This window comes from Natrix helvetica (genome assembly GCF_964273705.1).
Source record: "Natrix helvetica genome assembly, chromosome: 2".
Classification (NCBI taxonomy): domain Eukaryota; kingdom Metazoa; phylum Chordata; class Lepidosauria; order Squamata; family Natricidae; genus Natrix; species Natrix helvetica.
The window spans coordinates 259,435,553-259,723,910 of record NC_138552.1 but is presented as its reverse complement, the minus strand read 5'-3'; the positions used below and the strand labels follow the sequence as shown (position 1 = coordinate 259,723,910).

Below are 288,358 nucleotides of genomic sequence, written 5' to 3'. Positions count from 1 at the left end.
AAGAGAAGTGTGAAAATCCTCATAAGAAATATTATTATATTAAACATTTGACATAAGCAGTCTGTAAGAAATGTTCTTTTAAAAAGCCCGGGGTTAGGGATACTTGCTCTTATGAAGTTCAGCTGTAATAACAATTCCAATATTAGCTTCTAGTAAATTTAAGAAAAAATGAAAATCAACAATAGCAATTTTAAAAGATGAGAAGACTCTAGAAAGAGTGCAGAAAAGAGTAACAAAGATGATTAGGGGACTGGAGACTAAAACATATGAAGACTGGTTGAAGGAACTGAGTCAGTGGTGGGTTCCTACCGGTTTGGCTGAACCGGTAGTAGTTTGGCATCCTGGGTCGCTGAAACTGACAGTGACCCAGGCCTACCACATCCCCAAACTGGCTTTCCCGGTGGTGCCATATGCACCGCCATCTTGTTTTTTGTTTCTGCGCATGTGCAGAGCAATTTTTATTGCTCTGCACATCAAGCGCGCGAGCAGCGCGCCCACAAGCAAACCTGCAGTAGTGACTGTCAGAACCCACCCCTGAACTGGGCATGTCTACTTTAATGAAAAGAAGGAGGGGGAGACATGATTGCAATGTTCCAATATCTCAGGGGTTGCCACAAAGAAGAGGGGTCAAGCTATTCTCCAAAGCACTTGAGGGTAAGTCAAGAAGCAATGGATGGAAACTAATCAAGAGAGAGAAGCAACTGAGAACTAAGGAGAAATTTCAATTAATTCCACAATTAATCAGTGGAACAACTTGCCTCCAGAAGTTGTGAATGCTCAAACACTGGAAGTTTTAAAGAAGATATTGATAACCATTTATCTGAAGTGGTGTAGGGCTTCCTGCCTAAACAGGGGGTTGGACTAGAAGACTTCCAAGTCCCTCCAACTCTGTTATACTATTCTATTTTTTTTATTCTATTCTATTCCAATTTTTATATATTTGTAAAAGTCCAAAGTTTATATGGTAGTAGTATATTTGTTAGGAAAATTGAACTTCCAAGCTTTTAAATTATATTCACTCTTCATCTTTTGATCTTATACAGTTATCCATTCCAATTGAAGTGAAATAGTTACAATAACACATTGTTATTGATATAAAACAAGTTGTGTCTGAGCCTATAGATTTAATGAGACCTTTCAAGCACCCTTTTTGTGTATATTTGTACCATACCACAGGTGCTCTATTTCTGCTTGTGCAGCATGACATCATCCAAGTAGGAAGCAGTCAATGTGGTGTCCGTACTGGAGTATAGTATGTAATATTTCCTATCAAAACAGGAAGCATATGTTACATTGCAATTTCTTTTACTTCTGTTTAAAAAAGTCTTAAAATCCGATTCATTTATCCTATATCATTATATAAATCAAAGTGGCTAATAACAAAGGACAATGGAACAACATGATCATTAAAATGCCCTAATGGTATAGAAATATAATATTCCAAGGCAAAAGTGATTGGAATTTACTTTTATGGGCTCAACCTAGCTTATTTTTAACTGGATGTCCAAAATCTACCAAAAGAATCACTTGGAGAATACAAGCAGAATATAAGCAAGAGAGGACAATCATTTAAAAATTAGAGAATGCATGCCTTCTGTAAAACAATACTCTTAGACAGGGGTGTCAAACTCACGGCCTGTGGGCCAGATGCGTCACATGCTAGCCCCATCCTGCCCGGTTTAACGAAGGGGGGAAAGTCCTGATGTGTCAAGTGACGCCACCGTGACAACACGAGTGACACCTCTGCTCGTAGGGATTAATAACTGATATAGAAGGTGTAATCACACACACACACACACACACACACACACACACACACGGCAATACTGCTGTCAAGAAAAATGCATGGACATATTGATAAAGTCACCAAAAATCAAGTATATACCAAAGGAAATTATTTTTTATTTTCATATTACACTAGAATAATTGAGCATCAGGATTGAATAATTCCTTGGAGATCATCTACTACTTTAGAATTTTTGATTGATGACTATTCTGATTACGCCCTGCAGTAAGTATGGGAATAGCAGGCCTATTTTTTATAAGCTAGTAAAACAAAGAAAGATCAATGTTGTAATATTTGGGATTAGCAAGGCCATAGCAGAATCCAGATCATATTATATAGACTCACAGAATAACTCACACTATAAGATTCCTATATTAATACAGGAATAAAGCACTAAAATACTATTTTATTATACTATTCTTGTAATCTACTATAGAAATGTTAGCATTTACCCCACTTAAATGTTTAAGGTTATTGGTTTTATCATATTCTTCATTAGGATTATAAATCAACACTATTAAGCAACTTCCATAAATTCACTAATATAATAAAAATCCTAAAATATCTTTATCTAAGTTGGATGATCCTGTGGGATCTCAGTGTTTAGCATGTTTTTAGCCAGAATCTTGTTCCTTGTCGTGTAAATGTTGGATATTTACATACATACCATGAGGAACATTCAGAATGTTTTGCATCAAGGGCAGAGGTGATATTCAGCAGGTTCTGATCATTTCTGGAGAACCGATAGCGGAAATTTTGAGTAGTTCGGAGAACTGGTAAATACCACCTCTGACTGGCCCCGCCCCCATCTATTCTCTGCCACTTGAGTTCCAGCTGATTGGGAGGAAATGAGGATTTTACAGTATCCTTCCACTGGAGTGGGGAGGGAATGGAGATTTTACAGTATCCTTCCACTGGAGTGGGGAGGGAATGGAGATTTTACAGTATCTTTCCTCTGCCATGCCCACAATGCCATGCCACGCCCACAGAACAGTAGTAAAACAATTTGAATCCCACCACTGATCAAGTGAGCTAGCAAGTGTGGCAAGCATCTGTGTACAGGTGACATCCAGAAGAACATGGGCAAGCATTGTCTCATTCTCCATCCTAGCAAGTTTAACGTACTTTCCCTTCTACCTGCACTCAGCAATTGCTGATGGGAAGATAGCAAAGTGGGCAACCAAATGTCTCCAATATTTTGGGAGAACAAGTTGTTTAAAACAATGTGTGGTTTGCAGGTGAGCACTAAGTTGCTAGCAACTACCTTTGCAGAAATTCTGCTTTGATCTTTCTATCTCCCCATTTCAATTATTCTCCATTTCAGAATATCTTGATGTGGTTACATCCAATTCCCAAGAACTCATATCATGCCATTTTCTGCTCTATCCTTACTCAAGATCTGGTAGCAACTGTAGGTAGACTTGTCTCAAAGGAATGCATTGGATAAAGGTTTTGCCATGTGAAAGACTTATTCTGGATAAATATCCAAACAGGGATGTCTGACTTTCTAACCCCAATTCCACTCCATAAAGAGATGGGTTAGGGATTTGGCCATAAAATGGCAGCAAGAAAGTATTGTGCTCTTTTTAGAGAAAAATGAAACAATTACTGCAGTTTGAGCCTTTTAGAAGGCCCTTATATAAGAAGCAAGAGTTCCAATATCTAAGTAACTAACAGAAAGAAGAGGAAGTCAACCTATTTTCCAAGGCACCTGAAGGCAGAAGAAGAGGAAACAGATGGGAACTAATCAACGATAGTACCAACCTAGAAATAAGGAGAGGGAACAATTAATTCAGGGGTGGGTTGCTGTCGGTATTACTACTGGTTCCCAAACCCGTGCTGTTCAATGGAAATTGTTCTGCTTGCATACGCAGAACAATTTACAGTGAACTGCACATACACAGTCACTAAAATCCAACATGGCAGCGACACCAATGGCGGCGAGGGAACCAGTTCAGGGGCATGTCAGGCTTGGGTCACTGCCGATTCAGCGACTCAGGCCTGAATTCCACTACCAGTTTGTCTGAACCGGGTCAAACTGGCAGCAACCCACCTCTGGATCAATCAGTAGAATGACTTGCATCCAGAAATTGTGGGTGCTCCAACACTGGAGATTTTAAAGAAAATATTGGACAACCATTGTTCTGAAATGTTATAGGGTTTTCTGCTTGGGCAGGGGGTTGGACTGGAAGACCTCCAAGGTTCTTTCCAGTGCTGTTATTCTGTAAGCTCTCTTCCTTTTAATTGAAGAACAAGTCATCTCAAGGAAGTTAAAATAGGCCATCTTATCAAATTATTGTCCAATTATAGTCTAGTTTATGCTTTTTCAGAACATTATAGTCTGTTTAGTTGTAGTTCAGTGCTACCTAATGATACAAACAGAAGTGGGGCAGAGAATAAAAAGGTCTTCTTTTAGTTCTTGGGGACATGATAAAATCCACAGACTACGGCTGCTTCCTGTCTACCTAAGATGTCTCATGGAAGTATCAGAAAATGGTGGTGAAATTAATATAAAAGTGAATAAGGGGGAAAGCTTGTTTGACCTCTCTCCTGGTGGGGATATACTCAGAAACTTGTCAGCTTGATACTTTTATGCATTTTATAGATCAGGATAAGCAACTATTAGTCAACTAATATATTTTTAAGTTCTTCCCATGCTTTATTTCTGGAATTATTGAAGGCCTGTTTGAAATTAATAAATGTGACATGTAGGGTAGCGTGGCAGTGGCTAGAATGCAGTATTGCAGGCTAATCTGGCCAACTGCCAACAGTTCAAGGTTGACTCAGCCTTCCATTCTTCCAAGGTCAGTAAAATGAGGATTCGAACTGTTGGGGCAATATGCTGACTCTGTAAACCGCTTAGAGAGGAAGCGCTATATAATTCTAAGTGCTGGGAAGCACTATATAATTCTAAGTGCTGTTGTTACCTGCTATTGCTATCTTGGGTGTTGCTATGTATTTTTCAAGAGGGTGACCCAACACCAGTTCCACTTACAAGAACAAGATTTTTTAAAATCTCCATTCAATCCAATGCACTTTACATTATAAATGTTTCACGTACAGTTTGTGCATAATACTGAATAAACTGTTCAAAAAGTTCAGTTGGACCTTCTTAAAGATTGGCACTATTATGGCCAAAGTCAGTCTGTGAACTCTGTTTTTTGGTTTTTTGGTCAATATAGCTAAATACGTATTACTAACTTCATAACAAATTCTAATTTTTATTATATTCTGTAGTTCTCAGTAAATTTTGTCAATGTAATTTATTATTTTTAAAGGATTTGCATACGTATTACTAACTTCATAACAAATTCTAATTTTTATTATATTCTGTAGTTCTCAGTAAACTTTGTCAATGTAATTTATTATTTTTAAAGGATTTGCAAGTTGCTAATAATACATTATGTATGCATAATATATTGAATATATATATATATTGAAATACATTTTATCAATGTAATTTATTATTTGTATTGGCTTTGCAAGATGCTACTAATATATTATGTATGCATTTCCTCATCCTTGTTTACAACACATTTTTTACTCTTTTCACGGTAAGCATTATTTTATTGTAGTTTAAATTATAATCTTAAATAATAATTTCATGGTTTATTTAAACCACTAGAGAAGAAAATTATAATTTAAAATATTTCTAACTTTTTTACTATTAAAATAAGTAAGAGTCATTTTTAATTGTATGCTATCTGCGGTCAGTACTGAAGCTGATGATTTTTTAAATCTAAATTAATAAAATCCCTAATGACAGCTTCTTAATACTATTAATTATGCAAGTTTTGAGATCTGATGGGCTTGTAGCAAAGGTAAAACAGTACATTTTAGCACCTTGTCATCACTATGTAATGGAAATAATATCTGCAGTTTTGTTTTATATGTTTTAATTAAATTAGTAATTATGCAATTCAGTTATTCAAATTAAAATTCCAAAGCTCCCAAACTTTATTACAGTGTTGAAAACAAGGCATTCCTTGGTATATTTGTGTAAAATTACTTTCTCCCCCAAATTCCATCTCTGACCCTGGGACTGACTTTCTCTCTCTTCTGAAAGTTTTAAATGCGTAACAGTTGTATGACCTTGAAAACCTGAATAACATGGAAGAAAAGAAAAACAAGGTTCCTCCTCCAAATTGCCCATTAGGTGACAAGCAAGGAAACTGAGACTACTCTATCTGCATTTACTTATATGTGTTGATGAAAGTGCAATTCCCTTTCATTTATATTTGGTCTGACAAGGTAACGTACCTTCAAGCGACTTGCCTCGTAGGTTGGCCAAGGAATATAAGGAACCTCTATGGCAACATCCAGACAAAAGTTGCCTGTAGTAGTTACAAAAGAACAGCTGAAGGAACAGGAAAAGTGTGGGAGAAACATCTTTGATAAATCTAGGGAGTGGGTTTCTAAAACCAAAGAATGGTGGGTGAAAGTAGGATGATTCATCTTCTGCAATTCCAAAAATGCATATTCAGTTTCAAGACAGTCTAATTTCTTATTGTGAGTCCTTGTGCATGTCTGTGTGTAGACCTACCCACCCCAACATTCCAGTCATTATGGTCTCAAGACTCAAATATATCTTTCAAATCATGCAATGAATGCCTTTCAAAGTTTTTGACTTTAGCTTCTGTATGCAGCATCTTGCCTGTGCTAAAAAAAGCTAGACAGTGTCAGAGCTGGGTAGGAGACCAACAAGTAATTTCATGACTATGGATTAAGCTGGGCAAATGAAACATTAATTACTATTTTAAAGATGAACTGCAAAAAAATAAGAACAGTAAAGAAACCTATCATATATAAAAGTACTTATTGTATCATGTTCATCCTCCAACTACAATTATTGAATAAATCATAACCATTCACACAATACACTAAGGGCTAGGCCATAAAAGCTAATTTACAAAAGAAATGGATCAATCACCGAGCTTAAACATGCTTGGAATAAACATATGTCCATCATCCGACAAAAATAAAAAATGCATAAATTAAAAAATAAAATAAAAAACAAAAACTCAAAGGGCAGGCTCGGTCTTTTTCTGCCATCAGTGTTCTCTGTTTCTATTTATTGGCTAATCTTGGTAGTGATCTTCCTTGTTTTCAGTTTTTCCCCAACACTAGTACTTCCACTACACATGGAAGCCATTTATATACAAAATTCAGGCTCCTAAGTAAGCACCAATAGAATGTACAATTGGCTATGGACGAGAAGAACTAGAATGAATTGGATAATTGATGTAATTAATATAGACATAGTTTTTAAAACTTCATAGAGTTGTGCAATTATGTCCTTAATGTCTGTTTTAGGAATAATTACACGATATACATTTCTGCCTCTAATTTTATAATTATTTATTTGGAGTTATTGGTGTTCTCCGGGCTAGGTTGTTTGCTGCAGACATTTCTTTAGATGTTTCATTACTTGACTAGGTAACATCATCAGTGCTGATGATGTTATCTAGGTAGATAATGAAACATCTACAAGCAATCAAGCTCAGAGATAATATTTTCTATTGAAATAACTATTTATTCCAATGACTAATGTGTTTTCCTATCAAGTGAAAACATACTATGTTTAACAAGGTGCAATATTCACAAGTGCTGGAAAAGAGGCTAAACACATTTATGACACTTGTTAAAATGGCCTAAAACAGCCATTTGCAACTAGTACAGGAGAGTAAAACAGCTTCAGGCCATCTAATCTCTTGTCAAAAAATAATCTGTGCTAGAAGAAAGACAATTGTCCAATTATTTTGCCAACCTGACAGGTCACTGTTTTAAGACAAAGCAGCACTGCATTGGTGTCCTCTAAGGCTCCTAGAGAAAATATGGCACATTTCAGTTAGTCATTAATACATAGTTTTGGGTGATTAGGTCCCACAGATCACCAAGATGCACAAGCGCGTGCGCGCACACACATATACACACACACATACATACATACACACAGTTTTTCTCACATTACAAAGTGGCTCACCTTTCCATAACATAAGATCATAGTGTAGAAATCCCTACTTAAAAGTGAGAAAAACAATTGGAACCTGCTCCCCTTGAGAATACAGGTCACAAAGAGAGCAATTAAGTAAGTTCACATCAAATAAATAAACAATTCCCATTATTAGTGCCAAGGCAAGAAAAAATGATGGGCTGTTTTTTGAACTGGCATATATCAGTAGGCCATTTCTTTATCAGCACTGCTGAGGTTATGAGACTTCCTACATAAGAGGGAAAATAACAGGGAACAGGTTGCCATGGTAGACACAGAAGATTTGTTTTCAACTTATCTTTGGCAATTAAATTTAGCAACCCTGGAATTGAGGCAGATGTTCATGTCAAAAGAACCAACCCACCAAAAAAGTCAAATGAGAGAAGAGTCAAATCATTTTTAAGAAGGTTCCCTCCCTAAGTAATTTTTGAAAAATCTTTCTATTTGCCCCACCCATACCTCCCTAATCTTTCATTAGAGCACAAGGAAGCAGTATTGGAAACTCTTTTACTTGTAAAGAAAATAATCATGATTCAACAGTATATTCTTAACATATTAGCTATACATACAGTATGAGGCCAAAAAACCTTGAAAATGGCTCCTATAAAACTCCCGAGATGTAAAGAATAATAGTTTTACTTAAGTGGCTCTATCCAATCAAAATATTAGGGCACTTTTTACTAGCAATTGCTTGTGAACAAAACATTTCAAATATTTGAAGTTAAGAAAAATTCTTTTAAAAAAAACTGTTTAAATTTTGTAGCATTCCAGAAGTGTTTCAAAATCCAAACACTACTTCCCTGAATTTGAAATATCTGTTTTGAATTTGAAACAGGGTTGTTTCAATCTGACTGGAACATCTCCTGGAACATCAGAACACTCCATTTTGATCACAACTGCTTTTTAAGCTTGTACGGTTATAATATGAAATGTTTTGCATACCCCTAATAAAGATTATATTATGCAAAAACAAATACATGGGCATTCCTTCCACACATCAAAAAATAAGTCCAGTTAGATCTGAATATGCTCAACAGGCAATGAATGTTGAGTCCAGGAGAGAAAGAGGTGGACAGGTGACAGGAGAATGGCTTTCTAGAGAAGGTCAATACTTCACAGAGCAGATGCCATATCTGGAGGCTCTTTTTAAAGCATAAAATGACATTTAAATATTTTGTTGCCACTCTTGCCAACAAGACCTATCATTAGATCGCCTTGATGGACCTGGAATGATGGGCCAGCGTTCCTAGAACCAGGATTTATTGTTCTCTCTCCAGTTTTGGGGAGAGGGGCTTGTGCTTGGTGTTTACCCAGGAATAAAATGCCTCCGCAAGCCCTAGAGACAGGTACAATGTCAGTGGAGATGTTATGGTAAGAAGTACCAAACCAGTGAGAATGATTTGGTGGGCTGGAGGTAAGCAACTGATGAATTGACGAGCCTTATTTTCCATTAAAAGATTCCTTCACTGAAGAAGCTCACAGCTTTCTACAGAAAGAAAGGCAAAAGTAAAGATGCCCTTCAAACCTCAGGGTGATCATTAGATTTCAAGGTCACCTTCTGTTCTTGTTGCACAAAGAAGTCAGCCCTCCTAAACTCAGGCTGCATTCCACTGGTGCTATAAATGCAGTGCTTAATTAGAAGGGTTGATTCCTGTCCACTCCACATAGCTACTCAGAATTCCTTCTGCCAAGAATCGCAACCAATCCTCTTCAAATGCTTTAATTAGATAGCTATGTATTGGCAAAAAAAGAAGTCAAGAAAAAGTGGGCAGAGGAAGAAGGGGGGGTGCCACAGTAAGTGTTCATTTTTAAGATTCCATGAAGATGGTAGTTCAACAATCACTGGGTTCACACACTAAGTGTTAATCTAAGTTGATTTAAATTTATTGTGCCAGCTACTCTGGTTTGTAAATCCTGGTTTCAACCACTGAATTCAATCAGAGATTTATTTCTGAACACTTAACAAAAGTTACATTTTTAACTTTGTTAAAGCCAATCTCTTTCTTACTAAAGAAGGGGAGGGCTTCTTTGGCACTGCATTAGTGGCAAAATTCATACAATAACTGTCTAGTATTAATGTAATATTGTTCAGCTTAAAAAAGAGCCATTCGTTGAATTATATTTCTCATCCTGCATTAATAGCTGGCCCAAAGTACACGCGAGTGTCCAGTCCACTTGTGTCTCTTTGTATGTACAGTGTTGAATGAATGTATTTGTATTCATCCTTTCACTTGAAGGATTCAAGGTGACATCTGGAGTTTTCTTCAAAACATGTCACCCGCCCAGTGCTACTTCTTCTGTCAAAGATCTCCCTAGCACCAGAGGTTAGAGAAGACAAGATAGATAACTCTTTTGCCTTCATTTCAGACATACAGGCAGTGTTTCTCAATCTTGACAGTGTGGACTTCAACTCCCAGAATTCCCCAGCCACATATCTTCAAGCTGCCAAGATTGAGATACAGGCTTCTTAGGGACATCTGCTTGCCAAGTGTGGAAAATACCATGCTGGCCCGTATAAGCTAACCCAGCATGAATCTTCTCCTATTGACAAAAATTGAATTTAGGCATATAACTATGTTATGAATTTAGGCATTAATTTGAGACATGGCATGTCTCAAATTAATAAACCAGGACAGAACTGCTTAAATACAGCTAACAGGAATTTGTGGAATTTATATCAATGAAGATGTAGGTGAAATTATCAGTAACTCACTTTCCTTATTATGTCAACAGGAATTTTCTGACACTGGATTAATTTTGTTACTTTAATTGCTCTAAAGCAAACAACTTCTCCTATTACTACTGCTAGCAGCAGAAGCAACCGTTCTACTTCTGGCAGTTAATATAGAAAAGTTGGGGTTGCTTAATTGTGGGAACAATTCTATTTATTGGTGATAAAATTTAAAGATATACTTAAAGGTAAAGGTAAAAACTTCCCCTCTCACACACGTGCTAGTCATTTCCGACTCAAGGGGGCAGTGCTCATCTCAGTTTGAAAGCCGAAGAGCCAGCATGACTCAATGGTGAAGGCACATGGAACGCTGTTACCTTCCCACCAAAGGTGGTTCCTATTTTTCTACTTGCATTTTTTACATGCTTTTGAACTGCTAGGTTGGCAGAAGCTGGGGCAAGTATTGGGAGCTCGCTCCATTATGTGGGGCTAGGGATTCGAACAGCTGCCGACCTTTCTGATCAACAAACTCAGCATTTTAGCCACTGAGATACTTACAATACTTGCCCAATACTTTCTATATCTCTATTCTTCAATGCATTATAATTGGTAATGAAAAAGTTATTTAAAGCCAGATCATTTTAAGATGTTTACACAGTAACCATATAAAAAGTTAAAATTTTCTAAACTGAAAAGTTTCACCTGCCAATTTTTGTAAAAAAACGGGGGGTGGGGGAGACACAAAAGGAAAACCAAAACTATTGATTCATTTTCTTGTTGTTCCTATCTCCCTCTTTATAGGATTAATTTTGCTAGAAACAAAATTCAATTTGCTATTTAATCCCAGCGCATAAAGGCTAAACAACATGCTTACAAAAATGTTTCATAAATGTAATAGCCTATGAAACTACAATACATTCTTCATCTTCTCTATTGCAAAATAAATAAGCCAAAGTATTTTTTTTAAATTGTAACTATGCTAAATGTTAAGATGCTGCATACCATTTTGAAACATTTAAAGACATTTCCAAATTAATATTTCAGGTTTGTACTGTATGTATAAATGAATTAATTACAATCAACCTAAGCATTCTTATTTAGAAGCCTCTAACCTCTGTATTTATGACTGACTACCCACATGGTACAAAGATATGTTTTCCTTAACTCTGGTTATGGAATAAATCATATTGACTAGATCTGTACAATTTACTAAGCCAATAAACCACAAATAACAAACCACAGTGGCCAGATCGCAGCTTAGCCTTACAGCTTGAATTAACTATTAGAAACCAGATATGTTAAATTATGAAATCTTTTGAAAAAAATAAATGGCTGACAGCTCTTCAATTTGTTTGTTATATTAATGGAATTGGCTAGTTTAAATGAGAATTTAACATACTAGCAATACTAGTCATCAAACACATCTGGATGTTCTTCACAGTAACTGAATGTCAGTGGTTTCTAAAGAAATTGTTCAGATATAATTTGCATCCATTAAAAATCTCCACTGAGGATCTCAAGCACGTCCTCTGTTTAGTTTCTTTCCCCTCATACCTTAATAAAAACTATTTACTATAGCTCAAGGTGTTTTTTTATTTTTATACTTCTGTCAAACCACTTTCTACTGTAACTTTAATAAATGAATTTCTTCATACATACAATGATAATCACATTATAAACCACGCCATGAAATTTTAGTCAGAAGACCATGAAGGCACAAATATTCTGACTCGACCTTTCTTTTATACCAAAATAAAATATAATGCATTGGAACTAATATTGGAACACTAAGATTTGAGTAAATTCTAATGTACTGTAGTTTCAATTGTATTTTGGGGTATCTTGACTTATCTTTAATAAACTTGGTTTTCCATATGAATGTCCGGAAGAAATGATGTCATTGAAAAGAATGCAACATTCTTCTTGTTTGGAAAATCAAGTGCACTGATTAAAAAAACAGATGTTGTTTTTTGGAAGAGGAATAGATAATAGATCCTAGGGAGTGCAGAAAGCACCTCTCTGACTTTGCCATGGTTTGTGTATTTTACAATAGGACGGATTCACAGAACACGCCCTACCATAAACCATGGTTTACAAATATCTTCAAGAAGATATCAGAAAATATTGAATTTTCCCTAAAAGAGGTTTTAAGGAATTCATCAAGAGTAAAGTTATGAAAGACTTCTAAAACTGGGGAACTCTGAATGACAGCCTTTAATTATTTTTAATAAATGTTTGTCTGTCTACTCACCAGAATCCATCATTATAATGGATTGAAGTTGAAGATAAGAAAACAGAAAAGATGAATTCTTCTTCCAGGAGCATTTCATGTTAAACAGGTGCAGTCATTGCCCTAAGGAACATCAGTGACTGAAGCAAGCTTGTTAAAGTAGGACACTGATGTTGTTTTCTGACAATCCTAAACTACTCTTATGGTTCTCTCAAAAGTGTTTTTTTTTTCAAAAGGCAACTGGACTTGTTTTTTGAAGAAGAAGTAGTTTTACTTCTCATCCAAGAAGCTTCATCTCTTCTGGTTTATATAGATTATTAAACCACAGTGATATATTCTCATGTATTACACAAAGCATTATGATTTAGGGATTTTTTTCTTTCATAATAATACCTTGCCTATTTAAAATAGTCTTTATTTTCCAGGATTTCTATGGCAACTTACATAAATAAAAACAAAATTAGAGACTATTATACAATAACAACTCACTCAGTGATAATGACACAAAAAATAACTGAATATTTTAAAATGCGCACTATAACATATTCTCAGGCATTGAATGAAGCTAGATCTAATCAAAATAAGGTCTAATGATTTATGTAATTTATTCAATACATATTCAATAACATCTGTTAAATTGTTGAATAAATGAACTGGGGGAGAGCAAGCCACTTTCACAAAATAATTTTTCCTGGATCATTTTAGACTGGATCACTTTCAGGATTTTTTTCTTCAAATTGAACCACTTTCTCTCTGCAGCATTAGTAACTGCTGATCATGACAGCTATTTATAACCTCTAAGATAAAGGCAGCCCTCCTCTAAATACTCCTTGTTGAAACAATAATAGGAAATGCTTTCTAATTTGTAGGACATTCCATAGGCATTTTAGGGTCAGTCACAATGAAATAAATCAGAATTCTCAGAACTGAAGTACATACATCTTCAAGTTGCTCAGGTTTAGAAACACTGAATTAAACATACCTTTGCTCTAATCCAAATGGGTCTTCTTTAAATACATAAGAATATTGATTTGCCTAGGTCCCAGTTTGTACATTGTACATTGTAATCAGGGGTGGGTTTCTGCCGGTTCTAACCTCTTCGTTAGAGGAGGTTCCAGAAATCTACCGAACCGGTTAGAAGAGGTTCGTCATGGAACGCTTGTCCCGCCCCCCTCGCTCACTTCCCCTGCCCGTTCCGTCACCACTCGTGGGCGGTAGCTTGTGCGGTGCGGCTGGCCTCCTAGGACCTCCCTGAACTTGCCTAGGGGGTGTGGCCGCCAGCCACGCCCCCTAGGCAAGTTCAGGGCATCCCCCTCCCCTCGCTGGTTCCCTGCACAGACTTCTTTGCGGTGCTGGGAGGAATCCCTCCCCCCCAAAACCAGGTTGACCAAAGAGGTCAGTGCAGGGCTCCGGTGGCTGCAAAGTGCAGCACAAGGAGCAGAAGTCCCCGAACCTAGCAGGGCAACACAGCTCCAGCAGTAGCAGAAGTTTCCCCATTCCTCTGCCCAGCTCTCCGCCTCCTCCTTTGCTTAGGCTCCCCGCTGGGTTCGGGGACTTCTGCCCCTCATGACGTGCTTTGCAGCCGCCAGAGCCCTGCACAGACCTCTTCAGGGTGCTGGCTGGGCAACTTGGTTCTGGGGATTTCTCCCTCCCCAAAAGACTACCCACCCATCTCTCCAGATCTTGCAGCTTTTTCAGGGTTTTCTTTTTAAAAAACGCCTCTTCGAACGATCTTGAAAACCTGCGAGGTTGCTTTGGGAGGGGGCAGATGGGCAGCATTTCCCCCTGCCCCCCTCCCTGGGCACCTGCAGCCTTGGAGCCTGCAGCTTTAAAGCAAGCCTTTGCACAGTAAAGAAAATATTTTCATGAGTGTGAGAAGTTCTTAATTGCCTTTACTGTGCAAGTTGCTGCAGGCTCTGAGGCTGCAGGTGCCTAGGGATGGGGGGGATGCTGCCCATCTGCCCCCTCCCAAAGCAACCTCACAGGTTTTCAAGATCATCTGCAGAGGCGTTTTTTAAAAAGAAAATGGTCTTTTTGGGGGGGTGAAATGGGCTACACTTGGAGGAGCTGGCGGCCAAGGCGCCCTGAAGCAGCGCCAGCCAGCATGTCCCTTAAGAAGAGCCCCAAGGGCAAGGACAGCAGCTCTGCAGCCACCTCCACCCTGCCCACTGCTCAGCAACGTGCCCCCGCTTCCTCCTCCTTCTCGGCAGGCGGGCCGGGCAGGGACATGACCCATGAGGGAGCAGCCAACGGGGGATGGGGGGCGCTGGCCAGGACAGCGGGGCTAGCCTGGCACCCACCCAGCCATCGCTTTGTCGGGCACAAACTTTCCTCCTGTTCCTTCTTCTGCGGGGAACACTGCCTTGCTTTGACAGCCACCTCATTTCCAATTGGGGGGTGGGGAAGAAATCATCTGCATGGATCCCCCCCAATTGGAAGGAGGAGGCTCCGATGGTCTAGAGCCCATCCGTGGGGGGAAGAGATCCCCCTCGCCTTCCTCGTATTCCTGGATGGGTTCTGGACCAGCGAAGCTTCCTCCTTCTTTTTAACCAGGCGATCTTTCCTAAGACATAAGAAAGAACATTAATTGCAGGCTCAACAAAAGAAGCTGGAAAGAGATACTGAAGCCAGGAAGCTGAAACCTGGGACTGGAGAACAACCTTTTCTGTCCCCTTACCAGCCCATCCGGGAAGACGAGGAATGTGAGGGGGATCCCTCCCCACACAGATGGGCTCCGGACCAGTGGAGCCTCATCCTTCTTTTTAGCCAGGTGATCTTTAACCAGGCGATCTTCAGCTGCTGCACAAGCCCACGGGCATGCACTGCCTTCTTCTCTCTGATAGCCACCTGGTTAAAAAGAACCACGAGGCTCTGCTGGTTCGGAGCCCATCCGCGGGGGGAGGGAGAGATGGACAGGCAGGCAGACACACACACACACACAGTGAGTGATTAAGTGAGTGTGTGAGTGAGTGAGTGAGAGACAGACAGACAGACACACACACACATATACACACAGAGTGACAGACAGAGAAGAAGGGAGGGGAGAGAGAGATACAGAGAGATAGAGAGAGAGGGAGGGAGGGAGACAGATATACAGAGGGAGACACAGAGAAAGAGTGAGTGAGAGACAGACAGACACACACACACATACGGAGTGACTGATGGAGGAGGGAGGAGAGAGAGAGAGAGACAGAGAGATTCAGAGAGACAGACACAGAGAGAGAATGACAGAGAGAGACAGAGAGGGAGGGAGGGAGAGAAAGAGCCACAGAGAGAGAGGCAGAGAGGCAGAAAGAGAGAGAGAGAAAGAGAAAGAAAGGAAGAAACAAAAAAGAAAAGAAAAGAAAAAGAAAGTGGGAGAGAGATGAAAGAAAGAAAGAAAGAAAGAAAGAAAGAAAGAAAGAAAGAAAGAAAGAAAACTTATGACCACAATTGAGCCCAAAATTTTGGTTGCTAAGCAAGAGTGTCGTTAAGTGAGTTTCACCACATTTTCCAAGTTGGCCACTCCCACCTGGTCACATCACCACGGAGCCACTTCCACAAAACAGGCCACACCTACAGAATAGGTTCTAAAGAAATTTGAAACCCACCACTGATTGTAACATTCGGGCAATAGCTTTGTGTGACTTAAGAGCCCATGACTCAAAAATGCCTCCAGCCTTAGTTTGCCCTTGGGAAGACTGAGTTGTAATTGCCTAGCCTACAGGTGGCTAGCAATAACTTTTTCATAATTAAAACTTAAAATACGAATCACTTCCTTCATCACCAGTCAGAACTCTCACAATTTCCAACATGTTTCCCCCTCCCAAGCTTTACACAAAGGAATTGTGTTGTTCTTGTCCAATTCAAGACTGAGCTCCTGATTTACAGCACACAGATTCTTACCTTAAGGGGTAGGCCTTTCAGGAAACCAGCAAACATTTCCAGCTGCTGGAAGACCTGCTGTTGTACAGTTGTGTATTTCACACTCCAGAAGCACCACTGAAAAATGTCACCACCTTGACCAATTTAACTTCTAATGACTGCATGTAAAACTGTGCAATGACATTGGCACATAGTTTCCAAACATCATAATTTCAGATCTCAGTGGAAATGCTTCAAATTCAATTACAAACAGGTGATTTGGAGTTTGTGAGAACATGCATGTAGCATGTAGCATGCATGTCTAATGCTAGGTCAGGCAGCAGTATATTTTCCTGGAATCATATGGCAAACCCTGGAAAAGAGATGGATGCTTTAACAGTTACAAAGGGATGATATTGTTTCTTCTCTCATGTGCTCCAAAGCATGTTTTTGGAATCAAATCACTGAACAGCCTTATTGATAAATTTAGATCTCAGTTCCTGTTATTAAATTTAATAAGCCTGAAAATAAAAGCACATGTGGGCATGTTTCTCCAGTCCTTCAAAAATACTTAAATGCATATATCACAGTGACATCAATTGCATTTTGGTTTCTCTAGAAATTTGATTTTTCACTAAAAATGCTGACTTTATTTCTGAGATCTAGTTAAATAGAACACCCTATAAGGCAACCATGGCCCAGGAATTCTGGGAGCTGAAATTCACAGATTGTAAAAGAGTCATAGTTCCCCATCCCTGTAATAAGGGCTGTAGGTAATTTACTAGGGTTATGTAAAATCAATAGGGATGCAAATTAAATATATTAAGTAAAATATTTTAAATATTTGTTACATTTTTTAAAAAAAATTAAAATATTTTTAAATTTTTGTTACAATCTACTGGCCATCAAGATTTTTGAAACTCACATATGGATTATGTAAGGCTTGGGGAGGGGAGTCGTTTGTGAGAAATAATGTATATAGTAGGCCCCTTGTTATTTTACCATTTCAAAATTAAAAATAAATTTCCATTGGCTATTTTGCAGGAGAAGTGGAATGAAGATTGGCAGATCACACCCTGAAGCCCTGAGGACGTCCTGAGAAAGAAAACTGATTGAGAAATATTGTTCTGCATTGAGCTGTCTTGTGGAATGAGTTTCATGTGCATCTAGCACACTGAATTGCTATGCCAGTGAGTTGTGGGACATATTGTAAAATACAGAACACTCATGAATAACCTGCAGTTCATAGTATCGAGTAGCTAATTGAATTATACATCCACACTGTAATTTCACTATCACAAACAAATGTTTTGCAGGTTTTATATAAAGAATATGATGTAAACAGAGTTAGGGGATTCTTGAATTAACTTTTAAAAAAGAGTAAGCTACAAATATGGCTCTCCTAAAGTAAGCAGAAGCATTTTTGAGAGCTTGGCTTAGTGGTACATTCTTTGTGGGGCTGCCTGAGATTTCTGCTAATTAAATCTCTGGGATCTCCAGGGAAGAAGTGATGGGAAGTTCTCTGCCCAAGTCTCCAGAGAATCTACTGCATATCAGAGTAGATTTGCTTGATCCATGATCTGGGTCAGTATTTCTCAATCTTAGCAATTTTAAGATACCGTGGACTTCAATTTGTAACCAGCAGAGTTGAAGTTGAAGTCCACACATCTTAAAGTTCTTGAGGTTAAGAAAGACAGACCAAGGTGTTATAGTCCCACACATCTAAAAAGATGATCAAATAAGAAAAATGGCATAAAACAGCTTGCTAGGTTCTATTAGGATGTAGATGTATATAGATAAAATTAGGTGGTTAAATTAAGAGCAAAAAAAAATAAATCTATTTCATCCCAAAACTATTATTCTCCAACCCAATTCATGCGATTTTGAAACTTTTACTATGATATGGAAAAATTGTCTTTCATTTGTTTCCGGCAGCCATATTCTGATTGCCTTTGCCTATACCATTGCCTTTGAAAATGTAAATTCAGCTAATTTAATTAATAGCACCTGGGGCTGCCATAAAATCTTCTGCGGAATTATATAACAAGGGAAAAATATTCTGGCTTTCACAATATTACTTGATATGCTGGATTAAGTATCACATTCAGACCCAGTTCAAATTTCATTTTGGCAAACTGCATCATTTCCTGACCTATGAATGAGAATAAGAGTTATTCAAGAACATTCTGCCAATACAGAAAGTTACAGAGAAATAAGTAAGTGAAGAAGGAATTTAGGACTGTGGAGCAAATCAGTGGTTTCCTATCCTGCTTCCTGATATAATCTTAAAGTTCCTAACACTTCCATTGATGACTTTGGGTCAGTAACTCTCTCAGCCCAACCCACCTGAGAAGATTGTTATTGAAGGGAAAATAAGAGGAAGTTATGTGGGATATGTTCATCCCTTGAGTTATTTGTAAAAATAATAAAGGGGGCATACAAATAAATTAAATATCCCACATTTCATCAATGAATTTTTTAAGGAATTCTATCCCATAGGTAGGCATATGGTATGGTAGATGCAGAAAAAAGTCTTTGTAGATCAACTTTCCCCACCCTAGTGCAATCCATATTAATTATGGTTACGGAATTCTGAAAGTTGAAGTCTCAATATACCTCTTCAAGTTGCAGGTATGGATGTTGAAATACACATGACAATCTGCATAACTTGGATTATTTTGATATAATTTTTTTTTTCTGATTAGAACTGAGGGGTTTTTTCCAACAATTTTGCCACTTCAAACAAATCCTTCTACAATAAGAATAGTGAATTTAAGCTCTAAAGAATCATTAGATTATTCCTCCTAAAAGCGCAAAGGCTGATCCCCAAGGAAGGGCAGATATTTGAATGAATGTCTGTGTTGTAAATCTTAATTCTTCTCTGGGCCTGTGGGAAAGACAATGAGATAAAGTATGCATGCTGTGTCACTCGTGGGTCTTCCGCTGAATTTTCCATAACCTCATTAAGTGATTTTCCAAACAAATCAGCAAAGGAGAGTGACTTTCTCATAAGGTTCCCAGAAGAAAACAGCCAATGATTATCTAATCCTCCTGATCCTGAAATCACAATATCATTTGCAGATCATATGAACATTCAGTTTACTGGTTGCAATCAAGCAATGAATGAAGCTGGAGACTTGTTGAACACAACATTAATTTTCACTAATTGGAGGTTGCACCTTTTCATAGGGTACTTTTCTTTGAGGTTGAAGGCTACACTGATTGAATTCATTTCATCAAAACATTTGAACATATTTAAAATGTAATTTTTTAAAAATATTCAAATTTTTAAAGTACCCAAAAGTACTGAAATGATTAGGTCTGTAACCTAAAGGTAGATAGGACCACGATTTTCTGTTTTCCAAAGTTGTTTATTTGTTTTCTTCTGTGGGAGACTAGGTTAGTTTTTATATTTAAAGTCTTTTCTTTATGCTAATCACCCAAAGGAACAAAAAATTGTGCAGCCAATCTTCATCATAATGCTAAATTTAAACAGGGTCGAAATAAAATAAAGCTATTTTAAAATTGTATATGGTCTGCAGGTTTGCCCAACATAGTTCAGTATTTTAATTTCATACATTCACCAAAAAAAAAGAAAAACTTAAAATACACATTTCCAACTACTACCAAAAATAAGTGAAAATAATTTGCACATTTTAATAAATGCATAAAAGTTTAGAGACATTTGCAAAGCTGTGTCTATTATAGGGATTATGACAACAAGCTCTATATTACAATGTTCCTCCTTCAAAACTTCCTTGCTGTTAAGAAGGCTGTCACTGATTCAGTAGTTGTCATTTTAAATTTCTCTAACACTTCGGAAGGTGCTCTCCTGCAGCACTGTAGGCAATTAAAATGGTCTACTTGCCATTGCAAATCCCACTGATGTAGGATCCAGTGAAGTCTGGAGGGGAAACAAATCAGGTAGCCTCCTAGTGCCAGATAGCATTCCTATGGGAAAGCAAGCTTGCACTTGGAACTCTGGTTACATCTTTCTGCATTGCAGAAAGGCATTAAAAGGCTGGTTTGCTTTACAGGGTAGTTGTAAAGATGACTGGGATAAGATGTGTGAAGTGACATTACTTCATTCCCCAAACTCAGAAAAATTATTTCTCTGAACATGAACTCCAGAGTTATTATACTAGTTTCAGATCCCAAAGATAGAAAAATATGTGATCAACTCAAAATTATGCCATTTCATCAAGAAGGTGCCCAAGATTGCAGATTTTATCTGCAAAGATCCTTTTTGCAGTCTAGGAGCTCAGCTCCTGATTGTTCCGTTGACGTTGGACCCAGTGAATACATGTAACCCAATTAAGCACAATTAAATAATGTAAGTTTCTTGGGTCACACTACTTTAAGCCAGCTAATAACACAGGAATAAAAGGGTGAGGCTTCAACTGCACCGTGGCAGTCACCGTCCTGACTTTCTTTACACTCCCTTGTGGATGCCCTTTTGTATGTGCATTTACATATTTGTTTGAAACAAATATATCAGAAATTAGTTCAAATCAGCTTTTCTTCTGCTTAAAGCACAAGAAAGCTTCCAAAATGCAGTTTCTCCATCTGAAATGGAACAGCACAGGAAAAGCTTTGTGACTATGTTCTGCTCTACTTATTAATTCTCCAATCTTTTTTTTTTCTTAAGGCAAACACTGAAAGCCCTTGGTAACTGCAACTGACACCACATGTTTGGCTCTCTCTCACCCTTGAGACATCACAATAGATACAAGTGTTTTTCTCAGGTGGGAATTTGCACTTGGTTTCTTAAACAAAATGCTTGATATACCCAATGACACAGCCATGCTGAAGCCATTCCTTAAATTAAAATCACACATCACATCTCAACCTAAGCCATTTTTAAATCTATGTAGCCTTTATTTCCAACATCCATATGAGATCACATGATATACTATGCTAACAAAAAACTAATTAAGACCACAAGAACTGCAAATCGATGTTTTGTATCAACTTTTAATAGAGAAACCATGACCACTGCATATCAAGAAAGGACTGCCACACTGAGCAAGATAACAAATCAATACAGCACAGTGTTTTATCTACTGCAGTGACCAAAAAGCCCTTACAAAGTTCAGGGAAAAGACATAATGGAGGTAAGTCACTTCTTCCTGCTTCAGGAAATAGGTAACTCCTCAGACTCATTGATTCCAGCAATCACAGCATTCAATCAATGATAGCATTACTACCTCTCAGTCTTTTAAGGATTATTTATGTCAAATATCTTTAAAAAATCATAAAAGCTACTCTTTGTTTTTCCCATTTCCTGAACGGTCTTGTGCATTCATTATTTATGATATGATACTGAACAATCTCACAATAAAAACATGCATGTTTAATCCTCTAACATACAGGAGTCCTCATTTGTGTACATTGCAAACAATCAAATTTAAGAGTGTATTTTTTCCCTCTACAGTATATCTAAAACACCCTTCTCCAACCTGGTGTCCTTTACTTGGACTTCAGTTCCCATAACTTCCATCCAGTATTGATCATAATGTCTGGAATTGATGATAATGTATGTATAAATAGAGTTAAGTTGAAGAAGAGCTGAAAGGGCAAACTCACTAGCTCTTGGAATAAGGGAAATTTTAAATAAGGATCAGGAAATTCTGGGAGTTAATTTTTAATTTATTTGAAAAGCATCAGTTTGGAAGGCTAAATTCAATGATTATTTCAGTTATATAGCATTTTCTCCTCTCCCTAGTCCACAGAATGGCTATGAAAAATGATAAAGTCATTCCTCCAATGATAAAGTCATATATTTTAAATGCTGAAATGCACTGTGTAATTTTTTTTCCATAAGTTTTTATCCTTATTTAATGTGAAGGTATCACATACATGTAAAAAATGCAAAACATATAATTGTAGGTTTGAAAACAACTGTCATCACAAAATATTTACAAATAATAAACTGGAAAAAAATGTAAGGAAGCACATGGAAATATTTATGCAAGATGTAATAATGGCCATCAAGTTGGAATTTTTCAACAAGTAGAAAATTAATGCTGGACAAGGCAAAAGATGGTTGCATATTGGATGGGTTCCCATCCTGTGCTAAGTCATAACATGATTTATTTGGGTTTGGCATAACATCATGTACAAATCCATCCATTGCAGTTTGTAATCCATGGTTTATGATTTAGCTTGATAACCCAACTGTGACTTATTCAACAAACTATGATTAAAACAAGCTTAGTTTACGACGATATCAGAGGTAATATGCCAGCTGTTAAAGTACATGAGCCAGAGAGCTATTGCCCTTATATTGTGGTAGTTATTTAGGCATCTGATCAGCAAAATGAGGATCTAGATGGGCTTTTAGCTGGTTCAGTAAAACTCTTTTCGGTCATATTTATGAAAATGTCATTTAAAAGTCATAAAGCCATCCACCATTTAGAGTTTTTTATAGAAAGAAACAGCACTGTGACAAGTAAATTACAGAGCAAAGTTAATCAGACACCTCCTTTTCTCCTGTTGTGGACTTTTACCCATGATAACCAGCTTTAATTTTATATCTCCTTCAGCTTTGGATTTAGCAGGCTAGAGAACCACCCAGTCCAGTTGAAACGTGTCGTACTATTTCTCACCATCTCTCCCTACTATCCCTAAAGGAACTCCTCCCAATGCACATTACTTTTGTAGTTATCTGATTAATGTGTTTCCGCTGTAGTCTGGACTCCACCTAACTGCATTAGAGCTGCAGGACCGCAATCCCATTATTCCCCTCTGCCAAGGTGGGGGGGGGAACAGAGGGAGGGGAGAAAGCAAAAATTCCAAGGGTCCCTATAGAGATATCTGCACAAATTGGGGAGGGGGTGTTGGAAGAGGTTTCCAATAATAAAGCATTGCTGAGCCAGTCCTTGCTGGCCAAGAAAAAGAGGGAGGAAAAATTGGACAGGCTTCCTTAGGGTGGGGCTGTGATAAAGCGCAAGGGACACCAATTCATGCAAAATATATTCTGGAAAGCAAAGCAAAGAGTTATCAATGCTTCCTGCATTGTGCTGCATCATTTTCCCCTGGACAGAAAGGGAGGGTGGGTGGGTGGATGAGAAAAATAACATGAAAACAGTAAAATCATTTCCAGCCCCACTGATTCCCACATACATTTTCTCCCCCTCCTGATGCACCCTCATGCTTCTGAGAATAATAAACAGTCTCCAAAGGGAGAAGCCAACAATGAAAAAGATGGTGGGGGGAGTATCTTCAAATATTATGTCGCCGTAGAATTAAATAAACCCAATTATTAAATGAGAAGATGGTCTGGGAAGGCAACCGTTCAGTGTTTATGATTATTACTGCTGTCACTATATTATTTTCATCATGATCAAAAAGTACTAAGGGAGTTAGTATTAATCTCTTTTCAAATAGAGCATTTTCATCTACAGAAACCTGTTGATGTATTAATAAGAAGGGGTGGGGGGAGTAGACAGAAGGAGGGAGCGTCTCCTCCAAAGCACTTGATGCGAAGAGATGGAGGACAGCAAAGAGGTTGGAAAGGGGGAGACCCGCGAAGACTGACCACGCCTGTTTTTGCAACCCACCGACGTTTAGAAAACCAGCAACCTGATTTGAGCCCTCCAGGTTACTTGCAGTTGCCATTTCACGTCATTTTATTTCTTGCTTAATGTCAGCCACCCATCCCGGCGGGCTCTCTGCCCGCCCGCCCACCCGATCCTCATAGGACTTCTGTCAGGAACCCTTTAGAAAACAAGATTTCGGTTTCAATGATCGCGGCGGGAGGGGGGACGTGGAGGGGACGGGACAGGCAATCCTCATCTTGTAGCTATGCGATGGTGGAACCACTTTCTTTGTAGAGAGAACATTCCCCAGCACGGTGTCACTGGCTAAGGGAGGGCAAGCTCCCGGATCTCTGCTCTGGTCCCTGCAGAAGAGAATCCATCTATTTACTAACGCCGCAGTGCCGCCACTACCAGCCCCTCGGGCCAATTCTCCTCTTCCCGCAGCTCCATCAAACCCTTGGCACAAGCAACAACGCCAAGCGCCTCGTTCCCTGATCTCCGGCGCCCGTTCCTCCCCCCCCCCCGAAGGGATCAGGTCGAGACGAAATCCCCGCGCGCCCCCTCCGCACCGCCCCCTCCGACAAACGATCCCCAGATCTCTTTCCCCCCCGAAGCGACATAGCTACCTCGTCTGAAGTGATGGCGGGAGTGGGTGGGTGGGTGGAGTGTAGGGTCCGCTCTCCTTCGTCCTTGTATGCAATGCGGTGCGCTGCCTTTCTCAGCAGTGACGGAGGAAGAGGAGAAGGAGGTGGGGATGGGTGCGTGACGATGCAGCAACAGAAGCAGCGGTAATCTCGGTAGCTGCAGTTGGGAAACCGGGGGGGGGAGGGGGGAGGCGGACCGACCGAGTTAGAGGAGAAGCAGCTGTATAGTGGCCGTGGGGACGAGGAGCAGCTCCGCAGCAGACGAGAGCAGGGGATGGAAGCGGAGACAGGGAGTGGTGGACCTCGGCGAGCCGCAGCCAGTCAGTCAGCCGGCCTGCCCCCTCCGATAACCGCCCGCACAGCAACAGCTGCACTGACGGAGAGAGGGGGGGGAATGAGAGAGCGAAGAGGGCGGGGATAGAGCGTTCGTACACACACACGCGCGCGCTCACGCGCGCACCCCTGGCAGACACAAACACGCACCCCGAGCACGCGCGCGCGTTGCTATACAGCGCCAGGGCCCTCGAGGGCAGTCCAGCGCAGAGAAGGCAGGGAGGAAGGAAAGAGGGTTGGAGGGAGGCGTCCGTGATGGCAGCAGATTATCTTCCGCCGCTTTTCTGATATGTCCCCTGCATCGGACAGAGACAGACCCACCCCAAATCGTGACATCCGGGTGACTTGGGCCTGCATCAACGCCAGTCGCCAGTCACCCAAAAAGCCCCCCCCCTCCCGGCACGCATATACATTAGTTGCCCCTTTCTCCTATCTGCCTTATCTAAACGGAAAAGATTTGCGGTGATGATGCGTTATAAGATGGACATTTTTGAACTTTTGGTGTTGGGAAAAGGTTCCCGAGAATACTATGGACAGACAGCCAAGTAAACAAACGGATGGATCCCTCAAACAAATCGCCTCAGATTTGTTTCTCACTTGATGAAATAGCCAGGTTCATATTACCCTACTTCAGACACATTATGCAGAGAGCCAGCACTCTGGAAAAGGCTCTAATGCTGGGAAAAGTAGAAGGAAAGAGAAGAGGTGGACAACCAGCAGCAGGGTGGATAGAGTCAATTACAACAGTGGTGTAAGAAAAACTGAAGAGCGGGTTAAGGAAAAATCATTTGGAGAATATATGGTCACTAGGAGTCAACAACATCTCTTATCGCTTGTAATCATCATTATCATCAAGGGTCTTATTTGATCACTAGTGGACTCCATGAAATCTCTGGGCTATATTAGATATCTTAAAATTTTATAAGATTATGCCTGATCTGTTTCTCTAGAAATGAATACTAAAGATATTGGGCTTGATCAGACAATGATTTGATTTCATGTAAAGCAGCTTCCAGTTCCTAATCCACTGCAAATGTATCTGGAAGCAAGCCTTGCTAAATTCAACAGGTTTGATTGACATCTCCAGTTTAAACAATGTATCATAAACTCAGTTTTTCTAATATATATTTATTTATTTTAATTAATAAATATTCCCCATAAATAGGGCAAAGCCATCTCTTATTGAATCAGAAACAACTTGTGGATACAAAATTAAGCACTTTAATAATCACTGTGCAGTCATCTTTCACTCTCTCCTCATGGAACAGGGAACTTATGAAAAAAAACCTAATAGAGAAGCTGCTGACTGGGTTTGTATATCACCTGTGGAGAGCTTTTATGATTCGCTGCTGCTTATAAGTAGTGTGTGTCTCCCTCAGGGTTCCTGCCTCCACCCTGAAACTGCTTATAGATGCTGCCTCTTCCTCTCAGATTTCAAAGCATTTGCCATCTGAGCTTTACAGGTTTACATTCTTCCTTCAAGTCCTTTTCTGACAGGATTTGTAGTGTGCTGTGCATCATCAAGTCAAAAACAATATTGCATTTTCAGATACACACACACACACGCACACCATCTGTAGGTGGTACATAGCCTAGAAATTGGATATTCACTTATGCAATGCACAGATTCATCTTCGGACATAATGAGAGTGATATAAATAAAAGTGCCAAACATTTCACAGGCCAACCATGTGTTCTGTCATTTTCTTGAAGGACACCTTCAAGATCCCTGTTCCTTTCCTTCGATTCTTTAACTTTCAGATATATAACAATGTTTCAGATTGTACTTTGTAAAAGAACATCGAAAACATAGAAACAGAAGAAAATATGTTGCTGTCTTATCAAGGAAGCTATCTATATATGTTTCCACTTTTCTTTAGGTTTATTATCATGACCAGAATGATCCAATCCACATAGTGCGATCACCAGTTAACAGCCTGAAGACTACAACTAAGACTCTCATACAACTGTAAAAGTTGTCTGATTATTGCAGAGATAGGCAAGCATAGGACATATACAAGAATCTGGATAATCAATAGGATGCACATTGTGTTGCAATCAAAAAGAGTAATTTGATCCTCCATTGTTGACTTCTATATCTGAGGAGATATACTATGAAATCTTAATACAAGGCTGAAATTCACACATGAAACTGATGCTTGGTTTAGTTTTTGCTTAATATATACCAAAAATTCAGTGTAACAGCTTACTCATGACAAATAATGATTTAAGATTTAAAAAAAATTCTCTCAATATGATATGTGAGCGCAGCTTTTAGATGATTCTCAGATCACATTCAATAAAGAATTTTAACCACTAAATAAACCATAGTTGTCTTATTCACATATCATACTAAGCAAACCAAACAACATAGTACAAGTATGAACTCAGATGTAATGCATGGTAACTTAACCTAATTAGGTATTACTCTACTTTTTGTTTTGCCATGCAAAACCCAGACAATAAATTGTCTGGATACTATATTGGATACTACAAATGAGAGTACAGCTACTAAGAATTGTCCTATCTGCAACAAAACTAAGCATTAATCCAATTGCTTCATGCAGCGCAGTTATTTCTTGACATTTTTTCTATATCTTATGTTGACAATAACAACAAAACCTTAAAAAATCAAATATAGAACACACTTCATACAAGGAAAGATAGTTGAGGTTATTGTGTATAATAAATAGCATGATATTTCATGATATTTATTCCAGTTGTAGTTCAGGTGTTATCCAGAAGTAGCTATGAAACAGAATGAACAAACCATTGTTTGTCTGGAGTTTGATAACCATAGCATTTTCTTGTAAAATTTCTTGGTGTAACTATACTTCTTAGAGCATGTTAGCACCATATCTTCTTATCCATCTCAACTGCATAATGGTCTTTTAGAATGATTAGTTCTAAACTATTCAGAATCTTTTCTCTTAAAATTTGATTAAATATGCTGAATTTTTAGGCATACAGCACAATCTTATTTTTCTTCTTTTCAGTTCTATAAATATTAGATTTGTTTTTATAACTGTGGTTTATTTGGCTGGATAGCTGTTGTAAAAGGTATTGGATTTCATTGCTAATAAAATTCAAATTGTTATTTGAAATCTTTAAAAAAACAGATAAGGCAATAGAGTTATATTGCCTGTTGAACAGTATTTAAAATAAAATTCTTCTCTGTTTCTAATGCAACGTAACGATAATATGCAATGTTGGGATTTTTCAGTTTTGGTTGATAGCTTCTTAAGAAGAAAGTAGTGTTTAGCAAAATTGATTATTTTTGACACAGATGAATATTTTTTCCTCTAAAAGTGTTATAATTATCAGCATATTATTTCTGCATATTAAAAGTGATTCTAATGATATATATAAGAGAAATCTTTTCCCAATATATTTCATCCATTTTCTAAAAAAGCATTTGACTCAGGATATCTGATTTCTGAATCTGCCAATGCTGTAGAAAATTTGGATTTTTCTAGAAAAATTTTTTTTCTAGCACGGCATAATTAAAATACTTTTGTCATGACAGCTTTACAACAAATAAGAACCACATGCATACTACTTGAGCAATGTCCTGTTGGAGCACAATATATATAAAGTATAACAGCACTCATTTAAGTAAATGAGAGAGCATTAAACAAAAGAAGATAAAGATTGAGGAAGATGCGTGGAATAATAATAATAATAATAATAATAATAATAATAATAATAATAATAATAATAATTATTAAATTTCTAGACCGCCCCCTCTCCCCGGGGCCACTGTATCCATAAAAAAGGGCAAAATCACTGCGTGTGAGGGAATTGAAATGCCCAATGGCCAACTAATTAAATGCAACGAAAATGAAGCCTACAAATACTTAGGCATTCTGCAGTTGGATAACATCAAGCATGGAGAAGTAAAAACTATTGTCAGGGGAGAGTACATCAACAGAGTTAGGAAAATTTTGAAATCTAAATTGAATGGTAGAAATACAATCAAGGCCATAAACACCTGGGCAATACCAGTTATAAGATACACAGCTGGCATAGTTAACTGGACACAAGCTGATTTGGACATTTTAGACCGAAAAACCAGGAAACTAATGACAATGCACTACAGTTTACATCCACGTGGTGATATTGATAGACTATACCTACCCCGGAAATCAGGTGGCAGAGGATTATTACAAGTGAAGCAAATAGTTGAAGAAGAAAAACATGCACTGGCTGATTATTTAAAAGAAAGTCAAGAACATCTATTAATCGAAGTAAAGAACAAAAATCTATTGAAGGCCCAACAGACGAAACAAGAATACAAAAAAGATGTGATAAAATTAAGAATGGAGAGTTGGCAGAACAAAGCATTGCATGGCCAATTTCTGGAAAAAATAAAAGATAAAGTGGACAGTGAAAAAACTTGGTTATGGTTAACAGCAGGTACATTAAAGAAAGAAACAGAGTCACTAATCCTGGCTGCGCAAGAACAAGCTATCCGCACAAATGCCATTAAGACCAAAATCGAAAAATCCTCTGATGATGCCAAATGTAGACTTTGCAAAGAGGCTGATGAAACTGTTGACCACATACTCAGCTGCTGTAAAAAAATCGCGCAGACTGACTATAAAATGCGGCACAATTCAGTGGCACAAATGATCCACTGGAATTTGTGCAAAAATTATAACATTAAAACAGCAACAAACTGGTGGGAACATAAGCCTGAAAAAGTCGTTGAGGGTCAGATGGTCAAGATCTTGTGGGATTTTCGCATACAAACAGATAAAATACTGGCGCATAATACACCAGACATCACACTGGTTGAGAAAAATAAGGTTACAATCATAGACATCGCAATACCAGGTGATAGCAGGGTCGCCGAGAAGGAATATGAAAAAATCGCAAAATACCAGGACTTAAAAATTGAAATTCAACGATTATGGCACAAACCAGCAGTGGTAATTCCAGTGGTAATCGGCACACTGGGTGCTATTCCAAAAGCACTGGAATTACATTTAAAACAGTTAAAACTTGACAAAATCACCATCAGTCAAATGCAAAAAGCTGCACTGCTTGGATCCGCACACATCTTACGAAAATACTTTACGACGTCCTAGGCCCCTGGGTGGGGCCCGACTAGTAATCAATGCCAAATCCGGCGAAACAACTGGCCGCTGTGATACAATTCTGTTGATGCAATAATAATAATTTATTAAATTTCTAGACCGCCCCCTCTCCCGGGAGGGACTCGGGGTGGTGTACAGGAATACATTTAAAAACATACAAACAATCATATACATAGCTAAAAATCAAATTAAACAACCCCTGTACGAATTTATAAAAATTAAAAACATTAAAAACAGACCCTAAAACCAATCCTAAAAATTTAGAAATAAAACTGAGGTGGGAAAGGTGGAATTAGGCCACTACTTTCTTCTTAAGAAATTTGAAATATAAATAAATAAAAATGTGTTCTTTAGTGTCTCAAAATGTTTGATATGAAATAAGGAATTTAAGTTACAACAAAAGCAATACTGCCTGAATGTTAAACTTCCTAATATTAACAGCAGTGGAACCATTACCAAAAGAAGAGAGGGTTGTCCTAAAAGTGCTTTTTAAAAAGGCAACTGGACTTTGTTTTTCCTTAAAGACATTTTGCTTCACATCTGTTTTTCCCATTAGTGCTAATGACTGCAAGAAATATAAATCCTTACATCCTCCACCATTCAGTCAGAACCGAAGAAGCTTCTTGGATGAGAAGCAAAACATCTTCAGGGAAAAACAAAGTTCAGTTGCTTTTTGAAAAAAACACTTTGGGGGCAACTATAATCTGGATGACTGAGAATCTCCATGGACATAAGAGATGCTAAATGCTAGATGGTGCTTTGTTAAATATTTGCTTTAGCCTGAATTCATGCATTGACTACGAAGTTGGCTTAAATGATGCTTATAAATCTATGGGATCGATAGCCGGAAATATGAACAGCCAGTCTAAACCAATTCAACAAGAAAATTTGGTAATATAAGCCAGACATTGTGGTGACTTATTTCTTCTATAGTCCTGATACTCTTTTTCTCATTACCTTGCTGCCATTAGGGTCAAGAGAGTTTCAAGAGAGATGTGGTAATTTTGTTCAATAATGTTATAAACAGTTCTAGAATGTTGATACTCTTAATGGTTATGCTTTTACTGTACAGGAACCTGTTCTTCATCAGGATGTAGATAAATAAATAATCTGTTCTTTAAAAATCTAAATTGTAAGGCATGTTGTTTTAAAACAGGGACAGTCAGAGAAAAGGCAACTCTTAGTCCTCCCGAAATGCTTGTTATCCTACTTACTGTTTCTGTAGTACAGATAAGCTAGTCAGTCAGACGGATGAGGAAAGCCTACATTCCTACATACAATTATTATTGTTCAAGGTTTGCTCTTTATTAAAAGGTCTATCCATACCTCTTACCTCCCTGCACTTAAATACATGTCTAACATAGCTTCTCATCTTTCCTGGCAGTTGTGATAGTCCTCAGGAAAGTAAGGCAAAAGAGGCTTCCATTGCATCAAGAAGTAAATATAGAAAGTTGGAGTGCAAAAATGCATTTGGTCATTTGATAAGTAATTAATGAAAACTTTGCTTTACAGATCAGTTTTAATTGGTGACAGGAGACTTTAAGCAATGCTTTGGGAGTTGAAAATGCATTGCTTTATTTCTGAGATCAGTTTTCTAATACAAGATTCTTCTCACAAATTTATGAACTTCAACTCCTAGCTGTAGCAGGCGCAATTATGAGATATGCATGAAGATTAGGTCAGCAACTTCTAGAGCCGTGATGGCGAACCTATGGCACGCATGCAGAAGTGGCATGCAGAGCCATCTCTCCGGGCACGCAGAGCCGTTGCCTGTTGCTCTTCTGGGTTCCAGCACACCGGCCGCCTGGTCTTCATGCGTGTGGGAGTGACAGAAACCAAAAGAGCAGCCGACCGGTGCGCATGTGCATGCTTGGAAGATGATGTCCTGGTTTTTGGTGCAAGCACACGTGCCGGCCACCTGGTCTTCTGGTTTCTGGCATGCATGTGCACATGAAGACCAGGTGGCTGGTGCGCCAGGAAGAGCAAGGGGAGCAGAGCTGCCAGCCGGGATGGCGCTTCTTTCCCTCCAGCCTGCGGTACTGATGCGCGTCCGCAGTCTGGAGCGCTTGGCCAGCTTGGGCACACGAGGCAGTGGGGCAGGGTTTGCTGGCTGTTTCTGCTCCTGCTGCTGCGAGAGGGCAGCGGTGGTTCTCATGCTGCTGCTCCTAGTTGGGATGCTGTAGCAGCCAGGAGGAAAAGGAGGAGGAACTGCCATTGGGGAGGCAAGCTGTCCCAGGAAGCCCAGAGGAGAGTGCAGCATGGAAATCGTGCTGTTAGGAATTCATGATGTTATTCAAGACTAAGCTAAGATTCATAATATTTGGTGGGTTTTGGCAGAGCAGAAAACTCTGATTTATTTCTCAAGATAACCACTATTTCATAAGCTGACATTTGTTGATTCACTATCGGATCCAAGTTGGCTTTGGAACTCATTACACATGTCTCAGTCTTAACCTTTGTTTTGTAAGAATCAAATAAGGAATAACTCTGCAGAAATATTTTAAATCTGCTCAGTTAAAGGCTTTGGGTGTCATACAACTGATTCTGCCAAAATAAAGGTATCCACTGCTTTCTCTGCAGTTCCACATGACTTTTAATCCACCCTGGAGGCTGAGAAGAATTTGTGGAGGAGGAAGTCGGTGGTATAGATTTGTACTGCATATATAAGCCAGATAACCTTGAGAGGATAAGGTAGGGGTGATATCACACATTAAACATATTCAATAATATGTTTCTGCTTATAGATAATATTGAGCCTTTTTTTAGTCATTATATGTTGAACACATCATAATGGCTTAATTTACAGTTGATACAGTAAACAATGCTAAGTCAAAAGGAAACAGAACACTTTATGACATGCAATATATCAACAGATCAAATTATTTGCACAATAAAGAGTTTAATTATTCCTACAATTATTGAGTGCATATTATTTAAGATAAACTTTAACATCTTGTTAAATCTCTCTTCCTCCCCCTCCATCTCCCCCCTCCCTCCCTCTCTCTTTCAGACAGACAGACAGACATTAATATTATTTGGGTTGAATTGCAATCTTAATCGTTCTGGAACATTAAAATCAATAGGATTTAAATTAGGATTAACATCTCACTGATTTCAGATTGTTGCAAGAATGAAAACAAACATATAAAGATTACTTAAATCTATAAATTGTATTAATAAATATGATGTTACAAATAAAATGCAAATAATACTTTCAACTTCCACAATAAACCTGAGGTGAGATTTTTCAGGATGGCTGAAAAAATCTTCAGAACGTTTCCCACAGGGGAAAATAGCATCATTGATATTCACATGATAAAGTTCTATTGTACAAAATCAGTGGGTTCTTCTAGCTTTCTGGACTGGAAAGCGTATTACAGACATTCCCACAGAATGGTCGCTACAGCAGGTATGGCATAGATCCATTTACCAGAAAGCAAAATTCAGGTACTAGCCATCACCTAAAGAGACCCAAGCTGTATTAGATAGCCCTTGTATTCAAAAGTACATTTTTCTGTGAATATTTCACAATACACAGTATATTCACATAATACCATGTTTGATACCATATTTTTATTAGAATACCATCCTAATGCCATCCTAATACCATATGCTCAATTAGAATATATTTTAATGCTTTTGCTTAGTTGTGCCAAGGAACGTCTGCTGACTCCCACTGAGAAACCCATAGAAACCAATCACAATTAGTATTTTCTAGACTAGAAGAAACTTGAAGTACAACAAGGTTGCATTTGAAAAGATGCTCAGATTGATCTAAACCAGTGGTTCCCAAACCTTTTCAGTTCACCGCCCCCTTGGTGCTACAAACAGATCCTCATTGCCCCCCACCCAGTGGTGGAATTCAATTTTTTTTTACTACCGGTTCTGTGGGCATGGCTTGATGGGCGTGGCTGGGGGATCATATGACTGGGCGGTTTGCACGACAGAAGGAAGATAGTAACAGTAAAATTCAAAACTGTAACAATTAATTGCACATTTATTCAAAATCCAATTTAAAAACCTTTTTAGTTAATGTTAATTCAACAAAATTGTTGAACATGATCCAGTGATACCAGGTTTTCAAAGTCTGATAGTCATTTATCAAGAACCTTAGTAACTAGTAACTTAGTAAACTCAGTAAAATTTAGTAACTACTTCACTGTTCAGTAAATTCTTAATGTGATAGATGGGCTTGATGAAGTGATACCGGTTTCCCAATGTCTGGTTTTAAGTCACTGAGCAGGAGTCTTAAATCACCACATTCAGTAATCTGGAGTTGATTTCTTTGCTTGGAGAGAAGTTGGATGACCACACTGAAGCCCCTTTCCACCAAATATGATGTTGGAAATGCAACAAGGAGCTTCTTAACCACTGTCCATAGTGCAGGATAGGGATCAGAATTTTCTTTCTGTAACCAAAACTCTTGGTACAATTTCTTAAACTTTGGATTCAGCTCAATGTCATTTTGCAGCTCTATGAGATGTCCCTCTACTACCCCATCTTCCTCAGTATCTGAAAATGAATTTATCACCCAATCTGGAATTTCCATCAAAAGAAGATCATGATATCGCTCAGACATATCTTTATGCAGCATGTCCAAATGGTCACAAAAAACTTGAAGATCATCATCTTGTATCCCACCTTTCTCTTCTAGCTCAGACAAGTTCGGAAATTGGTATAGCTTGCGACGGCCTATATTGCGCTTGAATAGAGTTAACTTTGAAATAAACATAGAGATGACAGATTTGGCCTTAATAAGATTGACCTCATTTTCTTGCAACTGCAAATTCACTTCATTGTACTTTACAAATAGTTTAGATAAATAAGCAATGCCATGCCTGATCTCTTTCAGTTCACCACTGAGCAAAGCATTCTTGTCTTCAAAAAACTCCACAACCATGTCAAAAATATTGTAAAAGCGTCTCACGCAGTTGCCTTTTGATAGCCAACGAACTTCTGTATGAAGCAGCAAACGATCAAGATTCTAGGAAGGGAAGGAGCAGCATAGCAGCAGCCAGAGACCTCAATTACTCAATCAGAATAGAGCTGGAAGTCCAACCCCGCTCCACCAGGAGCAATCCTATACAATTTCAGACAATTTCAGGCTGTCCGGTCTCTTCTTGAAAGCCTCCAGTGATGGAGCACCCACAACCTCTGGAGGCAACTTCTGTTCCACTGATTAATTGTCCTCACCATTAGGAAGTTTCTCCTTAGTTCTAGGTTGCTTCTCTCCTTGATTAGTTTCCACCCATTGTTTCTTATCCTGCTTTGGGGAACAGGTTGACTCCCTCTTCTCTGTGGCAGCCCCTCAAATAATGGAAGACTGCTATCAGGTGTCCCCCCCCCCCCCAATCCTTTTCTCTAGACTGGCCATTCCCAATTCTTGCAACTGTTTTTCCTATGTTTTAGTCTCCAGGTCTTTAAACATCTTAGTTGCTCTTCTTTGCACTTCCTCCAAAATCTTCCAAAGTGCATTGAACACTGTTACCCTCCCACCAAAGGTGGTCGCTATTTTTCTACTTGAATTGTTTATGTGCTTTCGAGCTGCTAGGTTGGCAGAAGCTGGGACAAGTATCAGGAGCTCACTCCGTTACACGGCGCTAGGGATTCGAACCGCCGAACTGCTGACCTTTCAATTGACAAGCTCAGCATCTTGATTTAGTAAATGTTCAAAATTACAACAGCACTGGAAAAAGTGACTTATGACCCTTTTTCACACTTAAAACCATTGCACCATCCCTGGGGTCACATGATTAAAATTGGGATGCTTGTCAACTGGCTCATTTTATGAAGGTTTCGAGGGTCATGTGATCCTCTTTTGTGACTTCTGACAAGCGAAGACAATGGGGAAGCCAGATTTGCTTAACAACCATGTGACTCACTTAACAACTGCAGAGATTCACTGTAACTGTGGCACAAAAGGTTGTAAAATTCACTTAACAAATTTTTCACTCAACAACAAAAAATTTGGCCTCGGTTGTGACCGTAAGTGCTGGCTGTCTCCTAGTAAGCCTGGGGGAGAGGGAGGGGCATCACATGGGTTTCAGAAATACATCCCTAGCATTTTTCTCCAGTCCCCAGGAGGTGGGGGGGGCACACCTGGCATTCCACCAGGTGCCCAGAGCCAGCTTTTCCCTGTGGAATGCCAGGGAGACACAGGAAATCGCCGCCCCAACAGCAAGTCTCCCCCGGATGCTCGGAGCAGTCACTCATCTAGGCCTCCATCGTCCCCGGGCTAAGTCTGAGCCTGCAGGAAGCAGCAGCGTTCCCCTCATCTCCCGCATGTCCTCACCTGAGTCCTCCCCCCCCTTAGATGGGGAAACTTCAGCAGGGGGATTGGCGGATGGCGTTCGTCGCCTAGGAGATGGGAGGGATGGGGGGGCTGCGCAATCCTCTGCTTGTTATGGAGCGAATGAAGAGAAAGACAAATCGGGCAAGGAAGCAGGACAGCCGACACGGGGCAGCATCTGCGGAACAGAACTGCATGGGGAAGGGCCGCCGCTGGCCATCCAGCCTGGCACCCGCTGCTCCAGGTGAGCCATCAGGAAAGGGAGGGACGGGCTTGGGGGGCATTGTCCACTTCTTGGGAATAAGAGCTGTGGCCTCTGGCAGCTGCCCGCCTCCTACAACTCATGACAGACTTGGAAGGGACCTTATAGTTCATCTAGTGATCTAGTCCCTTGCCTCTTAGCACCCCCCTGCCGTTCCCCTTGCCTCTTAACACCCCCCTAAGTCATCCCACCATCCTCCAGAGGGCGGTACTGCCCACTTTGGAAACCACTGATCTAAACCTTGAACACTTTGTGACTTTTGTCATCATTTTTTTCTGACAGAGCTATGCCTTGAAGACAATTAAACTTATACCAGGCTAATCTTTTCTTGTGGCTTTGCAAATCTGCAGCTATTTAATTTCCACTTCCAGTTATGAGAAGAACATGAGGAAGTGGCACTGAACCGGTTTGAAAGGTTAAAATATGGCTTATAAAATAACAGTCTCTCTTAATGCTAAATCAAATATTCCAGAGTACAGTGTTCTTTCTCTGCGTCAGTGTCTCTCTTTCTTTCAATCAGACTTGGAGGGGACACCCATAGAAGTTAGACTTCCTTCAGGCTGTAAAATAACTTTTTGTCCTCTAAAAGAAAGGTTTGCTTATTTCATGATATACAACTTTCCATCCTAATCACCAGCTCTCTCTCTCTTCCCTTTCTCTCCCCCCTCACAGAGAGAGAGGGGGGGTGAGAGAGGGAGAGAGAGAGCATAAAAAGATATTGGAATATACCATCTAGTTCAGTGTTTGTCCAATGTGTTAGATTGGGTAATGGATAGACACACACAGGTTTAACGGTAGCAACAGCTCTTTATTAAGTACAAGTGAGAACAATCCAGCGAAAGTTGAGTCTGACAGCAGCCCTTTTATAGGGAGCTGTCAGACTCTTCGACCAATAGGATTAAATCTCTGTTCCCGCCGGAACAGAGGACCTTGGTGGAACCACTGTAGTTAGAACAAGTATCTAACACCATGCCTAATGGATGACTATCCAGATCCATTTGAAAACCTCTAGTGAGAAGAAGCCCCACTGTTCTAACCTGACTGGTCCACTGTTTGGCACCTCTTATCATCAGGAAAATCTTTTTTTTTTTCAAAGAATTTTATTGGTTTTTTTAACATTTATAGGGGAAAAGGTAAATGGAAGGGTATACAAATTTTGGCAGTTGCAAAGTGTGGCAGGTGCCCCCTCCCTCCAAACTCATGGAATAAATCTGAGTATAAAACATTAATACATAATCATATAAAATCAGCATATTAGTTCTAAAAATATTTTCAGTCAGTTTATATATTGTAATATATGATCTACATATAATTTCATTACTACTTTCGGTCTGTTTATAACAATGTGATTTTCTTATTCATTTTTGTGATCTGAGCTTTCTTGGTATTGCCCCTTCTCCCCCCGCTGACAGAGCTCCAGCCCCTCCCGTGTCCTGCATAACTGTTGTAGAGTCTTCTGTTTTTTTCTAGGTTTGTTTTGTTTTTTTCCATAAAGGCCTGTGCCTCTATGGGTGTATTGATTCTAATTCTTGTCTCCTCCCAAAATATCAGCATACCTTCAGGCATCAACCATCTAAACCACACACCCTTCTGGTATAATTTATTCACCAATTGCGAATAATTTTTCCTTTTTTCCCTAATTTTCTTGGGGATCTGCTTCAGGATGGTTATTTCCCTGTCGTGGTATGTCAGTGCCTGCCCCCTTTGTACACCCAGAATTTCGTCTCTTGTGCTTTTTCTAAGGAATTTAATATGGACCTCCCTGGGTACATTGTGTGTTCTGGCATAAGCTGAATTCACTCTGTAAACCAGATCTATCTCCCATTCCATCTGTTGTTTTTCTTTATGTATGTATTCAGCTAGAATGTTAGTCATAATGTCCCTTATATTTTCCCCATCTGCTTCTATGACATTTTGAAATCTAAGATAAAAGGACATTCTCTCAAATTCTGTTTTCATTTGCTGGATATCAAGTTCTTTGTTTCCCTTCTGCACTACTTCTACCCCCCCCCCTCACCTCCGCCACCCCACCCTCCACAAGGTCCAGTCTCTGTGAGTTCTTGTAGATTTGGACTTGGTTCTCTTTAATTTCTTCCTTCATTTCCTTTAATTGTTTTTTAATTTCTTCCTGGCCCTATATAAGTTGCTGAAGCATTTGTTGCAAATCCATCTCTGTACTCTTAGGTTGCATCAGTTCTTTGATCTTAGATTGTGTGGCAGGACTGGATGTTGCAGATGTCGGGGCAGAAGTAGCAAAGCCAGGTTTTCCAGGGGGTGGTCTTTTTGGAGACATAGTTTATAAAGTAGAGAGATCAGTCACTATGGAGAATGGACAGCTGGAGAAGTAGAGCAGACAGATGAGTCCAGGAGGCAGAAGATCCAAGCAGAAGAGAGTTTCTTTAGTCAGTCTGGCAATAGAGAGAAATTTTTCCCCCAGAGAGTTCAAGAAAATAACAATCCACAAGAGATTCTTCTGGGTGACACGGAGACAAAGACCAGAAGCCTGAATTTTAAAGGTGGAGTCAGGTTTCACAGTTCATGAAGACAACAGAAGTGTGCCATCTTGCCCTGCCAGCTTTGGGCTCAGAGGCATAGTAAAGTTTTAAAAGTTCACAAAGTTCTCAGGTCATCAATAGGTTATGGAGCTAAATCCAATGAAAAATCACTTTTACAGGGGTGAGGCATCATTAGTTGGCTCTCCCCCCTCCTCCTTCCCCTGGGGGTGAGAGCAGAATTTTTCCAAGCCGCTTGTCCAAGGGGGGGGAAATCCCCCTCCCTCCAGCCGCTCCTCCAGGGAAATCCAAGAGTTTAACGTTTTAAATTGCTGAAAGGTCCATCAAATCAAGAAAAAGGGAATGAAGAGGGGAAGCGCCTCACCACACCGCCGCTGCTTCCTTCTATTTTTACATCGTCCGGTCAGCCTGTTGCGAAGACGCATGCGCGCCCTCCGAGACTGCTCCTCGATGCCTGGAGCGAAGCAGAGAAGCCCCCACCAGCCGCCGCCGATGCCAGGGTCCCCCGCCAAGCCGCTCCTTCGGCAGGACGCCTCTCCGGGGCGTCCTGTGCCCCCCGAAAACGGGGAAGCCCACCGGGGAGCCGGAGCGGGCAAAGGACTTGTCCGTCGCCTTCAGCCACCGGAACCGGAAGCATCATCAGGAAAATCTTGATATTCAAAATGAAATTATTTTCTTTTAATTTCAATTCATTTATTTTTGTCAAACCCTCAGATTCAATAGGTGGGTTTGTCCAATTTTGCATGTAAAGGCCTTTTAGATTTTGATTGGTTGCTGCTGTTCCTCCTTTTAGTTAAAGATACACCTAACTCTTCTAGATGTTCCCTATTGGTTTTGCTTTCCAGACTCCTTACTATCCTCATAGCTCTTTCTCTGAACTCACTTCAGATTCTACATGTCCTTTTAATATACATATGATGCCCAGACCTAAACAATATATACTCCAAATGTAACATAACCAGCACAGGATACAATGGAGCTATTACTTTCCATGATCAGATTGTGATGTTAATGCAGCTGAAGATTGCGTTTTTAGCTGCTGTATCACACTGTTTGTTCAGGTGGTAACCCACTAGAAATCTTAGATGCTTCACTGTTGTCAAACTTGTTCCCCCAACTTTATGCCTTTGTGTTTCACATTTTCTACAGAGATGCAAGACCTTGCACTTGTCATTCTTTAACAACATTTTGTGGGTTTGGCCTAATGTTCATATCTGTTGAGCTCATTCTGAATTATCTTCTAATGTATTGGCCAATCTCTGTGGTTTGGTGTTGTTGGAAATTTGAAACATATCCTTTCCAGTCCATGGGTTAGTTAGATCATTTATAAAAATGTTAAATAACACAGAAACAAGGGCAGAGCCCTGGGGAACTCAGCTTAATACTTCCCTTCAAGTTAATGCCGAACTATTTATGAGCACATTCTGGGTGTGGTTGTTCAGCCAATTGCAAAGCTGCCCAATTTTCTCTTGTTTGGGTATTAAGAATATTTAGTCTTTCCAGTCTTCTAGTACTCACCATTTCCTCAAGAGTTTGCAGAGATTATAGTTGACCGTTCTTAGATCACCTCTACCAGCTTCTCACTACTCTGAGATGTAAATTTTTCTGACGCTGGAGATTTGAATTCATTTAAGATAGCAGGTGCGGGTTCTTTCTTAGATCAGAATTCCTTATGATAAACTATTGAGTCCAGACAAGGTCAAAAAGTTGCTGTTGCTTGTTGAGGCTGTCACAGTGCTGACTAATCTTAAGAAATATACAGCTTAAAGTAGAAAATCATATTATTTGTATATTCTAGGAGTGGAGGCAGGAATGCTAATGATTTCCACTGTGGACTTGCAGTCCATTTATTTCATTATTATTTTTATCTTGATGACTATATACCACTTATTTAATCAGAGCAATGATACAGGTATATTTACTCCCAGACAATATCAGTAATATTAACAATAAACAAATTTCTCCCCATTTCAGTAAGATTTTAAACTTAAAAATAAAAATGGACCAATCTCATTAATTTATTAAGACATTAAAACAGAATAACAGTTTTCCTTGCATTATGTTTTAGTGAAATGCAGCTATATGCCAGATACATTTCAGAATAAAGTCTGAAAAAGTTTGTGAGTTAAGCAGCCAAATAAGTTTGTTTACTAAATTAATAAAATACATTAATCTAGATTGTTTGTTCAGCTAGATGCCATCTCATTCAGATATGTGGTCAAAAACTGAACACTTTATAAGTCTCATATTCAAATGTATCTCTTTTTTAATGTTATATAAAATCCAAATGAAAAAAAAAATCTGAAAGCTTTAGATACCTACACTATACAACATGCTTCTTTTGATGTCTTATCTGATTTATTTAGGTGGCACAACCTTGTGAGGGAGGAGTAAGTTTACAGTTCTCATTCTAACTTTCTGTGGGTACTTGTATGTAAATAGCATATATTTGCATCATATTTTCATATATACATGAATGAAATGTATATACAATAATGAAATAACTACAGCCAAGAGAGGTGTGTACTTGTTGTACCTGATGTTCAGAGATAGTAATAGTTGATGAGCAAGTTTAAAGCCCTTGCTCTCTGAAGCAAGAAAACTCTCTGAAAAACTTTCTGAAGTTTTTTATTTCTTTTAAATTGACACATACTGGTCAATCCTTCGAAATAAAGTACTTATTAGTTTTTGATCAATTTTATTTCTTGTAGCCTTTGATAAGTAAAAAATCATCTTAGATAGACAACAATGCTCTGTAAAATAGGGCATATGGCTTATATCCCACTCTGTCTAATAATAGGGCTGGTGCTAGCATAATGGAACTGGGTAATATTAGATTCTTGCTTATAAAATATTAATCAGAAAGCTTGCCATATTTCTCCTCACACAGCAAATAAAGTACCATTTGGAGTTCTGGGAATGCAATCTCTGAAACTGAGAAGAATCAGACCGAGCAGAATCCATGTTCATCAACTAGAGTGCTGAATCTAGGAATTTCAGATTATACTTATTTCTTAATTTGGAATTATATTTTTACACTGGCAGCAAAACTAGGATTCTACACTTTACAATACTTCCTATTCTGAAAGATATGGAATCATAATTACATCCAAACCAAGGTTGATTTTTTCCCCCAAGCAGCATATTAGATACTTTTGTAGTATTCTGAGTATTTTAACAAATTGCTTGAGAGATTCTTCTTAAATGATAAAAATAACTCTTCATGTGTACGTGCCCTTTCATGCATCTTTAGAATTACTAGTCTAAAATGAATGGATCTAATTGTTCTCTCTGACAGTTCATGGCTTTCAGTGGAACTGCACTGCTGTTTGCAATGGCTCTTTATTACTGGCCTGTTGATATCTGTTCTCCTTTTACTACATTATTATCCATACTCACCTTCCACTGACTGTATGCTCCTTTATTCTATGTTTGTCACTGAAAGCAGGAAATAATCTCATAAATAAAATCAATAAACCAGATTTATGTAAGGGTGGGATCTCCTGTAAAATGAAAAGTTTTCTACTGGAATGAATGGAGATGTCTAAATCTGAGGGGGGGAGGGGCTTGTCAGTGTGTCTGCAGTTTATCAGAATTCCATTTGGACAGAGTTTACTCAGGTCCAAAGAAAAGAACGGTGTCCTGTAGTTCAACTCCCTGAGCTCCAGAGAGGGTGGTTGGAAATCACTTATCTAGCTTTTTTAAAGATTGGAAAAATACACTGTTCTGCCCAAAACATCAGATAAGCTACAAGCCAGGTGGATTATACACATAGGATTGGAGAACAATATTTTTAAATGGTTTTTAAACAGTTCACTGTTTTACATTGCTCGTGGAATTTAAGATTTGATTATATCACTATTGAAAACAATGCTTCCAAATCCCAGCCAATTTCATATCAGCTGCATTGCATGGTAGCTTCTTCCAGCATCTCGTGAGACGATTTCTGGATATACATTCCCAGTTGGAAGCTATTTTGAAAAAAAGAACGCATGATAGAACCTTTTCCATTTGCTTTTAAGCACAGCACAACAGATCATCCTCTTTTTATATAAAAAAATGTTGCCATCATCTGATCCCCATCTGTTTGTTTATTTTATTTTATTTATTTGTTTGTCAAAGATGTACAACAGGTATAAGTATGAACATAAACATGAACAAAAGAAGTAGATACAGACAAATGGGGACAGTAAGACAGGTATAGTAGGCAGGCTGGTGCGCTTATGCACGCCCCCCTAAAGGACCTCTTAGGAATAGGGTGAGGTCCACAATATTACATACAGTTTAAAATCATCCTTAACTTTCTGGTTTTATAGTACTTTTCTTTATTAAATGCACAGCAATCATGCCAGAATTCAATTTGACACAAACTTCATCAACCACTCACTTGAAGTAATAGTTCAGGTGACCTTTCAGTGGTTAGGATCATCCCAGCACCTTTTGGGTATTTACTTTAACTTTGTGCAGGCATGCTCCCATTACTTTGGCCTCCAGGAGTACCCTTATTTGGGCTATGAGAGAGTTGAGATAGTTCATGCTGAAATCTCCCCAATACCCACCAGTTTGTGAATAACCACCTTGGAGGCCTAAATCAACCTGAGTATAATTGACCAGTGGTGGCCAGTGGTATTATATCAGACGAAGTGTGAAAGACACAGACTGCTATCTCTCTGCTGCTTCAAGGTGCAATCATGGCTGTCAGCTGATAGCTATATGGCTTTAAAACATGGGCTCAGCATTCAGCATTTATATTTGGCCTGGGTGCTAGCAGTGATGGTATTCTCCAGCAAGCATGGTGCTAGCTGATAGGGTAGTGAAGTGGAGAAAATGAGAGGTGGTGAAGCTTGGCCTTCCCCTTCACACACTTTGCTTCTGTGAAAGCAGCAGCAGCAGCAGCAGCATGAAGGCTCTATCAGCCTTGTTCCTGAGGTGGGTGAGGGTAATGATGTGAGAGCAGTGATTTTGAAACTTATCTTTAGAACGTGGAGATTAGCTCAAATTCTAAACTCTAATTCTAACCCTGAACTCTTCCACCGAGGCTGGCCCAAGAAAAGAATATAAGAAGTCTTCAAGTTTCAGGTAAGCATTCTTTGAACAACAAAGTTTTCTTGAGTTCTAGTATCTTCCTTAATCCTTTGTTTCTGAATCCTAGCTTAATCCTCAGGTCTACTCCCTGCTTTGCCCTCCAACTTTTGAGTTTGTCCCTTGGCACTTATTTTCTAGCTCACCTAAAACTGATGCCCATTGTGCATTGATATTGTATCATATTACACTCGTCCATCTAAGATACCTGCTTGAATAACAGAGAGGAAGTTATGTGAACACAAAGCTAGATTCATGTATTCGATGTGACTCGTTTAGTTTTGGCTTCAAAGGAGTTTATCATGGTAAAAAAACCAAGGTTATTACTAGCTTTACGTTTGAAGCAGACCATTCTGGCCTGCTCAACAAATCATGATTTAATCAAGTTGTTCAGAATTAAGACAATCTATTGTAGAAACATGGGGTAAGAATTTACACCATAGGTTTTTAAATTAAACTGTATATTTTCCAATCTTGCTGTAGAATTTTTTGATTTTGCTTTCCATATCTGCATGGGAAAAGATGGTGTGATATACCAACTGCAGAGTTAGGGCTGGGGAAATCCAAATTCTTCTTCACTCAGCAGTGAAGGTTACTAGATTACTTTGGGACATTTACTCTCTCAAATTCTTACAATGATAAAATTTGAGACAGAGTATCTACACTGTTTTTATATTTCTCTTTTCCATCTTTGTGCTTTTTGAGATGAAAAAGTGGTTGCTTTCTTTTATTTCAAAGGGATGACTGGTAAGTTTCCATATATTTCTCATTTTTCTCCAATATTTAGCTTATTATATCCCATTTCTGCATCAATTTGCAATTCTATTAAATCCACATACAATGTTTTACTCATAATGGGAATATTTGTTACAGATACATTTTATGCACTTTTGTATGAATTTCCCCCTCCAATATATTATCACATGCAGTTTTTGAGTTCTGCATATGAACTCAAGTGATGTAGGCAGATATATATGATTTGTTCCTTTGATAGTGAATTAGAAGCATGACTAGACCCAGTATGCAAATGTATTGTTGCACTTTCAGGTCATACCTGGCTAATCACATGTGAACCATAACATCCCTCCCCCAAAAGCTAGAGATGGGCGTAATTCAGCAATTAATAATAAGCCTTAATTGCTGCTTAGAAAAGAAGAACTTCCAACTAAATATTTGTAGTCCTGAAATTGGAAATCTACACTTTCAGCTCCAGACACAGCAATATGAAATTAATAAACAAGACTCCTATCCCTTTCTTGCTTGGTGACAGTTTACTGAATGGTATTTGATTATGAAGAGAGATATTATTCTATTTTTTAAAAAAAAAATTTCTTAATTTTACAGAAAGGAGTAGAAAAATGACAAAACACAAAAAAGCAAGAAAGAGATACATAGAATGCAAACACAAGACAAAGAATAGAAAATAACTATCAATATATGTCATATTAAATTAGGCAGCTTTCTAAGCCTACTTTAGGGAAAATTATAATTTTTGCATAATGTCACAAAATATCATGAAATCCGTGCCACGGAAGAAATATAGGCATGTTTTCATTAACAGATATTTTTTTTATTTTCAAAAAGGCATGTCTCATTTTCTTTCCTTTTTTAAAAAAAGAAAGTTTTTTATTAAATATAAATTAAAATGTTGGACATAGTGTAAACCGTCCTGGCAGAATCTATGCCATACATGCTAAAATATAAAGTTATACATTATAGCCATCCTGTTTTTTTACATTTGATCCATGTTGTATTTACAAAAAAGAAAAAAAGTAACCTATTTCCAGCTGTGTTGGTTTGTGTTTATCTTATTCATTATCGCGTTTATCATTTCATACATAATTCTAGTCTCCAGTCTATAAATCTTGGCTCATGCCTATTTTGGGCTTTCCCTTTTATATTCCAACCATTGATAAAATTTATCCCAGCTCTTATACTATTCCGATTCATTTTTATTCTTCAATTCCCATGTCAATTTATCCATTTCAGCGCAGGTCAAGATTTGCCTAATTATTTCCCCTTCTTGTGGAGTTTCCCTATTTTTCCAATTTTGGGCAAAGACCATTCTTGCTGTCATAATAATATGAATTGTTAAAAAGATAACCCCCTTGTTGTATTTTTTGTTTATAATTCCCAAGAGAAATAGTTCCGGTGTGAATTCTATTTCCTCTTCGGTTATCTCTATCAACCACTTCTGGATATTCTGCCAGTATACTTTGGCTTTTTGGCACGACCACCACATATGGTAGCACAAAGGCATGTCTCATTTTCAATTAAAAATAAATTTTGTTTTAAGGAATTTGTGCAAAGGACAACATTCTTTGGCCATTGACATATTGTTTCAAGGATCAGTGACAACTGCTACAAAGAATGGGATTGTGACTGGAGTTGGGATTTGCTTAATTTTGGTTTCCACCTGTTGCACTCACAAAGCCTTTGATCTAAGTATGACTTTTTTGCATACTGGAGGTCATGTATGCCTCTAGGATCTCATCCAAGGTCCCTGAAATCAAGTTGTATTAATTAGTGTATGTTAGTAGCTTTGGGTGAAGTTCATAAATATTCAAAGCCATGTTTGCATGAAATACACAAGCATAGGAGTACTAAGAATGGAAAATGCCTACTGGGGACTAGAGACATTGACTGCTTCAAAAATTGAAGGGGAAGAAGATTTCTCAAATATTTCAGTATATAATATGCATGTGCGAAATGACACTTTTACTCTACATTATGAAATATGCTTTTTTTAAAGCATCAGCACAGAGCAAGTAGGATAAAAGGTTACTATTGCATGTTATGGTTACTGCTGTACCAAGCTTTCATGATCACATTAAAACTGGGAAGACTTCAGCTGAAATAATAAACAAGCAAATGAATCTGGCAGGAAATAGTGGCGATAATTTAAAAATGACATAATTAGATCTAAAAAGAGTATGGAAACACAGGAAAAAAGATTATCTCCCACTTTCCACACTTTTAATGGCAGAAGCTAATTGCCCAACAGATACCACCTGATTATTTAAAAAATAATTTGATAGTACAAATGTATTTGTTTGCCCGGCAACAGTATTTTGCCTAGGACATTTTGACTGCAGTAAATAATGCTGCATAAATGATATGAACAAAAGGCTGCTTGGTCACATGTTTTGGCAGCTGTCTTCATTGTGAAGTTATCCTAGAGAACTTGGCTGGAGATTTATTGCATTGCATTAGGTTGAGCAATGGACTAACTTGGCATTGGGTAATGATTGAGATTTCCCCCCCCCCAAAAAAAAATCACAATTAAAGAGCAGCAGTTCTAATCAATGTGTTTTGGAGTTTTAATGAGAGGAATCCTGTTTCTAATGGTTTGAGGAATGAGAAAAAAGAATCTGTGGATCTTGGGAATTCTGTCTGTTGTTGTTTTTTTAATTTTTGTGAAGGAATAAGATTTATAACAACAACCAAGTAAGGAAGGATTGAGATCTCAAGAGAACATCATGAAGAAATTAACCCCGTTTGTGGTATGTTACAATGAGATTTTATAATGTAAATACTGAACTACGTGACTCGGAGCGCCAAAATACTCTCCACTTCTGGCTAGCTTCTTTCTTGGAATCCTGGATTTTGTCTGAGATGGATCCTGGCTTGTCTGCAACAAACCAGCTTTTCTTAAATCAAAGTCAAAGAATTCTTTGCTTTTTTAAGCAAAAAACACTTCTCCAAGACATTGAAATCCTTACCTAACTTCTTCCCTTTTTAGATACTTTGCCAAGCTTCAAATTGAAAAACGTAAAGGGGTGGGGGGAGCAAGGATGGGAAGAGAGTTGCAAGCCTGCTGGCGCCAACAATGTCTGTTCCTCTGTATTTGCACACTGTCTCTGGCTACAGGTTCATGGAACAGCCAGTGTTTGTCATTCAGGGAGCAGCTGCTGCCCTGAGCAAGGAAGGAAGCGCCAGTCTTGGACTTTGAAGCAATTTTGTTCCCTTACAACTCAGGAAAAGAAGGGCTCTTTCAGCCTGGAACAGGGTTTCAGACTTGATCTTTAGCCAGTCTACTGAGCACAGAGAAGTATTTTAATTCAGATGACTGCATTTTTACACTGGCTGCCTGCTCCAACTTTTCTACTTCCTTAGCCCTCAAGGTGAAAAAGTCAAGCGCTGAAGTACACATTCAAAATAATTGGCCTTCATCTTTGCTACAAATTATATAGAACATACAAGAATGCAGTTGGAAGGGCCCTTGGAGGTTTTCTAGTCCTACAGATAGTGTCCAACATGGGATGCATCCCCAGTTGAATCTAAATAATGGCCCAAACACACCATGATGACGTTTTTATTCTGCAGTATCCCTAGGATGCTCCTTTTACTGTATCTCATCCACAGCCAGTGAATACAAAAGGTTAAATCACCATTAGTAGTGCTGATATGAAGTGTTTTCCTCTTATTCTGACATAATCGAAGGGCAATCTCTGTTGACTTTGGTCACCTATTATTTGAAAATGAAGTTAAGCACAGGTAGTCCTCGACTTACAGCAGTTCATTTAGTGATCATTCAGAGTTATAATGGCACTCAAAAAAGGGACTTATGACTGTTTTGAACACTGCTGCATCCTCCTGGTCACGTGATCCAAATTCAAATGCTTGGCAACTGACTCATATTTGTGACGATTCCAGTATCCCAGGGCCACGTGATCACCTTTTGCCACTTTCTGACAAGCAGAGTCAATGAGAAGCCAGATTCATTTAACAACTGTGATGCTAATTTAACAACTGCAGTGATTCACTTAATAATTGTGGCAGGAAAGGTTGTAAAATGGGGCAAAAATCATTTAACAAATACCTCACTTAGCTACTGAAATTTTGAACTCAATTGTGGTCATAAGTTGAGTACTACCTGTAACTAACAGTGATTGGAAACAGAGACAGTAGAGGCAAGGAACAGCAGTGGGAGCAGCTAATTTCATTCTGGTATGGTTTTCTACCAATTGAGAGATTGGGAGGAAGGGATAGAAATAGATGAACCAAGACAAAAGCATTCATTCTCTCCCTTCAGATATTCAATGGACCAGAGAGAAAATGATTTCCATGCCTTTTTATCTTGTCTTATATAAAACAGTCCATGTTAATATTTCCCTCATGTCCTACTGTACTCCCTTATTATGGTAGTGGTGGTGGATGCTTCTGGGAGGGATGAGCGAAGAATGTCAGGAGTGCAAGCCAAGAGTATATATTCCCAGCAGGGTCAACCAAGGCATGTTATCTCAGCCACCCAGCTAAAGCAAGTAAGCATCTATATTGGGCAGCAGTAATATAGGAAGATGTCAGAAGCAGATTATCACTTTAGTGACAATAGCAATAACATCAATTCATAGTAAGCCATTCCCATATTTTAACCAAAAAACACCCACATTGATTTTTTAAAAATCACCCATATTGTCAATATAGTGACGGATGATGAACTGAGAGAGAGTGATTGCCCAAAGTTACCCAAGCATCATTCATGCCTAAGGCAGGACTAGAACTCACAGTCCCTTGGTTTCTAGGCTAGCACATTAACCACTACATCAAATATGGCAAACCAGAGATGAAAAATCAATCAAGGTTCTAACTAAGCTATGTCAGCAAACCTGGGGAATGACACAGTGGCCAACGTAAGAGTATATGGCAACATAAGAGTATAATTTCACATGCAAGCAAAATAATGCTTAGGATCATCTAATGCAGATTAGAGCTCTAAATGGAAAAAAGAGATGCCAGATGTTCAAGTTGGATTTAGAAAAGGCAGAGGAACACATGACATACGTAATTGCTTATGCATGCTGGATAATTGAAAAAACTGAAGAATACCCAAAAGAGGTTTACTATGTGCTTCATCAATTATAGAAAAGTCTTTGATTATGTAGATTACATCAAACTGTGGAATATGGTCAGAAAAAAAAAGAGAATCGCAGAACATCTTATTGTCCTCATGAAAACTTATATACAGGTCAGGAACACGCAGTACCAACAGAACATGGTGAAATATACTGGCTCTAGGTTGGTAAAAGTATGTAACAAGGCTTATTTATTAAACCTGCATGTGAAATGTATATGACGGGTTCCTGAATTGGAAGAAAATGAGCATGGTTTTAAAACTAAAGGAAGAAATGTCAATAATTTGTACTATGCTAATGACACAACCCTGATGTCCCAAAATGAAAAGGATCTGCAAGCCCTAATATTAAAAGTCAAAGAGAACAGGGAAAAGTGTTCACTGCCTTAAGTTATTTTTAAAAATAATAAAGGCAGGATATAAACAAATAAATAAAAACTAAAATTAAATATAAAGGAGATTAAATTAAGGACAACAAATAGAACAACTAGCCTTCGAACTGAAATTAAGATATTGAAGTGATGGATACTCTTTTAGGAACAACCATCAATAGTAAAGGAACAAGCAATCAGGACATATGCTGCGGCTTAGCACTCAGTAGAGCAGCTATAAAGGTCTTGGAAAAGATATTCAAATGCCATAATATGTTTATACTTACAAAGCTCAGAATCATGCAAGCCATGGAGGCATGGCAGTCAGTGGCTTAATGACACTTGGTATGGTCTCTGCTCCAATGATTTGAGCCCTAGCACTGTGTGGCAGAGTGAGCTTCCATAACTTGCCTCAGCTTCTGCTCATCTAGCAGTTTAAAAGCATGTTCTATGCAAGTAGATAAATAGGTACCACTTTGGTGGAGAGATGAGCTGGTACTCCATGAAGGTGGTCAGATTCCTGCAAGCTCTGAACCTACCCATTTGTAAGAAAGCTCAGGTGGAAGGAGGGGGAGCCTTGCATGCAGGAAGATCCTTGTTTTTCTGGTGCAAGCTACCTCACCCTCCTGTAGTGCACCTTGGGAAGCCCTTAAGCATGTGTTTACTAACACGGTTAGTAAATTGGCAGCAAAACTACTATTCTGCATTAGCATTGTAGTCTCCTACTAATGTAACAATGCAATAGCTAATAATAATGGAAGACATGGTATTTCTTGTGACTTCTATGGAAGTAAAAATTAGATTTTAAAGAGGCAGGATAGGAAAAGTATTGATGCTTTCAAATTTGGTGTTGGAGAGGACTACTGAGAATATCATGTTCAGCCAAGAAAACAAACTGATGGATCATCAAACATCTCAATCCAGAGTTCTCAGTTTTGGCACAAATGGCAGGGCTCAAATTACTCTACTTTGGACACATTATGCAAAGACTCAGATTTCTGGGAAAGGCTCTAATACTGGGAGAGGAAGAAGGAAAGAGAAGAAAGAGGACAACCAGCAGCCAGCTGGATGGACTCAGTTACAGAGGTGATGATCACACAATTGGGAGACATGAAAGAACAGGTTAGGGATAAATCATTTTGGGTGGAAAAATCTATGTAGCCACTAGGAGTCAAAAATACAGTGTTTTTTGTGCAGCAGCAGTGACAAAACTCATTATCCTCATTTGCTTCTGAAGGGAGATTCCTTCATAATTCTTGACTTGATTGTCCAATTAGTTCCTTTATAGCTGCTTGGTAACCTAGGAGATCTGGAAGTCATATTTCTAGGTAAAGAGGTTATTTAATTTTTTCTGTTTCTCTTTAGTGTTGAGAAAATATTATTTCTCTCGGAAATTAAGGATTTGGTAGCTGTAAATTTATTGTGGCCAGAATGGGAATACTAATTAGCATTTATTTGTTTCCGAGTACTTTTATTTAGGCTGTAAAGAAAGCTGCAATAAATTGGTGATTTTTCAAGGGACTGGAAAGAATTAGTTACACAATGGCTGTTTTCCTGTTTACTGATGGTTAATTCTGGTTGCTCAATTAACCAATTTGTAATAAACCAAAAGGGTTAGGGCAGCATATACCAATCTAAAATTTGGTTATGTAGCTCTCTGTTCTTTGCATTGTATGTTAGTGTGAAATTTCTGTATAGCAGTGGTTTTAGGACTTCAACATTTAGAAATCCCCAGCCACACATGTTAAAGTTGCCAAATTTGGCAAACATAGTTATATAGAGTATTTTGCTTTAAATATGCAACAAGCCCCAGATTCCATCCTTGGGGCAGTAGGTTTCTCACTCTCTTTGGGACTCTGCTGTATCACTGATAAAGTAGGCAATAAAAGCTTGTTGGACCTGAGTCCTGATAGTATGGCATGTTGAAAAGACAGACACAAATCTCTCAGTAATGTTAATCATTTCTAAATGAAGAAACTAGTTTATTTTCTCTCCTTAGCACTGTATTAATGTTTAGGCTACTAAATATGGGCAACAGAGCATTGTATGGGCACTAAATTGCAATGAGTAAAAACAGAAAACTCCAATTCTTTGCTGCCATCTGAAGGCATCCAGAGTTTTGCAGCCCAAATATGGCAAGCTTGCTGTTGCTAACTTTTATATAACATCTCCACAGTCTTGCTAAATTGTATCTTCGGGTAATGCAGCCTTTCTAATACTTCCAGAGATCTGGAGCTACAATATCCATCAACATTGTTTGTTTATATATTTAGAATTTTACATGCCACCCACTTCCTGAGCCATTTAGAACACAAAAATATAGTAAAGAAAATAATCAGAGAAAATTGTGAAAACAAGAAAAATAACACAAATTCTTAGCAGGAAAAAATTAAAAACATATGTATTAAAAGGCCTGGAATAAATATTTTCTTAGAGCCCTTCTAAATTGTAGGATTTGTAAATTGTAATAAAGGCCGTTATAGCAAGACCTGAAAGGAATGTCAAAGTACGCAAGATGTTTATTATAGCATCAAAGTCCAAATCCTGCCCCTTTTGAATATGCATTGTTATGATGTCATATTTGTATGCAGGAGTGGGTCCTGTTCAAATAGACCATCATCCTGCAGATCCTAATGGGGACTTGCTCCCCTTCCAGACACAATTCATTTCACAATGCACACCCAGTACAGAATATCAGCACATTTGGAAGATACCCATTTTAAAAATGTTGGAATAATGAATAAAGATGGAAAAGAGTCATACTAATGAAGAGATCCTATTGAAATCCACATTATTTGGGATAAGAGATACTGGAAGGGCAACATTTCACAGGGATGAGCTAAAAACACAGTAGATTTATTTATGTATTTACCTTTATTTTGGATGCAATTAATTATTAACAGTTGGACATGAAGTTGGACATGCAGCTGGATACAGTCTAATCCAGATATCCCATTGCTAACCCCAGTAGCCAAGTAAGGCTGAAACAAATTAGAATTTTCAATATTGATAATTGGCCATTAAAGTTTATATTGGCAGTTTCATAAAACATGGTTAAGTTAAGATTCAGTGTGCTATAACAACACAGCCAATTTTTTTAATTCAATAAACAGTGATTAATTAACCATGAATTAATAAGTTCCATGAACACTACTTTGAAACCTTAATCTTTGGAAGTTAAATTTAACGTTTACCCACTTTGTCTAGTTGTAGATTGTGCTTTACCCAGCATTATATCTGACTCCAATCATCTTCCACTGTTTTGCCTTGTTCTCCACTCCTGCCATAGATAACAACATTCCTGGTCAACCAGAATTTTCCTGTTAGGCTACGTTTATAGCAATAGCATATACTGCTTCACAGTGCTTTACAGCCCTCTCTAAGCAGTTTACAGAGTCAGCATATGGGTCTTCATTTTACCCACCCGAGAAGGATAGAAGGCTGTGTCAACCTTGAGCCTGATGAGATTTGGACTGCCAAATTGCAGCCAGACAGCAGTCAGCAGAAGTAGCCTGCAGTACTGCATTCTAACCACTGCACCACTGCTGCTCTTATGCTTTCTTTCCACTATTATAACTATGAAGTTAATATCATCATGACCATATAAGACACAAGTTTATGAGATACAACATGGAGACTCCAGGTAAAATGATTATTTTTCATGGTAGGCAGCTCTATGAGGTGCCACACCTTGGAAATGATTTTAGAACCTTTGCATGTAGGCTACAATCCTCGAAACCTTCTCATTCTCTTGAGGTCTTCAGTAGTCACGTTATCAGTAATCAAACTAGTGAGATAACACACTATTTAAGGAAAGTTACTTTTAAAGTCAAGTTTAACTTTTGATGACTTTGTAGGGACATTCATATGGTGGTTTGAATAATTTTGCTATCGCTGCCTTCTAGAATGTACAGTATTTTTTGATCTCACAATCTAGTCCACAGACCTGGGAATAACTGGTAGATCTTACCCAAGTATTAATCAGGGTTGAGTGTGCTTAGCTTTCTGGAGTTAAAGTCACTAACTAACCCTGGAATAAAGAGGCTCTGTAATGCTTATTCTTGGTAAGTACTAAGAACTTCATTTTGCTTGGTGAAAACCTTTGATTTGCTTTTGAACAAATAAACAAATCAGAGCTTAAAGTTAATGTAGAGCCTATAAGCTTGTAATGATGGGTTGTATAAGTAGCAGTGGCTGCTTTGCTTAATTGTAAAAAGTCCTAATCTTACAGAAATGAGCAATTGGAACATTTCTATGGGCAGCATTGTCCAAGTCCTTGCTGCATACTGCTGCCTGAATGAGGAAAGTTGAACAGGAAGGAAGACATTAAAGCCTTTCCCATTAACCTAGAGCACAAAATGTCCCCTTTTATCCCCTCCTAGCTTCTTTGAAGAATTTCTTTTAGTCCACACAGATCAGTAACCCAGCTGGAGAGTTTACTCAGCTGCTTCTGAGGTAATGCCTTTTGTCTGAGTTCCTACAATGCTTTTTAAATGTTAGGAAAAGTCACTGCACATATTGGATAGTGATGTGTAGAGTTCAGGCATCAAATACTGAGGATTTGGCAGAGATTTATTAAGGTGAATTGTCCTAAAATGCCATGGCATGGCTGGGAGAAATTTCAGGACAGCTCCAAACCATTCTAGAGGAAAAAATGTAATAATATTGTCTAGTTCTGGCTTATTAAGTCAAACATCCAGTCAAAGAGAAGATTCTTAGTAAAATGAAGCATATAGGCATGGAAAAGAGCACAAAACAGCCCTTTGTGGCATGAGATCAGGTTACCTATGGAACTGTCTTGTCCCAACGACATCAATCTCTCCTGCCCAATCAGGCAAGGATGTTGCAGATGTCATCAGTTAAAAAATTTCAGTTGAATCCAGGAAGAGAGCCTTGTTGACCATTGCTCCAGCCCTATGGAACATCTTACCTCCAGAATTGAGATGGGCCCCCACCCTTCTGACTTTAGAAAAATATTCAAGATTTGGCTCTCTCAATTGGGTCTAAGTGTAATTTGCAAACTCCCGGCCCATGGGCCAGATGCGTCATGCACTGGCCATGCCCACGCCCAGTTTAGCAAAGGGGGAAAAACTCCCGATATGTCATGTGATGCCGCCGTGACAACTTGAGTTTGACACCCCTGACTTAGAGGGTGCTCACACCATTTCTTTAACTTTTACATTTCTAACCTCTATTTGTAATTTTTAATTACTTTAAAATCTTATATTGATGCATGTTTTTTATTGTAAATCGTCCAGAGTCATTTACTGTAAGTGGTGTAGAAATGTGATAAAAATCAAAACAATTGGTTGGAAAAAATAGATGCAACTTTTCAGGCTACAATAGAGAACCTATGCCCTCAAGATTTTGCTGAACTATAAATCCTATTATTCTTACCAGTTATAGCTAGCTAATACAAGCTATCATCTACCAATCTCTAGTAACCATGAATTTTCCATCTCTACCATATGACTAATCAATGGAAGTGTCTGATTCCTTTCCATACCCCAAAGAACAGTTAATTCAGCTAAAGATAGAAGGAGACAGATTATGATTGAGGCAGGGGATGAAAATAATCTAACCTTTCTGCTAAATTGTAGATTTCTCTCAGAGTATCATTCATTTGATACTCTGAAAGAACATTCATTCTCCAAGGCACCTGAGGGTAGAACAAGAAGCAATGAGTGGAAACTAATCAAGGAGAGAAGCAACTTAGAACTGAGGGGAAATTTCCTGACAGTTAGAACAATTAATCAGTGGAACAGCTTGCCTCCAGAAGTTGTGAATGCCCCAACACTGGAAGTCTTTAAGAAGATGTTGGATAGCCATTTGTCTGAAACGGTATAGGGTTTCCTGCCTAGGCAGGGGGTTGGACTAGAAGACCTCCAAGGTCCCTTCCAACTCTACTATTGTATTATTGTATTTAGGATGACCGATAAATACCTATGAAATATATCTAGTCCCTGACATCTATTTGTCTGACTTATGCAACTAAGTTATGATTTGGTAGTGGTTGCTTTTCGTGTGGCAAGTATTTAGCACGAAACAAAATACATGCAGAATCTATCAAAGGAGGAGAGGCATTTTTGAGGGCCAGCATCCATGAACTATTGCTTTTTATGAGAGCACTTTAACCATTCACATTCCAAGTGGAAACTCTGGGATTCCATGTACCTCTTTGTTACTAAAAAAAAAAACCTGATCAATTTTCTCCAATCCAGTGTCCTCTGGATACATCGCAGAAATTGTAAACCTCGATATCTCAGGGGGTAACAGAATGCAGAAAGCTCTATCAGCCTCTGGACAATAATACAGGCTTTATTCCAGTTTATGTCTGTATGCTGCCTCTTTTATTTCTGCTGACAAATAGTTTCAGCTGCATCAGCTGCCACACAATTACTTGCATGCCATTGTGCGGGTTGTTGATTTAATTATTTTTTTTCACAGTTCATAACAGGACAGGCCTAGCTGGTCTGGAGTTCAATCACTGCTTAATGCAAGTGAGGGCTTTTTTTTTTAAGATTATTTTGCAGAAGATTTTTAGAGTTCCTGGAAGCTTGCCTCGTACAAACATCCTCCTTAATGTAGTCGAGGGAGCTCTAGTCATGAGAAATGAAGGACAAGATTAATGTTGATGGAAATTAGCAATTAAGGCAGACAAAGGAAGTTCTTCATCTCCAGAGGAATACTCCCCTAGTTACTATTTAGTGGAATAGTCACTTTAGTCATTTTCTTGGACAACTTTCTCCTCTTAATGTTTGCAAGATTTGTTCTGCCCTGTTGTTTCAAGACTGGGAGGAAGCACCCTCCCCCAAATATTTGTGCACATTTTTGTGCACCGTATTGTTTTCAGAAAAACTAAGTGGACTTGTAGTCACCCAGACTTTTCAAGGAGTTTTCCATGGGAAATATAGTCTAGTCTTCCTTTGCACTTTTCTCTAATACAAATATTTGTCTTTGTTTTCCACATATATTTTACTTTTTTGTTTTGTTTCTCTGAGATTTTTTTTTTCCTGAGTCCAATTCAGGGACTGGTTTTTATCTAAAAATGGATGTTTTGTGACATGAAGACTCATCTTCCAATTAAATCTGCTGAGCCTCTTGGGATTTGTGATGAGTCCTATTTTTAGGGAGCCAATGGTTGTCAGGGAAAGTTTGCTGATTAGTTGGTTTGCTAAAGTTATGGAAACACTGTGCAAAGGCCATCTCCTGCTGCAGTTTCTGTATAAATCTGCCAAATGTTTGGTTAAGTAGTTTCTAAAAAACAGTGTTATAGTTAAACTTACAAAAGCAAAAATAATTTTTAAAATTATCCAGTTGCACATACATAGACTGCATAAGAAAAATGACAAGACATGTATTTTTAGGGACCCATTTTAACAAAAGTTGATTAATGTGGACAGATTTCACAATAGAGATTTCTGTTATTTGCCTGATGTCATTATGCAAGTTTTTCTATTTGCCTAAGGGTGTCATTATGTTAATACCCACTTGTTATTTGCCTTCATTTATGTCAGTTAAGTAATGATGTCATGAACCCAGACATATATGTGATCACCTTTATTTGTGTTTCTCAACCTTGGCAACTTTAAGATATGTGGCTTTCAACTTTCAGAATATCTACAGAAAAAAATAGTTCCCAGGTGGTAGGTTTAATTTTACTTAATCTTACAAACCTACATTATACCCTGGACCTAAAATGGCAGACTAGTTTAGGAACCCAGCAGAGATTAATTTGAGAGGCTGACTGGACTGCATGGGTTTTAAGCAACCAAAGGGCAGAGCCAAATCCAAAAAGGATTAGGGTTATTGGTTTTTCAAAATTCCAGACATTCTTTTGTACACTGACTTTATTTTATTTTTTTATATAATTTTATTCACAATTTAAAAAACCAAACTAAGTCTAATATAACATAAAATGGAGTGAATTTTTTTTAAATGAGAAAACCTGAAGGTGCAAAAAGAGTAAAAGAAAAATTGAAAAGAAAAAAATACACAGAAGGGCTTCCAATCTCCCATATAGCAGTTATAAGTATAATTATACATCGTTTCTCTAAAGTTATATTGTGGGCCTCTTCTTTCTAAATCTATTTAATCATCAAAACCATTAATCATAAGTATTTTTATGCAAAGAGTCCATAAAGGGTTTCCAGTCACTAATAAACATATTTATTATCTTTTATCTAATGAAACAGGTCGCTTTGGCCATTTCTGTGAGTTGTATCATCTTCAACCATTCCTCTGTTGTAGGCATTGCCAACTTGTTCCATATTTGTGTATAAAATAATCTTGATACAGTTAGAATGTATAAAAACAAAAACAAAAAGTTCTATCCCTTTTCCCCCACTGCTTACCAATCCCAAGAGGAAAAGTTGTAGTTTTAGCTGAAAGTTAATCTTTAAAATCTTCTGAATCACGACATGCATTTGAACCCAAAATTTTCTAGAGTTTTTTTTTTGTACACTGACTTTCTGACACCACACAGCAGGCTTGAACAGAATGCTCTTGCCAAAAGTCTGAACTGATTACTGGTAGAAGCCTTTCAAAATCAGTCTAAGGGCTACCCAAAATTAAACTGAGTCAGCTTTTTGCTTATAGACTAATAATAAGGCTGTTTCTGGCCTAAGGGGTCTCTTGTTCTATGGCTCCCCATCCCACCAGCTACTCCCTCCCCTTAAACTATGAGATAATATTGATGGAAGAGAATGTATGATGAGATTCTTACTCAATGTGTGATAATATACTTGGATTACCAATCAGTTTTAAAAAGGTGAGGGTAGACTGACAGCAAACTGAGGGAATTATCCAAGTATATAAAGTGTTCTCTTGCTTCCAGTTTATGTATGATACACTGTTAGTTACCTATTCTAGCCCTGTGTCACATTAGGATTTCTTCAGGCTAAATTCTTCCCATCCATCCTATATCACATTACTAAAATTGGGGATTAAATCAGGAGCTTTTTGAAGTATCCCCTCTTCCCAGTTACCATGTCATCTCCAATATTGTAGCTCTATAGAATAGGGAATGGGGCAACTAGGTAATTCCTCTGGCTCTTGGATTAAAAAAAACTATTGCAAAGGCTTCAAAGAAACTTGAGATTTATATGCCATAAACAAATTTCTATTCCCTGTTGAATAAAAGCACGATTGAAGAATGCAAGACCATTAAATGAATTAATTAATATGTGAATCGGTATGAACTCTGATCTACAGGTAAGGTCCCACTTCAGATGGAGATGGAGTTAGTTCTACTAAAAGCAAAGTATTCTTGGTTGTAGTCTGGTGTCTGAAAATACCTTTTTCTGAGAAGTTCACAAACTGTAGCTCTCTCTCTCTCTCTCTTGCTTTTTCAAAAGCAGATTTACTTTCAATGATGCTTTGAAGCAAATGACTATGACTGTTTTCTGAACTGATTGATTTACTGATATATTGCTATTATTATTAACAATATTACATATATTGAACTGTTCATTTGTATTATCCTCTGGGCCAGTTAGTGACCTAGTCACTTGTTCCCTTCTGGTAAAGGTCTGATAGCTTAATCCAATCTCCCAGCATGGGAGAAAGCAAAATCCTATCTGAGTGAAAAATTCAGAATGGAATCTGCAAATATTCAAACAGCTCTTTCACATTCAGGTCTTAGTTTGAATTTGGCAACTATAAATCCTTGTTCCCGACTGGAATTTTGCTTTGTAAACAGGAGTATTCTTACTTCCACAGAAAACCCCAATGGCCTTCAAATGTATTTCTGAGATGAGGAAACCAAAGAGAAGAATATGAAATATGGCATTTAGAGCTGCATCAGGATGTGTTATGTGTCTTCTGCCACAAATAGTGTTTACTAACTCAGATAATCTTTGGATCTGTATCATAGGGAGTGGTCAATTTTCCTGTTATTCTAAACAGCCGTCTGTCTTTGTCTGAAGGCAATAGCTTTGTGAGGTAACATTACTGTCAAATCACCCTATGCTAACAACTTATCAGGATGGAGGGTTGGCAACAAGACAAGCAAAGCTCCATAGTACTACTAACTCTTGGGTGATTCTTTCTGTTCTCCAGATTTTAAAATGTGTGAAAATACATAAATAACACAAAATTAAATAACACAAAATTAGTACAAAGCTACCTCTCCTTCCTATATTATCACATGAAGACAAGCCACACCCACCCATTTCTTATTAAAAATAATTGAAGGCTCATTTGTAATTAAAAATATGTGGGAAGATACCTGTTGGATCAAACTACTGAATTATTTCCTGAAAAGATTTCGGATGTGTAGTAGATAGTGCAAGATTTATTTATTTTTTAAATTTTCTGTATGCTTAACCTTGGCCACCTTATTTTAATTATTGTGTACTCTGGATTTTCAAGGATACCTGATTCCATTCCTTACTCAGCTTCTGCAATTACGGAGAATGCTACCAAGCACAAATATAACTATATGATATTTTATACAGGCAAATGCTGTATTTGAATTAAGATTTGGATTAACTCTTATCAAGTATATCAATCATACATTGGAGATGATGAAAGTGATCAAAGCACATTCCTTTTCTTCCCCGTATGGGTGTATAAACAATACATCCATATAATATGCATAACATAACATAAGCAGTATTGTAAAAGAGACAAATGCATAGAGTATACATGTACAGTAGCATAATAGCAATAGTGATAGCACTTAGACTTATATACTGCTTCATAGTGCTTTACAGACCTCTCTAAAGTGGTTTACACAATCAATACCCCCAATAATCTGGGTTCTCATTATGGAAGGCTGAGTCAATCTTGAGCCAGTAAGACTGCATTCTAACCACTGTGCCACCACAGCTCTTATAATGGACAGTAGAGGTCCTAAACCTTTGGATTTCTAACAGTGAGCATGAACAAATGAAAGGCATTATTTTTAGAGATTATTTATAAACTTTTACAAAGAATTTATCTGATCACTGTTAATGTAATATAATTTTATCTGATCCCAGGCAGATCTTTTTAAAACCCACCTAAAAAGACCTCTGGGAAGTTTTTTGTAAAAACATTGCTAAAAATGTTATATGCTGTTTATGGCATGATATGGTAGTAAGCTAATGACTGGGATAAATCTATAAATATTTTTTAAAACTAGTCTGCAGATGTGACTAGAGATCAAATCCAGTTCAGGAAAATATTTTAGCAAATGTAAAGGTTGTTATAGAGGTGTTCTTCCTGGCTTCACTGAACAATGGAACATAGCTTATATTCCGGTGAACTTTAACTGTCACAAAAATAGCAATTGCTTCTATTAATTACAGAATGACGCCATCAAGCATCTAAAAATCATATTTCTTGCACCAAAATATAATGGCCTTGCATTTTTAAAGGATATGCACTTTGCAAACATCAGATGGATTCCTAACATGCAATAGCTTACTAAACAATCTAGAATGCTATGGCGAAATATGGAAAATATCAGGATTTTTTTCAAACCTGACATTATTAGTGGTTAACCGACTCAGAACTGGTATTCTTAATTAGATATTAGTCTTTCCAGAAAATCATTTTGCATAAGTGTATGCATAACACCACACCTTTAACAATTGTTCATAAGAAAAGCCCAAAAGTCTGGATAGTGGATATGGTGCAGAGAATCATATTCATATGGCCATATACCGGTAAGCCATATAAGAGCTGTGGTGGTGCAGTGGTTAGAATGCAGTACTGCAGACTACTTCTGGTGACTGCCAATTGCCAGCAGTTTGGCACTTTAAATCTCACCAGGCTCAAGGTTTTCTCAGCTTTCCATCCTTCCAAGGTCAATAGAATTTTCTCAGCCTTCCATCCTTCCGAGGTCAGTAAAATGAGGACCTAGCTTGTTGGGGACAATATGTTGACTCTGTAAACTGCTTAGAGAGGGCTGTAAAACACTGTAAAGCAGTATATAAGTCTAAGTGCTAGTGCAATTGCTATCTGGCAGTACTGTACCTGGAGAAAGAACTGGAGAAAATCACAAAGTACAAAGACCTGCAAACAAGTAGAACTATTGTGGCAAAAGAAACAAAGACAGTTTAATAGTAAAAAGACTTGATAGGTGGCTAAAAGTGCCAAATCCTATCTAAACACTTGGCTGACTAAGCGATAAACCATAATAATTGCATTAGTGAAAGAAAGTAAAAGATTCATAGGGCATTTTTTGGACATCTAGTTTTTATAGTCATAAAAACATACTGTGTTACAATTATTCTTTTAAATGGTTTGCTGATGTCAGCCTGTGTTTAGTTGGTATTGAAATAATACCAGGGAGACTCTTGTCATCCAGACAATTCTAGAGTACTTGAGTCTCAGGTATTGGTGGTACAGCTTCACAAAGAGGAGGTAACAGGTTCTGTGGTTTACTAAGGGAATTTGTTTCCGAAGGGCTAAAAGTATCATTCACTTTTTCAGTTTGAGGAAGCTCTGGACTCTCCTGGTCCATTTCTGGAGTTCTGGGGTCATCCTTGGTTTCCAAATTAATTGCTGGTTTTGATAAGTCTGCATCAGAATGTGGTGATGTCTTCTGGGCATCGAATGAATCAACATGGACTGAGGTTACACCATTTTGTACTGGAGCTCCTTTTTCTGATTTGAGGTCCTCCAGTAAGTCTGACCCCTGTACAGAAGGCATTATCTTGTCTGTTTTTTTCTCTGTCAAAACAATTGTGCCCTGTTTCTAAAAAAAGAAAAGGAAAATAATGTAGATATTAACTGGGAGAACTTAAGTGGGGAGGCAGAGCTATAAGCAGACTTAATATATAAGTTCAAGTTTTGGAATAACATCCTTCTTGTCTCCTCTGATCCACAACCTACATTTTTATTAGCAGAAGAATGACTTGAGCCATCACATCTTTGGATCTGCAAAATCAGGGAAGGGTAAAACAACATGTGAAAAGAAAAATGCATCTCCCAGATTGTACTTCCATTCTCTTCAGTTCCAGGGTTCTCTTGCTCACAGCATGTGTGGCTCACTTCTTATTTTTGTTGGGCACTAAATTTCATTTTTTTTCCTATGTCCATATGGATACAATTCTGAACTGTTTGCTTTTGCAGTAGAAAAAATTTATGACCGGTTCCCAAATGACTTTGACCATTACAGTCACAGGAGAACAATAGGATTATTATTTTTTAAAAAAGGAAAGGAAAATAGAAAAAAAACCTAATAAAAGAAATTGGATTCAGCTTCTCATAGATTGCCTCAGATAAAAAAAATATTTAAAAGTTGATTAGTTTGAATATTATGCTTCTGATTTAACTAATTGATTGTTGACCTTATTTTCTTCAGTTTGATTGAACCTCCGTGATCTTTCCTTCAGGTGAGACTTGGCCTCTTTCTCATCTATTTCTTTTATATCTTAGTTTTTTAAATAGTTCCTAGCACTCAACCTCCTGACCTATGGTTTGTATCATACCTCAATGTTAAATATTGTAGGTATCCAAAAGCACATTCCACAATTTAGTTTTCAGCGTTCTGTCATATTTCAGTAAAATCAGGGGGGGGGGGGGAAGCCAGGTTAGAACTATGCAGAGTTGACTGAGCCTGGCTTTTAAAGGCTGCAGTCTTTAGGTGTGAGCTAAGACACTGAGCTCATCGATCAGAAAGGTTGGCAGTTTGGTGGTTCGAATGCCTAGTGCTGCGAAACAGAGTGAGCTCCTGTTACTTGTCCCAGTTTCTGCCAACCTAGCAGTTCAAAAGCATGTAAAAATGCAAGTAAAAAATTATTAACTACCTTTGGTGGGAAGGTTACAGTGTTCTGTGCGCTTCGGTGTTTAGTCATGCCAACCACATGACCACGGAGACATTTGGACAATGCTGGTTCTTCAGCTTTGAAATGGAGATGAGCACAGCTCCCTAGAGTCAAGAATGACTAGCACATATGTGCGAGGGGAACCTTTACCTTTATTGGTTTTTAATGGCTATTTTAAAAAATCAAGGACATTTTTATAATATATCCAAAGAAATTAAAAAAAAAAGTTTGGAATTGTGGATGACAGTCTAGCTGGGCATAGTTCTACTGAATTCATTGAGGCGTGTTTCAGGTAAATGCAGCGTTAAGGCCTTTCTGTAATATGATGTGATTCAGGTCAGTTATTGTGTGATTATTGTATGCTTTAAGAGGAATCGATGTTGCTTTTGAAGGAAAGAAAACAAGGGTGGAGACTTGCATAATAGAATTGATTGTTGTCCCCAGTATTAGGCACTCCCTCTCTTTTGTTTGTTGCTGTTTTGCTCAGGGATCTTGGTTAAGGCAATGAAATAGCCATACAGCAATCTCAGTGCTTGATACTTCTTTCTAAAATCATGGGGACACTGAGACATCAGGTATACTAATTACAAATGTCTAGCAACGTTAACATGAGTGATAATATTCCCTGGAGCTCAAACAATGTATTGGAGACTTTGAAATAAACACATACTTCTTGCTTCCTGATTAATGTGAATAGCACAGGATGCACATTGCTTTACCTTTCCTTGATAGGGGATGCAGGGAGTTGCTCTGGCATCATAGTTACATTTGAAAGTGAGCTGCTCTTGGAAAATTCTCGGAAGGCGACTCGGCAGTTGAGGAGATGCAAGTGGAACTGTGATTAAAACAACAATCACAACAGAAAAAAACCCCTCACAATTAAATATATCATATACTTTTATATAAATGTGCAATAACATATATGAAATGCATCAATCATGCACAACAGAATAAAGTTAGTACATGTGGCCTTCAACTTACAAGCATTTAGTTAGTGGCTGTTCAAAGTTACAACAGCACTGAAAAAAGTGACTTGCAGTATGACTTTTAGTTACAGTGACTTACAGTATGACTTATAGTTACAATGACTTACAGCATGTCTTACAGTTGATAAACTTACGGCACTTACAGCATCCCATGGTCATGTGCTCAAAATCCAGAAGCTTGCAACTGGCATGTAGCTATGATGGTTGCAGTGAAACAGGGTCGTAAAACAGGTTGCAACCTTCTGACAAGCAAAGTCAATGGGGAAACCTGATTCACTTAAGAGCCATGTTACTAACTTAACTGCAGTGATTCTTTTAACAACTGTGGCAAGACAGTTCATAAAATGGGGAAGGATTCACTTAATAATTGTCTTGCTTTGCAATGGACATTTTGGGCTGTGGTTGTAAGTCAAGGACTACCTGAACAGTAGTGAAAAGGAGGAGGAATTAATGAAGAAGTCCCACATTCAGAATTCTTTCTGCTATGGAACTTGCAGTATATCCTAAACAATTGCCTCTCAAAGCCAGATTATTCAGGACAAAGTGTCCTGCGATGTTATTGCAAGCAACTCTTTGTGTTTTGAACTAGCTAATACAATATAATCTTCTCCCACCTGCATGTTCAGCCTACCATTTCTTCTTCTTTATGGTATTTAGGTACCATTCAGAGGAGGAAATTGTTCAAGAGAGAGTGTCCTCTCTCACATTCTCTCTGTCTCACATATACACAAATACAAATGCACCAGAGGTGGTATTCAGCCAGTTCTGACAGGTTCTGGAGAACCGGTAGCGGAAATTTTGAGTAGTTCGGAGAACCGGCAAATAGGTTGCCCCGCCCCTGCTGCCTCCCAAACACCCAACTGATCTTCTTTTGTTGCCCTGAACAGGAGAACGGAGCTGGAAAGCAGGCTAGTGGGGTGGGATGGGAATGGGGACTTTGCAGTATCCTTTGCTATGCCGACAAAGCCACGCCACAGAACCGGTAGCAAATTTAATCTGTTCTGTAGCCCAGGGTTGTTGTGAGGTCTGGGATCCTTAGATAAAGAGTGGAGGACAGGTATAGTATGTACATAGTACAAGTTGCATATAGTGGAAGTCTTTTCCCAGAGAAACATGCATGGTCTCTCATAGTTAATATCTTAGAAGGCCTGGATACATTTTTATTTCTGCCTGAAATTTAATTATTATGTTGTTCTTGAAAAAATATAGTAGCTACTAATGATTTGAAATACATACATAAAGCAGCTAAATAAATCCATTGTACAACTTTTGGGAAACCAATGCTGTTTTCTATTTATGATGAAATTGCAAAGGTCTTAGGTGATACATTTAAAATTAGGTTTACGGGAAGGAGCTGTATAATAAACTTATAAAGCTGTTTTACAATGAGGCAGTCCATTACACATTCATTTTACTATCCTTTAGGTGCCAACTCTGTTACTTCTTTACTCCAGTTTTTGGCAGTATAATTTTTTCATTACCTTTTATTTGTAGTTTTCTGTCAGCTGTTGTTTAGCTTTGTTTTAGTATTGTATTTTAAGTGAAATGGATGCCATGTTTGATTACTAACCAAGGAGGTAATAAAAGACTGGATATCTCATAAATTTGTTCTTTTGTTTATCACAGTGCTCCCAGTTCTGATTGGCCATAATTTCCAAAATTGGTTCTAAAGTCTTTTGCTAACTCTGCCACTACAGGTCCTTTGTAACTGGGAATTCCAGACTATGCTTGAGATCTTTCCTGGGAAAGAATATGCATCTATAAGAAACTATGTCTCTATCTCAAAATTTCTCCCATCAACAGCAAAGAACTGGTAGAGGAATCACTGGGGGAGGGAGTGGCGGCAAATGTCTTCAGGCAAAATATGTAGTTAACTTATTTATATACTGTATATTCATGCTTAAGTCATATTATGATTGTCTTCCAGTTGTTCCATCAGCTCTACCCAGAAATTTAACAACATCTTGAGATGCTGCATTGTATCCTAATCAGCCTCCTCTGCTCCCCCCCACCAATAGACTGATGTAATAAGGTTTGATGCAATTATCTTTTATAATAGAAGTACACAAAGTAGGTAAACTAAAAGTCTTATTTGAATCATCATAATTTTTGCTTACTACATGAGCTTACACAAAAGTTAACAAACAATGGGTGCCATCTTATTAAAGATAAACCAACTGAAGGCATAACTATGAGTCTATAGAGAGAAGAAGGGCTGCCACAAAGAAGAGGGAGTCAAGCTATTCACCAAAGCACCTGATGGTGGGACAAGAAGCAATGGGTGGAAATTAATCAAGGAGAAAAGCAACTTAGAACTAAGGATAAATTTTCTGATAGAACAATTAATCAGTGGAATGACTTGCCTCCAGAAGTTGTGGGTGCTCCAATACTGGAAGTTTTTAAGAAGAGATTGGATAACCATTTGTCTGAAATGGTATAGGGTTTCCTGCCTAAGAATGGAGTTGGACTAGAAGACCTCCGGGGGCCTTTCAACTCTATTATTCTATTCTATTCTATTCTATTCTAAGATGCAGAAGGAAATATTTTATTCTAGCAATTTCTGAGCAAAACAATAGGCAGCAGGGCAGTTTTGCTCTACATATATATTTAAAGTGGTAAGTACCAGTAGCATTCAGAAATGGATTCTCTAATATAGAGTTAAACCATGAACATTTTTCTTTTTAAGCATAATTTACTGATGATGTGTGATAAATGTACATGGCAAGAGACTATCCACTCACGAGAATACTCAGTTAAGAAAAGTATGTGCTCTCATTTAGTAAATTTAATTGATGTCACAGAAAGATTGGGGACTTCTCATTAAGGACGAAACAAATTTCTGTTAAATGAGAAGGCATTCTTGCTAATTACATGAACATAAAAGGCCTTGCTGCATCAGTGGAAGATCTAACTCCAACCTAATTTTCATTGTAAGAATTGCCACAATCGGCAGGCACTGAATGATTCATCCAACAGTGGCCAGAATCCATCATGCTAAGGATTTGAATATACTTTCCCTTTTTAGGATCGTGACCACGGGTTCAAATGAGTTTTTATTCATTAAATAAATACATTAAAATGGCAAAATTATACACTATTTAGAATTTGTAACATTTTTCTTCCTAACTGCTCCCATCTTAGAGCAGAGCTAGATAAATATCTGTCAGGACTAGTTTAAGAGGGAAGCTAAACCAGTTCCTGGGTCATCGGGATGTCTTTTCATCTCCTGTAAAAATGCCCATGAAAAAATTATAGCTGTGCTGGGGCTCTTGTTGATCTCAAAATAAGGATCAAAATGTTAACTTGTACTTTCAGGTTAGCTTTCAACTCCTGTACAATCTGAAAGAACAAGCCATAACTGTTTACATAGGATATCTTTTTGTGATTAACCCATTAACGAAAATTTCCACCAAGTTCAGCATCTTTCAATAAAGGTTCTTTTTTTCTTTCACTAAGCTGTGGCCAAACATCTTGCTACATTCAGAGTACTTCAAAAATCAGCAGAAACATTGTGATAGTTGACAGCAAAAATGAATGTCTACATCAGGGCTGGCCTGCGGGCCTGATGCGTCAGGTGCTGGCCATGGCCACGCCCGCTTTAGCAAAGGAGAAAAAAGTCCTGATACATCACGTGACGCCGCCATGACAACGTGAGTTTGATACCCCTGGTCTACACTATGAAATAATGATGTATCCCCTCTACTTGAACAAAAAGAAATTACGATAAATTCTAGTTATCAAACAGGAATTGTTCATCTTTTTGCTGAAGTTAACCAATTTCGTTGTATTTAAGTACAATGACAATAAAGATTATACTTATACTTAAACACCCTTTTGTTCTGGAGAATGAAATAAAAAGAACTTTTGATTTCCTTTCTCTCCTTTTTTTGTGAGCAGACATATACGTCTGGTTTTAGGGTCATTCTTAGAACAGATTCTTTATGAATCGTATTAACATAAGCAAGCCATTCTAGTTTGTGTGTTTCAATCCTCTGTTCAATCTGCTTTTCTTCTTTTCAACTGTCCTAATCTTGTTTTGTTTGTCCTGATTTATGAAGGAATGCAAGCCACCATATGAAGACTTATTTGGAAGTAATGTATGATGGGATTGACTCTCTGGCAAGGAGGGTTAGAATTTCTTCCTCCAAGAAAAGAATAGCTTATGACCACTGCATATTATTAGCAAGGTTGCTTGCCCCATTCCACTAACCATCATCCATCTATAGTCCCAAATCAAAATATATGGCCCTAGGACATAGATGAAACAAAGTTAAAATATGGTTGAGAAATCTGCCTGAAATGTAGCAAGATGCCATTGTCCAGTGGTAGGGAACTTGTTCTACAGGTCGAAAGTCACAGCAAAGGGCAAAATGGCTCTGTATTGGATAAAAAGCAACACAGTAAACCTACAGTGGATTGCAAATCAGAAAGAATTTTGACCTTCAATGCATCATAAGAATGTAAAAGCTACACTGGGTCATCTTTGCATCTCAATTAATCCAGCGTTTGGTTCTTTTGGTGGTTAATCAAATGGTTTGGGGAAGCAGGACATGAGCATATCTATGGACAGATATAGGTTAACTTTGTTATGCTTTGTACATTCTTTTTCTATTTTACACAGTGCCTCAGAGAGTAATGCCTCTTGAGACTCTATTGGCATATGTTTCAATGATATCACTACCAGTGCCATACAGACTAATTTATTTGAACAACATGGTTCAAAATAAGCCTTGTAATATATAATAAACAAAACAGATGTTTCGCCTGTGAAAAGGTGACAGTGATTAAATGTGTACAGAGGAAGATTATACAGTACAATATTTTGGACAATGTGCAAGTGGTATTTAGATTATGGGAATATAGTTTTATATACTACTTTAGGATACAGCAAATACTGTATGTTTAGTAGTTGTCAGAAAAAAGAAACCTCCAACAAGCAGTACTAAATAGTGGCTGGCCATTTTTGGTTCTGATTATATCAGGGTTAGGCTTTCTTTACTTTTCATAATAGTAAAATTAGATCAGTCTTTTTTGGTAACTGTAGAGTCCACTCCTTCTACCACTGTAGACTTACCTATTCCATATGAAGGTTGTAACTTAGAGGGATGTTTAACAGGCCGAGACAAAATACAGTTTGGCTTCTGGAAATCATTCCGGTGAGTGCTCTGTTTGTCATAAGGTGGTTTAGGGCGCTGTACAGTGGGTTCAAAGGTCGGCCACCAATGAGACTTCACAAGCAATAAAAAGAAACGAGTTCATCAATATCACAGTTCAAGATAAACAAAAATTGAGATCCCCAGGGAGAAGCTGTTATGTCAATCATCCAAGCCAGGTTTGGGGACAATGCTAAAGATTAATTTACCAGTACAGGCTTAAGTGTTCTCCCCTTCCAACTCCCAACCCAGAAGGTGATAAGACATATTCTTTCTTTTTCATTTTTAAACTACTGTAAGTTAGAATTATTAGAAACTGGGAGACTCTGAAGTCTGCTCTTCCCTTAGGCTTGAAAAGTTGCTGAGTAATTTTGTGTTAATTTCCCTCCCTCCCTCTCTCTCTCTCTCTCTCTCTCTCTCTCTCTCTCCCTCCCTCCCTCCCTCCCTCCCTCCCTCCCTCCCCCCCCTCTCTCCCAACCCACCTCACTGGATTGTTGTTGTGGAAAAATAGGAGAAAGGAGCATTGTGTACACTGTTTTGAACTGAGAAATTTAAAAGGGAATACAATTTAATAAACAGAAAGCTTAAAAAACTAAAACAAATTAGAATCAGCACAGGCTACTTTCACAAATCCTAATTTAACTAGCCACGGTTTGTCCTGATTTGAATGCAATGGCAAATTGTGCCTTATTTAAAATATTGAATGTTTTCAAATGTGTTCTTACAGCTATGCTGAAGCATTGAAGAGTGTGTGTGCTGCAGTCTAGATTTTGCCTAGTATCATTTGTATGAATTGGGCTTCAGTTTCATTTTATAATAATTAAATAGTAAGCACCTGTTTTGTTTTTGTATCCTCTGTTTCCATATATAATACTGGCTCATTTATAAACTTGGTATGCATTCTAAGTAGCTTTGCATGTTGTGGTTGAGGATTATTGCGCCATTCTAATAAGTATCTTTCTTCTTTCTTTGGTGTACATTCAATCTTGTCTAGAATACTATTTCTTTCTGGGACTTGAAGGTTAAATATTCTGAATGTATCTGGGCTAAAAATAAGAAAATGTGGAAGAAAAAGTGGAGGAAGAAAAGAAGGATGGGAATAAAAATTAAGGTTAAGATTGGGGAATGCTTGTTCTCAAATAATAAAGGCAATACATTATCCATCTGATGTACAAATTTAGGAACGCAGGAAAGTATATGTTGAAGCATTAATCAAAGTAACCTTCTCCACCGTTATCACTGTTAGTTGTAGTCAAAAGCATCTAGTGCAGGGTGTCAAACTTGTGTCACATTGTTGTCCCGTGATGTAAAGTGACTTTTCCTCCCTTCACTAAACCAGGGGTGGGCATGGCTAGCACGTGACACATCCAGCCTGTGGCCCGCGAGTTTGACACCCCTGATCTAGAGGATACTCAATAGAAAAGACTGTTACCTGAGTCCTTTAACAAGAGATACTGTGGATTTAATCTGGAAGTTATGCATATTGTAGATATGAATTGATACTAAACAATGAAATCCTTGCTTTTCTTGTTCAATTTCTAGTACTGTAATATACCATGATCCCATGAAATGTGTAGTCACCTGGTCAAGGCAGATTTGGTATGAAAGTTCCCCAAGTGATCATTTCTATTTATTTCTTTTGTCTACTTCTTAAAAGCAGCTAAAGTGAAATATAGAAAAGGACTTTTTAAAAAACTGGAAACTTTCATCCATGCTACTTCTCACATTTAAATTATTGTTATTATTGAAACCAATAATAACATTTGGCCAAGGAAATTCAAATGCAGAAAATGGAATGGGGGAAAGTTTAAAAATAAGCCACTCCTACAGCACTATGGTTAGGACATCCATAGCATTGCTTGATTGGCCAGGGGTAGAGATGTACAATTGCATATTGTCAGCATATTCATGATACCTCATCCTATGGTGATGCATGAGCTCATCCAGTGGTCTCATATAGATATTTTAATAGAAAAGGGAAGATCACCAACCCATGTGGCACCCCACATATCATGGACTGAGAGTGAGATCTCTCCACCCCAATCATCCCCAACTGGAAGCAACCCTGTATAATAGGGCTATAGATAGATATAGTCAATAACATTCCCCTGATGTCACTGATACAATCAGAAGTACCAGCAATGCTAGAGGCAAGATTTGATGTTAGCAATTTCAAGGCTTATAGCTATTCACAGCTCTAGTACAGAACTGCCAGGACTGTCACCTTTTGAGCAAGAAATCAGAAATATCCCTGCTTCATTCATTAGAAATGGCTGTTCAGGAAATCCTTCTTATAAAATGCATTAGCCTGGCTGGCACAACTCAACATTCCTCCTCCCCCCACCCATGTTTCCCATTCCTGATCTTTCACTCTCTCTGTACCTCCTTCCCTCCCTTTCCCGTCAATTACAGCCTCTTACCCCTGGCTTTATTAATGACTTCCTGGGAACATTCCAGACATAACCATCTCCCTACTATTCTTAGATTCATGATCTTATCAACAGCCTCTGACACAGTAGGGCAACTCAGAGTCTTCATCACCTTGGCATATATAGGGTTTGGCCTGAATCTCTTCCTCTAATTGCTTTTATCACTTCCCAGCCAATTCCCCTCAAACACCCTCCCCAACTTTCTTAAGATAAAGTCTGGCATCCATCTCCATGCCTGATTAGCTGAAAGCTCAGATAACCCCACCCACCTTGCCATGGCTCTCAGTGAGCCCCCATTTCCTGGTAGTTTCCATATGTGGTAGTCTAGAAATCTGACCATTCCTCCAGCATGACCATGCTGGATAAGGGCAATAGGTCTTGTAGTACAGCACCTGCAAAGCACCATGTTACAAAGTCTACTTTTGATGATGTATTTTCTATAAGACAGGGAGTATAAGACATCACAGGGCAATTTTGGGCATTTTCAAGGGAAGAAGCTTGAATGATTTTATGATGAATTCCCCCCCCCCCATGACTGTGTTGGCAAAAACCGCTTCACCTGTCCAATTTCTGCCTCACTTGGTTTTCTTTTACCACCAAAATATGCTGCTGTGTTTGGCTTGTCTGATTAAAGCAATAAATTGTATTCAGCTGCTTCTCTCCAAACCCTATAAAGCTTGGAGAAGAATAGGTTCGCACAAACCAGGATAAAGGTTCTGATTTTTTTAGAACACTGTGTTTTGAGGCAGAGACACCATACAACCCACAACTCACTCATGGGGGACACTTCTGGAAGACCCAAATCAGAACGCTTACTACTGATGCAGAGGTCCTCTTTTCCGCCGACTAAATCTGGTCTCCATCATCTGATTCATGAAAGTGGCCCAACAAGGTAGGGGAGAGAGAGATAACTGGGAGAAAGGGATCCAATATACAGCTCCCTGCAGAATGGCAAGGTCTATGGTTTCAAACTGTAGCCTCAAGCTTTAATGTTCAGTGGTTGCTTAGTGACCAAGGCCCAATGGGAGGCAGAGATAAAATGTAAAGGGCGGAGTCTAAGCAGCAGACAACCTACCTTGGCCAAGTTTGAATAGTGCCATGTGGTTGAAGGAGAAAAGGAACACCCAACTGCTTTGAGTGTCAGCTCCCCTATTCAACATTAAACTTTATGAGACTAATTTCTGAACAGCTCAAGACAGAACTGCAGTGTAACAGACAGCACAGTGGCACATATTGTTAGGAATAAAATAATATTCACCGTGGTTTTCCTACAACACAGTAATCACACACACACACACCACTTTTTAATAGATATAATTGCTATATCTATCTGGCCCCAGTAAGAGACTTCAGCGGCCTTAATCTCCCTGCATGCCTTTGAAGCCTGTTCTGCATTTTTTACATTTAAAAGATAAACTTCTGAATTAGGAAAAAAAAAATAAGCTGACATGCTTTGAGACAAAATGCCTGCCTCCAACCTCTTTTATTTTCCAGAATTTCTCTTGTCCCCAAATGGGCCCAATAAAAATAAAATAATGGATGGCTGTACCTTAGCATTTTATTTGGCTATGTGTAAAAATGACGTTTCCTTTAAATTTTGTTTAACTCCAAGTAATTTTGTGAGCAGATTCCTGCAGGGTTTTTTTTCTCCAGCAGTGCAGATGTTGCTTCCTATTGCTTTCTATCATTTTAAGAAATATGTTTGTTATGCATTTTAAAAATATGTTTGGTGTTTGGTATAGGATTGTATGTTTTAATAAACTTTATAACTTAAAATTCTACCAAATCAGATTTTTAAAAACTTTCCAGTTTACCCTACAGCCCTTCAAGGAATCTCATCTAACTAAATACTAACTATGCTTGACTCTGCTTACCTTGGTTCCCACCTTGACCAGCTTGTAAGGAGCTGCCCTGGGTGGCAGATAATATTTGAGTAATTCTGTGCTTTGCTGTTTATTCTCCATACTGCAAATAGTGGACTTAGTTCTCTGTACTATTAGGGGCATCTGCCCAACATACTCTCAATATCTTAAATTGCCCACCAGTGGAGGAGACTGGGAACTTCTCAATGATGTGCTTTTGCAGGTCATGGCTTAGAAGCATCTTGTCTGTTCACCATAGGAGAATGCTGAGTATAAACTAACCAACCAATTTGACTCAGCATAGTTTCTGTATCAACTAGCAATGGTTTCCAGTATTTTGGGTGGGATTTTCCCAGACTCACCATGACAATTGAGACCTTTGCAGGCAAGTATATGCTCTGTCACAGATAAAGGGTTTACTTTTTTCATAAATATTTGTTTTATTGTACTGATAAGCCTGCTTTTGGGTTTTATGGCAATGTTTGGTTTGAATTATTTTCACCAGTTTATCAACAGTGCTGATGTTAGAAAAGATGGGATACAAACCTTATCTGCAAATTCATAAACAAACAAGTCTGCCTTAGTTCACTGATTTATAAAATCATAAGAGTTGGAAAGGACACTGGTCCAAATTCCAGTGAAGAATTTGTCCTTGCTTTTTAAGTTCCATATTTAAATAAGACAGGGTCTTATTTTCTTTTAACCCCCCCCCCAAAGAAGCGCTTGGCCTTATTTTCGGGGAGGTCTTATTATTTTTAAGGTGCAGGAGGTGGTGAACTTGGTCACCTCACGGCTGCTGCTGTTTTGCGCTGCTGTGGCAGTGCAACACAGCCAGTTGTCAGCTTTTGCCCCTGAGACTGTGCACGTATTTCCAGCCATGCTTCCAGGACTCTGCACCATGCCATCAGCCTGGCCACATCGCTGCGACCGGATGTCTCATCGGCACTGTCGCCTCCCTGTTGGGCTTTTGCTAATGGCTTTTGTGGCAGCCATTAGTGTGACAGAAGGGACATGGTGGCTAGGGTTGCAGGAGTGGCCATTAGGTAAGGGTGTCTGGGATGTGTGGTGCATGTTCCCCCTCCCTTTCCCCCCTCCGGCCTCAACTCCTCACCTCATGTTCTTTGCATGGCAAGCAACCAGAAGAAATGGCGGGGACTGGCTGCGCCTACATTTAAATATTTTTGGGAGGGCTTATTTTTGGGAGAGGGTTTATTTTAGCGCATGCGCTCAAAAGCCTGATTGGGCTTATTGTCCAGGGAGGTCTTATGTTTGGGGAAACAGGGTACTGTTTATGTTGATCTAAAAACATCTAAGGTTTTAAATACTGGAATCCCAGTTGTGAGCTTCTGTGAAACTCTGAGCTTCTGATTGACGAAGTGTTGTATCTTATGATTTATAATGATTGTATTTTATGATTATGATCATGATTTATCAATTGCTGCTTGTATGGATACTGAGAGCTTGTGCATCTTCTTTGAAGATCCTAACTTGCCTGATAAAGAATTCTATTTCTATTTCCTGGCCTCTCACTTCTCTTTTTTTCTGATTACTTGAATCCAGTGCTTGTCTGCATTTTCTGTTCTGAATTTTTGCTACCCTCTCCTTTTGTTGTAACTTAACACTCTTCTGATGAGATTGGTCAGGTGCTTGTCTGAGGCACCTAAGGCATGTGAAAGAGACAAAATGTTCTTTTACAATGTTTTGTGGCATGTCAGATGTTTTAGTATATCAATTAGCATTTCACTTACGTCTGATCAGAATTATAGCTGGCATGGAAAGAGAGATGAAGTATGAAGAAGGCTCAGAAAATCAAACAATTTTTTTAAAATGTGCTGAAACAGTTTTTTAAAGGATTTATTAAGCCTAGCAGAATAGCCCACTGGAAGAAAGAAATGCAGAAAACAAAAAGCTTTCAGGTCACTGTAGAAGAAATATGATCTGAGAAAAAGGCACATTTGTGGTACACAAAATAGGAAACTGAATCCTGAAAGCAGAGAGAATGTGACTTTTATCTAAGAAAAAAAACAGTGTATAAAGAACAGAAAGAAACCTGTGCAGGCCGGACCCTTCAAATGTAAAAATTTGCTGTCTGTTAAGAGGCAATGATCAGAGTTATCTTCAAGGCTTCTGAAGTCCTCAACAATTATCTGTGCAGGAACAAGCAATATAACAAAGTGCCTACCTCAAGCACTGTGACAAAAATGGGGCTCCACACAAATTTATGTATATATAAATAAAATAATATAAATAAAAATTGCTTCTGAAAAAGGGAGCAAGCATGATCAGGTGGCTAGAAATTCAACACTACAAAGGCAGATTGAAGGAACTGGGGCTATTTATTCTTGAGAAGGCCAAGTGGAAGAAGATACAATGGAGAACCAATTTGGTTGAGTAGTTAAGAAACCAGGTTAGAAAGTGAGAGACTTCAGTTCTAGTCCCACCTGATCCATTAAAACCAGCTTGTTGACCTTGGACCAGGAAGATATGTTGGATATGTTCACCATCTAAATAAATAAATAAATAAATAAATAAATAAATAAATAAATAAATAAATAAATAAAATAAATAAATAAATAAATAAATAAATAAATAAATAAATAAATAAATAAATAAATAAATAATAAATAAATAAATAAATAAATAAATAAATAAATAATAAATAAATAAATAAAAAACAAACAAACAAACAAATAATAAATAAATAAATAAATAAATAAATAAATAAATAATAAATAATTAATAAATAAATAAATAAATAAATAAATAAATAAATAAATAAATAAATAATAAATACATGTGCACTGTTGCCAGCTGCTCTTTTGGTTTCTGGTGCACGCATGCCCCCTGGCCAATTGGTCTTTGAGCATGCTGGAATACCTAAAGACCAGCTGGACGGTGCTGGTAAAGCAACTCTTGCTATTTTCTTTCAATGTACCTTCTAACATATCCACATAATGTGCAAAAAAAAAAAAAAAAACCCTAACCGTGGAAAAGGGAATCCTGAGCCAAACTTAATGCAATATGCAGGGCAGGCTTCAGAACTGCTTTACACAACTTCCCAATTCCAAGTCAAGGATCTGGGCTTCAGTACCTTTAAAAAAAAAGTTCCACCCATCATAATTTTCTAGATCAGTGGTGGGGAACCTTTTTGGCACCAAGTGCCCAAACCGGAATGTGTGTGCGTGCTGGAGCTCTGGAAACCCGAAGACCAACTGGATGGTGCGCATGCACAGTGCTGGAAACCTGAAGACCAGCTGGATGGCACACACATTCGCACTGGCCAGCTGGTCTTCGGGTTTCTGGCACTCCGGCCTGCACACGCATTCCATTTTGGGCATTCAGTGCCAAAAAGGTTCACCATCATTGCCCTAGAACCGTGATGGCGAACCTATGGCACGCGTGCCACAAGTGGCACATGGAGCCATTTGTCAGGGCACGCGAGGCGCTGCCCTGTCAGCTGGCCAGCGCGCATACGCGCGCTGGCCAGCTGAGTTCACCTTTTTAAAAGCTATTTTTTGCCTTCCCCAGGCTCCAGAGGCTTTATAGGAGTCTGGGGAGGGCGAAAAGAGCCCCCCCCGCCCCCCCGGAGGCTTCAGGATGGTCCCTGAAGCCTTCGAAACGCTTAAAACCACCCTCCGAGCAAACCGGATGTGACTTCCGGGTTGCTCGGAGGGTCGTTTTAAGCGTTTCGAAGGCTTCAGGGACCGTCCGAGGCTTCCCTGATGCCTTCGGAGCGCTTAAAACCACCCTCCGAGCAACCCGGAAGTCACTTCCGGTTTGCTCGGAGGGTGGTTTTAAGCGTTCCGAAGGCTTCAGGGACCGTCCAAGGCTTCCCTGATGCCTTCGGAGCACTTAAAATGACCCTCCGAGCAACCCGGAAGTCACTTCCGGTTTGCTCGGAGGGTAGTTTTAAGCGCTCCGAAGGCTTCAGGGAAGCCTCTGGACAGTCCCTGAAGCCTCCGGGGGGCCTCCAGGGGGTCGGGGGAGGCTCTTTTCGCCCTCCCCAGGCTCCTATAAAGCCCCTGGAGCCTGGGGAGGGCAAGAAAACATGTAAAAATGGGGGGTCGTTGTGCGTTTTGCGTGCATGCGCACTGGGGTGGTCGCGCGTTGCATTAAGGGTGCGGCACGCCCGCACTTGACCCCCCTGCGCTCCCCCCACTTTATTTATATTTCTTAGATTTTTAGATTTTCTTAGATTTTTAGACCGCCCCTCTCCCAAAAAGGGACTCGGGGCGGTGTACAGTCAATACAATAAAACCAGTCATAATAATTAAATACATTTAAGCTACATTTAAAATACATTTGGAGGGGGAGATAGGCTGTACTAAGAAATAAATACCTAAAAACATCACAATTAAAACCCCATAAATCCCTGGGAGGTAAAACTAAGAAAGTGCCAGGCCAGCTGATTGAAATAGGTGAGTCTTTAACTTTTGCCGGAAGGAACGGAGGTCGGTGGTAGTTCGAATGTCTGGGGGGAGGTCATTCCAGAGGGTTGGGCCCATCACAGAGAAGGATCTACTCCTAGGTGTCGCCCGCGGGCATTGCCTAGCAGACGGCACCAGGAGGAGCCCCTCCCTGTGTGAGCGGATAGGTCGCAGGGACGTATGTGGTAGGATGCGATCCTGCAGATAACTAGGTCCTCTGCCATGGAGCGCTTTAAAGATGGTGATCAATACCTTGAAACGCACCCGAAAGGCCACAGGTAGCCAGTGCAGCTCGCGCAGGAGAGGTGTTACGTGGGAGTAACGTGTACGTCCCATAATAACCCGCGCGGCTGCGTTCTGAACTAGCTGCAGTCTCCGGATGCGTCCCAAGGGAAGCCCCATGTAGAGGGCATTGCAGTAGTCCAGGCGAGACGTCACCAGCGCATGAGTGACCGTGCGCAGGGCACTCCGGTCCAGTAGGGGGCGCAATTGGCGCACCAGGCGAACCTGGTGGAACGCCCCCCTTGCCACGGCTGCCACATGGTCCTCCATTGACAGCCGGGCATCAAGGAGGACGCCCAAATTGCGCGCCCGCTCCACAGGGGACAGTTGTTCGCCCCCTATGGCCAGCGATGGAGTCAGCTGGCTGAACCGAGGTGCCGGTAACCACAGCCACTCGGTCTTGGAGGGGTTGAGTTTGAGTCTGTTGTCCCCCATCCAGACCCCGACGGCTTCCAAACACCGGGACATCACTTCGACAGCCTCGTTGGGGTGGTTTGGGGTTGAAATATACAGCTGAGTATCATCAGCGTAAAGATGGTACTCAACCCCAAAACCACGGATGATCTCACCCAGCGGCTTCACATATGCGTTGAACAGAAGAGGCGAGAGGACCGACCCCTGTGGCACCCCACAAGTGAGTGGCCTCAGGGACGACCTCTGCCCCCCTGTCAACACGAGCACACGAGCCAAAAAAGGTTCGCCATCACTGCCCTAGAACATAGTTGCTTAATTTTTTCTTGTCTAGGTATTTTTTCTCTCCTTTCTGCATGCCTGTTTACAGGATCTCCTTTAGTGTTATGCTGGTAGGGAACATATTTATCATATACCCAGTGGTCTGTTTAGTGAGAAAATCCACTGAGAAAGCACTCTTAATATACTGTATAACGGAGATATGGAGGTAATTATAATATATATGCCACAACCCCAGCTATAAGTAGCTTTGTAATCAGAAGAATGATAAAAATAAATATGAATACATTTTCTCTCTGAGCTACCTTAAAATGAATTTGATTCCTCCTTTAGATGTTAGAAGACTACTGAAGCAGGGCAAAGATTGCCAGAGTACTTGGCTGAGCTATAAATGGTCAGTGACATCAGGCTTAAAATAAAGCCTCATAAATCTTTGCCAGACTTGAATAAAAAGAAATCTTAGTTATCTTGGTTCATTTTGTTTATCAAATTCAAATCAAATCAAATTTTATTTGATTAGCCGCACCCTCTCCAGAAGGACTCGGGGCGGCGTACAATTAAAACACATAAAAAATACAAATATAAACAATACATAAACATATACATATGCATGTGCATGGAGGAGGTAGACAAATGAATAAAATAGCATTAAAATTTCGATTTAAAATCCCCTCAATTACAATACAAAATACACAATTAAAAAACCCGCCAGGAGCGATATGATAAAACTATGGTTGCGCCAGGCCAGCTACTTGGAAGAGGTGGGTCTTGAGCTTTACGCGGAAGGAGTGGAGGTCAGAGGTGGTCCTGATATCAGGGGGGAGGTCATTCCACAGGGCTGGGCCCATCACAGAGAAGGCTCTGCTCCTAGGCGTCGCCCCCCGACACTGTCTGGTGGACGGCACCTGGAGAAGTCCCTCTCTGTGTGAGCGAATTGGTCGCAGGGATGTATGGGGCAAGATACGATCCCGCAAGTAACTAGGTCCTGAGCGATGGAGCGCTTTGAAGATCGTTATCAAAACCTTGAAACGCACCCGATAGACCACAGGAAGCCAGTGCAGCTCGCGCAGGAGAGGTGTCACATGGGAGTACCTCGTACTCCCCATAATCACCCGCGCGGCCGCATTCTGGACCAACTGAAGTCTCCGAGTGTATCTCAAGGGAAGCCCCATGTAGAGAGCATTGCAGTAGTCGAGGCGAGACTTAGAATTAAGTTTAGACTTAATTATGCTTTTATTTCCACATGTTCTCTGATCTAAACATTATGATTTATTTTACATTATGGAGCAATAGAAAACTCATTGTCCAATGTTTAAACAATATTGCACCATTTATGCAAATGTAGGGCAGTTCTAAACATGGTCAATTGTTGCTCATTGTTGCAACCTGACTGCTGCAATGCTCTCTAAATGGGGTGAGGTTAGAAAGAATGTGTAGGTTGCATCAGGAAAGGAAAACTGAAATGCCAGGTTTTTCTGTGATCTTTTTTTTTATAACTGGGTTTATTGTTTTTATTATGTATGTGTGGTTTGTAAGCCACCCATAGTTTGGTTTAAGATAAGTGGCTATACAATTTTTTTAAATAAATAAATGGGGCCACATTTAAGGCCAGAATTTTCAACTAATCAAAACAAGACAGTAAGACTGATAACTGTTATTGAAAATTTCAGCCAGTGCTTAAAGATCCATCTTAGTGCTTTCCAAACTTTTCACCTTTAGGATGTGTGGACTTCACCCTCCAGAATTCCCCAGCCATCTAGCAGCAACTGTTAAGAGACCCTCCAGCCAAACAATAGAATCCTGGCAACTTTCCCTCCCCTGATGTTCAATATATTCTAACACCAGTGCTGCTCCCACCTCACTGAACAGAGAACAAAGCACTGTGAAGTGGTATATAAGTGCTATTGCTATTGCTATAAGCACCAGCACCAGCACCATCTGAGCAGCCAAAGGAGGTAGGGCAAAACAGCAAGCAGCAGCCACAGCTCACATTGCCCTCTGAAGATGAGGGCATGGAATTACTGCCTTCTCTCTCCCAATGTAAGAGCTCAACAGCAAAGAGAGTAGAACAAAGGGGCTCTGTGAGACTGCGGTCGCGGAAGGAATCTTGCTCTGCTAAATGAACTACAGCAGGGCCATTTCTATTAAAATGGAGCACCAAGCACAAGCTCCCTGTTGACAAGAAACCACCGGTTAATTCCCACTCCATGTGTCTTAACTTGTAAACCTTGCAACCCTGACCTTGAATCTGGATTGGCTGATAAATCTACCCCAAGCTTGTCTCTTGGCCATCACCTAACATTCCTCCTATGTGCCATGTTGATTTGGAACACTTTTAAGCCAAACTTGCTGAAGTTTTGGGAAAACTTACCTCTATATTGTTTTTGTGTTTGCAAGCCCTCCTTTAGTAAAAAGAACAAAACCATACCTTTGTGTATTTGTGTGTCCTTAGCCTGGAACAGGATCCTTGCCTATTTAGAAATAGCTGGCAGTCTAAGATTCTCAGTCCTTTGTGGTAGACCTGACTGAAAAACCAACACTATGAATGCTAATACTACTTTTATTATAGGATGACAGCAGGGGTGGGATTCAATCGGGTGAACTGGTAGCTCTGATGATCAGTGGAGAGCGATCTGGTTCGCTCCGACAATCAGGTGGGCCCACACACCCCTGTACTTTGGTTACCCATATCCTCTCAGCTGATTTGCTCAGCAGAGTGGATTGCCACACCTCAACTGTGTTACTCCCCAGAAATAATGTGGAAGGTAAGTTTTGTTAAAACTTGCACATGTGAAGCATGCGATCACCAGTTGTTAAACTGGCAGGATCTCACCACTGGGTGACAGGCATAGAATCCTGAAAATCTGAATGTGTCTCTCCTAGGGAGGCTCGAGTCAGAGACATTTTCTCAAATTACATTTCTGTTTTGGACTCAAGTTTCTTTTATCTGACCATTATCTTGTTTGCAACTCTTCCTCCTGTTCTTCAGTTATTCCTGATGCTCAGTCACAGAGTAGGACTAGCAGGACCCAAAGTAGAAATCTACCAAAACAATAGAAGCTCATTTGATTATTTTTGGGCTGCCTCCTAACCAGAATTCTCCATGATATTGTGGGCAAAAGTTAGAGGAGAAATGATATATACACCATCCGAAGCTCCTAGAAAAAAGACAAGTAATAAATGTAACAGATAATTATTAATTAATTAGGATTTCCAGTACAGTTTGCATATTTTTAAATTATCAACCTCCTTTCACACACCTGATCCAAAATTGCCAGTGGGATGTTGTGTAACAATGGACAAATGTTCATGGACATGTGCATAGGCAAATAGACAGAAGAAGAAGAGGAATGCTAATATATTTCTATTTCTCCTGTAACAAAAATCAGTTGTTTGTTTGGGCACAAATCCAGAGGAGCCTGGGGGTTATGAATAGGATGAGGATGTAGTTATTGACCAATTTGAAATTAAAAGAAAAAAGCACTGAGTAGCTAATTAATTGTCTGTGATCAGCTATTGGATTAAAAACAACTTTCACTAGCTGATGTTATCTGTGAGTCCCAGATTTACAGCCATAGGCATTGCTGGACACTATCACTTGATGTCTAAATATATCTGTAAATAGTAAAAATAGCCCTGATCAATTCTAGGCACATGTTGAAATGGGATGAGAAAGACAGAAAGACTAGTGTTTTGAAAGACTGATGAATGTCTTTAGGCCTTTACAAACCTATTTTATGCTGTTTTTGTAAACTAATTTGTGATTTAGGATAAATAGATTTAATAGAGAACATCTAATCTAATTGTTTTCACGTTTTCCGATAAATTATCATTTATTATAAAAACATTGTTATTAAAAGGTGTATTTTATGGAAATACTAATGTCATGAAACCCTCACTTTTATTCTTTATTTTAAATATAGAACAGAATTATAGGAATGCAATTTTCAGGGAATAGTGACGAGGAAGTGGTGAATACTTAACCTATTTTAACTGTATGTAAAATTTTAACCTCTTTCAAAATGATCAAATATAGCACTTTTTTCCCTACTCTGAGTTCTATTTATATATTTATAACAGTACACATAACAGCTAAATTTGTGTGTGGGAACAGCCACCTGGGAGTGGTTTTAAGTGCTCTGCTGGCCTTCAATTAGAATCATGGCTTTTTCATTCGGAAAATATTATATGTCTGCTACATATAACTACCCAAGGTGGCTACTTGAAACAGCCAAATTTTGTACAGGGGTGAGAAATTGGTGTCATCAAAACACAAGGTTTTAAAAACTGCATTAATGGAGCCTTATCAAAAATGAAGTGTGTCTTCTGACATTTCTCCAGGAAAGGTACAATATATACAGTAAATATACTACGATGGGCCATGGTGTCTTGAATTTCATGTGATTTTAGGCTTGAAGTATCCAGTCTATATGGTTTCAGCCTTGAATAGGATTCCTGAATGTTAGGAGCTAGTAGCACAGAGCCACACTTTTATGATGAGCACAAACAACAAAATAGTGGAAAAGTATAAAATATAAAATGTAATCTCTATTTTATGAAAATCTATGAAAATAGGGAACATATTTCCTATGCCCCTAGCAATTTGAAAGCATGCAAGTGCAAGTAAATAAATAGGTATCACTTTGGTGGGAAGATAACAGCGTTCTGTGCTCCTCGGCATATAGTCACGGGGACCACATGACCACAGGAGCTATCTTCGGATGATGTTGGCTCCCTCGGCTAAGAAATGGAGATGAGCACGGCTCTCTAGAGTCAAAAATGACTGGACAGGGAAAATCTTTACCCGTACCTTTACCTTTAGAGAACATATGCTTATATGTTTATGAAATGTACAGTTTTCAGAATCCATTTCTTTATTTCAAAGTATAAACCATTGAATTTTATTATTGTGTGAACCTTGGGTTAATGGTGATGTGAGATGCCTTCTTACGAAATGAAATGCAAGGTGTGGGTGGGAGTGGATGTCTGCAGCCTAATGCGCGCTTCGTAAATGTGCGCAGCAGCTCAGAAAAAATAAAAGATAGGTAAAGTGCAGTGTAAAGAACATCCCAAGAAACCCGAGGAAATAGTGTGCATCAACTTTTAGAGTTTTCCTGTGCTGCTGGTTGTGGAGTTATAATGTTTATGCCTATAAACTGCCAAGTGTGGTTGGGCAAATGCTTAGCAAGAGGTGCTTTGCCCTCTGCAGAAGTACCAATGAGACTCCCCTTTTAAACTTTCAAAGCAGCCATCTCTTTAGCTTTCATGCTCACATTTGGCAAAGCACTATGTCAGTGTTCCAAGTAATGCATCCTCCAAAAGCAGAACTCCAAGGCAGGTAGATTCCTCAAAGAACATGTTTATTGGGTACATCATATTGGCACAGCCAGTGAAAACCAACTCTAAAAGTTCCCGTGGTTTTATCCTAATGAAAAGAGCAAGTATCTCCCTCCCCAGATGTCACAGGTCACATTGTCCAATGGAAGTAGCTGGCTGGCTGCTTGTCGCTCCTCTTCTTTTTCAATTGGGATTGAAAGAGACCTATTGGATAATTGGGATGACCTTGGTTCCCACAAGTAAACTCTTTGATTTGACTGTTAGTCACTCTATCTACTTCCCCCTCCCTTCCCCTTTCAGAGTTCGTGGTAACTATGAGGCAGCAAAAGATGGCTTCAGCCAGATTCGCTTCAGAGTTGACACACTACTTCTGAATGCCTTGCAAATCCATATTGTCCAAACCATATGGGATTGAGTGGCATGAACATTTTTTAGATAATAATGCTTTATTTATACTAAATGGGTATTTTGTGACTGGTAATGTCCTTCATGGCAGCCATTTTATGAGAATGACTATAAACATCCTTTTTTAAAAAATAATAAGTCCCGTTCACTGTAATTGTAATTGAGAAGAATAAAATGGTTATCTTAAGAGTGTAAAATAAAACAGTTCTCTTAGAAACATTTTTCACATTTCACTGGGATCATTAAAAAGTTGGAATGGTCACAGAATGTGACCTGTGTCCATAAGCTGCAGTCCATTGTATCTATATAATATACATTTATTAAATTTTAAGATAAAGCTTTAAATTCCCTTGGGTCTAATCCCCCAAAAGGTTAATGTGTAATGGTTTGTTGTTAAGAAATTTGCAAATAACACTGGGTATAAGGTTTAAACTACCTAGATAATCCAGGGGCAGCAAGTGGAGGCTGGAGAGCTAAATTCTAACTTAGTTATCAGGTTTGTTGACAAAAAGATGACAGGGGTGTTATGAGCTCCCACAATGGACAAAATTGCAGAGAGAATAGGATGCTATGCCGTATTTATCAGAGTTAAGCAGAAGTCTCGTTACATCTTTGCTAATACTTAAATGCATTGTCTAGAACAGGGGTGTCAAACTCGCGTCGTCATTGCCTCTTCACGTGATGCATCAGGACTTCCCCCCCTTCGCTAAATGGGTGGGGGCGTAGTCAGCACATGACACATCTGGCCCATGAGCCATGAGTTTCACACTCTTGATCTAGAATCTAGATAATGTAATCAATATGAGAATACTTACATTTGTTCTCACTATCCAAAGCTGAATTCGTTAAGATCCAGGCAAGCAATTCTGCTGCAGTCCAACAAAATTAGTAGATTGACTGTTCCCTCCATTTCTTAAAATACTAGAATTGATGGGTGCTAGATTTAAAAAGTTTAACAATGGGTACTAGATTTCAAAATTCAGAGTACCCAAGGAAAAGTTATAGAAGCTATGCTACAAGCTTTTAGAAGGTTAAACTAGTTTATTTTTCTATCATGTTTTCAAGATATCTGAAACAGATTGCAGATTCTCTAACAGATTGCAGAATTTTCTAGCTAAGTAATCTGCAAATAGTAATTCTGCAAAACACCAGGTTGATGGAGGTTGAGCTTGATAGACTTGTGTAGGTTAATTCCATCAATATTCAGTTATTACTCATGATCACAACATGGCTTTCTTCTTTGGAAGCATATGCTTCAGTAATGGAAAGCTGTTGACTCTATATATGGTTTGCCCATTGTGGCTAGGCAATGCTGGAGATAGACTGCTGAAGCCATTGAATCCTGGTGGAATTATTCAGTTGGGTTATTTATTCTAAAGCACATTCAATACATTAGGACATGTCTGTCATGTAAAAGTTTTGCCTTTAATGGTTGCTAATGCATTTGGCAACATTAGATAAATGAATGTTTAATTATAGCCAACACAATAAAGCTATCTCACCTGTATTACAAACCAAAGTATAATAAGAGGTTAAACAATTGTCCATAATATTCTAGAACAAGAATTAATCTTATTACACTATTTCTACATTGTCAGTACAGCTGAGTGATCTTAAAACTTATAGGCAAGAGCTCCATAATAAAGGCATCAGGTAGTTTTAAAAGTCAAGATGGCAACTGTAGCCATACAATTGAAGCCTTGGCTTCTTTTCCCTTTTTATTATATTGTTATAAATCTTGATGCATTATATTGTTTCAATATTTCAATAATTACCCTATACTTACTATTGTATTGATTGCATTCAGCACTGCAATTCTGATTAAAGGAAATCATGCAGCTTTATCTATACAAGCTTTTTTCCAATGAAGCTTTATATGACCGACAATAATGTTGAATATTATTTCATACTCCCCCCACCGGCAGATATCTAACTATTTAATACCTTTACCTGGATGTCACAGTTTTTCAAGAGAGAAAAGGCTGATTGATGGGATTTTACAACGAAGGTGTCACTGCTGTGGAATCTTTGCCAAAAGAAATGTAGCCGGAGTTTAATTTTATGCTTTTAGCAGTAGCTGAAAATTGTGATGACAAATGTTGTTTTTCTAAGTTTAACTGCATAATTGGCTACTTCTGTTTTCACTTTTTTAGAAGTCTTCCTTTAACCTACCACTGTACTGAAAGTTTAATAATTTGGAAAAAAATATTAAAAGCAAAATTAAAATGAATGCTAATGCATTTGGCAGCATTTTAAATGCAGACATTCATTTCTGCATTTAAAGGTGTGTTGAGTATGTTTGCCAGCTTGAGTTATTTCTAAAATAATAAAGGTGAGATACAAATTAATAATAAATTCTAGCATGTGCTTTATGTGTTTGTTCATTTTATCATTTATCTTTTATTTAAGATTTTAACTTGGCATCAAGGCAGTATTTTCAACATATAATAGCTGGATGGGTGAAGTCAGTCCATTGCCTGAAGCAACCACTGTGAAGTTGCTTTCAGTAGTGGAGATCAATCATGTAGAGAAGCTGGGCAGAAATGAGGCTGCAGCTGATACCTGGTAGGCCTCATAGTTGAATAGTGGCTTCCTTTCTCTCCCTGTCCCCATCCTCTAAATCTAGCACAGGGGTATCAAACTCAAGACCAATGGGCCACAGTAATACTGAAATAATATTCAATGTTATTGTCAATCATATAAAGATGTATTGTAAAAAAGCTTGTGTAGGTAAAACTGCATAATTTCCTGTAATCCGAATTGCAATGCTGTATGCAATCAATACAATATAGGGTAATTATTGAAAATGGATGTTGAGCTGGCCAAGTCCCCCCCCACCCCAAGGTCAAACACAACCTGACGCAGCCCTCAATGAAATCAAATTTGGCACTCTTGATCTAGCATGTGCTAATAAATTACAAGCAATCATTTTTCTCTAACATGTTTAGCACTAGTTCCTAACCTTGATAACTTTAAGATGTGTGGACTTCAACTCCCAGAAATCTCCAGCTGACATAGGAATCAATGTCCATAAATATTAAAGTAGCTAAGGTTGAGAAACACTGGTGTATTGAAAGCCATATTTAAATTATAGTATTGGGCAAAATTGTTTCGGGGTGTGTTTTAGTTATACTTACAATTTACTATCAGAGAGACACAAAGAGTTGTTTTTATATATATTAAATGTTTTTTAAAAATAGAGACAAAACAGAGGTGTTTTTTTTTAAAGTGAAAAGAGGAATGAGACATGGTCTCCTTCTGCAGAGATTACAAGGAACCAATGCAAAATCATTCTTCCTTGACAGAATTGAATGATGCTGAGAGATCCAACAGAAACAAAAAGGAATTCTCCTTAGTTAATCCCCAGTATAAGTCACCCACCAATGCCACTCAGGTTATTTATGTTTCTTCATCCAATCTCAAATTAACACTGAAAGGGTCCAATTAATCTTCATTATCAAATAAAGCTTGGGACTTAATTGTTACTAATGATTCTGAGATATTGTTTGGAAAAATTATGTTATTCAATGCTGTATTTAATAGACATTTAGAACCTTAAGACTGAATTACCCATCCCTGAAGAAAACACTTCCGATACCTCCTATATTGTCTAGTTTCTTTGTGGCAGATTTTTTTAATCACAATTCACAAGAGTCCCACAAGTAAGCAGTTGACCTTCTTCCTCTAAGAGATTTATCCTATATTCAATTAAACAAGAATGAACTCATTCATAAAACTGAGTGAGTGTCCAGCTCATTTACCACTCCAATGAATACACTTTTAATGAATATGAACTATTTCATTGGTAAAATGTTTTGGCATATGCCCTGGTCTGCTAGATGTAGGGCATTGAGAGTTTTCATCCATTTCTGCATGGATGTTCTGAATGGATCGATTGCTGTTCTGGATGTTGGTCTATGCCTCCTGCTTTTTTCCTGAATTATATATTGATTTCTTATATTACTGCCCATTAATTTTTGTGAAAATTAGCTTCCATGAAATGCTAGCACTTCACATCATTTCAGAAATATTTACCCCACTGATCCCCTGAGCCCTGACCATATTTTCTAAAAACCTTTTAGCATCAGGAGAGCATTTTTCCACATATTTCTCACTCTGTTTATACTGGATGGGAGTATATTAAACTGGGAGATGCTGTACTAGAATTTCTGATTCATCGGTTTTGAAAGTTTGCTCAGATAGGGATTGGATTTAAATATACAAACATGACAAGCAAAAAAACGAGATCCATAAAATAATTTTCATGTGTATTTTACCTAACATTTGAAACACAGAGATACTTATGGGATTTGGACAAATCTTACATCATCTTTTTATTTCCTGAACATATTAAGCAACAGAGAATGAGTAAAAAAAACTTTTTTTTGAGAATTATTATTCATATTCATTATGGCTGAAAAGAAAATACAGACTGGTTCCCATCAGAAAGATATTCTGGCTAATGAACAAGACCTACACTTGATCTTTGCCATTTTGTATTTCAGATTTACAAGGGTTGTCCTTAAGGACTTTAACAAAGGATGTTTGTAGATGATCACAAAAGCCGTGTGTGTTTGGAATTATAACAACTTACTAAGCAGGCAAGAACTTGAATAAAAGAACCAATGAAAATTAATCTAGTTGTGGAAAAAAATACTCTTTTTCATAAACATGGTAGGCCTTTTCAAGGGCCCATTTGAACTAGCAATGAATTCATGCTTTATTAATGACTCAGATCAATAGTTTCCTGGGAATGCTTGCTTAGATGATGCATATAAATGTCAGTAGTTTTGCATATTTGCAGTTTGCCAATATTGTTGGCACAAGTGAAAATAGACGATCCATTGTTATTCTATTCTGCCTTGATATTTGAAGGAGCAAACCTAGAGTCAATGATCCTATATAATGCCACGGAAAATGCTCAATTTTCATCTCTGAAGAAATAAATATCCATCTTTTTTTCCATTAGCACACTGACAATAACTCACAGAAGCAACCCGGAAAAGCTCTTCTCGCTTGGATCACATATGCTCAAAAAATAATTTTCTCAGATGTTATTTTCCTTTCACTGGACACATTTAAGTATTTCCTAAGCTGGGGATGTCAGAGGTTGGTATAACGGGCCACTTGTCAGAGCTCACACCTCTGCGAGAAGCTGTTTCTTGATTTCAGATTACTCTGACCATCTGTTCTACTTTGCTTTACCTCAATACAACAGTAAGGCAAAGAGGAACGTCAATAAAAATAAAATACAAGATTAGTAAGAAGGCCAAGGTCATGGAATACCCCCCTTCCCATTGTATGGGTAGTGCCAAGATGAAAACAGAAGAAACAAGGAGTAGAGCATCAAAGAGGAAGCAGCTCCACCCAGACAAGAGTTAAACTAGTTTTATGACACTCAAAATTTATTTCAGCACAGTTACCTCATGTGCAAAAATACCACCATCATACTTTCCAAAATTTAATGTGACACATTTGGTATTTTCTATCTAGGAATAATGATGATAGGTAGCTTCTGATTGGAATACTGTTGGGAGAGGAACACTCATTGGCCAAAGAACTAAATAAGGTTTTAAAAATTGTTTTAATTTGTTATAAAGCATTTTGGTTTAGAGTGTCCAGAATTAAATATTTAAGGTTTAATAAATTATTTCACTGAATGCAGTCATGTATATTAGTTTTAAGATGTAAATCATTCCACCCTTACATTTGGGACAGATCCTTAAAGCTGCAGGCATATATAGAGTATAATTACATGGACTAAACCTGTTGGATACAGGAGTCACTTCCAAGTAAACATGTACATGATAGCAAAATGACATGTCTAATAATACCCAAATTGGTAGAGGTGACCTTAACCAGGGGTTTATAAAGTATCTGTAAAGAAAAAAAAGTTTAACTAAGTGATATTTTTCTTTGCCTTAACACACCATATACCGGTAAACATTTGGCCAGAATATAAATATGATCATTGTCACATTTTCCTAATTTGCTTTAGGGAGATATAGAAAGTTTGATGCATTGTGAGAAATAAGATAATTCTATGATTTGTTTTTTTAGTATCTGGTGGTGAATCCAGAGAATTCAAGTTTTGAGATTTCCTTTTCGTTAGAAAAATTTGTCCGGTCAATGCGTGAGCTAGGACTTCCAACGCTGGTCAGCCAAGCTTTCCTGCAAAGGGGAAAAAAACAGTAGAGGAATCAGAGTAATACAATATTGTTCATGCTTCTGCTGTTATATTTTGCTATTGTAGATTGTTGAAGGTGTGAGAAAGCAAAGCAATATAATTTTGCAGAATTGAGAGGGGATTTTATCTATTTTATGGATGTTAAGGACTGAGGTTCTTAAAAACAAGAAAGAATTCACACAAATCCTATGCACATGTAGGCTATGTTGACATGATCTAAGTCAGCAACTGAGTTCCATAGCAGCAAAAGATATCAGATTTACTTCTCCATAGTACTTCTAAATGAATTTTTTATTTTGCAATTGCACGATTTGGAATTACCTATGGAGGCTTGTGACCCTCCATGTTTTTTCATTCCTCTATATAATATCTTTAAATTTGTAGTGCTAGTGCTAGTAAACTTGGAAGCATACATAATCAGATCCCTAGTATCTATTCGGTACTGTACTGTCTGATATGTAAATTACGCTTTAGTGTAAACAGCCTGAACTGGAATATTAATGAACGTAACTTCTAACATGTTAATGGTGAATTGTAATTTTAATGAATCTATGGATTTTATTTTAGGGTTAGTAAAGGAATAAAAGAACAAGAACAAAAATAAATTATTATTATTATCTGAAATAGTGGGAAGGCTGAATATGTGATATCTTTATCAAAAAGCCAGTAATATTTAAAAGTATGTTACTTTACCCACTCACTATAGGCTCAATATAGATTTATCACATTTTCTGAGAATGTCAGTACGTTTATGCCCAATACTCAATTATTTCATAATTCTGGAATTTAATTAAATTATTTTAGCTTTTCTGCAGTCTGAAACAGAGAACAGATCCAGAGTTGAACTTTGGAACTGGAAACATCTGACAGAAAAAAGAACAAAGGGTTCATATTCAGGAATCTAGTACTGTGGTATCCTGTGGTGCTAGTGAAAAATAAGAAAAACTGAAAGTACTTTTACGGGATGGCAAAAAAAAAAGCATTGAGAAGAATAGAAAAAGTATATTTAAAAGCTCACGCCACATGAAGAAGTTACACATATTACAAGCTTTTTCTAAAAGTTACTCATACCCCCATGGATAAACTGAATTGTATTTTTTGTAAATCAATTATAACTGGGATTGGTTGCTTGTTCCATTTTATCTTCTGCTGTGCAATTCATGTTCTGTGATAGAAAATGATCTATCTTTTTCAAGATTTGTAATATGTAACCAACACACTCAAGGACTCTTGGTGTGATTGCCTTATTTTAAAAACGCAAAATAAAATAATATATAGCTTTAAAAGGCTGTGCTTACAGAAAAGGACTGAAAAAGGACTAGAAGCAAACAAAGTAATAGCCAAAAGCCAACATGGATTTGTCAAAAACAGATCATGCCAGACTAATCTTATTGCATTCTTTGATAATGTGACAAAATTAGTGGACCAGAAGAATGCCGTTGATATAGTTTACTTGGACTTCAGTAAGGCTTTTGATAAGGTAGACCATAACCTACTACTAGATAAAGTAGAAGAATGTGGGTTAGACAGCATCACCACCAGATGGATTCGTAACTGGCTGACCAACCGCACTCAACGTGTAGTCCTCAATGGAACTGCATCTACATGGAGGGAAGTATGCAGTGGAGTACCCCAAGGCTCTGTTTTAGGCCCAGTACTCTTCAACATCTTCATCAATGATTTGGATGAGGGAATAAATGGGGAACTCATCAAATTTGCAGATGACACCAAGCTGGCAGGAATAGCCAACACTCCAGAAGATAGGCTTAAGATACAGAAGGATCTTGACAAACTTGAACATTTGGCACTATCTAATAAAATGAAATTCAATGGTGAAAAGAGTAAGGTTCTACATTTAGGCAACAAAAACGGAATGCACAGGTACAATATAGGTGGTACCGTGCTCAATAGTAGTAACTGTGAGGGGGATCTTGGAGTTCTAGTGGACAACCATTTAAATATGAGCCAGCAGTGTGCAGCAGCTGCCAAAAAAGCCAACACAGTTCTAGGCTGCATCAACAGAGGGATAGAATCAAGATCACGTGAAGTGTTAATACCACTTTATAATGCCTTGGTAAGGCCACACTTAGAATACTGCATTCAGTTCTGGTCGCCACGATGTAAAAAAGATGTGGAGACTCTAGACAGAGTGCAGAGAAGAGCAACAAAGATGATTAGGGGACTGGAGACTAAAACATATGAAGAACGGTTGCAGGAACTAGGTATGTCTAGCTTAAGAGAAAGAAGGACTAGGGGAGACATGATAGCAGTGTTCCAATATCTCAGGGGTTGCCACAAAGAAGAGGGAGTCAAGCTATTCTCCAAGGTACCTGTGGACAGAACAAGAAGCAATGGGTGGAAACTAATCAAGGAGAGAAGCAACTTAGAACTGAGGAGAAACTTCCTGACAGTTAGAACAATTAATCAGTGGAACAGCTTGCCTCCAGAAGTTGTGAATGCCCCAACACTGGAAGTCTTTAAGAAGATGTTGGATAGCCATTTGTCTGGAACGGTATAGGGTTTCCTGCCTAGGCAGGGGGTTGGACTAGAAGACCTCCAAGGTCCCTTCCAACTCTACTATTGTATTGTATTGTATTATTTTAGCACACACTCTACCATACCAAGATGATCGGTTGACAAGCATAGAGCATAACTATGTAACTAATTGAATTAAGGAGTAGGAAGGCTCTGTAGGTATCAGCTAAAACAATGGACACCTCTTCATAGGGTCTGCAATGTTGGAGAAGCCTACAGCCATAGTGACAAATGGCTATTCAGTTTCTGTTTAAAAAGCCCCTGTGTTTTTCTTGCTATATTCATCTGTTGGCTTCTATTTCTGCTTGATTCTTGATTCTTGTTTTTTGACAGTCTTCAGATATTTGAAATTTTCTTTCACAATTCTGTTGAACCTTTACTTGTTTAGGCTAAATACAGTATATTGAGCTAGATTTCCCAGCATTCTCTCTTATTTCCTAAGACTTTGTTTGTTAACGTCCTTAAAAACATGTTACTTGTTTTCTCCAGGTAGAATCTGCCCCTTTTCTATGGTCTAACCAGGAGACGATGTTGGGAATACCTGTTCCTTGAGAAATCAAGTATCAGGAGAGGATTTCCTTAATGGTTGCCCCTCACCATGGAATAGCTTGCTCCTGATCCTAAATGAACTCTACCTTTTATCTTTCAGGATATTGATTCTTTTAAATAGCGGCCTAGAACCACTCAACAATACTATCTTTAATTTGAGGGATGGTATTTATGGCATTTTAATTTTTTGAGAAGCCTGGGTGTAACACAGAAATTGAATTTTTTAAATATTATGTTTTATGTACTGTACATGGACTTGTAAAAATATATTTCCCTGGAATACGAAGATATTGGTATAAAACTGATATGATGATTCTTTTTCTTTAGCAATTAAAAAAATACATTATTCTAGGCCCGTGATGGCGAACCTATGGCCGCGTGCCACAGGCGGCACGCGGAGCCATTTCTGAGGGCACGCGAGGCATTGCCTTGTCAGCTCCAGTGCGCATGCACCCGCTGGCCAGCTGATTTTCGATAGTTTTTTTTAATCTCCGGAGGATTCCCTGAAGCCTCCAAAGGGCGAAAAACAGCCCAATGCAAAGAGAGCTGCCGGAACGGGGAAAGACAAGCGGCAAGGAAAGAGGCTTCTTTCACTCCTGCTGACTGTTCTGTTTCCCCCTCCCCCCTGCTACTAAAAAGGATCCTGCCCGATGGCTGAGAGAGCTGCCAGCACGGGGGAGACAAGCGGCAAGGAAAGAGGCTTCTTTCCCCCGTGCTGCCTGCTGTGTTCCCCCCTCCCCCCTGCTACTAGAAAGGATCCTGCCCGATCGCTTGAATCCACAGGGAGAGAGCTGCCAGCACGAGTGAAAGAAGCCTCTTTTCTTGCCGCTTGTCTTTCCCCCGTGCTGCCTGCTATGTTCCCCCCTCCCCCCTGCTACTAAAAAGGATCCTGCCCGATCGCTTGAATGCACAGGGAGAGAGCTGCCAGCACGAGTGAAAGAAGCCTCTTTTCTTGCCGCTTGTCTTTCCCCCCGTGCTGCCTGCTGTGTTCCCCCCTCCCCCTAAAAAGGATCCTGCCCGATCGCTGAGAGAGCTGCCAGCACGGGGGAGACAAGCGGCAAGGAAAGAGGCTTCTTTCCCCCGTGCTGCCTGCTGTGTTCCCCCCTCCCCCTAAAAAGGATCCTGCCCGATCGCTTGAATCCACAGGGAGAGAGCTGCCAGCACGAGTGAAAGAAGCCTCTTTTCTTGCCGCTTGTCTTTCCCCTGTGCTGCCTGCTGTATCCCCCCCTCCCCCTGCTACTAAAAAGGATCCTGCCCGATCGCTTGAATGCACAGGGAGAGAGCTGCCAGCACGAGTGAAAGAAGCCTCTTTTCTTGCCGCTTGTCTTTCCCTCGTGCTGCCTGCTGTGTTCCCCCCTCCCCCCTGCTACTAAAAAGGATCCTGCCTGATCGCTGAGAGAGCTGCCAGCACGGGGGAGACAAGCGGCAAGGAAAGAGGCTTCTTTCCCCCGTGCTGCCAGCTGTGTTCCCCCCTCCCCCCTGCTAGTAAGGAAAGAAGAAAAGAGGCTTCTTTCATTCAACGTGGCTGCTGTTGCCCTTTTCTCCATTTCAGTGTTAGGGCATCGAGGTTGCCCCACCCACCATCGCCCAGGTCCTCGCTTCTCCCAAACATTTCTTTGCCTACCTGATTTCCAGCTCCATCGCATTTCTTGCCATCGTGTGCAGAGAAACAAAGTTTGTGGGACTAAAACAAAACTTCAATCAATTACAACTTGGGGAGGGGGAAGAGATCTCGCAAAGTTGGAATTGATTGATTGAAAGGAGGTTTTTTTTAGTCCCACAAACTTTGTTTTCCTGTCCAAAACGGCAAGAAACACGATGGAAAAATGCTACGGATGGGAAATTAAATAGGCAAAGAAATGCTTGGGAGAAGCGAGGACCTGGGCGATGGGGGGTGGGGCAGACTCCATGGAGTGGTGCTGAAATGGAGAAAAGGGCAACAGAGGAGCCACCTTGAGGGGAAAAAAGCTGCTTTTCCTTATTTCCTTGCTACTTGTCTTTCCCTCATGCAGATTGGTCTCTTCCTCATTTCCCTTTGGATTGCAGGGACCAGGCAGGATCCTCTGTGCTAGCACGGGGGAGGGGGGGGAACAGAGCAGCCACCTTGAGGGGAAAAAGCTGCTTTTTCTTTTCTTGCTGCTTTTCTTTTCCCTGTGCCAGCAGCTCCCTTCCTCATTTGTCTATTGACTGTAGTGCCCAGGATCCTCTTTAATAGAAGGGGAGAATTTAGCAACTGGACTCACACCTGCCATTGTAAAAAGGGCCCAATCTTTACACAGGAGAATGATAACGGAAGGTTTTTTGACACAGGAGCACACTTGAGCATCCCCCCACCCCCACCCCAATCTCTGCCCGTTAGTGGCAGAGCAACTTCTCCCCTCACTGGGTGTTAGCCAAGGGGAAGCAGCCAGAGCAGGGAGTGGCGAGGAAGCCTTGCGCAAAAATGCACGGTCCACACAGGTGAGCGGGGACATTACGTTATGTGGGTCGGCACTCGAGTTCGTGTGATAGCGCGCACGTATGTGCTTTTGGCACCCGAGGCGAAAAAGGTTCGCCATCACTGTTCTAGGCGATCTCTCTTGAACACTGTTACAAAAACAAAAGCTTATAAAATATGGTCTAAATTTATGTCTGAATTTCAACTACAAGCTTCTCAACCTCTGACCCTATTTTAAAGTCCAAAGAAGATGTAAAAAACACTGCAATATGAAATCTATTTTAAATACTGAAATATCAGAATGAAAATTTTATTCTTTAAAGAGGGGTGGGTGGGAAAGAAGTATGCAAAATACACTGCTAGATAAACCAAAACATCTCAACCCCAGTAAGCTTTATTTTGTTTTTCCAGGAGTTAGCCATCAGAAGGAAAAATAGAAATAAATATTAATCTGCATGTGTTTAGCACTAGTATGTTGGTGAAAGGGAGACATTACTGATATAAAACAATCCCCAGCATTTTTCAGGGAAATCCTGTAATTCAGTAGCAATTTTGCATGAGTATGCTTTGTTAACTCTTTTGCCCCTGAACTTAAATTCAGGGTTCAATTTTAAATGTACAGTATTCAGGAAAAGCATCCTCCATTTAAAATTTCTAATGATGACTGGCCATAGGACAACAGGCGTGCTATCCTTTCATTTTGTTGGGTTTGATTCTTCTCCATCGGACAGGAAGCATGCACCCACGCACAAATAAATATGGTGGTGATGACTAGAGTTCTGTGTCCCACAGTGATCAACCGGATATATTTAGTAAGTTCACAAGCATTTGGACAGCTGGTAATTTTCTTCCACTACTGTCCATTGACAGCTAGTATTTAAGACATGGTGATGATGATTCAGAATGTGGCAGACAATTATCAAAACTGCTAATCACTGGTAGCGTAATGTTCCCATAGTCCCTTCACAAAACCAGCTAAATTAGGGTACTACCACATTCATTATCAATGAATTCATAGTTCAATGTAAAGATATGCTCTCTCACAGAACTAAAAAGGGAAGCAGACAAAGAAAATGGTACATTCACATGTCTTCGCGGGCCTGATGGGAAAAAATAACAATCACAAGAACTGGCAAAGAGCCTGCTGTTAAAAGAGTTATCTGGAGAAACTTTTAATGTTGCAGTTTTAATATAGTACAGTTTTGTTGGATATGGCTCAGAGGAATAGGGAAGAACTCTGATATTTTTATGTTCTTTAGTCTAAATGTTCTGACCCTTTTACATACACATCTGCTTTTCTTTATGTTTCATGTTGAGTTATTTCAAAGTACTCTGAAGAGTGAGGTCCCCTGAGATTTTTTTTAAAGTGTTTGGATCTGTAGATTTAAACTTGTTAAGAACATAGAAGACATTACTTTGCCAGAGATTTTGGTCTGTGGAGTGGAAACATCAAGCTACACTGAACATACTCCAGGAAGAGAAAAGATATAGCATATCCTACATCCTACAAAAACACCAGCTCAGCAGCCATAATGATATGGAACAGTATATGGATGAATTTAAAATTATTATTCTTAAGAGTGAGGACTGTCTCACTGGAACAGAAAAAAACAGAATTATGCATGCTGGGGGGGAAAACTATATAGGCTACATTTGCTGCCTTTTGTTCCAAACCTATCTACCATTGTCAAACCCAATCAAGATAACTGTTTCATCAGACATATTGAAGTAAGATTCAACTGCCAGTTCAATTACTTTTTGTACATAGAATGAGGAGGTAGGTACATCTTGGTCTTCGATTCAGGCAGCAAAATGTCTTTGAGCTTCTTCTGACAGCAAGTTAATTAGAAATATTAATAGTAGTAGTATTAAACCTATAACTTTATAGGTTTGTTTATAAGAATGATGCAAATCCATAAAACATCACATTATTAATTGGGCCTCACTGGAAAAGCTAATCCCAATTTTAATGATTATGTAGAGTTACACAATATTAAGATAAGCATCCACTATGTGTAAGAAACCGATCACCTATAACAAGAGTTTGTGAACCATTCAGATTTTCATTCAAGATGGGTGGCTATATAAATGTTTTAACGAAGTAAAAAAATATAGAATTTCATCAGGATAGATACATGGTTTGAAACTCATAAGACTGCACATACTGTGATAGAGCTCAAAGGTAAACAATTTTTTTAAGTTCATTTCAGCAGAGAGCATAAATTGGGGTGTCCATTTCTTTACAAATCTAGAGCTGTCTTCTCCACTGAAGCAAAAATAATAGATATGTTGTCAGGACTGGAAATAGCTAAAACTGATTTGCAATCTTAAGGGATCACATAAATTGCTTGCTGGCAGTCTGAAGCTTGCAAAAGGAATGGATGCACCTTGCCATTTATAATCTGTTTAGAGAGAGAATATAAAGCCAGATATTATAAGATCTGCATCATCATATGACATTAGTACTTGCTCTTAGCTACTGGATATATAACACTGTGTCCTGTCAAATTAAAATATCAGGAAATAAATATTCTTTTGACATTGGTATCGTTGCTATAATTTCTTTACTATCCTGTTTATTTTGTTTGCAGTTTTGAGGAAGTCAGCTAAATTGAAGAAATGAGTTTGTTAGATTTACTGTGGTGAAGTACAAGTGAAGTCCAGTGCTGGATTACTGGCATTCCAATGCCCATAGATAATGGAAAACCTAGATAACGTGAATGCTATGTCCTGCTCATGCTTTGGAATGAAAAAACAAAACAATTTTTAAAAAAAGGTAAGAGGAGAAAACTGGCAGGTGTCTGAGTGGAAAGTCCTTGAAAAGAGTTCAAGGGGTACTCTGGAAATTATCACATCCCTCTTCCCTTGCCATCTGTACTATCTTTCACCAGACAAACACATAAAGATTAAATATTGATATGGCAAGCCATCTTTCTCCAAAAGCTTTATACAAAGAGATAGTTGCTCTTGGACATGGCTCAAAAAATTCACTTTTTTCATCCATCCTTGCAAAATTTGTGCAAAAGCGGAAGACTGTGTGTAGCTGAAACATGAAAGTCACTTAGGAAGAGCTCAAACTGAAAAGGTTGAGCTCTCTCTCCATACTCTCAGGAGAATACCAAAATTAATAGACCTCCGCATTGCATCTGGATGGTTGATGTCCATCAAAGTGACAGGAATATGAAGCTTATTTGATTATTTTTCCTAAGAGCTACTTTTGCTATGAGGTAGGCACTGCCTTATACTTCCTACCATATGTCCGTATGTTTGTAGTTAAATACAAAATGGAGGGGCTATAAATTTCTGGTGTTTTTAGTATTCTTGCCACAAAAGAAGCCATGATTACTTACAAAGCCTACCTAGGCACTTCTGTAGGTCATGACTGCCTTTGAGTTCTTATGCTGACATACGCTGCTCTTCTATTGGTATGGGCAACACTTTACAATGGGTTTGAGAGTTCCTGCTCCAAATATTTTAAGCTAGGACTCATCATTGTAGTCACTCAAAATTGTATGGCATTGCTGAAATCTAGTATGTAGGTTTATAAAATCTCATGACTATAATAATTTGATTAATAATAAATAAATTTGATTATGATGTCGTAGAAGTTCTCATGCAAGATCTCATGAAGTTTGGAAAAAGAATATTTTATGACAATGTTAAAATCTGGTGAGAATTAGTAACCTGCTGTCTTAATTTTTTAAAAAAACAGATCTTTTTAAATAGGATGATGTTGTTGACCTTTGCCTTAAGCCATTTTTTAAACTGGATTCTTTCATTCAGCATTTATTTAAAGAGGAAGAAACAGATAACACAGAATAATTAGATAACAGATCTAATTTTTTTAGATCACCAACCTATTTTATGTCTCATAGTCACTATCTTTCCAATCTTTACAATTAGGTCTACATTTTATTTTATTGCTTTTTATTAAAGAGCTTCCAGAAGAAAATATATATATGTAGAACCATCACAGCACCTGCTGTTTCAAACAGCCATTCACAATAGCTCCAATCACTGCACTAAACTGAACAATGTATTTTGGACCAATTTCAATTCACCTACACAATCAGTGGCTTCAATGTTTCTCCATCTCCATTAAGTACATACTCATTTTGTTTGTTCTTTATTCCTTCAAAAGTCATTGAACTGATTTCAAACTGCTTCATTTTTCCAGGCTCACATGAAAGCCTGAAAAAAGGACAGTGCTTCTTTAATGAAGAGGATTTCCTCTGAATCATTTTGAAAGCAGACAGACATATCAATTAAAATATAGCCCCCAGAGTTGCTTTATTACTTCAGATTGACCACTCCTCTCCTGCTTCCCAGGCCAGCGACTTCAATGGCCAACAAAACAGTGGTGTCATGACCTGGTCGATTGAGTGATTCTCAATCGTCCAGGTCATGGTTGTCCCAAAGGTGTTTTCTTTCAAAAGGCAACTGGACTTTCTTGTTTTGCTAGAAGATGCTTCACTTCTTGGATGAGAGAAAATCCAGTTGCCTTTTGAAAGACAGCACCTTTGGGACAAAACAGCAGGGCCATATGAAACAGTAGAAAGAAGGTGAGGAAGTGAGGAATGAGAACATTTTACGTCTTAAAAGTCTTGATATGCCTCCTCAGTCTAGTTAGTATAGATGGAAATCTATGTATATTTACTTGGAAAGTGGGATATAAATTTGCTTGGTACACATTTCTTTGCAAAGTTATCAAAATGCAGTTCACAAACCATTACGCAAACTGGGGTGGAATACAATCCCTTCCCCAATGTCTACACAGGTAGTCCTCGACTTACAAGCACAATTGAGCCCAACATTTATGTTCCTAAGCAACACATTTGTTAAGTGAGCTTTACCCCATTTTTACCACCTTTCTTGCCACAGTTGTTAAGTGAATTACTGCAGTTAAATTAATGACATGATTGTTAAATGATCGGCTTGTCAGGAGGTTGCAAAAGGGGATTATATGAACCTGGGGACACTGGAACCATCATAAATATGACACAGTTACCAAGCATCTAAATTTTGATCCCATGTCCACTGGGATGCTGCAACGGTCCTAAGTGTGAAAAATGGTCATAAGTAACTTTTTTCAGTGCCGTTGTAACTTTGAATGGTCACAAAATGAACTGTTGTAAGTCAAGAACTCCCTGTATTAAATTGGGAAACACATAAAGATACATTTATTAAGTTAAAGCAAGTAGAAATATGCATGAGAGTAGGGGGCATTACATTCAAATACTCAGAAAGGGCCATGCATAAATGTATTACGTATTCGATATGTATGAATTTTCATAGGGACGTTTGTGCAGCATTCGCATTCTGAAACAGAAATGGGAAGTTACAGAATTTGTAGTCAGGAAAATAGGCAAATACTATCCTCAAAATACTGTATGTGGTGCAACTGCTGTCTGAAAAGATTGCCAATCTCTACAGTAGGAAGAGTACTTAGGACTGTAATTTTAATATACACTTTGCATAAGGTTGTACTGCATATCTCATTTCATTAATTTTGTTAAACCGCAGCAATGATACATCACTATTTGAATGGACTACTGAATTGTTACACTGAGGCAATTGCACAAAAAAGTGCTGACTGTGAAGGCTGTGTCAGTTCAAATAAATCAGGAGCAGGCAACATTGGCCAATTTGACTATCAAATATTGACAATAGCAGTTAATTTTCTAAAATAACTATATGAAGCATAAGCCTCAGTAAAAACCAATGACAAAATGGGATGATAATAATCCAGGAAAACACTGAACATTTAGGCATAACCTAAATCTAGCAATAATTCTGTGATGTTGCCATCATATATAATACATACCATATATCTCTATATGGCACGATGCATATATATGATGTAGATATGTATACAGATGGCAGAAGGCACAATATTTGTCATAATTTCTAAGAGCTAGTGAAAGACACGTAATGCACTAGACTAGACCAAGGTGTCAAACATGCGTCGTCACGGTGGCATATCGCAATTTCTCCCCCCTTCATTAAATCAGGTGTGGGAGTGGCCTGCGGGCCTTGAGTTTGACAGCCTTGTACTAGACTCTAAAAATTAAGCAAGGTAGGACAAGATAGTAGATTGGGCAAATTATTTTTTGAATGTAATTGAATTAAAAGTAAATTTACAGTTTGAAAGTATAGGTAGTCCTCAACTTACAACAGTTCATTTAATAACCATTCACTTACAATGGCACTGAAAAAAGTGACTCATGCAATTTTTCACACCTGCAACTGTTGCAGCATCCCTACAGTCACATGGTCAAAATTCAGACACTTGGCAACTGATTCACATTGATGATGACTGCAGTGTTGTGAGGTCATACCTTTTGCGACTTTCTAACAACCAAAGTCATTGGGGAAGCCAAATTCACTTAACAACTTTGTGACTAATTTAACAAATGCAGTGATTCACTTAACAACTATGGCAAGAAAGGTCGTAAAATCACTTATCAAATGTCTCACTTAGCGACATAAATTTTGGGCTCAATTGTGGTTCTAAGTTGAGTATCATCTGTAGTTAAATGATAATTTCCCATGCATTTCACCTCACATCAAAATGATAGTTTTTGGCAACCACTGAAGGGCATATGGCACTGGGACCTCAGATTAAACATGCCTGATATAAAGGAATATATCACTCAAAAAAAATTTATGCTTCCATGATGACATGAATTGTTGTTAGTTATTTCCATCAATTGCCCAGTTCACACATTGTTTTAGTCCATATTCATGCAGGCATGCTGTAATGTGGCAGGAAGAATGAAACACAGCTAAGAACAGATGGACAAATTCTTATGGGAACTGAACCATCTTGTTTTCATTGCTGTGTGTCCCCAAAGGCCCATCAGAAAACAGAATAATATTTCACTGCTAAACAAATGGGAGAAATAAAATTGGCTTGAAGATCCTACTGTTATTCTTTCCAGAAACAACGGCCTACATGTTTCCAAGAGACAATCTACCAAAAAATAATTCCAAATAATGTTCACCTTTGATTTGCTTGTATTATGTTCAGCTTCTTTAGTAGCTCTCAGAAATTTCAGGACATTGTTAAAAGGGTGTTTCATTTCACATTAAATCATTTAAAATTTTCTATAAATTTTAATATTCTTTGTAAGAATCTTGTTTCAAATGTTGTTGCTATCCTTCATTTGCCTTTCTAATTTTCCCCATGTTATTCTTGAACTCAAATGTTCTCATTGCTGTAGAATCCAACTGCAGCAAAATCATTCAAGTTTCTCCAGGATGCCATGACGTAACGTCTGATTTCATGATGCCTCAAAGACATGGAAAGTTTTATTAGATGCTATAACCATCCAGGCCAATTACCATGCAGGCAAGAATAGATGATGGCACTGAGGAATACGACAAAAATGGTATCAAAAATAGCTTCTGTCTGTTTCCGAACATAACGCGACATGAGAGACTTTATTCCTAACTTACAGAAAACTGCTGGGAATCCTATTATGACACAGGTAGGTGGGCGGGTGGATAGGTAGGTAAATAACAGAGGTGTATATTTCTCTTAACGAGTAGAGTTATGGAATTAAGGATGTCTGCTATAGTTGTCACTTAACTAATTTTGATTTACAGGTAGTTCCATTGCTAAGAAACATGGTTGCTAAGTGAGGTGCACCCAGTAAGGTTTTGTTTCCACATCTTTGAGGTATATAAAATCATACATTATTTTTTCCCGTGGTTGTTATGCAAATCATTGTATTTTAGTGAATCACACGGTTTTTGAGCGAATCTGGCTTCTCTCACTGACTGCACTTGTTGAAAGCCAGCTGGGGAAGTTGCAAATGGTGATCACATGACCCCAGGACACTGCAACCACCATAACAACATGCCGATTGTCAAGCACTCAGCTTTTGATCATATGACCGTGTGGGGATGCTAGAGGTAAGTGTGAGGACTAGTCATAAGTCACTTGTTTCAGTGCTGTTGTAAGTTCGAACAATCACTAAATAAATGATTGTAAGTAGAGGACAAACTGGGTTGGAAAAAGATTAGCTTCCTTGACATTAGTACTACTGCATAAAAGAGGAGGACAGTGTCCATTTAAAAAGCATTAAAAATAAGGGGTGTCAAACTGGTGGCCCGTGGGCCAGATATGTCACACACAGGCCACGCCTACACCAGCTCCGTAAAGAGGAAAAACATTGAGAAATGTCACGTGATGACAACATGACAGGGCGACTTTGACCCCCATGTATTACATGGTATCAGCAGCTACCAAAAATTATATTTCAGCCAATGTCATAAACAGTAGTGTACCTAGCATATTTGCCACCCAGAGCAGATGGTTTTTTAAAAAAACCCAAACACCTTCCTCTGTTACTAAGAGCAAGTTTGATAAATGGTTAAAGGCACCAAACTAGAAACTAGGAGGTGAAGTCAGTGCTTAGAAGGCGGCAATGGCAAACCATTTTTGAAAATTGGTACTAAGAAAACAGCAGGGGATAGTGATCAAAATCCTTTCCTCTATCATAGGTGCACTGCCAAACAGCTAATCAGCATATTAGTAGCAGTGACCCAGCTCTGCTAGCCTCCACATCATATTCAACAGCAGACCCTTATTGTCTCTGTACCCAGGAAACAGACTGTTCCCACCTGGTACACCACAGGGCACATGATTAATATGGATGGATGGATGGATTGACTGATTGCCTTTATCATTCTTACAAATAGTCAAGGAAACAAACATATCAAATATATCTTCCACTTCCTATTTTCCCCACAACCATCTTGTGAAGTACATTGGGCCAAGAGAGTGACTGGCCCAAGATCACCAACTGCTTTCAGGGCTAGGGAGGGACTTAAATTCATGGTGTTCCATTTTCTAGCCTGGTATCTTTAACCACAAGACCAAACTGGTTCTCATATATTTATGCATTCTTAATGTATTTATTTATTAGATATTTAAATGTAATTTATTTCAACACCTAATAAATAAATCCATTATTTTCAGAATAGAAGAGGGGATGTATGTTAAAAGAGTCTTCTCAAAAATTCCCAAAGCAAAACATTTTATTTATCTTTCTCACATTTTACCAAGATAACGGGTGACATAAAAAGGATGTTATCTCACACTATAAGGACATTCACTAGTATTCATCACAATTCATGGGGGAGGTTAGAGATATTCTGGCTGAGCTAAAAACACAAGGGCTAAGGAGGTATGTTGTGGCTCAGTATAAGGTGTGAACTTCTGTGGCGTAAGAAACTAAGCAGGGCTTGAAGACTTAATAAATAAATCAGATGATAAAAGCACACAAGTTCTCTTAAACCCCAAACCCAGTATCAAGATGCTATATCATGCTATACCATGCATCTTTCCACAATACTATATAGATAGTCCTTGAATTAAGACCATTTGTTCAATGACCACCAAAATTATGATGGTACTGATAAGTTTGGGTAGCAAAATTTGGGTGGCAATCAACTTGCACGTAAGTCACTTAAGTTGAAGCATCCCATAATCACATGATCACTATTTGCTACCTTCCTTGCTGACTTCCTCCAAGCAAAGTCAATAGGAAGCCAGGAAGGAAGATCACAAGCCGTTGGGGTGAGTCTCTCTCCCCCTGCCCACCCACCCCACTTTATTTTTCTACAGTCCAATACAGAAACATTGGCAAAAGAGTTCAAGGACCTACTGTGTCATAACCAAGGAGTCACAATATCAGAGTTTCCCTTGGAAAAGCCTTCAGTGCCATTATTCTAACAAGCTGTTTGAAATCTCCATTCTGTGAAAATGTCACAAGCACTATTTGTACTACCAGTTCTATCACTGGTAGTCAGAGTACTACCAATCTTACTAGAAGTGAAACTTACTAGTAGTTTTCCTTCCCGCATTGTGATCTGCAAAACTGCAGCTTGGGGGCTCTCCTGGAGACTGGAGCACCTACATGTAGCCCAGAAGTGGGTTACTCCCGGTTGGCCTGGATCGGGCAAATCGATAGTAGTGGTGGTGAGAGGCTCCACATGCGCAGAAGCATTGCACGCACACATGCATGAGTGAACCGGTAGTAAAAAAAATGGAAACCCACCATTGATGTAGCCTCTGATTTTCTTCTGCTCACTGAAGTAGACTCATTTGAACAGGGGAGGTTTAAAAGCTACTTGGTTTTGACCTGGGACCCTGCCTGGATAACAGTGGTATAACTTGTTCTAATGCATTTCACCGCATTCCCAGCTTTAGTTCCTGACTTCCCTTTTCATGGCTATCTGGACAGGTCCTAACCATTTGGTAGAGTGAGGGGGAGATATACAGTACAGAATTGGTAAAGTATTATATGGTAGAGCAGAGGCCCCCAACCTTTGGGGCACCAGAGACTGGTTCTGCGGAGACAGGTTTTTCCACAGACTGCAGGGGGTGCTGTCTGCATCCCACAGATGGGCTTCACTTGATTGCGTTGTCCCGTCTCTGGCATACTGTGGCCCGGTGTCAGTCCACGGACGGGGGTTGGGGACCCCTGTGGTAGAGGATGCTGACCCAGGGTGAAAAAAATTCATCTTCCAGTTCAGTTGTTTTTATATGTGGAATAACCTGAGGGTATCATCCTTGACTCGAGTAGCAAAATAACTCATCAAATCCTCAAACTGTCTAATACCTGGACCTGATACATTTAATTTTAACTCATCTGATATTATTCAAAGATGTAATTGTGTGAAGAAGAACTGGGGATTATGACATAATCCTCAATTCCTCTTCATAGAACTACATTTTCCAAAGTTATCTGATAAACAGAAATGACTAATAATAATTTGACTCTTCTGGAGGAAGCGGAGAGTTAGGGGGTTTTCAGTTAATTGTTTTTTAAAATTGTATAGGGGTTCTGGGGTTGGGGGGTGGGTGGGTCAGGTCAGGAGCGAGGACAGAGCCAGGTCACCAGGTGTGGTCACGAGCAGAGGGAGCGGCAGGGAGGAGGAGGGGGAGGATGTCGTCCCTGTGCAGGGCTTTTTGATTCCAACGGTCGTAGGGAGGGGCAGATACGAGGACAGATTGAAAATTCGCAGTCGGTTGGGAGACCGTGGGTGCTGGTTACACCCGGTCGCTTGTACCAACCCCCGCATGCTAGGTGGTCAGGAGCTCCAGACCCAGGGCCTGAGGCTGGTGCTATGCAATGCGAGGTCCGTTGTTAGCAAGGCCCCCCTCATTCACGACCTAATCTCGGAGGGGGAGCCGGATCTCGCGGGAATAACGGAGACCTGGTTGGGCCACGAGGGAGGTTTACCCCTCGTGGAAATGTGCCCGCCAGGTTATCGAGCATTTCACCAGCCCCGGGCCCAGGGAAGGGGCGGTGGGGTAGCAGTGATTATCCGGGAGGACTTAGAGCCGAGGGAGTCCACTGTGCCACAGACATCCGGATGTGAATCCCTTGTTGTGAAATGGGGCCCTGGGAGACAGTTGGGCCTGCTGATAGTATACCTGGCTCCTCGCTATACATCAGCAGCCCTGCCCGAACTCCTCGAGCTGATCGCATCGGTGGCGGTTGAGACCCCCAAACTTTTAGTGATGGGGGACTTTAACCTGCCATCGGTGGGAGAAGCATCCGAGGGGGTTCGGGAGTTCATGGCCTCCATGACAGCCATGGACCTGACTCAATTGATTCAGGGCCCGACACACGAGGGAGGTCACACCTTGGACCTTGTTTTTGTCTCTGGCCAGTGGTTGAGTGATCTGGGAGGAGGGGACTTAACCATCACTCCCCTGTCATGGTCAGACCACTCACTCCTCCGACTTGACTTCCCTGGTGCTACCCCCCGCTGCGGGGAGGCGGAACCGGAAAATACTAGATGGTTCCGCCCCAGGCGCCTGATGGAACCAGAGAGTTTCCAGATGGAGCTTGGGCCACCTTCTGCGGCCCTGACCCGCCCTCGGGTAGAGGACCTGGTGATTGCGTGGAACAATGCGACTACCGGGGCCTTGAACCGGGTGGCGCCTTTGCGGCCTCTCCGGCGGCAACGCTCCACCCTGGCCCCTTGGTTTACCAAGGAGCTAAGGGTGATGAAGCGCCGCAAGAGATGCCTAGAGAGTCGTTGGAGATCCTCTCGTTCCGAATTTGACCGGACACAGGTACGAGCCCATTTAAGGACGTACCTTGTGGCATTGAGAGTGGCCAAACGTCAATATTGTGCCACTCTCATTGCATCCGCAGAGAACCGCCCTGCCGCCCTGTTTCGGGTGTCCCGCTCCCTCTTATTTCAGAGGCCGCGGGAGGCCCCTTTACAGGGTAGAGCAGAGGAATTTGGGAAATATCTGCAGGATAAAATCGCTCAAATCCGGAAGGATTGGGTCCATTCCAGTGGTCCTGTAGAGGTGTCCGTGGCGAGTCTTGAGAGACCTATCTGGGAGGAGTTTGACTTGGTTGCCATCGAGGATTTGGACAGAGTGCGTGGATGACTGCGACCCACCACATGTTTATTGGACCCGTGTCCCTCCTGGCTTGTACTGGCATCCTGGGAGGTTACACGCGACTGGCTCCTGGGCCTAGTGAACGCTTCGTTGGGTGAGGGGTCCCTTCCAGCCGCCTTGAAAGAGGCGGTGGTGAGACCCTTGCTCAAGAAGCCTTCCCTGGACCCTACGGAGCTGGCCAATTATCGTCCTGTCTCCAACCTTCCCTTTCTGGCGAAGGTTGTAGAGAGTGTGGTGGCTTATCAGTTTCCACGACATCTGGAGGAAAATGATTATCTAGACCCGCGCCAGTCCGGCTTCCACCCTGGGCACAGCACGGAGACGGCCTTGGTCGCGTTGCTGGATGATCTCTGGAGGGCCAGAGATAGGGGTTGTTCCTCTATCCTGGTCCTATTAGACCTCTTGGCGGCTTTTGATACCATCGACCATGGTATCTTGTTGCGCCGACTGGAGGGGTTGGGGGTCGGGAGCACCGTTTTACGGTGGTTCGGCTCCTACCTTTCCGGCCGGACGCAACGTGTGTTGACAGGGGAGCAGAGGTCGACTCTGTGCCCCCTTACCTGTGGGGTGCCACAGGGGTCGGTCCTCTCGCCACTCCTGTTCAACACATATATGAAGCCGCTGGGTGAGATCATCCGTGGTTTTGGGGTGGGATACCATCTGTACGCTGATGATACTCAGCTGTACATTTCCACCCCGAACCACCCCAATGAGGCCATCGAAATGATGTCCCGGTGTGTGGAAGCCGTACGGGTCTGGATGGATGACAACCGACTCAAGCTCAACCCCTCCAAGACGGAGTGGCTGTGGGTTCCGGCCCCCCGGTTCAACCAGTTAATTCCATCTCTGGCCATCGGGGGCGTTCAACTTGCCCCGGTGGAGCAGGCGCGCAATTTGGGCGTCCTCCTTGATGCTCGGCTGTCCATGGATGACCATGTGACAGCCGTGGCAAGGGGGGCGTTCCACCAGGTTCGCCTGGTGCGCCAATTGCGCCCCCTATTGGACCGGGATGCCTTGCGCATAGTCACTCATGCGCTGGTGACGTCTCGCCTGGACTACTGTAACGCTCTCTACATGGGGCTTCCCTTGAAATGCACTCGTAGACTACAGTTGGTCCAGAAGGCGGCCGCACGGGTAATTATGGGGAGTACAAGGTACTCCCATGTGACACCTTTCCTGCGCGAGCTGCACTGGCTCCCTGTGGTCTACCGGGTGCGTTTCAAGGTCTTGATAACGATCTTTAAAGCGCTCCATGGCTCAGGACCTAGCTACTTGCGGGATCGTATCCTGCCCCATACATCCCTGCGACCAATTCGCTCGCACAGAGAGGGACTCCTCCAGGTGCCGTCCACCAGACAATGTCGGGGGGCGGCGTCTAGGAGTAGAGCCTTCTCTGTTGCGGGCCCAGCCCTGTGGAATGACCTTCCCCCGGATATTAGGACTACCTCTGACCTCCGCGCCTTCCGGATAAAGCTCAAGACGCACCTATTTCAAGTAGCTGGCCTGGCTCAACCATAGTTCGTTCACACTGCTCCTGACGGGTTTTTTAATTTTTGTGACTTTTAGACTTTTATTAGGGGATTTTAAACTATGTTTTAACTGTCTTTTCTTATCTTCATACCTCCTCCATGTACGCGTGTTCGTTTATTCTGTGTGTGTATTGTCCATATTGTTTTTTATGTGTTTTATTGTACGCCGCCCCGAGTCCTTCGGGAGAGGGTGCGGCTAAGAAATAAATTTATTATTATTATTATTATTATTATTATTATTATTATTATTATTATTATTATTATTATTATTATTATTATTATTATTATTATTATTATTATTATTATTATTATTATTATTTAATATGGATTTATGCTTAATAATTTGCAATTTCAAATACTTTAGATAAGAGATTTTTGTCTTTCTTTTTAAAGATGTGTTACCTACAAAAATGATACACTACTGTGCTGATTATATCAAAGAACACAGAGTATGGGCTTATTTGAAATAGAGATGTCATGATCTTAATTAAATCCAAGTCTTAAGAATATTTTTAATACATTATATGATTCTTCCAGAGTTCTTCAACAAAGACTATAGTTTGGAATAAGTGGAAGCTGGATGGAAGCTGATTCGGCAACAAATATATTCTGAATTGGGATGCCAGTCTTAAAAGCTCTAATTAGGCCTTTATTCTGTAGAATTTTCAGAAGGCCTCGTCTGATTTTTGTCTGAAGAATTGGATGAAAGAACAATCTAGAATGTGAGAAATATAATGCAGCATCTAGTAAACAGTGCTGGAAGACTGACATCTAGTGTTGCAATACAAAGCAGCAGGTTTTGGGTAAAATAATGTATATTACATATAAATCACAGAATCACAAATAAAAGCAATGCTTTTCTTTCATATTTATATTATATAACTACCTTGTTTACTATGGTGCATTGACTTGGATATTGACTATTGCAATGTTTTGTGATTCATTTTGATGAGAGCAATAGGGAAAAATTGTTACTGCCAAAGAGTGATACTATGCAGGGTAGCTAAAAGGACAGAGATCCTGGGGGAGGAGGATAGATGGGAGGGGGGGGGGAGAGTTAAAGCACCCTATGTTCAAAAATGGGGATGGATGCCAATCACCCAAATTTTGATCTGATTGCAAGGGCACTGCAATCATTGTAACTTCAGAGACTGGGAGTAAGTACCATTCATTCAATGCCACCATAACTTTGAATGGTCGCTGAACAAAAGATGGCTAAACGTACAATCTCAATTGGAACCATAACTTCCATTATTAATAATGAGACTGAGTCATGCCCATTTTTACACCCTTTCCCCATGGTCATTAAATGCATGGTTGTTAAGCAAATCATGCCATCATTAAGCAAATTCAGTTTTCCCCACTGACATTGCTTGTCAGAAGCCTCCTGGAAAGCTTACCAATGGCAATCATATGACTCCAGGATGCTGCAACTGTCATAAATACTCACTGTTTCCCAAGTATCTGTGGTGGAATGTAATCTGGAGTCCCAGGAGGGAGAGACTGCTTCACAAAAGGCAAAGAGGCAACAGAATTTGGAAAGACTGGTAGGCAGGAAAAGAACTAAGACGACCCCTAGCAGTTCACATAGTATATCTATAGTTATGTTGCTTTAGTTTGGCAAGATTCTGCCTATAGGTCAAATATTTTTAAAAAATCTATTCAAAAGTAACTTCACGTGTCGCTCTTGAGACCTGATGTCACCTTAATTTTGATCATGTGACTGCGGGGACACTGCAACAGTCAAAAGTGTGAGGACTCTTTAGAAGTAATCTTTTTCAATGCTGTCATAACTTTGAGTGGTCATAAATCGAGAATTACCTATAGTTTGCATTCACTGGGAGAACCTAAGAGTCCATCTGAGACCCTGAACTTTCTGAAGTTTCTTCTGCTAAACTGCCCTTGACTAATCTGAATTAACTTTCAAGTAGTTTTCTTTTATCCAGTTATTATTATTTATTTATATAGTGTATGAGGAGTACATGACATACACTAAATAAATAATAATATTAATCACTGGATATAAGAAAACTACTTGAAAAATATTTCAGATCGGTGAAAGTCAGTTTAGGGTTATATATCCAGTTCCATTGCTTTATTTAAATCTCTTAAGATTCCTTCTCCCCAGAATGGGCACCAAGATGCACTTTAAAACACAGCTATGATTTGGTGGATATACAAGAACTTGACCTCTCCTTTAGTCTTTGTATATCTGATACTTTTTATATATACTTTCCTTATATCCAATTCCACTGCCTGATAAAATCTTTGCCACCTGGAAATCTCCAGGATTACTTGTACCAGAAGTACACACTGGTGAGAAACATTTTAAGAAGCTTGTTATTGTGGATGTTTGACAGCAGGTTGCTAAAATTAACTGTAGATTCACATTTGTGCTTGTCACAACTAAGAAACAGGGCTTCTTAGTCACTATTTATATTCTTTATTGCAGACCTCAGAACTCTGGTTAATGGAAATCAAGGCTTAAGTTGCCACTATGCATTGTATTAAAATAATATTTAAGCGGGCTTACAGTAAATGAAATAAACACAAAGTGAGAAGTTTTTGTTGTGAGAGATCTTGCTGAATTATTATCTTCCAACTCTACCAAATAGCATGATCAGTGATAAAGGATATCAGTTTGGCAACATCTGAAGACCAGGTCTTATCAGGTCTTGGATTTCTAAAAAAATATCTGAATATTGTAGGCTATGTATGTTAATATCAAAGGTGGTATTCAGACATTTCTCTCCGGTTCGGGTGAACCAGTAGCGGTGGCTGCAGGAGGCTCCACCCACCCGCTCTGACATAATGCACAAGTACTGTGCATGCGCAGAAGGCGGTGTGCATGCACAGAAGGCGGTGTGCATGCATAGACGCAGCACATGCAAGCAAAGCGAGCACACTGATATTTGCAAACCGGTAGGGAAGGTAAGTGAATCCCACCGCTGGTTAATATTGTATTCTATACAATAGTACAATAATGTATTAATTACACACATGCTTCTTTGTCACTCAAAGGACACTATTTCATCAGCAATATCTATCCATAACTGCTTCTATGAATTCCTGTAAGCTCACCTTTGCATTATCTGTGATAATAAATAGCCATCTTGTTTCTGTTGGCCTCTTTTTCCAGTTGGCTTTGATTTTTCCAAGTATTAGGGTCATTCTTTATTACTCTTGCCTTTACATAGTGTACAACATATTTAAGGTTTAGTTTCATTATTAGTGCTCACAATGAGCAGGCTGCTACTAAATTCTTGTAGTGCTTCAGGTTAATAATTTTCTCCATCATCACAATTGAAAATAATTCAGTTTTGTTTGCTTAGTCTTTCTGATGGCTCAATTTTCAAACCCATATTTCAACTGAGAAAAGAAGAGTTTGATGATATGTATCTCTGTTATCAGTGTGATATTGCTGTCCTTTAATGTTTTATTAAGATCTGCCATAGCTTTTCTTCGTTTCTTTGTATTATGGCTAAACTATTCTTGAGAATCTTTTGAGTTAGGACAACAGAGTGTACCACTGCAAAATCACCTTCATATAATTGTATTATATATGCTTTGGCTGTTGACATTTTTTCTAATACTGAGAGGTCCTTGGTGCTCTCTGAGCTTAGTTGTTTTCTTGCAGATGTTTCATTACCAAACTAGGTAACATCATAAGTACTAGCACTGATTATGTTGCCTAGTTTAGGTAATAAAATATCTGCAAGAAAACAAGTAAGGTCAGAGAGCACTAAAGTCCCTTCATTTCAACCATGAGCTATAAATATTCCCCTTTATTGAGAGGCTTTTGCATCTTACTTTCAGAAGTTGTGGGTACTCTATCACTGGAGGCTTTCAGAAAAAGACTGGACAATCATTTATCTGAAATGGTATAGAGTTTCTTGCTTGAGCAGGGGTTGGATTAGAAGATCTCCAAGGTCCTTTCCAACTCTTATTATTCTATGTTCTCTCTCTTCTTTCACATTAGAAAGAAATTCTGAGGTAAATAGTTTTTCCAGCAATTTTTATTCAAATTTCGCTTGATTTTAATCAAGAGAAGCACTTTCTATTACATAATCTTCACATACTGTACATTAAATCACTATAGTGTTGGTGTATTCTTCTTACATTTTGAACCTGCTAGTTCCTCTATATTCTGTTTTAATTATTGCTGCCTGGAAATCGTAAAATTTCTTCAGAAAGCAGATGAGGTAGCTTACCCATAATTTGCTGTGATCCACAGACTTAAAAGCTTTACTTAATCAATAAAGCAAAAAATAGATTTCTACTTGATATTTCTTTGTCTTTCACATTATTCATAAGTACTTAACAATGTAATTTCAGCTTTGCCAGTCAGTTCTGAATGGTCCTTGCAAAAATACATTTGTACACTGGGTTCACCATCACGATACTAAGCCAAAATATCAAGTCACATTATGACATTAAGTCATAATGTGACTTGATATTTTGGCTTAGTATCGTGATGGTGAACCTATGGCACGTGTTCACAGGTGACAAGCCGAGCCATTTGTTAGGGCCCTGTCAGCTCCAACGTGCATTGGTGTGCTTGCCAGCTGACTTCATCCTTCTTTTTTGGCTGTTTTTCGCCCTTTGGAAGCTTTAGGGAAGCCTCCTAAAGGAGAAAAACGGCCATACAAGCAACCTGGAAGTTTGGGAACTGTGACTTCTGGTTTGTCCATAGGGCTGTTTTTTGCCCTCCGGAGCCTTCAGGGAAGCTCCTGAAGCTTCCGGAGGGCCTTCGGGGGTGCAGGGGGTGCGGTGGAGACTGTTTTCACCCTCCCCAGGCTCCTAGAAAGCCTCTGGAGCCTGGGGAGGGTGAAAAAGTGAGCCAAAAGTGGGAGGGAAGTGCACATAGCATTATGGGTATGACATGCCCGTGCATGACCCCCTGCACTCCTCCTGCTTTTGGCACGCGATCCAAAAAAGGTTAGTCATCACTGGCTTAGTATATCCTTGAATCTAGCCATAAAGATTTAGGAATTAGTACTATATAAACTATTGTTTGTGACTGAATATTATTTGTGAACTAAGCTGTTGTAATTTGTTTTATAAACCACATTTAAATCTATGTATGACATATGAACACACACACACACACGTTTTCTATACAGTACTTTTCCACATGGTTCTATCAGATGCCATGAGGACTCAATCCAGTGGTGGAATATGACCAGTACATCCCGGTACAGGCGTACTGGTGCCTTTTGGGAGCACAGGTACCGTTCCAGTACAGTGCTCCGGAGGGCCCACCTGCCTGCCCACCCTCCTTACTTGTATTTGAGCTGATTGAGGCTTATGGGCACTGAGCGTACGGTGCCTGTGCGATGCTCTGCCAAGCAGCTGGAGCATCATGGGCGGTAAGTACGCATGCTCATGCTGTGCGCATGCATGTGGTGGATGCCCGGGCCCGTTGCACCGTACCGGTTGCAATGGGATCCGGAACCCAACACTGACTCAACCACTTTTAAATCAAGCTCTTGTTTTTTGAATGAGAACTGCAAGGCAGGGGTGAAATTCAGTAGGTTCTAGAGAACTGGTAGCAGAAATTTTGAGTAGTTTGGAGAAACTACTGGCCCCAGAGTGGGGTGGGAATTGACATTTTGCAATATCCTTCCCCCAGGAGTGAGGAGGGAATGGAGATTTTGCGGTATCCTTCCCCTGCCATGTCCGCCAAGCCATGTCCACAGAACCAGTAGTAAAAAAAAAAAATGAATTTCACCACTGCTGCAAGGGTATACCTATAAAGAACTCCCTAATTATCGAACAAACAAACAAATAAACGAAAAGCCTAAGTAAAGGGTAAAGTATCATATGGGATAGCTGAGAATAATGCCTGTCCTTTGCCAGTAATGTAGAATTATCATGCACGCTTCCCTTCGTTCACCTTTATAATGGCCAGGCATCTATTTATTAAGTAGCTCATTCTTTGTCTGCCTCTTTACAGCACCAAACTGGCACTTATATGTGATCAATAATGATTAGTAATTTGGCATTCCTAATTTGGTTGTGCACTCCTTTCTCCTTTTCATGCCATTTTACTTTACTGCCCTTCCCATGAATCTTCATGTTGAGTTAAAGCCTTCTCAACAGAGCATTCTTTCTCTTTTTACTGAAGCTAGAAGCCTTTTATTATCTAAACAGCTCCAAAACACCTTTGAGTGCCTTTGAGTGTGGGGAGGGTGACGAGAGAAAGAAGCCCTGTTTTAAGTAAGCTTTGTTGTTAGCATTTCTCCAGCAAGCATCTAAAATGGAAGGAGTAGAAATAGGCAAGGCCTACTACAAACAAGAATGTGAAATTACAAATCTGCATTAGTTGTGATAATTCTAATGGTGGCATGTGCCAATTCCAACTGGAGTGATGGTATAATGGGTACATACATTACCCAAGTGCATTTTCAGTGTTGAACTATAACATGAAAGGCATGGTTATATTTATACGTTAAGATTCATGCACATAAATAAGTGCAGCTAAGTGCAATGATGTTTTCCCTTCTCTTTATGATCAATACCGTCCACTAGGCAGTGCCAGTGGGCAGGGCCTTCTCTGTGATGGGCCCGACCCTCTGGAATGACCTCCCCCCTGATATCAGAAAAACCACCGATCTCTGCTCCTTCCGAAAGAAACTTAAAACCCACCTGTTCAATTTAGCCGGCCTGGCCTAATCCCAGCTTAGTCCCTCAAGTCTGTATTTTAAATTTATAGGGGTGGGTTTTATGTTGTTTTTAATTTTTATCACTTTGTACAGCCTATTGTTTAATTCGATTTTATGGGAATTTAAGGGTATTTATTTTTGTATATGGTTTTTAATGAGATGTCTGTACACCACCCCGAGTCCCTTCGGGAAGAGGGGGCGGTCTATAAATCAAATAAAACTTAAACTTAATATAAGGTGACCAACTGTCCTCCTTTAGGGAGGACAGTCCTTCTTTTGTAAGTTCTGTCCTCCCTTGAAAAGTGTCCTCCTACATGTCCTCCTTTTTGATATTTGAAGGCTAATCTGTTGCGCGTTATGTGACGTATTTTATTAAACAGTTTTTAATGGTGTTTTTTTACTTCATCGCAAGTATATTGAACAGATATTGAATCTTGTGTTGAATTTTTATCTAAAGAAATGCTAGACATTAAAATAGACGACAATTGTCTCTTTGAAGAAATTAGAAGACTGAATGTATATTTAAATTCTGAAAAATTAATACAATGGGAAAATCAACATGTTGAAATTGATAAAACATGGGTGGATATTTTCAGCCATTTCAAAAATGAACATATTCCATGTGAACATTTATTTATACTTGTTCAATTTACGTTGTGCTGCCCTGGAACTAATGCAGCAGTTGAAAGAGTTTTTTTCAATTGCCAATGATTTTTCAACAAGTGAGAAATCGAGATTGAATGTTGATACTCTAGCTGCAGCACTTGCCGTAAAATTCAATATGAAGGATATTTCTTGTTCAGATATTTCCAATATATTGTTAGAAGATGATACATTGACAAAAAATATTAATTCAATGGAAAAGTACTCATTTAAATAATAATTAACAGGCATGTAAGCATAATTACAATATAAAATGTTGCAAATGTTTTTATTATGCATATATCATATTTTAGTGTATTATTGTTGCAATGAATAAAATATTTCTTTTATTTACGATATATTTTTTGCAATTTATTTGTCCTCCTTTTCATTGTAAAAAAGTTGGTCACCTTAGCATTTTGGACAATAGAACGTGTTTTGTCCTCCTTTTCATTGTAAAAAAGTTGGTCACCTTACTTAATACAAACTTTAGGGGTAGAACATTATAGTGGAAACTGCCATTCATGCTGATTGTATGATACAAAAATATAGACACTGACAAGTGATTTAAAAAAAACTATACAGTCTGCATATTTACATACATAAGCCTTATATCACACTCCAATTTTTCAGAGATGTTCTTCCAATGGAACAAAAATTCCATTAGAATGGAATTTTACATGTCTACTAACATAGGCATGACCCTCCTCTTGTCATACTTATGCCCTGTCCATCTGGTTCTTCCCTGCATGTTGCATTCTGAAGTATTCCACATTTTGTAGTCAATAAAGAGCCATGAATTTGTTTGATACTTAGGATTAAAAATGAAAACCTTTAGGAGAATGGTTCTTAGCCTTAAGAGCCATGAAATTACAGGAAATGGCTGTGAATTTTTTAAAGGATGTTTACTACTCCAGCCTTTCACTTCTTCCGCTAAATGGGAAATTAACAGTAGTAATGGGAAACAGAAGGTCTGGGGGTGGATTGAGATAGAAGCCAATGCCTGCAAGAAAAATATTTCAGGATTTTGTGAAGAAGCAATTATTTTTACAGTTTTTTTTCAAGCAATAGCTATCTATTTCTCCCTACAAACTTTAACTTGCGTTCCACTTTGAGCTATCTTCATCACTTTTTAAAATAGCTGAATATACTGTACATCTTGCTGTAATTAATGTTTAACTGTTCCAATATTAACTGTTCTATTCTTGGAATTATTCATAATGAAAATTAATGGCATAGATTGCTACAATAGCCAGTTAAACATTGTGATTCTAAGATTGCAGTAATAAAATCCAGAAGTTTAAATAATTTGGAGGCAAAATAGCAAAATTACACACGCACACACACATTTTCTTTCTCTCCCTTTTTTCCCTCTCCAAATGCTGATGGTGGCAGGGTGGCAGTGGTGGTGGTATCAGGTTGGAAAAGATCCAATTCCTTTTACATTTACAGACTTTAACTCCTGAATGTGATCTAATTGTATAACCACACTGTTCAGGACATAATTGTCACGTTTATAAAAAGTCAAATACATATGAATAATAAATTGCATGATTGGACTCCTTGGGGAGTATAGCAACCTTGGAAACTGATGTTAAGGAGTTAGACTGAGGGAGAGAAGGGGATAAGATAGGAGAGGCCACTGTGGGTCAAGCCTGAGGGAGAGAAGGGGATAGGAGAGGATCAATGCGGCCAGCCTGAGGGAGAGAAGAGGAGTGGAGAGGAGAAGCTTCTGTGGGTCAAGCTTGAGGGGTAGAAGGGGAGAGGAGAGGCCAATCGTAACCACTCATTAATTTTCAAGCTCTAAGTGTCGGTTTAGCAAGCCTGATTACATAGTTTCGTAGCGTAGCATGGGTATCCAGCTAGTAAATAAATATACATACCAAGATAAGTTTTAAAATCACACATGCATTCTAAGTCTCAGCTGCTTTTAGCCCCATAAAACTCTGGGTGGACACACCAAAGACCTTCAAATTTTATTACCAAACTGCTACTTTTAATATAGTAGAATAAGGGGGTTATTAAATACATGACTGGAAAATAATCTCATTAACCATTCTGTAATTCTTTTGTTATATTTTAATTTAACTAATTCAAATAATATTGAGTCTGGTCTTTTCTCACTATTCTTTGGTTTTTAAAATGCTATTTAAAGGTCAAGCGTGACCTTTGGCCAAAAAAACCCAAAACCATACACTGTCACCTCTCTATTATAAAACCCAAATATTTAGATGAACTTTTATATTAAAGTAACAAGGAAGATAACTATTATTTTAAGTCATTCTTTTAATTTGGCAAAATCAGCGCTAAATATATTCTCTGCTACTCTTGGCTGTGATGAAACATTCTTTACCTGCAATATCCTCCAGATAGACAAATTTATTAGGAATCCATTTGATCTTCTTTCTTTAATGTCTAAAAAGAATTTTAGAGAAGGAATCTATTTTCTGGACATCATAGATAATTTATCAAAGTTTATACCCCCATAAAGGCTAATGCATTTGTACCGACAATGGCTATTATTTGAAAAGTTCATTTACAGGGCCTGTAACATTAACAAAATAAACAAAAAGAAATTCAAGCAGTGACAAATCATGCAAATTATTTGCAATACAATATATGATTTTGAGAGGTTATATGTATACAAAAGGAATAATTTCTGAAGACCTTGGTTTAATTTTAAATCTAAAAATACTGAACAATAAATAGTACAAAGTAATTAGTAAGATACTAAATAGTAAAATACTAAATATAAAAATACTAAAAAGGAGCCGGTGCAGTCTGTCTATGCTCTGGGGAATTGGGGGGGGGGGTGTTGTCTCATATTTACTTCATTGAATAGACTCCCAATCTTCTCTCCTTGTTACCTCAGTACTTTTATTATTTATTTATCATTTTACCAAAGGGCAACTCAGGGCACCTTACAATATTAAAAGGATTAAACTATATAAAATCTATACACAATACAAATAAATGATTTACAAAAATATAAATCATACATGCTATTCCCAGTCATTGGTAGCCCTGAGTCAAGTGCATTGATATGCTCTTCTGAAATATTGAAGTGTCTAATGCAAAGTTTAATTTTCTATAATATTCTTTTATTTTTGTTTTTATACTTTGGGGATACAATCATTGCTCATTAAAAATCAGGAATGAAACAGAACATGTGGTCTTCAACTTATAGCCATTTGTTCAGTGAACTCTCAAAATTATGATAGCGCTGAACGGATTTATGACCTGTATTTAAAGTTATGGCTGCTGCAGTGCCCCTGCAGTCAAGTGAATAAAATTCAGGTGACTGGCAATCACCCACTCTTATGACCAACATTAGGGACTCTTTAGCTGTTTTTATCCACTTATCTTCTCCCTATTGCGCCCCTTTGGCCTCCTTCCCTCCTGATATAGGCCTTAGAGCTGTGTTCTGCCTTCCTGGGTATCACACTTCCTCCCCGTCATGGCTCGCTCCTCTTATCTTTTCTGAAGATCACTTTTCCCAAACAGAAGCAGCTAATGTACTATATGCCCTTCCTATACAGAAGTCGTGTAGTACCATCTTGGAAGCAAGATGCCATTTTGGGAGCAGCTGAAATACTCAGATATCTTTGGAAAAGGCAAGTGAAGCAAAGTTGTGCAAGAACTTTCAAGGGATGGGTTAGGCTCTGAGAGGCCTGGTGCAGGCACGTGTGAGTTGGAGAGATGCTCTAGTGTAGGCCTATGGCAGGCTCCCAGGGCTTCTTTATTATTTCAGAGGGGCCTGGATTTAATTGATTTAAATTAAGGATGATGAAATGTTAGACAATTTCTAAAAAAGCATTGTAATAGTTTGATAACATTGCCAGCTTGAAGCATAGGGAGTCAAGCAAGCAATTGGAAAGATGGGATTAAATTCTCCACATGGGTAAGACTTTATTGTCCTTTCAGATTGTGCTGTCCAGTGTAATTGTTTGAATTTATGAAGAGAATACCTGTTTCCTAGTTGACAATATTAATACTAATACCACATACTTCTTTTGGGTTAAAAATAAATCCTGATTTATAAATGGTTATAATTTTAAAACCCAAGAGTTAGGGAAACATACAGTCTGGGCAATCATTGCATTAGTTCAAATCTCAATGCAACAAGGAAATGTAAAAAACAGATTCATTTGTAAATGAGTTTTGAAATTGCCACTGGCTATCAATAATGTAATCTTCACATCCTTCAATATTTCTAGCACAGCCAACCAGAATATGTAAGTCCATAAAGGTTGCACATTCACTCGAATACATATAAGAATCAATAATAAAATGACCAAATGGAAAAAGGGGCTGGGCTCCTTTGCTTTTAACATGCCTTAACAACTTTCTGAGAATGTGCCTCCTGGATCAAGGCTACAATAGCTGGGTAGAACTAAAGATTGAGTGAAAGAGCAAACCATTGCTATAAATAGCATCTGCACTCAAGTCTCTTTCCATAGTACATAATCACTTGCTCCATATTCTGGTGCCAGGCATTATATTTTCCATTACTGCTGCTGTGCGTTGATATGAAGCAGAGATAGGGAAAGGCACAAAAAGATGGCACAAAGGCATGAACCCCACAACTAAAACACATGCAAACATATTTATTTAGGTTTCAGCGGCCTAGAATCTGGCTTTAGGAATACTACATCTCCTAAACAATTGTTATTGTTCCTGTCATTGGGACGTTTGCAGATTAAGGTATCGATTCTTTAAAACATTTAAATTTTACATTTTAAAAAAAATGTAGCTTGAGTTTGAAAAATGCTGAAAGCAAGCTTCCTTTTTATTACATTTAAAATAATACTTTAATACCGTAATAATATTTTACATAATTTAAGCAACCATCTACTTTAATCAATCTGCTGCAACTGTATTTTCATAATGCATACAAATCTTTTGTACTTGCAGGAGAGCTATTTTAGGCATGATGTGTGTCAGCTACAGCCACAGCTGTTGCATCTGCTAGATTAGATGCAGATTTCCAATTTCCAAATTTCCATCTTTCCAATTATAGAAACAAAATATGCATTCTTATTAAGGTAGGATAGTAACAATACAGAGATATCTGGCCATGTAAACAAATTCATCAGTGGTAAGACCAATGAGAGGATACTGAAATGATTCATGCAATAAAATATAAGGTCTCCTTGGTGCTCAAAGACAAATAATTCATATTCCTCCTTCTCCTGCCCTAGTATTTGTTTCACATTATGCTAAAGAATAATGAGTTGTTATTCTTTTTACACAAACTCTTGCTGCAGGACAACTGAGCAGAATGTGTTTCTGAGGGTTGTGAGAAGATGAGGCACAACAGGTATGTAACAGTAAGACGCAAAGTTGTGCCCTCTTTCTGGAATCATTTTTGAAGGCATTTCAGTTTTAGTGGGCTTTTGAAACTTGTAATTCTGTTTTGCTGATTTGCCAGCAGTGGAAAAAAAGGAAACAAAATTTCTGGTGTGATTATGAAGATTCTTGTCTGTTGTTCAGCAGATGAAGCTGTGGACCTTTACACTGAACACAGCAGTTGACTCTTGCTCCGATCTTGCTGCCAAGACAGTTCCCTCCACTGTTACTGAGAGCTAAAACTTGACTTAAGAAAATGGAAATGATGGGTTTCCCCAGTTTTAAGTCAATATTCTAACCATAGAGTAGTTCCATACTGACTCCCTTGAGTATTTGATCTTTCTAGTCCAATGTGCATTAAAGTTGTTGTATAGACCCAGAGTTATCACATGATTGCAGTAAAATAGCATTGTTACAAGCAATGGAAATGAGGAACAGTTTGATATTGATTTAAAGACTTTTTATGTTGCTCTCCGTTTTTAAAATCTAAATGTTTAAAAAAATCAATACACATGCACATGTAGTAACTAAAAGCGTATACATATACAAGTATGACTATGGTGCTTTCCCATCACTGCTTTTATTAAAGGAAAAGAATTCCCAGAATTGTTTTCAGCTGGAATTGGCAAATGTAGATTCATAAAGTTTGGAAAGTGGACTTTTATTTTCTACAATTAGAAATAAAACATGGCCTTAACAATATTACCATTGTTGTCAGTATGATGCCTGTACAGAACACTATTCTGTTTAGATCTGTCACAGTTTTACATTCATGTAATGGGCATCTCTTTGTGAGCTAGAGACCATTCTTATGGAAAGTATCACCATCTGCTCCTCCAGCTATTACTGGCTGGCATTGACTATTCACTTTTTTTTTAAAATAGTCAGAAAAATCAGACAGGCTTTTACACTGTTTTTCACTTTCACAAGAGATACCTTTAATCTCACTTCTAACCTGCAAGTGATATCATCAGCATGTCTAAAATTGTTGATGTTTCTTCCCACAGTTTTAATTCCATTTTTTCTTTTGGTACTTTTAATTTTTTCCACATATATAAATAAGGTGATAGGATAGAACCTGAGTACATCTCTTTCCCCATTTTGAACCATGTAGTTCCTCCTGACTCCACTATAATAGTTGCTTGGTTCCTTATTATACAGTATGAGGCTATCTTTTTTTTAAGCTTTCCTCAGCTTTCATGTAGCTACAGAAGCAGCCAATCCAATGAACTGCATTGCAGACAAAAAAAGAAATTATATCATCTCCTCAAAGTCATCTGCTTGGCACTTTTTCTATCATGCTAGTCATTTCATGCAAACTAATTATTATAAAAATTGTAATGTTAAAAATGAATGTCTGACTCTGTTTGTTTCCTTCTTCTTACCCAGAACTTATATAAGCCTGGGGACAGGAATGATCTTACTATCATTTTGAGGTGACTGGTCACAATAAAATTGTGTTAAATTGATAAATACTTTCAGTATCTCTTACATGGAAATTAAATCACCTTGGCTAGATTGTGCAAATTAAGTGTGAATGAAAAAGATGTGCTTCTAATATTTAGAAGTGTTAGAAAGTGAAATAGGTAATAGATTCTGGCAGATTCACAGAAGATGAGAACCATGCTGCTATAATTCAGAAAAAGGAGCAATGGGGAAGAAGCTAATAACAGTCCTTACTAACTTGCGGCATTTAAGGAAGGAGGAGGAGGAGCTTCCGGAGGAATGGCGGTCGGCCGCTAGAGCTCCGTGTTCTGCGGGGCGCTTTCCGGGGAACTAGGAGTGCTGCCGGTCCCCTTTTCCAGCATGGGGGCCGGGTCCCCAGTAAACAGCTACCCTGGTTTCTTTTATGACCCGAATGGGTCCTCCAGGGTAGCTGGGTGTCTGGAAAAAGCATGAGGAACGTGAGGAACGAACTGAAAATGCAGCCGATGGGAGGAGGCGCCCGGAGAAGCCGCAGAGAGGCCGTCTGCGTTTGGAGCCGATTGAAGGAGAGGCAGACGGCCTCGAAATGGCGGACGGAGTGTGAGGAGGCGCGCCGATACCAGCGATGCCGAATTTGGACTTCAGGTTGGAGGCTGGTGACCTAGGACCATCTGGGACCGTGGATTGAGGTGGCGAAGGCTGGAAGCGCCGGACGCCAAATCCCTCGGCTTGCAGCTTGCTGTTGAGAGGTAGCTGTGGGAGCTATGGGAGGTTTGAAAAGGTTTAAAAACCATGTTGGCCGAATTTGCGAGGATTGGAGACCGGCCGGGACTTTTGAGGCCGGCAAAGACTGGATGGATAGGCCGAGAAGGAAGCTGGAGGCCGATGGGAGGCCGGTGGGAGCGGCGTTGGGGCCTGGAATGGTGGTTTGGGGGCCAAATTCGCAGTTGCAGGACAAGGCAGGATTAAAAGCCTAGGACCTGGTAGGAATAGGACTACGACTATGATTCAGGAGGCTGCATAGAGACTGGGGGGGGAGCTTTGTTGGTGGATTGCCAGGAGGCCCTTGTCATCGTGCACTTGACTGCATCCCACCTACCCCCCCGCTGACTATTTATTAACAACTGCCCCGGATTCCATCTGCGTGAGCCCTAGAGGACCTCTTCCTACCCTATATGATTCACTGCTGATTGACCATCAGCCCCCTGCCTATTCCAACTACAGTCCAACTACCCCTTGCCATTTGCCACCTACCACCCACCGCCCCCACCTCTTGACTGTCATCTAACCAACCTATTACCATCACCCCCCATCTAAGTCTAATGACTGGACTATTCTGTTTTGCTGCAATCATGCTCTTCAAATTTTTATTGGATTATGACATCTTCAGCACAGACCCTAAGCCCCGACGACGAACTTTTTAACACTTTATGTATTTAAGGTCAGACCTGATCCTACTGCGAGAGTCCCCCCTCTCGCAGGTGTGGCCCTCCGCCCTTTCGAGGGCCCACCTTGATGACGGATTTATTAATCCCGAGAGGTGGAGGAAGCGGAGACTCAGGGGGTTTTTAGTTAGTTGTTTTTTAAAAATTTGTAGGGGTGGGGTCTCAGGGGTTGTGGGGCGGGTGAGTCAGATCAGGAGCGATGTGAGAGCCGGGCCCCTAGGTGTGGTCGCGAGCAGAAGGGGCGGAAGGGAGGAGGAGGGGCAGGACACCATTCCTATACAGGGCTCTTTAATTCCAACGGTCGCAGGGAGGGGCAGATACGAGGACAGCTTAAGAACTTACAGTCGGTTGGGAGACCGTGGTTGCTGGTTACACCCGGTCGCTTGTACCAACCCCCGCGTTCTAGGTGGTCAAGAGTTACAGACCCAAGGCCTGAGGCTGTTGTTATGCAATGCGAGGTCCGTTGTTAACAAGGCCCCCCTCATTCACGATCTAATTTTAGAGGGGGAGCCGGACCTCGCGGGAATAACGGAGACCTGGTTGGGCCACGAGGGAGGTCTTCCCCTCGTGGAAATGTGCCCACCAGGCTACCGAGCATTTCACCAGCCCCGGGCCCAGGGAAGGGGCGGCGGGGTGGCAGCAATTATTCGGGAGGACTTAGAGCCGAGGGAGTCTACTGTGCCACAGACGTCCGGATGTGAAGCCCTTGTTGTGAAATGGGGCCCTGGGAGGCAGTTGGGCCTGCTGATAGTATACCTGGCTCCTCGCTATACATCAGCGGCCCTGCCCGAACTCCTCGAGCTGATCGCATCGGTGGCGGTTGAGACCCCCAAACTTTTATTGATGGGGGATTTTAACCTGCCGTCGGTGGGAGAAGCATCAGAGGGGGTTCGGGAGTTCATGGCTTCCATGACAGCCATGGACCTGACTCAAATGATTCAGGGCCCAACACACGAGGGAGGACACACTCTGGACCTTGTTTTTGTCTCTGGCCAGTGGCTGAGTGATCTGGGAGGAGGGGACTTAACCATCACTCCCCTGTCATGGTCAGATCACTCACTCCTTCGTCTTGACTTCCCTGGTGCTACCTCCCGCTGCGGGGAGGCGGAACCGGAAGGTTCCAGATGGTTCCGCCCCAGGCGCCTGATGGAACCTGATAGGTTCCAGGCGGAGCTTGGGCCACCTCCTGTAACCTTGACCCGTCCCCGGGTAGAGGACCTGGTGGTTGCGTGGAATAATGCAACTACCGGGGCCTTGAACCGGGTGGCGCCTTTGCGGCCTCTCCGGCGGCAACGATCCACCCTAGCCCCTTGGTTTACCGAGGAGCTAAGGGTGATGAAATGCCGCAAGAGACGTCTAGAGAGTCGTTGGAGATCCTCTCGCTCCGAATTTGATCGAACACAGGCACGAGCCCATTTAAGGACGTACCTTGTGGCATTGAGAGCGGCCAAACGCCAATATTGTGCCACTCTCATTGCATCCGTGGAGAACCGCCCTGCCGCCCTGTTTCGGGTGTCCCGCTCCCTCTTGTTTCAGAGGCCGCGGGAGGCTCCCCTACAGGGCAGGGCAGAGGAATTTGGTAAATATCTGCAGGATAAAATCGCTCAAATCCGGAGAGACTGGGTTCCTGTCAGTGATCCAATGGAGACGCCCATGGCGAGTCTTGAGGAATCGATCTGGGAGGAGTTTGACTTGGTTGCCATCGAGGATTTGGTCAGATTGCGTGGACGACTGCGACCCACCACATGTTTATTGGACCCGTGTCCCTCCTGGCTTGTACTGGCATCCTGGGAGGTTACACGAGACTGGCTCCTGGGCCTAGTGAATGCTTCGCTGGGCGAGGGGTCTCTCCCGGCCGCCTTGAAAGAGGCGGTGGTGAGACCCTTGCTCAAGAAGCCTTCCCTGGACCCTTTGGAGCTGGCCAATTATCGTCCTGTCTCGAACCTTCCCTTTCTGGCGAAGGTTGTAGAGAGTGTGGTGGCCTACCAGTTTCCACGACATCTGGAGGAAAATGATTATCTAGACCCGTGCCAGTCCGGCTTCCGCCCCGGTCACAGCACGGAGACGGCCTTGGTCGCGTTGGTGGATGATCTCTGGAGGGCCAGAGATAGAGGTTGTTCCTCTATCCTGGTCCTATTAGACCTCTCGGCGGCTTTTGATACCATCGACCATGGTATCCTGCTGCGCCGGCTGGAGGGGTTGGGGGTCCGGGGCACCGTTTTGCCGTGGTTCGGCTCCTACCTTTCTGACCGGACGCAGCATGTGTTGGCAGGAGAAGAGAGGTCGACCCTACGCCCCCTTACTTGTGGGGTGCCACAGGGGTCGGTCCTCTCGCCACTCCTGTTCAACACATATACGAAGCCGCTGGGTGAGATCATCCGTGGTTTCGGGGTGGGATACCATCTGTACGCTGATGATACTCAGCTGTACTTTTCCACCCCAAACCACCCCAACGAGGCCATCGAAGTGATGTCCCGGTGTGTGGAAGCCATACGGATCTGGATGGATGACAACCGACTCAAGCTCAACCCCTCCAAGACGGAGTGGCTGTGGGTACCAGCTCCCCGGTTCAGCCAATTAATTCCATCATTGGCCATTGGGGGCATTCATCTGGCCCCCGTGGAGCGGGCGCGCAATTTGGGCATCCTCGGCTTGGATGCCCGGCTGTCCATGGATGACCATGTGACAGCCGTGGCAAGGGGGGCGTTCCACCAGGTTCGCCTGGTGCGCCAATTGCGCCCCCTACTGGACCAGGACGCCTTACGCACAGTCACTTATGCGCTGGTGACGTCTCGCTTGGACTACTGTAACGCTCTCTACATGGGGCTTCCCTTGAAATGCACCCGGAGGCTACAGTTGGTCCAGAACGCAGCCGCGCGGGTAATTATGGGGAGTACTAGGTACTCCCATGTGACACCGTTCCTGCGTGAGCTGCACTGGCTTCCTGTGGTCTATCAGGTGCATTTCAAGGTTTTGATAACTATCTTTAAAGCGCTCCATGGCTTAGGACCTAGTTACTTGCGGGATCGTATTCTGCCCCATACATCCCTGCGACCAATTCGCTCGCACAGAGAGGGCCTCCTCCAGGTGCCGTCCAGTAGACAGTGTCGTGGGGCGGCGCCTAGGAGTAGAGCCTTCTCTGTGGCGGGCCCAGCCCTGTGGAATGACCTCCCTCCGGATATTAGGAATACCTCTGACCTCCGCTCCTTTCGTATTAAGCTTAAGACCCACCTATTCCAAGCAGCTGGCCTAGCTCAACTTTGATCTAACCATATCGCTCCTGACGGGTTTTTAACTGGGTATCTTAATTATATTTAATTTCTAGGGGGTTTTAAATACTGTATTTTAATTGTTTTTATTGATCAGCCGACCTCCTCCTTGTGTGTGTCTCAGTATATGTCTCTGTTATATGTTTGTTTTGTCCACATATTTATTTCATATGTTTCATTGTACGCCGCCCCGAGTCCTTCGGAAGAGGGTGCGGCTAAGAAATAAATAAATATATTATTATTATTATTATTATTATTATTATTATTATTATTATTATTATTATTATTATTATTATTATTATTATTATTATTATTATTATTATTCCATTCAAAATGACCTTAAAACCCCAAGAAAAATGTTGTGATTCAGATTCTCTAAGACACATTCTGAAAATTCTAATTAAAAGATTATGTTAAGTCTTCAGCTGGCATATAGCATTTGTCACTTTCATTCAAATAAGGAAAAATAGCCCTGGGGGAATATCTGTATCCTGGAATCACAACCTTTACAATGTCTGCACTGGCTAAAACTACCAGATCCAGACTGTAGAAATACAGCCAGCAAGTATACAGTAGCAAAGAATCATAAAAGAGGGGAAGGAAGGAAGAAAGGAAGGAAGGAAGGATGGATCCTTTGCTGCTATCTATTGGACATCAGGATTTTTGCTAAACAGAGCACTATCTGATTCCAAAATCTGATCGAAATAATGTTGAACTCAGGAGATTCCAACCTTGAATTGGTATGCTAAAAGGTTCTGATGGATATAACATATTCAAAAGAGATCAAATAAAGACAGAAGCCGTATACTGAAATAGTGGTCCATATCCAAGATACCTCAGAAGATATTGCATACATTCATGAATTTCTAGTACTAGAAGATAAAGTTAGGTCAAAACTCTCTATTACCAAATTGGAAATCTACAGGAAGAGATTGAATACTTACTGAAATATGGCAGGCAATAGAAAAAGAGTCAGTAAAGGTTCTAACCAAACTCTACCAGCAATTCTGAGGAATGTCAATTGATTGAAAGAAGTCAGTTTACATTCCAATGCCCACCCCCTCAAAAAGATTGAACAGGGTATGCAATCTATCATACAATATTCTTAATCTCACATGCTAGCAAAAATCATCTAACACAGATTAGAGCCCCACATAGAAATTCCAGATGTTCAATTTGGCTGTAGAAAAGGCTGAAGAACACAAGACAGTAATGTGATGCATGGAGAATAATTGAGAAGCCAAAGAAAACTAAACGGAAGTCAGTACATGTTTTATCAATTAGGGAAAAAGCTTCGTGTCAATCACATCAAGCTGTGGAAAGTACTCAGAAAAACAGGATCCCAGAACATCTCATTGTCTTTATGAGAAATTTATATATGGGTCAGGAAGCCACAGTACAGACAGAACATGGTGAAACAGTCTGGCTCCAGATTGGCAAGGGTGCGAGACAATTATTTATTCAACCTAACTATTGAATAAATATTAACAGAAGCTGCATCAGAAGATAATGAATATTTTATAACTGGATGAAGTTACATCAATAACCTGAGCTATACTGATGAAACTATCCTGATAGACGAAAATGCAAAGGATCTGCAAGCCCAAGTCAAGGAATGAAACTAAAATTAAATATCGGTAGTACTTCAATTATGAAAGCAATTGGATCCAAAGCTTGCATTACTAAGCCAAGGGGTCATAAAGCACAACGTCATGTGACTGTGTCACTCAGCTATGAGAAATCCCAGCAGTTCTAATCATAACCCCAACACTTCGAAGATTGTTGAGAGAAGGGAATCACAGGCAAAGAATGTGGGTGGGTGGCACAGGGGAGTGCTGCGAGCAGGTACTAGGAATCACGGGACAGGCTGATGGGGCTACAGGCAGATCAGTAGAATGAGAAATTGTCTTCTACCATTTCAGTTGTAGTACTAGGCCCATCTAGGCCAATCCTGCCCATTCTAACAAACTAAGGCCTCTTCAAGGTATCAGTAAATAGGTTTTTATATTTATTAGCCACTGCAGATTCCTGGGACTGAGCATAAGCTACTTCTATTTATGCTCAGATGAAGGTGACTAGAGCAGCAAGGTTCAACTTGTGTACCAATTGGGTCCGTTTGTGGACTACAAGGCTTTGCTCATGTTGATTTATGCCTTTTAAAATTGCGTTTAGATTAATGTAATGTGCCTTAATTAGAGCTTCTCTTGATGTACATTTGAAAGCTGTAGCCGGTCCAGAATGAAGTAGCATGGGTAGTAGCAGGTGCATCTTAGTATGTTATGGAATGTGTGGGAGACCTTGAGGAAAAAGGGGAAGAGATGCTGCCTAGGAAACAATAAGACTGGAGACGGGTAGCCACCACTTGATTAATGGTCAGAGAAAGAAATTTAGCAACTTGCCCTAGTTGATCAGGCAATCAAGAAGCAGAGGTGGCATTGGGAAATCTGTACCTTTAGATTAAAGATTCTATTCATATAGCATTACAATAAAGTAGAATTAGCACATCTTGTTGTTTCCTATCCAATTTACCTGCAAGGGTTGACATGGCAGGCCTATACAACACTGCTGTTCTATCACCTGCACTGGCTTCCATTAGGCTTTGGGGCATGATTCAAAGTGCTAATTATCATCTATAAAAGCCATACATGCCATAGAGACTGGATACCTTCTGAACCTCCATATTCCCATTGTATCTGCTTTAGTAAAAAGGGAATGCTCTAGTCCATCCTACCAAAGTATATCATCAAGCTGGACCCTGAAGATGTGCCTTCTCTGTAGCACTCCTGCCTTGCGGAATAGATCCTGTCAGAGATCCAGATGGTCTTAATCCTATTAGACTCTCACATAGTTCTGAAGAACTACATTCCTCAGACATTTAGGCCAGCAGATTAGTCATGCTCAACTCTTGATGTGATTCAATGATTGAGGTGTATTATTTACCTAGGCATCATGGGTTATGTCTATGGAGATCCTCGACTGAAGAAGCTTTTTGGCTGAGAAGCAAAACAGTTTCAAGGAAAAAACCAAGAAAGTCTAGTTGCCTTTTGGAAAAGCACTTTTGTGACAATCATCGGTTATGTTTATAATTGTTGGTTTTAATCTTTGTATTCCGCCCAGGAAGGGGCGTGATGGCTCAGCAGTTAAAGACACTGAGCTTTCCAGCTGGACAGCTCCTACCCACTAGCAGTTCAAAAGCATGCAGATGCGAGTAGATAAATAGGTACCACTTTGGTGGGACAGTAACAGTGTTCTGTGCACTTCAGCATATAGTTTTGCTGGCCATATGACAACAGAAAATGTCTGTCTGGCTTCTCAGCTAAGAAACAAAGATGAGCACCACCCACTAGAGTAGGACAAGAATAATTAGGGGAAACCTTTACCTTTATTCTGTTCAGAGTCATTAGTGTAAGATAAGTGGCCATATAAATTATTTAAATAATAAAACAAACAACTATATTGATTAATAGGTAAATTTGCTTTGTTTTTGAGAGTGGGTGTTATGTACTGGATACCAATATACAGATATGTAGAGGTACACAACTTTCACTGTCTTGAGTGCTGTACTGAGATTTGCATAACATATTTAGGGCCATGTTCTAGAAATGAAAAGATGCATAACTAAAAGTGATCTGATTTGAGCTGATAATGGCATATTCTAAGAAACAGAATCATAAAGCCTCAATTTGTATGTTAACTTTACCCTCAAAACAGAAAATCAAACATTTTTTCCTAAGCTGTTTTGGGGGCTGATAAAGGCAAGATAGTTAATTGGCAAATATGCCAAAATAATTGTTGAAAAGCCCAATGTATCACAAAAGACACAAAATAATGAATACTGGTCATGTTTAACAGTACTTTAGTAGGTTATGCAAATCCAGCCTATGTGGTTAGGTAAAGTTTCAATATATCACAGACTCTAAGATATTGGATTAACAGAATTAAGTCATCCATTGTTAAACCAGCACCATGCAGAGACAGACAATGGTTTTAATTCTATTGAAATGCAGTATTTATCAAGAATGGCTCTATTCAAATTGTTCATCAGGTGCAACATTTATTCTTTTCAGCCTCTGTCAGCTCCTAAAATCATGTCTGAATTTGGTTCCTAGTCTATGGGATAAATTTACCCCCATCTCCAGCAAGCACCCTGCGTCTTCCAATGAATTATGTTGCAGTGTAAATGTAATGAAAACTCATACTAAAAAAGGTATGCCTGTCAAACTTCTGCAGGTTGCTATAGCAATAAGCACAACAGTTCTTTCTTCTTCTTCTTCTTTTTCTAGGGATTATAAAGTACAGCTGTGACTTCAAGAAAATAATGGGAAAACTCCATTTTTGCAGTAAAAATATTAAAGCAATTTTAAAATGATGTTATAAACATATGTATTTGTGGCCATATAGAATATTGTTTTTTTTTAGCAAAGAGATGGTCTTTTGTAACAGGTAATATTTCCTCAATAAGCACAAGTGACTGGAAGGCATTTTCCCCCAATGGTTTTGAATGATAAATAATAACTACAAAATATATCCTGCCAGCATGAGGAGTGAGATTAAATAGTGAGAATGAATGTTTATAAACTACCCAAAAGTAAAACATTGTTTAGCACAATTTTTGTATTCTTAAATCAGTGTGCTAAAATAAATTGACCTTGGATACTATGTATGGTTGTAGTGGAAACAAATATTATTCCACACATTTTTAAGTACTCCTATAAAAATATACATTTAAATATTTATAGTTTGGTGTGAACTGCTAAGCATAGTGTTATAAAGAAGAATGTTATACGCTTTTTTTTGCTCAATGTTTCATTTAAAAAAAAATCAAAGAAGGATGAAAAGAGGTAGGTCAGTACTATTAATCCTTGTTTAATGGGACCAAAAACTCATTCATTAACCTCAGTGGTCACTAAGTGGAAAAATTGCATGACTGTGACTGTGCATACAATCTTACTTCAGCTTTGCTTTGCTTTAGAGACCTGTGAAGTTTTTTAATGTGGGCATTGATCACATTCACAAGGTTACTGTGACTTTTTCATCACCTGCATAATTGCATAGTGTTTCTGTCTGAGGCAGTTGCTAAACAAGGTCACTAGCATTTGCAACTCAGGGCTCTGTTTTCAAGTGTCCCTAAGCATTAGGACAGAAACAGAAACTCAGGCTGGGAGCAGGGACGCCGGGAAGAGCTACATGTTCAGAATTGCATTCTAAAAGACCATGGCAAGGTGGTAGGGATAAGGGTGTTTTTTAGAATGGGCATTTTAGCTGATTTGTTTGGTTTGTCATGTTCTTAGCTCTCAGAATCTGGATCTTGCCTCAGTCTTAACTGGTAGAGTGTCTTTCTATAGTGTAGGAGAAAAAAAAAAGGGGTCTGTGTTGAAAAAAGAGACAAAGCTCACTGCAGAGCAGTTTAAAATGCATACATAGGCATCCAAAAGAAGTTACTATTATCCATCAAACAGCTCCATCTAGAGATCTGTTAGCAAGTTTAAAAATAAAACCCATAACCCTAAGAGCACAATCAATCCAGTGCACAAAATGCATTTCTTTTCATTAACTGTATATGTCAATAAACTGCTAAATATTTGGGATGTCAGGTACTTTAATAAAACCTAGAATAATGCCTTTAGTGCGTAGCTTCACATATGCTTCATATATACCTACAGTGCCATAGACATAGGCAGTGCCTATGTCTATAGCACTGCATCATCAGTGCCATAGGCATAGAAAACTGATGGCAGAAAAAGACCCAGTGATCCATTGTGTCTGCCCTTTGAGGTTTGTCTGTCTGTCTTTTTATTTACCTATTATTTTCAATTATTAATTAGTATTAATATTTTATTAGTATAATGGTTTGTCGCAGTTAGCCAGATGTTCAGATTGGATTTGGATATGTCAATGTTTTGTGGTTTTAGAGGTATGGCCACAGGATATAAGCTGTTCTGAGTAATGCTGCCTTTTGCAATTTACTGATGGTGAAATTGTTGGATACAAAAATGTCTTCCTGTATTCCTGTATAGAACATCAAATAAGTATTTACTTCTTTACTCTAATACCTTTGTTTAAACCTTGTCTGAGGCTGATGAAAAAAAGGTAAAACCTCTTTGAAATTGGGATCGACTTCTCATGACCAGTGGACGCTATTTTCTAGTGTACAGTTTAAGATTGATTTGTCACTGGTTTTTCTCAGATTTTTTTCATACCTGCCCCAATCTAAGCCCTGGGTTTTTTTAGCAGTTCCCCATCCAAGAACTAACCATATCTGACTTTTCTATAACATCACCCATGGTTGGCTAGGAGCTGCCTCCTTGCTATGACAACTGAAGCTGATGTTACGATCCAAATATCATTACAGTATTAAGTATTGTTTGCAAGGACAGGAAAGAATGGTAAGAAATGAAGGGTATATGTTTGAGAGCATTTGAATTCTGTATCTGTCAATAGTTTTCAAGTCTTCATTGATAGAAATGCACAAATCTGACCAAGCACAGGCACCAGCTCACATCTGAACTATAAAGTGGCAGCAATAGCAGTGAAGTGCTCATACTTTTCTACTTGTCAGAGGAGTGTTATACAGTGGCCTTGTGTAAAACTTCTGGCTCCTTTTAGAGAGCAAGAAGAGTTGCTATCTAGTTGTAGTAAGTTCGTATCACAGCATTTTGCTGATATTCACCATAGTTCTAATACTTCAGGGGCAGAGTCTAAAGTTGCATCACTTCTTGCAGTTTATGTGAGAGTCCTTAACCTATAGATTCCAGGGGAGTAAATAGGAGCTAAATGTGCTTTCACACTGATGGCTTGTATTCATACCCATTCAGACTCCTTAAGGTGGCTGGGGTAATAGAGATGAGCTGAGTTTGGAAGGTAATCAATAGTTCTCTGATATAGGATGATGGCAACTGTCCTTAAAGAAGTTGTGGTGCCCTGACTCCAACTTTCCTTTGGGGAAAAATAGTGTTTATAGAATATCTTTAAATTGATAATTTAAATCAGAGGAGTCAAACATGCAGTCTACAACAGCCTAGTTCAGAGTTCCCCAATGTTTCCGGCTTTGCGGACCGGAAGGGGAGAGAGGGGGATAGTTCCAGCAGTTCCATTTGCACAACTGGTGTGCATGCAGGCCTGCCCACTCACGCAAATGGAGTGTGCACACACACCCTTTTCCACTGCTTCTGCAAGTGAGGATGCGCAAGTGCGCTGATCAGCCATTTCTGTGACCTGGTTGCAATCGCCTCATGCCCCACTAGTGGGCCATGGCCTATTGTGGATCAAGTCAGATTTAAATGCAATTAGGGAATATTTAACAAAATAATATACACATAAATATTACATTTTCAAGCTAAATAATAATACATTTTGCCATCAATTATCAAAACTCTGGGCTTGTGACTCATGAAGAATCCTGCACAAACTCATAGCCTCAGTTTAATTGCAGCAGCAAAGAACACTTGGAACTACCCTGGTCTGGGTTAAGCAGGAGCACCCTGTGATAGAAATTCTCCCTCAGAGGGTCTTAAGGTTGCTGCCTATAAGTTCATAGGTTCAGTTCAAAATGCTGTTTTAGTCCATAAATCTCAAACATGGCTTGACTTTCAGGATCACATTTTTTTGGGTAGAAATAATATGTCCAGTGCCTGTTCCCCAACAAATCCTTCCACTGCTAAGAGTTTAAGAGGATGGAGATAGTGGTGGGTTTTTTTCCTCCTTTCTCTGTGATTTCCAAATTCTAGAAGAGCCTCCCCAAGAAGTCAGATCAGCATACACAAATCCACTGATCTTTTAGAAACTAGGTAAAAGCTTTTTCAGAGCCCTTGAGGAATGATGAGGGGTACTATCTACATTATTGCAATGTACTGCTTGTTTGTTCTTTATTATTGCTTTAGTATTAATAGTTTTTTCTGCTAAACATTTTGAAATCCATGCAGATTATGATAGCATATAAAAAACAAATATTAATATTCTAGTCCTTTTTGGAAGGTTCACAGTTTAAGATTGAATAAAGTTGACTGGAAACAATTACACTGTCTAACATACCTGAAGAATGTCAGACTGGTAAAAATATAATTATTCTGATTTCTACTCCTAGTTATACATTCCAGGAAAAATCAGTATCTTAAAACCGGGTAACCAAATATATGTTCACATGAGTTATTATACATCAGTGATCCTAGCATAGCTATACCATTTCTCCAGTGTTGTAATTGCTTCTCATCAGTCACATATAATGAGTCACTTTGATTTATTGTTTTGTTTTCTCTGCACTTAATGCTTTGATTCTTTTCTTTCAGGAACTAGACTAATAAGCCTCCATTCTGCCCTCATCCATTTCCTCTTGGCAAATGGCCAGATCTAAAATTTGGCTTTTAAAATACTTACATTTGACAAGCATGGTTTACAATAAAATTTTTACAGCATATTTTCTTCTTTCGGCAAAAATAAATGTTTTATTTTTGGGCTGTGATAGATAATCATGCCCTATCTAGAATATTATCAAATGTAAAGGGCTCAAGAATGGTGTGGCCCCCACTATCCTATTTCAAACTTCTGCATTTTTCCCCTATTGATACAATATGGATTAGGCTGAATTCCTTCTTGTTAGATTGGGAGGCTTTGGTTTACATTTATATAAATGTAAGTTTGAGTATACAGTTAACATAGTCTTCAAACAACCAAAGCAATGTCTGCATATACTGTACATAGAGTACACTGAAACCCAATTGATTCTATTATTGGTTCAAGGAGACAGAAGAGCTCAGGTAGCAAAAGGATTAACCATAGAATAGATTACACAAAATGTTCAGGATCCAAGTTAAGCTAAAGAAGAAAATGAACCAGTTTCCACAGTATGATTTAGAGCATATGTCTAATACTGTACTTTCACAGAGAACATTGCAAATCGCTTTGAAGCCTGAACTATGGATAGGAATCAGAGCAACTCTGGAATGAAATGAAGTTGTTAATAATGGATATAAAAAAAAGACTAACAAAGATAATGAGAAAAAAGCAAACTTGAAATCAGAACAAATGGTGGAAACTGCCCAGAAGAGAAGTCAAGCCTAGAAAAGAGCAATATTATAATGACGTCTATAAAAAACATCAAATATGGAAAAACAAAGGAAGTCTTCCAAAAGATCTCTGAACTCAGAAATCTCAGATCAGTTTGTTAAAGGATGCTAATGGACAGACCAACTGGTTCAAAGAAGATCAAACAAGGATGGAAGGAATTATCAAACAAGGATGGAAGTCTGACAGAAAAGATGTCAACATCCAAGAGTCTTAGGAGACACTATTACTAGAATATGAAGTTGGATCAGCACTTCAATCATTACCAAAGTAGAAAGTTACAGGAACTGACAATTCCCCTTGGAAATATAGAAAGCAACAGAAGAATTAATAAAGGTTCTAACCAAATTATGCCAGCAGATCCGGAGAACATCACAATGACCCATCAATTGGAAGAAGTCAATCTACATTCCAATACAAAAAAAGAGACTTAGAGTATGCAAACTATTATACAATACACTTAATTTGACATGATAGCAAAAGAATGCTTAGGATCATCCAACCCAAATTAAAGCCAACATGAAAAGACAGATGTTCAAGCTACCGTAGCTTTAGAAAAAGTCAAGCAAGCAATATAAAACATTATTGCTGATGCATGCTGGATAATTGAGAAATTAATTACCACTAAAGAATACCAAAAAAGAATCAGCATGTGCTTTGATGGTTATAGAAAGACCTTTCATTGTGTCATGTGCAATGTCTTTAGGAAAACAGGAATCCGATAACGCCTTTTATAATTAGAAAATTTTAATGTAATAAAATACACATAAGAACAAAGATAGAAAATAAGAAATAAAGAAGAAATTGAAAACAACAAAAACATACACCTGAGCCTTCCGCCATTCTTTCTATCAAACAACTGTCATCTTAAACTTGTCCCAACCTCTTCATTTCAGACATCTGACTACCTCACTGTCCTCATGCAAAACCTATACCCAGGTCAGGAAGCCACAGTACAGACAGAATATGGCAAAAACAGACTGGCTGCAGATGGGCGAAGAAGTGAAGAAGGCTGTTTGCTCTCCCCTTATTTATTCTCTCTAAATACTGAGAGGGTTCCAATTAAGTTATGGTAAAAACAACAGAGGAAGAGGTTGAATGCTTTGATATGTACATAAGATTTTTATACCAATATATACTCCTAAGGTATTAAAGTATATATTACATTTACAAATGATAACATTAGCATTGTAAGTGTTTCGTTTTGCTGAGTTTCTTCTCCATCTCTCAGTCCTCATTAGATTGTTAAGAAGGATAACAATTACTTCTTGCTGGCTGATTCTAGCTGGACTGCATTTCTGAAAAGATTGTGAAGCTGTAAAGCGCTGCTACTTCTTTCATAGCTATAATTTTAAGATCTTGTTGCTCACTCCAACTACTTTAGTTTCACCTCCTTCACAGATAATTGGCTTTACCCTGCTTCCCTGGAAATAAGACCTCCCTGGATAATAAGCCCAATCAAGCTTTTGAGCGCATGTGCTAAAATAAGCCCTCCCCAAAATATTGCAACACAGCAGTAGCCATGAGGTGACCATGCTCACCGCCTCCAGCACCTCAAAAATAATAAGACCTACCCGAAAATAAGGTCAAGCGCTTATTTCAGGGGGCAAAAGAAAATAAAACCCTGTCTTATTTTCGGGGAAACATGGTAGTTTTTCAAACACAATTCTCAGCCCTTCCAGGTAAATCAGACAGGAAACACAACTAGATGAGCTAATTCTACTTTGCCATAATGTTACATTAATAGATTCTTACAAATCTGAAGATACAGACTTCCCACTCCACTTTTAATTGATCAGTAGAGTGGGTCTTTCCTAAGTTCCTTTATCTGACCACTAAGCCACTGGGGGCTCCTACATCTCTTGTCTGATTGTTTCCTAGTTGGCATCTGTCCCCTCTGTCCCTCAAGGTCATCTGCACATTCCATTTCCAACAACAATTTCCTTTCTCTCTTCCTCCAACAGCATACCATGTGCCTTCAACATTTTTCTTTTATCTCCCTTCAGTACAGGTGTGGTCCTTTTCTCTCTTAAAGTACCAAGGACCACAAACTATAAGGAGAAAAAAAAATCACACTATTAGCCTTGAGTCTTTCCTTACGTACACATACACACACACACACACACCATGTGTATATATCTCTGCACATCTATCTGTCTCCTGTCTATCTATATAGAAGCCAGATTAGAAGGCAAGCATGGTTTTAAAATTGGAGGAAGTAATATCAGTAGCCTGCATTATATTGGTAATATTACTCTAATAGCAGAAAATGCAAAAGATTTAAAAGTTCTAATAATAAAAATCAGAAGTACTAGAAAATATGTGATGAAGATTAAATATAAAGAAAACACAATTAGTGACAAGTACAACAACTAACTGTATTGGGAAAATAGGGTGCCAACAAAGTAGAGGTACTTCCCTTCTGGAAGGTTTTAGATCAAGAGGGAAACCTATGACCTTTCAAGTGTTCCTGAACTACAATCCTCAGATCAAAATTGAAATGTCTGGAACTGTACTTTAGTTCTCCATTCCTGTTCTAGCTTGCTTGAAGTTTCAAGTTCTCATTACCAGACTTTAATTTTCTTCTGAAGAAAATTCATTCAGTTAATTGTTTACATTTCACCATCCCTAGAAAGCTTGTTCTTTATTAATTGGCAGCAGCATTTGAATCAAACGTAGCAATTTAGTGAAGCTAGCCAGCAGACCAAGGAAAGAGTGTACTTACATCTCATTCACTTTCTCTTCTAGACCTTGCACTTGTCCAGTAACCGTTCCTTGTCTGGTATTTTTAACCCAGCCAACTATACCCACTTTCCTAGCTTTATCCTCTGTGTACTGGTTTGGAAAACAAACATAAGAAGATATAGTCAGCATGCATTCAAGATTTAAAACTGTGACAGTACATGCAGTCCTAGACTTAATGACTACAATTGAGCCCAAAATGTATGTTGCTAGGTAAAACACTTTTTGCCCCATTTTGTGACTTTTGCCATTGTTGTTAAGTGAATTACTGCAGTTAAGTTAGTAACATGGTTGTTAAGTGAATCTGATTTCCTCATTATTTTTTCTGGTCAGAAGGTTGCAAATGGTGATCACATGATCCCAATCATCATAAATATGTGTCAATTGCCAAGCATCCAAATTTTGTTATATGACCACTGGGATGCTGTAACAGTCATAAGTATGAAAAACAGTTATAAGTTACTTTTTCAGTGCCGTTGTAACTTCAAATATTCACTAAATGAGTGGTTATAAGTCAAGGACTACCTGTACAATTCAGTCTCAAAACTTCTGTTTTATTCAATGACTTGCTTTTTAATGGCCTAGTCTTCTTCTAAAAGACCAACAATGTTGTCTTAAATATATTTCTGCTACTTCTAGATTTGGCAGTAGAATTAACCTCATGTTCTCAGCTGCATATATATATAGAGCAAAGAATCATAGGGTTGGAAGGGACCATAGGGTTGTGGGGTGGTTTTCTAAAATTATATTCAGAACATTTTCCAAAAATAAGAGATATGATTACGTTAAAGAGTCACACAGGTATTTGAATAACTTCAAAGGCAAGAATCAAAATAGATTGAAATAAAATTTAAAAGCAACATCATTAATATAACTAAAACAAAACAAAAATAAAATAAAATAGTGTTAAGTAGGTGTCAGACTTTCACCCTAACAATTTGGATTGAAAGCAGTTTACACAAAGAACAAGTCTTTCAGAGTACTTATTAGTAATATTTATTTAGAAGAAAGGGTAAATCACAATACAGGAATTCCATGGAATGCTTTATTTTCCATGAGAAATCTACATACAAACTTTCTAATGTAGCAATCCTGTAGTCTGTATTCTTTTTTTGTTTAATTGGTTATTTATTTAAGGAATTGTAAGGTCACACAACTAAAAAATATGATTCTGGGCAGTACATTACAAATGTAAACAACTATGTATTATAAAGCAAACAGGATATAAAGCATAGAATATATAATGGAAACTAAATCGGGTAATTGACTCTCCTCAATTGGATGCAAATACTGTATATGGAGAAAAACCCAGGTGTTAATGACATTTTTATAGGTAAGCGGAGTTGGAGACTGTAATATATCTTCCTAGGACTCGTAATATAACTGTGTTTAAATTAAGGTCCCTTGAATAAGGGGGAAGGTATTTTGGCAGAAAGATGTGGTAGAATGTGTACCAGAATCACAGAAGAAAAAGGCTCTTTCCAGCAAGCAAAGAGACAAAGAAGTTTGGAATATTTGATATGTAGAAAAAAAAAATGAAGGTGGACTCCTCTTAGCATTTTGCAGGGTATATTAAGTAGTTATAAAAGCAGATAAATGCTTTAGTCTGGCATGACTGCTGTCTATAGTCAAGCAACAATAAACAAATAACTCAGAAGTTATGCCATTCTTGGTTCCTTGGGCCTAACATAAACTATCCCACAAGTAGCTTGGTCATATGCAATGTATGGCTTTAAAGGTGATAACCAGCACTTTGAATTGCATCTTCTGGGAGCCAATATAGATCATGCAGTAAACATAAGGGTGTAATGGCCTGTACCCATAACTACTTGAACTGCTCATTCTGGATAAATTAAAGATTCCAGATAATGTTCAAGGCCTCATTACATTAATTCAATCAGGAGGTGACTAAGACATAAGTGCCCTTGAGCAAATCCCCTTTTATCTGCAACTGGAAGATAAAACTATACAAAGGCTCCTCTGGCAACAGTGCCATCTGCTCTTTGAGCAGGAGCTAAGAATCTAGAAGGACTCCCAGCTTGCCCACTAAGATCTAGTGATAGAAACATTCCAGTTCCTGGATCTGGATCTGGATGACCTAAAACCCTACTTCATCTTTGCAGGACTAAGCCTCGACTTGTTCTTTTCTTGCAGCCTCTGCACACCCTGAAAGAATATTGACAGCTTTATTTGGAAGGCTGGGGATAGAGATATTCAATGGTGAATCATAAATGTATTGGAGATACTTCACTCAGTATCAATAGATGATATTGCCCAGTGGCTTCGTGTATTGTATATATTAAAAAGGAGGCAGGAGAAGGTAGTGCCCTAAGTACCATCCTAAAGCTGAAGTCTATTGCTCTAGGTTCTCTGCCAACCAACATGGTTTGGGATCTGTCCTGAAGGAAGAACTACTGCAAAATGAGGTTTCCCTCTTCCAATAATGGTACAAAAAAAGAAACTGAGGCACTAGAAAAAAATGTAAAGAACAGCCACAAAGATGGCAAGGGGCCTGGAGGCTAAATCATACAATAAACAGCTAAGGGAACTAGGTATGGACAGTCTAATGAAGAGAAGGTTTGGAGGGATATGACAGCAGTCTTCCAATATTTGAAGGGGTGTCACAGGAAAGAGAGCATCAATTTATTCTCCATAGCACCTGAAAGAAGGACAAAAAGCAACAAGTGGAAGCTTGTCAGAGAAAGATTCAACCGTGAAATAAGGAAGAATTCTTGACTGTGAGAACTATTAATCAACAGAGCAGTTTGCCTCTCAGGGTCAGGTGCCTCATCACTTCAGGTTTTCAAGAAAAGATTGGACAATCATTTGTCTAGGATGGTATAAAGACTCCTGTCTTGGGCAAGGTATTGGATTAGAAGACCTCCAACATCTTTTCCAGCCCTATAATGCTGGATTCAAATATTTTATTAGTTTATCAAAATTTAAAATACAAAAATACAAAAAAAAGTAAAATAATGGGAAACTAAGAGAGGAAAAGTGGAAGAGAGAAAAATGTAGGGCAAAGGGGAAAAGAAAAAGAAAAGCATTGACTTTTTGATGCAATAGAATAAGGTAATAACATAAAACCTCAACTTTTTACTTATACAAATTTCTGCAGAAAAACTGAAGCAAGTAAGGAAAAAAACCCTTCTAATTAATTAATGCACAGCCTCACCCCATCTCATAACTGCTTAGAAATGTGTCTGCTTAAAAAAAAAAGGTTTGTGTGTAGCACATCAGAGATAACTAGTATAAACGCTATTCAATTTAGGCCATCAAGAATATGACAAGTCTTTTGCAACTATGCTCTTATCTTCTCGAGACACTCTGCCCCAGTCAAAGTCCTCCAATGAAGCATTTCACATGAATGCTGCAAATGTTATGAAGTTTGGGATCTGAGCTATGGTTTGTACTTGCTTCAAGATACAATAAGTGCCAGGCTTTCAGATAAGTTTGTTCTGAGCCTGGCACATAACAATTTCAAGATAAGACATAAAGGATGCTTCTGTGGTAGGAAAGAGAAAATTCACACACTGAACAAATATTCTCATCTGATTTTATTTTTTTAAGTGAGAACCAAATAACTGTATAATTTGCACTCTGTGCCAAGGGTGGGTTCCTGCCAGTTCTAACCTCTTCTTTAGAAGAGGTTCCACAAATCTACCATGCCGTTTAGAACAGGTTCCAGCTCCCTTCCCCCACCCATCCGCACCATGCTTGCCCCACTCGCCGCTCACTGATTGGCTGGCTCGCCAATCGCCCCGCCCGCCTCTAAGAGTCCTATCTAAACCTTAAAGTCTTAAAGCTGTCAAGTTTGAACATCCCTGGGTTTTTTTCTAAAAGTTAGGGGTGCAAGGGTCTTGTAACTTGACAGCTTTAAGACTTGCACACTTCAATGCCAGAGTTCTTGAACCAACATGACTGGAGGAGGAATTCTGGGAGTTGAAGTCCACCAGTCTTAAAGCTGTCAAGTTTGAACACCCCTGGATTTTTTTTTCTAAAGGGTTAGGAGTGCAAGGGTCTTGTAATTTGACAGCTTTAAGACTTGCACACTTCAATGCCAGAGTTCTTGAACCAACATGACTGGAGGAGGAATTCTGGGAGTTGAAGTCCACCAGTCTTAAAGCTGCAAAGTTTTAACCCCCCTTGGATTTTTTTCCCTAAAGGGTTATGGGTGCAAGGGTCTTGTAATTTGACAGCTTTAAGACTTGCGTGCTTCAAATGTCAGAGTTTCTGAGCCAACATTTTGGTTGCTAAGCAAGAGCGTTGTTAAGTGCGTTTCACCACATTTTACAAGTTGGCTACGCCCATCCAGTCACATGACTGCCAAGCCACTCCCACTCGGTTACATGGCTGGCAAGCCACTCCCACAAAGCAGGCCACACCTACAGAAGAGGTTCTAAAAAATTTTGAAACCCACCACTACTCTGTGCCCAAAAGAATTTGGATTACATCCATTCAGATGGTTATACTGCATTTTTTAAAATAATGTTCTGATTTTTTTAAAATTTGAGACAATTAGTTATCTTTTTTGCAGCCAAATCCTACAGGAAACAGTACAACATCTCAGTCCTGTTGATCTTGTAGCCACTGCAAAGCAATTTCTAATGCACTAATACTTCAGAGTGGAAGGGCCCAGAAATAATAACAGTGTTATAAATATTTTCAGCATTAAAGTTCTCATTTTTGAAATCTATGAATTTCTGTTTCAGGCACTGAGTACCTGTCTGATCAGCTCATAAATTTTACATAATGAATGCCAAAATGATGAATCCCATGGAGAAACATGATTTGTGCTAACCTTCCTCAATTTGCCTTAAAGTCAGGATTACCATTTAATTTCTTGTTCATTTCCAAGGCTCTTTCACATAAAAATGGGCTTGACACTTGTTCATCAAGACTACTCATTGGGGAAAAAACCTTGCATAGATAGTATTTTCTAATGCTGGTTCTTTTTTCATATTTCATTGTAATACAATACAATAGTAGAGTTGGAAGGGACCTTGTTTCCCATTATCTTTTTCATTTTCATTCCCCATTGCTGAAAATGCAAGGAGGTGTCTTTTTTAACCTTTGGTTGTAAAATTGTAGATATCCCAATTCGAAATGCTTCTGTTAATACTGTTTCTGTTAATACTGCTAATCATATTTCACCTTCCCAAACCTTTCAACAATCTCTACTTTGCTTTGGAAAGTGAACAGAGTCCCCTTGTATTTCTTGATCGTTATGAAAGATGGGCTTTCCCACGTTTCCAGGTTGCACACTCATAAATATGGATAATGGGAAATGCAAGATTTCCATGTAACTTGGGACCCTTGTACAATGCTTAAATTTGTCCACCGGTACCTTTTTTCTTACGTGGCTAAATAAAATACTAAAATTAGGGTATGTATATAACTAATGGTCATAAAATCAGGGTTCTACCATAAAAGGATTTCCACTAAAGCACACATTATTGTTATATGGATTGGATTGGATTGGATTTGGATTGGATTTATTAGATTTATATGCCGCCCTTCTCCCAAGGACTCAGGGCGGCGTACAGCATTAAAAAACACATAGTACAAAAGTTAAAAGGAAATTAGAAACAGTCCAAAAAACAAACCCAATTTATATAACACTCACATTTTAAAAATTAAATAAAATTAACAGGCCAGGCCGGCTTGCTGGAATGATGCTTAACTCTCCAGATTAACACAGAAATGTGGCATTGCAGATTTCTGAAGACTCTACACAGGCTTTTATTTTGCTCTCAAAAAAGTTATAGAGAAGTGATGCAAAGAAGATATATTTCATGGTGCCTTACCATTCTGAAACAAACTCCTGGAAAAAAAGAATACAAAGAAAATAAAACTATAAGTATTTGCTCAATGGAACAACATTTCATTTGTATTTATAAAACTGCATTATAACAACCAATCAACGATTGCCAGTTTTTATTTTAATAGAAGGTTTGGTAAAATGAAAAGTGATTAAAAGTAATACCTTTTGGGAAACAAAGAAAATTGAAAGCACAATGGATAGATCCAGTGAAATCCAGATGTATAACCGAATTCAGTGGAAGATTGCTCAACTGGGTTCTACTGTAAATGAGATACACATCTGGGTTATGGAACTGTACTTGGGGCTAAGGGTAATATTGGAAAATAATTTCTCACTAGGATATTCAGTTGTTTTTGCTGAAGTTGTTCCTTTATTTGTTTATTTCTTTTGGGAACATTTAGAACTGATAAACAGAGCAAAATAAAAAAACTTATCAGTTTATCATTTGTATTTTCAATCATGCTACTTGGTTGCTGTTCTGTTGACTTTACTCATAGGGTAGGAAAAACATTTTAATAAAATAATATATTTAATTGTATGTCACTTTGGCTAGTGAGATGGGTGGCATATAAATTAATTACACAAATAAATAAAATTTGTTTAGCATTAATGAAATTACAATATAATAGATTTGTCACATAGAAAATATTTAAATCAAGGGAGCTGAGAAGAACCATTTTCCGTTGTGTTGAGAGTTGGCAACGCCTGAAACATCAAGGGTGTTAAAGTCACACAACATGAACTTTGTAGTATAACAATATACCATATTTTGTGCTCCATAAGACGTACCAGACCAAGTTTAGAGGAGGAAAATAAGACAAAAAAATATCAGGTGGAGCCTGAGAGGACTTCAGATAGGTATCCTCTCATGTTCTAGCTCTGCCTATTGACTCCTGCACTGTGGGAAAGAGACAGAAGAGGTGGGCAATGACAAAGACAGAAGAGATGGGGTTAGGAACTGTAAAAGGAACCTGCTGCTGTGGCCCAGCTGCTATTCACCATACGCACCATCCACCTTTTTGTGGTGGTGGTGGTGGGAACGTGCCTCTTACGGAGCAAAAAATATGGTACATAGTTTCATCATATACAAAGAGAGATGAATGTATAGAGAAGTACAGCTTTTCTTTACATGATGTACAGTAGAGAAATACTCTTTTAGTTGTGGAACTCTGCTATGTATTTTCATGCTTTTACAGTGCTGAATTCCTAATTGTAATATGCCCTACATGGAAGCCCAGTTGGTGTCTATTTTTATATTATTTTCCTACCAGGAAAATATTTTATTATTTTATTATGGTTCTATTATTGCACTCCGTTTTAATTCTCCACTCTTCATTCTAAATTAGTTGTCATGTTATTTTAACTCTTTTGTTTTAAATGAAGGACATTGCATTTTTAATTCTATTTTTATAATTGTGGTTTTAACTGTTTGCTCCCTACATTAGAAAGGGCCTTATTTTGGTGGGCAAAGGGGAGACTTGGCTCTTTTAGACAGAAAGAGATGTAGGATGGTTTATATAAATAACCATTTCTTTTTTCTTTCCTGGTTTATTTGTATGTGCAGTTACTTCAGTGAGAAATCTACAATCATTTTACCCAGAATGAGTGGTTTTGAGCTGAGGAGGAGTTCTAGGAAAACAAGCAGAAGATTGAATTATCCCTGAAAATATATGGCCAAAGCATCATCCATAATCAAATATAATATTTACGGTGCCTTCCCTGAAGACAGAACACATATCTTGGTCAAATTGTTGCTGTTCCTATTACATCTTTGTATTTCACTAAAGTGTGTTTGTGCAGTTTTGAAAGATGGCTCATGTGGATAAATCCCTTATATATAAAATGTATTAAGGAGACTGTTCTCTCTGATGACTAGCTTTGGCATGAAGAAGGATTTAATAATGTAATCTTTCATTGCCAGTTTAAAATGAAAATGTATCTCCCCAGTTTTTAAAACACGTGCTAATTCCAGTAAGCAGTTGAACAGCTCTCCTGTGAAGGTAGCATAGGAGGTAATGGTAAATTGTAACTGGGGCAGCATTAATGGAGCTGGGGGCATGGAAATAGTGAGTGCCCCTTCCTGCACCTGCCGCGCACGAGTATTATTAACATTAAGAGCCTTGCTGGCTCTTCAATTCACTTTTAAGACTAATTAAGCACCGAACTGTTTAAAGCCAGCACGGCCGGCATGATCTGGCAATTAAATTCGCTTTATATAAACAGTTCTCCTTGCCAGCTTTTCTTGGTAACCCGAGAGGGCAGTTCGTGCGCTCTGAGGCTATTTTTGCCAGAGCAGTTCTCTTCCCCATGGCCGCTTTCCTAATATTTTAGCTTTCGCGTCTTTCTCCGCTCCTCACCTTGAACCCGGCCGAATACCTCGTAATCCACCGATTTGAGGATCCGGGACATAACGGTTGCAGGGAAAGAACAAGAGTCCCTCAGGGTAGAGAAGGACTGAGATCGAACAAGCGCTGATTGGTCTAATACAGAAATTGAGCCAGCAGGGGCCGCGACGGAAACTCGCAAGGCTCAAGATTCACTAGAGGGCGATAGCCCAACCGGCTCATTCGAGCCAATTCGATAAACTGAATCCACCCTCTTTAAAAATAATTTTTTAAAAAAAGGTCGGGAGGGTGGGGCGAGGGAACTTTAAAGAGCTTGGAACGATGTAACCTGTTCCCTTCCTTAAACTTTTAGAATTTGGGGTAAGGAAATGAAATAATCCCTCAAACTAAGAACAATTGAGATCCCCACGCACTTTGTAGTGCTTGCATTCCTTCTCCACTTTTCCCTTTTGAATGTTACATGTTAAATTGTATGTTTAATACATATACTATCTTTTTATGTATCATGTGTAAATCCTCAAAAATGTGAAGGGTTAGGGTTAGGATTAGGGTCCAGGCCTAGTGTGTATAAAAGCATTCGGTGACTAATAATGCTGAAAATGTAGAAATACTTCATGGGCGAGATTTATTAGTTATAAAACCAGGATGGGAGGACCAGAATTCGCATGAACAGTAGAATGTGATAGAGAGATGAGACTAAGAATGGTATCTTTTCCTAATGTTACACGTGTATGAAATATTTAGCAGCCAAGATCAGTCAGAACAAATTCCCAGGTGATGTGTAACTAGGAGATATGATGGGAAAAGAGCCAAAACATAGAAATAGAAAAGAAATTGAATAACAGAGTTGGAAAGGACCTTGGAGGTCTTCTAGTCCAACCTCCTGCTTAGGCAGGAAACCCTACACCATTTCAGACAATTGGTTTTTCAATCTTTTCTTAAATACTTCCATTGTTGGAGCATTCATAACTTATGGGGGCAAGTTGTTCCACTGATTAATCTACAGTATAGGAATGTTGTTCCACTAGCCGGGCAAAAATTTGTGTATTTTGAAAGTAACTTGGAATTAACCAAATTAAAATCTTCACCAGCTACACATAATTGGAAATATTTGAACCAATAGGAATGGTAGAAGTCATGTTCTAGGCAAAAGTCCATTTTGGAAACCATCTAGATACCCACTTCCCAGACAACCCAATCAATGAAATCTCACCGGTCACTGACAAACAGTAGTTTTTCCCCCATAAAAATGCTCATTTCCCAGACAGCAAAACCAAGTTGCCAATTGCATATAAATTAGCAGGTAAGATCTGAAACATTCTGCTAAGATCTGATTATAGCAAGATCCGAAACATTCATGGAGACAGTTCTGTTTCTTCTTTTATACCATCCTGCTGATAATTTTATCAAATCACTAAGAGTTTGAACATATATACATTATCATAATACTATGTAGAAGCTATCTGTACACTCTGCATGTTTTAGCTGTTGTGCATAAGCAATAGCACTTAGACTTACAGTATATACCACTTCAAAGAGCTTTACAGCCCTCTCTAAGCTGTTTACAGAGTCAGCATATTGCCCCCAACAATCTGGGTCCTCATAAGGCTTTGGTTGGTGATAAAGAGATTTTATCAAACATAATTAAGAGTAATTTTTTAAAAAGTTTCAGTTGTCTTATAATATTATTCCTCCAAGCCAGGGTTGTCAAACTCATGTTGTCACATGATGTATCGTGACTTTTTCCCCCTTTGCTAAACCAGGCATAGGCATGGCCAGCGCGTGACGCAGCCAGTCCATGGGCTGCGAGTTTGACAGCCCTGCTCTAAGCAGTATCTTTTGACCTCCAAAATATTTAATTCAAACAATTGTTCATTTAGAGGAAGTCTTATCACTTTTAACTTCACTTATATTCCACGAAACTTGCCTAATACTTGGCAAAGATGGAAATGGGACTGTAATGTTTTCTTAATCATATTCTTTAGATTATTTATCATACGATAATTAATTGCAAAGATTTAGAACTTTTAATAAACATTATAAAATAAGGCAGCAATTACAATTTAGAAGAGCATTTCCTATTTTCTCACTTAAGAAATGCTTTTTCCAAAAGGGCATCAAACATTTATCCTCTACAAATGAAATATGCAATTTTTAAAATTCTAAACATATGTTTGTATATGCAAATTAATAAAGATTGAAAAATTAACAGATAATTATAACTTATATTTCTTTACATCAGACAATATTCCCGGTTAACATCTAGATAATATTTCAAAGAGGACAAAGTGTTACATTGAGAAGAAACAGAAGGTCTTAGATAAAATTAGAAGCAAAGCAGAACAAATAAATACCATGCAAAGAGTATTTTAGGCATACTGGTGTCTCAAAGGGGCTTAGAGGATAGTGCTTTGCAAACTTTACTAGATATCCAGTCAATATCAGTTTCTTCTTCAATAAAATACAGGGCTAGGCTCTCTTCTATCTTTCTGAGTAGAAAATAATACCCTAAGGAAGCATCCTGGCCCACACAGACGAGGTGTGAGAAAATGCTCAGAGATGTACTGTATACTAACAGATCTTATCCACACCTTGTTCTATTCAATTTCTGGATGGAGGTTTGCTATGTATTTTTAAAAGTGGTGGGGCTAAAGAGGAAGCAATTAAGGAGCAGCAAGCAGTGATGGAAGGCAATTACTTTCAATAATATTCTACAGCACTACCATATAATAACTGAAATAAATCACCATTAGCAGGATTGGCATTTGAAATACTGTGTTCAGGCAGGTGTCAATAGGAAGCATTGTGGTAGGAAAGGTTTTGATAGGCAGTTAAAATTCTAGATGTTGATCTAATTTCTAACAATAAGGATTTTGTAGCTATTTTATTGCTTTGCCATATGCTGCTCTATTTCTCTAGTCGATGAGAGTTCCGTGTTAGGCAGTTTTCAGCAAAAGCTATATAATATTACTCAGATGTACATATATTGTACTGAAGCGCTCAGGAGCATCACACATCAAAACATACTAGAACCAGCAAGCCTCTTTTTCCCCAGGCCAAGCTTACACACAGTCTTGAACAGACTAAATTTAGATAACTTTCTTTTCATGATCAGAACTAGATCAAAGACTGAATGTTTTACCTAGAAGATACCAAATCATCTTTACTGGCTTACTACAGAAGATAGCTACATATAGAAACAAGGTATTCTATCTCTCGTCTTACCTTTTCTCACGACAAATAGCATTTTTCTAAAATTTGATTCTGTTCTGTAATGTCTATTCCCTTTCACCTCTCAATTCTTTCTGCTTGGTTTAGCCTTATTTATTAAACTTATAAAGCTGCCTGACTCCGTTACAATTCTGGGCAATATACATGTTAAAATAACTAAAAAATACAAACAAAAGAATAGGCTTTCTCCCCCCCCCTTTCCCACAAAGTACAAGATATATATATAAAGGGGGGCAAAATCACTCTAGAATCTGGGTGTCAGGGTTTAATTATTAATTAATTATTAATTTATTATTATTAATTATGAACAATCTTTCATTAGAACAATTATTATTTTAAAACTTTAAAATATTTTAAAACCATGCATTTAAAATTTCAAATGCATCTAACTGAAATAAAAGGGTTTAAAAATAAGTAGACATAATGTCCCTTCTTGACTTTAACTCTCGTTTTTGGAAAAGTTTTTTTCTTGACTAAGAAAAGAGGTAAAATTAAGGGGAAAAGTATAAAAGCTGTGCTGCAGATTAGATTGCCACAGACTAAGCAGGACTTACATTATTTAAAATCACTTCAATTGACACTTTGTATTCACTGTTGTTTCCTAGGCAACAGGGGAATTAATTCTTGCCCTTTTCATCCAATAATGGCAACCATGTGGCTGCCCAGGGCCACATGAAAGAATTTAAGCAACAGGGAAGTGTGTGGGTTGCCCTTGACTTGAAATTTGAAGGTGATGGTTTGCCATCAATTACATCAACCAGAAGCGTGAATCGGTTTAATGCATTTTCAGTAACAACCAACTGTTTCTGATAGCAAAAGAAGCTGTCATTAACAATTCAGGATTTTGAGGAGCTTTTTCTTCCCCAAGCAGACTTTTCAGTTCAATTTTTCTGGATAGATTCACATCACAATCAGTTTTCATTTAAGATAGTCACTTTCATTGGACAATGAGTCAAACATTTAAAGAGCATATACTATATCTAACTTACAGAAATGAAGGAAAATTCCTCCAAAATGTTTTTCTAAAACTGCCAACGCATAGACATATTTTTAATGCAGATAGTCTTTCACCAACTTATAACACCTTTATTAGTATACTAATTTCTTTTATCTTTTTCAACAATCTACGGTACATTTGTGCTGAATTTATATTTACTGACAAAGAAATAAAGGTTTTTGCGAAAGAGACTGCCTGCGAGGGCTCCTGGATTGGGACTGAAAGGCAAAAACAGTATGCTCTTCCCATATTTAGGTATACCAGGTTGCCCTGATAGACCAGTCTAACCAGGAAAACAATCTACATTTGTGTTTTAATCCTTATTATCCAGTTACATATTAGGCCACATCTCATTGGACAGAAGTTATTATAAGTATTTAAGTACAATGACAATAAAGATTATACTTATATAAGCTCATCTCAAGTGATGAAAATATGCCAGTCTAATTTCTAATTGTCATTGTAGAGATATTCCGCCAAACAGCATATTTGCTTCTCTCCATTTCTTCTATGAATCTGGAATTTAGTATTATAGATATCTAATGTGCAACTAAATTTAAATCAAATCAAACCATGCCAAACATAACAGCTGGCTCAACTTAATTCTTATACCATAAATAATATAATAACCACCATACAATAAATTAAAAACCACCAAATGATGTTACAGTTTAGTGTTCTCTCAAGACACTTTTATTTAACCTTGATTAGTCTCAAGGCAAAAAACCCTAATTGCCCATACTTAAAAACATGATGCTGGTGTTAGTTGACTTAAAACAGAAGGCTGTCGGGTGCAAAAGTGCGTCAGCAGTTTGCTGAGTTGATAACCACAGCAGTGACAATTCTCTTCAATGGAGCAAATGCATTTCTTTCAGTTTTAAATTTTGGATCTCTTCATTTGTTCTCCAGCTGAGTACCAGGAAATGACAGGTGGTAATGGTGCTGTTTTGAATACTCTCAGTCAGTATACTCCCACTTAACAAGAAAGGAAAAGTTAGTGTTACAAGCTGTGCAAATAGAATTTTAGACTCAAGATATTAAAGTACCCATTATGTGAGTCAGGAACCCACTGTGCCTTTTTCATGTTCAATGACAACTAAAATGTTGCAAAAACTGAACAGATGGATTTTAGCTCTGATTCATAGCCTATAAGTGTTTATTATAAAAGTATTGTCTTTCTGGCTCAATTAAAGAAACATGTTAGAAAGGAGTAAAAAATTTCAATTATTTCCTTTTTTAGAAAGAAAAATGCAGGGCTCACATCAATGATAGACTGTTGAAATAGCCACTTTAGTCATTGTGAAAACTCCTCTTAGTTTTCCTATTCCAAACTTTGAAGTTGAAAATCATCACTCTGAATTGTTCAGCAACAAATGCAGCATCTGCAACATTTGTGGTATATGTAAGAAGTGACTTTTATATACAAGCACCTGGGCTGTTACATTTTATACCAACTGCGGTTTCTGTGTAGACTTCAAAGGATGTATGCAACATGCTCTTTAGTAATCTAATCAGGAGGTAATAAAAGTGTGGGACATTGTAACCAGAACCTCCTTCCCCAAAAAGACTATAAATGGCCTACCAACCAAAGATCTGGACAAAGATCTCTAAAGCAACATGCTTTGCATGTCTATCCAATGGTTGCTTTAAGTCTAGAAGGGCTCCAACCCACAGATCTATTTTTTAAGTGTTACTCCATCTAGAGCAGGGCTGTCAAACTCACAGCCCGTGGGCTGAATACATCACGTGCTGGCCATGCCCATTTTAGCGAAGGGAAAAAGACAATCCGTCACATGATGCTGCCATGACAACACGGGTTTGACACCCCTGATCTAGAGTAACCACTAGACAGAGAGAAAGAGAAAAAGTTGTGAGTGCTTCAACACTGGAAGTTTTTAAGAAGAGCTGGACAGTCACTTGTCTGAAATGGTATAGGGTCGTGAGGGAGAACCCATGGTACATGTGCCACAGGTGGCACACAGAGCACTCTCTGCGGGCACACAGACCAGCTCTACTGTGCATGTGTGTGGCCAGCTGGTCTGCTCTGCATGCGTGGGGGGGGTGCGCATGCACTGGGGATGCACTCGCATTGCATTTTGGGGCTCATGCAGCACCCCGGCGCCCTGTTTTGGCTACCAAATTGGTGCAGGAGGCCTTCCAGGCCCAAAACAGGGGGTGTGGGGGCATGCATGGGGGGGGGGCTCATGCACAGGGCACAAACAATGACATGGGGGCAGGTAGCACATGGGGCGGTGTGCATGCATGCACAGGGGGTGGGGATGCTTGCACATTGCATTTGGCACACAATGACAAAAAGGTTAGCCAACACTGGTATAGGGTTTCCTGCTTGAACAGGGGGTTGGGTTAGAAGACCTCCAAGGTCCCTTCTAGCTCTATTCTGATTGATACTGAGATGTTTTTTGGGCAAAAATAATTTGGCTTTGCTGGGATTCCACTTCATATGTTCTTCCCAGTCTTAATCCTTATAGTCTCTGAATAATGTCAGGATTTCCACCCTTTCTGGTATTCTGATCATATGCATATATTGAATTCCACCTGGGCAAGTATAGCACCTGATGTGGCTAAACAATATATGTTAGTGATGGGTACTCAAGTAGATACTTGGGAACTTGTGGCTCTCCTGATGAAGTTGTAGCACAACTTCAATCATCATCAATTTTTATCCACCCAGTTTTACAGGATTGTGTATAAATGCTGTCTGTGAAAATACTGAAAGTTTTATTTTTTTGTATTTTACTTATCATCCAAACTGTTTTTTGTTTCGAATAACAGCCATTCATGTTATGAAAAAACACTTTTGTAAGTAGAACTAAACCAGGAATTTGAATTTGTTTGTTACTGTTATTTTACTTTTATATTAGGTTGCAGATGTTGCCTGATCTAGGTGGTTTTGGAGGAGAATATCAGTTAATAATATTTAAAAGATAGTTGGAGATAACCATCTATCATTATTATCAACACATATTATGATGAACTGAGTTGGTGTTTCAGCCAGATATCTTTCAAAACAAATAAATTCATCCAATTTAGTTATAGTGGATTCAAATGTAATTATACTTAGAAAGTACTGAAATCAATATGACAGATTAGGTCATAGATTTCTATAGGCTATAAATTGGACTAAGGCAATGTACATATATTGTGCTAAACTGTAATGTGATTTACAGTAATTTTGGAATAAACAGCATGTTATACAAAGTCAGATATTGTAAACTATCACTTATGGATTATCACTGTTGGGCCTATGTACGGCTTTCAAGCCAATTTTTGTGACTTAATCCCCCCACCTTTGACAATGAATTTTCAAAACAGAGCAGCATTTTTCTGTCTTTTAAAACTGAATTCCAAGTTAAAAAGGTCTGTTAAGCCTACCACACATTTAATCCATCATTTTGAATTGAGAATGACCCACATCTGCAACTCTGGTGCTATTGTCAGACAGATGCTTAATCCAGACTATAAATTAAGCAAACTGGAACTATGCTTGAGTATCAGCACATATCAATATAGTACTTAAGGAATCAAATCAATCATAATATGGAAAACACAATGTGGGGCTTATGTGTTTTAATTCAATCTAATCCCTAAAGCTCTCTTGGTTATCCACAACATTAGAAAAAAGTCTTATCTGAAAACACTGCATTGCAAATAGCAGGCTGCAAGGCTGCCCTTTTGTTTTGCCAAATGTCAAGGCAGTGATCCGGTGCCCAGGCAATTGGTTCTTATGGATCCAGAGGGAATGAAAACTCCAGAAAATAAGGGGATTTTAAGCTTTATTATTAGCTCAAGCTAAGAATTAAAAGCATAACATAAAAAGCGTACATATCAAGTAAGATAATACCCAGATCTCTTATAAAGTGCCAGGAGCTCCTTAATAATGTCTGCAGAAATGCCCCAAGAAGCTCCCCCCTAATAACACCACCACTACAGTTCTTATCAAAACTTGGGACCAAGATTCCCCTTTCCCCTTTGTTTAGCAGGTGGAAGTGAAAAACAAGTAGGGTAGCTCAGAATGAGCCCTGAACTTCTACACTTGTCTTAATGTGAAGTAGTAATCAAAATATGCCACGAACTCCTCAGAATAACAATGGGCATTACACATTGCCACTACAGGTAGTCCCTGATTTACAACAGTTCATTTAGTGATCGTTCAAAGTTACAACAGCACTGAAAATAGTGACTTATGACCATTTTTCAGTTACGACCTTTGTAGCATCCCCATTATCATGTGATCAAAATAGATGCTTGGCAACTGGTTCATACTTATGACCATTGCTTCATCCCAAGATTATGTGATCACCTTTTGTGACCTTCTGGCAAAGTCAATGGGAAAACCAGATTCACTTAACCACCAGATTACTAATTTATCAGCTACAGAGATTCACTTAAGAACTGTGGCAAGAAATGTCGTAAAATGGGGGAAAACTCACTTAACAAATGTCTCAACAGAAATTTTGGGCTCAATTGTGGTCATAAATCAAAGATTGCCTATATACCTTCCCATCTGATCACCTTAACATTTAAGACTGTTGCAGACATAAAATCCTATATTTTCAAGGGAAAGATATCCCAGCCTCTCCTCCTATTTGGGGTGGGGGGAGTCAGAAAGTTTAAAGCTAAGGCAGCCATTCCTGGGTTGAGGAAAGAGGAAAATACGATTCTTAGAGTCTCAGATTAAAGTTTGGAATTTTGGGGGAAACGGAGTGTCCAGGAAAATTAAAGCAAGGAAAAAGAGGCTTAAGGTATTTGGCAGACCTGGAAGCCATCTTTTACATTGGGCCTTCAGGCCTGCCACATTATATGGAGTGCCCTGCAGCTACGATGGTGTGACTGGCATCTCCAGTTTTGACTGTGTCTGATTGGATCATGTGATTGACATGTGGGTGCTGGGCAGGGACTGGGCAGGGACTTGAACTTTCATTTGGGTGGGGAAAACCTGGAAACTTTCAGATTCAGGTTTCGCAGATGTGCCAATATGACATCTCTAATAAAATGGAACTTTTTGAGGAAACTCAAGCCTCGGAGTCTTCTTTGGTTGGGGATGTTACTTGGAACCCTGACAGTATTACTGGAAGAATAGGTAACAGATGTAGGAAAGAATTTGCATGTTTCTGTCAGCCTCTGCTACGCTTGCTTACTATTGGCTGCTATAGAAACAGGGAGGATGGGGGCATGGTATTGGGGAAGGGAATTATATTGTACTGGAGGAGTCTTGTTCTCACCATCTTCTGCGCATGCTGGTGGCTGATGTTTGGACTTGGTCAAGGCCAACCGTCTTGCATACCAACTTGATGAGACTGTTTGAAGATGCACCCCACATGATACCTTAGGGATTGCAGATTGGACACTGGGTTGGGGAATTGGGGGGAGGGTGCTGGGTAAACATTTGATATGTACATGTTCCCACCTTTCTGGCTCAGATCTTGCTTTCCTTTTTGCTGCTTTCACTTCATATCTAGTAAAAGTACTTTATCTCTATTCAAATGGAGTTGAGGTTTTTCTTTCTTGGATATTGAAGGAGGCATGCCTGACAGTTTCCCTCTCTGCATTATAGCTATTATTACTCAATTACAAGCTCAATATAATTGGGAGCATTTCAGGGTTTAAAATGTAATTCAGATTGTATGAGGAATTTTTTTTACAATCTCCTGATTTCTGGAACAATAATTTTGAAAATCTGCTCCAGTCTCTCTGCAATGATTTTTAAAAAAAATTGAAATGGGGGAACATCATCTTGTGGTCTATATATTTAGAACAGATGGATGTTATGGTGCTATAGTGGGAAGCATGTTTCTTGTATGGGTAACATGATTATTGCTGATCTTTTGTGGGTTACCTAGGATGATTGCATATAAGGCAGCCATATACAGTTTTAAATAAATATTTTAAAGTCCCAATTATATACTGAATCATAAAGCATTTGGTTGGATGACTTTGGGCCACTCACCTTCAGCAAAACCCACCTCACAGGTGGTTGTGGAGAAAATTGGAGGCAATGTATTAGGTATATTTGATGCCTTGAGATGACCAAAATGTATTTTAATAAACATGATAAAAATATGATAGTAACATGTCTATAATACTATCATTGTGTCATGCAAATATTATCAGAGACTAGATTTTTCTTCCTTCAACACATGTCAATGGTAATAATAAGGCTACTTTTTGGAAGGGAGATAAAAAAGTGCTGCTATTGATCTTTTTTGTTCTGTGGTAAGGGGGGAAAGCAGATCTTTTTTCTAGGAGAGAAGAAATGTAATTTATTCTCAGTCCATTTTTAAATCAGTGATTTAATGTGCATTCTTTTTCAATAGTCACACAAATTACTGATATTAGTTACTGTAGTTCTATCTCTCGGGATGGAAAACAGCCAGCTGTAGAACAAAAGTAATGCAGGAAGGAGAGTGGTCAAACTAGATCTTCCTCTTTTGTCCCAATGAATTAGACTTTTTATTGTCTATACATTTTGTAGCATATGCAACATATTGACCATTTATTAATTCATACAGTTTAAAGTTTGCCTTAATTTTTCTACAAGTAAATAAAAACATTTGAAAACAATAGGATTTACCATTATAAGAATGAATCTGTGATCAAACCACCACAATAATGTACCACCATTGTTTTATTTTTATCAGTTTTCTTGAGATCAGAAGGAACAAGATGGGGACAGATCATCCTGAGGCAATATATCTATGCCACGGGTGTCAAACTGGCAGCCCGCAGTCTGGATGCATCATGTGGAGGCCACGCTTACCCCAGATTTACGAAGCGGAAAATGTTGCAAAATGTTATGTGATGGCAATGTGACACTGCAAATTTGACACCTGTGATCTATGCAGTCGCTAACAATGAACACAAATTTGATGGCACCTAATCAGGTGACTGGTATCCAGTAATAACCCAACTAGTAAGATAGCATCTTTTATAAATCAGTTGGATTCAATGGAAGCGAAAGAAAAAACATTTGTATTTCATGTTCAGATTGATGTATAGGTTGGCTTAGCTTAATACTAACTCATGCATGGCCTGAATATGACTAACAGTGTCTTATTCAACAAATCATGGTTTAGTGTTAAAAAGGTTGATGACTTCTAAAATGATATCCTGCTTAAACAGTTTTTCAAACTTAAATTTGCTACATTCATAGAACACATTAAGCAAACATCAAATCATATATGGATTGGGCAATGTGTGAATCATATTGCATACTCATGAAGGTTCCCCACCCTACAACATATTAAAGTTATGCAGCACTTTAATTCAAGGGGAGAAGGTATTTCAAAGTACACAGGATCTGCCTGCCGCTCTTCAAGCCTAATGTGCCTTTTCGTGGGTTTGCATTGCAGCTGCAGAGGACAGGCCCAGGATCTTGGGGAAAGAAGCAGATGACTCATAGAATTGCAGGCTGGTGCTACCTAGTGACAGTGCCCCTACCCACTTCAAAATACTTTTCTCCTTTCAAATCTTTACAAATTACAGTACATGTAGTCCTCGACTTATGACCACAAGTTGAAAATTACCATTGTTAAGTGAGACATTTGTTAAGTGAGTTTTGCCCCATTTTATAAACTTTCTTGCCACACATAAGTGAATCACTGCAGCTGATAAATTAGTAACACGGTTATTAAGTGAATCTGGCTTCCCCACTGACTTTGTCAGAAGGTCGCAAAAGTCACCTCATATGACTTGGAACATAGCAATTGTCATAAATATGAACCAGTTGCCAAGCATCTGAATTTTGATCACATGATTATGGGGATGCTGCAAAGGTCTCAACTTTGAAAAATGGTCATAAATCACATTTTTCAGTGCTGTTGTAACTCACTAAACGAACTGTGGTAAGTCAAGGACTACCTGCACACTTTTTCTTCATTATCCCTAATCCAACTTCTCTGAACCACAAATCCTAGGTTCCCTTCTCATCTCTCTTCACAAAATAAGTCCGTTTCCTCTATTCAACATTTTATTACAACCATTTTTCTGTCCTTTGCCTTCCATCCTCTCTTTATCTCCTGCTTCTCTCAAGCTTTATTTATTTTTCCCCGCAATAAACACCACCCCGACCCTGGGAAGCTTCTCAGTTCTCCCTCATCGGCATTCACCCTCCTACCGATTCAATCCACCTCCTTTCTCTTTCCTCCTCCTGCCCTCGGGATGCCTTCGTTTACCTGCTCCACGCGAAGGAAATTTGGCTGGCTGCCTTTTAAAAGCGTCACCCTACCCCAGGCGGCTAATTTTCTTTCGCCTCTCCCTCCGCGAATCATACCTACGATCTCCTTAGGAGCCAGGTGTCCCCCCCCCACCTCCCTATTACTGTAGTTTGGCCAGGCTCATTTCCAACGGTGAGACGCGTTTTCATCCAAATCATCCAGGCAGCCGCTAAGGATGCGCCAGGACCGCTATGTCCGTTGGAGCGGCGGCGGGGGGGGGGGGGGGGGAGCTCGAGAGCTGCTGCCTCCTCCGAGAGCGTACGGGGGAGGGACCGCGCCGCCGACCGCCTTCAGGACTGGGAGGCCGGCCGGCCGCTTTGGCTTCGCGCCCTCGCCACCTTCCCCCCCCCCCCGCTCTCTCTCCTCTCTCTCTTCGGCCTCGCGGCTCCTCAGTCTCGCGGTTCTCCTTCCAGAGAGCTCATCCTCGTCTCCTCCCCCTCCCTCGCAGCGGAAGTGACCTCCGCGTCGCCCGCCTGCTCTGCCAGCAGTGTTGGGCGGCAGCCGCGGGAGACGGCGACAAGGTCGGCGGCGCCACTTGGTTCGTTCGCTCTGTTGCTTCGTCACCAGGAGCCGCTGTGTGACAGACGCTCGAGGCAGTCGGGTTCGGTAGCCGGGGCTAGCCAACAGCCGGGGCCGATCCGGCGGGCGACGCAAAGAAGCCGCAGCGGCAACAAGCCGAGTCTTCGGGGCGGCGGGAGACAGGCGGTTATCCAACGGGACAGGAAGGAGGCGGCCATGGCTAAGGCCGGCGTCGGTGCCGAGCCGCCGCCTCCCTTACCGCCACCGCTACCGCCTCCAGCCGTACAGAAGGAACTGGTGTACAATAAGCTGCTACCCTACGGCGACAAGCTAGAAGCCGAGGCCAGCTACCTCCTTGCCCAGATCAAACTGAACCTCAGCCGCGCTGTTCAGCTTCAGGAGCTTTGGCCCGGCGGCCTCTTTTGGACAAGAAAGCTTTCCACGTGAGCTTGGCCGGAGATGGGGTGGAACGGGCTGCAAATTTGGGTAGAGAAAGACGGGTGATCATAGAAGGGGGGAACCTTTCCCTTCTCTTTTGATTCGGAGTGTGGTATTGCCTCGACTCCTTCTTTGACTAAGGCTCGGGGCCAATACTCGAATCAACCCACCCAAAGACCACCCTGACTAGAAGCCCACCTTAACCCTTCAACCAATACTTCCTACCCCTCTGAATTTGGATGTCTGCATCAAACCAGTATTTTCTTTCATCTCCCCCCCCCCCCCTACACACCATTAGCGGGTCTTCCAGTCACAGTGAACAAAAGAGAAGGGGAAACAAGAATTTAGGAACCTGTCTATTGAAGAATTAATACTCTCTTAAAAGTAATAAACTAACAAAAGGTCATGAGTATCGTTTCTTGAGAACAGTTTGAATTTCTATTGGACTAGATTTTGGATTTAAGACTAAGTAACTGATGTACTCCTTATTTTGGTAGGCATGAGCCTTTACTCCTAGAAAAAAATGTGTGCGTGCGCGCACACACATGTGTATGTCCCTCTGCCTCTCTCTGTGTGTGTGTGTGTTTATGTGTGTATGTAAAAGATAAAGTGTATGGATGTCTTTATTATTAATGTTTTTAAATAAAAGGGCAGTAGAGATTGGGCTGCTACATATGGGAAGATTGTACAACTGAACCACTCCACCTTTGTCGATGTTTTGCCAGATCTATATATCTATAACCCTTATCCTGTAGAGCTTGAGATGCTTTATTTTTGTAAAAAATAAGTACTTATAATCCATTCTATTAAAAAAAGTACTTCACAGACATCTTGGGAATTGTAGTTAAATACTTATAAAAGCAGCTGATCTGAGCAAATAAAAAGTGTGAGTGGTCATGGCTGGAAACAGTAACTTTCTGCTGAAGATGGCTCAGAGGATGCTTGATCCTCTCTTTCCAGAAGCTCTGTTTAGCTTTTGGTTCCTACTGGAAATTTATAACTTAAAATAACATTAATGGATTCTGCCACATTTTGATTATAAAGCTTTATTTCCCTAAACTGAACAAAAAATGTAATTCGTTGAACATTTGACAGTCTGTTTTTAATTAGAACAAAATTGTATGACACTGATATTATAGAGCTTGTATTAAGGAATAACATTGTGCTAATGTCTTTAAGTAGTGAGCTTACTTCTATGCTTCATATCCTTTTGTCTGCATTACTCCAGCATCTTCAGAGCTTTGTTTGGTGGAATTTATGTAAGTGACATGATCAACCAGGGGAGAGGTTCTAATCTAAGTAGTTGTAAGGTTGCAAGTTGGCTCTTGCAGTGACCTTTTGACTGGGGCAGGTGCTGAAACTTTTTCATGGGAATAAATTGCCATCACTTCAGCATGAGCAACTACTGGTACTTGGGTGGCCTAACGTTTGTTAAGTGTCATCTTTCAATGCTGGTAAGCCTCATTTGGACTTTAGAAGAAAAAAGTTTGTTAGCTTACAGTATTAAGTAAATTAATAGTTTATTGCACTTTCTAGTACACAGTTCTTCAAATTAAAAACGTAATTATCTTTATGATAATTGAGAATGATAAAATGACTGACTGTTATGCATCCTTCCTATTGGCAGTAGAAGAGATGAGTTATAGTAGTTACCTGATACTTTTGAAGAAAATTAACATTATTCCATTATTTGTTAATTATTCTATGGGCTGTATAAACAGTCCCACTATACATTTGGGCATAAATATTAGATAGATTGCATGTAATAGATTGCCACTCTGAGTTCTGTTTATTATAGTGCTACAGTGATATTTTTCAAGCAACAGAAAATACAGGTATGGATAAAAGACTGAATTTCTCTATAAAACTTAGGTTGTGCATTCAAAAATGTAAAACTGATGTCTTTAACTAGGCTATTCTTCTTAATCTGTCCAGATGAAATGATTTTAGCCCTTATACCAAAGGCCTCTGTCCAGGTTTAAGAATAAAGAAAGATGCTTTGAATCTTCCTGCCGAAAGCCTAGAAATATGAAACTTAAAAAATGTTAAGGAAATCCTAAAACCTAAGGGATCTATATAAGGTAAAGGTTCCCCCGCACATACGTGGTAGTTGTTTCCGGCTCTAAGAGCGGTGCTCTTCTCCGTTTCTAAGCTGAAGAGCCAGCGCTGTCCAAAGACATCTCCGTAGTCATATGGTTAGCATGACTACGAAAGCACATGCAGCTCTGTTACCTTCCCACCAAAGTGGTCCCTATTTTTGTACTTGCATTTTTTATGTGCTTTCAAACTGCTAGGTTGGCAGAAGCTGGGACAAGTAACGGGAGCTCACTCCGTTATGCAGCGCTAGTGATTCAAACCGCTGAACTGGTGACCTTCTGATCGACAAGCTCAGCGTCTTAGCCATTGAGCCACCGTGTTCCTTTAAGGGATCAATATACTGTATTATTAAAAATCTTGTATCTATTTGTAATCTTCAGTTAGGCAAAATGCTGCATCATACGGCAAAACTTGGTCAACTAGGCTAGCTTACATAACGTTGAACCCATTGCCTCATGGAACAAAGTTTGGGAAATTTCTTGCTGCTTTGCTGCTGCTGTTTAATGATTACTGTTAAATGATCATTTTCAATATTTCTTGACAGCTTCCCATAAGTTACAACAGACCGCCTCAAAAGATACTTTAGATCCTATTTCAAAGTTACGGCCGCTGCAGCACCTTCATGTTATTTGCCCTTACAACTGACCGCTGGAAAGTTGTAGCATCTCCCCCTATCTTCCCCCACCATCCTACCCCGCCAGATCCCTGCAGACCCTGGTCCTGTTTCCACCTAACCCCCTATTGGGTCCTTGCAGGGCTTGGTCCTCATCCCCCTCCCATCACCTATCGCACACTTACCTTTTGAAGATCTCCTGAGTTCTGGACCTCGTGACGTGTAAGGAAGGAAGGCCATTCCATTCCTGGACTACAAAAAAAAGCCTTAGTACTGCAAAGACTGTGTTAAGAAATCAGGGTGGATTGCTCCGTCTCCGGACTGTATGGCCCTATCATAAAAGTGGCCGCCATTTGAGTGCAGCTTTCATGACATGGCCGCATGGCCCAGAACATTGAAGGATGGAGTGGTGTGATCTCCTTCTCCAATGTGTGGTCTTGAGCTCTGGAGATCTTCAAAAGGTGGAGATGCCATGGGTGACAGGTGGTGGTGGTGAGGAGTCCCAAGTCCTGTGGTGAGCTGCTGGGAAGGGGAAGAGGACCTGATATTGGGATGGGTGGGTGGAAAGCAGGCCCAAGGGCTGTGGGAACCCCAAGTGGCAGGAAGTGGAGTACGGGATATCTCAGGGGAAGACCTTGAGACACTCAATTCTTAATGACCACATCTGCAGGTGTGGGTTTTTAAGCGAGGAAATCTCATTTAACAGCCGTCGCAACATGCAACTGTAATGGGAGCGCTCATTACAGTCATAGGTCAAGGACTATCTATACATTTCGAATAAATCAAATAATTTAAAAGCAACTTATACCATGCCATCATAATAACAAGGGTGTGTACACAAGAGGGGATTTCTTTGTTGCCTTGGTTAGTTTCTAGTCCACTGTGCTCTTTTTAATGGTAAAAAAAAGATTACTAGGGTATGCTGGAGAAATTAATATTTTGTATAAATCTTGAACGTCATTGTAAGTGACTTTGTTTACAAGAAAGATTCTTAGAGTTACATTGATAAATATAAATTACTCACATGGTTGCCTTGCAAAGATGTTTTGAACTTGAGCAGATGTAGCATGACATTACTTCTCCAGTAACCATGGGTTCTCCCTGACAGTGTTTACAACAGAATGTGTTTTCATTCTAATATGAGTTATGGACTAATGCTGTCACAACGTGCTGAAACAGTGCCCAAATATTTGGTTTGGCTTCTGAAATGTCCTATGACTATAGAAGATAACCATATTAACACATCCTAGTACATTGTAATTATATTGTAGTTGTTATTATGTCTATTAAATTTTTATTTATGTTTCTAAGATGAAGTAATGTTATTTTTGAATTTTCAGTGTTTGAAAAAAATAGATTTACTATATAAGATTATTCATATATCGGTTTCAATTTCCAATGTCAGTTTGTGGTCAAATATTTGAAATCTGAAGCATAATATTCATGAATTTTACGGTGTGATGATAAATATTCTGACTGGTACACAGGCAGTAGATAACAACCTGCGGTCAGTAAAGAGTACTTGTTACAGTTAGTTGGGCAAAGTAAAGTTATGATGCATAGCAAGGAGTTGTAAGGTCAATAAAATGACTTGGTCTGGATATCTGAATGTCAGAACCTTGGAATATATGAGAGCTTATAAAAAATCCATGAGAGCTTATAAAAAATCAGCTTGAATCTACAACAAGCACATTTCTTAAAACTGAGTCTTAATTTTACTTCACTTGCTGGTTGTACTGAGAGTAGGAACAATAAGTATAGTCTTATTCTCTGCTTCTGTATAGCATTTGGTGCTATACAGATCTCCCATACAGCATTCCTGACCTGAGGTGTTTTTACTTTCCAATACTGTACTAAGCATTAGCATCAAGATTGATTATGCTCTTTTATAGTTCTTTAATATCCCAAATGATTTGTACTTGTCTTTCTTATTTCAGTTCAGATATTGTAAATATTGAAGCTACCTCTTAAGCTTATTTATTGAACTTAATTATATATAGTACTTTATAATATGAGTGAGTGTGAATGATAGATTTGTGTGTCCCTTATGATAATACTAGTAAGTCTTCTTTAATAGCAAGGTGTGCACCAAATAACCAATTTAACATCAAATAGTTACCGTATTTTGTCCTTTATCTTCTTTGTGATCAGAGCCCAGTCAGTAGATGGTTTCACAGCTGGTTTATCCTTCCAGAGCAGGATTGGGTTCTTGGTAGGGCTCAGAGGATGTTGCATTAAGTTTTGGGGTGCCCCATCCCCAAGATACAGAACCAAACCTGCATTGCCTGGCTGAAAAGAATGTGTTTAGTGAGGAAACATGGCTGAGTTTGAAGAAAAAGAGACTGGAGGATGGAATCTGGTGGAATGTAGTTTGGATTCCCAGGAGGGAGGGGCTGCATTCCAGGGAGCCAAGAGGCTGAGTGTTTAGATAGTTTGATTGGGAGAAAGAGAGGTAAGACGATTTCTTTTTTTTATTAAAGTTTTTTATTTTTTTCATTTTCATAATATATACTCACATGTATACTATTACATAACCAACATCATATTGTATTATTAAATGTTTACATCAATTCATCTTACCAACAACTCCCAAAAATCAATTATTGGCTCTTCAGCTCTCCATACACCATATTTGTACTTTATTCATCATTTTCTTCTCCCTCTCTCCTCACCCTCCGTACCTCATTTCTTCCCTCTGTCATCCTTCCCTTCTCAACTTCCCCTTCCTCTCTCCTCCTCCTCCCTCCCCTTCCCACACCTCATTTCTCTCGTCTTCTTCCCCCCCCCCACCTTGCCCTCTCTCCTATACCTCTCTCTTTCCCTTATGAGGTAAGACGATTTCTATGTAGCAATTGTCAAAGTATATCTTGAATGCAAGTAGCTGCTTTAGTTTGGCAAGATATCTGTCCATAAGTGAGGGACAATAAAGAAAACTGCTCAGAAGTAATTCTATGTACCTTTCTTCATTCTTGGGGCCTGCAAGAATCCCTGTTCTGGGAAGGCTATAAGTAAATTGAAGAAATTGATGTATAAGCACCTGACACACACCCATTCCCCCCCCCTCCAGAAAACTATTCTGACTCTCCCTGACTAAAGTTAGATCACTGTCAGAACTCAATCCCACTTTGCCTGGTCAAGCCTTCAATGAGATCCTCTGTACTGCTTCAGCTAACCCCTATCCCAAGCCTTGCTGCTCTAATAGTATGTGGGAATGATCTTGAGGGAGGAAGGGAAGAGAAGCTGCCTAGGGAAGAGAGATGGAGGAACCCATAATTCCTTAATGGTCAGAGAAGAATCTTTGGTAGATCCCTCCCCTAAGTTGATCAGGCTATAAAGAGAGGGGGCAAATCTGTGTTTTCAGATTTGCAAGATGTTGTTGCAACTTTACAGTAAAGTAGAATAGCTTATCTACTCATGTTTCCTATCTGACTTACCAAGGAGGGCTGACAATGCTGACATTGAATCTGGCTTTATAATGGCCCTGCTAGCTTGCTTCCAGCTCTGCAACCTGCACAGCCCCCTGCTCACTTTGTGGGCCAGTGATCTGGCTTCATGATCCTAATTTGCCCATGAGTTTCTAGAGGCACTTAAGTCATAATTAGAAACCTCTTGCCGTAATATATATCAAAGGTGAAGATTTCCTTGGGAAGCGAGATAAAAGCACAACTTCTTGCTTCATGGATATATCCATGTAGGTCTCTTGACAGCATATGGAAATACAGTAGGACCTCACGTCATGAACGGTTCTGACCACGACCAAATCGGGTGCCGACCAAAAAGTCAGCTAGATGTTTCACTCTGTTCACGAACACATCCTTAGGTGGCAATCAAACACAACCACAGCGATTTTCCCTGCTGCGGCGATTTTCCCTGCTGCACCTTTTTTGTGTGTGCGTAAGCATGTGCAGTCATTCTTGCTTCTGGTCACGACCAAATTGGGTGCCAACCGAAGTCCTGGAATGGATTACAGTCGTGATCCGAGGTCCCACTGTAGTTTACTGCTGTGTTGTTAAAGCATATTACTTACAAATTGCTCTCTACATACCTGACTACCTACCTACCGTGTAAATCGTCCGGTCCATCCATCCATCCATCCATCCATCCCATCCATCCATCCATCCATCCATCCATCTTTCTATTTACTATTACCACTTATCTCACCTGAGTGACTGATTGGTTTACAAATATCAGTTTAGGTATATCTCAATCATTAATTCTCATGCACCCAGGTTGAATTGGCAGTAGAATACTTCACAGGAGAGAATCTAAATTTTAAAAAATTACACTTAAGGTATCTTTATTTTTATTTTTATTTTTTTTAAAAGCCATGTATTATACTTGGTGGCTAACAATTGTTAGAATAAAAAAGTTCTTGTTATTTAAAAACATAGCTAGGAATACGAACTGACTTGCAGTATTTTCTGAATGTTGAAATTGTATTTAAAAACTATGCTGTCTTTCTGTTCCCATTCCCATTTTGATGTGACAGAATAACGAACAAAAAAAAAACTGCCTACAGGGAAAAGCAATTTTATAGCACATTTGAATGCTGACATTCCTAGTCAACACCTTTGTATAAGAGTTCACTGCTTGTTTAATATGATGATGCCTGAAGGTAAATATTTTCTAGAGAGCATGAACATAAAGTATTTTATCAACATGATACTAAAGGAAGTTACAAACTTGTGTCAAATAACATAGATTTAGCATATACTAACTGCAAATAATGAGTATTAAAAACAAAGAGTAGGACATTTCAAAGAGCAGTTCTGTCCATTATCAGTTTTTGAATTAACACTAATCCCTCTATATTTTGCTGGAGTTCATAACTGTCTCCAAAGATGCACAAAAATGTATACATTAAGCAAGCTGGCTAATTGAAATAGTATGTACTTTCTTATAATAAAAAGACCAGCTTATTTTATTTTTTCCTTCTGTTATATGTTTAATTCAAATCATGGAATATAAATGTTGGCAAAGATATTTTAGTGGCTAGAAACACAGATATTATGATATTAGAAAACATTGCAGATGAATGCAGTCTGCTTTTGTTATCTCAGTGATTTGCAAACCTAAGAGGTTCAGAATATTTACTTCTTCACAAACGTGCTGACAATAAAAAGTTGGCTTTCCATTTTTTGACTTACAAAAATGACCTTCAAAATGAATCCACATATTTAGGATAAGCTATAAGCTGTTGCTTTAAAGCATGTTTTGAAATATTTCATAGTTTTTATGTTGATTTCCAGTGAATATAATAGTTCAACTTATTTTTTTTAGACAAGAATATTCAGATGTATAATAAGTACTTCATTATGGTTTGTCATCCAATTTTTTAATGGGTTCTTTCTTGCTTAGATAAGTGACTGGGGGGAAAGCCCCGCCTTTTCTGTGATAGCACATTCAGTGATTCATTTGGTCTGCCATCGTTCTGTCACTTAATAAAGATAGCATTTGTTTGGTTCTATTGCTGGAGCATCTTGAATGTTTCTCAGTACATTACTATATACCTCCCAATTGAGAGACTGTAGATAACAGTATTTTGCTTTCGAGGTAGTTTCCAAATTGGGGATCCTAGGTTGCATAGAATAGTGTGACTTGGAGCAAATGTGGGCTTCTGTTTTGTTTCCAGCATACTGACCAACATGTGCTAAAACTGATCAGCACCATTAGTAAAGGAGATCTGACTGTAGCATGGGTGCTCCTAAAAGCTGGTAACTAGGCTACACCCTTTTATTTTATTAAGAAGTGGTACATGAAAAACTTAATTGACATAGCCAATATGGATGGCGGAGTTTAATAACTATGAGTCCATCTGATGATGACCTAGACACATGAAATAATGCCATTTGCAATGTATGAGAGTATATAATAATGTTATTGAACCAATTAATACCATTAAAAATATTGTGTAACCAAGAAACTTAAAACTGAAATGCAATATGTCCTAGACCTGATGAAAGTAATCAATCTCTTGAGAAATTAAATTGATTAATACATACAGGGAAGTTAAATACACTCTAGAAAGTAAATGATGTACTAGACCTGGATGACCGTAATCAATTGCTTGAGAAATGAGATTAATACGTATATACAGGGAAGTTAAATACTCTCTGGATGTACTAGACCTGGATGACGGTAATCAATCTCTTGAGAAATTAGAATGATTAATATGTCCAGGAAAGTTAAATACACTCTGGAATGTATATATGGTGTCATCAGAATTGCTGTGATTGTGTATGGAAGCAAGAGTTCATAGATTAGTGATAATTGGCTGGTATGCTACATTAAATGGTGTTCCTGGAAGAACCAGGGATGAGTTGTTGGAAATACTATTCAGTATTCCGAATTAATGCAATGCAGGGTTTAGTTTTGGTTTTGATTAAGTGACATGCAGTACAGAAAATATTGAACAATTCAGAAACTTAAGGATGAATGAGAATTGTGATTATCTGCTTAGAAAAAAATGTTCATTTCAAGTATATAGCTTAAGTGTATGTGTATATACATAAGTACAAATGGAAAAGGAATGAACCAAAAAGCATGATTAAATGATTATATGCAATAAAAGAGAATGAATGAGAGTGTATGTAAGAGGTTCTGGTTGTTATTTATTTGTAAATAAATGACATTCATTGGTAGTATCAGGAATGGATTTGGGGAAGAAATAGAAAGAACTGAAATAAATCAATACGAAAAACTACAGGTAGTCCTTGACATGATTATGATTGGAACCGGAATCTCAGTCATTGAACAAAGTGGCTATTAAGCAAGGAGAATCCTGGTACTCCCAATTGCAGTTAAGTGATTTCATAGTTTATTAAGTGGACAGAGTCGTAGGTAAGGAGTGTGGGGTATCTCAGGGGGATGGGGGAAACTCTGGGAGGCCGCACGTGTGTGTTTCTCACAGGGGGAGGGGAATGAAAATCCAAGCAGGATTTTCAGATGAGTGGGGAGCAGATTCTCCCTGAGCGGAGAGACATTTGTGCATGGCCTTCACCAGGCCTCCCACATCTCCTTGAGTTACTTCACACTTCTTACTGTACCACACTGCCTCTTTGCCTTTGCATTCCTTTTCACTCCCTTTCCTGCTCCTTTTTGCTGCCTTTTCTACCTCCTTTTCACTGCTTTTGCATCCATTTTTACTCTTTCCTTCTCCTTTTTGCTCCCTGTTTTCCACTGCTTTTGCCCTCCTTTTCACTCTTTCCTCTCCTTTCCACTCTTCCAGAGGTGTCCTTTCCTCTGCTTTTGTACATTTTTTTGCTTACTTTGCCACCTTCTTTTTAGCCCCAGTTACAATTTTCTATACACATGGCTAAAGATACTGCTTATATGTATAGGAAACTAGCTGATAAACCGGCATTGCCCAGGTATTTATTTATTTATTTATCAGGGGGAAATGTCTGGACCGGAGTGCCCTGCGCACGGTCACTCATGCGCTGGTGACGTCTCGCCTGGACTACTGCAATGCCCTCTACATGGGGCTTCCCTTGGGACGCATCCGGAGACTGCAGCTAGTTCAGAACGCAGCCGCGCGGGTTATTATGGGACGTACACGTTACTCCCACGTAACACCTCTCCTGCGCGAGCTGCACTGGCTACCTGTGGCCTTTCGGGTGCGTTTCAAGGTATTGATCACCATCTTTAAAGCGCTCCATGGCAGAGGACCTAGTTATCTGCAGGATCGCATCCTACCACATACGTCCCTGCGACCTATCCGCTCACACAGGGAGGGGCTCCTCCTGGTGCCGTCTGCTAGGCAATGCCAGCAGGCGACACCTAGGAGTAGATCCTTCTCTGTGATGGGCCCAACCCTCTGGAATGACCTCCCCCCAGACATTCGAACTACCACCGACCTCCGTTCCTTCCGGCAAAAGTTAAAGACTCACCTATTTCAATCAGCTGGCCTGGCACTTTCTTAGTTTTACCTCCCAGGGATTTATTTTATTTTAGGGTTTGGGGTTTTAATTGTGATGTTTTTAGGTATTTATTTCTTAGTACAGCCTATCTCCCCCTCCAAATGTATTTCAAATGTATTTTAAATGTAGCTTAAATGTATTTAATTATTATGACTGGTTTTATTGTATTGACTGTACACCGCCCCGAGTCCCTTTTTGGGAGAGGGGCGGTCTAAAAATCTAAGAAATAAATAAAAATAAATAATTTCTAATGTTGGATTTCCCCCCTTACCTAAGGCTTCATAGTACTCCACAAGAGGGCTCCTTCTGGTAAGGGGAAAAATCCAGTGTTAGAAATGTTGGGGTGTTAGGGTTGTCATATCACCACAGTATTTTTATCCACAGAGTAAGTCATCTGTGTACCGTATTTGGTTGAAATTGCTTGTGGCATTCCAGAGTTATGCTGGAACACACAGACAGACAGATAGATAGATAGATATTCACTGGAGTAACTGAGTCCAAAAAAAGATGCAGCAAAAGGAGTGAAAAGGAGCGAAGGCAGCAGAAAGAGGACAGTAAAGGGAGCAAAAAGGAGGACATGCTGTTTGCCGCTGGTGCTGCTGCCACTGCTCTTTGGGTTTCAGGGGCATTGACGATATGAAAGAGCATGTAAGGTAATTGACGATGTGAAAGGGCATGTAAGGTAAGTAGGTATACAATGGGGAGAGAAGAGAAAGGGGGGGAAGAGGAGAAAGAGTGTAAAAAGAGGGATACAGGGAGGCAAATCAGCATGATGCCTACCTAGGCAGGAATGGAAGGGAAATGACAGGGGGGAAAAAGAGCTGAAGAAAGCTCATCTCTGGTCAGAAGAAATCCAGTTTGACAGCCCTGCCCTAATAGGTGCTACTGATTTTGTTGATAAATAACATTATTCAATTTTTCACAAAGGTATTATATGCAGTCTCCAGGCACAGGGGTATGACCTTGGCAGTCTCACTTGACCAAACTAGGATCAAAAGATATAATTGGCTATCAATGTGATGATATCAAACCCCAAACAGGTGGATGACTTCACCCTGCAGTTTCATGTAGATGTGAAAAGGAGGCGAGAGAATAGAACCCTGCAGTACCCCACAAAGGGGCAGTGATGGGACTGTCTCTCCCTTTCAACTAACACTAACTGGAACCAGCCCCATGAAAAGAGGGAGAATCACCATGAAACAATGTCCCCAATTCCCAACACATGGAGCTATTTCCAACACATGTAGCTATCGTGGTCATTGGTATGATTCAGAAATCAAGGACCACAGGAATGAATGTACTACCTCCATCCCGCCTCTGCCACCAGTCATCTATAAGCATGACCAAAGCTATATCATTATTAAATCCCAGTTTGAAAACTGATGAAAGCAAATCTAAATAATCTGTTTCTCATGAGTTCTCATTGGCTGCAGACCAACCATCTTCCCAACAAACTTCCCTCAAAAAGGAGGGTGGGAATCAATTGATAGTTATCAAAAACTGTAATCTGTGAAAATCGCCTTGAGAGATGGGAGGAAGAGATGCAACCTGAATAACTTTCCTAGAAGAGAAATCTGAATCCAGGGCAGGAATGGGGATAGAGACTGTGTCTCAGAATTACTGCTTATCTAGGACATAAAGGTGGTGGCAGAGAGGAATGCTTTCAGATCTGCAAGATTCTGTTATTGTCACCTTACAATAAAAGTAATTTTGGTTTCCTGACCTGGACTACTTTGAAGAGGTAACAAAAACTATTTGTTCCAAGGAGGAGCTACACCTTATCTCTCTGAAGGCAGGAAGAAGACTAATGCCACAGCATGGGCTTGACTGTGGCTCAACCTTAACCATTTTTGTCACCCAGGAATGGCTCAGATCCAGAAACACATGGCCAAATTAACCCCCCAGAGAACCCTCTCTATTTCCTCAGGAGTCACCAGCTCAGAGTCATCCCAGATAATACCAATAGACCATGCCCCAGCTACTGTACCTTGGCTCATCTTGCTCAGTCAGAGTCTGAGTTGAAGCAAACCTGAACAGTTTTATCCAACAGATAGCTTGAATAGTCCTCTTGGATCATCAATAATCTGAACTCTTCCCAACCCAATAGGGTACAGTAAACAACCACTGGACAGCTATCAATGGACAAAATACAGGCAAAGAAGTATTGATGTTTCCTGTGTTTATTGCTATAAGATAATCCCTAATACAGGCTCATACCTATACCAGAATCAGAGTCATGTGAGTCTCCCATAGGACTCCAGACAACACTTGTGGCACTTTATCTGGAATGATTGAATTTCTTCCTGCAGAAAGTAGTAACACCAGTGAGTTCAAAGGCAACCAAAGATAGATCTATCCATAGCATTAGAACAATGTTAGTGACTTCCACCATTTTCCACCAAGGAAGTGACACACAGCACTCTTTGCTGCCTCCACAATATCTGCACCCTTTGCAGATGCCAGACCTTACACGAGAAGTCTCTCACGAACTGCAGCAACCATCAAGACTTTAGCTGTACTTAGGGCTTTGCTGTGGGCCAGGGAGCTGATAAGTACCATGCTGCCCCCCACCCCTGAAAAGTTCTTCAGTGGAGGATTCCCACAATCCTGGAGTGGATGAAGGCGGATTAAAAAATCAACAACAAAACTCAAAGCATCCACACTAGCTAATTCAACACACTGCTCATCTGATCACTATCTTGACAACTACAAAATATAAGGCAGGGGTATATAGTTCAAATAGTTTCTACAGATCTTTGATATGTGTATGAATGTGAGAAAGATTTTTATTATGTTTGTTGACAAAGTTGATAAAATAGAAAATGTGAATTGTGGAATGTTTACTTGAATATGCAGATGCTGAACATGATAGGAACAGTGCACAGTGGAATATGCTGGAAGCTGAACATGATAGGAACAGTGCACAGTGGAAATAAAATGCTTGAGAGTTAATGGAATGCTTAGTGAATGGTTCAACATTGAGCAAGGGTGAAAAAAGAATATGCAATTTCCTCTTGATTATTTAATACATTTATGGATAAATGCAAAAAGAATACTCACGCTAACTTTAGAGGGTCTGTTGACTACAGATGCAAATGTAAGATGTCATGATAGATGAAATTTATGAAATCCTCAAAAGAGTTTAAATAAAAGGCAATATATGTGGTGGTGCATGAGTATGGAGAAATAAAGTTGGTTTGTGTGAATAGTATAGGAATAACATAATGGGTATAATGAATAACAATATAAATTAGATAAAGGTATGCCATATCTAATCTTCTTTCTTTCTTTTTTATTCTTTTGGCTTGATCCTATTCTTTTTCTTTGGTTTGCATATTGCACAATTCCCAAAGGAATACCTGAATAGGTCTGCATTTAGATAACATTTGTAAGTTGTTTTGACATGAATTCACTATGAATAATTGTATTATACCTAGTATTTGTTTTTTGTACTTTTCCATTCATTTTGATTATATTTACTTTTTTTGCATTGTATAACAGGATGTGGATAAATTAAATACCTTACCTACAGTATTTTAAATTTTCTTTTTTACAGGTATCTCCGGCTGTATGGGAGAAATTTTAGTAAAGAAGATCACGTTCTTTTCATTAAGCTGTTGTATGAACTAGTAACTATTCCAAAATTGGAGATCAGCATGATGCAAGGTTTTGCTCGACTTTTAATAAACTTGCTGAAGTAAGTTTTGCTTTACACCATTCTTCTATCTATATCAGGGGTGTCAAACTGGTGGCCCGTGGGCAGAATATGTCACACACAGGCCACACCCATCTTAGCTCCAAAAGGAAAAAAAACATTGCAAAATGTCACGCCACAGCAACGTGACACTGCACGTTTGACACCTGTGATCTTTATAAATCATAATCCATAGCTGGAGATATGGATAGTTGTTGTTAAAATTAAGAGGTTCAACAGATTTTGTCAGGTTTGATTGGCATTTTGTTTCATGCTGACCTTATAGCAAAAACCTAGCCAAGACTAAAGCAGCAAGTGCTCTTACTTTTTTCCTAATTCTGGGGAAAGATTAGAGACTTGGTCAACTTCAACCTTGCATTTTCAGAATGCATTAAAAACCAACCACTATATATCTCTAGTTTTTTTGCATTTATCATCCTTAGATGTAACTTCTGTTGCCCCAAATTACACTGGTTTACGCTAATTTAAGGATAGAAAAGGGTTTTGCTAGGCAAGGATCTATATCAATGAATTTGTTGAATGCCAGTTTTGATGTAATATTCATTTCTGAATGAGAAATACTGTAAATGAATAGTTGGATAATATTGTAGTTTTCTAGCATTACGTTTCTCACTCCCCCCTCCCCCTGCGTTAATCATACAGAAATCTAAATGTAATTAATTTATTTGAAATTTTGATTATCCTGATTAAAAGAAACTTTTTTTTTTTACCATTGTAAGAATTAGATCTGGATCTACAATTTTATGCGGTTACTCAAAGAGGTTTTCTTAGAATATTTTAGGTTGTCAGCGGAATTGTCAGTGAGTAATTATTCAAATTCAATTCCTGTCTTAATATGTGTTTTTTAACTTAGAAAAAAAGAACTTTTGTCAAGAGATGATTTAGAATTGCCCTGGAGACCACTTTATGAAATGCTTGAACGTATATTGTATTCTAAGACAGAACATCTTGGATTGAATTGGTTTCCAAAGTAAGTTTTTAAAGGTTTTGTTTTATTTACACACTATCCTCACACTGTTCTTATGTTGAATTTTGTTCCTTGTGATTTATGTTTTCTTTCATTGATCTGAATCTAAATAAATTTTAAATAATTTCATTTTTCTTTTACGGCAGATGTTCATTTTTCTTCTGGTTTTTTTCCATTTTGTGGAAAAAAATGGAAATTTTTTAGAAAGCAACATGGTCATATTTTATTAAAGGAACACTTTAGCTATTTTAAAAAAAATGTTTAGTCCTCCCAGATCTGAGTTACAAAAATCCAAGGAGTCATTAATGGCAGCAAAAACTTACAGTTCTTTGTGGATTTTTATAGTCCAGATATGACAGCCCTATTTTGGAGAAAAATATTTTTCAGATTTTATAAGATATGAAATGAAAACTGACCATTCACATTCCAAAATAGAAAAGTACATAACCTTATGTCAACACTTTGTAGGTTTACTGGAAAGTTTAATGAATTAGGAAATATGGGTATGTAAATACTATCCCAGCAAATAAAAAATTCTTTTGTGCTTTTTATTCAGTGTAGATAGATCATAGATTTGAGGAATGAGAACTTTGAGCGTTGGGAATGCATTTGGCTATATTCTTTCCCTGCCTTTAGGTCTTATACTGTATGAGTAGACCGAATGCCTGCACAAAACTAGAATCTATCCACTTTTGGAAAGTAATGCTTTGGTAGAGACAAGGCATATTTTAGATGCGCTTTGCATATGTGATGATTAGGTTTTAATCTATTGAATTTTTAGGTAACCGCATTATGGATTATAAGGCTAGAAAAGTCCTTTACTTTAAGCCAATGCCATCAAAACAGATGTTACTGAGTTGGTTTTATCTGATTTAACATGTAACATTGCTTCTATCTACCTCCATGAGGAAAATTCCTTTCTCAACTTTGAATGGCTGGGGTTTATCCTATACAGTACAGTAATTTTATTCTTAGAATATTTAGCTATTTAATGCTAAGGGTTAGCATTAAATATATATGCTTGAAACAGATATATTTCTAGCCTTGCTGCTGCTTACAGTCTTTTAAACAATGACACTAATAATTGAATTTTTAACTTATTTTGTAAGACATGTACTTACTTCCAAGTTATTTCTAAGTTAGTAATTTTGCCCTTAGTCAGGCAAACTGAATTAATAAATACTTAATAATATTTTTGGTGCTTAGTGTGCCTTTGAACAACAGATTCCCGGATACAAACTGAAAAGGGACTAAAGGAAAAGCAATAAATGCCAAAGCAATCTTTCCGTTTTTTCAGGCAAGCTGGTTTTGAAATCAAATGGTGCAGTGCGACTTTTTCTTTCATGGTGTTCTGACAACATTGCTTACAATTTATATTTCACTTTGGATGAATTTGGAAGAATGAATTGAAAATAAAAGGAATATGAATAATGATTTTTGTGGCTTTAGCATTACTTGGTTTAAATGCTACAATTGCTTTTTTCATTATTTTGTTTTAAAATCTTTTTTTCTTTATGTTCAGTTCATGTCGACCAGGCTTGTCTTCACCTAAAACATTTGTGCTTAATGTTTTACATAGGTGGTAAGGACAATTATTTTGCTTTTATGTAGCTCTGGCCTATATGTTTTCTTTGTGCATGGCCTGTTCAGTTGTAACATTTGTCATGTACCTGTAACTTCCTGCATATAAAACTGAAAAATCCAATGTTAACATGACACCACAATTTATGGGAATGTCGCACTGTATTTAAATTGAATTACAATAAAAGATATGTGTGTGAAGTGGCTGAAAAGTATAGCTACTTGCTAATTGCCTGTTAACAACTAAGTTATATTTTAGGTGCCTAACATAAATTATACTTGATTTTAGGCATAATTTGTAGAATTTTCTAGAAATGCATGAATTTAATTCAATACATAGGTTGGTAAAATGACTAAAATGTAGAATAAGAGTTATTTGAATTTAAAATAATATTAGCCTATACCTGCAGTTCAGTTTGTGATAACAAAACACACTAACATAAGTATTTTTAGGATTCCAGTTTTAAAATGTAATTAATTGCCATTATACAGTATAACAGATTATTTGCTGTGGAAAAAAAATTAACAACAAACAGTTTAGACAAATGCTCACTCACTGCATTCACTCTGCTTGCTTAACCTTGTCAGCCACTAACTAACTCAGTCATACCTTCTTACTATTGAAGTTTGTATGACACAATGACATCATCTGAGTCTAGGATTTGAGAATTCAGTGACTGCTGCCAGGTATCCAGGAGAATATTGGCAAGGCTTTACTACATCAGTGGCTTCTTCAAATCAGCGGGCAGTATTGGGCATGGCTTGGATGCTTCAACCAATCATTTTTGGAAGCTTGGCAGCAGGTTATATAATAGAGTGCCTTGCATTTTCAGTCACTCACACTCCCTTCCACTATCTTTCCTTGGAAGATTAAGAAGATGGATCTTGAACACAGCCCCTTGATGGACTAGGTTTTTGAAGCTGTACAATGGTGAACTTGGGAAAAAATAACGAGACTTAATAATTCCCGTCAGAAAGCAACATGGCTTATTTATCATATACAAGTTGTTCTTGCTTAACATCTGCCCTGTTTAGCAAACATTTAAAATTACACCAGGTTGAAAAATAATTTTATGACCGGTTGTCACACTTAAAACAATTACAGCGTCTCCACAATGACATGATCAAAATTTGGATTTTTTGTAACCAGTGGGCGTTTATGACTCTTCAGAGTCTGCAGTCATACTTTGTTTTAGCAATGTTCTGTGACTTTAGAGACAGAACTGCCTTTTGATTTATCAGGTATTTATGATTTATTTAAAAAAGAGGTTGGATAACAAGGGTTTTACAGTTAGCTTTTGATTAGGTTTTTGCTTCTACATTTTTGCCTCTTGGGTAATTTAACTCCTAGAATCCTTCTAGCTGTAGGATATTATTTTGTAGGCAGAAAACCTACTGGGTTTCTATTTTAGCCAAAACTGTTTCTTTTTCAGATCAGCTAGTATGAATGAAAATGGCTTTTATATGGACATAATTTAATATTACTAGAAGTTTCACTCTCCTGAGTGCTGTGCAGTATAGATTTTGAATATTAATATTATTATTATTGTGCCAGGAGAATGTTGCTTATTTTTGTACTGTTACTTATCTCTAGTAAGTCATAGGTATCACTCAGGACTAAGATTGTTAAAATAAAAGAAAATGGCATGCATATGATTTTTTAAAAATAAAATCAATCTTCTAAAATATAGCACTATTCCTGCTTAAAAACCTTAAAGAAATAAGTGCATGAAAAATCAGTAAAGAATGTTTTTATTTATTTTTTTTCTTATTTTTAAATGTTTCTACCGATCCTTTCTAATTAGAGAACGTTTTAAATAATTCAAAATTAATTCAATATTAGAAGTTCCCAAATAACTGTGAAATGTAGTAAGAAAGCAGTAGCAACTATATACACAGCCAGAGAGAGGGAGAGAATATTTAAGGAAAAATGTTTTAAAATGACAGTTATTGTGATAAAGTCTGCATTTTGGGGGTTGGCACTTCAGAGATATGACACTATGATAATGAAGGTCAATCAACACATCTAACTGTATTTATGAAGATAGGAACCTCTCTTAGTTACTCTCTAAAATAGGCAATTTAATAAAGGAAAAATGAGTTGTTAAAATACTTTGATCCTTAACCATTTAAAGCCTGATTGCAGAAATATTTTTAATTAACAGCATTTTTTTTGTTTAATACTCACTAATGTAATGAAATCTCAGAAATGTGTAATGTGAATGATATCACTTTATTTGAAGATTACAAGTAGATGAAGGTTCACCTTTGCAGAGGTAGACTTGTGGTTTACAATAAAACTAATTTTTCAGAAGCATGAATTCTTACAGCAGAGTCATTTTTATCATGTTTCTGATACCTCAAAAGATCTGATAGGAGACACTCTGAAATGCATGTGCCATTTTAATTCTTGACAAAGACATACTCTACTTAAAAGTGCTCTTTTTATGTGAATTGCAACAACATTCTGTATAACTGAGCTGTCATGTCTGAACTAGATAGGAGGAAAAATCTGATTGCTACAAGAATATTGTTAATCCTATAATCCAAATTTCTAGACTTATTTTTCTAATTGCTAGGGTGTTAGAATTCACGGAAAACAAATAAAGCAATGTGGAACTCTAGCAAAATTATTTTGTGAAAAAAATCAGATTACTTCGCCAATACTTTTTGAAACATATGCATCGGATGAGATCAGAATCATATAAAGCATTTATCTCAGTGTAGGTAACCAGTCCAGAAGACAATTTGACAAACTGTTAAGAGGTTTCAGTGCCAAAAGTGCATCAGAAAACAGCTTGAAATAAGACTAGATAATCCGTATTATAGAGCATTTTGAAATAAGCCATTGCTTGAGCGCCCTCGAATGCTCTTGTCAATAGACACAATAATTCTCCAGGCATACCTCCTTTGGACATAATAAGACAAGGCTTTTAAAAACATGTAGCATCTCAAAATGTGTTAACAGCGAAAATAATTGGCAAGTAAATTTGCATGCGTGATGCAGTATTTTAAATCTGATTTACTATTATGTGAGTTTTTGTTTTTAAAAACTGAAACACACTCAGTGTAGTATTTGGGATACAAGAAAAAAATGATTCCATATGTGGCCAAGCAGTACTCTAGGGGAAATAGAAGCAAAGTCAAAAATCAAGTGTAACACTTATCAGTAAGTATGAACCTTTTAGTAAATTTAACTGCTGCATGTACATATTTAATGGGAAATTGAATCAATACCATCTTAGGCTTTGCATAATTATATAACTATATTCTTCTTCTAAAGTAGGATTCCGTTAATTTATTTACCATTTCCCCCTTTTTTTCTCTTCTTTTAGCTCAGTAGAAAGTGTTTTGAAGACCCTTGTGAAAAATTGTCGACTGTAAGTACTTTAACCATTTTCAATTTTTGTGTACTTTTAAAACTATTTGATAATGAGACGACCTTGCACATATGTAGCTATCTTTTTTTATGAAATTGAAAAAAACTATGCGTTCATAGGGCCTTGTTGCCAGTAACAGGAGTCCTCTGGTTAAGTTGTACCTTCAGTGGTGGAGTAGAAAATTGTGTCAAATAAATACGTTGCTTAGAATGCCAACAAGGTTTAGCTAAAAAAAGTTTGGAAATCTCCCATTACTGAAAATTATCCCTACTTTATATATGAGGTATAACAGGGGACCGGATAAAGTGACTATTTGACATTTACACTTCCATGATTATATTTCAAGATATCTCTTGCATTATTTTAAAGTGTTTTAAAATTTGCAGAATTGCATAAATTACAATGCATGTATCTTAAAGAATTATCATGCGTGCATTAGATCATTTTATAGAAAATAGTACGTCAGTGATTTCAGTGTTATTATTTGAACTGGAGAAATTCTGATTCCTAGCAGTTGCCCTGAAATACTATAGATAGATCACAAAGTTATTTCAAAGGATTATGCAAAATACAATGATAAAGTTTCTATTAAGAAATTAGAGTTCCAAGGTATACAATGCTTTAGATTTTATTTTAGAAAACTGTTCAGAGAACAAGGAGTTTGAACATAGAACATATTTTTGACTCATTTAATTGTAACAGACCTATAAAAGAATATTTGTAGCTCAGGATTGAAATGAGGGGCCTTGGTTCTCTCTGAGCTTAATTGTTTTCTTGCAGACGTTTCATTGCCCAAACTGTAGATAACATTATGTAGATAACATTATCAATGAAACATCTCCAAGAAAACAATCAGATTTGGAGAACACCAAGGACCCCTCATTTCAACTCTAAGCTACAAATATTCTCCTTTATTGGGAGAGGATTCTCTTGCATGAAGAAGTCTAATTATGAAATGCCCTACTGTATGAGACAAAGCTGGCAACTGCAGTGATTTCCATGCTGTGAATATCTAGCTAAGAGATATTTGGTCTCAGAAACATGTTTAATTTGTACTTTTTTATTGTTATTATTGTTTCTTAATGAATTGTATTTCAGATTTATTGATAGGGATTACTTATAAGTAAGTAATACATGTTAATGCAAAAATCCTTCTTCTTGTTAGTTATTTCCCAGAAAGTGCCACAGCAGAGATGCTAGATGAATGGCGGCCATTAATGTGCCCTTTTGATGTTACCATGCAAAAAGCTATCACTTATTTTGAACTGTTTCTACCTACCACTCTTCCTCCAGAGTGCCATCACAAAGGTTTTAAGTAAGTTGCTTTGCAGCATTTTATATGATGTTCTATTTCATTTAAAGCCAATGTTTGTGACCTTGGACTTTACTATCACATATAATAATTACGATTGTACTGCCTTGATACTTTTTGTTTTGAATGCTAAATTTAAAGGGACAAGATTTTACCAATTCACCTAAAATTGCTTCTCTAGAAACAGTAGTCTAATGGGGTTTTTTTTTCTGTTAAAATTATGTATTCATTGAAGCAGTATCATTCTATCAATACTGTTGCTTAATGCAGTTCTTGATAAAATTCTGGTGCTAGAAATTCTAGAACTTTTTTAATTTGTTGTACCAACTATAATAAAAACTCTGAAGCAAAATTATATTGAAGTTTTGAGCCTTAACAAGTCAATCCTCTTGGTGCCCTATTTTTGGATCAAATTCCAGGGCCTGTGTCCAGATATCGTGAGGTTGCTCAATTGCCAGAACCTCAAGAAGAGAAAAAAAAACTTATTGTACTAATAATGCCTTTCATTTTACAAAAATGAAAATATCTACCAAGGTTAAGGGGCCTTTTGGAATGCTTTGCCATGTGCAGAAATCTGACTAATGTCACTTCCTATCACTGATGTGGTTAAATAAATTTGGCATCTTTGGCACACTTTGTGTAATGTGTGACTGCTTAGTAATGTAATATTAAATTTCAAAGTTTCAAAAACAATACAGTGAATTCAATTTTTTTAATCTCCTTGTGACAGCTTGGATTTAGTCAAGACTTCTTACTAACACTTCACATATCCATTCAGAAACCCCCCAAAACACTTTGTTCTAGTAAGCAGAAGTGATTGTTTAGTTTTCCATAAGAAAATGTTGTAGGAGAAGGAGCTGTTGAGTTAGATTTCTTTTTCCACAAAGGAAAGGAAGAACTAGGAAAACTTTGATGTAGAAGGCATAAAGAGTGGCTTCTAATATAGGTCTAGGCAACAATGGCTTTGAAAAATTGTTATTTTAATGAAAAGTAATGTGGGCTGATTTTTCTAACTTAGAAAGGATGGTATATCATATTGGATGACAAAGCCTTGTTACAGAGGAGATTGCTAAAGAAAGTAAATTGGGTGAGAGTCAGAAGAAGACTCACTGAAGACTTGAAAAGGCAACTGTATTGCGGATCTGCTACTCAATGCTGATGAACTTCCAAGGATTATAAGTAGATGGAAGAGGCAACGTACTGCCAATCAGAGTCAAGCTGTGCCAGATGGTACCAGAAACAATTTCAACAATATCCTTAAAGTAAAATATAGGTCAGGGGTAAGAAACAGCCATGCAGATGTACTGGTTAGGTTAACATAACTTGAAAATGCAGTAGGAGGAAATTTAGGCTGCAATCTCCAGCACAGAAAAATTATGTTGCAATGCCCTTTTAATCTCAAATTGCAAATATCTTGAGAAAGAGAGTCTTGAGAAAGAGTTGGAACAGAAGTCATGCCTTGTTTACTAGTAAATAAGCTTAGCTAAACAATATAGTGAAATCAACAGTAGCTTGCTTACTTTGATGTGTTTTCTAAATAAATGGAAAAAAGTTCCAAAGTTATGGCACTATGTTCTTCATCAAGTACAGAGAATTTCCAAAAGTCCCTGTGATATTACTTTTGTTAGTAAAGTATGCTTATAGAGACTGGACAGGACTGTATGATACGTGCCCAAGAAAACTTGAGGTTGATGAGGCAACACACATTTTTCTCTGCTCTGCGGATTGTGGGAATATTATCCCACCCATTTGACCAATTCTGCTTTCATCTTCTTATCAAAGGATGTGTTCGTTTGTCAGATCAAGGTCTGGGAGGTAGTTTTGTAGTAAGAAATGAAGCTTTCCTCAAAAAGTAAACAAAAAGTGTATCCTGAGTAGAGAGCTGAATTTTAATGCATGGATGTTTATATTTATTCTTGTATATTATTCTCTGAACTATCTAGTATGCAGTTTGGGAGTTTTAGATTTATTGCTGGCCAGAGAAGCTAAGCCAGGAGTTTATTTGTTTTTGTCAATAGCGATTCTAACTCAATAGAACAGATCTTGCATAGTTATCTGTGAAATAATGGTTTGCACTGATTGGGTACAGTAAATGCACTAGCAGTTTTAACATCTACTGCAGTGGTCTGGAATCACAAACAGAACCTTCATCTATAATAGTCTTGTCTACAATTTAAAACCATTTAAAATCAGCTTTAGAGGTTTGTATGGTTGCCTACAAATATGATCAGACTGTAAACTTAGAAAACAAGGCCTTTCTTATTCTGGTCTAGTTTAAGTGGGTATTGCCAAATCATGGCAAATATTTAATAAGGTTCATATTTCAAACTTTTATTTATATTTTGTTACTCAACATAAATGTCAACATAAAATGTCAATTTTTTCCTAACCGACTTCTAAAATTCAGTTACGAAAAAATTGAAATGTCAAGGAGCCTCAAGTGTTTTAATCATTACAAAGAGTAATGAAAGTACAGACTGTATTTACAGAGTGCTTAATAAGAAATTGATGTATTTCTTTTCTGTGTGTGCATGAAGGTTGAAATTTTCCTTTGTCTTTTTGAACAATTAAGGCAATTTTATCATGTTGCAATTCTCATATGTTGTTTGCTTCAAAATTGAGGAAAACCGAGACACTGATTATCTGTAATTCACTGATGAAATTTGGTGGTGTGGTCTTAGACAGAGATATCTGGAATCACAAAAAAGGGCTTGTGGACTCAGGTTACCCACCCCAATATAAACTATGCTCTTGAAAGCCTGTGCTGTAGGATTTTCAGAGAAGACTCAGCAGACAACTGTTGCAGCATGAAGAGCCATTGAGTAGATTGTCTCTTTGCATTTCCTCTGCAGACAAGGAAGGACTTGAGATCACTCAAGTACTCCATAGAATTGCTCCTCATGAGGGCATCGTAACACAGTGATCTGTGGTAGCGTTAGAACTATGGGAGACAAGGGAATAACTATTTTCCCCTCAAACTGCAATCATTGCCTTCAGAAAGACACTCAGTTTGAATAATTCCTGTTCTAACCACTTTTGGAAATTGTTAGCTGCTTTTCAGTTATTAACAATCTTTGAATCAACACACTTTATAGCACTGGATGAGTTTTTTTCAATATGTAGCAAAAGACGTTTTAAATACAAGTTAATTTTTTTTCTGTTGAAAAGAGTAATTAGACTTTGATTTTGGAATGTTACAACTAAATTAAGGGTATAGATCAGGGGTCTATCTTCCCGGTTTGGCCCAGTTCGACTGAACTGGTAGGGACAATTGTCATTGGTTCTGAGAACCGGTAGTAAAAAAAAGCTTCCGAGGATTGCGTGGCTCGGAAGCTTTCTTTCTGCCTTTTAAGGTATTTTTTTTCTGCCGGTTTGGGTGAATAGGCAGGAAAAAATGCTTTAAAAAATGGAAATAAAAGCTTTCGATGATTGCACGGATCAGCTATGAGCTGCACTATCGTCGGAAGCTTTCCCCCCCCCCCACACTTTTTAAATCATTTTTTCCTGCTTATTCGCCTGAACGGGCAGGAAAAAAATGATTTAAAAAGTGGGGGGGGGAAAGCTTCTGACGATCGACTGGATCAGTTGTGAGACACATGATCATCGGAAGCTTTCCCCCCCACTCACTTTTTAAAGCATTTTTTTCCTGCCTATTTGCCCGAACCAGCAGGAAAATAATGCTTTAAAAAGTGGGGAGGGGGGGGAAGTTGGCCACACCCATCCAGTCACATGACCACCCCCCAATCAAGCTAAGTCTACAGAATCTGTGGCAAACAAATTTAGATTTCACCACTGGTGTAGATGGATTTGAAATAAGATTCTGTAATTATAAGAATCTTTCCCATTGGAAGATGTGCTTTGTTTTTAATTCTGTTTTTAAAAAATTGATAGGATGAAACTTGAAGGTTGGATACTAAAAGAATCTAGAAAGAACAAAGATTACAATTAAAGGAAAATAACACTTAAATTTGCCTTATTAATAGGGTGGTGCAAAATATTTTAACATTGGACACATTGAAGGATATTTTTTAACAATGGACCTAGAAGTTAATTTTACAAAATGCCTGCCTCTATAGAATGAGGATATTTAAAAGTTGCTATAAATTTTACAAGTTTTATAGGACAAGAATGAAATTGATCTGAAAGTGATTTAAAAATTATGGACTACATGAATTATATGGAAAAAGATGCTGCACTGAACATGCAAATGAAAGTAGCTGATGTCTTAACAATTAAAAGAGATTTACAAATAACAAATCAATAGTGGTCTAGTGATTAAGGCACCAGGCTAGAAAACAAGGGTTCATTCAAGTCCCACTTAACCATGAAAGCCAGTTGGGTGACCTCGAGCCAGTCATTCTCTCTCAGCCCAATGCACCTCACAGGGTTATTATTGTGGGGAAAAACAGGAAGAGAAAGGTCTGTTGGATATGTTTGCTGCCTTGTGTTGTTTATGTAAATAAATAAAACTTCTCCATAGTGGATTTACAAAAGAGACTTGAAGGCTGAGTCAACCTTGAGCCGGTCACAATCAAACTCCTGGCTGTGGGCAGAGTCAGCCTCCAATACTGCATTCTATGGCTGTGCCACCATGGCTCATGAAAAAAAAAAATCAAATTCCTAGGACATTTGAAGGGATTAAGATTGTTAAAAGTCAAAGAAGGAAATACAAAGTTGGTTTTTTTGTATCAAGATTAAAATAGATATATTATTATATCTTGTTAACCTTAATGGACTTTTGCTGATCAGGACTGAACAATGAGGTTTTGAGGCTTTGTTTATAGATAAGAGATGGGATAAAGGAAGAAGTGATCATTTGTTCTATTTTAAGAGAAGGTGATAGGTTACTACATTTGTTTGTACTTGTGATGAAGGGTGAAGTCATTTCTTTATAAATTTCTTAACTTTTTCTTTACTATTTTTCTTTTCTGCACCTTCTATTTTCTATTTTCTTTTTTAGTTTGTATTTTTATTTTTAATTATGATTTTTAATAAAATTACTATTAAAAGTTTGTACTATTGATTGTTTCCTTTCTCAAATTCTACAACCAGCAGTATGGCTGGAGAGTTGTCGGATGGAGGATGTCTAATCTGTGTGGCCTTAAGCACATTTAATGTTGAACATCATTTTTCTTCACTATGCATAATAAAAATCACTTTCATAGATAGGGCTATACCCACACATATTGTTTTTGAAATGTATAATGTACTAAGAATGTATTATTAGATATTGGGAACAAATTATTTTCATACATTAAAATTCTGTTGGTGGGATTTCATTGTCTTTCAGGCTCTGGCTTGATGAATTTCTAGGCCTCTGGGTTTCAGTTCAAAATCTTCCACAATGGGAAGGGGTAAGTAATGTACCACACCTGTTTTCCCTACTTCTTTTTACTACAAAGATGATATGTAGATAATTGGACTAGAAATAATGGTGCCTGAAAATATTGAAATAATTTAAATCTATTTTTAATCTATTAGTTGTACAATTATAAGTTTGATTATTAATTGTCATACTGTGCAGGAGTTATTTTTTGTTTGAATGCTAGGGATCCTTTAGACGGAAAATCCAAACCTAATTATTATAAATCTCTCAAAATCTCACCAATATATATTATATCTGCATGGATATTGTGTAGGTATTGTGTGATTTATATCCATAATATGGTCATGGCCATCTTGGATGTTTTTGCTTTTATGAAGTTTTATAATGTCATAATCTTATCATTTAAATTTTTTAAATCTTAAATTAATTTCAATATTTTAATGTTTAGTTTTATATATGGTTTAATATGTTGCTTATATTGAAAACTGCCCAGAGCCCCTCATTGCGGGAAATGGATTGTTCAGAAACATGAAATATATATAAATAAATAATAAATATTTACTTCTTGATTTACGATTGTAATTTTGCCTAGAATTACATTCATAAGTCACTGCAGTCAATAAGCAGGTCACCACATGACCAGATCTAATTTGATTGACAGTTGTTAAGCAAATACGACGGTCCTTAAGCAAATCCATTTTTACCCAGTGGGTGGTTTTTGCTGGAGACCAGAAGCAAATATTTTTACAAAAACTAGCAAAAAAATATTTGGAACTTCTTGAGCTGCAATACAATCATCTTCTCAAACCTTCTCCAAAAAGGGAAGAGTGGCGATTGTAAGAAAATTATCCAAATAGGATGGAAACTAGTGATGACCTCTTAGGAAGAGGGCGAATCACAGCCTCCTTGAAAAGTTGGGTCATTATCTCTTCATATAGAGAAACATAGATCAATGCCAGAACCCACCTGCATGTCACCTCCCAGGTGACAAGAGGAAGATAAATTCTTCTTTCTCATAATCTTTCTCTATTTGTATCCGTTGATAAGGTTCAGTCTTTGTAAACCTTGGCCTTGATGAATCTGGGTTTTCATCTGACATAATGGAACAGCTAGTAGATATTTTAGCAGTGCAGTATAGAACCTTAACCAAGGCCTAATTGAAATTTGTCTATTGCAAATTTGTCTTGGAACAATCTGTTAAGAGAATTCATTGTTATTAATTTCTAGTTTTTGTGAGAAATCTGTGGCTTTCTTGATGTTGCAGAATGGTAGCTCCCCACAGCTCCGCACAGTCAGGATTCAGCAACCCCTGGAAAGCCACACGTTCATCATCTTTACTATATTACCTCTATCCCAGGATCTATTATTTTAGTTTCCAATAAACCAAAAGGCCTTCTCAGTCCTGTTTATGCATCTCAATATTATAGTTATTCCTTTTGTAAATGTTCTTTATAATTATATTTCTTTTTTCTTCTTATTAACTCGTGTCCCACCTGCTATCCTTTATGATCCCATGGTGTATGATGAAATAATCTGATCCTACTTCTTGAGAAAACTACAGAAAAAAGCAGGAATAAACCTTAATACTATGCTAATGTTGATGTTGTATCCTGAAAATGTGCTCTGTGCTTTTTTCGCTCTAGCATCTAGTCAACCTTTTTGCACGTTTGGCCACTGATAACATAGGCTACATCAACTGGGATCCCTATATTCCAAAGGTAATATTTAATATGAAAATACTACAAATATTAACAAGAAATCCTGGCAAGTGCTTTCTCTGTTGATAAAACATGCAGTTCATTCTGTTTCTGTCTCTTTCGCTCATTATTTTAGCTCTGAAGATAAAAATTGTGTACCTAACTTAAATATATTTATTACATTTAAAATCATTTATCTGGTCAACAAAGTTGAAAAGTTGTAATTTATAACTTTTTGTAATTAACATTTAACTTTTTATTAGAATGGCAGTTTTTAAAATTCTCTGTCTTGACTTATCTATTAAATTTCATTTAAATATACTTTAAGGATTTTTGTTTATATAAAAGAAAAAAAACATAAGCAAGAGTGTTGTTTCTACCGATCTATTCCCTTTAAAGTATGGCAAACAAAATGATCACACAGGGAACTTGAATTTAATCTACCGTCATGATATTTGCTGGGATTCCTGTTTCTTTCTATAAAGAATAAAACTTTTGAAGAATTAATGTGGTTCCAAGCTGCAGGAATGTGATTGTAATGGGCAAAACAGTGACCTGTTATTTTTATAAAATTTTTTAGCAGCCATAACATCTGTCATGTTTTATAATTTAATTTCTGTGAACTGAAGCTAATTCATCACTTAATTACAACATTTAGTTGCAGTTTTAAAATTCATTGGGACTATGATTAGCTTCTCTTCTCTTTAAACAGTAATGTTGAGAACTGGGTCATCACATTTAGTGTCCAGAGCAGAAATTGATTTTGCAATACTGAATATTTGGTTCACTTAAAAGGAACTATCTAGTGGGCTAATTGAATTTCTTTAGCAAGTTATATAGATGCTTTCCACATGTTTTTGGCCTGCATGCATGCCGGTCAACAATTTGTCAAGATGTGAAAGTGGCTGCTGTGCAATAGCAAATGTGCATTAATAAAGAGACATCTCAATATAGATTTCTAAAGCAGAAATTTCAGTTTTTCACCATATGAATTTAATTTGGAGAGTTTCCCATTAGTTCCTTAGCAATGACACCTCTTTTAATCAAGCTTTTGTTTATAAATCAAGTATTTTGGAGATTGGGTTTTGAACGTGAAGGGTTTCAATAGTTTGATCAATTTTATAACAAAGTTCAAATATTCATGATGCAGTTTTGTTATTTAATTTCCCAATGTCCTTTTCTGCAGATATTTACTAGAATACTACGTAGCTTGAATCTTCCAGTAGGAAGCAATCAGATGATGGTTCCACGATTCCTAACAAATGCTTACGACATAGGGCATGCAGTTATGTGGATCACAGCTATGATGGTAGTATCTTTTTTTTTTAAATAAGGAAGCTGTATAGTTACGTAGATATGTAAATAAGTCAACTTATTTGACTTTTCAAATCAATTACTACTTTAATGAACATCAAATTCATGAAAATAAACAAGAGCTCAAATGGATAATTTCTTTTTAAAAATCCTAAATTACAACACTTGGAACTGTTCTTATACTGTACACAAAATAGCAACAACTGCTTTACAGGCCGCGTATGCCCTCAGAACGGTGAGGACAGTTCATAAAGACTTCCAGGACAAATGATGGAATGTCTATGTCCCTTCAGTTTTCAATGCTGAATGTCCCTTCAGTATTCAAAAGAGAGCTTTAGGAGAAATGGTCAGCACACCTTAATCACATTTTGACTATAATTTGGTAGTATGTGGCGGACATATAAATTCTGATTAACAATTTATTGGTTAAATATTATTGGATAACTAAATTTCAGTTTCTTAGCTATGTGACTGTTGTTTTCTGTTGTAGATAATTATGACATCATGGCCTTTATCTCCTTATTTGCATATGTATAATATTTAAAAATACCATTTGTCTTCACTTATTTGTTCAGTAACTATTCAAAGGTATGATAGTGCTGAAAAAAGAACTTTACAGCCCATTTATGATTTTCACAGCATCTCTTGGTCACCTGATCACCATTATAGCTAGTACATGTTACCTTGTGCCTAACCTTTTTTTTTCTCCCTCACCACCCTTGCAGAACAGAGAGATTGGAGAAAAAGGGATTGCAAGGCAGTAAGCAGTTTGTTTTTCTGCACATAGAAAGGAATACGATCATACCTATAGTGGGAAAGGATCAGGCAAAGATTGCTTACAGAAGTTGCTTGTATTTTTTCTCCCCCACCTCCATCTCCCCAGAGGAGAGATCAGAGACATAGGAATTTCCTAAGCCATTCTCATAGTGTGCCTATATCTCCCAGCCTAGTTGCAAGGCGTGATTGCATTGCTTTTGATATGTACAAGACAATAATTAGGCACTTGAGCATTGCGCAGAAGTGGTTAGGAGGGCAATCAAGAGGTAACATAGCCAGCCTATAAATTTTAGAAATAAATTTTACAAATAAATTTTACAATTTTTTTTTACAAATAAACAAAAATAAAAGGTGTAAAACAGTAATTTTGTCTCTTTCAGCCAGAAAGCACAGTTGCGGACATGTGATTTCCCACTTAGTGAAGCTTTGCTTAAGGCAGAGTTGGTGGTCTCTATTAAGTGGTCCCTATTAAGCTGGTCCCTACTAAGTGCAGTACCTGTACTGGCAATCACGTGACCGAGGGAAACTGCAAAAGTTGTAAATTCCGGCATTGGTTTTAAAGTTACTTTTTCAGGTCCATTTTAAATTTAAACAGTCACTGAACGAGGCAGTCAGCAAGAAAGTAAATCTAATATATACATTTAGAGAAATGGTGTATTATCACAGATCCTAAAATGGTTAATTTTTTTTTCAGAGTATAAGCTGCACCTTTTCCCCCTGAGAGCAGGGAAATGTTGGTGCATCTTATACACCTAGTACAGCCAGTTTTGGCCTCCTAAAGCCCTGCCCCCGCATCCCATTTTTGCGAAAAACGGGCCATTTTTCACAAAAACGAGGCCTTTTTTGCCTTGCCTCAGCCCCCAGCAGCACTCTGCAGGCTTCAGCAGGGCTGGGGCAAGGCAAAAATGTTCCCGCTTTTGCGTAAAACGAGCCGTTTTCCACAAAAACGGAGGCTTTTTTTGCCTTGCCCCAGCCCTGCTGAAGCCTGCAGAGTGCTGCTGGGGGCTGAGGCAAGGCAAATACTTTTTTTTCTTACTTACCTCTTCAAAATCTTGGTGCGTCTTATACACTGGTGCGTCTTATAGTCCGAAAAATACAGTATTTTAAATAATGTCAATGAAAGAGAATAATCCTTGATTTCTAGGAACTTATTAAGAAAAAATACATGCATTATGTTACATTGTAGAAGCTATGATACCTTGTGATAACTATTTTACAATTGACTTACATTATAACTTTGGAGTAGAATATCATTCTTCACATATTTGTACATGTTAGAAAATGAAAGCCATAACTTTGATGTCTGAAAAAGGTGGGCACGTTAAACCTGAATTTAAAATGGCACTACAGATTTGGAATTGTATTAAATAGCTGCGTTATCTCTGTTTTTGGATAGGGCGGACCAAGCAAGCTTGTACAAAAGCATTTGGCTGGATTATTCCAAAGTATTGCATCTTTCTATCATCCCTCAAATAATGGTCGCTGGTTGGTAAGGATATGTGTATCTTCTCTTTAAATCTTGACATCAAGACTTTAAATTTTGTGTTGGTATAGAATTTTGTCAAATCCATTTCTCAGGCACTAATTTCAATAAAATGTCCATGCTAAATATGATTTTTAAAACATTCTAAGAGTAGCAGCAACTCTTAGTGCCTCCATAGTGCCAACAGTATACATAATGCTTATAGGAAACAGTTTGCTTTTCCAGAGACATTATGATCTACAAATGGATGTAGAACTATAAAAAAGATGGGGAATAGAATCTGGTGCCGTTAGGATGAGAATATGCACCTGTTTTTTATAAAATTAAATGAAAAATGTGACTATACAATACAATACAATAGTAGAGTTGAAAGGGACCTTGGAGGTCTTCTAGTCCAACCCCCTGCCTAGGCAGGAAACCCTATACCGTTTCAGACAAATAGCTATCCAACATCTTTTTAAAGACTTCCAGTGTTGGGGCATTCACAACTTCTGGAGGCAAGCTGACTATTGAAAATGCTCTGGAAGGGAGAAAAAGTTGTTGTTACAGCAGTATTCTGTTTCCAGATATGAGCAATATCAAAGATGAAAGTAGTAGAAATTTAATTTATAGCTATCAAAATCAATTCTTCTACTATCTCTTTTGTGATGGGTAGTAATAGCTAGATGAGACTATATAAGAATGTTAACCATGTGAAAGATTAATGAAGATATAATCCCTTCGTTTACTGCAGTGGTGGGCTTCAATTTATTTTACTACCAGTTCGCTTGTGTGCGCGCTCGTGCGACACTTCGGTGCATGTGCAGAAGCGTCCAGACAGATGGGCGGAGCCTCCTGCCGCCGCCACTACCGTTTCGCCTGATCCTGGGCGAGCCAGCAGAAACCCACCTCATTATTAGCAATATTGAACAGTACTAATTAGGCTTTCCTTTCACTATAGCTCAAAGTTATGTATGAACCAAGCACAGTAGATCTACATAGCCAACAGTAAATTGAAGGGAATTACTTTATGGCTTCTTTGTGGTACTGTGAAGTGTAGTAAAAGCTGAATAGCATTATGCCTGATGCAAAGTTTTTAAAAAAAATTCGTGCAATGCATCATTCATAAAAGTTCAAGATACAAGAATAGTTCCTGCACTCGAAGCTGTCGTGCTGTTTCAGCTGCTAATGCCATGTAGGTTCAGAGACATTATCTGTGAACCAAGTATATGGGTTGTTTTGCTTTTAGATAGGGATTAGAACTGCCTTGACACTTGATCAATCTGCTTGTCATTATGCCAAGATTTAGGCATTGAAGTAGGAAATATGTAAAATAAAAGCTACTTCAAAATGCAATGAAGCATCAGCTCTGCCTTCGGTTCGTTTCAAAGCACCACTGGCTGCCTGCTAGTTTGCCCATCTGTTGTTTATGCTAATGAGCTCTCCCACTAAATTCCATTGTTTTTCGATGGAAAACGGTACAAAACTACACATCACTCTCTGTTACATTAGATCGGATTACACTTTTGTATTAGGTTAGATCGGATTACACGTTTGTATTAGAATACTATTAGAATCCTGGAATTTGGTTGGCAGAGCTGAATGCCTGCTTAGCTTCCTTTCAGACTTGCTGCTGCTGTCAGTAGAGGAATTTTATCTAGTGAATGAGTTTTGGGGAGTGAGTATCACGGGATTGAGGAAGTATGGGAAAGCCATCTGCTTCTCCCAGTAGATAACTATCTGCTATAATAGCACCAAGAAAAGAATGGAAAATATTGTTGTTCTGCAGTGCTATAAGAAAGATATTACTGTGCCCACAACCTCGTTGACATCAAATCCCAACTCTTTACTGAAGGTTCTGGTCCATCTCTCATTATGCCCAATACATAAAATATCTTCATAACAGACAGACATAACTGGTTGCTGAATAAGGGTCTAGATTTACTTTGTTTAATGCACAGAATGTAGTAATCAAAATAGTTTTGGCTCTTTTCCTTGATTTTAATTAATTGGAATGAATTTTGTTGCCTTTCTTTGGTAGAATAAGCTAATGAAGCTACTTCAGCGTCTACCCAGTAATATAGTCAGAAGACTGCATCGTGAGCGCTATAAGAAGATGAGCTGGCTGACTCCTGTGCCCGATAGCCATAAGCTTACTGATCAGGACATAACAGAATTTGTAGAATGCATTATACAACCTGTCCTGCTGGCAATGTTTAGCAAAACTGGAAGTTTAGAGGCAGCCCAAGCGCTACAGAATCTTGCACTAATGCGTCCTGAGTTGGTAATCCCACCAGTACTTGAAAAGTGAGTACCATCTAAAAGCCAGAAAAAGTTTAGCTAGTTTTTAGATGACCAGGAAAGGTTATTCTAAATCAGTATTTTTCCAAACCTAAACCAATATTTTTCAAATGTATGGATTTCAGCTTCCAAAATTCTTGGTCACAGCTGCATTGGCTGTGGAATTCTGGGAGTTGAAGTCCACATACCTCAAAATTGTCTGTTTTAAATCATTGTCTTTTTTGCTGCAATTTTAACACTGAGGATGGAAAGAGAATCTAGATTTACTGCCTGGGTATCTATGCATTTACTTTTTGAGATGTATGCTTTAGTTTATACTGCAATTTTTATTACTTATTTTATGAGTTTACTTTTAAAAACATTCATTCTGCCAAAACACAGTTTAAGAAATTTTGACAAGATCAAAGTTAAGATATAAATTTCCTCACTTTGAAACTTCTACCCTTCCATTTTATTGGCTTAAACGAGCAAATGCAATTTAAGAGGTGGAAAAAAATGTGGCTTTGACAGCATATTTTCTCTGCTCCCTAGAGTTCCTCAAAAATGCATATGATCAAACATTTTGGGTCCTTTTTAAAATTGACACTTTAAGGAAAAAATGGGTTTCTTTTGCAAATCATTAAAACACTCATTTTATATTTTAAAACTTCTGAAATTCCTTCTCCTTTGTTCCTTTGTTTAGAATGGAGTCTTCCACATGTCCCACAAAGCTTTTTATAGCCCTTCAGTCAATAGAAGTTAAGAGACCTACAATCTAATTTCATTTTTGTTGTTTCTTAATGTTGCATTGTATATTTAGTAGAAAATATATTTGAAATCCCATCTTATTCTGTTTTTTTATATTTTCTAAAGTTGAGTCATTGAAACATAGTATTGATTAGAATTTCTGCAAGCGGAGTAATGAAATATTAAAACTGGAAAAGTTAGAAAAATAGTTTGGATGTAGCCCATGTCTGGCTTATCTTATAAGCACTTGTAAGTTAACATTTGAACTGATATAAATCTTTTATTTTTTTTCCATAGAACATATCCCGCACTAGAGACATTAACAGAACCTCATCAGCTGACAGCTACGTTAAGTTGTGTAATTGGTGTAGCTCGTAGCCTGGTATCTGGGGGCAAGTCATTTCCTGAAGGTCCAACACATATGTTGCCTCTGTTGATGAGAGCATTGCCTGGTGTGGATCCAAATGATTTTAGCAAATGCATGGTGAGTGTAATAATTTCACAGGGCGTTATGTTGCAATTAGATCTCTCTTAATGTCAGCTAAGACATGACTACAGTTTTCCATGGATTTCTTTCTTTTGTATTTCAGCCTTTTCCTTACTGCTTATTTTTTGAGCATCTTTTTGGCTGCCTTTATTTCTTCCTCTTTTCATTTGCAGGGGTAGAGCATACAAAAGGAGGAACAAATAAGGCATAAGCTAACTGCAGCATTTTCCAGTTTATGTGCTTTCTGCTAAATCACAATTGATTCCTAAGCATAATTTACATCTCCCTTAGCACCATCAGGATTCTCCGCTATCCCTGATCTTTAAAATCATTTTTAAACTATGACCTGCTACAAAGTAAAGTAGATTTTTTTTATTTTACAGTATTAACTGCGGACCTTATATGGGGCCACACACCCATTTTAATACAATCAAAATGTTGCATGGCTAAAAATTCAGCATTTTGATGCACGCCCAGTTGCCAGAATAAAATAAAATAGTAAAGTAACAAGAATACAAACTTACTGGAAATTTAGGGCAGATAATGGCAAGCATCTGTGTGAGAATTTAGTTACTTGTAGGGGAACCCGCCCCCCAGCCCTCCCCATGCTGTGAATGTGTTTTGCTTTTCAATGTTAGTATGTTTATCTATGGTGTCTTTTGCCTGGTGAGCCATTCATTGGATTTAAGCTTTGTTAAGATGGATTCATGGTTGATATCTATTGCTTTGCATTCAGTTCCCAGGTCACAGTTTGCCCATAGATACAAATAAAGAACAGAACATAAAACGATAGGTTCAGAATTGTTTAGAACTTTAGACATCACCTTTGCCCTACATTTGTGGTTGTTAGATCTTAAAAAACACTGCCAGTTTGGCTTCTGGAAAATGTGTATTTATAACAAGCTATGCCTGTCATGACAACTGTTTTATGAATGGGAATCTCTTCTTCCAACAGCTGTCAGGTAGTGAAAGCATCATTTTTTTCTGAAAATTCTATTCACCTAAAAAGGCTGGCAGCCTCTGCTTTAGTGTATATGGGAATATGAATAGAAGACACTAAATGCAATTTAATTTTGCAATTAAGTATAATCTGGGTAACTGAGATGTGGGAATATCAGTTTTCTGTCCCTATAGAGTTTTATCATACAATGTTTCAGATATTTGAAGTGATTTATGCTCCTTTTTATGTTAGAATGTATAATTACACACTGAAACTTGTTTGCATATGTTATTAGATCACATTCCAGTTCATTGCAACATTTTCTACTCTCGTGCCTTTAGTGGATTGTTCATCAGTACTACAAGAGAGAAATGATCTTACAGAGGTATCCATTTTAAAAGTTATTTGCTAAATTAAACTGCTTATGAAAATGCTCAAGTATACAGAATGTAAAAGAATATTAAAACATATATTTTGCTGTTTGTACTCTGTAACTATAAAATTAAGATTTTCAGTTTAAAAGAAAACAAAGTATATGGTCTAAATTTACTAATAAAAATTGTTTTGTTTTTATTTATATTCCCTTGATTTTGACGTTAGCATTTTGAATATTTACAGAAACTGAGATTTGTATGTTTGGAATAATGCAAGAATTGTGTAAAGAAGTAAATAAAAATTGGAAACTGCAGCATGATTTACATGCAGTAGAAAAAAACTTCTTATATTTTGAAATTGTAGGTGGAGAGAGAACTGTGCTCTGCTACTGCTGAATTTGAAGATTTTGTACTGCAGTTTATGGACAGGCAAGTAGTAATGGGAAGCAGAGCATGCTGGTAAGGTGACAATCCTATGTAAAGGCTTGCACATTGCAGTTGTATGTTTCATACTAATCTATATTTTATAGTTTGAAAACTATTCTGAGAGAAAAAATATAAGAATAAAATATTGTCAGAGAGCTGGATAAATGATATGACTGATACTGTTTCAACAAAGTTTATAGGTAACAGTATTTTTGAATAGGGCATCTAATGAAAGTCATGTGGTTAGAGCTTTTTTTTTGTAATTGCCAAATACTATTAATTTTCCTTTTTCTCACCTTTATGATATAAAAGGCCATATCTGAGATATTTAAACTTCTAAAGAGTTAAGCAATTTCTCTCTTCTCTTTTTGCAGTTTTATAGCTTGACTAATTTGTTTTGCTTTCTTGATTTTTTTTTGGGGGGGGGGATAGATAGATAACAAACTTTTTTTATTAGACTGCATGTCCCTATGCTTATGAGTGGGTAAAGAAAATGTTAAAAATGAATTGATTTCATCTTCTGGAGTTTGTTGCCAGAAATGAACATATGCAAATTTTATAGCATATCGTTAAAAATAATATTGTACTTCAGCCCAAACAAACAATATAAAAATTTGTAGTGGTTTCATGTTTTACTAATTATGTTACTTGCCCGTTGTTTTTCTGTATAGATGTTTTGGACTCATAGAAAGCAGCACATTGGAACAAACAAGAGAGGAGACTGAAACAGAAAAGATGACTCATTTAGAGAGCTTAGTGGAGCTAGGACTATCTTCTACATACAACACAATCCTCACACAGTGCTCAAAAGACATATTTAAGGTATTTTTCATCAAAGGGAGTGAACATAGAAGCCACAGTTTGCTTTCTATCTTAATTTTCTTAAACCCAAAGCTTCTGAAACTCTTTTAATTTTGATTATGTTGTTTAGAGTTTGACCAAAGAAATATAATTTAAGCTGCAGTCATGGTGTAAAAAAACATTGCACAGTGAAAATAAGTATATTGATCTGGGATTCAAAGAACTATACTCAGTTATACCCAAAAACCTGGGCATGCTTAATAGACTTGGTTATTTTATTTTGTTTTAAAATGTCTCTAAGCCAACATCGACTGATCTTGAAAAGTTTGGTAAAATTAATATTTGGATGGGAGATTGCCAGGAGATCTCAAAGCTGTAGGCTAGTCTGTGAAGGAAAAAAATGTTTTTGGAAGAAGGCAGTTTTCTTTTTTGTGCCAAGAAAATAATATGACTGAATAGTCACCAAAGTCATTACAAAGGACTGTTTACCTTTAGTTTTGTTCAAAATGAAATACCATGTCAGAATCTGTGAAGTTTGTCCTAAATTTAGAACCGAGTTGGAAAATAGCATAGCTGACTTGATACCAAGGCTAAAATCTCCTGCAGAACATGGATCTATACACATAGGTCTAAGCAGTTGTTTTTTGCAATCAGTACTAGACCATTACTTTTGTAATGGAAAATCTATATCTGGACCAGTGATAGGACTTTTCTTCTGCTATGCTTACATTGTATATGCAGGGTTTTTTTTTTGGGGGGGGGGAGAACATTCAATCAGTTAAATGATCATTAGTGGTTTGACATTGCAGATCACATGTTATCGTGCCTAACGACTTTGCAGAATTCACCTAATGATGGTTTCTGGAACTGCTGTCATAAGTCATGTAGTCACATGACATCACAGTGTAAGACCACATGACACAGTTTCAATTATTACAGTTAACTGTGACTATCTGTATCAAATTTAATTGTTGTGTCTCAAGATAGATTGCAAGTTGGCAAAGTTTAGTAGTAAAATATATTTTTCTCTATTTTTCCCTAAGCTTACTTTGACGTACAGTAGTTTTTGTTCTTCTGTAAACAGAGGATTAAAATGTAACTGATATCTTATGTTCTACAATAGAAAATAACACAGTTCAAAGCCAATCCTTTTTCTTCTTAGCCTGTCCCTTAATGCAGTAATATAATATGCTGCATAATATTTTGAAAGATGAATGTAAAGGATGGGACAGATTCAGCCTGAATCCAGGAAAATAGATGCTTAGTACATTTCTTTAAATTGTTGTCGCACAACTGATTGGTTCATAGACCGCAAATTAGATTAGAGCAATGGTGGCCCAGTGGTTAGAATGCAGTACTGCAAGCTAACTTGCTACTCCAGGAGTTGGATTCTGAACGGCTCAAGCCTTCCATCCTTCTGAGATCAGTAAAATTGTTGGGAGCAATATGCTGACTCTGTAAACTGCTTAGAGAGGACTGTAAAGCACTATGAAGCAATATATAAGTCTAAGTGATATTGCTATTGTTTGATTATATCTTGGTTTTTAGATGGGCTTATGTACAACTCCAGTCAATATCAGTTCTTGCCAATGTACATACAATCCCCAATCCTTGAAAATCATCCAGGATATCATGATGAATGGTATCAAAAGCTGCTGAGGGATCAAGCAGAATCAGTTGAACCTGGATAACACACAAGTCTGTGACTCCTTTTGGATTTCCCCAGCTTGTATCCAGTGTTCAATTCTAAATAAATATAAATGACTTTATCCCTCAGATGTTTTGCAAATTTATGTTAATAACTCATCATTTATCTTCCACCCCATTCTTTCCTACAAGGGCACCTTAAATAAAGTTGGCTATCCACAGATAAATGTAGAATAGTATTGGTGTTGTATTGCTCTTATCCAATGTTTGGTCATATTTACACTTCATTGCCAGTATTGTTCTAGGTGTTTCTTTGCTGTTTCAATATATTAAAAAGTACCTTCTGATCACCAGATAAGAAGAAGCCACATCATGACGAATAGTTGTTGAAGCCACCTCCTTACTCTAAAGATTGATTAGGGTCATGACAGATTTGATTATGATAAGGGACTGATGCTAATGTCAGATCATAACAATTGTTCCAAGAGAAAAACAAGAGCTACCACATGGCCTTGTAGTTTGCTAGGCCCTTATGACCTGGAGCTGGTGACTCCTGCAGTAAAGACGCAGGTTGAAGTCCCTCGTCAATTCATGATGAGATTCAGCAGTTATTGCATGGATACCACCATGTCCATGTGCAACAGAGAGGACAGTACAACTTGTCCCTTAAGCTCAACCTCACAATGATTCTCAGCATAGAGTTTCCGGTGTCTTAGAATGGTACTTCCTGGTTCCTTGGGTATGACTCATAGAATTCATGCCAAAAAAAGTTTATCTATCACTGGTTTAAAATGTTTAAATGTTGTCTTTTCTGACATGTTTTCTTTGTGATAGTCATGCATAAACCTAAAATGGGAACAATGTAATTCTCAGTATTGATGAATCCTAGTTTAATGTCATAATTTATATTCTTTAAATCAGGATTCATAATTTGTCCATGGCACAATATTTCTGATTTGGTCATTTTATACATTTTTCTTCTTCTTGTTTTTGTATAGGTTGCCTTGGACAAGGTTTTCAATTTTGCTGTCTCAAATATTTTTGAGACAAGAGTGGCTGGTCGAATGGTGGCTGATATGTGCCGAGCTGCAGTGAAAGTAAGACTTTATTTTTCTTCTTCTCTCCCTTCTTCTCAGTTAAGAACTAACAATAGCTTTTCTGTTTTGTTGACACTAGAATGTTTTGCCAGTTCATTAACTCTCTCCGTCTCCCACACAGACCTTAAATAGAATATTCTTTATCTAGTTCTTAGTGTTTTTTCCTTTGCAAAATCAAGGTCATTCAGTAGAAAAGATACATATGTTTTATATCTTTGTGGAATGCTCATTATTTTGTCAAATATCTTAATGTAACATTTGGTTCTGTCTGATATTTCAGTGCTGTCCAGAGAAGTCTTTGAAGCTTTTTGTGCCCCATTGCTGCAATGTTATAACACATCTCACGCTCAGTAAGTTTCAATGATCTAATGTTATAACTTATTTAGTAGCTGTATATTGCCTGTTGAAAATTTGAAGTATTTTATTTGTAGTGATGTGCAAAATGTTCTGCTCTGGAGAAGGAATATTTTGGGGGATTCTAGAATGTATTGCTCCTCCAGACTATACCTATCCAGTTATTCTACCAAAGCCCAGAATTTTTTGGAACAAAATATCTAGAACTGGAAGTAGTTTCTAGCATACTGAGCATGTTCTTCCAACAGCTAGAGACAATATATACAATATTCTGATATATACTATACAGTAATTTTCTCAAGAGATGGAGACTAGTGGAAAACTACCAAGTAAACTTCCATTGCTCAATATGTATTTGAATGGGATCCTATTTCACCATGCTAACTACTATACCACAGTAACTTTGATGGGTTAGGATAAGAGAAGAGATTGGCACAGTATCATTCAGTTATTAATTCAATGATTCGGTCTCCCTAATCCAATTTTCACTGCTATATTACATTAATGTAAATACATCAGTAGAACAGACAAGATACAGTAACTGAAGGCACAAAGTTCACCCATGTCTCCAATATTCAAGAGAATGTTAGATAATGTGTTTAAGTGCTGACTGCTGATTTTGAAAAAACAATAGGTGGGCCCAAAGCTGGTAGGCTTCCTTTAGTAGAAACATGAAGCAGTGTATTTATATGAGGGAACTCTGGCTGTGGTACTGTTCTTGCCTTAAATAGTTTACTTTTTCTTCACAATTGGAATAATTTACTGCAAGAAATTAATGGGTAAAATAGCCCTTATTTTCTGATTTAAAAATTTCTTTTCTGTCGTGACACATGTTGAAAAAGTACAGGTGACATCCTAAGATCTTATCTGGGGGACTGAAATATATCTATATACATTGTTTGAAAGATAATGTGCAATATAAAATAATGAGCAATTCACATGTTCATTACTTGTAACAATTGCAAAATGTTCACATATGAATTTGAAGGGCTAATCTGCTTGTGTGAATGGCACAAAGATATTTACAAACATGTATAAGCAACCATGTTTCTCACTTAAGCTCCTTGTATGTTTTTTGCTTAAATAATAAGATTTCTCAGAAATCAAAAATGGAAACAACAAGGAAGCTTATGTATTGAAGAACATTTAACTCATTTTTTGGAAATATGCTAATTTGGGAAGGGAAACATATCTTCTGAATGATGACTTGATTGAAATTTCTCATACAATTATTAGGCAACCAATTATATAAGACAACATTCAGAATACCTTATAGGGGTAACTTACTTAATTTTTATCCAGAAAATGAGTGTAAATAATGTAGATATAAGTATAAGAAACAATTAAAACAAGATATTTTATGTATTTGTCATCCTATAACAGAACACTCATATGAACATATGTCTTTATACATTTATATATTTTTCCCATTTTCTAGTTGAATCATAAAAAAACATTTCATAGCATAGCTTTTATCATGAGCAGCCTAAAAAAAATCTTCAGAACTGTGAATGTTATTACCTACCGATACATATACTGCATCATATAACATGGAGGTATAATATATTTCATATTTAGATGATGATGCGTTACATGATGAAGAATTAGATAAAGAACTCCTCTGGAATCTTCAACTTTTATCAGAGGTATTTATGAGAAATTCTAGCTTTAATTTTCAATATAGTTGGTTCATGTTTTAGTTTCAATATATGATATAGCAAACAGAAATTTCCTTACGTACTTGAGGCCCAAAGTACTTAACTAGACTTGTGTGCTTGATTGAATCATTATATTACCTGCAAAGCTCCTATAGAGACGAACAGTGACTTTTAAATATGATTTGAGAGAGGAAATATAATAGCTTGAAGCTCTAAAACGAAAAGTGAAAAATAGTGTTGTTTTCAAGTATTATATGTGCCCCTAATTGGGAATTAATTCATAGAAGCATAATGTTGGAATCTTAGAGTTCTTCAAGTCCAATCCTTTCCAGGACATGAATCCTGATATCATCCAAGACAAATGTCCAATCTTTGCTTGAAAATCCCCAATGATAAAGCACTCATGACTTTAGGAGACATGCTGTGTTTAAGCCACTGCTTAATAGCTCTAATGTTGAGGTAATTCCTCTCTTTATTTCCATTTTGGATTTTCCTAAAGTCTATATTTTTAGTTTTTGTCCTGCACTTAGGAGTTATGGAAAATAAATCCATACCCTCTTCCCTGAAAATAATCCTTCAAGTATTGGAAGAGTATTCTCAACTCCCTCTCTACAGGATACGGGATCGTATCCTGCCCCATACATCCCTCCGGCCGATTCGCTCACACAGAGAGGGACTCCTCCGGGTGCCGTCCACTAGGCTGTGCCAGCGGGCGACGCCTAGGGGAAGGGCCTTCTCTGTGATGGGCCCGACCCTCTGGAATGACCTTCCCCCCGACATTAGAATGACTACGGATCTCCGCTCCTTCCGTCAGAAACTTAAAACCTACCTATTCCAGCTAGCCGGCTTGGCCTAATTTCACCTATCCCACCTCAGTTCTATTTCTAAATTTTTAAGATTGGTTTTAAGGTTTGTTTTTTAATTTTTATAAATTGTACAGGGGTTGTTTAATTTGGTTTTTACCTATGTGTATGATTGTTTGTATGTTTTAAATTTATTCCTGTAAACCGCCCCAGTCCCTCTGGGGAGAGGGGGCGGTCTAGAAATTTAATAAATTATTTTTAATTAATTATTATTACTTGGCTAGACACAGTTTCATTAACTATTTTTCATGGGATTCAGCCTTCAAGCCCTTCATCATCTTTGCTGATTTTCTTTGCACTCTTTCTTTTTGATCTTCATTTCTCTTCTGACTCCCCTCCCCCCAGTAGTTTGGCATCTGGCAGGTTAAAATACTTCAGCCATTTCCCTGTTTCTCATCATTATCTTGCCATCTGCTGCGACCAGCAGATTCTGCTTCCTTGACTTTCCCTTGTTCTGAACATATTCAAAGAACAGTTTTCATTATTTTTGGCATTCAGTGTCAGCCTGAGCATATTCTGAGACTTCCTAGCATTATTCTTATTAATATGGGCTGTTTCTTGATGCTCTGTTTTTGTTATACACCCTTTTCCATTCTTTAAACTTAAGCTATATTTCTCAGCTTATTAGCTCTTTATTTAACCACATTGGTTTTCTCAAGTGTCTCCTATTTTTTCTTTCTCTTTGGTAGGTGAGATTTGGTAGGTTGAGCTTGAGCCTTAGGATTTCCTAACCCTCTCTTCCTAGCTCCTAATATTCCACAGAATGTTCAGTATTGCAAGATACTGAGAAAATTTAGAACCCTCTATTTAAATAGGCTTTTATAGAAAGCCTTTTATTTTCCATTTTGTTTCCTTCAGTCAAAAATGGCATGTTTCTTTTAGAAATGTGTGTCACTCATTTGCTGTTCAGTTGCTAATAGTCCTTGTTTAGCAACCACAGATGGCGTTAGCAACTTTGTCACTAAGTGTTGCGTTGTTAAACATCATGGGATCATGACTTGTGAATTTACTACTGGCTTCTTGATTGACTCTGTGGTTAGAAGCCAGCTGTGAAGCTGGCAAATGATGGCAAAGCGCCTCGTGGATGTTGCAATGGTCAAAAATGCTGCTGGTTGTGATGTGCCCAAATCCTGATTGCATGAATGCAGGGAGACTGCAACAGTCGTAAATGTGAGGAGCGGTCATAAGGTTAATTTTCAGAGCTATCCTAATTTCAAAAAATAGATCAAATCTCTCTTCTGAACTCTACATTCACATAAATTCTGTGTATGTTTATTTCTGATATTTTGACTTTTGCTAGATCACTCGTGTGGATGGGAAGAAGTTGCTGCCATACAGGGAGCAGCTTTTGAAGATTCTGCAACGAACCCTCCATTTAACCTGTAAGCAGGGTTACATTCTGTCTTGTAACCTACTGCACCATCTTCTTCGTTCTACTACACTTATCTACCCCACAGAATACTGCAGTGTGCCAGGTGGTTTTGACAAGCCTGTTTCTGAATACTTTCCTATCAAGGCAAGGATTTTAACTTACTTAGGACTAGAGAATTTGACTGCATTTAAACAAATAAAAGTAATGAACAATTACTCTGTTGCATTTCCTCGAAGGCTATTCCAGTTCAATAGCATGGAAAGTGTAAGTGAAAGATGCTATAAGACTAAAATGTTTTGTCTTGTCGATTTTATCATCAGTGTATTTTTTTTTATTTGGATGCTAGCACATACCATCTTGAAGGGATGGGTCATAAAAACCAAAGTTAAATACTTCGTAGTTAGTAGATAAACAACTGCAGATTAGCTTTAAATGACAGGAAATCATTAGATCTACGTAACATTCCCTATTCTACTAAATAATGAAACTGAGATATTTCTTATTTCATAAACTAGGTAGTATTTTTCCATTTTATTTTTAAAAGATATTTTAACATTACAGAATAAAGTAGTCTGTACAGTAACCCTGTTAATTCTGTAACATGTCGAATAGCCTTAGTCAGGTACACAAATACAATTTAAGAATACGATGCTAAAGATATGTGCAATACATGTTATATTTTTATAATCTAAAATATAAAATACTAAAAAACAAGATGATATTAAGTATGTAATAAAAAGTAATTGTAGGGGAAGGATCATCCTAAAATCTCAACATGAACTAAGTCCATATTTTCCGTGTGTGCAGATAATGACAATGCTAAGCAGCAAGATATAACTGAATAATTATAGTGATATTTCAAACTGCTAAGAAAGGAACTGAGTTTTACTTTATGTCTTGAAAACAAGTAACATATACTGTATTTTCCATACTTCCTTGTTTATATTTATTTCTATCTTAAAGTAGCAAATGATCAAGTTGTAATTTGATCATAGGCATGGCATGGATGAGCATACACTGAAGGAAACTGTTTTCAATTGGAATAATTTACTAGATACCATCAGAAAATACAATTTAAAAATCCAAATGATTCATATATCATAAAAATGGATTTTGCCAAATGTTACTGTTATGCAAGAATTAATATGCTAAATTTTACAGAACATATCATGAGAGTAAAGTAAAGAAATCCTCAGAATACTGACTACTGAGGAAATGGATGTGGTTGTTATTTATAGCTAACTTTTGTGTGGCATTCTTAAGAACTATGTTACTCTGTTAACGGTTTCAAGCACACCTGAAAGTGCTGGACTTGACCTCAAAAGCAATGAGTGGAATGCAATGCAGTGTGTTTAACACATGATTCTCCATCCAATTCCATCTGAGTCCATGTGCCTTCTTTTGCTTAATGAATTTGAAGAGGGTTTTCGAAGGGGGTCTCTCTGTCACGAAACTCTTTCTGTTCTTTGCTTAGTAATTATACCATTGGAACTTCTCTAGCTTTACTTAAAAAAAATGGTTTGATTTTATGAAATCCTTTTTTTTCTTTTTGTACTATAATAATTGCAACATGTTAAATTGGAAAAAATAATGTAATTTGTTTACACCCCCCCCCAATAAATGTAACTCTTTTTTAAAAAAAATACTCTATCGGGTGACCTTAAATGGTTACTATTAATTTAATGTTAATATTCTTTTAATTCATCTCTTGCCAAGTCAAGTGTTTAAGATCCTTTTGTCTGAAATAAGAAAATTATCCATTGTTAAATCTGGTGACTTATAATTATTTTCTAATTTTGCTAAAGGCAAAATGCACACCCTTGTGTTGTTTTTACAGGACTGGGGTAAACCTGGTGATCTACAGAAACTTGATATTCAGTGGCATGTTCCTTCAGCTGAAGAAGTTGCTTTTTCTTTTGAATTGTTGGATACTTTTCTCCAGCCAGAGCTTGAGAAACTGGACCAGTATTCAGATCGAAGTCTTGAAATGTCCAGGTTAGACAGATTCATTACTGACTAAATTGTTTTTTCAAGTTTAAGTAAATGAATATAAACTAAATTTCTGAATAAACTGATGAGATTTACTCAAGTAGAGGAATCAGGAATACATTACATATCTGTTTATTTATTTGTATATTTGTAAATAAAGAACGCTTTGTCAGAAAAATGTGCTTTATTTCATGGTTTTGTTTATTTTCTGATATAATGTAGATGCTACTCAATAATAGGTAGCTAACAATAAACCCACAACAACGTAATCAGAAAAAGTTAAAACATATTTGGTGTGAGCTGCTAAGACTCATTTTAATTGTGGTTGTATAGGGATATGTTTAATAATATAAATAATAGCTAATGTTATAAGATAATGTAGTTTTCAGTCAATTAATCCTTGATTAAGTTTATTTGTTCAGTGACTGTTCGAAAGTTACAGTGGAAACTTACCACCAGTCCTTGGAAGTTGTGGCAATTGCAGCATCCCACGGTCACAAGATTGTAATTTAGGCACTTAGTAACTGGCTTGCAATTGCAAACATTGCAGCACCCCACAATCATGTGACTGGCATTTGTGACCTTCATTGCTGGCTTTCCACAAGTAAAGTCAATGGGGAAACCATCAAGAAAGTGCAAATGGTGATCACATTGCACCTAATGACTTCACAGAATTTGCCTAGCAACCACAGCTACAACTGCCAAAACTGACATAGTTAGTTAGCTCAATAATTTGATGTTGCAGTTAATGATCATATTGCTTAGCAACCGAGTTCCTGGTCCCAGTTACTATTGTTAACTAAGGACTACCTGTACTCTCAAAAATTATTTTGAAGAGCTACATTTTACAGCCTTTCAAAAAGATAGTAAAGAGGTATGGTCCCAGTAGTTAGACTATTCCACAGGAAGTGGAACAGTCTAAATACTGGGACCATACCTCTCTACAGGAAGTGGGAGAAGGGCTTCACTGAGAAGGTTCAACAGTAAGGTCCTTGCAAATGACATTTCCTCAGTAGCATGACCCTCAGCAAGACTTGTTTCATTATACATGTAGAGACAATCTAGAACAGGCAGTAACAGAGTTATCTGGCCTTGAACCATGAAAGGCTTTAAACCATGCAGGATTTAAAAGTGATAACCAATATGAAACTACATCTGAAGGATAACTGAAAACCATTGCAGCTCCCATATGCTGTAGGCATATCTCAGAATACTCTATCCATGTTGCTACATGCTGAATCAGCTAAATCATTCAAATGGACTTCAAAAGTTCTGAAGAAGTGGACAGGATTCTTTTGAAGTTATGCTGTGGATCCATGCCATTCCTGGTTGATGAAAACTTCCAGAAAGGTATTAGGATTTGAGTCAGGGTCCTATTAGATATATTCTTGACACGCTGGTTGATCCCTACTGACTTGAAGTACATAATGCTATAGCCTCTTTTCAGAAAACTACTTCTTGACCCAGAAATTGTAGATAATTACTGAACAATCTTCAACCTTCTTCCCTTTTGAGATTTACTTAACAACCGTAGTGCTTTAGGGGTACTATTGTGTCTTACGTTCCTCCATTTTATGGCACCACAAAACTCAGTCTTTCCTCCATTTGAATTTGACATTTACTGAAGCCGTTGGATGAGGTCAGAAATGAACCTGAGTATATATGGGAGTGCCTATTCCCAATTGTTTTTTGCCTTTCCAGTTAGATATGATAGTGCATAGTCTCTCCATATCCCTTTTCTCAGCTAATGTCATCAGCAGGGATCATGGAAATAAACACTCTGAATTGCTACCCTTTGGCTGAAGAGCATTTGCCTGGAAATCTATATTATTCTCACTCTGTTGCTTTTTAAGAAGGCCATTAAAACTTGCTATTCCAGAGATCGACAATTTATTATTGTCTCCCCCCCCACCCCTCTGTCGCTTTGGAGTATTTCTCTAACGTTCCCAGTGTTTATGTAGGTGTACTTTAAATTTTATATTGTAATTTTTATTATTTTTAATCTTATTTATAGATGTCAGTTTTATCAGAATAACAAAGTTGGAAGGGACCAACTCCCTGCTCAAGCAGGAAAAATTTTTTTATACAATGCTCAGAATTTCCAGGGATAATAGCATATAATATAGACAGTCAAATCAATCCATCAAATAGGTTTGATTGTTGAATAATCAATTGCTTAATTGCTGACAAATGCATTATGTGGCTATTTAATGATTTGGCCCTTGAAATAGTGGCTTACTTGAGCCTTCAGATAAAATCATTCAGCATGTCTGTTTAATAGGATTTTCTAATGATGTTGTGGAGGTCAAGTCTCAAAAGTTCTTTTGAGTTGGAGAGGAGGAGCCAACGTCGCTATGAGACGGTCATGCGATCTCAATGCTCTGAGATCGCTGCCAAAACTTTTATCGCTGGGTGGTCCAATCGGACCTAAACCGTCCCATAGAGACGGCGAACGGGAAGAATATGTCCTGCTGATCGCAGGGACACCGCAAAGTCCCTGATCGACCCAGGAGAAGTTCTTCTAGCTGGTGATAAAAGCACAGCCCCTAGCTGATGAAGTTGGGATGGCTCCGAATGGAAGGAAACGGAAAGAGAAAGTGTTTACAGCTGGTGAGGAATTTTTACCGTTTTAAAAGAGACTGCCTACAAAAACCTTATAATTAATTTAAATCTGAGAACAGAAGAAATAAGCGGCGGAATTAAGCTTTGAATGGTTTTGGTCAGTGTGTTATCTTGCTCTTAAATGCTATCTCTATGGATGGAATTTATGTAAGCCTTTTAAAACGAATGGATTAAGTTTTCTTCTTCTATATTTTTTTAATTATTATTTTTGCAACCTATGGACTAAAATTCTCCTTCCTCATTACTACGTGTGTTTTCCTCTCTTTGTCCTCTATTTTACTCAAGAATTTTTATTTTATGATTTTTATTTTTTTAACTTGGAATATAAAAGAAAAGAAAAGAAGGAAACAAAGAGAATTCTAACAACAGAGGGAAAGTCAGTGCTGCTGCTTGTAGGCTGAAGGCTTGTGCATTGGAAACAAAGCACTTTCACTTTCCTCACTGAACAGTCTGGCTTGGCAATTCAAAGTCTCACTGTTTATAGAGAGTGATAAGAATCAAAGGACAAATTGTTTATACAGGTGTCCTTTTGAACTATATCTCTAACCAGAGAAAGTGAAAAGAAGATTTTACTGTGAATTTATGTTTAACCTTGTAAAAATCCTTCAAACCAGAGCAGCAGTATTTGTCAGCTGGAAATTATGGCACAACTTCAACAGCAGAAAGAAGCTTTAACTTTGCAAAAGATAATGTTTGAAATTCAGAAATTATCAAACACATTTGAGAGGACGGAGAAGAAGTTGGAAAATCTAGAGCATCTAACAGTAAAATATGATGAAGAAGTTGGAGATGTTTATCAAGTGGAAAAAGTGGAGGTTAGAGTCCTAAAAACCGAAGAGAAAAATGACCATAAAGAAATCAAATCCACTGATATCTATGGTGATTGGTTTGTGTCTGAAAATGGAAAGAGTGGAATATGGAAAGAGGAATTAAATGGAGGGGAACTCTACCTCAGATGGCAAGATACAGAAGAAGAAAAACCAAAAGAATTTATGGATTTAAAGAGAGAAATTTTATTAGCAACTTCATTGATAACACCACTGACAATTAAAGATAAATTGATCAAGGAAACAGAAGAAGAGCATCGAAATTACATGAGAGACTTAATAAGCAATGAGTTGCAAAGAGGAGTCCATACAAATTTGATTAAGGAGATGATTAGAGGACTGATACCACAAATGGCAGAAGACATGAGATGGTTTTGCTACTGGAAAGATACAGGTTGATAGATGAAAGTGTATAATCTAAAACTAGTTAAATCTAGTGAAATTTAGTGACAATAGATATAGTTAAATAAACAACTGATAATGATAATAATGTGTGCATATGTATTAGTATGACAAGTAGTAATTGGATATGAATATTGAATGGTACCTATGAAAGGAAGATTAGAAATTATTTGGTTATATGTAAAGGTTAATAAAAAAGAACTAAGTTGAATTTAGCTAAGTTTTGATTATTAGGGGGGGAAATGCTATGATAATGGATAGAGTTAAATGAAGGAGGGATAATGATAACAATGTATATATATATGTATGGGTACAACATAAGGAAATTGGATGTAAATTGTAAACAATGATTTGGAAAGGAGGATTAGAAATTTTTGTTACTAAATATTATTGATGTTTAGTCAGAATAGGCCATAAGGATTTAGTGTTATTGGAGAATCTTAGAAATAACAAATGAAATGCCAGTATGTGGTCAGGTTTTAAATCTTGGTACATTTTATGATGAAGGACACTTAAACAATTATAGTCAAATGAAAATGGAGGTATGATGATGGTAATATGTATAAAAATATCTGATTTAAAATACTTGAGTTAATACAAATTTTGTGACGACAGTGGAAGAGACGCACAAAAGTTTTTTGTAACCAACTGATACACTTTCTACAGTATGTAAAGAAGGAGGATTCTTTGTGTTGTGTTTGTTTTGAAAATTTAAAATAAAAAAACTTTTAATAAAAAAAAGTTATTTTGAATTATTTTTAGTAAAGTGAAAAATATTTCACTTATTTAACATTTACTTTCAGAGATGATGTTCAGCAGTGTCTTACTATAGTACACAATTGCCTTATTGGATCAGGAAACATGCTGCCACCTCTGAAAGGAGAAAAAGTGGCTCACATGTAAGTAAAATTTGTTTTTTATGTAGATGATAAATGGAATCATTTAGATAAAACATAAGAGATTGTTTTGTGCCTCACTTAGAAAGGATTCTTAAAATATGAGTTGAGAATTATTCATCTGATATTGTACATACTAAAAACATACCATAAATTAGATGATTTTTTTCCCTTTCCAATCCTTTACAATGACCTTGCAATTCCCTGATGGTCTCCCAACCAAGTACTAATCAAGTTCAGTCCTGCTTATAGGTTTAAAACCCACACAACGTTATTCGTTGTTAGCACTTACACAGATGCAATCCTAAGTACGATGGTAATCAAGAAGTTATACAGCTTCACTATTATTGAAATTCTTTTTCCTTCAAAATGTAGAAAAAAATAGACATTAAAATATATAAAATTATAACTCTTAATCTTTAGGAATTGTGACAGAAATTGCTGTTTTACGAAATTAAATTCACTGCATCAAGAGTTCTGTGTCAAGAATATGTATGTATTGTATATCATGCAGGGTTCCAAGTCTAGTGTCATTGGAAGAGATCAAACTTTATACCGGTGTTGAATATGGTAAGTTAATGTCATTGCATAAATGGTGGAGAAAATTTGCTGTTACTTAATTCACGGCATCACTGATCTCTTATTGAAAGAAAATAGCTAGCTTCTTTCTTATTTATGTTTTTTTCTGTGAATCTTAAAGAAAAAATGATAATAATAACTTAATAATTTTGTTGAGTTTAATATTGCATGCTGCCAGACTCAACAACTGTGGGAGGCTCACAACAATCAACAATCACATTTATTACAATAACATCAATAAAGGCTAAAGATAAAATATGGAAAATATATACTGTATATGAGCTGGCCAAAGCATGAAAGCTGTCAATGTGAAGAAGCTCCTTACAATATGCAGAGGTTGGACAGGGTCCTGTGAGTGTCAAAGCCCCTGCCCTGGACAAAACTCACCACATCTAGGGGTACATCAGTAAAATGGCACCCAAAGATGAGCTATTGAGCAAATGCCTGAGGCAGCAGCAAACATGAGAGAAAGATCAAGCAGAGGAAGTGCCATGGCAAGATAGTACTGTGCACAGGGTGTACCGCTGACAGATAACTGAGGTGACATGCATTGGGAAATACTACCAGTGACTGAAAAGGGCTAACCTAAAAGACAACACTGTGCCAATGATTGTGGCTGCATAAAAATAAGCACTAAGCACTAGGTCCATAGAAGCAGGAGTCTATCATATTAAGCAGAACCCAAAGCGCAAACTATGCAGAGAGGCCTCAAAGAAAGTTCAACATGTAGTCCCAAGATGTAAGAGGCAGGCAGGAAGACTGAACAGCACAACCAAGTAACTGGCATTGTGTATGCAACTTATGTAAAATATATGGGCTAGACCGTGATGGAAGATTCCACAGAAGGTTGTGGAGAATAAGAAGGTTAAAATCCTGTGGGACTTCCTGATCCAGACGGACAGGCAGATATTAGCCAGTCAACCAGACTTCATGGTCATAGGCAAGGAGAGCAATAGAGATAGCTCTAGCAGTGCTCAGTGATCGCAACATCAGAATGAACAATAATGAAAAGCTGGAGAAGTACTAGGACTTGAAGGAGGAATTAGAGGGGGTATGTAAAATAAAGGCCAAAGTATTCCCAGTGGTGGTAAGGAGCACTTGGGGTTTTGACTCCTAAGCTGGGAGAGTGACTGCAACAGAACCTAGGAATAACATCAGGGCTCTTAGTCCAGAGGAATGCAGGGATAAGAACGACTAAGATGTTGTGCAGAATCGTCAAACCTATCTCTGAAATAAACAAGGATGTTTTATATACAAGCCTTATAGGTACATACATAGAGTATGTCATGCATGCAATTATATATGTGTATATGGTCCATGCAAATCTTTTCACAACTTACACAGCTTTGCTAGAGAGAAACCTATTCCTTTTTTTATTTTTATGTTTCTGTCCCCTTTGACATGTCCTTGCAACACATTGTAATTTATGAACTTTATAGATAATGAATGGTCTTACTTGTTTAGATTTGTCGAAAGAGAATTATAGAGAAAGAATCTGCAAAGTGACAAGAAAACTCCTACGTAAGTGTGCTTTTAATTATTCCATTTGTTCTTATTTTCTTTATTGAATTAGTACAGTAGTTCAAAAGACTTATAGAAATCCAGATGATAAATCAGATATGAAGCAAAGTACTTTCTTCTTCAGTTTAAGTGAATGAAGGTGTTTGGTTGTGATAGCTTGAGATTAATTAGGTTTTTTTTAATGGATCAGGGTCGAATGTGGGACAATGGATGGAGCTTCCTTTAATTTTTGGATTGGGGGACTACACTTTTTATGTGGTGGGCGGAAACTGAGGACTATCCTTTTTCTCCTACTAAAAACAGAAAGAAATTGTATTGTTAGCTTGCCATCAATATGACAAGAGTGCTGTAACTATGAACAATTAGTTTATATTGCTTTGTTTAATTATATTTTTCTTTATTGTAATAGACTTTGTACTTGACAACTCGGAGGATGATACTAAGTCTTTGTTCCTAATCATTAAGGTATAGTTGATATTTCCAGTGTGATTTCTAAAACATTGTTGGATGGAAGGCTTTTTATGTATAACTCAAATTCTTATTCTACAGATCATTGGGGACCTCTTACATTTCCAAGGTTCACATAAGCATGAGTTTGATTCACGGTGGAAAAGTTTTAACTTGGTGAAGAAATCAATGGAGAATAGGGTTAGTATTTACTATAAGTAATTTATTTACACAATTAAGACTTTAAGGAATCTAGGGGGAGTTAATGTTCATAATTAATGAAATTTAAAAAAAAGAATCACAGGTAGGACTGAATAAAGTTTTTCTTTATAAATAATTGATTTACCTATTTGCAGCTTCAAGGCAAGAAACAGCATATTAGAGCACTGCTCATTGACAGAGTCATGTTACAGCATGAGGTAAATATATGGGTTTTTTTACTACTGAATGTGGGCTGCCTCTGAATCTGTAGTATCTATAACTTTCATCTATAATTTTTTTTAAAATGTTCCTTTTTCTGCAGCTAAGAACACTCACTGTTGAAGGCTGTGAATATAAAAAAGTACATCAGAACTTGATCAGGGACCTTCTTCGTTTATCTACAAGTTCATATGGCCAGGTAAGCCATATGCCCCTCTCATTTTATACAAGCTAAATATTAATGGCAGGAGTTTTGAAATAGGTATTTGCAAAAAATGGAGTGCTATTCCACAGCAATTTGAAATTTCTGATAACTCTTTCTGTATCAGCTTTAATCTTGTACAGCTAATCCTCGACTTACAACAGTTTATTTAGTGATTGTTCAAAGTTATAGTGGCACTGAAAAAAGTGATTTAAGACTGTTTCTCACACTTACGACCATTGCAGCATCCCCATGATCAAAATTTGGATGCTTGACACTTGGTTCATATTTTTGATGGTTACAGTGTCCCAGGGTGACAGTGTCACCTTTTGCAATCTTCTTACAAGCGAAGGCAATGGGAAAGCCATATACTCTTAACAACTGTGTTAATAACTTAACAACTGCAGTTGTTCTCTTAACAGATTCACTTTGGTAGCAAGATAGGTTGTAAAATGAGAAAAAAAATCATTTAACAAATGTTTCATTCAACAACCGAAATTTTGGACAAATTATGATCTTACGTTGAGGACTACTTGTATATCTTTATTTTGAGAGCTTGTTAACATTTCCGGAATAGCATTTGGTTATGCCATAGTGCCTCATAATATCCTGCCCACGTGATTACTTTGAGCCTATATACCAGTTACTTCTAACTGCCACTCGGTGGGTGCCTAGAGGGGTTAATGGCAATAGCAACCGCACTTAGACTTATATACTGCCCCATAGTGCTTTACAGTGCTCTCTCTGAGCTGTTTACAACGTCAGAACATTGCCCCCAACAATCTGGGTCCTCATTTTACTGACCTCCAAAGAATTGAAGCCCGAGTCATCCTTGAGCCCTGACAGGATCGAACTCTAGGCTGTGGGCAGAGTAGAGTTAGCCTGCAATACTGCATTCTAACCACTGCACCACTTATCTCTGTGGATATAAGACTATATTGAAATGAATAGTTCAGAAAAACTGTGGGTAGAGAAGAGGATTGTGGACCAGCTGTAGCAGCAACACACATTTTTTAAATTTATTTTTTACTCATCAATAGTGGGTTTCTACTCATAGAAGCATGCCAATAACATTCTTAAGGTCTGTTCAGATGATTTGCAATTTAGAGTTGCCTCACAATTGAATTCCATGCAGAATGTATTCCTTCTAATACTAAAAATCAGATGCAGAATAAGATTCCTAATTTTTTAACATATTTCATAAAAGTTGTTTGGTGCCTTATAAAAAATTATATATAGTGCATAGATCCTTTTTTAGATTATATGACTGTTCAGAACCAATCACTATATAAAGTAAAGCTTATTTGTCCTCTGTTTAGCTTTTGTACATATTTCTATGGTGCTTTTGCCCTAGGTAAGGAACAAAGCTCAACAAGCCTTCTTCACAGCCTTGGGGACTTACAACTTCTGTTGCAGAGACATCATTCCTTTGGTTTTGGAATTTTTGAGGCCAGATGGGTACAGTGTCACCCAGCAACAATTTAAAGTAAGGAATTTATTAATTTTCTTTACAGCAGGTTCTGTCAGTGCCATTGAAAGGGGAGATGTAATCTCTACCCATAGTGACTATTTTAGGCATCTTAGAATTCCAGAATAAATTGGCAAAATTTATTGCCAAAATGACTTATTTTTGGTGTTGTAATATTTATGCCTCTCAAAATAAGAATGGAAATGGAATCGGGAGGACTGTGGATGAGCATTGCCTCCCCCCCCCCCCCCCCCCCGTGTGAAAGAATGTTGCTGGAATCTAGCCATTTTGCGATCATGATTTTGGTAGGCTGATTTCAGGTTGCTTTTCAGTCTTTGGGCATAATAGAAATGAGATTTTTTTTCCTAGAGGCTCCATAGCACCCTTACCTGATAGTAGCCTTACAAGAGGAAAAGAGTTTTCAAAAATGAAAGTCCTCCCCTTCCAATGAAATCTGCAGTTGCCTATTTGGTTACCACTGCTGATTCAGGACACGTTAACTTAAATAAGCTGATAAAATATTATTTTGAATGTTATATATTTTGTAAATAACAGGATGAAGATGATTATATGAAAAACAAATATTAAGATTAGTATATCTAAGACTTGCTTCCTACTCAATTCTTCTGATGAGTTTTTTATAGATTTTAAAAGTGTAAATTTTAATAACACTTTTAGTACAGTATGGATGATAGGGTGATTTGTTTTTGTTGACATATTTGCATTGAAACCTTGACTCTGGACAGCTTTATGCAGCAAAATAAGCTTTTTGCTTTCAGTTATCATCATGTTATTTGTTAATGTGATTGATATGGAATTCAACTTAATTCATAGAGTCTTGCAGACTAACATTATTTTAAATCATAATACTAATACATAAACCAGAATACATAAAATGACAACCAAATGAAAAACCTCAATCTGCTGCAGATCAACAATCTGATCTTCATGCCTGGAAACACATGATTAACTTCATAATATTCTGTGAGATCTTACAAAATTATTGTGATCTTTTAAAAACTGGCAATATGTGAGATTTTAGCAGTTAAAAAGAAACATACTGTTTGGGAGAGAGAAGCAGCAGACACTGTTGCTGGAGCTAATGAAACTTCTGGCACATACAAATATTGGAAATCCCTCTTCTAAAATACCATAAAATAGATCCACTTTTGTTGTTAGGTATTAAAGTCAGTAGGATTACATGCTTGATTACTAAACAATGTAGTAACTGTAGGTTTTATATGTTTATTTTTTACTTCATAGTGTGTTCTGACTTTTTGTATTACTTAGAGGCTTTAAGTTTGAGAAATGTGAAAGTAGAAGTATTTCCCACCTTTTCATCCTTTTATTTAGGAATAAGATATAGTCCTATTAAAAAGCAATAAAGCTTAAAATAATGTTCAACAGCATTTTTCAATCTCTGTTTATAGTATTGTGGTAAATGGTTTTCTGATGGGTTGATTTTTAAGATATGGTATGTGAAACCTTTAGGTTGTGTACATCAGAAGCCAGTCTATAGAAATCACTTGATTTCATGTTTCACAGATTTTTATTATAAACAAAGGGATAATAGACTACTGTAATTGGAGAAGAATTCTAACACTATGTCAATAATTCTATCTAAAATTTCTTTTCCATAGGGTGCCTTGCATTGCCTTCTTGGAAATCATAGTGGAGTATGTCTGGCAAATCTTCATGATTGGGACTGCATTGTCCAAACTTGGCCTGCAATTGTGTCTTCTGGACTTAGCAAAGCAATGTCTCTGGAAAAGCCATCCATAGTTAGACTCTTTGATGACCTTGCAGAGAAAATCCATCGGCAGTATGAAACAATAGGACTGGATTTTACTGTAAGCGTTAAATATTTACAGCACTTACAAATGTTTAGGAATGGGGCCTGGTTACTTAGGGCCCATGTGTCTCCTATTAGTATCTGACAAGCCAGTTTCATTTGGTGGGTTTGGTGTGCTCTGGCATGGATAGATATAAACATATTGCCTAAATTTTGATGATACTTGGGGATCTAGGCTAAGTCTATATGTCTTGTACAGGAAAGTGGGGAAGTAGATGCCAGTGAGTTTGGATTAATGGCAGGGTTGCTCTACTTGGCAATCTGATTAAAAACTGGAATGTAAACATTTCAGTATAATAAAGAATTAGGATACTATAATTTCCACATACTTGGAAATAATACATATGGTAGTATTTCCATACTACTATCCATACTATCTGTTATTAAAGATAATAGTAGTTATCTTTGATCGAGCTTCATAGTGGCCTAGACGGGGAACTCTTGTCTTACAATCAGTAGGTTGTGAGTTCAATCCTAGGTAGTGGCAGATATTTCTCTGTCTGGAAGCAAAGAGTACCGCATTTTTCGGAGTATAAGACACACCAAGTTTTTGAAGAGGCAAATTAAAAAAAAGTTTTTGCACTCTGCAAACCTCCCCAAAACGGCCCGTTTTTCATGAAAACTGACCCATTGTTTTTTTTTTAAAAGGGCATGAATAGTCCTTAGGAGGCTTGTAGAGTGTTCCGGGAGGGGGGAGATGAGCAAAAACCGCCCCATTTTTGCTCATTTCTGCCCTCCCCAGCCCCCAGGAGCTCTCTGAAAGCTCCTACAAGCTATGCACTGCCATTTTGGTGAAGGGATGGGGTTTCATGAGGCAAAAAAATGCTGTATTCAGTGTATAAGACACACTGAGATTTTCAGCCTCTTTTTTGAGGGAAAAAAGTCTGCGTCATACGTCGAAAAATATGGTAAATATCTGCTGTGAGCTCCATGTAGGCGTCAAGAAGGGCATCTGGCCAGTAAATGTTCAGCTCAGACTCCATCCTGATGAAAGGGATTACAGAATTGTTAAAAGAAATCAAATAGCAGTTAGCTTTCATAAATTATCTGCTCTGGCCTCATCCATCTTGTACCCTTTCTGAATTACTTTGTCACAGCCAAATACAGATGTGACAAAAAGTATTGATACCTCTCCTGAGGTAGTTCTTAACTTATGACCAATCACTTAGCGACTGTTGGAAGTTGCGATGGACCCCCTAAAGGTACTTTCCAAAGTTCCGACAGCCCCCCCCCCCCAGTCAGTAATTAAATTTGGGGCATTTTTCAACTGGCCATTTGCAGCATCTCATTTATCATATGACCACAATTTACAATGATACTTCCAGCATTTCTTCTAGTTTTCGGCAATGGCACCCCATAGCAAACAATGGGGTTGCTTAACAACCACTCCAAAAAAGGTCATAAAATCAGGCTAGTTGCATAGGTGACCTGCTTTATGACCATCACAACTTACAAATATAATTGACAGGTCCATTATGGTCATAAGTCATGGACTGTCTATACTTGTTTCCAAAGAATTCCAATTTGCTGGGAAGTAAGTTGAAACCGACACAAGTAAATAGCACCCACCATTTTGTATTCTATAGTTTATAGAGTAAGCATTTTGCTTTGCTTATTTATATTTGTTTTTCTTTTTGTAAATAATAGAACAAATGAAAATGGTATAGACATAATTATAGGTAACCCTTAACAGTTAAAATATATTATTGGATTTTGATGTTCTCTCAAGCAGACATTTTGCTTCACCCCCATAAATAATGACTTAGCAAATAGGGATGGGGAAGGAAAATGGAAGGATACTGATACTTTTGACTGCATCTGTGTTCTAGAATATTAAAAGTAAAAACAGTGAATAGATAACTTTGGCATACTGTTTTGTGATGCTTTTGAATTTTTGTGACAGTGTACATTTTGTAAATCTTGCATCGTTCCATGGGAATGATCACTTATTGTATCAAAATCTTTCTTATGTCTCCTTATTTTTCCAGGTCCCAGAGACATGTATTGAAGTTGCAGTCCTCATGCAGAAGTCAGTGAGTCAAAACGGTAAATGTACCAGCCTTAGTTCAGAAGAAATTGAGCTGGGAATTCAGCGACAGAAAGAAAGGAATGCCGAGTCCTCTCAGTAAGTGCAGACTCTTTAACAATTTCATTTTTTATATGTGAAACCAAAGCCTGTCATTTGTAACAATAAGGTTTTTAAAACTTTGATTCAGAGAGAATATCTGGCTATTGCTTTTTTGTCTAATATGATTGTTAAAATGCAACATGATTATAAACCTCTTCAAACAAATGATGTTCATTTGAAATGCTCCATATATAGCGTTTTCAGACAAATTTCTCCTGTCTGCTGATTGCTATAAAGAATTTCATTCTACATGCACTGGCCCCTAGATGGTATACTATTTTTGCTAAGATATGTTAATACATAAATGTTCTTTTTCTTTTTTAGAAATTATGAAAATTTGGTAAATAAGCTTCTAGATTGTTTGAATCAAAGAAATCTGTAAGTATGAGAATATCTTTCTCAAAATGTGATTCATGTGCTTTTTTTTCTGGGCTGTGAGTTAGCAACCATTGAGAAATTGGTAGTCACCATTCAGCTTTGACTGCAAGAAGCTTTCCAGGGAGTTGACATGACATCATTTGAAAGGACAGGACCAATTTTGAAAGGCTTTGTGGATAAATAATTTATCTATAACAAGAGTAAAAAGCACTTTGGAAACAAACCATGTTTATCTTTAAAACTCTAGCCATGCCCTAAAAATAAGTTGTATTATACTGCTTATATTCTGTTGCAAAATGGTTGAATTTTTGCAGTATGGTTTTGTGATGGGGGAGATGGAGCAGTATTAAAGATGAACAAGAAAGTGATTTGACTCAGAAACCCCTCTGTTTCTTATGACCACTTCTGAGAACAACAATAAAACAAAAAACATGGTGCTGCAAACATGGTGCCATTTTGTTGCTGAATGTTGGGTGTCTATGGGACTTCTCAGGCAGTGAGTTGCCCATCCCAGGATCATACCATATCCCATTCCCCACCCAGTTCAGTGAAAATCCAGTACTAGATTTAAGAGTTATGCCTTCCAGATTTTATTTTGTATAATTGGGAACCCTTTTTCTTTCTTCCAGCCCTTGGAAGTTTGAGCACATTGGCATTGGTTTCCTCTCCCTACTTTTAAGGGATGACAGAGTGCTACCTGTAAGAGCTATACATTTTTTTGTGGAATGTCTCAATCATGATGTCTTGGTGGTTCGCAAGGTAAAAGATTAACTGGTTTAATTATAGTAAAAGTTGTTTGCGGATATTGACTCCATTATTCATTCCTTATTCAAATGTGCTTTCTTCACATGACAAAATATTTGTTTTTGATCTTATGAATAAGTTTCAGTGCTTCCAGAGTACCGTTTTCTTTTTAAATAGAGTTTGCTTGAGATGTGTAGACTTTTCCAGAAATGTGTAGGCTGGCAGGGTTGCCAATTCACACAGGGAAAGTCTTCAATGAAATACCATCCATTTTGCAAGCACAAATCATTTATTTGTCTACATAGCTTGCAATCTTTGATAGACATTAGTTGTCCAGTTTAGGCAAGAGATTTGTTTATTATCAGCTACTTAATCCTGAAGCTTTCTATATGAGCAATGGCTTTACCACCAAGTTAAAAACCCTTCCTTAAAAGACCTTTAGACAACTTTTAAAAAACTTAACATATTTGAGTTCCACATATTTAGGGATACTTTTAGGACTGTAAAGATCTAAATGCTTGTACATAAACACTGTAGATATTAGAAAACCCGAATCTTTATGTTGTTCTAACTTTTACATATAATGTTTTTATATGTAGGAAGAAAGTTATGATAAGATTGTGCCATCTTAACAGGATCTCGTTTCATTTGTTCTAAATTTAAATGAACTAACTCATTTTTCCATGTAGATGGCAATCTCTGCTGTGGCTGGCATCCTTAAGCAGCTGAAAAGGCCCCACAAAAAGATGCTCATCTGTCCTTTCCAAATCAGTAAGTGCACAAAAGAAAAACAACTATCTTTCAATAATGACAATTTAAGTTAGTTAATGTTAAAGGAAATATGAGCTAAACATCTGTTAACTTGCAGTCTTGGTATCTGCCATCAATTTCTTCTGCCAAATGTTTCAACTATGTTATTTTTTTTTAACTGACCACCATATCTACTGCAAATTTAGTTGATTTTCATAGTTGATAACATTAATTTTTCCATTGGCGTTAAAATATTGAAGTGCTGCATCTTGGAAGTATTCTCTTGATTGGAGAGAGAAATAGTGGAATTGTTGGTACTCTCTGAGTTTGTTTGCTTTCAGACATTTTATGGTTTATCTCTATGTGCCTATTGATAGCTCATTTGTCTGAATGCCAAGTTTCAGGAGTTCCATAGCATTTGGGGATTGGTATTTATCTGTTACTGTGATGCCGTATGGCTGTAATATGTTGGTTGTTTCTAAGATATTTTCAATGTATAATAATGTTATCCTTTTCCAAATCTATCCAGTTCCAAATCAGAAACAGCCAACAGATTTACATCCACATTGTACCATCATAGTACACAAATCAATCAACTCCTCTTTCAAGAAGAAAAAACCAAATATAATCTGCAGCATATAATGTAAGGACTATAACAGCCATTATGTAGGACAGATAGGCAGAAAATTAGCAAGGAGTCCATGAACCCAGCTAGCAGTTAGAAGACATGATGAAAACTACTTGCTTACAACACACAGACAGACTTAACCACAATTTCAACTGGATAACTGAGCATCTTAGACTAAGCCGAATCGAAAAACTCTATAGAATTCCTGGATACTTGGCATTCAAACAGCTCTGCCATAATAGAGATAAACTACATCTACATACAATTCAAAAGAGACAATAAAAAAAAGCTAAAACGGAAACAAAAAGACCAGAATACATCGTCTCCAGCAGCCAACACCCAGATAAATAGGGTTAGCACCAGACAAACAAGCAGAAAACAAAACACTAATCAACTACCAAGGAGAAAACCACATCCCCACTAACATTACACTCTACATAAACAGGAAGCAAACCCCACACTTACTTGCATAGATGATGTTACTTACTTGGCCAATGAAACATCTACAAGCAAGAAGCCAAGCTCTGAGATCACCAAGGACTCCACAATTCTACCCACAGCTACAGATATCTCTTCTATTGGAGATATTAAATAGTCCTATTATTTGATTTACTTAAATTTGTAGGCTGTGAGTTTGATTGTAAGTTGTTTATTGTAGTCTCCTGTTCCTCAAAGTCTTACTAAAGTCCTCAGCCTTTATGTGTGAATCTTCAATTCAGATTTTTGTAAAAAGTTGTTAAAGGATTAATCCACTACTTGTCAGCTAACTGACTTTCAGGATCCTGCAATCTGTTTTCTAAACTGATAACATATTTTCATAATTTTAGTTCTAGAAAAATGATGGAAATAATAATTAAGACCTTTTTATGATTGAAATCATTATTTGATTGTTATCCTTGAGTACAGAAATGGCTGTGACAATTTTTTTCCTACCAATTACCTGCCAAATCTCAGCTTCCCCAGCTTTCTAAGCGTTTATCTTATACCAAGGAGGGATGAACAATCTAGCTTATAGCAACTAATTTGTAGAAAAATGACCATTTTAATGGGTGTTTTATTGTGGTACTTGTTTTAGTTTTAAGAATATTAGTTAACATATTTTGGTTCCTAGTGAGATTGTACTAGTTATGTTGCTATTTGAAACAGATGCTTCATGATTTCGATTGTTTAAAAATATAAAGTATTCAGAATTGTGTGAATTAGTGACAGCTGGCAGTAATTGTGGACAGCAATATGTCCTGAATGAAAATAGGAATATCAAGCATCTACTGATAAATTTAAGAAAAAAGGCATTTTTGTCTTTCACAAATAGGTGGATCCCCACAGCCTTCTAATATCCAGGCAGGTGACAGATCCGATAACCAATGGCTGCATTATGAGAGTGCTAGTTTACCAAAGACTAAACAAAATTGGGAGGCCTGCCATTTTGTGGAAAAAACACATTGGGGATACTACACTTGGCCTCAGTAAGTATTGGCTTCTGTCCTCTTGCCCTCTTCTGTAGTGTGAAAGTCAGTAGAGTCACTTCATAGCTTTCATTCAAGTTGCCTTACTGATGCAAACCTTGTCCTGCTTATGCTTGATTTGCTAGAGCAGTCATTTATTTCTTTCACATATTAAATCCTTTACACTTTGTACATTTGATAAAATAAAGGTTAGAAAAACATGAATCTGAATTTGTGCTTGCTAAATTGTGACTTGGAAACTGAACCAGGAAGTGGTTTTTTATTTTATTTTGCCTTTCAATATTGTTTTAAATTGTCTCATTTTTTCCCTTACAATTTCTAGAAATATGGAAATCTATGCTTCTGCAGAAGAGCAACCAAAACTTGGGAGGAGTAGAAAGGAACTTTCAGAGGTAATGTTATATTTTAAAAACGTTCTCACAATTTCTCTTGGTCTGATATTTCACTTTCAGCATATACCTTTCCCCTCTTTGTTTTATAACAATGATTAACCTTAGAGTGACTTAAATTATTCCAAGTTATCTGAATTGCAGAATACTGAAATTCAAATGCACATAATAATAAATTAATAGAATCAATTATGTGCTTGGATTGTAGTGCTTATATCAAAATACAGTATGAAGATATTCTTATGTGAGTCATCATAGATGTATCTCCTGACTCTTTACACCTTTGTGCCTCATATATAGTGATATTTTCTGTTTGCCTGAAATCTGTTCACACAATGAACAGGCAGTTAAAAAGTGACAGTGTTTGGAGAAATCATGTGGTTTTGCATACATGTGTCAGGTATCTACATTAGGAAAAATGAAATTACTTTTGATTTTTTAAAAGTGAGAGTTAAATATATTAAAGCACTGGTATGATACTAAACCATTTACCATAGCAGTGATTTATTTTAAATATGATTTCCAATTACCTGAATTCCTAAGCTGGATATTGTTCTTGCTACCATTTATATATGGAAGATTTTGATTGGATTCTTTTCAGAAGGTTTTTTTGGGGGGACAGGCAGGCGGTGTTTCAATTTATCACAGTGTCACACTGATTTCTGTAGCACATTAATAAGTCCCTTCTCAGGTCAAAAATTCTTTAAATTGGGAGTAGGAAGATGAGGTATAAAAATATTCATTCAATTTTAGTTTTCTATAGAAAATGAGATCATATTCACAATTGCAAATCTGTATGTCTCAGTTATTTTGGCCATGTCATGTGGAGGAAGTCACTGGAGAAAGCAATTATATTTGGAAGAGTTAGTGATAAAAAGAAACCAGCCCGCCAAAGAACACAGTGACTGGACATCATCAAAGCTGACACCAGCCATAGCATAAAAAAACTCAAGTAGTCCAAGATCAGAATAGGTGGAGAGACCTGGTCGATAAAATCTCCTAGGAATCTGAGTGGATGACATCATCATCACCATAGAAAATGATAGCATGAGGAGTTCTAGGGCTGACAATTAAAGAACAGTTTGTTCTTGCAAGGATGTATCAGTTATACATTTTTTCAGGTTTTCTGATCTAAAGATTAATGTATCTAATTATGGGGTGCATATATATTTTTCCAACATAGATATGGTAAGCAATTTCTAATTCTGTTTATATTATTGTTCATTTTATTTTACAGGCGGAGCAAGTCATTTATGATCACTTTTCTGATCCTAATTTTGTTGAGCAGTTAATCAAGTTTCTTTCTTTAGAAGACAGAAAAGGAAAAGATAAATTTAATCCACGAAGGTTTTGCCTCTTTAAGGTAAATGATTGTCTAATATTTTGCTCCTTTTTTAGGAAATATGTTGAGCCCTGTGTAAAGCTGTTTAACAAAAAATCCATGCAGTTAAAAGCCTTTGTGGTGGTTCTTTCACAAATATTGTTCTTATTCTGGAGTTTATCAAAATTTTATCAATCATAATTTATGAAAAAGTTCTGCCTCAAGTGCCCTTCTTTACACACTGTTCTTTCTGGCTTGTATATAGGCAGAGTTTTCCATTCTGCCAGGATTGGAGAAATATAGTTTAAAGGCAGATAAGAGAAGTGTGATGAACTGCCACATTATTGAAACCAATCCATCATATTCAGTGATGGATTAAATCTTCTTTCAAGACTTTCATAACAAGAAAGCCATTTAGAATGGTGTTGTAAAACTAACGTAAAAACTACCTTCTTACATATAACATGCAGGCACTCATTTGTTCATTTACATTACACTTCGTTTCCAGATTATAACTTAGGGACAATGGCAAAATGTACTACCTTTTTTCTAAAGCTCTTTAGTGCTTTTCTCTTAATAATAGCTTGTATATAATTTAATTTTGAAAATGGTAGCCCAATTATGATAAATTGTATTAAAAAGGCATCAAATATATACAGAACACTTGTGACTTGAAAAAATTCCTTCCCCTCCAGATATTGTTGATATTCAACATTTTTAAACATAATTATCATTTTAGAACAGTTAAATTAGGTTTATTCCTTTTTGTAAATGTAATAAGAAGCATTAAGGCTTAAAGTCAAATTTGTGTGTTATTTCCCTAGGGTCTGTTTAGAAATTTTGATGATACCTTCTTACCTGTATTGAAACCACACTTAGAACGTCTTGCTGAAGATTCCCATGAAAGCCCTCAACGCTGTGTGGCTGAAATTATAGCTGGTTTGATAAGAGGATCTAAACATTGGACTTTTGAAAAGGTAGAGCACATTTCTGTGAATTTTGCAAATATATTTTATTCAGCCCTTATATACAACAGAATTATGCTGAATTACTAAAGAGAAAAAGTATGTTTTCCTTTGCCTGATATAGCAATAGCACCTAGACTTATATACCACTTTATAGTGCTTTACAGCCATCTCTAAGCGGTTTTGCAGAGTCAGCATATTGACCTCAACAGTCTGGGTGCTCATTTTACCACCTAGGAAGGATGGAAGGCTGAGTAAACTTTGAGCCTGGTGGGATTTGAACTGCCAAACTGCTGGCAGCTGGTAGTTAGCAGAAGTGGCCTGCAGTACTGCACTCTAACCACTGCACCACCGAGGCTCATATTGTGCTGGCTGGGGGATTCTGGGAGTTGAAGTCCACAGGACTTAAAAGTCGCCAAGGTTGAGAAACACTGCTCTAAAACTAAGCTGTATGAATTCTGACAGAAATAGACTTTGCCTATATGTGTTCCATTCTAATGAAAACAAAATTGTTTGGAATTACATGTGCCATGTATTAATACATTGCTTTTCTCATTATGTATAGGTGGAGAATCTCTGGAAAGTTCTCTGTCCACTTCTTAGGACAGCTTTATCCAATATTACAGTAGAAACTTACAATGACTGGGGGACATGTATAGCAACATCATGTGTAAGTCTTGTACATTATTTTTCACTCTGCCATGTTATGAAAGCATTCTCTATTCTTCTACTGTTGGCTTCATCTGTGAATACGGGGAAAATATCCTATACTTTTGACTATTTTAATTTTAATTTTTATCTAGAAAGAGGAATGGAAATTATTTTATGATGACTTGTTACATTGATTATAAATATATGTATGTTCGGAATTCTAATACTGTAAAGGTTTTATAATTTTTTATGCAATCTTGAAGAATTTTTTGTTGTGGAATTTATTGAAAAAGGCATCGTTATGTTATAGAGTGCACTGTGAAATACAGTATCAATGTTTGATGCTGAATTGTCTCTCAGCAAGTTACATTAAGATTTATGTTTTCAGGAAATGATTTTGTCCCTTTTTCTTTTTAAAAAATATAAATATAGGAGAGCAGAGATCCCAGGAAATTGCACTGGTTGTTTGAATTGTTATTGGAGTCTCCACTGAATGGTGAAGGAGGATCATTTGTTGATGCATGGTAAAGAAAAAAAACACATTTTCTCATTTATTAGTCAAAGCATATAGCAATAGAGCTATATGCTTTCCAGAGCACGATATCATAGTCTTTTGAGATTGAAGGATGCACATGATAGCAATAGAACATTTATTTGTGCTTGCTTTGCTTTTAACCATATCATAATAATCAGAATAGGAGTTGAATAGCCATGCATACAGCTTGAAAAAAGTGAACAAATATATAAATATATATAGGTTTTTAAGAAGAGACTTGACAGCTACTTTTCTCAAATGGTACATGTGTTATCTAACAAAATGAAATTTAATGGTGAAAAAAGTAAGCTTCTGTATTTAGCCAAGAAAAATCAAATGCAGGTATAGGATAGGTGATATCTGCCTCAATAATAGTAATTGTGAGAGGGATCTTGGAGTCCTAGTGGACAATCACTTAAATATGAGCCAGCAGTGTGTTGCAGCTGCCAAAAAAGCCAATGAAGTCCTAGGCTGCATTAACAGAGGGATAGAATCAAGGTCACATGAAATGTTAATACCACTTTATAATGCCTTGGTAAGACCACACTTGGAATATTGCATCCAGTTTTAGTTGCTACAATGTAAAAAAGATGTTGAGACTCTAGAAAGAGTGCAGAGAAGAGCAACAAAGATGATTAGGGAAATAGAGGCTAAAATATAAAGAATGATTGCAGGGATCGGGTATGTCTAGTTTAATGGAAAAAAGGACTAGGGATGACATGATAGCATTGTTCCAATATCTCAGGGGTTGCCACAAAGAAGAGAGAGTCAAGCTATTCTCCAAAGCACCTGAAGGCAGGACAAGAAGCGATGCATGGAAACTACTGTATTATTCGGAGTATAAGACGCACTCCCCCCCCCCCCCAAAAAAAGTGGGTGGAAATGTCTGTGCGTCTTATACAGTGAATGTTGCCAAAGCCCCATCCCCTTGCCGGCCCCCACCCTTCAGCCGTTTTCGGTGTCTGCGTGTCACGTTTTCGGCCTCTGCACACTCCATTTTAGACCCATTCCAGGCTACTGGGATCACCACAGCACATTGCTGCCAATTGCCACCTCCGTCCCCACCACCTGGAACGGGCCAAAATGCGACATGCAGATGCCAAAATTGGGGCGTGTGCAGGCCAAAAACGCGACTTGCAGGGGCTGAAAATACAGCATACAGAGGCGGCAATCGGCGATGTGTGAAGGCCGAAAACACAATGCACAGAGACCAAAAATGCGACACGGAGAGGGTGATGTGCTGTGGCCTTCCCCGCAGCCTGGGTCAGCTGATTGGTGGTATTCCAGGAGGCCCTATCCAATCAGCTGCTTGTTCTGAATCAGGCTGCGATAATATGCTGAAGCTGACCAGGCTGTTTGCTGTTTGCCACAAGGACACTAGCCAGGGGAATACCGATGGATGCTGGTAGGCAGAGGCAGAATTTTTTTTCTTGTTTTCCTCCCCAAAAGCTAATGTCCATCTTATACTTTGGAGCATCTTATACGGTAATCAAGGAGAAAAGCAACCTAGAACTAAGGAGAAATTTCCTGACAGTTAGAACAATTAATCAGTGGAACAACTTACTCCAGAAGTTGTGAATTCTCCAATACTGGAAATTTTTAAGAAGAGACTGGAAAACCATTTGTCTCAAATGGTATAGGGTGTTATGGCGAATCTACTGTTGGCACACGGAGCCATTTATCAAGGCACGTGATGCATTGCCCTATCAGCTGGCCAGCGTGCATGTGCGTTGGCCAGCTGACTTCGGCCTTCTTTTGAGGCCATTTTTGCCCTCTGGAGGCTTCCTTAAAACCTCCAGAGCACAAAAAAATGGCCCTACGGGCAAACCGGGAGTTCAGGAATGTACTTCCAGTTTTCTCGTAGGGGCAGTTTTAGCTCTCAGGAGCCTTCAGGAGGCTTCCCTGAAGGCTCCGGAGGGCAAAAAACAGCCCTACGGACAATCAGAAGTCCCAGTTTGCTCATAGGGTTGTTTTTTTCCCTCCGGAACCTTCAGGGAAGCCTGAAGGCTCCTGAAGGCTCTGGAGGGCTAAAACCGGCCCTACGAGCAAACCGGAAGTACGTTCCTGAACTTCCAGTTTTCGCACTCCGGAGGCTTCAGGGAAGCTCCTGAAGCCTCGGGGGGGGCGGCTGTTTTGCCCTGCCCCCCATGCTCCTATAAAGACTCTGTAGTCTGTCCAAAATGGGGGGGGATGTGCACACAGCATTATGAGTGTGTCACGCCCGCGCACGACCCCCCCTGCGCTCCCCCCGCTTTTGGCACGCGAGCCAAAAAAGGTTTGCCATCACTGGTATAGGGTTTCCTGCCTGAGCAGGGGGTTGTACTAGAAGACCTCCAAGGTTATTTTTTTATTCTTGCTTCAGCAGGAAGTTGAACTAAAAGACCTCCAAGGTCCTTTTTGACTCTGTTATTCTGTGATAAGTGATTAGAGCACACTATTTAGGTGGCTATGGAAAATACGCTTAAAACTGATTTGCTTAGCAACATTTTAAGCAAAGTTGTTGACACCCGCTGGTCCTGATGTATCTCTTGGTCACCATCTGAGTACAGTTGATAAAAATCAGCAAATTTTTTCAGATAGTTAAGCATTTACTGTTACTGTTATATCAGGAGATGGAGATTTCTTCCTTTAAATGTACACTATAGTGACAGAGTTCTATGCATTTACACTTATATGTACATGTAAAGCATTAAACTGTTACGTACAAAATAAATACTAATACAGGTTATAACCCAAAATTGAATAGTTAATTTGCTTGTTGTAAGTTCCGATATGATCAACTTTTTAAAAACACATGGCACAGTGGCTGATTAGCCCATTCTTCACTAGGTAAGCATAGAATGTCTGTCTTTTATGAACAAGAGCAGGGTAAGGAATTTGGATTTTGCCTTATCTTTGCAGAAGATGGAAGTCCACTTTTGAAGGCATCAACAATTCACTAACTTTTTCTTCTTTTTACCTTCTAGTCGTCTGTATGTTTTGCAAGGGGGCCTTGCACAACAAGAATGGCGAGTGCCAGAACTGCTGCACAGATTGCTGAAATACCTAGAGCCTAAGCTCACCCAAGTTTATAAAAATGTCAGAGAGAGGATAGGAAGGTTAGTATTAAGACTATAATATGTCAGATGTTTTTCAATCTTTAGATATCCCAGAAAATTGTTATTTTGTTTATATGTACTCCAGAAATAAGAATAAGGAAAAATGATTTGGTTAGTTTGAATTCTGTCTTTAAGGCATGAAACTAAATTAAAATTTGTGTGTTCTTGTGTTTTATGCAGTGTTTTGACATACATCTTCATGATAGATATTTCTTTACCAAATACTGCACTAACAAAGTCTCCCCGTGTCCATGACTTCACTTCTCGAATACTTGAAAAACTCAAACCTCTTATGGAAGTAGATGAAGAAATTCAGAATCATGTTTTGGAAGAAAATGGAGTTGGAGAGGAAGATGAACGAACTCAGGGCATTAAACTACTGAAAACTAGTAGGTGCTTTAAATGTGTGAGAACCTAATTAAATATTCCCTTGTACTGAAATGCCATTTAAAGGAAAAAATTGTTCAGAAGAGATGAAGTTGTATTTTGTTCTTTGTCTTTGAATTGAGATGTATGCTTGTCTTTTTTTTTACTTGGCAGTTCTAAAGTGGTTGATGGCAAGTGCAGGGAGAGCTTTTTCTACAGCTGTTACAGAGCAGCTCCTGCTTTTGCCATTGTTTTTCAAGGTATGTAATTTAATATATAGCTTGATCTATTTAAATTATAAGGGTGATTTCTCAGTAACACTTAACATTTTAATAATGTATGAATGAGGCTTCATTTAAACAAATAGCATGTACAGAAAGCCAAGCCATATAGACAACCCATTTATACAAATTAAATTAAATGTTTGAATATTTAGATGAAATTGCCATTTCGTCTAAATATTTCCTTATTCATTTGACGCATAACCTTTGAAAACACTGCAGAGAAATCTTTTAAAGATTGCCACTTTAGTATGTAGACTTCCAGCTGTTACAAGTCCTGCTCACATCTGGTTTTAGTTTCAAGTCTATGCAAAAAGGTTGCTTACTATGGAAATTTCAAAACATCCCAGACACAATAAAAAATATAATATTTTAGAATGCATGTCTGAAATAAGATGTTTTGCTGGTACCTATTAGTATAGCCTTTCTTTTTAAATCTCTTCTCATGTAATTATGAGTTTCCAGATTTTGATTGGATATTTTCATATTGATGGATACTTGTGTGAATTCACTATTTAGAGTCACTATAGTTAAAAGCTTTTTAGCTATATTTTAATGACATAATAGTTTGAATTTCTTTCTGTATATTGCAGAAATATTTTATATTTTAATCCATCCCAGTACCGCTTGTCCTTGATTTAAAACCGTTCATTTAGTGACCATTCAAAATTACAACGGCAATGAAAAAAGTGACAGGATTGTTTTCCATGCTTACAATCATTGCAGCATTCCCATGGTCATATGATTAAAATTCACATACTTGGCAATCAACTCATATTTATGACAGTTGCAGTGTTCTGGGGTCATGAGATTACTTTTTGCGATCTTCTGCAAGCCAGATTCAATTAACAACCGTGTTTTTAAATTCACTGCAATGATTCATTTAACAACTGTGTCAAGAAAAGCCATAAAATGGGGCAAAATGACTTAACAATTGTCTTGCTTAGCAACAGAAATTTTGGGCTGAATTGTGGTTGTAAATTGAGGACTACCTGTATAGCATTTTAGGAGTTTTAGCTTCTGTATTAATTATATTAGTTTTCTTAGAGAGATTAAATTGCCGTTTCCCAATGTGTTTTGTATTAATTCAGTTTTAAGGATCAAGACTTCATTAGTTGTTACTAATCTTTCATCTACTTGTTTCCACAGATTGCGCCTGTAGAAAATGATCATAGCTATGATGAATTGAAGAGAGATGCTAAAATGTGCTTATCATTAATGTCTCAGGGATTGCTATATCCTCAACAAGTGCCTTTGGTACTTCAGGTGCTAAAACAAGTATGTGATGCTTTTTAAACTAATATTTTTAAACAGCATAATTCCATATATTTAATCTTGTTAGATTTTTTAAATATCAGTGCTTAAAAAACATTAGCAAATATATTTGATCTGAATACACAAAAGACTGCAAAAAGTTAAGTTTTTATTGATTATCATAATGCTTGAATTATAATAGAATATTGTACAGGGAAAACATATCTATGGCATAGATTATCTGGGTTTTAGTCAGGGGTGGGTTCCAGCTTCTGTTACTGCCAGTTCGCTCAGGGATGTGCTTCCATGCGGCATGCTTGATGCGTGTCACTCGCACATGCGCAGTATTAAAAAAATTGCTTCTGTGCATCCAACCGATAGAACCAGTTCGGGGATGTGGCCAGCCAAGTTACTACCTACTCAGCTGAACCAGTCAGAACCGATAGGAACCCACCTCTGGTTTTAGTGCATTTCAGCTAGCTATACAAAAATAGAGACCATCTGTAGCCATAATCATCTTGTCTGACTTCATAAGATCCCTGTAATAATGAGATTGTAACTCAATGAATAGTTTGGGGCATATTATATAATAATAATAATATAATTATAATATAATTCCTTATGTGTCCAATCACACTTGGCCAATAAAGAATTTTATCATATTCACATGAGTAACCCAATGTAAAATTATTAAACTTTTCTGACAGGAATGAAACAATTCACTTAGTTGAATTATAATAATGGACAGTCAAATCTCTGTTTTGGGCTGTCCTTAGCAGCAGGAAATAGGTAACTTTAAACAAACCCTTAGACAACTACTTATCACAGGTGTGATAAGACTGGAAAAGGAATCATGCTTTGCTATTCAGGTTGCCAAGATTTAATCCCAAAAATGGTTCTTGTGTTCAGTTGGATTTGCTCTTCAGTTAGGCATCTCTTCTTGCATTTCATGTCTCTGTACTTCCTCAGAAGACCAAGAATCCAGAATCAACACACAGCGAGAGGCCATATAGGAGCAATCCAGCCTAACTTATTCATTCTATTATTTGCCCATTCTAGGATATGGCCAAAGCATCATTTCACCTCATCCAATCAGATCCACAGGAAAAATCTCAAGGGAGAGTCCCCTAGTTTTTGGGAACAGACCTATCTAATAAGTCTAATTTTAAGGGAAACAGATAGTCCTTACTTACTAACTGCTCTTTCAGCAACCATTTGAAGTTAGGACTCTACTGAAAAAGGAAATTTAAGACTCCACAGTAATGTGCTCACAATTCTGGTGCATGGCAACTGTCATTGATTCCACGGTCACGTGATCATCATTTGCGACCTTCATAGCCAGCTTCTGAAAAGCAGTCAATGGGGAAGCTGACAGAAAGTCACGAGTCACAGTCACCTGATGTTATACTTAATGACCATGGGTGATTCACTTAATGACTGCAGCCAGAATTGACATTATAAGACATTGTGGTAATGTAATATATCACTTTATGACTGCATCGCTTAGCAGTGAAGTTGCCAGTTCCAATTGCAGTTTGTAAGTGTGGGCTACTTGTATAAGCAATTTTTCTTAACAAGTTCAGCCTGGCCAAAGGAGGGGAAAATATGTTGAAAGATAAAGCAAATTGTAATTTATATGTTTGGGGGATGTACTTCTTACACTGTAGCAGCTTAAGGACTGACATTGTAGAACAGAGGTGTGCAATTGTTTTCATGTTGAAGGTTACACTTAGTCTTTGATAGGGAAGGGAAAACAAGTAGAGGAGAGAGAGATTAGCAGTAATCTGTGATATGAAAAATTGTTTGGAATTTCAAGCATATTAACTACAAAATGTTTAAAAACCATCAACTATTATGGATGAATTCTGAAATATAATTTTGGAAAGTTTTTCGCACACATGGTCAACATTTTGATTTAGGCTGTATTCTAGTTTATTTTTCTAATTTCTGTGGTTCTATTATTTTGACCTCTTTTTTTATCTTTTTGTAGATTGCAAAGAGTAATTCCTGGCATGCTAGATATACTGTGCTAACCTACCTCCAGACTATGGTATTTTATAATCTTTTTATCTTCTTAAACAATGAAGACGCTGTGAACAACATCAGATGGCTGGTTATAAAACTATTAGAAGACGAACAGCTTGAGGTGAACACATTCTTATGCTCCTACTTTTTTTTTTTGACATTTTGTGAAAAATTTATTTGTAGAATAAATGTGGAACCATAGACTTGGACATGATATGTGTGCTTGGTAAATAAATTAAACACAGTCCATGGCAATTTGCTATAGTATTCTAATATTTTCTTATTATTGTTCTTCCTTAATGATTATTCATCACAATTTTAACTAGTAACCTCTCCATTGCTCAATAAAAGTTTTCCATACATTTATTCCTTAATGATCCATTAAGTTTTAAATTAAAAAAAAATTTTTTTGCGAGTATTCTTAAAAGAAATATATATATTTAACGTAGTGAGAATTGAAAACAGAGGCTAAAGATGCTTATCACTAATTATATTATTAAACTCTTATACGGTATATACTGAGTATACATTATACTCTGATAGGCATTGCTTTGTACTAGTACCAAATACTACCTAATTATTATATAGTTAGATGAAATACACTTCCTTATCACATTCCACCTGCTGATACCAGATAATAAAATGTTGTATGAAATAGATATTGGAGACATAACAGTTTTCTCAATGCAGTCCCTTCTAAAAGGGCACAGTCAACATTCATAAGGATGCTACTTCTTTGTGCCCAGATGTGTAGAAGATTCCTTTTGAAGATGAGAAGCGGAACTGATCTCATTAGAGGCCTGAATCTGATTTTGCCATCCTGATATATTGTTTATACTGCAAGCCAACCTTCAGCTGCCTTGACCTTGCAAGATTAATTTTATTCCTTTGCATAATTGAAGTAAGGTCTAATCAAAGCTTGTGGATTTTCCATTTAATATTTAGTCTCAACTAGCAATGAGAAATGTTGGAAATAAAATAGGAGTGTTAGTGCCACACTAATGCAAGATCTTCTGTGCAAGTGTCAATAATAAGAAATTGGCTCAAATATTCAGGTCCTTTTGTCATGCCTGTTATTCAAACTGATGTAAAAGTTTTATTTTTCCATAATTTTTATCCTGTTTTACAATTGTGGTTAATTTTGTCACTGTAATAATAACACTACTGTTTCTGACAAAGTGTTAATATCTATCAATGTAGGGCCATATATTTTTGGATGTCAAACTTTTGGAAAAAAACCAAATTTCTAAGTAACATTAAAATTTGAAATATTCAGTTCTTATTTCAGTGCTAGATAATCAGGCAGACTCCTGAAGCTACCATTTAAAACATTTATAAATAAAAGAGAGCAATTTACTCTCTTTTATATTTATTTAGAGGTGTTCTCACTTAACCAATTGTTTAGCAAAAGTTCGAAGTTATGGCAGTGCTAAATGAATGGTAATTATACTCTGTTCTTGAAGTTACGGCCATTTCAGTGCCCCAGTCATGTAATCATATTTTAACTGCTTGGCAGCCCACCTGTACTTACAACCACAGGGGTACTTCAGCATCTCCACCTATCACTCATCCATATTATTCCCATTTTGACTGCCATGCAATCCTCTGCCAACCCTGCTTTCCCCTGGCATTGACCGTCATCTTACCGTCGCCATTTTCTCCTTCCTCCTCTTGCTGGTCTAGGATTCATGTGGTGGTTGAGGGTACAGCCCCAGGATGTGCCTGGCAAACTCAGCAGAACCTCATCTATTGAAGGAAGCCTGCTGGGCTCAGTTGGTGACGAGGCAGCAGGATGAAACAGGTGGTAGAGGCAGGGTGGCATTGCAGGGGAAAATGCCCCGTTTCTGCCATCAGCATGAGGAGTGATAGCCTGCAGACCATGGAGGGCTTATCAGGCCAGTGAGATGCAGCATACGCCATTGCCATGAGAAGCAGCAGTGGCTCCCTGACTGAAGTTTTGACTGTCTAGGAGACAATATCTCCTACACAGAACTGGAGGAAAAAGAGGGATGAGCGCGTCCTAGCAGGGCATCTCTGCAGTTTGTGTTGGAAGTGCTCCTGGAGAACTGATCCTTCTTGAGGCTTTGCAGGAGGAATGTTGGGCCAAGCAAGCAGATAGCCTCCTGTTGCTGCTAGGCTTGCTTCCACCCATTGCTGAAACGTGCGGGCTGATTCTCTAGGAATGCGCCCAATGTGAGATGGAAAGCTATACTTTAAAGGCCTTGTAGGCTATTCTCCTTGCCCTAGTGGTGGAAAACAAGGCTCTTCCTCTGACTCCATTCCTGCTCCCACCTCCCTGGTCAGGCCCAGCAAGTCCCCATCAGACTTCACCATGCTGCTGTGTTGCCACATGCCTCCCGAGACTGTACTCTTACCAGTACCTGGAGTCTGGGCCAGCAGCAGGAGGAAGAAGACTTTCAGCTGCGGGCAATAGTGGCAGAGTGCAAGGCAGACAAATTGGCAGAGATGGAGTAGAGATAAGGAAGTTGGGGGAATTGAAGCAGAAGTGAGCAGGACAGGACCCAAGAAGCGTGAGATCTTTGCCTAATGACAGCATGATCCTGGTCTAATGATTACAACTGTGACTACTGGAACTGCCATTACTAAGTAGTGTAGGCATATAATGTTTCAACTAACAATGTTGCACCTTCACTTAGCACTGGAAATTCTGGTTCAAATTAGGGTTATTAAACAAGGACTGCCTGTGTTCATTCCCCATTACTGTGCAGTGACAACCACTAGTACACATTTGACAGCCTAATCTGCCCATTAGGGGCATGGTAAATTCTTGAAATAAATGTAAAATCGTCAAAATACTTGCTTTTGTGTAACATCTTAATAATCATATTGCCATAGAAACCCCTGTATTGCAGAGGTTGTAATTTGTTTTTCTTTCTTTTTAGGCAAGGTTTAATAGGATGATGATTCACTACCCTTGTATTGTGTCTCTGTTATTTTGTATATAAATTAGAGGTTTTTGTTGCAATTGTAGGGTGTAAATCCTTCCTAGGCTGATCTTTGCCACTTACCCATCCATTTAACTGGGCTTTTACATTTTGAAGTTAAATCTATTCATTTAGAATAGTTTTTGGAAGCCATCTTTTCAGTCACATTCTCAGATATTTGTATTTTAGATGACTGAGTAATAATGTAAATGCGCACTTATATTTGAGAGCAAAAAAGACTTTCAGAGAGATGTATTGATATTTAAATTTCATAAACAGTAAACATTAGTTGGCATGTTGTCTTCTAATCTGAATAATCTTCCTTATTCCAAATGTAAAGTTGCATTAAAAAAAACAAGTTACCCTAGGGAAAGCTAGGTAATACTCTCTAAATCAAAGCTGCTGCTCTCTTGCTATGTTATCTGGACCTTAGAACCATACCACATTTCTAAACACTGTGATAAAGCATCTTCTACATTATATTTCCTTGTTGGATTTATATGTAGTTTGTAGAATTGTACCATGATGACAGTCTATCACTGTACCCAGATCCTTTAATCCTGTAAGCATTAATGTGTTCAGGTAGTCCTCGACATAACAACCACAACTGGGACCGAGATTGCCATCATAAGTTGATGGCGTTGTAAAAGCAAGACCATGAGGCTTAAAATGACAAACCAACACTCCCTATAGTGGTTAATTATGAATTGCAAGTCATTAAGTAAATATCTACCCTACCCCAATCTAAGCCATTCCAGACTTAGTCTCTCCCAGTCTTGAGCTTCAGTAAAGACTGTCTCCAAGTCCCTCATTTGCCTATCCTCTACCCTTTGGTTGCCTTGCATCCTGGCTTACAGGGTACCAAACAATCCCACAACCATGTGGCTCTGGGGTTGCTTTCCATGCCCATGAAAGTTCTAGTCATCCAAAGCCCAGTCCTAGCTGCAGTCGCCCTTACCACTCTGCACTCTGAGATCTCGCCCAACCGATGCTTTATCAGCCTAGTTCACCTTTGCTGTTTTTTGCTCCCTCTGCTAATAAGGTCTGTCCAGCCTGGGCTGAGCTTCAGCTGTGGAAAAAGAAAGTTGAAAGTAGTTCCTGAACAACAGTGTGCCAAAATGCCTTTTTGCAAAAATTTTCTGGAGTGCAGAACCCTGAAATGCTCCTTTGGGCATGATTGCCCTGCCCACACACTATTCAATCAGTCTCTGTTGAGCCAGCTATCACTGCCCTGATAGCTGGCTATCAGAAGAGGAACAAACAGCCCTAACCATTTTTCAAATTAAAACAAATTCTGTTTTGTGCACCTTCCATCCTACCCGCAGCCCTACATTGATCTGGAAAAGTTTACTTCAGAGCACTTTACCCTTCAATCAGTTGAGCTAACGTTGGCATCTATTCATTTTGTTCACTCCTCATGCCAAGGATTTATACTTTCCCATGCTTTGCATTTCTTCAGCCTGCCACTTTATCCTCAATGAGGTTGTATCCAGAAGTCAAGGAATCAGCAAAAGAAGCATGTTGGAGATTAACTCTTACCCGGCCAAAATCCACCTGGTCTCTCATTTGCTTTCATTTTCATTTTTCAAAAGTTTCATTTTTATTGTCCTCTTCCCATTTGTTTTCCACTCTCAGTCTGGGACTAGTTTTTATGAGTATGGAAAAGAGGGCATTTTGGCACAGTGTACTCCAGGAGCATTTTGCAAATGGATGTTTCAGGGTGCTGCTGTTCAGGGACTGCTTTTGGCTCCCCACAGCATGCCTTATCAGCACTGAGAGGAAGAAAATGATGAAGGTGAGCTGGGGTGGCAGAATGTAGGAATACAGGTTGGCAGGCGCAGCTGCAGTTGCAGTTGGGACTAAGCTGGAATGCACCTGTACGATTGTAAGTGTAGGTTCACTGCCAAGAATCCAAGTTTTGTTCACATAACTCTGAGGGCAACATCAGAGTTATATATCCTAAATTCAGATATAGGTTATAAGTCCATTTTTTCAGCACCATTGTAAGTTTGAATGGTCACTGAATGTATGGTCATAAGTTGACAAATATCTGTTTTAAAAAATGCATTCTTTATTAAATTATTTATTTATATAATTTATATGGCTACCCATTTTACTGAAGTGACTGAGTGGTAAACAGAAATTAAACCCCCCAACATTTACAAACAAAAAGCACTGATAATGTTACCTACTTTGAGTAATGAAACATCGACAAGAAAACAATCAAACTCAGAGAACACTAATGACCCCCCCATTTCAATCCTGAGCTACAAATGGGCCAGCCATCTTTCCCGAAAAGGGAAAAATTTAGAGAAAATGCAATACTATCAGGAAAGGAACTCATGCATTTGATCTTCTTTGAGGTAGAAGATACTAAAATAAGTCTGTGTTTATTCCATTGTCAAGTATTCCTGGAAGTTAGCAATTCAACTGTTAGCTGCATAAGAAATATGTCAATAAGCTATATAATATCTTCTTCATTTCAGAAGCCTTGTAACTCATACTTAACATTACAATATTAGTACAAGAAATAGATTTCAGGAGACAGTTAATTTCTGGTAATTCATTATAGGGTTTTTAATTTTGGTTCTATGGGATTTAAGTGGATTATGTTCAAGAATATAATTTTATAATTTGCTGAGCAGAACATTGAAACGTATTTCAAAGACAGGCAGTACAATTAATTTGGACTCCAAATTTCTGATTCTGTTGGAACATTATTCAAATGGCTTGGTTTTATCATGTAGTCAAAAATTGACCAACTGCCTATGTTTCTAAACCTTTAATATATTCTTAAGCAATGGAATAAGTTACAATATCTCAATAAACTAAAGTATACTTAAAATTCTTATCTCGAGAACTCTCCTAGAGTTCACTGGCATTAGGTTATTGAAAGGCTGAAGAAGCCACATAAAGGTCCTTTGAGAAAACAGATAGTGTAGATTAGTGTCTGTTAAGTTTTTGAAAATCTCCTTTTTACTTTATTTTCCATAATAATTCTGGGTTCTGTAATGCCATTTTAATGCCATAATAATAATCATAGTCAAACAAAAGCCAGTATGCAACAAACTTTCTGTGTTCATCAGCTACTATGGGATCGTTCAGAAGACATCACAGTGCTAGAAATACTCATGTGTTACTGTAGGTAGAGTAAAAACCACTGTCTGTTTATTCTTTTCAGCACATGGGTTCAACAGGCCATGCCACAACTTTGCCCTGTGTGTCTGGTCAGAATTTCAAATCAAGACCTTGTCCAACTAAATGCTAAGATCCTAATTGCTGCCATTGGCCTCCTGCCACGGGCAGATGGTTGGACTAGAAAACCATCAAGGTCCCTTCCAACCCTATTCTATGTTTAACATAATAACTTTTTCTATTCACTGGAATTTAAATGAAACTCTCCTTGTGTTCCTGAGGCTACTGTCTCATGAAGAGAAATTGTCTCATGAAGAGAAACTTCAGAGTCTTACTGCTTAGTACAGTGAACACTGATTTTGCAAATGACATGTACACAAAGTGCACGTGTGATAATGCCAGGGTACCACACTGTCACCCTCTTTCTCACATTTACAACAGTGTTTTTCAGTTTTAGCAACTTTAAGATTTGCTAAATTAACGTCAACTTCCAGAATTCCCCAGCAATCCAGCTATTGGAGAATTCTCGGAATAGAAGCCCACACTTCTTAAAGTTGTTGAAGTTGAAAACTACTGATTTAGAGTATAGTGGAAAATGGGCTGCCCTTATTGTTATTACTGATGCTATTATTTGATCCTAGGTGAGAGAGATGGCTGCTACCACTTTGGGTGGTTTGCTCCAGTGCCACTTCCTGGAGATTGATACTCCTATGCAGACTCATTTTGAGCAGCTCTGTAAAATGAGACTTCCAAAGAGAAGAAAACGAGACCTCAGTACTGTAGTGGATACCATTCCCCCTGCAGGTAAGGAGGAGGTGGTTCAGGAAGGTGTAAATCATGCTGAATGGATTTGTTAGAGGAATCTTACCTCGGTTTTCTGATTTATTTATTTTCCACCTTTTTGTGCATAACATTTGAAAAGTATCTGTTCTTCCAAAAGTGAAACAGCCAGTTATTTCTGACATACAATGCAGTCTAGTTCACAGGAAATAGGGACCTGCATTAAAGATTGTCATTGGGAAGAACAGGGAGCAATCTAAAGCTCCCTAAATAATGGAAACTCAGAATGATAGTTGACATGACTGAGCTGCATTGAATTTAGGTGAAACCACAAAAAAAGAGTAGATTCTGCAAGGGAACTGAATCGTGTGGCAGAAATAGCATATTTCAGGCAATGCAGTACATCTGCATTAGATTAGATTGCAATAATTTTAAATGCACCATTTAACCTATGTTTTAGAAATTACAGGTAGACCTCTATTTACAACCATTCATGGTTTGAAGTTGTGATCGCCTCAGAAAAGTGACTAATGGCTTATCCTCAAAGTAAACCACATGATTATACAGTATTGGGTAATTTGCAAGCAGCTCACATTTTTAAAGGTTGCAGCCTCTTGCAGTTCTATAATTGTGATTTGTGACCTTCTCTTTGCATCCCTTTGTAGTCCCAAAAATCTGCTCAATGAAATTTAAAGAAAACCATGTAAATGTGTATGCATGATAGTGGTATAAAGGGCTTCAGAAGGAATAAAGAACTGGTAAAAATCCACTCTTCCATACCCTTTTCCCATAGATAGAAGGAGCTTATCTCTTATTTGTGCCAATTGAAGACTCCTGTGCTGCCTCATGGAAGAATTACCAACTTTCTTTTGCAGATTTAGTTAAACGCCATGCTGGTGTGCTTGGACTTAGTGCGTGTATTTTGTCCAGTCCTTATGATGTGCCCACGTGGATGCCTCAACTTTTGATGGATCTTAGTGCACATCTGAATGATCCTCAGCCTATTGAGGTATGATTCATTAGATCAATCATTGGAATTCTTATGCTGAAGCTTGGCCTCTTAAATGACTTCCTTTTTGAGAAGAAGCTGTTTAGTTTAGTGCTTAGAAAATTTCTGTTATAGGTACTAGCTATTTGGGTTGATTTGTTTTAACCAAATGTTAGTAATAAAGATCAAAACAGAAATTATTCAAGAATACTTTTTTAAGGTTTTTTTTTTTGGTTTGCTTTTTAGTTAGTTAACAAAGATAACTAAACAAAAGAGCCAGTTTGGTTTGAAATTAATAATAATCTCTTATGTAGTTGTACATATCTGTTAAACTTTTGTACAATTAAACTACACATTTAACAATTCATTGAACAGAATAAAAAGAAATATATGAGCTAATATACACAATTCTTAAATCACTGTATATAAATAATGTTTCTTTTCAAATTTAGGGTAACAGTAGCAAGTATTTTAAACTGTCTTTTGAAATTATTGATTGGTAGTTTTTCTCTATAACATGAAACCTTTGAGCAAAATTCTGAATAATATATTTACACTTACAAAACTGAATCATAGCCTTAAGAACAAGACAGTTTATAGTTGTTTTAAATACATTTCCTAGATCTCTCTCTGTTTTTCTCGACACAGATGACAGTAAAAAAAACATTGTCCAATTTCCGGAGAACTCACCATGATAATTGGCAGCAACATAAGCAACAATTCACTGATGACCAGCTGCTTGTTCTTACAGATCTTTTGGTATCACCGTGCTATTATGCATAAAAGAGTGAGACTGTGTTGTAAAATCTGTACCCTTGGGCTATCTTGGAATGGTCTTCTTGATATCCAGCTTGACATAGCAAAATGTCACCTTTCAAACAGTGCCTTGTAATTTTTAGACTCATTAAATGAAACCAATACTGTCTGGCCTTTTCCTTCCTTCATATAAGAATCTCTTTAGAATTCTCGATTAAAAATATAAAGTTAAAATTTAATATTTTGATTGAAATTGAAAGAAAATAATGAAATATAGATGGGGCATGTATTGAATATGGTGTCAAAGACATTGAAACATAATTTTTGCTATCACAAAGGTGCCTTTCAAGTGTCAACTGAACTTTCTTGGGTGCCGCTCCCCCCCCTCCCCCCCCCCCCCCGTGAAAACATTTCACTTCTCGTCCTAGAAGCTCTTCAGTTCGGACTGAATGGTGGGGAATAGAAGAATTTATATTCTTTGCTGTCATCTGGTTGTTAGTACTTTTAAGAGTTGTTGAGGCAACTTGGAGATTTACTTGTACCCTCAGGGTGACCTGAATCAGGTGAAAATGGGTGTGGAATCTTCTTGGGACTGCTGAAGGGACTATGTTGTAGAAACCAAGAAAATCCAGTTGCCTTTTGAAAAGCACCTTTGGGTAACCAGGATCTGGATGATTGAGAATCTCCATAGATAACTTTTGCTAGTTTTCCAGTATTGAAATCAGTTTACATTCATCTTGCATTATATTTATTTTATGTGATGATAAAATGGGTTCACACCATATTTACATTTTATGTGAGACTAGTATGGACAATATTTTGACAGCACTGCGTCGTGTTTGCATGTGGTAGTAAACGGGATGTGACTGCACTGATTTTACTGGCGATCTGGTTCACTTGTTATTCTCTTAATATATAAATTCTCAACACAAATGCAGTCCCACAAGGGTCTCAAGCAACTTGGAAAGGGGTCATATTTTTTTAAAGATTTGCACAGGTAAAGTTGGAAGAAAAGGCCCAGGTATCATTGGGAAGATGACAAAACCCGAGAATCCAATAATCTGGAAAAGGCATACATCAATCAAAAGTTATATTTAACGCATTGTTTTAGCTCATGAGTAAAGTTGAACAAATTTGCTTATCATTCAAAGGATTATGGTATTGCAAAGTTTGAGAATCCTTTAACCTTAATGAATTGCCATGTGTAAAATATTTTCGTTGTTCTGGAACCCCAGAAGAGGAACAAGAAAAGAGCCTCATATGAGGTCAGAAACTGGAGAGTGCTTGCTTTCATGAACTTTGAATTGAATAGCGACCTGTTTGCCGTTGTACAGAACTGGTTTACAATCATGATAAAGTTTATCATTTTAGTAGATAAATCACAATTAACTTGGTTTGTAAATACATAAACTCATATGTTATCGTTTATTTATTATTTATTTTCAAGGCTTGTATAGGTGGTCCAGTCAACGACCCACTAGCATAAAACTCCTGAAATCTGTAATTGGGGTGTGTGTGTGTGTGTGTGTGTGTGTGTGTGTGTGTGAAAAATTAAAATCAGAAATATATGCCCAAGGATTCAAACCACCTAAAGAAGACTATTTAAAATAATTGCTCATACAGAGAGATAGTTACAATAACGCTGTCTTGTAAAATACCCAAAATTTCACCAACTTTCCAAAGAACAGGAAAGATTGATAATCTTCCTTGGCAATTGGGAAGTAAAATAGTATGTAGATTATATTGATGACAGATTTCCATTCCAGACTCTATGCTTAAAACAAGCAAATGCCCTTGTTCTTCCTGAAGATAGATTGGCTTTTGTCATTGTCATATTATCTGTCTCTTTCAGGGTCTCAGAAAAATAAGAGACTACTTCATTTTTGTAAAGATAAACTTAAATTTTAACTTACTGAATATTTGGATTCGGTAATTCAGAGGCTTAAGTTTGCAATTTTTTTAAAAAGTGCGTATAGTATGTCCCTTGAAGATGATTAGATTTCTGTTTAACTGAAGAAAAAGCTGTGGCATAGTAATAAGTCTCTGCATGAATAAGAGAATTGTAATTTTCTTTCATACATCCATGCAAGTGTCTTGTATTTAAGATAAATTCTACCTTATGGAATGGCTAGTATCGCAATTTCTCAAATTCAAATGGATTGTTTATTGATATCAGGTGAATAACTGGGCACACAACCTGTAAGAATATGCATGCCCAACTCTTCATAGTACCCTTGGGTTTAAGTGTAGGTAGTAATACCATCCCAATTTTTTAAAAAAGATTTTTACTTTCTTTATTAGCTCACATGCAAAACCAAGCTATGCAGTGCTTTGTGCTCAGTTCTTTCAAATCTTAGCGTCTAAATCATACTGTTAATCTTTGTTTCATGGCCAAATTTTCAATAAGATCATTCATCCAGGTACTTAACTTTAACTTTCCCTGGTTTTGTAAGTGGCAGCTTACATTTTTCCAATTTAGTAGAGCCCATGGACAACAACAGATATTTGCTATTGTTTTATTTCATGTATAAATGTTAATACTGAGTGGTAAAAGACCACTGGTTATATGGTTAAAATAAAATGTTCTGTATTGATAACTCCCATCTTTCCTCATTCACTCTATGTCTCCATGCTGGAACAGATATTTAAGTTGCATTAAAATACAGAAGTACTGTATCTGTCCCCACCAAATTCCTTTTTGGTCTGTGACTTTGGTGGCTATTGACTCACTACTTCACAACATGTTCAATACATGTTACAAACATGTAAAAGATTGTATAAATTGTAGAGGCATTGCATTGACAAAGTACTGTATAGTTAGCAAAAGTTTTACATAATCCATTTGTGACATTATCTTGTAAAGATTCACACTTTTCAATGTTAAAATACTGCTTTAGCTTTTGTATCCAATTCAAATGCCAATTTCTTCTGGTTTATAATACTGCTGATTCTCATTAATGAAGTTATTTAGTTTTGGGTTTACTATTCATTTATCATTGGTGAATGAATTGATTTTTTTACCAATATTTTTCTCTTGCTACCATCCTAAGTAATGGTATATTTTAATGTATGGTAAATAATAGAATTGAAATCTCTCTCCCATTTAAGAAAACAAAAACAACACAAGCTTGAAAAATACATTCACACTGTATTTTTTTTCTTTGTTTAAAAGGAATATAATATGCTTTTAAATCATCTGCCTGTTGGGAAAGCAAACATGGCAGTATAACCTGGACAGCATGCCCTGAGACTCAATGAAGAAATAACATGTATAGGGTAGTGCCAAATGCATCTTACTTTCAGTTGTGTACTTAGTTTAAAGCTGAATAAATTAATTGTTTGTAAAAATTTGGGTGTGCATGGCATGTTTATCATTCAGTGTATGATCTCAAGTGTTTTCATTTAGGATAGGAGCTAACACTCTCTAATAAGGATATTTGGGATCTAATCAGTGTCTTGAATATAAATGATGGGTTGTTTACTTTTAGTTCTGAAAAGACATGAGGTCGAGAAGTACATACAGTACTTTAAAAGTTGTATTGATACTCTTCATAAAAGTAATTCGATCAGGAGAAACCATGGTATGGCTTATGACAGCAACCCCCAACTTTTGCAGCTGGGCAGCCTAGAGGTGAGGGGAGATAGGGGAACCAGGCTGTGTGAGCGGAGGGCTGGCGCACATGTGTGCACACACAGCTCAACTTAAGCAAATTGCAGGGTGATGCATACAGCTCGACTTGCGCCAATTACAACCCAGTTGCAAATAGGTAGTGGGCAGCAACTTGGGGACCCGTGGCTTATGATATAAAAGTACTTGTTTGAATTATTCATATTTTGCAAATCTTGTCATCTTATAGAATTAAAATGGACACATATAATTATATTTCCTTTTAAAATAAAATATTTTGAGAGGAAAAGTTCAAAAATTGTTCTCCCCTTAGTATAGAAATTTGATTTTGGTAACTTGGTTCTCTTAGGAAAAAGAAGAGTAGGATAGCTTCCAATCACAAAAAGATGACTTAATTGTTCCAATTCTTGTTGCCAAGGAGATCTTTCTAGCTTAGTTCATCCTCTTCCCTTTCCTTCTCGAAGGCAAATCTTAGTTCTAATTTATTCCCTGTGTAAAAATAATCAAAAGAGTTGATAAGGAAGTATGTACACAAATCTTGTTAATTTCTGATCTTACTTTTGTAAATATATTCCTCCATAGTCTGGTAAACTCATTTGAATTATTGTAATCCCTCATCTATAAAAATAATGTGGAAATTTTGGTTGGCAAGATAGCCAGAATCTTGATTCATACTGCTCACTTGAATAATGTCTCATAAATTTAAAAAAGCTTTGCTGATTGTCACTTTACTCTGGGGAACAAATTCAAAATGTTGGAAGCTTATTTTTCAAAGCCATGGTGTTATAATAAAGTAAGAAAACAGATGGGTGACATAGCTGCTATTAAAAGAAAAACCCATACTTGGGGTTTGAACATCACAAGCTGCTTGAATCTTCCTCCAGGAAACTTCACTGAGATCATTTCAGGATTGCCTTAGTGAGAGAAAAATATTAATTCTAGAGATGATTGTATGTTTATGTGATTTTGAATGACACTATATGTCTGAATATATATAGTTTTTGTTAAGACACAAAAATACAAATTGTGTGTCTCTTTTTTAAAAAGACTATATATAAAACTGCCCTAATAACGGAGTTAATTGGCAATCTGCCTATGCATAAAAGGATATGAATCAAGCTTTAACATCTGTCTCGTGCTTTAAAAGAATCAGCTTTGTCTATCATTCCAGAGATTTTACCTCTCAACAATATGTTTTCAGTTATCTGACATGGTAGCTGCGGTTCAATTTGTAAACAAAAAAGGGAGAAAATGAAAAGACTGGAAATATTTTATATTTTTTCTGCCCCTCCTCCCCCATGGCAATAGCACTGGATCAACACTATAATAGGAGTACAAAGAATTCTCAGCTCCTGTGTATTCCTGACTGGGGAACAAAATTAATTGTTAATTTGCTACTACTCTTAGATGAATGTGAATATGAATATGATGGTAGCTTCTCCCTCATGCTTTCCTACAACATGTAGCAAGATCCCACTGAAAAACACTAGTAGACGATGTATCATTGTAATATACAGTATAATATATCTCCTTTTCTGTTTTGAGCTGCCTCTTCTAGATTATAAGTTTATGGATGGTGATTCCTAGAGGACACTTTTTGTGTTGAGCATCTGCTTGTAATCATGAAATTTCAAACTATTATTTCCCAAGAAAAGAACAGGACCACATTTGGCTCAACCTGACAAAAACAGATCAACTTTGAAAATAAGATGGAACTGATCTGCATCTGCAAAAAAAAAGCCCAAATTTCACCCAAGCCACCTTAATGGGACAGGCAAGTGGGGAGCAGCTCATATGTTGGCACCTGCCTCTAAGTCTTCTTCCCTGGTCACATGACCAGAGGTGACATGACAACCCCCCTCCCACATTCTTCCTGATACTACATTCCATAATCACAGATACACATGAAGGAAGAACACCCATACCTGCACATGTATACATAAGAAAATATAAATGGCTTCTATGGCTACAACATCCAATGCTAGAGCATCCTATCCAGTTTAGTTCTGATGTTGCTTTCCTAGTACATTGTACCTAACTTTACCAAGAAAGAGATAGCCAGGTTGCTTTGTCTCTCTTTTCCTTCAGCCAAAGGATCTTCTACAGGATGGAAACAGTTTTGACTTCAGCAGGTATTTCTTGTATTTCATAAAAATAAAAGAAAAAAAGCATGCTTTATTTCCCCGGAAAGCTTTGGGAGAGCTTCTGTCATGGCTGATGTCACCACCCATCTGTATATAGAACCCCACCCCACCCCCCAAGCATGCCAGCTGAGAAAGTAACTTGGAACAGCCATTCTCTCCCCCTCCTTTTTTTCTCCCTAATCTTCCTTGATGAAGAATATTTGAAACTTAGGCGGTTATGACCACTTTGTAAAGTTGCTGCTGATTTAATAAGTACATTGCTTCCATATTTCTTGTTGCCAACATCACTACTGTTTTTTTTTAATTAGGGAAACTCCAAGAATAATGCATTTATTGCCGCACTCGTTTCTGTGAATTGAAATCCTGCTAGCTTTGGGTGAGCATCGGCTGGCTCTGGGCTGTGCCATTCAAAATGCTCGACAATTCACACTCTTGAGATAGGATGGAGAAAAAGGCACGCTGGTCTCGTGTTGTATCTATAAGCAACTATACCAACAGATGCTACTTTTCGGCAGCATCTGCTACCGCCTCTCAAACGTTTGACCTGCCACAATTTCAGAGCAGGGTTCCCCGAAAAGAAAGGAAGGGAGCTGTTTTCATCGGAGCGAGACGTGCCCCGCACTCTGATTGCGGCGTTGTTTGTGTGCAGTGCGGATCGCCACCGCGCTCTTCCAGGCCAGGCGCTTGCGTGAAATGTGCTATTGCCGGGCGTCCAGCTCTTGGGAACCACTCATCCGCTCGGCCAGGATGAGCGGTTTCGGTGTTGCCGAGGACGCGGAAACGGTCCCCGGAGCAGTGCGAGGAAACCTCTCGGAAGAGAGACTCCTTTGAGGCGACCGTCGCCTTCGACCCGCGCGTTGCAAAAAAAGGAGAAGCGCGACGTCATTTCAGCCGGCGCGCGCGGCGAGGCTTGCCGGGCTTGCAACGCCGACCGCGCTCCCTCCTTTTCTTCGGGCCCAAACGCAGGAAGGAGACGGCGGAGGGGGTCGAGCCGCTCCTTCCCGCCGACGATGACTTCACCCTCCCCCAGCCGCAGCCCCCACTGCGACTGCCTTCTGCCCCCGGTGCGGACGGACGCGCAAGGCGCGTGGTCTCGGCTGCCTCCACGGAGCCCGCGCTTGGTAAGGACAGGCCGGTTCGCGGACTGACTGAGGGCTTCGTTCCGGCGGGTCGGTTGGTGGGTGAAGCGCGAGCGCTTAGGGCGCCCTAGACTGGACGGCGAATAGGGCTGTTTACTACCTCGATGCGCACCTGAGCCCGCGCGGCTAAGCTCGAGCGATCCGACCGCATTCGAAAATTGCCAGCCCTTCTGATTAGGCCCCGTGCTTTTCTTATGAACCATACAGAAGAGGAGAAGGACGGACGGAAGAACAAGAAAGAAGGTTATTGTTACCTTCTTTCTCAAACTCTCAAAAGGACGGAAAGGTACTTCTGAGAATTTTACCCGATTGAATCCCATTTAAATCAGTACACCTGTATATTTATATGTTTTTATATGTGTGTGTGTGTATGTGTGTGTGTGTATGTATATGTATATTTATGTATATATGTATATTTATACATATATTTATACATACATACATATATATTTATAAAGCATATATATGCTTTATACATTATATATATATTCCTCCCATATTTGCGCATACCAGGGGTTGTAACACAAATACATACTTATACTTGGATCTATACTAGTCTCCCTTTATTTATTTATCAGCACAAATACAACATTATATATATATACATATAAAGCAATAGGAGAATTATGATGTTATCTTGTGGATAAGTGCAAGCCAACAATCAAGCTCAGAAAGCACCAAGGAGTCCTCAGAAAAAAACCCCTAGTGTTTTATGTGGTCTTTTCTGCCATGTTATTTATTGTTATTTATTTATCCTTATTCTCAGGCTGAGAATGGGAATGACAGATAAAATGCCAGGTGTGGGACTGGAATGATGGCCCCCAATAAGCCAAGAGTTGAGATGAAGGGCATGATTTTCAGTCAAAAGCATTCATTTCTGTGCCCAGAAACAATCTTTCCAGTTCCCATGATCATGCTTTGGTTCCTTACATCTTAGCCACATATGGGGCCAGGAGACATCTTGGCTCCATATGTATGCTTTGGCCTTTTGAGACCCAGCCTTGTCATTCCAGTCTCACACTTCCTTCTGTTCCTACCACTAACATGTTAGCATCAGCTTGGAAGCTGTTATTCTAGTCATTGGTCTGTGATTTCAGTGACACTCTTGGTCTGGACTTGTATTTAATGGTCTGTCTTTAGATATTATGGAGAAAGAAGCATCTTCACCAATCTCATTTTATTGCAGTTCTAAAATGGACATTCTTATACTTCATTTTAGAACAAACACAAAATTGAACACTTTAACAACAGAATAATCAGAGAAGCTATTGAGATAGAAAAACGACCACACAGCATGAATAGTACAAATACAACACATATATATATAATGTTTCTTTTTGATATTAAATCCAGTTTTATTAAAGTGTGCATGGGTGTGCTTGCAGTAGGATATGAGTCCTAATCCATTTTCTGTAAAGTTACCAAATGTCAATCTTTTCTATATATTTAAGGGCTAACTTGAAATAATTGACAGACCTATTTCAGCCCAGCTATTGATACACACTTTTTAAGAAAACTAACAACTCTTTTAATATTTATTGACTAATTTTTGGTATTGGGGGGTTGTATTTGTACACATAGGTCTCACCAAGTATGCACCTCAAACGACCAAGGCCAAGTTCACAATTTTGAAGGACAGCAGCAGGTTACTTTCTGTGATGATGAACCTGACGGAGTGGGCTGAAACAAAATGGACAGATCGCTCAAATTCCTCAACACAACTGCCTTCACCATCTTGGGGCAGCAATGACTCCTTTCCTTTCCAAGGGGATCTCCAGGAGATAATCCACACAGCCACTTTAGTTACATGTACCTTCCTGCTGGCCGTCATTTTCTGCTTAGGTTCTTATGGCAACCTTATTGTTTTTTTGTCCTTCTTTGACCCAGCTTTCCGGAAGTTCAGGACCAACTTTGATTTTATGATCCTCAATCTGTCTTTCTGTGACCTTTTCATCTGTGGAGTGACTGCCCCCATGTTCACCTTTGCTCTCTTTTTGGATTCTGCAGCTGGCATCCCTGATGCTTTCTGTTTTACCTTCCACCTTACCAGCTCTGGGTTTATCATCATGTCCCTCAAGACAGTGGCTGTTATTGCCCTTCACCGATTAAGCATGGTGTTAGGGAAGCAACCCAATCGGACTGCCTCCTTCCCTTGCACTTTACTGCTTACCCTGCTCCTCTGGGCTACAAGCTTTACTCTGGCCACTCTAGCCACCATGAGGACCCATAAATCTCGACTTTGCCTTCCTATTTCCAGCCTGATCAGTGGTGAGGGAAAGATCATCCCTTACTTGTATGTTATTGATTTCATCTGCTGTGTGACAGTGGTTTCAGTTTCTTATATCATGATAGCACAAGCCTTGAGGAAAAATGCCCAAGTGAGAAAATGTCCCCCCATCATCACAGTTGATGCCTCCAGGCCTCATCCCTTTGTTGGAACACTTGCTACTAGTTGTGCTGATGGGGTACAGTGCACTATGCCAGCTCTGTATAGAAACCAAAACTATAACAAGCTGCAGCACATCCAAACACATGCATACATGAAGAACTTTGGCCAGCTCTCCGCATCTGCAGCCAGCAGATTCCAACTGGTGTCCATGATTAATTTGTCCACAGCCAAGGACTCTAGAGCTTTGGTGACTTGCATTGTTATTATTCTTTCTGTTTTAGTTTGCTGCCTTCCACTGGGCATATCTTTGATACAGGATGTTTTGTCCAGGAACAATGATATTGTGCTTTATCAATTTGAGTTGTGTGGATTTACGCTGTTTTTTTTAAAGTCTGGATTGAATCCTTTTATATATTCCCGTAACAGTGCTGGTTTAAGAAGGAGGGTCCTTTGGTTTATACAGTACTTGGCCTTTGTTTTTTTCTGTTGTAAACAGAAAACACGGCTTCAAGCTGTGGGCAAAGGGGGCCTGGAGGCCAACAGAAATAAATCATCTCATCATGAGACCAACTCAGCTTATATGCTATCTCCAAAACCTCAGAAAAAGTTTGTGGACCAAGCATGTGGCCCTAGTCGCTCTAAAGAAAGTGTGCTGAGTCCTAAGGCTTCTGTTGGGCATTACTATGGAGGAGGGCAGAGTAGTTCCACTCCCATGAATACCCGCATTGAACCTTATTATAGCATTTATAACAGCTGCCCTTCTCAGGAAGTGAGCACTCCCAACAGCTTGCAACCAACAAACTCGCCATTCAGATATGCCAACTCCTACATTGCCATGCATTATCACCCAACAAATGACTTGGTGCGAGATTATGACAGTACTTTTGCTAAGCAGATACCAGTGCCCTCGGTGTAGCTGGTGGGAGCTGGCAGTGCCCAATGTTCTACCATAATGGTGGCTATCCTATCTTGGCAAGTTGTGCCATGAGTCATCCATATTATATTGTATCACTATTGCATGCGCATGAATGTTCAGCTCCTCCATGCGTTATGTTGGTTTTGCTTCAGTCAGGCAGCAGCCGGGCTAGGAAAGATAGGACTGCAAGCTTCATGCCTTAGCCAGGCTTCTAAGTTCTCCTGTATGTGTCTTGCAAATTACTAGCCCATATTCTGCCCATTTCATTAGTAGTGTTTCTCCTTTTTAAAGATTTCTGAGTGTCTACAGTATTATAACCCCAGAAGACTTTTTTCTCGACTCCAGCAAATATCTTTTTTTAAAAAAAGTCTGCTACCACAAATCACTGCTGTTTTGTGTTTTATAATTTAATCAGGTTTTGCTTTCTTGTTTATATAGCGAGTGCTTGAAAATATATGTTTTACAAAGTTGCTTTTTAAAAGATTTCTACTAAGAGTTATGTCTATTATTGATTTAGCATGGAACATTTTTTTGCAGAAGGCAGTTATGTTAGTTATGTACAAAGATAAAAATAAGTTATTAAATCTAGTATCCAGTTCAGAGTTGTGCGATTTCTTTTGTGATTCCCTCTCATTCTATTGACATTTGCTTAGCTGATCACTTTTAACTTTTTCAAAAACAGAAAGTGAATCAAAGCCAATGTAGATGGAGTACTGGGAGATATAATATTGTCTCACAATAATTTTTTGTTTTGTTTATGCCATTAAACTTTTCATTACTTTGAATAACTGCAGCTCTTCTCAGTCTTAGGTCTTTTCCTACTACAATAAGACATTTAAGACTCTAAGGTATCTAAGATACTTCTTGGCAATATCTTTTTTTTATCTGTTCTGTCTTCATGATGTTCATCTCATCTCCATATACCATAAAACCATTCTTAGCAGTTGTTCCAGTATTAGTTTACTGTTTTTCCTTCAAGCAGGCAAACCATGGCAATTTTGCTATGGGTGCAATATGATGGGCTTCATTTTATTGATGTCAGAGTAAGGTGAATGCTAATGGGTTGGGATAGCCAGTTTAGACTATTGCTGGCACTCTTTCAGTTCCTGGACAATCTCCTACAGAAGCAATCTGCTTCAGTTATCAGCTTAAAATCTCAAGTAGCTGCAAAGCAACTAAACTGAAGCAACAGTAGTGGGCTGCATTGGCAAGTGAGCAAGAAAAATGTTCCCCCAGTTTCATTTCAGTTAAAGTTCCAGTGACTTTCAGCTTTTCAGTATGGGTTCAGCCCTTTTGTAACAGCATTAAAGCCATGCCCAAAAGAACCAGAAAACATTACCTACCAGTCAGGTTGGTTTTGGTCATGAGTTAAATATTATTCCAGAATACCACACTAGTCAAAACAGTTGTACAAAAACAAAGCAAGGCTTTAGAGATGCCTAAACCAGTGGGTTTAATCTGTTAAAATTTGTCTGCTCCCCATGCTATGTTAGAAATATGTGATAGATACAATACAATACAATAGCAGAGTTGGAAGGGACCTTGGAGGTTCTAGTCCAACTCCCTGCCTAGGCAGGAAACCCTATACTGTTTCAGACAAATGGCTATCCAACATCTTCTTAAAGACTTCCAGTGTTGGGGTATTCACAACCTCTGGAGGCAAGCTGTTCCACTGATTAATTGTTCTAACTGTCAGGAAGTTTCTCCTCAGTTCTAAGTTGCTTCTCTCCTTGATTAATTTCCACCCATTGCTTCTTGTTCTACCCTCAGGTGCCTTGGAGAATAGTTTGATTCCCTCTTTTTTGTGGCAACCCCTGAGATATTGGAACACTGCTATCACGTCTTCTCTAGCCCTTCTTTTCATTAAACTAGGCATACCCATTTCCTGCAACCGTTCTTCATGTATTTTAGTCTCCAGTCCCCTAATCATCTTTGTTGCTCTTCTCTGCACTCTTTCTAGAGTCTCCACATCTTTTCTACATCGTGGCGACCAGAACTGAATGCAGTATTCCAAGTGTGGCCTTACCAAGGCATTATAAAGTGGTATTAACACTTCACGTGATCTTGATTCTATCCCTCTGTTGATGCAGCCTAGAACTGTGTTGGCTTTTTTGGCAGCTGCTGCACACTGCTGGCTCATGTTTAAATGGTTGTCCACTAGGACTCCAAGATCCCTCTCACAGTTACTACTGTTGAGCAAGGTACCACCTATTGTGTACCTGTGCATTTCGTTTTTGTTGCCTAAATGTAGAACCTTACTCTTTTCACCATTGAATTTCATTATATTAGATAGTGCCCAATGTTCAAGTTTGTCAAGATCCTTCTGTATCTTAAGCCTGTCTTCTGGAGTGTTGGCTATTCCTGCCAGCTTGGTGTCATCTGTAAATATGAGTTCCCCATTTATTTTCTCATCCAAATCATTGATAAAGATGTTGAAGAGTACTGGGCCTAAAACAGAGCCTTGGGGTACTCCACTGCATACTTCCTTCCATTTAGATGCAGTTCTATGATCTACCTTATCAAATGCCTTACTGAAGTCCAAGTAAACTATATTGACGGCATTCCTCTGGTCCACTAATTTTGTCACTTTGTCAAAGAATGCAATAAGATTAGTCTGGCATGATCTGTGTTTGACAAACCCATGTTGGCTTTTAGTTATTACTTCATTTACTTCTAGTTGTTTGCTAATTCATTGCTTGATTATCTTTTCCAGAATCTTTCCTGGTATTGAGGTCAGGCTGATAGGTCTGTAGTTTCCTGGATCTATTTTTTTCCTTTTTTGAAGATAGGAACCACATCAGCTTTTTTTCAGTCCTCTGGCAGTTCCCTGGTGCTCCAGGATCTCTGAAAGATATAGTTCAGTGGTTCAGAGATCTCATCTGCTAGTTCCTTCAGAACCCTGGGGTGTAATCTATCCGGTCCTGGTGATTTGAACTCATCTAGGGTAGACAGGTGCTCACTTACCATTTTCTTCCCTATTTCAATTTGTGTTCCTAATCTGATTTTTGTGGTGCTGTTTTTGATAGGTTGGACTGTTTTATCCCTTTGTGTAAAGACAGATGCAAAGCATGAGTTAAATAGTTCTGCTTTCTCCCTGTTGCTTGTCACCTTCTTGCCATTTTCTCCCAGCAATGGACCAATTGTTTCCTTAACTTTTTTCTTGTTTTTAACATGTTGGAAGAAGCTTTTTTTTTGTTATTTTTTACTTTTGTGGCAAGCCTTTCTTCACTGTGAGCCTTAGCTTTCCTCACTTCATCTTTACAAGCTCGGGCTATTTGCTGATATTCTGCTTTAATTATGCCCCCCCTCTTTCCACTTTTCATACTTATCTTTTTTGTCTTTCAATTTGTCAGAGAATTCTTTATGCAGCCATGCTGGTTTCTTTTGGGAGCTGTTATTTTTCTTCTTCATTGGTATTGTGCTAGACTGGGCTTTTGTAATCTCATTTTTCAAAATTTTCCAAGCCTCTTGAGTTGTTTTCCCCTTGAGGATTCTCATCCATGGAATTCTTCCCAAGCTCTCTCTGTTTATTGAAATTAGCTCTCTTAAAGTCCAAGACTCTAGTTTCACTTTGTCCTACTTGTGTTTGCATAATGTTGAATTCCAATATTGCATGGTCACCTGCCCCCAGGGTTCCTGTGGCTTCAACACCTTCTATCATTTCCTCTCTGTTAGTGAGAATTAAATCCAATATGGCTGATCCCCTTGTTCCCTTCTCTACGTTTTGGGAAACAAAGTTGTCTGCTAGGTTCGTTAGGAACCTGTTGGATCTTCCACTTGGTGCGGTGTTTGTTTCCCAGTTTATGTCAGGGTAGTTAAAATCTCCCATTACTATTGTGGTGTGCTTCCTACATACCTTAGATAGCTGACTACCAAAAAGTTCATCTACTTCCTCTGCTTGGTTGAGTGGCCTGTAGTATAGACCTATGGCAATGTCATCCCCCCCCCCCCCCCCCAACATTTAATATTGACTCAAATGCATTCAAGATAGTTCTCATCATTGTTGTGCTCTATTTCTGTAGAGATGTAGTTATTTCTTCTATATAGTGCAACTTCACCTCCTCTTTTATTTGGTCTATTTCTTTTAAATAATTTAAATCCTTCTAGCTGTATGTTCCATTTGTGGGTTTCATCCCACCAAGTTTCTGTAATGGCAACAATATCATGTCTGCCCTCATTTACTTGAATTTCTAATTCACCTTGTTTATTCCTCATACTCTGTGCATTGGTGTATAGACATTTGAGTCCATTTTGATTGACCCTGTGTTTACTGTCTACATAATCTGTATTATGCCTGACTGCCCCTATTTTCTTGCCACCTGTATGATTCATGCACATGGTATGGCACTCACTATTAAATGCTTGGTTTTGCTTGACAGCGGGAGTGATAATCTTACCCGCACAAACATCTATGTTACATGCACTGATAACCCTATGAGTTTTAGATTGCTGGGGACAGAAATGTTCTGTATCAATTAATTTTCTGCCCCCGCTGTTCAGTTTAAATGTTTATCCAGAAAATCTGTGAATTTAATGCCAAGTAACTCAGTCCCTTTCTTGGATGGGTGCAAACCATCTCTTTTGTACAGTTTTTCATTGGACCAGCTGCAGACATCATGACTAGTAAAACCAAAGCCTTCCCTTTTACACCACTCCTTCAGCCACACATTAAACTCTGCTACATGTTGGACCTTCCCTTTTTGTTCCTTATATACTGGTAAAACCTCTGAAAAGATAAGCCTACAACCTATACTACTAAGTTCATACCCCAAGCTTTGGAAATCATTCTGCACAGAAAGTACATCTTTTTGGGACAGATCATTTGTGTTTTGATGTTTTGGCCGGTAATACTATGTCATCAAAACCGACTGGAGTATGCCTTGTACAATGTAAATAAAGATGATTTGTCGGTGTCATGCCTGTGTCAGAATAAAAATAGCTAGTAAGAGCAGTAAATTGTATGGCAGTATAGTTTTCTAGCACCCCAAAGACTGATGGAAAGCATGGACTCAGCCATGAGGAAGAGCACTTAGGCAGCAGCAGTTATCTTGGCTAATTTTATGATTGAGATGCAGGGATTGTATCTGGGACTTTTCCTGTATAAATCATATACAATAAGCTAGAATTCTTTTTTCTTGAAAGTTTGAGATCTATCATCAAATAGCATAGCTTTAGTAAATTTTGTAATGTTTTTTTGTCCCCATTTCTCAAAATCAAAATTGTATGTTGAAAGCATGTTCTTTCCCATAAAGTCTGTCCTATGCATTTAAAAGTGTGTGTGTGTGTGTGTGTGTGTGTGTGTGTCAGCATGTGCTTGTTTGATTAACAGAGCAAGAATGATGATAGCCTTGAAACATTCCATTAATATTTAGTTGCATATATACTGGGATCATGTGCCATATGCTAAAATTTCAGAATTAAATGCTCATCTTTAGGGTTGTATACAAATGAACACATTCCCACTTTGTCACAATCTGCATTTACAATACCCCTACCTTGTTTCCCCCCAAATAAGACATCCCCAGATAATAAGCCCACCCTGAAAATATTGCAACACAGCAGCAGTCTTGAGGTGATCACGCTTGCCACCTCCTGCACCTCAAAAATAATAAGACCTCCCTGAAAAATAAGGCCAAGTTCTTATTTTGGAAGTCAAAAGAAAATAAGACCCTGTCTTATTTTTGGGTAAAGACTGTAAAATAATTAAATATCCAAATTGTTCCAGAGTGACAAAAGTCTCTAATACCTATGAGATAGCATTAGATGATTTTTGGATCTTCCAGGTCAGAACAAGTGTACTGTATAGGGAAGTTTTTACTTTAGCCTCATGTCTGATATTCTCTATTTTTATATAGAATTTTAATGGGAATAAATATATCACCTAATCCTATTTGCAGTAATAAAACTATACTGAGAAACAGAAATAATAGTCTGAGTTGTTAACCTCAGAATCCTGTGTCTGCCCCCGAATTGATCATCCCCCCCCATCAAATTTGTATTGCTTGTAAACCTATGGTAGTTAAGCTAGTTAAACCTTGGTCTTATAGGAAGAGGCTCAATAAAAATAGTACTTTCTCAATAGTGAGGGGAGGAGTATCCAGGATAGGTTGACCTTCTCCTCCATTGATTGGGCTGAGCCAGATAAGCTCTTTGGGGCACGCCCTGGTCACCAGGTACCACCCAGTTATCGACTCAGCCCTTCAACGGGCAGCTGTGATCATCCCAAACTCCTGGAAAATGTTAAAGAAAGGATTGAACTTGATTGCATTCGCTGCCTCCCTGCCTGAGTGAGTAACTGGCTCTTGGCTGATTCCCTGGCTGGAAGGAGAGAGAGAGCATGTGCAGCAAGCTCTTCAGGGCAACGTGCAGCCCAGGTCATAGAGAACTAGGTCACTAATCGAGACTGCGGGTGAGGGGACGCTCCCTTGGAAGCCCTGGGAAGACAGTCACGTTGGAGAGGCTCAGCCGGCGCCGGAACGTTCCACCGCTCCCCACCAGAGGGTTGAGCGGCGAACCACGCCGTTTTTAAACACAATGGAGCGTCCGTGCCTGCCTGCGAGTGCCGGAGAGAGATAGCGGCCCGCAGAAGCTCACAAAGCTCGGAAGAGAGCGGAGGAAGAGAGAGAGCGCTCTCCAGTGGCAACAGAAGCCGCGTGGCAGCCCCAAAGGCACAAGCAGCATCCACGTATTACCAGGGAGAGGAACTTTTTGAATTTGGAGCCGGTGGCCATTTTGGACCCACGTGATCCAAGATGGCGGCGCCCAGCAGCAAAGAGGATGCTGGCAAGACTCAAGCCTCCAGTCCAGCAGCCAGCAGCCAGCAGCCCCACCAGAGGATCAGAGGAGCAGCTAACCAGGTCAGAGACTTCTACAAAGGCTGCTAAGGGAAGAGGAGGAGACAAGGCAAAAGCAACGAGAAAGCACGTCTCCTCCAAGGGGGCCAAAGAGGCAGGCTGCAGCTCCAAGCCCCCAAAGCCTGGCTCCAAATATGAAAGGCGGAGGCACCGAGCCTTGGGAGTGCATTTGCCACAAGGCCAGTAGCAAGAGGGCTACCCCTGGCCAGAAACCTGGGGAAGGATTTCTAGGGATTCTTTCTCCTGGCAGGACTGCAGATGGGGGAACCCCCCACACACAGGTGAGGATTCCCTTTGATACTTCGGGCATCTGGGGGACTACATAAGGATGGCAATCACTGCCACGCCCCACAGCAGCGGGACCCTCACCACAGCCCTTCCCGTCCACACCTGCTGGCACAGGGGCAGGAATACCACCCACATCAGGGATGCTCAACTTCCAGAATATGATGATGCGGGCCTTCCAGCAGTGCATGGCAGCAACCTTTCAGCAGCCACAGATGCAGACCCAGGCTGCTCCCGTGCCTAGGTTTCAGAAGGGCTAGAGACTCAGGAGGAAGATTTTCCAGAATCACCTGCCTCCTCCCAGGGGGACAGCAATTAGGATTGCGAAGAGGGTGAAATCAGAGAGGATAGACTCTCTGAGGACGAAGGCATGCCTCCTCCCAAACCTACCTTCTCTGGATTGTTCCAGCCATCTTTGTACAAATCCCTTCTGTTCAAGGCCAAGACATCTGCCATGCTTGGCAATAGGCCAACAGAAGCCCCAGTAGAACCCCAGGGGTTTTCAGCGGAAAACATTTCGAGGAGCAGGCCATCGAATCAGACCCGGTGCCCACACCCAAGTCTTTCCTAGACATGATCAAGCGGCAATGGGCCACTCCTACGGCAGGCCCCATGCCCACTTCCACGGACAAGACCTTCTTCAATGTGGACAGGGACATGGCCCAGGTGCTTTCGCAACCCACCATCGATGCGCCTGTCACAGCCCTGCATACGCCTACTAACATGCACTAACATGCCATCTCCAACCCCCTGAGTTCCTTTTGGAGCTGCCCTGTCTCAAGCAACCCGACCCGGAGGTTGCTGATGCAGGAGGCCATCCAACACCTGTTGGACATCAAGGCCATCCAGCCAGTGCCTCTAGAGCAGCAAGGCCAGGGGTATTACTTTATTCTCTTTGTAATTCCTAAGGCTTCGGGCGGCTGGAGAGCAATTCTTGACTTCAAACGCCTGAACCGTTTCATCCGCTATCGGAGGTTTAAGATGTATTCACTGCATTCCATCCTAGAAGGGATTAGGCAGGGAGATTTTCTCACCTCCATAGACCTCACAGAGGCCTACCTGCATATACCCATAGCCCCGGAACACTGTAAACATCTCAGGTTCTCCTACCTATGGCACTACTTCCAGTATTGAGCCCTGCCTTTCGGGTTGTCGTCTGCCCCTCGAGTTTTCACGAAGGTAATGGCAGCATTGGCAGCTCACCTGAGGCAGGTTCCTGTTCGAATTCAATGTTATTTAGATGACCTGATGTTGCAGTCGTCCTCCTTAAGGGTGCGCTACAGGATCTAGACACTACTGTGGTAGTCCTGATAGACCATGGGTTTTTGGTAAACCTGGCCAAAAGCCACCTTCACCCCTCCACTATTCTGGTCCACCTAGGAGCCCTGATAGATACAGAGGCAGGCACGGTTTCTCTGTCATCAGAAAGACAGCTGTCTCTTAGGCAGCTAGCCACTCAGGGAGCCAGGGGGCGTAGGGTATCCTTAGTCACTGTCCAAGCTGCTTGGCACCATGGTGTCTGCCATTGGCATTGTCCCTTGGGCTCGGTTCCACACCAGAGACCTCCAATGGTTCCTTTTGCCTTTTCAACGAAGGCGCATGAGCTGCTCCCAGACCAAGGTTCTTCTGCCCACAGAAGTATCCCGCTCACTGACTTGGTGGACATTCCCGGCAATCTCCAAGGGGGAGATCTTCAGAACTCCAGACAGGGTGACGGTAACAACGGACACAAGCCTGGTCGGATGGGACCTCCATCTGCAGGCTCAGATGGCGCAAGGACAATCGAACCAGGTGGAACTGATACAACATAAACTGGTTGGAGCTCAGGGCAGTCCACCGCGCCCTCCTTCAAATTTGTCACCTTGTCAGGGGCAGCCACATCTTAGTCCTCACACAAAACACCACCACCAAGGCTCATATAAACAGACAGGGGGACCAGATCGAAGGCCCTCATGAAGGAGGCCAAACGACTGGGGCAGTGGGCCAAAAGGAACCTTCTATCATTGACTACGGAACATATAGCGGGGATGGACAACATCAGAACCAACTGGCTCAGCCGGACTGAGGTGGACAATTCAGAGTGGAGGCTGCACCCGGCAATATTCGAGGAAGTGGTAAGACACTTCGGATGCCCGGAGGTCGACCTATTCGCCACCTCTCTCAACGCCCAGCTCCCGAGATTTTATTTCAGGTATCAGACAAGGGGGGCAGAGGGGGTGGATGATCTCTGATGCCCATGGCCCCAGGGGCTCTTCTATGCTTTTCCACCATTACCCCTCTTTCTCAAGGTCATACAGAAAATCCCGCGGGAGGGGGCGGAGGTGGTGGTGATTGCCACACACTGGCCCCAGAGGCCTTGGTTTGCTGATCTCCAATCTCTCTCGGTGGACGGGCCCTGGAGAATCCCCCAGGAGAGGATCTCCCTCAATCAGGGATCGCTGGAGTACCTGGACCCTCAGTGGCTTCAGTTGACCACTTGGCACTTGAGTGGAGCCTCCTGGGGAAGGCCACTTCTCCCCCAGGGTGGTACAGACTATTCAGGCGGCTCGCAGACCTTCCATGGAGCGCATTTACGGCACTACATGGCGTGCCTTTTCAACATGGTGCACCTCCAGGGGCCACGATCCGGTTCGAGCCACGATCCCGCAGGTTCCGGAGTTGCTTCAGGCGGGCCCGGACAGAGGGTTAGCTCCCAACACAATTAGGAGACAGATCTTGACCATCTCATTGGTACTCCTGTGTGGTAGGTCTCAGACCTTGACTCACCACCCCATGGTCAGGCGATTCCTCAAGGGGGCATCCAATCTTAAGCTACCTACGGTATACAGGTATCCCTCCTGGGACTTGCATAAGGTGTTGGACGCTCTGACAGGCCCTCTTTTTGAACCCTTGCGAACTGTGTCTCTTAAGTTTTTGACTCTTAAAGTGGCTTTTCTGGTGGCCATCACCTCAGCCAGGCTGATATCCGAAGTACAGGCTCTGTCGGCCAGGGAGGATCTCTGCATGTCCAGGACAGGGTGGTACTAAGGGTGGACCCCTCCTTCATCCCTAAGGTGTGCTCCTGCTCCTGCTCCTGCCATTAGAGAGGAAGTGGCACACCCTAGACATAAGGAGGGCTCTGAGGATTTACCTCAGAAGAACCCGGCCGAACAGGAAGTCTGAAGCCCTGTTTGTCTCCTTCCAGCCAGAATCCCTGGGGAACAAGGTGACATCCACCACCATGGGCAGGTGGTTACGAACCTGTATTGTTACTGCCTATCAAGTATGGGGTCTGCAAACACCGAGCTCTATTACAGCGCATTCCACACAAAGCACGGCCACCTCAACGGCCTGGGCCACCCAGGCCTCATTAACTGAGATCTGTAGGGCAGCTAGGTGGTCTTCCCCCTCACCATTCATGAGGAACTACAAACTGGACTCCTTTGCCTCTGCAGAGGCTTCATTCGGGCGTAGGGTGTTGCAGGCTATGCACAGGGCGGAGGTGACACCTCACCAGGCATAGGGTTTGTGCGAGCTCTTAACATGGGTAAACCTCCCTAGGGACGTGCAAGTTTTGGTACGTCCCATCCTGGATACTCCTCCCCTCACTATGGAGAAAGGGCATTGGTACCTACCTGATATGCCTCTTCTCATAGTGGGGGAGGAGTATCCAGCCCCTCCCTGATATGGTTATGTAACATGAGTGTTATGTTTGATGGCTGAGCTGTTGAAGAAATAAATAAAGGTTGAAACTAAGATAAAGTCTGGAGTGGATGACACAGCGAGTCGGATAAGGTTCTTCGCCAATAACTGGGTAGTACCTAGTGACCAGGACGTGATCCAAAGAGCTTATCTGACTCAGGCCAATCAATGAGAGGACAAGGTCAACCCATCCTGGATATTCCTCTCCCACTATGAGAAGAGGCGTATCAGGTAAGTACCAACGCCCTTTTTCAAAAATTAATGGAATTTGAAGAATATTTGATCTGGGTGATATGAATAGATTTGAATTTAAATAAACACACAAAATATGGGAAGCCTCTGCAAGAGGTATTTCAATATATGGCGGAACTGGTACTCATTTGGGGATTATAGTAAATTCAACAACAGTATTTTTTTTTTGCAGGACACCAGTCATACTCCAAAAGAAATATGTGCTGGGCCTTAAAGACTCTTAACACCATCAATCAAAGAAATAGACATTCACCCGATGATATATGTAGCTCACAACTCAATTTTAATGACAAGAAGCTTCTAAACTATCCTTTAGATAGAAAAGTGAATGAAAAGAGTCCATGACACAGTTTTACAAAAATGTAAACAAGAATTGAAATTCTTTAAAACAAACAGGACACCAGGAATCTCCCACTTTACTATGTGGGATACAAATAAAGCATATACAAGCGGCTTTCTAATTGAATCAGCTGCAAATTAAAAAAAACAAAAACAAATGAAAAATATAGTTAAAAGCCAAAATAAGAAAATTTGAAGCATGAAATTAACCCAATAAATAATTGATTAAAAAATTGCAAGACACTAAACTGCAATTAAGCTTATTAGAAGCAAGAGTTACAGAAGAAAATAAAATTTGCGAAAGAGAAAAACTCTGAATAAACAAATAAACCATGAAAATTATTAGCTTATCAACATGGAAAAAAAGAAACACAGTATCAGCAATAAAAGATTCAAATTGCTATATTCATTTGGAAATTGTAGAAGAATTGGCAGGTTTTTTTAAAGACATATTTGAAGACTAATATTGATAAAACTGCTATGAATAAATACTGCATATTGGAAAGTTGTTTGTCAGAGAATATAATAGAAGAGAATATATGTAGCTGAAGTTGAACAGTAGAGTCCTAGGTATTCTTGAGTTTAGTTGTTTCCTTTGGATATTTTATTATCTGACTAGATAATATTCTTTAAGATCTTATCTTTGACTGCTAATTAATGTTTATGGCTCCATTCTGCTAGTTTTCTGCCTGACTGTTCTATATTGTGGCTAACACTGTAAGATGACTCCTCTTTTTATTTCTGTTGGGTCTTTTGGTTTACTGAAGAAATTTTGGAGGGCTTTTGGTTGGTTCATGTGTTGCACTGATGCTGTGTAACTGTAATAGCCTGTTGGTTGTTTCTAAGATATTTATGATGTAGGAAAGTGCTATATTTAAAAGGAAAATATTTGTAGCTCAGGGTTGAAATGAGTGTCCTTGGTGTTCTCTGAGCTTGATTGTTTTCATTACCTAAAGTAAGTAATAACATCAGTGCACTGATGATGTTACCTAGTTTGGGTAATTAAACATCTGCTAGAAAACAACCAAGCTCAGAGAGCATCAAGGAACCCTCGGTGTTTTTCCTTTTCATAGCTTGTGCTGTGGTAGGTTGAATAGTCAGGTACTTTATTTCATAAATAAATGGATATCTATTATGTTGGAATATATTTATAAGTGGTTTGTTTTTTATGATGTTCTGGGTTGCTGTAGTGTGTTTGTACTTATATGAACAGTTTCCTAGGAAATACCTGGGTTTGAAAAGATCACTTTTCTAGAAAGATGACTTAAAATACAACTTTGGTTCATTATCAGTAGTCTAATAATTGTATCTTTCAGATGATGGCTATTCCAATATTTCATCAGCATTGTTCTCATTCAGTTTCATCTGTCTGCTTCCTGATGCAACTTTTACTCTGTGTTCTTAGTACTGGGTCATTTGTAGTTTTCAACACTGCAGTCAACTGGTGCCAGAAAAGTTTTTGTTTGGGTTCTTCAGGACTCCATTTCAAGTAGGTTTTCCTTTTTAATAGTTTTCTAAGCTTGCTGAATTTCTTTGGAATGCTGTTGGCTGGCAGATCTTCCAGTATAACCATGATGAGGGAATCTTGCTTTTCAGTGAGAACCCGGTGTTCAGCAAAGTACAGCTCATATTGGCACCAACAACTGTGGACAAACCTGGGTGATAGCACAAAAAGAACTTTATGGCTATTCTCGATACAGTAAAAAATGTTCCCAAGAACTGGATGCCCTGGCATGAAATCCCTTTCATGATAACATACTTTAAATCCTTTGGCTTCCAGGTTTTTTAAGAGAGTCTCTTTGGTCCAGGATGCATCATTTTCACTGTATGAAATGAAAGCATCGTATATTTTGTGTTCTGGTCTCTTCTCATATTGTTTCCTTTTAGCCTTGCACCAATACCAGCCCATCTTCAAATACCATGGGCCATCAAAATGCCAGCATAATATAGAAATGGTGGACATAATCAAAATGACCAGAATGACAGTAATTCCAATTTGAAGACCAAGAGAACAATGCAACATGGTTAGTCGATTGTTTTGCAACAAAAGACCTCGCATTTTTTGTGGAAAGTCACAGAAAAGGCTTTCTTGGCCATTTATTTTCATTTGTGGGTTAGCAAAGTATGTATTTGCAAACCAGTATAATTCACAGTTACAGAAATAATGTTTCCCTTGAACGGTTAAAATTTTCAAGTTTGTCAAAGGAAGGAATATTTCTTTCATAAGGATGGCAATGGCATTGTTGCTGATATCCAACTCAACCAAGGATTTAGGGAAAATTCCAGGTTGCAGAAAAGATATCTTATTTTCTGACAGATTCAGATATTTCAGTTCAGGCATAAATTTTGCCATGTCACCCAGCAATTCTGTAATTAAATTATAGCTTGCATCCAGATTATTTAGGGAAAGGTAAGAAGTGCTCACATTCAGTTTCTTTAAAAGATTTCTAGAAAGATTGAGTGATTTTAAACTTTGTTGTGGTATTTGGAAAGAGAATATTTGTAATTTATTTTTACTAACATCACATTCCTCTAATGAATCTGGGACATATGATATTTGTTTTATGTTATTGTTTTGAATTTTAAACACAGTTAAATTTGGAAAACGATGAAGTCTAAGTATTCCTCGTAAATTACTGTTGCTTAAATCAAAATGACGCAAAGATTTTGGTAAGTAGTTCATGACATTATTCCTAAAGTGAAGAGAAATATATTCTTTTGTAATGTTTGGAAACCCTTCTGGAAATACTTCAGTGAAACAGTTTAACGTTATTTGATGTGTTGCTTCCTTAAGGAGGCTTTCAATGGGAGAGGATTGTAAACGCGTTCCATATAAAATGGATCTAGAACTCAAACTGTTACCATTTCTCATTCTATGTACAGGATTGAAATTAAATGTAATCACTTCAGTGTTATATATAAATTGATTCCCCTGAAGAAATATCTCTTCTATTTGAGAAAACATTGCAACAAATTCTTTTGGTATTTGGTTAATTTGTGTAAAAGATAAATCAATGCTCTTGAGACCTCTTGGTAGGGTGAGGCTTGTCAGAGTTTTAAGAGGATTGTGACTGAGATTTAAATACAGAAGATTGTTGTGCTCCAGATTATGATTCTCTTTTGCAGACTTGGTATTTATAAATATTTTGTTATAACTCACATCAATTAAATATACACTCTTCATTTTAAGGAATAATGGAATCAAGATTGCAATATCTATCTCCAGTTTGTTGAGACTTGCATTAAACTTTTTAATTTGGTCCAGTGTAGCTTTGCAGAAAATGGGATCCATTTTTTCCCTCAATTCATTCTCAGTTAGATTCCTGTTTGATAGATCAAATGTGCCATTTGCTGGGATTCCACAGCCTGCACTAATGTGTAATGTTGAGGATGGAAATCTTGTTCCCTTTGCATTGTATTGTTCATCACCAAGAACATTCCACTTTAACACTGAATTGAGATTTAAAAGACCTCCAGCTTTTTGCTGCTTCTTGGCTGGCATAGGAGACAATGTCATGCCCCTTAGAGATTGGTTAGTCAATGAGACATTAATTATTTCATCAGTTTGTGAGAATTTATGAGATGACATATACTGTGGTTGGCTATTCGATAAAACAATTGTTGGATCAACTTGGAAACTATCATTGTGTTGCTTCTTTAAAATATTAAGTATATTGAGACGTACTTTCTTTTTTGTAGACTTTGTCCTTACATTATGTAAAAAGTTGAGGCCTTTTGGAATTTGAGATTCAGGTAAGAAAGAAGGACTTGGAGAGGATTTAGACAGAAGACTCTTATTGTCTGAATGCTGAAATTGCACATATCCACCACAAAAGAGAATGATGAGATAAAAATGCAAAGTTTTGATGAAGAATCCCATCCTAAAGAGGAAACAAAAACAGCACATGTATATTTAAAGTGTAACATTAAGAATTCAGTTTTGCAAATTCACAAATCAGAAACTTTTTAATTGAGAAAATTATATTGATAATTATATCATATTTTCAATATTTTCAGTCTTAGCTTTTTTAAAACAGGGATGAAATTGTAACTATTATTTAACTTTCATTTGGAAGAGCCTTGGTAGCACAGTGGTTAGAATGCAATATTGTAGGCTAATTCTGCTGGTGAGTTCGATTTTCACTGGTTTAGGATTGACAGTCTTCCATCCTTCCAAGGTCAGTAAAATTAGGACCCAGATTGTTGGGGCAAATTTCCTGACCCTGTAACCACTTAGAGAGGGCTATAAAGCACTATGAAGCAGTATATAAGTCTAAGTAATAGTGCTGTTTAGGCTAAGTGCTATTTATCACCTTTTCTATTCCTTGCGTTCCTACTCTACTCCTTTCAGGAGTCAAATATGTTGGTGGGCTATGAGTCTCAATTCAGTTTGTTGTTTATAGTTTCATATATAGAAAATGAATGATGTTTTTGCACCATCCTGACCGCAAAGCACCCCCGTTGCACCAAACCTTCTGTGATCAGTGATTGGTGAAATCAGGTTTTATATGTCATCAATATGAGCTGTGAACATGATTCATATTTCCAAAATGAAACAGTTTTAAAGCAACATTTTCTAAATATTGTAGGAAGGGATAGTGCTTCTAACAATTTATTGGGTGATTACGCTATAGATTATCAGTCTGAGTGAAAAAAACCTATTGAATGAGAGTTTGCTGTCACCACTTACCTTCTCATGTTAATTAGACTTGCACTAAAAATGTTGGATGTGTTGCAAGTTACAGTTCTTTCTACCAATTTAGAGGCATGTGAGGTCTGTAGAAATAATTCTCATGACATGTTTTTCTATTCAAGTATATGCCCAAGAACTTGTACAAATCATGCAGTAAATAAGTCAACATGAAAACTTGGAAAGCAGATGAATTTGAGGATAGGAACTTTGCTCAATCACTGTCAGTTCAAGCTACCTCATAATATTACTGTTGGGGGGAAATCAGAAGAGAGTACTATGTAGGAGCCCTTTGTATATTGCCTTGACTTCCTAAAGGAAAGATGTGGTATAACGCTAACAAATAAATACATACTAATAATTGCAGATTCTCCCGTTTTCAGTCACATCCCATGAAAAGTGTATATCCTATATTACAATGAATAGGGATATAGCTAATGAGAAAGAGACATGTTTATGGCTCCCATTAGTGGTTGTGGAGTTTAAAGAATATGGAGGAATATAATTTATTTATTAAATTGGTTTGCCATGTATTTCGTTGTGAGGCAATTGGGCTGCTTACAACATGAAAATATAGCAATGGATATACACGATTAAGAGGGGATTCACAAAGTAAAAACAACAGAAAATATTTTCATAAAACTTGAGTATTAATTTTCTTGCTTGATCTCAGCTCTTTCAAGCTAAAGAAGGAGACAGAAAGGAGCTGATATTGAGAATTTTCTTACATGTATAAAATAAATAAATATCTATAATAGAAATCTCATGTCTCTAGAAATTGCATGTAATAGAGTTTATAGGCATGAAACTGTATAAACCTCATCCAAATAAAATGAATACATTGGACATACTAGAAGGTCCCCTCAAATATTAGAAACAAACTGATTTCTATATCTTCTTTTAAAGAAATATCAGTTAAGTCTCTTTTGCTGATAACAAACAGGTGTTATCTATTTCCTAATATTATCAGAAAGGTGATTTTTATACACTGAATAAATTACAAAGAAATTCTAATTTCAGAGCATTGAAATAGTTTTGAATCAAGATGAAAATGTGACATTTTAATATAATCTTTTGGGCATTTTCATTTTAAATTTGAGCACAAGTTTGTATGCAGAATAAGTGTTAATCCAGCAGGTTAAGAGGAAAGTATAATATTGCTATGTGAAGAAATCTCTTCAAGATTTCATCAACAGGTTTATAGTTTTCTTGGCAGCAGGATGGAAATTGCATGCCATTGCTACTTTTTAGGATGACTTTTCATTTTCCAAACCTGCTCCCTTTCCAAATAGATTTAAGCCTAGCCCTTCTTAACTTCTAACCCCACAGAAGGTCAGGCAGGTGCTACCACATGCAAAGACAACACAAACTCGAGCTTTTTTTCTTCAATACTTTATATTGAAAATGTCTGAATAAAAAAATGCTTCTTTGCTTTCTTTTTATGATAAGAATGTTACCATAAAAATAGAGCATAACAAGAAGATTGTCAGAAAATATTTCTGGCTCCAGTGCCTAAGGAAAAATGCCTTTTTAAAGGTTAATATGTATGGGGTCTATGTACATGAGATTGTTCCAGAGGCAGATACCACTGTGAAAGAGATGTCTTCCTGGGTCCTGTCATGTTTCCAAGAAAAGTTTTACAATTTGTAAAAAAACAATGCCTAGTATTAGAGCAGATGTGCAAGATTAAATTCAATTATGTTTTAGCGCACTTGTATAACATATGTGAATATGCTAGAATGGGGATTGAGGAGAACATCTATGCTGCCATAAATGGTAATGAGACTGATGGAACACAAATTTAATAAATACACACTATACACATTACATATGTAGAAGACTAATGGTTAAGAAAATATTGTATTTGATGTCATTTTGTTATACAAAATTTTAGTTTTAGCCAAGTATCTGTTAAGATATATGCAGGCAATCCAATATTCACAGTTTTCAATTTCAACCCTCAGCAGCCTAATTGGCATGCATGATAATGGGAGATGCTGAATGAGTTGTGGTTTGGCAGTACTTGAAGAGCTGCAGCTGGCCTACCCCCATAACAAATGGGGAATATTACAAGGTGGTGTCTGCTGATTGTTGTGAAAAAAGCCAATAGGCTATCCATTATCTTGCCTCACCCAAGTAGGATTTTATAGCAATAATTAGCACTTAGTATTGAGAAAGGATAGTTATTGCAATTGTTTCCACAGTAAAGTGATAACCTAATCAAATAAATGATCTAGGTGTCACAGTTTAACAGGCGGAAGCTTCTGGGCAGTTTTCAAAGACAGTCCCCCGATGGAGAAGTAAGCCTCAACTTGGGAAAATCACTTATGGTCACAGCTTTCACCTAGGTATCCATTTCTGGAATAAAACAGGGTTTAGAAAAATATCCACACATGAATTCTATGTTTTCAGAGAGAAAAATACATCAAGTAGCAGAGAGTCACGTTCTGTGTTTTTTATTAACACTTTGTATTTTTTTTAATCTAACTTTCACAACTTCCAGGTTTTGTTAACTGTCTTAGCATAAGTATCCAGAGCTCTATACAATGGTCCTATCCATTTCATACATATGTTAAAAAGCAGGGTGGGGGGGGGGAAGAGTTCACAAGTTAAGAGATCAATCAGACTCACCATAAAGTATTGCTATTAGGTCATTGATATTGAAAGCTGCATTATGCAGTTTGATATAAGGAGATCATTGTCATCTACTGTTATCTACTCCACCCCAAATACATTAACAGTAGCTAATCTTCCTTTACCTATCTCCATCCTCCTCTGCCTGCCCCGCTCTTTCTCAAGTGATCTTAGAAAGGCATGTGCAAGGTCTATTTCATAGACAAAAGACTGGAAAAGCACTAGGCCCAAATGGAGTAACTCCTTGCTAGAATTTCTGTGTTGAACAAGTGCTGAGCGCCTCCCCCCCCAAATCTTCACATGGATTTTGAATAAACATTCCTAAGAAATCCTCCATCAGGGAGCTGGATGAATACAGTCTGATTGCTCTGATGTCTTAGTTATGAAGACCTTTGAGAGGTTAGTACAGGCCCATCTGAAAATCATCACAGATCTGAGGCAGTTTGCCTTCTGAGCAAATAGATTGGCAGATGATGCTGTCAATAAGACACTGCTACATTTTGCAACATCTTGAATTCCATATGCATGAGTTCCTTTTGCAGACTTCAGCTCTGCATTCAGTGCCATCATTCCAGAAATTCTTCACTCGAAACTGATTCATCTCACTGAGCATGTTCATATTGTAAGTGGGTCATAAGCTTTTTTAGAGATAGGAAGCAACAGGTGAAGCAAGGGAAAATTACATTTAGTACCCAGGCAATTAGTATCAGAGCCCCTGGGAGCTGCCTGCTCTCCCCGTTGCTCTTCTGTCTCTATATCAATGATTGCAACTCAAGAGAACTTTATGGTAAAGTACGGAAGTTTGCAGGTGATAAAATGGTCCTTGGTCTCATTTCAGACAGTGATGAATCTGCATATAGAGGGAGGTTGAACAACTGGCCCTGTGGGCAGCCAGAACAATCTGGAGCTAAACATGCTTAAAACAATAGAGATCATAGTGGATTTTAGGAGGAGCCCTTCTATTTTACATCCTTACTATGTTCTACAGCAGAGCGTCAGCAGCAGAGTCCTTCAAGTTTTTGGTTTTTTAAATTTCCCAGCACTTGAAAGGGTACTTCGTATTAGAACCTTCGTTAAAAAGACACAACAAAGAATGTTCTTCCTGCATCAACTCAGGAAGTTCAGACTGCCCCAGGATCAGTGGATACAGTTCTACAGGAATTACTGAATCTGTCATTTGTGTTTCTGTAACAACCAAACAGGACAGGTACAGACTCCAGTGGATAGTTAAGACTGCAAAAAGAACAATTACAACTAGCCTACCTTCCATAGAAGACCAGTATATTGTGTGGGTCAGGAGAGTTGAGAAGATATCTACAGATTCCCCCTCACATCCTGGATACAAACTCAACTCCTCCCCATGGAATGACAGTACAGGGCACTGCGTGCCAAAGCAACTAGATAGAGGGACATTTTTTCTCTCATGCCATCAATCTGCTGAAACCTAATTTTCACTGTGCTGTCTAATGTCCTATGTATATTTACCCAACCCATATAGTATGGCTGTAGTATTATCACTTATACTTCTTATCTTCTTTACTCCCCAACTCTTATTGGTATTATTATTATTCTATTGTTTTTCATGTACACTGAGAGCACCAATACCGGAGACAAATTCCTTGTATGTTTAATCACACTTGGCCAATGAAGTATTCTGTTCTGTTCTGTTCTAAATTGATATCGCTTCAAGACAGTACAAAAAGAGGCATGGCATGTATAGTACACAAAATATGCTGTGCTTCCCTCAATTATTCCCCAAGAATGAATCTTCCCTCAACCATTCTACACCTTTCCTTAGCATGCATTTTGCTTACCTTTCGATTCATTCTCTTTCCATGATAGTGCTTATAATCTGGAACATTTTGCTGCTGTGAATACAACAGCTGAACAGTTTTGAATGCCTCTGTCCTATCAAATTGAATTTACCATTTGCATGACATCTTTTGGAAATTCCCTGTTAATAAGGATGTGAACTATTACATTACAATGTGGGAAAGCCGATAGGTGCACGAAAGAAAAGGCAAGCCCATTTTCAATGGTAACATCTGTTACAACTTGTAGATTGTTTCCCACAAGTGAATGATTAAAAATATGATGCAACAAGGAACCAAGGATCTTGCTTACTTTACCTTAATCAAATGATGTGATTGCTTAAGTGTTTAAGCAAATGAAATACGCAGAAGTTGCTTTAATCTGTTCCATCTCTTCCTGCAATGTCTTTTGGTCTCACATTCCTTGATGACTTAATCAACATGCATTTGGAAATGTCCTCCACCCAAGGTCCTGTACCTTCTAGCTTTCTTTTTCAGAGTGAATCATTGAGGAAAGGTTTCTGAATCAAATAAGCTATAACAAATATTATTTTACCGACATCTTCATTCATTTCCCCCACCCACTTTTGTTGTTTCATTCAAAAGCAACAAAAATTGCTAGACAGGAAACAAATTACAATAATCTGAGGTAATCTTTGCTGTTACTTCTGCATTGCTGAATTTTAAAATTTTTGTATAGCAATTTAAGAATTAATCCTAAATCTGAGCAGCAGCAAATGAAAACCATCTTTATAATGATTAATGTGTACTTCAACCCAAAACAAAGTAAGATGCTTCATGTGTGCATAATTTAATTATTGCTGTCACTTTTGGGTGAGGAATTAATACATAATGAAACTTCTGCTGGTTTGTATCAAGTGGTTTATAGACCAGGAAAAAAAGCCCTAAGAAAATTTCCTTTTTCTTAAATTAGATTTAGATTTAAGATTTCTATTCCCAAAATTCTTAGTCACATGCTAGATATTCTGGAAGCTGATCTAACACATCTGGAAAAAACATCATGTTGGGAAACACATTTTCTCAGCTTAAGAAATCCTTATCAACAATGAAGGTTTTTCTTTAACACAATAGGATCAGTTGAGCAAAAATCTATCAGCAGAAGGAAGCTGAAGTTTTATAAATGATGATTACTAATGATGCTTACTAAATAAATATATTTTCCACTTAGTATCATCACACCTAAAGTGATACTAATTAATTAGGAAGTTCAGTTACTTGTCTTTTTCTGTGAGGCATTTTTACTTCCCTATTTAGGCAGACCTGGAATATCCAGATGATCTCCTATGTAAATATTCACCAGGACTAATCTTGCTCAACTCCTGAGATCAGCTAGATATCTGTCCCTTACTTAGGACAAGAACCGTCACCTATAACTCCTTGATCAATCCCTAGCTCCAGTGGAAAAGCTTATTTCCCAGACAAGACTATAAAATAGCACCAACCATTGTTGATTGAGAAAACTATGTAGGAAAGGATAGAAAAGATTAATTTCAACAAGGTGAAGGCAAAGTGACAGAAAAATCCAAATTAACACCCTCCTCCTGATTGTAAATCTGATCCACATCAACTATTGATCTATTGCAACAGTAATTTGATAAGAAAATTCCTCCTAATCCTGATCGTTATCATCATCCCACCAGAGAATATCAGATTCAAAACATTTTTACAAAATGAGTTACCAGAGTTAGAAAGCATATCCTGAGAAGATGCCTTAATGTCTAATGAAAATACCAGCAGGGACAGGACCAAAATAGATTTACTGCGCAAAAGCTATTGTACTTTAGACACATTCTGGTAAGCTGACGCATTTATGGAAAGTATGATAATACTGAGCAAGGTGGAAGTAGAGTCTGAGTGCATGTGAAGTGGATAGAGTTCTGGAAGCTGCATGAATACAAGAATTGCATAATGTGGCAAGACATAGAATTAACAGAAATTGCTACATTGCAACATAACGTAATATCCTCCCAATTAAATTGGGAATGGCAAGCCCTAGACAGAAGAGTCTTCAGTCCTCCACAGCTACAGATGTAACTGGAGAGAGTAGGTACTTCCTGGAATGATTACAAAAACATTAGCAAGCATCCTGCCTAGGCAGGAGGTTGGACTAGAAGACCTCCAAGGTCCCTTCCAACTCTGCTATTGTATTATATTATCTCAAAATCTGGACTCATTAATTTAAGAAACTTATGTAAAGAGATGAAAGTATCTTTATTCACCTAGTTTCCTTCATGAGTCACAAATTCAAATGTATAGCAAAGACATAGAGAGATCTTCTGGTAAAAATTAATCGCTGATCATCTGAACAGATCAGAAAAACTCCTATGCAAAAGAAACCAATATGGTAGAATAACAGAGTTGGAAGGGACCTTGGAGGTCTTCTAGTCCAACCTCTTGCTCAAGCAGGACACAATATACCATTCCAGACAAGTGGCTGTCCAGTCTCTTCTTAAAAGCCTCTAGTGATGGAGCACTCACAACTTCTGAAGGTAAACCGTTCCACTGGTTAATTGTTCTTACTGTTAAGGAAATTTCTCCTTAGTTCTAGGTTGCTACTCTCCTTGAACTAAGGAGAAATTTTACAGTATTTTGATATATTGTCAAAACAGAATCTTATTTTCATATTTCATAACGTGAAAAAGTAAATATTAAAAGAGACTCCATTCTATATTAGAGTAAATGAAAGTGTCCAAGATTAGATTTTAATTTTTTAAAAGTTTATCATAGTCTCTTATATACATATAATATTCACAAAATAATTCACAATAGTTTTTTTCTTTCTGTATGTCTGCTGGTGAATTCCTGTGATTCTGTACTTCTTTTCACCTTTGGTTCACAAGGAAAACTGCAGGTGTACTTTTCTTCCTTCAGCTTTGTGGTTCTGAATGTCCAATAATTTACCATGTCATTAACTTGGCACAGAAAGCAGTCCATACTCGTCTGCTGTATCCAGAATTTTACAGATAACTGGTGACTCTACCTGGAAAGAAAAAAATATTTACAAAGATGTTAGTCACAATGAAACTGACCAAAATAAGTCATGGGGGAAAAAAATCAAATCAAACAACTGTGACCAAAAAGCTACTATAAGCTTAGTGCTCATAAAACTGATGTTCTGGAGTTAGAAAAAGATAATGCTGTATCTGGGGATAATCTTGCAATCAGAATATGACTGGTCAAGCTTTTTGAACACTTTATGTATTCTTAACAAGGCTCTCAAAAAAAGTTAAAACCCATTGACCTGCTCACAACTATATTTTAATTAACAGAGTCTGTGTAAAGGTCTTACAGTTTTGGCTGAATTGTGCCCAATGTTTTTAACATTTAAACATTTTATTTGGGATAAAATGCATTTTTGCAAAAAAAAGAAAAGAAAAATATCTCAGTCTTCTTGGTTACTCCAAATAGGAAATATGACCAGACAGGCTAATTCTGCTTTATTGTAAGGCTAGGTTAACAGAATCTTGCAAGTCTGAACATACAAATTTAATGCTATCTCCTTTATATCTTGAGAAGCTAGGGAGGGTCCCTTCTTAGTCTCTTTCTACACCAATTATGCAGCTGTGGGCTATGCCCTCACTTATTGACCATTCCCTGCATAGCATTTCTTTGCCCTATCTCTCGAATTCTTTTTCACATAATATTACAATAGTTTAATACTATCTTTAATATTGGGGTGCGTGTAGTCTAACTGCAATATTTTTTTAAAATAACAACTTTGTCTACCAACATTTTTGTCGTGGGTTCCGATATTAAATATGACCCAAACAGACCTGAAAGTTCTATTCAATTTGAAATTTACTTAATATCACAGAAACTATTACCAAAAAATAAAAACTTATGGGAAAGCATTATAGTATACATCTGACATCTATGCCACATTGTTGTCATGTCACTCCATTCCTAATGCTCTAGAACAAGGGTGTCAAACTCGCGCCCCATGGCCAGAATGTGTCACGTGCTGTCCATGCCCACCCCCATTTTAGCGAAGGAGTAAAAAGTCATGATATATCACATGACCTGATGCTGTGAGGTTGACACCCCTGCACTAGAAAAATGCACTGTGTCATATTATTGAAGGCATTCGGTCCATATCAATGAAAAATTGGTACCCGAACTTTCATGTTTCTCTAAATGAAATACATTTTTCATGGGAAATTTTTTCCCCTAGAAGTCAACATAGTTTAGATCAAGATCTCAAACACATACCCCAAGAATATACTGGCAGGAATGAGGCTCCACCATATATATAGTTACTGCATGAGGAGAGTCAGATTCTTTGCACCTTAAAACAGAAAGTAGACAAAGCAGATTAAGAAAATGGTTCTTCAAGCCCGAAGATTTTCCTTTAGTATAGTGGCCTATGAATCATGTCTAAAGAGGATCCAAGTCTTGCTGCAATACGAGAAAATAATTATGCTTTTAGATAACATTTCCTGGTGAATCTGGTATTTAGAAGAGCATTCTTGTAGCTCAAGATTGAATGGTTCTCTTTGAGCTTGGTTGTTTTCTTCCAGACATTTCATTACCCAAATAGTAACATCATCAGTGCTAGCACTTTCCTTGCAGGTAATTCTCAAATTATTTGTAACAGATAAATATGAATTGTGCCCAATAATTAGTAAAGGAAAAAAAAAGAGCACATTAAGGGTCCAGGCATCTTTTCCTTAGGAAACATATATAGTTCAAATAGTCAGTACAAAGAGTATTTATTTTAAGTGTAACTCACTTCAATCTCACAGTCACTTGTCGAGGTTTGTCAGTTAAGTCACAAACATCTCCATTGCCATAGTAGTGAGACACCATCCTGTCAGGAAAGTTACAACTTAGACTCTGATTGCAATAATCACGTTTAAAACTCACTGCTTAAGGTCCAAAGCTTAAAGCTTTCATATGTCTTCTATACAATTACTATAAAATATATGAACAAAATCCTCAACTAGAGTTGAATATCAGAAAACAATTATACAATATTTAGCACTTTTAGATATCTTGCATTTAAATTTCATTATTTTTGTTTATCTCAAATATGTCTTCAGTACAAAGGAATATAATATGCAACTCGTCTTTACAACCAACATTTCTTAGAAATGGAGCCATAAGCAATTACCCATCTATCCATCCATAGGTGGGCTGATAAATATTTTTTAAAGATACAGGGAAGGGACATCTAAAAATTTAAAAGCATGAGATACAATATTATGCAATATTGAAGATTCCATCCTGGTTTGGATACTGAAAGTAACTGGGACTTAAAAATCAGCTGGAGTCTACACTTATTTTTTACAAGTAGAAAGCAGCAACCCTCTTTCTAAGCCATCATTTTAAAGCCAAATTGTGCATACTTGACTGTTTGCAGGTCATCGTCTTTCTGGTGATATGTTCTAGCCACGTTCTTTTGTGCCCATTCAAGGTGATCCTCTTTGTTCCATGTCCCCACAACTATAGTTGTTTTGCCATTTTCTTTATCCTAAAATAAGTAATATATTTTCTTGGTAATTTATTTAAAAATCCATGCATAATTCTGTTTTTTATACCACCCTAAACAGACATTCTAAGGTGGATAATAATCAATATTCATGCTGTTATGACAGTTTCCACATGATAAAAATATCCTTATGAACCCAATTGGCTCCAACTAGGCTTCCTCCATTATATTTAAATGGCAATGGTTTTAACTAACTACAAGTCTGTTTTTCTTTTGCTTATCCTTAGTTATATCTTGATGAGCAAGTTCTGCTATTCTTAGTACAGAGAGATTAATTGAATGAAGACAGGAAGGAGGATCTGGGAATTAGTAATGTAATAGGCGACTTTATGTCGTATGATCGTATTCCTCTTGAGCAATAAGATGATTAAGTATGACACCCGTCATAACAAACTGAAAAAAACCTTCATGGCAAGTATCCAACAGTCCATTCTTAGCATTTACAGCATTATGAGGCAGAATTAAAGTAACACCTGTAACTACCCAAATGCTACCATTGCTTTAATGCCTGGCTACTGGTTTTCCCATTCTGGGTTGACAATATCAGAGACAGGCCAAGGCACATAACTGAATATTGGTCTATTTTTATTATAGCATGAACCTCATACAGCTATAGCTTGATGCAGCTGCATGTGTTTTGCATGCAGTAGGTGCAGATTCTGTCTTTGAGGGTAGACAGATGCGAAGATTGCTGAAACCTGAAATAACTGTTCCGAGTTTATGTAGGTCAGGGATAAGGAAGATGTTACTCTTGGCTTGATTTTATTCTGAAGAGAATGCCCAGAGAGGGGAGAAAAAGAGAAAATCTGAAATGGACAGAAATGAAAGGGAAAATATTTTCAAAAACTTTTCTGACCAAAATAGTCCTGAAAAGGGTTTGGGATGACAGAAGAAATGATACTATGTACAATAAAAATAGATTAAAAATAGGAATAATCTATCTCCTTCCCCTTCCCTGACTCCTTGGGACAAAATTTAAAAAAGACAAAAAAAGGGTTGGGGAAGGGTGGGTGGGTGACAAATGAATGTTCCTGCCCATTTTGGGTTCCAAGTCACGCAGTTACCTGCATGCAGTGCTGAACAGATCACCTCCAGGCAGAATGCTAGATTAGATGGGCCAAAGATCTAAAACAATGTTAGGTGACTTCCTATATTTCATCTCTGCCGAGCCTAGTAGTAAAGGCAACAATGAACTGATGAACTTTAAATCTGTACTTTCAAATTCTAATTTATGGACAATAATAGAAACATGTAGCCATCGAGTGGAACAGACTAGTAATAATTATTTCTATATACCTTGTGATACTGATGCACGTACTTGCCATAACAGAATTCATATCTCCACCAGCCAACACCCTAAGAGAAAAACAGGTTTGTAACATTTAGGCAGAGCACAACATTCAGTAGCACAACAACTAATATATTTTGTGTATTTTTATTTCACCCATATTATTTTTATAAATAAGTCAAGGTGATGAACATACGCAGTACTCCTTTCTTCTCTCATTTTCAGCACAACCACCAACATGTGAGGCGGATTGGACTGAGAGAGAGTGATTAGTCCAAAGTCACTCAGCGGGTGTTCATGGCTAAAGCAAGACTAGAACTTACACTTTCCTGGTTTCTAGTCTGGTGCCTTAACCACGAGACCAAACTGAAATTAAATAAGCCACACTTTCCACTTTGCTCTGTTCTGGAAGCTTAAGACAATTTTAATCTATGAAATGTGCTTTGCAAAAGTTTTTGAGATAAAAGGGTGAAAAGGTGATTTCTGGTCTCATGCTAAGTCTTTATTTACAACACTTTTCAATTACTTGTACAAAATATGCAAATTAACAAGATTGACATTACACAGGATAAGTCTTCTGTACTTATGTTATAGTTCAGCCCCCAAGTTATATAGCCCAGAAATAGATTGCTCACCATGAGAACTAGACTGATTAGTATTTGTTCTAGTCTGAAAAACAGTACTGCTAAAATAATTCCCTCTACTCCATCTGATACTTCTATTTCACTTTCTGTATTGCAAACTTCCCGTTTTTTTGAAACATGTATTAAAATTGAGTACCAATTGATTGTAAGTTCTTGGGATACTAAAAATGCATGTAGTACAAAGCAATGCATTCACTTCCAAGTCATATATTGTTTCACAGAAAACCCTATCAAAGTGAAGACGAGCTTCCTTTTAAATTCAGGATGGGTGTTCTAATGCTTGGCATGCAAATGCCCAAAACTCTGTATTATGAATGAGAATAATTTAAGTGTGCCTTAAATTATTCCATGGGGAATATATGTACATATCTATATATGTGACAAAATAGAAAAGATGGTCATAATCTGCCTCTGGACATTCTCTTCCTGCCAATTTTCTAGACATACAAACTGCACTATGCTGATCAGCTGAGCCTGAAAAAAGCTGAGGAAAATAAAACCAGATTAGATTTATCATATGCATTGTCTCTCTCACAGAGATAGGGTTATAATCTTGTTAAAGGTAAAGGTTCCCCTCGCACATATGTGCTAGTTGTTCCTGACTCTAGGGGGCGGTGCTCATTTCTTTTTCAAAGCCAAAGACCAGCACTGTCTGAAGATGTCTCCGTGGTCATGTGGCTGGCATGACTAAATGTCGAAGACCCACGGAACGCTGTTACCTTCCCACCAAGGTGGTTCCCATTTTTTCTACTTGCATTTTTACATGCTTTCGAACTGCTCGGTTGGCAGAAGCTGGGACAAGTAACGGGAGCTCACTCTGTTACACGGCACTAGGGATTTGAACCGTTGAACCTTCTGATTGACAAACTCAGCATCTTAGCCACTGAGCCACCACATCCCGCAATAATCTAGTTAGTAGGAAAGAATTGGAGTTGGAGTGAAAGGAAAGGAAATGATAAAGTGGCTTCCAGGTAAAATTGGGCTTAAGCAGCCTCAGTTGCTCAAGATTCCTGGATCGTTCAAGATCATCAAAGAGAAGATGGCACAGAAATCATTATGCTGGGAAGACAAAAGTATGGTGGATTTTTCTGTCTGGTCCAAATGCCTGGAAGAAGAAGAATAGAAGACACCAAGCAGAACACCAAGATTGTGCTAACCATGAAATGTTGCAAGCTGAGTATTAATTATAGCCCTTCATTAACATATTGGAGAAATTAGCAGCAATTACATTTTAGGGTAGGCACACAATTATATTAGCATAAGGGACATGTTATTGGTAGAGAGTTAATCTTAGAATGGTAAAGCAATTAGGTAATAAAACAATACATTACATTGTTTTGAAGACAGAAAAAAGGGGGTTTAATTTCTGTTTAAATGTATTAATAGGGATGTCTAATTATCTGACTGAGTCCATTTAGTAGAGAGTCCAATATCCTTTTATCCTTTTTAAAACAATTTTTATTTATTTTTGAACAAAGACAAAAAAAAACCATGTTCCATTACAAATTGTAGAAAGTGTGTCAGTTGGTTACAGTATTTCCATGCATCTTTTCCATAGTCATCACCTGCTTTTCATATCAAATCATGATATACATGAATATATGTATATTCATTTATATCATGATTATTATATCTCAACCTTAATTTGATTATAATTGTTTTTACATCCTTTTATATATAATATTCAAAATCTAGAATAGGATTATATGATAACATTCTATTAAATCATCCTAAAAACATCCAATCGCAATACATCTTTATAACATATTCTAGACAAAGCTTTTAAACCTCCTCTCATATTCTCCATGTTTTGTTCATATAAAATTTCATATTATCAAACTAATATATATGTATTGTTATCATTATTAATCATTATTTAATTATAGCTATTGTCACTTCATTTTATACATACTACTAGTAAACTAAATTTAGCTTAGTTTTTATTATACATTTTCATTGTATCAACCTATCTTTCCAGTAATAGTGCAGTCTTATATCTCTTGCCATTTGTAGCATTAATATTCTAGTTACTTTCTTAATTAATCTTGTATGAACTTCTCTTCGCAACATGTTGTTCCTTTCGTATCTCATAAAAGCTCAAAACCCAGCATCTGCTGTTTCCATCAGATTATCTTTGGTTATCACTGGTAAGCTTCTGTTAAGATTTCTCTCCTTCTCTCTGTCAATTTTTCTCTCTTTTCTTCTGTGCTTTGAAGTCGGGGGTAGATTTCCAATCCATCTAACTCCCCTTTCCATATTCCGCTTTTGCCACTACCAACCACGCTCACTTTGTTGTCAGTATCCACAGTTTTCTTATCTCTTTGCTCATTTTTTTCTTCCATTTTTTGAACTCTGTCCTCCACATTCTTCATTTGATAAACATCCTCAGTTTTTCCACCAAATTTTTCTGTTTTGTATTCCATATTCTCCAATCTCTTTTCAATT

General features: G+C 38.2%; 7 protein-coding genes across 11 annotated transcripts in view; 2 read left to right on the top strand and 5 right to left on the bottom strand.

The window, feature by feature from the left end:
* Positions 1 to 25,033, bottom strand: part of SPTBN1 (spectrin beta, non-erythrocytic 1) — a 202,793-nt gene extending 177,760 nt beyond the window's left edge. Inside the window, exon 1 of one of the 2 annotated variants that reach the window (XM_081943073.1) lies at positions 24,690 to 25,033. The gene's annotated coding sequence lies outside the window, so the exon portion shown is untranslated. Of the gene's footprint in view, positions 1 to 6,046; positions 6,165 to 24,689 lie in introns of those variants that run through there. The other variant, XM_081943074.1, reaches the window with a different exon arrangement.
* Positions 25,034 to 62,811: 37,778 nt separating this feature from the next.
* Positions 62,812 to 71,888, bottom strand: CIMIP6 (ciliary microtubule inner protein 6; the record flags this gene model as incomplete). The annotated part of the gene is made up of 5 exons (XM_081943935.1): positions 62,812 to 63,195; positions 64,987 to 65,102; positions 70,328 to 70,481; positions 71,242 to 71,452; positions 71,839 to 71,888. 5 exons carry the CDS (start codon positions 71,886 to 71,888, stop codon positions 62,812 to 62,814), a joined length of 915 nt encoding a protein of 304 aa, XP_081800061.1.
* An 18,201-nt stretch (positions 71,889 to 90,089) lies between these two features.
* On the bottom strand, positions 90,090 to 150,432 carry ACYP2 (acylphosphatase 2). The gene is made up of 4 exons (XM_081941790.1): positions 150,290 to 150,432; positions 147,916 to 147,932; positions 142,092 to 142,201; positions 90,090 to 92,009 (listed from the first exon to the last, which is right to left on the bottom strand). The coding sequence occupies exons 1-4, from the start codon at positions 150,339 to 150,341 to the stop codon at positions 91,895 to 91,897; spliced, it is 294 nt and encodes a 97-aa protein (XP_081797916.1). The 5' UTR covers positions 150,342 to 150,432; the 3' UTR covers positions 90,090 to 91,894.
* A 12,846-nt stretch (positions 150,433 to 163,278) lies between these two features.
* PSME4 (proteasome activator subunit 4) lies at positions 163,279 to 251,058 on the top strand. Its single transcript, XM_081942789.1, has 46 exons — positions 163,279 to 163,701; positions 177,882 to 178,022; positions 178,894 to 179,010; positions 183,924 to 183,968; positions 185,134 to 185,283; positions 190,571 to 190,634; positions 192,250 to 192,324; positions 193,490 to 193,612; positions 195,791 to 195,883; positions 197,898 to 198,163; positions 199,181 to 199,367; positions 200,606 to 200,695; positions 201,049 to 201,113; positions 201,782 to 201,932; positions 204,557 to 204,655; positions 204,936 to 205,005; positions 206,588 to 206,655; positions 208,831 to 209,046; positions 210,740 to 210,897; positions 215,546 to 215,641; positions 216,153 to 216,208; positions 217,682 to 217,738; positions 218,148 to 218,203; positions 218,288 to 218,386; positions 218,542 to 218,604; positions 218,709 to 218,804; positions 220,162 to 220,293; positions 221,916 to 222,125; positions 224,116 to 224,252; positions 224,580 to 224,633; positions 225,263 to 225,392; positions 226,067 to 226,148; positions 228,068 to 228,221; positions 228,544 to 228,613; positions 229,848 to 229,973; positions 230,756 to 230,908; positions 231,462 to 231,566; positions 231,980 to 232,071; positions 235,049 to 235,180; positions 235,361 to 235,569; positions 235,721 to 235,806; positions 236,977 to 237,105; positions 239,072 to 239,227; positions 245,828 to 245,990; positions 246,842 to 246,975; positions 247,603 to 251,058. The coding sequence occupies exons 1-46, from the start codon at positions 163,475 to 163,477 to the stop codon at positions 247,735 to 247,737; spliced, it is 5,517 nt and encodes a 1,838-aa protein (XP_081798915.1). The 5' UTR covers positions 163,279 to 163,474; the 3' UTR covers positions 247,738 to 251,058.
* A 3,276-nt stretch (positions 251,059 to 254,334) lies between these two features.
* Positions 254,335 to 258,959, top strand: GPR75 (G protein-coupled receptor 75). Of its 2 annotated transcripts, none has more exons than XM_081944885.1 (2): positions 254,335 to 254,603; positions 256,203 to 258,959. In XM_081944885.1, exon 2 carries the CDS (start codon positions 256,280 to 256,282, stop codon positions 257,924 to 257,926), a length of 1,647 nt encoding a protein of 548 aa, XP_081801011.1. In that variant the 5' UTR covers positions 254,335 to 254,603; positions 256,203 to 256,279; the 3' UTR covers positions 257,927 to 258,959. The 2 variants fall into 2 exon arrangements, with proteins under 2 accessions (XP_081801011.1, XP_081801010.1); XM_081944884.1 differs by having other exon boundaries at positions 254,335 to 254,907.
* An 11,628-nt stretch (positions 258,960 to 270,587) lies between these two features.
* On the bottom strand, positions 270,588 to 273,217 carry LOC309387453 (toll-like receptor 1; the record flags this gene model as incomplete). Its single annotated transcript, XM_081943934.1, has 1 exon — positions 270,588 to 273,217. One exon carries the CDS (start codon positions 273,215 to 273,217, stop codon positions 270,689 to 270,691), a length of 2,529 nt encoding a protein of 842 aa, XP_081800060.1. The 3' UTR covers positions 270,588 to 270,688.
* Positions 273,218 to 281,173: 7,956 nt separating this feature from the next.
* ERLEC1 (endoplasmic reticulum lectin 1) overlaps positions 281,174 to 288,358 on the bottom strand; it is a 25,559-nt gene continuing 18,374 nt past the window's right edge. For all 3 annotated transcript variants that reach the window (XM_081942787.1, XM_081942785.1, XM_081942786.1), the window contains exons 10-14: positions 285,278 to 285,337; positions 283,839 to 283,963; positions 283,223 to 283,300; positions 282,703 to 282,778; positions 281,174 to 281,473 (exon numbers count right to left, since the gene is read on the bottom strand). In XM_081942787.1, the coding sequence (XP_081798913.1) occupies positions 281,402 to 281,473; positions 282,703 to 282,778; positions 283,223 to 283,300; positions 283,839 to 283,963; positions 285,278 to 285,337 (411 nt within the window). In that variant the 3' untranslated portion in view covers positions 281,174 to 281,401. The remainder of the gene's footprint in view (positions 281,474 to 282,702; positions 282,779 to 283,222; positions 283,301 to 283,838; positions 283,964 to 285,277; positions 285,338 to 288,358) is intronic.

What these genes read in the sequence shown, in the direction of transcription:
- GPR75 (XM_081944885.1), top strand. Translation starts at nt 256,280, where the DNA reads ATGATGAACCTGACGGAGTGGGCTGAAACAAAATGGACAGATCGCTCA.
- ACYP2 (XM_081941790.1), bottom strand. Translation starts at nt 150,341, where the DNA reads ATGTCCCGGATCCTCAAATCGGTGGATTACGAGGTATTCGGCCGGGTT. An exon ending in GAAGAGAAAGTGAATGAGAT is followed by an intron (nt 92,010 to 142,091) that starts GTAAGTACACTC and finishes TCCCCTTTGCAG; the next exon opens with GAAAGCTTGGCTGACCAGCG.
- PSME4 (XM_081942789.1), top strand. Translation starts at nt 163,475, where the DNA reads ATGGCTAAGGCCGGCGTCGGTGCCGAGCCGCCGCCTCCCTTACCGCCA. An exon ending in ATCTTCAACTTTTATCAGAG is followed by an intron (nt 206,656 to 208,830) that starts GTATTTATGAGA and finishes GACTTTTGCTAG; the next exon opens with ATCACTCGTGTGGATGGGAA. An exon ending in GTCAGAGAGAGGATAGGAAG is followed by an intron (nt 235,181 to 235,360) that starts GTTAGTATTAAG and finishes TGTTTTATGCAG; the next exon opens with TGTTTTGACATACATCTTCA.